This window comes from Paramormyrops kingsleyae, chromosome 12 (genome assembly GCF_048594095.1).
Source record: "Paramormyrops kingsleyae isolate MSU_618 chromosome 12, PKINGS_0.4, whole genome shotgun sequence".
In the NCBI taxonomy this organism is placed as follows: domain Eukaryota; kingdom Metazoa; phylum Chordata; class Actinopteri; order Osteoglossiformes; family Mormyridae; genus Paramormyrops; species Paramormyrops kingsleyae.
In genome coordinates, this window is record NC_132808.1 from 20,990,107 (window position 1) to 21,231,347 (window position 241,241).

Below are 241,241 nucleotides of genomic sequence, written 5' to 3' on the forward strand. Positions count from 1 at the left end.
GTGCAGTCAGCAAGAGTCTCTCTGAAAGCTGATAAGACTGTAGTCTTGAGACAGGAAAAGCTCACACTGAAGAAGAGGCTAAAAAAAACATTAAATCAACATAGTAAAGTCTGTGACAACAGCTAAAGACACAAACATGGGTGAATCGGACTTATGCATCACCTTCAGCTGGGCTGGTGATGGGTATTTATGCATTTATAAAGCTATAAATAATACATTTTATGGGGTCACCCTTGGCTGGGGCTGGACTGGGATTAAGATTCAGCCCTGGACCCTTGTTCCACAAGGGGGGGGGGGGGGTGGTTACATTATGCTTACCCGGGGGCGGGGGGCGGGGCAGGTTCGGATCCGTATGCCTGGCTGCATGCCTGGTTCCTAGTATCTTACGACCTTCGTTTGAAAAACTGCTTAACAAATACATTCCCTTATCTCAGTTTAGCACATAGTGGGCGCTCTTGCTCCACTAAAAAGCTTCCACGCTTGGTTGAACGGATGATGAAAAATAAACACGAGCACATGACATGCTGTGAATATTCTCCACTTCAGCGTGTTGGAGCAGAGAAATAGAATTGGCAATAATATGTAATCTTTATCTCATCCACAGAGGTACAATTTCATTTTATATGCTTAACTATATTTAATACGTTTCATTGTGTATATCGATTTTATGGCAATGATATATAGCTTATTCATATTCCAATATAGGAAAGAGAAATTTCTAAATACTTTCTATAAATACTGATTTTCATTATTAACAGAGATGTTTTGCAAACTGAACACAAGAGTGTTGAGAGAACCATATTTTTGCTACATCATTATCCAGATCCGTCAGTCCTTACCCAAAATGTTGCATAAGCGGCATTTTAGCAGGATAATGTATTTGAAAGCCCCAGGGTGGTTATGAGCCAGAATCCTGTAACGTATTTGCCCACATCTGTATGCTATTGCAACACTCAATCAGTGTCACAGACAAACCAAGGAACAGCACATGACTTAACATGTACGCACGCAATCGACACTCAGTGGTCAGGATGCAAGGGAGAAGAAATGCTGAATTTGCTGTTGCACAATCCGTCGTCCATCCACCCATCCATCCATTTGCCATATCCGCTTGTCCTAAGCAGGGTCGTGGGGGTCTGGAGCATATCCCAGAAAGTACAACCCACAAGGCATGTGCCAACCAGGCACAGGATGCCAGCCAGGCATGGGGCACCCACCAATCACAGGATCAGTCAATAAAAAAATATATATATTTAGTATGTCTCTTTTTAAAAGTGAGATACTTTACAGTAGATGTTCCAGAGGAATAATTAGTGGTAACACTTTACATTGACTGCACCTTCATAATGACTTTATAATGTATTCATAGAACATTCATAAGCAGCATATACGTATAGCTTAATATTCTAACATATCTTAACAGCTTTAATACATGTTGATGGCAAACATTATACAGTTGCGTGGCAATGGTTGCTATTATCATATAATATTTGTCATTAATGATTTTTAAAGCAGTTAAGGTATGTTACGATGTTAAGGTATGCTTATATGCTGCTTATGAATGTTCTATGAATGTATTATGAAGGTGGACTGAATGTTCTATGAATGCATTATGAATGCATAATGAAGGTGCAGTCAATGTGAACCATTACCTAATTTGTTTAAACAGAGAAGCTAACTGGCAAAAGTAGAGAAAGCTTCAAACAAGGAAACTAAATAATACTGTTGGCACATAGCACTAATGTGGAAATCAAAGATCACAAATACACTGATAAGTACCTGGGAACCTGATTGTTATCAGTGACTGGGGGGGGGGGGGGGGGGGGGGGGAATTGTGGTCAGGTGATGTAACTTCTGGGGGGAGGGGACCAAGGATGGGCCAATGCAGGTGACATCGTCCTTACATTTTATCATTATTTTATCAGATCCTTTCTCTGTACATTTATGAAGCCAAGATATCCAAGTCCAACCGGTGACCTCGTGACCCGCACTTCATTACCCAGCTTGCGTAATGGTGTGTATCTCAGTGGGTTTGGAGTGCCGCCCGTGATTGGATGGTCGCTGGTTTGAATCCCGGGGCCGTTCGAGTGATTTTTGCCGTTGAGCTCCAGGGAATGCTTTCAGGGGGGAAAAAAATGTACGTTACGTTGCATTAAACTGTCTGTTAAATAAATAAGATGTAAATGTTGATGGGATGCCAGTCACTGAAGAGCAGGCAAATACACCACGTTTGAATCCAGCTTCTTCCATGTGTAGCGAAATATTAACATCACCCTCTTGGTGATTCTGGGCTTCTCCTGGGAATCACAGGTGCAGCACACCCCCGACAAGACGCCCAATACTTCACAAGAAAATCTCACACATATCATACTTACATATTCAGGAGGTCGGTGTATTTTCAAGATGTGCTGTAAGATCAGTAGTATAGACTACTACTGCACGCAACTCAAAAATATCCGTATGTGACTTAGTTAAGATTTCTACATATTCATATGACTGAATATATCACCAAAGGTATTATTAAGTCCAGTATTTTTAACTTATGAGCATAACATCAAGGCTCCTTTCTGGGGCTAGAACCTTTTATGTGAAAGACAAAGCACTAAAACCCCTGCAGGAAAGATGACAAAGAACTTCTATGGTTGCAAAATCAGGAATATTAATTCATTACAGCTCAGACAGATGTCTTTAATTGCCGGTTTAGGAATCACCATTTGTACCTTTTCCATTGTTTACTGTCAGTGACGTGTGATTGTTTAATAAGATTTTCCACGGTTTCACAATCTCTTACGTGGGCCTCGGAATCCACGATGTAGCGACTGGCTGAAATAAAGTCCACGTTTGTTCGTAAATGTTCGCTCAGACTGAAACATAAAAACGTTTTGTTCAAGAGTCGAGTCAAATTTTATGCCAGATTTACATAAGAATTGAAGAACTGATGACAGAATATTAGTGTATTGAAAAATGAATACTTTATTTTCTATGGACAATACTGGCCTATATTCTTTTCACAGCGGTTGAATCTATATTGTCATAATTACCATACCAACTACTGTTTGTGACTATTTATCTAGTATTTAGATAATAATACACCATTTAACCTGATTCAAACATCATTTATATGTATACCATTCTTGTATTAAACTATAGGCCTACATGAAAATGTAGCTTACGTTTGCATTTTAAATTTCAGAATTGTTTTGCTATGACATTTTTCAACAAAGAACACTAAATATAAAGTGGTAAGATCGTTAGTAAACCTTGGGTTCCTTTAAATCAGAGCTAGATACAATTTTAATAACTTTAAGCTATTAGTTGAATTCTCCCCAAACGAGCTTAATTGGCCGAACAGCCTCCTCTCACTTGCAAATTTGTGATATTCTTATGAATTAATTGATCATCTTGTGACCTTTATATGCTATTTTTAAACACAGCACAGTTAGTTATGAGACAAGGTCGTTTGTAGCCAAACAAGCACCTGACTGCACAGAGAAGTCACAAAGCAATAAACCAACGCCAAATTCAATAATAGTACGGACACCACTTGTATGATTTCGCTGATCTAAAATTAGACCCCTTAAATGATCAATGTTAAGTGCTGCGCCATTTCAACACTATCGACCAACATCCCTGGCCTGCTTGCCTGCTTCCTGATTGCGGAAGCAGCGGATGAGACGGATGATTCCCATGAAGTTACAGCCGGAATATTTTCATATGAACCTAATGCATAGTTATCAATTTACATGGATGCTGTATTTATTTTCTATACTGCGTATATCTGGAAGGAAGGCCCCGCCCACCACAAGGGCTCTTGCACCCAGTTTCTGTGTTTAAACACATTAAGCGTTGGGTTACTTTGTAATTCAGAGATGGTCTCTAATGCTTCTGTAACCCACTCTATAGAGGATCATTTGAAACTGTATTTAAGCAGTCAGTCCTATTCTTTAACTGATGAACTGAAAGACACCTGCGTCCCTTCCCCCACTGTCCCTTAATTTTGCAATCTATATCACAGCTCTGAGTTGCCGATGTGGTTCCAGGAATCCAGACAAAGGCGGCAAGGTCAGCGTGTTCTGCTCTCTTTTTAGTGTACATTCACAGGCTGAGTTGGTATGTCAAATGCGGTTATACGTCACTCATCATAATGGTCGCTGGACAAAGAAAAGTATCTTTTAAGGAGTGGCTTTTATGACTTTCTTGTTAAATGCTACTATTTTTATTCCTTTTCAGCTACGCAGAATCTAAAAATCCACTCACTGGGACTGTGGCTCTGGTAAACTATGTTTTGAAATATATGTGTGGCCTTGAGTACGTGAGCAGTTTCTGAAAACAAGAGGATGTGTTCCTGAGCTGAAAATTAAAGCAGGGGGAGCACATGCTATGTCCTAGTAATGTGTGCCAGCATTGTTCCAAAAGCGTCACAAGTTATTGGCTGCAAACAAGAGCTCCACCCATGTCCAAATCCACCAGTGAGGACACAGAGGTCATGTCCTGTGTATTTTTTTTCTGCAGCTCCAATGACCACGATCCATTACGGCACACACCTATGGAGGGTTGACACTTCTGACCTCGGTATTTTAAACCCCCAGGATACAGCCCCTGCTTCCACCGCACGGCACAGACCAGTGTTCCTCCCGGGACCGGCTGAAGGATAAAACAAAGTCACTTCGCTTCTGCTATATACTGCATTCTGCCATTATACAATCCCCTTTGGATCCATTAAAAGGCATCAGAAATAGCTAATGGACAAATGATTAATTATTCAAAGTGCAAAGCCTTGTTTTTTTTTCGACATGCTTGTCATTTTATGCTGTTTTGTTTTAGTATCTTACATTGTAATATCTAGCAAATGAGCAGAATATTATTAAAGGTATTTCCTGACATTAGAATCAGTGCTTGGCCTATATATCAGGTACTTAATACGTCCAACGCATTGTCTCCTGTACGCCTACAGAACCTGTTTCCCATGAATGCTTGGAACAGAGCAGGGAGCATTCACAAACAACAAGAACAACAACAAAATATAGAATTTCAACATATATGCCATTTGGGATTTTAGGTGGACAGAAATAGGGATTTAACACTGAGTCAGCACTGGATAAAACTGATCTCACCCCCACCCGCCCATATGTCTGTGCCTGTTCTGGGGAGATCTTGGTCAAAGCCCAGCTGGGATACAGCACGTGAATTCCAACATATAATCAGTTAAATCACAAAAAGCAAAACAATGCCAAGTAGTCACTTCTGCATTTCCAAATGTACAGAGCTAAACCTGGGCTTTTCAAGTTAGATTCCCAATATAAAAATAATAAAAAATAATAATAATAAACGATTTGCGTTGAAAGTATTGTAAGTGCATAAATACACAAATTCCTCTGGGGAGGACTTCATCGTGAGCCAGCGATCTGGTAGGTAAGGTGTTTGTCTTCAGTGTTTCCTGGTAAAGTGCGTAATTGTCAGCCATCCAGGAGAAAAGGAGAGAGCCTTGTTGGGGGAGGGGGGCGGTGTCACATGCTCGTGCCAGTGGGAGGTTTACAGGAGAGAAGCAGGTTCTGGTACCGCAGGAGTCAGCCCTGCATCATCTACGAAATATGCTGCAAACATGAGCACGCAGCTCCTCCACAACGGAATGTTTTGTCCGTTTTAGGAAAAAAAATACAGATATCCCGTGAAACAAAAAGTGATTAAGTAACCATGCACACGGGAACTACGTTCCATAATGATATTATTGTTGTTATTCGCTATAGAGATATATAAATTCCAAATACATAAAGAATTGTTTTGTTACATTATATGAATTGTAATTAATTTTCATAATATTATTTACGTATGCTCTCAGTAACACGTACACGATAATAAACGTGTTCTTAGCAGCAAACGTATTGCAGCTTACTGACATTCCGAACGTCGATAAGACTCCATGTTAAAAACCTAACAGCTAGTTGCGAACACCGTTACATTTCTGTAGGCTATATTGCACGCTTCCTCCTATACTGTCCAGTATGATCTAGAAATTACCCGCTTCCTGACTAAATCGTGAGTGGGAAGGCGGGGTAAAACACCATCGAAATGCCATTACTCTGTTGTATTTAACCATATGATGAAATATAAATGTAAACTGCACAAGCGCTGCTGTAAATTGCCTGTGGGATAAAATAGATAAAGTAGAAAGCGGTTTAAATATCACACCGAGAGCAGCCACCGTCCCGGGCACAATGACATCATGTTGCCTTTCACCCAGATTCTTCATGCTTCGGCGGGGTTACTATCGGTCATCGTGTGCCATGCACCACGACGGGCTGAGGGGCTGTTTTGTTTCAACTCCTTTTGCTATTCCGTTGTTTTCCTTGCACCATATTAACCCAAGGCCGTATTGTTTACGTAAGCAAACGAGTTTCTAGAAGATACATTTGTAACATTTGTAAACCAAGCTAAACTGTGTTTCTATGACATCGTATACAGTACTTTTTGCAGATGATACTATATTACATCGCTTTACGATATATTTAGTACACAATCCAAATATCCGCATGTTGCATGCAGGGTGGCATGCTGAATTACTTTGCTTTTACCTCCACCAGTTCATAAACGTTCTGTTATAATTGAATAGTTTCTTATAATTTGTATGAAAGATAAAATATTGATTTGTTTCGCCCAGTTACATAACTTTATATACAGAACGTAACGTTGTTTGCCCGTTTTAAGGCGCAGCCTGAATTCACATCCGCTTTTATTTCACTGTCGCCTTCTGTTTATGAATTTAGCCCGTCATTCGTGCGCAGATCAGAACAGATAAAACAACCATGAAAAAAAACTCATTTTAGATTTTTTCCCCCCTAGGTTTTATTCATTCATTTATTTATTTAGTGCATTTCCTTTAATTTACAGAATGAATTGCACATTGTAATATACAATGCAGCAGTTATGTGCAGTAAATTGTCGGACCAAGCTTCAGGTTATTTAACGACGATTGCACGGCCTTCGTCGGATGTTTTTTTTAAAGCACAACCTTGTCAATTCAAACAAGGTAAAACAGTGTGCGATAAAAAAAAAAGAAGAAAGAAAACAATGGTGGTGAATTGTATTAGATCCTTGTCTAAGACACCTAGGCTTTGTTTACGAGCGGGTCAATACATTATCGACTCAAGCACTCATCGTCTACTAGAAATAGGTATAGATTGCATAACGATTGAAACAAACTTTTTGAAAGAAACGCGTAGGCTATCATCTGTGTATAGGAACCGACATATAGTCACATGACAACTGTGTTGATCCTTTAAATTGGACGTTTACTATACAATTTAATAAATAATCTACGAGGTGAATACTCAAATCTACTGGTTAGCTTTTAGAGCATGATTAAAATGCAGTATAGGATATCTTATTTTTTTATTTGTTATACAAAAATGTATGGGGCTAAACAGAATTTCGATCTATAGTTTCAGTACTGCGATCCTTGGTCTAAACTAAGCTGGCCACAAATTGAAAACAACACCCCCCCCCCCCCCCCCAGAACTGTATTTCCGTCAGAAAGCGGCATGGCTGTCTTAAAAGGGCAACGGCAGTGGGGACGCAGATAATCGCTAGATTACAACTACATAACGATCCTATTCCGGGCACCTACATTTATAAACCGTTATTTAAACTGATATATTGTAGTAGATAAGGATTATAAATACATTCGAGGAAAGTTCCTTACCATATAAATTGCATTTTACCGATTGATTGCGGTTGTAAAATTCTGAATCACAATAAAATATGAAATTGCAGTGAAATTGTTACTGTAGTGGTTTATATATATTGCTTTAATGAATGTTATAAGTGATTGCATTTTCTGTTGGGCATGCAGCGTAAATGACGGTGGACTGCTGTTCACTAGCCTGCGGCATTTCCTCTTGACTGCACAGTAGAGTTGTTCAAATCATTAACCGAAAGTTTGCAGTTTGGATTATGATTGTTTACATTTGGCGTTTATTTTTTTGTAGCTTTGTTTCAAAGAAATCACCCATTGATGCCTACGATATACAATATCATTATATTTTGGGTGTCCAAACCGCAAGGCCTTAGGTGTCTGGAGAATACAAAGCACATTTAATTTAATTTCTTGAATGCATTTAATCCCTTAAATTAAAAATGCCCCCCAAAAGGATCTAAAATAGATTAAAATGAAATGGGAAATGTTTGACAAAATGGCTCTTTCGCTTTAGCACATGTTGCGGTGTAAGCCTCAACAGAGCTGAGACGAGACTGTCTTCTTCCTGTTTGGGGTGAAGATGAACTCAGTTCATCTGAAATATTAACTTGCGTCTTATCTTTTTACCAGACGCTGGGTGTCTCTCCCTCAGTAACACCTGATTAAATTTTAAGGACGGCCAGTGGTTTAGGATATCCAAACAAGCTTGTTGTTGTGTCTCTCCTATCCCGTATCCCATTGTGTTATGACATACTTTTGAATGGGAAATAAAATCTCTGCATTTTTAAATTTAAAACACTTTAGGGGCATTTGTGTCTTGCTCACCGTTGCGGCGTTCAGCTAGCAGACCCAGCGCGGAAACACAGCGGGGTCTGTTTCAATGGCCAATGGTGGGATCTTGATAGCGCAGGTGTTCACTGCTGATTTTGGAAGGGAGAAGGGGCTCTCTGTTCACCGCGCTTTGTCATCTGTGCCGGTCGTACAGCCTTGGGTCACGGGTGCCTGGTATCACAGTGTGTCATGAGGCTGGGCGTTTTACAAATAGTTGCATTTTCTCAGCTTCCATGGTAATATCTGGGATATTTAAATGCTCCCTCCCACCGCATTAAAGGAGGACATTGAGAAAGACCTCTCAACTGCACCAAACTGACTCCATGTCTTTGCTATGATTTTTTTAGGGGTATTCTTTATTCAGTTGATACAAACAGAGGCGTAGGGACCGGACAGGCAAGGCTGGCTGTTGCCTGGGGCCCTGAGCTGGGAGGGGCCCCACAAGGGTGGCCGATTACATAGTGCTTTGCAATGACAAATCTGCTTTATTTAGGTATTCTGTTTTCACAGTAAAGTTAAAATAAAGGAATCGTGTTTATTAAATTCTCATTGTTGATATCATTAATTTAAACTTCATGCTAAAATAATGGTGATACATTTTACCATGGCCGGTGGGGTGCATTGGAGGGCCCCCAGTGTGCATAGAATCATCTCTGGATATAAGCGAAATGAAAGAGGTAGTACTAAGCATTAAATAATGTAGAATTGAACAAGTGGCATTACAACTGTACTAAAGTCAAAGTTTCTTATTTGTCACATGCAGTTGTACTCATACAACAAACAGTGAAATGCTTGTTCTGGCAGATTCACCGACTGTGCTACATAAATGGGGGATATATTATATAAAATGTATCTAAAAGTATATAGAATTTAATAATATATGCTACATATAAAGTGACAAAACAAAAACGATGACACAACATTGTGTGAGTGGTGCAAACGTGCAAGGCTAGGTGACTTAGTGTGAAAAAATGTGAGAGGTGAAAAGGGAGTGAGAGGTACAGTATTCAAGGAGAAAAACAAACAACAAATCACTAATGTCTGAATACTGCACTAATACACAGCATCTCAAAGCCTTTCATGAGGATCACCAGAATGTGCTGCTGTTTATTCAAACTGACTCTGTTAATTAATGAGGTTTTGTCTGCTTGATACAACACAATGATCTGGATATTGTATAAACTCCACTTAATTTAACATGTGATACAACCATTATCATTTTATTTGGATAATGCCTTTACTGTCAAATTAACTCACCATTTTAATTGCTTGTACAGCTGTGTTTTTTACATGAACACTTCTCCAATCCTTTTCCTGGTTACAAGCTTACAAGATAGAAGCGCAGCTAGGCTGAGCTTCCAGTGTATGCCCAGATACAAGCGCAGCTAGGCTGATCTTCCAGTGAATGCCCAGATACAAGCGCAGCTAGGCTGAGCTTCCAGTGAATGCCCAGATACAAGCGCAGCTAGGCTGAGCTTCCAGTGAATGCCCAGATACAAGCGCAGCTAGGCTGATCTTCCAGTGAATGCCCAGATACAAGCGCAGCTAGGCTGATCTTCCAGTGAATGCCCAGATAGAAGCGCAGCTAGGCTGAGCTTCCAGTGAATGCCCAGATAGAAGCGCAGCTAGGCTGAGCTTCCAGTGTATGCCCAGATACAAGCGCAGCTAGGCTGATCTTCCAGTGAATGCCCAGATACAAGCGCAGCTAGGCTGAGCTTCCAGTGAATGCCCAGATAGAAGCGCAGCTAGGCTGAGCTTCCAGTTAATGCCCAGATACAAGCGCAGCTAGGCTGAGCTTCCAGTGAATGCCCAGATACAAGCAGTACTGGAGCAGGAGCTACACAACAAAGCAAGAACCCAAGAAGGCTATAATATTCAATGAGCAGGAATGCAATGTGAGAACATTCATGTCTCATGGTTTGTTCATGCTCAGCATTTATAGTTTTGCTGTGTATACATCTTCACAAATATTACTCTATTGGATTTCTTTTCTTCATGCATCTTAAAGACAGAGGGTTAATCAGCATTTGTCTTGCCTAGGATGAAGGAATCACTGAAGCACATCTTATGGAAGTAGTATTAGTAATCAGCACTTTTTTGTGATCCAATTTAACAAGCCAATCAAAATATGGTAATTAGCTCTGGCGTTGTGTGTCATTTTGAGGCTTTCGCATTTTTTTATTAAGCTATGGTTTAAGAATTAGAATTTAGTGATCATTGTCAACACACCACAGCACACAGTGCGGTGAAATGCTAGTAAAATGCAGCCATTCAACAGCCAAAATTACATTATTTTGGCCAGAACAAAATCCATCATACACCGGTGTCTCCCAAGACCAGGTTTAATGACTGTTTCAAGGAGAAGAGTGTACTCAAGAAACAAAAAACTGGACACTCTACTTGCAGGGAAAGTGATTAACCACAAAGCTATAGATGTTTGAGGAGGAGACACGAGTCATACAAGAAACCCGCATGAGGATGGTGATTGTTCAAGAACACCTGGGATGATTCAGAAGTGGCTAAAATGCAGTTGCCTTCCTTGTGTCCCTGGCCACTCTGTCAGATAACTGCACTCTTAGCCGGTTAACTTGTCGGGCAATAGTGGAGTGAATGCAGTTGCACTTCGCCATGAGACAGTCTTCCAAGATGATGGATGTACAAGCAGTAAAATAAACCAGCCATACTGACACTGCACATGTCGTCCATAGGATTATTGCACTGATCAGTCACATAAATATTTGATAGTCTATAGATACAACATTATAAGCACCAACCAGTGTTTACTTAGAAGGTAGCAATGACTCATAGCCACATTAAATATATGTATGGAGCAGCAGTTTCCTGGTACACCGTAAAAACAAAATACAAGAATATTCCTAAGGTGGTTTGCTCGCCAAACTTGCCCTTCTTGCTTGTTTAGTATCTACATCACATTTAACACAAGATCCAAATGTATTTATAGGTTGGGCACAGCAAAATGATGACAGCACGGTCTTTTCTCTGGCCCCAGCACTAAGCTAAGTTTTAAAATGCAATCCCTTTCGGGACCAGGTGCAACAACTGGTATTTGAGTAGTTTTTACAAGTAAATAAATGTCAGGGTGGGTACCTGACAGATGATGAGGAGTTAATTCCCTGAAAATATATAGTTTGAGTGAGTTGGTAAGGGAACTCGGAAAAAATGCAAAAATACCGTTAATAGAAATGTATCATTTTCTTGTGGGCGACGATCAAAAAGCGCAGGATTCGAAAGCAACAAGTCAGGTAATATGAATGATTTAAAACGAGGCTACGCTGTGTATGTAGATGGCTGGTAGCCGTTTTAAGACCTGTTTTGACTCTGCACGTGGTTGTCTTGCAAAGAAAAAAAGGAGGGGTGTGCAGAAGCGCTAAGCCACATCTGACCGATAGTAACCTCGGCTCCTCCAGCGGCGGCTGTGCTATAAAAGCTCCGGGAGGTAAAAAAATAAAACAGCACTGTTACATTGCGAGTGAGGACGTGTGCGCTGTGAAATTAGTGAGGGGAAAAAGTAGACAAAGGACTACTTTTGTTTTTTTCCCCTTTTGGAGTATTTTCAACTTACACGCATTAAGAAGTCGGTTGCAGCTTTCAGGGAAGAGGTAAGTATAATTACCCATTCAATGTTAACATATAAGTGCAAAATAAACAACGGTATTGGCAATTGTAAAATAAGCAATATGTTTTGACTAACTAAATTCAGATGCATGTTGGATTCTAATGGCTGTCAACTGGTTATTTTGAGTTTTTTCTTTGATTTTATGAAGTCAGAGACAATTACCTCACAATTGCTGTCTTTTGGATGTATGACTCGCAAAAACATTTTATGTCACGATAAACGAATCGCTGTATTCACGATCATTTTTTAAAGTCGTCATTTATTTCAGCGTTGCTTTTTTTATGCATACTGTTCTAATAACACAGGAAGCGCTAAGCGGCGCATCTGCGGGAGAGAACACGAATGACCGAGAGTAACCCTCTGTCCGCGCGACAATGAAATTCTTCATGTGGCAATTTAGGAGCATTTTCTTTAATTCGGTATTTGCGAGTGGACCAACATATTATCACGATTATCACTTATGCATTTAGCACCTACGTCGTTTGCAAATTCTGTTATTGTATTTTTTGGATTTTTTACGATACGTTACATACTGTGCATACAAATAACTTGAGGGAATATAATGAATAACGGTGGACAGAAAAGGTCTGTTTCTTTCAACTATGAAAGTGTGATTTAGAATAAACGATAATCCGAACCCCGAACGTAAAGAAAATACTATCTATTGTAGGGAGAAAAAGTAACGGTGGCACATCGCACGCATAACAATAACAAGAACAGTGTAAAATATGATTATAAGAGTGAATGCTCGTCTACGCCACTGGGGGCGCAGCAAACCCCTCCACGTTTAGGTTAAAATGTTTTATTCTTGACCAAGACTGCGCTCATCAAAGTCTGGGTGTCCATTTTAATATTTTTAGAAGATATACAGGAGGTGAACATAGTTTTTAGTCACAGTCAGTAGGCATTTTGACATAGTGTCGATATCTTAATACATACATTGATATAAATCAAACGACAAAGACAAACTATATCTAGATGTAGTGTAATGAATTTTATGGAAAAAAAAATCACTTCGAGAAAATGCGACGATGGGTTAGTTTTCTTGAAATAAATCCGCTGTGCCATAAAATCAAATGCTTATGAAGTCTAATTTTAACATGGCTATCCTATGCACACTTCAATTCAGAAATCTATAAATTTATATTTAAGAGATATCTTGTATTTAAAAGTGATGCTAAATATGTTTCTGAAATTTAAAAATGTCCAACGTGTAAAGTCATGTAAGGAAGATTAAGTTTTTAACGTATAACGTTACTTATCTGTTTAGTGACTTTGACACAGTGTATAGTGAAACTAATGAAGAAAGTCGGAGATGGTCACCTGCTGTATTTCTGCATTCCTGGAAGGACATTTATGTATAACGAAAACTCATTGCGCAATATTATATTTTCTGTAATCGAAATTTTTTTTGGAAACGGTTAAAAAACAAAACGGCATGAATACTACAATAGGAAGCGTATTCATATTTTGTTACTTAACTGTATTTGTCTTTAACCCAGGAGCGTACTTAGAGATGAATTGATAGGGTGGGACGGCAAACTCTTCATGACTTAAGCCACTAAATACACATTTATTTGAGGGGGGCTAAAAAGCATTTTTTTGTGGGGGGGGGGGGGGGGGGGAGGCTAAGGCCCCTCTAAAGTAGGCATAATGACGTCTTTGCTTTAACCTATGATATAATTAGTCCCAACAATATTTGCAGCACTTAAAGTAATTTACATACAGTGTTAGGCTTTGTAATTGTGAACATTAAGATGTTTTCATGAATTCCTTATAATTAAATTAATTACAATGACTTCACCAATTCAAAGAAATATGACTTGATTGATGAACTTAAAGCTAATTAACTGTATTTCATTACTATGTGTGGTGGCTTTTATTGTAATCAAACTGGTGGATCAAGGGAAATTCTGTCTGTGATTACATTTTATTCTGAAAGGGGAGTTTTTCTGCTTTAAGTTAATCTAAAAGTGCTAATAAGTTTCTGAGATGTTTATAATCCTCAGATGGGTTTAATTCGGCCATTGAGTTATTTGCATCCTTGACGTGACACTTTACACTCTGAAGAAATGCCAAGTTTGCTTAAAAAACGCCCGTCTTGTCAGTGTGAGATAGGGAGGCGCACTTTGTCCCAGACCTTTGGGCATCATGTTGGCCGGGACACAAACAGCCTTTTCCTCGGCACCAACCTGTCGTGTCATTTCAGTCGGAAGCCGGAGACTGCTGGGTGGGAATTCCAGCGGCAAGATGTCCATCTCCACTCAGCTGGGCCTGCTGCTCTGGAAGAACTTCACCTACAGACGACGGCAAACGGTATGTCCATTCTCCTCCTCAATTTGTAATAAGTAATGATAACAAAACACTTCTGTGAATAGATGCATGAATAAATCTTGCTCCTCAGTGGCCGTTGAGCTGGTGAAGATAAAATAAAAATGCTTCCAGCCTCTGTTTGGTTAACACAAAGCAAACAGCTGTGATGGAGCGTTGGGCATGTGATAACCAGTTTTATGAACTGTACAGAGTGTACAGATGTAGATCATTGGAGCTGTGATTTGCACATCTCCATCAGAATCTTCCAGTCTTTTGTTGAATGACAAAGCATCAATTGTTATGTTTTTCATTTTACGTTTTACGTGGTTCCCTGTGCAAAAAAAAGATTTTCTTGTAGCTTGTGCCGTATTAAATGAACTAACCTATGTAGCCCCTCCAGGTTAGATATGGGGAACAGGGGCTCATCAAAGAAGGGTTTGGATTGAACCCCACTCTTGGGGCTGTAGCGGTAGTGTTTATGTCTCTTGATCCCCCCACGAAAAATCCTGAGAAAGATTTCTGCCCTGCGTCACAGCATGCGACAGATCTTAGTAAGTTAATTAACAAAACCAGAGCACAGGTATATTAGTGCTTTACTGCTATGAAGTAACGATGAGAAAAGAGTAATAGATCAACGTAGTGTGAAGGTTTATTGTGACCTCTATTTAATGTAACCTCAGTTTTCAGTTTTAAATGTATATCACCTAAACTACTGAGAATAAACTGTACCTTCTCTGCTAACTAAGTTATCAAGCACCTCTAGGAACCAAATGTTTTGAGGTCCGCTCGTTAGCATACTTTGGGCTTGTGCAGCAACTTCCTCTCATCTGCCTGTGTGTCTCATGGAGGGCAACATGGGGTAGGAATCCAAGAGAAGCAATCCAGTGTATCTGTACTCATACCAGTGCTAATGACAAATGAAGGATCATTTCATTCAATAGCGCTAAGCAGGTTCCCCAGGCCTCCAAATTGCTTAAACTGTGGAGGAAGTGAAATGGATCTTCGGTTTTCTTGGTGGTGGGGCAAGTACAGCTTTGCCTGAGGCCCTTGTAAAGGTAGAGCCGGCGTTGTGCGTGAGTGTCTTTTACATAGTTGGGGCCAACCACTGAGGCAGATTGACTTCGCTCACAGTGATTCCTTGTGCCGAGTGCGGGGTGCGGACCTGAATATCACAGGAGATGCATGCTAATCTCTCGCTGGGTGGTCCTAAGAGAGATCATGGCAGCTATCTGACCCCTAACACTAACAATGTCCTTTTTACCCCACCCTCCATCCCATAGATCCAGCTGCTGATCGAAGTCATATGGCCGCTCTTTATCTTCTTCATCCTGATTTCCGTGAGGATTTACTACCCACCATATCAGCAGCACGAATGTGAGTGTGCCGGTTTGTTCCTGAGCGGCGTGGTCGGGTACACTCTTGTCTGGAGGTGCCCTTCGAATCATAAACCTTTCGTCACCAATTTACTGCTCAAATTTCTTTAGAAATGACTCATTCTGTCATGATTCCAGGAATGGGAATTAACTGTAACAACACACTTTATATTATTGTCACAAGCACAAAAAGACATGAATACAAAATATCATATTTCTGTGGTTATAATAACACTTTTATAATACCGCTGTGAAATATAGTTTTTCTAACACAGAGATACACGCATATTGTTGTATGCCTTTATCGTCAGATAAGATATATATTTGGTACCTGTTGGATTTAAGCTTTATGTGGATATTTTGCCTCCTCATAATTAATTTTTCTTAAGTATACAGAGTTGTACCAAACAGCATAATCTAAATACACTTTCTGTGTACAATTGTAACTTGGTTGAGAAATCTCAAATTTATTGTACCTTCTGCACCAAACAGCCTTTGTGGATTATTTAGCAGATCTGAAATGTTCAATATCAGTATTTCTTTGTGGGAGTTTAAGTGAAATATAGTTGGAATTTATTTGCCTGTTATATTTTATCTTGAAGGGGGAATATATTTTTCACAGAGAAAAATAGCAAAATTTAGGCGGTTGTTAACATAATTGTGTGATATTATTAAATAACACTCAACTTTTTAAGTGATTGATGTAAAAGTAACAAAAATATTAACTCTGGTCTTGGTGTGTCCACACAAGTGTGCTGTGATCACCTGTTGTAACATACAGCTGGATTGAGTGTTGGCTGGACTTTTGCTCATACCTTATGCGCTAAACCTTTTTAACTGAGTAAACCTGTGCAGAAATGTTAGTGGGCAACCGGACCCTTATAATAGCCCACACTTCATGTGGTGGCCATTTTGGTTAAGTGTATCATTCCACCATTAGCGGGATATCAGAGCATCATTATGTTTGAAATTGCAAAATGATGTTAATCAGGGTAAATAGATTGTGTTTAAAGATGGACTTCAATCTTGGTATCAGAAAGTTCAGTTCTACTTGAATTCCACTCAGTTCTGCTTACATTAAATTATTTAGTGGTACTGTCATATTGCAGGAAAGATATTCTGATGAAATAAGTAATTTTTCCCAGTTTTGGGCCTCCACTTGTGTCTAATTGCTTTTACATTTATGGCGGTTTATGGGAGTCGATTGCCTGCTTGGTATTACAATCAGAGGAGGATCTGGATCAGCACTGGGTAGAGACTTTTCGAGGGGCAGGTGCTTGACCTTAGTGTCCCTAAGTAAATTTTTCCGGGGGGGTCCCCTCGATTGGGAGCACTCAGAACCTCAAAAGTGGGCCACTTTCGATCATTCAGGCAAAAGGAGGAGGTGTTCCGGCACTCTCAGCCCCCTGCCCCCCCCCCCCACGTACTTGTGTGTTTAGTCTAACTTTCAGCCTATCTTGTTCAACTTAGGCTCCAATGGCAAAACATAGCTAGCGTGTAAGCAGGGGCGGATTAAGGTGCACAGAGGCCCCTAGGCTACAGTAGTCTGTGGGCCCCCCAACCCCACCCCCCTCCGCGCCAATGGGGGCCCCCTTGCAGGCTGGCACACGTGGGGCCCCTAGGCTTAAGCCATATCTAGCCTGTGCGTTAATCCGCCCCTGCGTGTAAGGCTCGAGCAGTCCGTATACTGCAAACCCTCCCGAAAGCGGGAAGTGGAAGGTGTCGGCCTTTTTCAGTTCAATAAAAAACCTTGAGTTCTGCCCATGGCGGAAAATGTCTTTGGTGTGAATCACGCGAAGTTCTTTTTCGGTCAGGCATGTTGCGACAGTTCCCTCAGAAATTTTTGCAGATCATGGAAATTCTCCCTGATCCAAGGTTGCGTTGAAGTATCGTTATTTTGTGTCCATGTGCTCATTTATTATTTTCTTTATTTCATTTATTATTACTTTCACCTCTGGAATTTGCAGAGTAGTGGCATACTCCAAACAGGTTCCCTTATCGCGGCTCACAGATATTACTTGAAATGCTACAAAGAAAGTTGAACAGGCAGTAGGATGCCATGAACGATTCTTCTATTAGACGTAGACAGGCATGTTGGCATGTCAGGGCAGACGCCTAAATGCCGTAGGCTTTCTTATTCTATCTTATCTTATCAGTATGTTTAGCTTTGCAGTGGACCAGCTGGCAGTCTTAAGGTTGACAGATTAGCGGACGAAGTTTTCATTTTTTTTTCTGACTCCAAGCACAGATGTCTGTGAACTTACAAAGACACAGCATCCAGGGGCAAGGGTCGGGATATTTGCAAAGGCAGCTGGTTTTTTGATAACAACTGGGGGGGGGAGGTGGCAGCATGGATGTATCAGTGTTCATCTATGGATTACTGCTAGACCATGATCCGGTAGGGTGTGTATGCAACTTCAGGCTATGCTGCTCCACTGTTTCTCTATCTCTGCAGCCTGCATGTGATGTACCCTTATATTTTAATGCGAAACCTTTTTCAGGAATTGGTTACAAACAGTTCAGGGATGTTTCAGGGATGTTTTCAGCCCTGAGCCATGCTAACTTTAGCAGTTTACTGTGGCACATGCCAGAGAGTCGGGAATGTTTTATGAAATTACCATATCACATTACCCATGACACCAGTGATTAAAAATGACTTCCCCAGAATCAGAACTCATAAAGTCCACCCACACAGAGCCAGGGGTGGGAGCTGAACCCATAATCCTGTTGGGATGTGACCAGTGGTTCGACTGACACATACCACCCCTACGATGTGGATCTATGAAATACACCCCCACTGTAGTGATGTTTGTTCCTGTGTTCTGATTCATTTTCCACTTGCTTATTGTCTTTTGATAGGCCATTTCCCCAACAAGGCCATGCCCTCTGCGGGCACCCTGCCCTGGGTCCAGGGCATAATTTGCAATGCCAACAACCCCTGCTTCCGTCACCCCACCCCTGGAGAGTCCCCAGGAGTGGTTGGAAACTTCAACCAGTCTATGTAAGTTATATTAAAAATCGATTGGAGCAGTGTCTCCCAATCCAGTCCTCAAAGACCCTGCCTACCAGCCCCCAACAGGGAGATGGGAGGAAGCAAAAACATGGACTGTCTATAGGTCCTCGAGGACTGGATTATCTCTAATCAGAGTATGAATAGTCAAGTGCTGGAGGTTAAACTCAACCACCTAGTAGCCCTGACTTGTTTATCTTGTGTTTTGATGACCATATGCCCATTGGTAGAATGTGCACTTGACGTGGGTTGGTGTGTCTAAGTTTGCATCTTATTTATTGTTCCCGTTGCCATCCGCAGTATTTCGCGCCTGTTCTCCGATGCCAAGAAGATCCTGCTATACAGTCAGCATGATAAGAGCCTGGAGGGATTTAAAGACCTAATCCAAGCCCTGAAGATCATGCAGAGCAACACGACAGGTAAATGGCCACACTAGAACGACAGAGCAGGTTACTCCGTCCACGTTCTGGCATGCAAATGATGTAGAAAAACAATGTGAGAAGACAGGGAAGGTGACGACGTACCGGAGGCCCATGTGACACCTTCGGTTCTGGTCTTCAGCTGAGGCAGGTTTGATATTGAGGGTGAGCAAGCAGATGGCTTGCAGTTCAAACTCTGATCTCTCTGGTTTACACCCTTTTGAGGGAAAGCTGCATACAGTGTGGCTATTACTAAAGAGGCTGTGTGTCTGCCCACTGACCAGTGTCTCCAAAAGTGATAAGGAAATGGTGGCCACAAGTTAACATATTTGCTTTTTTTTCAGCCTGGCGTATCTTAGCTTCATGTTTTCATGTAAATACCATTCATTTGGTAACGCATCTCACGGCATTATTTCCGATGGGAGAAATTCGACGGAGGAACTCCCAATGAGCCTCAAATTCGGCTTCAGTCCAATGAGCCTCAAATTCGGTTTCAGTCCAATGAGCCTCAAATTCGGCTTCAGTCCAATGAGCCTCAAATTCGGTTTCAGTCCAATGAGCCTCAAATTCGGTTTCAGTCCAATGAGCCTCAAATTCGGTTTCAGTCCAGTCCATTATCCCTGCACAGAGCAAGCCAGAGGCAGCAGACCAACTTCCAACCTTCTTTTGTTTCGCTTTTTTTTTCTTTCGATTATACCCGGCTTCATTGTTGTGACCTGCATGTCTGGCATTAACAGGCTCATTGCTTCGAGAAACCAGGCAGCCTGGTGGAACGAGTACCAGCACCTGAACGCTGGCCATCGCTCACTTTGGTGCCTCTTTACGACTTTACAGCAGTCATTAATTCGTACTCCTTGGCAGTTTACAATGTCAAATGTCTCTTGGCCCAGCACCAGCTGCCTGATATACCCTAATGACTTATCCTTAATTACCTAACTTTCCCTGAAATGGCCAGCAAAGAATCTTAAGGCTTCAGGCTATGCACCTGTAACCACTCTGTCAGATGCTGCCCCTGCAGGTCGTGCAGTTCACATAGTTTAGGCACGTTAACTGTGGACGGGATAAATCTCTGCCAGAGAATCGTTGGGTAGCGCTGAAGTGTTTTGTCTGTAGTGCATTGTTTGGCTTATTGTTTACAGGACACTGTTGACTTCCTGTTTAGTCATGCGACTTTCTTAGGTGGTATGTTCTTTATTTGTACAAAACAAACAACTATTAGAAAAACCCCTTCAAACAATAATGTTTTAATCTGCAACTGGCTATAGTTCCTGCATGCCTCATTGTTTGTGCATTTGCTTACCTTTGTAAGACACAAGCACAATTACTAAAATGACAGGGAGTGAAACAGCTTTCGTTACTGCACACTACACTGATAACTAATATGAAATATAGTGTTAGCTGGAAAGCAAATAATTTACAGGAGAGATTCTTGTTCAAATTCTTGAAATATGTACCTCAGCTGTCTCTCGCACGTCTTTCTGCAAGTTGTTAGCTAAAGAATGGCTCCTTATCTAAGATCTTTGGATTTGGAGTCACACTTAAACAGATTGCATAATCACCCTTAGCTTCCTGATACCTGAAGCGTGCTTTGGATATTGAGGTTGAGTGAGATTGAGGGGGGGGATTGAATGGGTGGTGGAGGGGAGTGGCAGTTGGGCCGAAGCTCCAGGGTCCAGGCTGTATCAAAATGTCTAAGTGAACGAAAATGACCTCCAGTGGCTCCATGTTTTACCTTGGCCAACTCGTCAGGGGACTTGGGTGGGAAATTGCACTTTTGTTGCATTTTCTGGTGCTGGCTGATCTATATTCCTGGAGTGCTATGGTAGCCACCTTAAAACTATTCAGTTTCAGTTGAGAATGACTTGAACGTTTAAGAAATAGTGCGGCAATTGTTCAAAAGACTTCATTTTCTCAGAGTCTCTTGTTGAATAGCGATTCTGTGAGTATTTAGTGGGTCAGAATCACAAACGTCATAGATGACATTTCACTGAATTGCATCCATCTCAAAATGTAACATTATTCAGCTTCTGAATTAGTGATTGTGAAAAGGCTTATTGTCCCATAATGATTATGAATCAGTTGTATACCCACGGTTTCATTTATGAACCCTCGAACGTTATGAACGAGACCCTTTGGTGAAATTGTAAAACTGCATAACTATCCACAGGCTTCAAGTTGAAGGACTTCCTCCGTGACAATGAGACGCTCTCCTCGTTCCTGGTCCACAATGCTTCATTTTCTGAATATTCTGTCAATGAGATTGTGGAGGCTGATGTAAACTTGGAAAAGGTGAGACTCAATAACTGTTAATAACTATACAGGCCAGCCTCAGGCGTGACTTTAATTTATGGGGAACATATTGTCATAATCCCTTTGTGTCCCAGGTGCTGATTAAGGGCTTCGGTGTACACTTAAAGGACATGTGCAACAAGACTGCTCTCCAGAACTTCGTGACAATCAAGGACAAGAACGTGTCACAACTCGCCCAGGACATCATCTGCAAATCCTCGCGGTCCTGGCTCAGCCAGGCTGAGAGACTCTTCCTATCCAACCTAGACTTCCTAAAACCTATACGGGTGGGTATAGCTTGAATGCAGATTAGTGTGCCCTGGTCGTCTGGTGCTCTTTTGTGAGTGAAGACTATAATTCCTTGGTGAAGAGGTTTCTGGAAATTTGCCTCACATCTTATTAGAGGCAATGATAAATCCTTTATTTACCATTTGCACAAGTACAGGCAAATTGGAATTATTCTCCTTGCTTTCCATCTTGCTTTCCATAGCTTGGGGGTCACCAATCAACCAACATGTGTGCCTGGAGCTGGGGGTTAAGGGCCTTGCTCAAGGGCCCACAGACATGTTGACTCTTCTGTCAAGGCTTAAACTAGCGACCTTCTGGTCATGAGCACTGAGGCTTAGCCCTCTGAGTCACTCACCACCCCTAGCAATCTCTAGAGATGCCTTCTAAGGTTAAGTTGACTTTTGGCAGGGTTGTTCTAACTTTCTGGCTGACCTCAATGATGTACTGGTTGCTTATTACCCTGTGAGTTGTGTCTAGCAGTGCTAACTGCACTAAAATCAGTGGCCAACATCTTATCTGACTTTTTAAAGAAGCTGAAGATTGGCCTGACCTGTTTAATTGGCTGTTTCCTTGCATTTTGTCTAAGGTTAGACTGTGGAAGGAAACTCTTCTTTTGCCATTTTATGAATTTTACTTATTCCAAAAGAACTATTTTGTTCTTTCTTCCAATAGCCAAACCTGTTTGATGAATTGCTTGACGTTATGCTTAACCAGAAAAAGAAAACAAAGAGAGACGCAAAAACGCCCAAGCAAGGACATGTTGAGGCGAGCTCATGCCATGATACACTAACGTAATGTGTAGCCTCCGGGGACACTAACGATCTGACGAGAAAGCAGGCACTGCCTCCTGAGGTGGATCTTTCAGGCCCAAAAAAGTAAAAATCCAGACCAGGATTTAGTCTCAACCATCCAGTTGAATATAAAGAGTCATGGTCACAGGGTACTCAACTGGTTGGTTGAAACAAAATCTTGGACTGTATTTTTACTTTCTGGACCTGAAATGTCCACCTCTGATTACCTGGAGATCAGATATTAAAATTAGCTACATATAGCAGGCACATCAGATCACAAAGTGATCTTCAGTCATGCTTTTGGAAATATGTTGACATGAAATCAGTGTTAATTATGATCATGTACAGAAAAAAATAACCCAGTTACTGAGCATTTAGTACTCTTAACACTGTATTTTAACTTCAACATATATTAAAAACTAGGACAGCAATTATGAGCTATAAATTCCCATTTTAGACCAGCATGGCAGTATCCTGCTGTTTATGACCTTTCAGGACTGTGGACATATCGAAGAATGCCTCCTTTGTGTGACTCAAAAGAGGCTGAGAACAAGAAATTTTACTAAGCACTGATTTTCTGGACATTTCCTGCGTAGGCTGATACTTTAGCTTTCTCAGAGCCTCAGTAGCCGAAATAGTGGTCAAAGGAATGGAAAGTTCTGTATTCTCATGTGTTTATTGTATAAATTTCAAATATGCTTGTTGAAGTTTCATATATAGAGGATGAAGCATATGATCACATGATGATGGATATGATCAGATGTTCTCATACTGCAGGCTCGGTCAGTAACCTCTGCCTAACTGTGAAGCCCCTCCTCTTCTTTATTCCCCGTCTCTGCAGACGGATGTGAAGACGGACCCCCATGACGTTCAGCAGGTCTCAGAGGCCACGGATTATCTTCTGGAGAGCCTAGGTGCACTGGCAGTAGAGGTAGGAGGTCTCGACTAGACAAGACCCTCCATTTCTTTCTGTCCCTAATGACTTCTGCTGCAATCACCACCACCTGAGACTCGGACTCCGCTCATGAATCCTTGCCGTTAAGCAGAAGGCCTCAGATGTTTGGAAGGAAACTAGATAGATTAACTTTTCTGCTCATACCACTGTGTGTGGGGAACTGACCTTGACTGCGGAGCCTCCATTTGCTTTGTGAGGCTGCTGGAACAGCTTTGGTTGCCCCAGGGTTTGGATAAAGTGACTGAATAGTTTCTGTGGCTTTTTTCTCCCGTGTGTGAGTTTGTGCCTTGACTTGCTGTCGGCATTCTTTGCTTTTCTTTCATGTGGGTGTTCAATAGAAGGCAATTACTTGACAGCGAAGGTACCAAAGAGGGATTTTTTTTTGTTTGTTTCTACTGTGGCTAATTCTTTAAGTTATTTCAGTAATTAAGTGACCATTGCAAGGTTTTTAGTGAACCACATCAGTGCACTGGGGAAATGGGGAGAAATCCTTGGCCAGATGGGCTGTAGGAAGCTGGTGGCCCGCCCCTGCCCCCACTCTCACCCTTTATCATTTAGGGGGAAAGAGAGAAAGACCAACTACCACTAAGTGGGAAACAGTAGGGTCAGTGAAGCTGGGCTCCGGGGCGTGTGGAGAGGGTGGGTTGCCCCTCCTTTGCTGTGATGGACATCTGGCTTCATTGAGGAGCAACAGAGGACAGCTTATAGGAACTGGCATCAGGGCTTTGTGCAACAGTCAAGACTGAAATGTCTTTCAGGCGCGTGTGTATGCGTGTGCCGGCCTGTAAGGTTCCCTGAGGATATGCAGGACTGTCCTGACTCAGTTTGTCTAGGGAGTCGGGTCAAGCCGGCAGGTCAGGATATTGGCAGCGTGAGATCCTAGGAAACCCAACCCTTTCAGGACAGTCATGAGACCCCCCCCCCGTGCTCTCAGGGATACCCTTATACAGCCAAACACAGCTGACTGAGCAAAGCTAACAAACCAGATGCGGGCGTAAAGATAAATGGCAAGATCAAAAAGCAGTGTAAAAAATGAATTTGCTGGAAGAGATGCAGGCAAGATCAGGAAAAGGCAGCCTCTATTTAAATCCCACCCCCAGCCCCCACAACTCCAGTTCGCTTTGTTCCCTGGCTGGCTTGCCGTTGAACTCTAGTAACCTCACTGCATCTGTGGGAGGGAGGGCACTTGAGGTCGTTCTCAGATTTCTCGGTCCCTTGCAATCCAGTGCCTCCGGTGAGCTCATACTCAGGAGCTCCTGTGGAGTGGAGGCAGCTTTTGTTTTGTTTTTTTTGGTTGTTTTTTTTTTTACCACTGGAGGGTTGCCCCAGCTGTCCGCACCCTTTATTGTAACAGAGAGCATGTGACAGCCAACTTATTAGCTTAGCAAGCTAAATAAGTTTAGCCTGGACTGACGGCCAAGTGACAGCTTGCCATTTTCAGCAACATCATATCAAATGTCTTTCACTGCTGCTCTTACTGACAGTTACTAAGCAATTTACTAAATCATTTATCAAGGGTACAACAGCACAGTAGGTCGTCTTCTCTTGTGATGTAACCTACAAGCTTCACTTGCTGAAATCTAGTACAAGTGTGGTTGCTTAAACCTTAAGAAGTTACTCCCTGCCTCCCAACAGAGGTGTCAAACTGAGACTTACCAATCCACAATTTTTTTTTGTTTGAACGAGAGTAACCCTTATTCCCAGTTCCCTCTCTTCCGCTTTCCCTTTCACATGCTCTTTGTTCCAGTTCAGCTTCCTGTGCTCATTCACTGTTTGCGATTCTCAAACAGCCGCCTGATTTTTTTTTTTAATCATGTGATTTCTATCACAATGCGATATGCCAAATTAAAGAAACCCAAAACGTTATTTTCATTGTCCGAAGATTTCGTCTTCTGTTATATTACATTGGAGTGGGACAGAACATGTTGCTTCATGCTTCTTTGTAGCTGAATCACGTGTTAGAATGGCAGGTGAAGTGCATTCAGGGAGAGTCGCCGGTCATGTAAATGAAAGACTGGTTGGATAAGTTTTTGGTCCTAAATTTAATTACTGTTTTTCACTGTGGAATATGAAAACAAAACAAAGAATACAAATTCTTTCACAGGGTTGTGTTTTAAATTTGCCTTCAATAACTTTGTTTTTCTCCTCTTTCTTTCCCCTGGGTATTAGAAACATATGTTAATAGCCATCCATTTGTGATGTCACGCGTGTAATTATGTTGGTAATTATTATGGGGCAACCAAGTTCTGAAGGGTGCTATTTAAATATAAAATCAGTTGAATCAATCTTACTCAGAAGAGTAATCTCTGAAAATGGGTAGCGCTGGTACAACAGTGTCCCCCATTCCGGTGTTACGTTTCAATAACAAAGCGAACGTGAGCATTGCAATGACGCCCCGTGTCTGGAAATCCTCCCAACAGCTGGCCAGCATGAAGAGCTGGACGGACATGCGCAGCGAGATCCTGTACCTGACGGAAAACGCCAACGACTCGCCCACCCAGATGTACCAGGCGGTGTCGCGCATCGTCTGCGGGCACCCAGAGGGCGGGGGTCTAAAGATCAAGTCCCTCAACTGGTATGAGGACAGTAACTACAAAGCACTGTTTGGCAACCACAACGACAGCGAGGAGGAGCCAGTCTCCGTCTATGACAACTCCTCATGTGAGTCCATTGCTGATGTCATCAAATTTGAGCCCTCGACCTCGCCTTCCCCTGGCAGCATCTGACTGCTTACTCACACGAAACTTCACGTAAACACAGAATGTAAAGAACATGCAAAAGAGCTTCTGCTTCGTAGCATTCCAGGTGATTCTCAATTAAAAATGCACATAATATTTTGCTTTTAGTCAGACAGCCGGTAGCATAAATCGTTGTGGTCATACATTCAATCAGTCGATCCAAGTACTCAACTTAGCATACTCCATCTGAACTCTGCTGTGTTCAGAAAGAATATTACTTAGATCTAATTGAAAGTTATTCCCGATCACTATCCCCCCGGTACTGTTTAATGCTGCTCAGACTGAACTGTTCAGCTATGAAATACATGTATCGAGTGATTTAAACAAATGTGTTTGACCACGCAGCTCCGTACTGTAATAACTTGATGAAGAGTATGGAATCCAGTCCCATTTCTCGCATGATCTGGAGAGCCTTGAAACCCCTGCTGGTGGGCAAGATCCTCTACACTCCTGACACTCCGGCCACTCAGAAGATAATCAAAGAAGTAAATATGGTTTTCTTGATTGTACTAGCTTGTAGTAGAAGGTTGTAAATTCTTGGCACTATATCAGGGGTGGTCAGTCTTATCACGAATGGGCCATTGGGTAAGCGGGTTTTCACTGCAACTCCCTAATTAGATTACTAATCAGAGGACTGGTTGGCTGAAGAGTCCTCACACCTGGCTTTGAACAGCTGACCTAAAGGTTATCCCAAAAACCTGCATACACACCGGCCCTTTGCAGATAAGAGAAATCAGTATTTATTTGTTACATATCGACCAGACCTCAGAAATGTTCTTTATATAACATTAACTCTCACTATCACCATATCAATGGACGGGGGGCGAGCTGTGGAATGGGTCAGTAGGAAAAGTGCAAAGTTCAGGTTCAGAAAGTACAAATTCAGACCAAAGTTTTGTTTCGACAAACCAGTTGAGCATAAAGAGTCACTTTCACAGAGTACGCAACTGGAGGGTTGAAACACAATTTTGGTTTGGATTTTATTTTCTGGATCTGAACTTTAAACCTCTGGTCAGTAATTTGTTTAGAGCTCATAACCCATTGGCCTGTTTTCTTCCAGGTCAACAGGACTTTTCAGGATTTAGGGATCCTACGAGACCTGGGTGGTATGTGGGAGGAGATCAGGCCCAAGGTGTGGAGCTTCATGGAAAACAGCAAAGAGATGAACCTCGTCCGGGTATGTTAACGAGAGCCAGGAGCCCAAGGTGGGGGGCAGTTGGGGAATCAGAATTGAGATGGAAGTAAAAATCATACAGATCCAGAAACCCAGATGTATATTCAGGGTATATGTCAATTCCAGTTACGTAAGGAGTTTTAGGAGTTTTAGGAGTATTTGTTTAAACCAGTGTTTCCCAATCCTACCAGGAGAAGGGAGAGAAGAAAAAGATGTACTGTCTGGGGTCCCCGAGGACCGGGTTGGGAAGCACCAGTTCAAATAGTCAGCTAGAGACAGGATGTGCATTTTAATACCGTAGGCAATATAATAACAGGATTGTCTAAGCTCTTTGGCTGTTACCATTAGTGTTTAAATGTTAGCTAAATTAAACAGTCATGAATAGACGAGTGTTACTCTATATTAGATCAGTGTTTTTGTCATTCAAGGTGTCTGTAATAGCATACAGTTCTCTGTGGATTCAGACCTGACCATAGTATAATAAGTGTTTTTAGTTCTTGGTAAAAGCGCATTATCTCAAAAACATGACAATAGGATGGTCTGTTGCGGCATGACGGGAGAATTACTGTGAGAAACACAGCTTAATTTTTATCACGCCGGTGCCTTTTGTTTTCCTAAAAAGGCCCACGTTGGAGAATATTTAGTCACAGTTTGGAAAATAGGTTAAACGAAGTTATTAAAGGATGGAATTGTCAATGATTGTCAACTGTATGAAACACAAATGGGTACTGATGTTCACATTGGCCTGACTGTTTTCCGTAGTTTAATTGATATTGCAGTGATGATAGATGTCTTATGCCAGACACATTACCTGAATGCTTTAATGTTGGCCTGATTGTGTGGGATGTTTATTGCGGCAGTATTTAGAGCATTAGCCCCATGTCTCACTCAAGTTCCTGTGTAAGAATTCCCCTTGTATCCGCCCAGTCATGTGTCACCGTAGCACCACTCAGTGGCCAGATGTGGTATATTCAGACATTTGCAAAACTAATGGCCAATTATCTGGTGCTGTCCATTAGTGTGATTTTTTTGTTCTCTCTTTCTCTCTCTGCGTCACATAGACCCTACTCCAGAACAACGCCAGCGCCCGCTTCTTCAACGCCCAGCTTCAGGGCACGCAGTGGAAAGTGGGAGATGTGTTCAGCTTTCTGGCCAAGCATTCTGAAGACACACGCCCTCCCGGGACAACCTATACCTGGAGGGACGTCTTTAATGAGACAGATCAGGCGGTGCGGGCCATTACACGCTTCATGGAGGTACGCGGCTCTCTCCACACATGCATGCGGCCGACCTACACAGGAAACTGCTTGGTGATTTTGCAACAAAGCATTAGCAAGTGACTAATGAATGGACAAGCCTCTCGACATAGACCTAGACAAATAGTCAGTGAAAAAAAAATCATATTTTGAAGACCTGATGTTGTTAAACTCATATCAAACAGGCTCTTTTTATTTAATGTGTCCTTTTTCTCAATAAATATCTGCACCATCAACAGCAGCATCAAGTAGTCAAATTAATCTTCTAAATGTCTTAAAGATTTTATTCAGTTAAATGGCACTTTTAGCAAAAGCAACCCATAGCAGATAGAACAGTTATAATTAAGGTGCACTCCTTAGCATTTGAACCCACACCCTTTGTATTGCTAACACAAAGTTCTACCTGCTGAGCTATTGAACATGACGTTGACTTACTGTTGTTTCTTTTGCTCCAAAGTGTGTCAACTTAGATAAGCTGGAGCCGGTCACCAATGAGGAGAGGCTGGTGAACAAGTCAATGGGACTTTTGGATAACAGACAGTTCTGGGCAGGCATCGTTTTCCCAGATATCGAGTCCAACAGCTCAGACCTTCCTGCCAATGTCAACTATAAAATTCGCATGGATATAGACAATGTGGAGCGAACCAACAAGATCAAAGACGGGTAGGCATCATCATCATCATCATCATTATTAAAGTGCCTTGCATTTGAGTATAATATTAGACGCCATTCTGGATGGTGAATCTCCAAACTTCTGGGCAGTTCTCTGATTTGTTAGTTAAATAGCTTCATGTTGACCACTTGCTCTCTTCCCTCTGTACAGCTGGCTCATTTGTTTGGGTATATATTTCTAATTTCTTCTTCTGTTGATTGAAGATACTGGGATCCTGGTCCCAGGGCTGACCCATTTGAGGACCTGCGCTATGTGTGGGGTGGATTCTCCTACCTCCAGGACGTCATCGAGCATAGCATCATTCGCGTGGTCACCGGTATCAAAGAGAAAACAGGCGTCTACATCCAGCAAATGCCGTACCCCTGCTATGTGGATGACGTGTAAGTGGAATCTAGAAGCTCTGCAGGAGCACATTGACCTACAAACAATTATGAAAATTTTAGAGGCACCAGTTTACTTGTGCTGGGGATCTCCTTGGGAAGAAATGGGAGACACAGCAAGAAAACCCAAACAAATAGTCACCACTGGCTGAACCACCCTGTCAACTCTCATGACTCCTCTTCTTACCCCTGGCCCAGGTTCCTCCGTGTGATGAGCCGTTCCATGCCGCTCTTCATGACTCTGGCTTGGATGTACTCCGTGGCCATCATAATCAAGGGTGTGGTCTACGAAAAGGAGGCCCGACTCAAGGAAACCATGAGGATCATGGGACTGAATAATGGCATCCTGTGGTTCAGCTGGTTCATCAGTAGCCTGATTCCCCTCCTAGCCAGTTCTGGTCTTCTAGTTCTCGCTCTCAAGGTACCACTTCTCCTAAATCATACCCAGCTGCGATAGGTCTGAGTGAGGGGCCCACTGAAGTTACATTGACTGCTTCTGCTCTGCCTGAATCCACAGATGGGAAACCTCCTGCCCTACAGCGACCCAGGGGTGATTTTCCTGTTCCTAGGCTCCTTTGGCGTGGTTACCATCATGCAGTGCTTCCTCATCAGCACTATCTTCTCTCGTGCCAACTTGGCAGCTGCCTGTGGAGGCATCATATACTTTACCCTTTATCTCCCTTACGTGCTTTGTGTGGCCTGGGAAGATTACGTGGGCTTTGGCTCCAAAGTTATAGCTGTAAGTGATCTCATGAAGATATGGCATTACGTCCTGGTTTGTTCTGCCTGTCTTGTGCAATCATTGTGATATATTTCACCCCCCTCCCAGAGTCTTCTGTCTCCTGTGGCATTCGGCTTCGGCTGCGAGTACTTTGCTCTGTTTGAAGAGCAGGGCATGGGTATCCAGTGGGACAACTTGCTCTCCAGCCCCATGGAGGAGGACAGCTACAGCCTCACAACCTCCATCACTCTCATGTACATTGACTCCTTCCTTTATGGACTCTTGACCTGGTACATTGAAGCCGTCTTTCCAGGTAGGCAGCGTCTTACGGTGGCCAAGCCGTCGGCCCAATGTTGTACTGCAGCTTTCCCTTCTCTAATGTTTGGCTCGATAATTTTAGGCCAGTATGGGATACCCCGGCCGTGGTACTTCCCCTTCACTAAATCCTACTGGTTTGGAGAAAATACAGACAAACTGGCAGCTGAACTGCAGGGCAAACATGGAAATGGAGAAGGTATGGCAGCACAATGATGCATCGCTTATGCATATAATATATTAAATTTCTGAGATGCATTGTTATTGTTGTTAGCCCTCTGACCTCATACCACGTATTCACACCCGCTCTACCAGCTGTCTGTATGGAGGAGGAACCAGCACACCTTAAACCGGGTGTATACATCAAGAAACTAGTGAAGGTGTATAGCCACGGGAACAAGCTGGCTGTGGATGGGCTGACCCTTGGCTTCTACGAGGGCCAGATCACTTCCTTCCTGGGCCACAACGGAGCCGGCAAGACCACCACAATGTAAGCTGCTGGCTTCATTATAACAAGAGCTAGTAGAATTTCCTGTTTTGTGTCTTTCTCTGTATCTGTGTTCAATGCTTGACGCCCCATTGTGTGTCGCTGTGTAGGTCAATCCTAACAGGGCTCTTCCCACCAACATCGGGGACGGCGTATATCATGGGCAAGGACATCCGCTCTGAGCTGAGTGCGATACGGCGGGACCTAGGCGTGTGCCCTCAACACAACGTTTTATTCAGCATGTATGTGCCTCGGGTGTCCTATCTTGGTATTAAATGTGTGTCAGTCTCTATATGATTTTTGATGACTAATCACCTCAGTAGTGGGCAAAAGGCAAACTTAGATATGTGGCCAAAATGAATTTTAATCACTTGCTTAATGGCTTTGCTTCAAAATACAAATTTTGTGCTCTTCATATTTTGGATTGTTTTCGAAGGATAGCTAGGTATTCTTCTCACTGAAATTGCCATAATTTTATTGATTATTGATTTGTTGAGAGTTGACCTTTGTTCCCGTGTTAAACAGGCTGACCGTGGAGGAGCACATTTGGTTCTATGCTCGCTTGAAGGGCCTCTCTGAGGAAGAGGTGAAGGCTGAGATGGAGCAGATTGTGTCGGACCTTGGCCTGCCACACAAACGCAAGTCCAGAACTAACCAGCTGTCTGGTAAGAAACTGTCTAAGTCTCCTGTGATAATAAGGATTACATGTAGCTAGAGAAGAAGACTTTCCGTGAGATTGCAGCAAACCGTGCTTTGTCTTTGACTTCCAGGAGGTATGCAGCGGAAGCTTTCAGTGGCACTGGCATTTGTTGGCGGATCCAAAGTCGTCATTCTGGATGAGCCTACTGCTGGTGTAGACCCTTACGCCCGAAGGGGCATCTGGGACCTGCTGCTGAAGTACAGGCAAGGTAAGAAACATCTTGCTGGTGAAGCAATCAGTCTGCGAGTACCATGGATGAACGGAAGTAGACGGCTATACCCTGATTTGCCGCCGTCTCCTCAGGCCGCACCATCATCCTCTCCACGCACCACATGGATGAGGCCGACATCCTCGGGGATCGCATTGCCATCATCTCCCATGGCAAGCTGTGTTGCGTGGGCTCCTCGCTCTTCTTGAAGAACCAGTTAGGCACGGGCTACTACCTGACCTTGGTCAAGAGAGACCACGATCTTTCCCTTAGTAGCTCTTACCGGAACTCAAGCAGCACTGTGTCCTACATCAAGAAGGTAAAATATAAATATAGCGTATATCAGTTTATTTTGCACACATGGAGGCTTCTGTTCTTTCCCAGAAAACAATATTTTGTTACCTTTTGATAACATGTCTTTAAACTACTCACATGTACTTGGTATTGTCCCATTCTTGGTTACAGATGTTTTATGTTGCTATTGCAGGATGACAGTGTTTCCGAGAGCAGTTCTGATGCAGGCCTCGGCAGTGACCAGGAGAGTGAAACCACCACCATTGGTAAACTTGGTCTGCTAACAGAACATTTTTCATCTAGACTTCATGTGGGTGGTAAGAGCACTGACGTGAATTTCTTGATTATCTCTTCAGATGTATCCATCATCTCCAACGTGATCTTCAAACACGTCCCTGCTGCACGCATGGTGGAGGACCTGGGTCATGAGCTCATCTACGTGCTACCTTATGAGTCAGCCAAAGACGGAGCCTTTGTAGAGCTTTTCCATGAGCTTGATGACCGCCTCTTTGACCTTGGAATCTCCAGTTATGGTGTCTCTGACACCACCCTGGAAGAGGTAGGCGACAGATTCCATCAGCATCTCCTTCATGCATTTTCCGGTAGGAAACACATGTTTTTGTGTATTTTGATGTTATAAATATTGATCCATTTTCTGTAGATCTTCCTGAAAGTGGCAGAAGATAGTGGAGTGGACACTGAAATTGTATCAGGTGAGATATTGTTAGTTTCTTCCAGGGGCCTTTTTGATAATCTTTGTCCAGGCTTCTTCACATCAGTTTTCGTGTCCCTTTAGACGGCACTGTCCCAGTGCGCAGAAACCGCAGACATGCCTTTGGTGACCACCAGAGCTGCCTCCGACCCTTCACTGAGGATGACGGCTTTGACTGCAATGATTCTGAGGGAGACCCAGGTATCAACCCATTCATTTTCAATTTTAAATCATCACACATTTTGCTTTGTGTAAATGTGTGCACTTTTTTCACAAGGCTAATATGTGCTCTTTGACCTCTGTAGAATCCCGGGAGACAGATTGGCTGAGTGGAACACATGGCAAGGGGTCGCATCAAGTCAAGGGCTGGAGTTTGAAGAGACAGCAGTTTGTGGCCTTGTTGTGGAAGCGATTGCTATATGCTCGGCGCTCCCGAAAAGGCTTTTTTGCCCAGGTGATTATACTTGAATGGCCAGGGATGGCAACAAGAAGCTTGTTTACTTCATGGTGGTGAATGTAGACCTTGATGCTCGTTGGTGGTAGGAAAGCCAAAGCCAAATTTGTGGAAAGCCAAAATGTGGTCTATAAATTCTGCAATGAACATCTCCCTCCAGATCGTTCTACCCGCTGTATTTGTCTGCATCGCCCTGGTCTTCAGCCTCATCGTCCCTCCCTTTGGAAAGTACCCTAGTCTGGCCATGCAGCCATGGATGTATGAGGAACAGTTTACTTTCTTCAGGTACAAACAATGGAATTCACATGATAATGCAGCACTAGTTTATTCCAGTGTTCTGTTTACGTATTGTGTGCATATAATGATCTCGATTTGGTGTAATCATATTTACAGCCAGTTAATGATAAATAATTTAGGCATACTGTAGTCTGCTTGGTGCCACATAATTTGTCATTTCTTTGAGTATATTTTGTTTGTACCATTATCTTTAAATAGCAACGATGCCCCCGAAGATGCCAGCACGCAGTCGTTATTAAATGCCTTGACAGAACATCCTGGGTTTGGAACTCGTTGTATGGAAGGAGACCCCATACCGTAAGTCCCACTGCAATTCTAGTCACCTGAAACCATAGCAACAATAGCACATCAAATACGACAAATGCAATATCCGATTGAGTATCATGCATGATGTCCAGACATTAGAGGTTGGGGGAGTGCCATTGTGTGTCAATACCTGAGTCTGACCTGGTTTGTAATGTCACTTTGCTCTCCAATAGGGGCGTCCCATGTGAGAATGTCGATGACGTCTGGATCACTCCAGATGTCCCAAGCAGTGTGCAGGAGATCTTCCTTTATGGGAACTGGTCCATGGAGAACCCTTCCCCTTCGTGCGAGTGCAGCTGCGGCAGCCGGAAGAAGATGTTGCCTGACTGTCCTCCAGGAGCTGGAGGACTTCCACCCCCCCAGGTTACCCACCATTCGGGAACTATGTCAGACGCAGAATGATAGTCTTACTTTTATTATGGAACAACTAGAACCGTAAGGAACTGGTGGGGGACTGGGGCAACGTACCCCCAATATTTAATTTGGCTTCATTCACCCCCCCCAGCCGCAAAAAAAATCAAAAGTTGTGTCCCCTTCCTAATATCAAACGCCCCTTGCCCATAGCTCCGTGAAAGTGTAGATCAGAGGACTGTGCTCAATGATTTCAGTATTTATATGGTAAGTAGCAGCTTTTCATTATTTGCTTCACTCTTTTACAGATTAAACTGAGCCAAACTGATACCTTGCAAAATCTGACCGGGAGAAATGTGTCAGACTACCTGGTGAAAACTTACGCTCAGATCATTGGAAAAAGGTACAGCTTTACTAACCAAGTATTCTAAAGACCTGCGTTGGTATGCTTTTCGCATTTGCATTTTCAGTTTAACATCATTCATGAAATATGTATTTTTTTTACAGTTTGAAGAACAAGATTGGAGTTAATGAATTCAGGTAAATGAAATATTTAAGGTGGATTTTTGTATTTTGTACAGTAAGTGTGCCCTGTCTGTAAGTATCATAATCTAACATCTAGACTCAATGCATGTTATATCTGTGTTGTCCAGGTACGGTGGATTCTCCCTGGGTGCCAGAAGTTCCCAAGTTCTCCCTCCAGCTAATGACCTGAAAGATGCAATCTCCCGCATCAGGAACACCTTCAGCCTTCGACCGGTATGGGCTGCATTCGCTTCTCCAGCGTTACTCGCCGGCCACACGGCTCAGCGTCTGTACTACATGCATCGTGTGCATGTGTGTCTCATTCCTCCGTCATTCAACAGGGGATGGCAGCCGACCGCTTCCTGAAAAGCTTATCAGGTTTCATCCAGGGCCTGGATACAAAGGATAACGTCAAGGTCAGTTACAAGAATGAACAATCTCCCTTTTCCTTCCAGCCAGTATTTCTCAACCCAGTCCTCGGGGAGTCCCAGGCAGTCCACGTTATTACTCCCTCCCAGCTTCCAGCAAATCAAGAACATAGAATACCTGGTGTCTGTGCAGTGGGAGCTGGGAGGAAGCTAAAATGTGGACTGAGAAACATTAACACACCCCCAGCATCACTGAAAGAATGTCCCTTTTTCTTTTTTCTTTTACCCAGTTGTCCGATTTTAGTGCGCTGTAATCTTTCAGAGATTAAATTCCCAGCACATTTTTGTATTTAGGCTTTTGATGTGAGAGCTACAGCACTAACTCTTTCCCAAGGAATATCACTATTAAAATAGCCGGCAATCATGTATCCTAAACAGATACTGTAAATAGGCATTGTATATCATTGACAATATCTCAGGAAATGCCTCCAGTAAATGATTAGGACATAGAATGGTATGCTTTAAACTAAGCCCAATTGTATCATGCTCATTACAACAGACGTTGGGGACTCGGTTTGGCTTTTGAAGATCATTACAAAAAGAGGAAGTCTGTTTCAGGCTTAGATCTGACTTATCCTACATGGATGTGATCTCTGACTTCTGTGGTTCTTTCCTGGTTCACTTCCAGGTTTGGTTCAACAACAAAGGCTGGCATAGTATTGGAGCCTTTCTCAACGTGATAAACAACGGCATCCTGCGGGCAAACCTCCCTCCGGGTACAGATCCCAGCAAATTTGGCATCACGGCCTTCAACCACCCCCTGAACCTCACCAAGGAGCAGCTCTCACAAGTGGCCCTGTAAGTTTCATATTTCCATGCCTTTCCCAAAATGCTTGTAAGTAGAACGTTTGTTCCTCACCAATACCGGTGGAGACAATAGAATCATTTAAGTTCAAACATTAGAAAAGACCATTTGTTGGAAACTTCCTAGTATCATGTTTGGATGCAAAATATAGACACACAGGAGCAGTAACAAGTCTCATTTCGCAATATTTCTTTAATCCAGTTTTTTTGTTGCTCTCTGACAACCTTTTTAAGGTGATTATAGTAATGAAAACACAAGTCTATGTGTAATCTGACATTAATCATTACATAAAAGCAAACTTTTAAAAAACCATAAAATTCAAAGTATTTTAACCAGTATTTGAGTGTTACCCTGTCCCTGTTGATCAGTGTCTCTCAGCCCAGTCCTTGGGGACCGCCAGACGGTCCACGTTTTTGCTCCGGAGCTGGGAGGGGGCAAAAACATGAACTATCTGGGTGCCCCCAGGACTGAAGTTGAGAAACACGGCTGTATGACCTTATTTAAACCCTAGCTGGTCTTATTTGGCTTCATTAACTGTTGGCAAATGGCTAGTGATCAGTTACGCTGGTAATGCAAGGCATCACTCATTACTGTATCTCCAGTTGGCTGATATTATATTCTGCTGTCTCCCTTATCCTCTTGCCAGGATGACCACCTCAGTGGATGTGCTGGTGTCCATCTGCGTGATCTTCGCCATGTCCTTTGTGCCGGCCAGCTTTGTGGTCTTCCTCATCCAGGAGCGTGTCAGCAAAGCCAAGCACATGCAGTTCATCAGTGGTGTGCAGCCCTTCCTGTACTGGCTGGCTAACTTCGTCTGGGATATGGTGAGTCACGCCACCATCAGCTGTTGCCATGGCGCCTCGTGTTTCTTCTGTCAGTCCGCGATGATTCTCAGTTCAATGCCTTGTGTTTTCCTGTTCCAGTGCAACTATGTGGTCCCAGCCACGCTGGTCATCATCATTTTCGTCTGCTTCCAACAAAAAGCCTATGTCTCCTCCACCAACCTGCCTGCCCTGGCCCTCTTGCTGCTTCTCTACGGGTGAGTTTCCTCAGACTAACACCTATATCTACACTGGGCTCAGGTACAGACGCGTTACTCTCCCAATTATCAACATGTGTCAACTTTTGACCTTTTTGCTGCAGGTGGTCCATCACCCCCCTGATGTACCCTGCCTCATTCTTCTTCAAGATCCCCAGCACAGCCTATGTGGTGCTTACCAGCATCAACATCCTAATTGGCATCAACGGCAGTGTGTCTACATTTGTCTTGGAGCTCTTTGGTGGCAGTGTAAGTGAATATTAACCTTACAAGGACTGAAGGGTCAACCCATGAGTACTTGATAGTCTCCATATTCTCACCTCCAACCCACACCTAATATTCCCAACATCTTATCTCCATGCAGAAGTTCGGTGGGGTCAATGAAATCCTGAAGAACGTGTTCCTGATTTTCCCGCACTTCTGCCTGGGCCGAGGCCTGATTGACATGGTTAAAAATCAAGCGATGGCCGACGCCCTAGAGAGATTCGGTATGGAAGTCATAGTCGTTATTCCTTGGTGGATGTTCTGTTTTAAAATATTCCATAGAATGCAAGTTTACACAAGGCTTCCGCCCCCCAGGGGAGAGCCGTTTCCAGTCTCCATTGGCGTGGGACATGGTAGGCAAGAACCTTTTTGCTATGGCCCTGGAGGGTGTGATCTTCTTCTTCATCACCGTGCTCATCCAGTACCGGTTCTTCATTAAAGCCAGGTGAGCACTTCTCCCATTCTATGGACATGCCATGTTCTATTCCACCCCTCATGACCGTGATCCCACAGAGCCTAACTATGACCGGTGGTGTAAATTTTACCTACACGCCTCTTCTTTTCAGGGCATGGAGCCCCAAACTGAATTCTTTAGGTGAGGAGGATGAAGATGTGGCCAGGGAGAGGCAGAGAATCCTGAGTGGAGGGGGCCAGTCTGACATCCTGGAGTTGCGTCAGCTCACAAAGGTCGGTGGTGGGGGGGGGGTTGCCTATGGCAGAATCCTACTGTGACAAAACAGCTTAGCCAAACCAAGGTATAGAATTGTTATAGGATAATGCATTAAGGATCTTTAATTTGTATAAACACAGAACTCGATTTAATGTTAATACAAAAAAGTATATTTTACCTATTTATCTATTTGTATCGTTTTTGTTTATGTAACATGCATTGAAATAGATTCCTAAGCCAAGTCTCACTTAGCATAATAGTACTCATCTCCTGATAATGAATGTTGTTGAAATAGTACCTTCAGCCTCTAACACTGTTGCTGTGACAATGCTTCTTGATGTCTATGCAGGTATATAAGAGGAAGCAGAAGCCTGCTGTTGACCGTCTGTGTGTGGGCATCCCACGCAGAGAGGTAGGTGTTCACTTAATGCTCCCTTCTGTTATAGACTCATGGAGCCTCTGGTATGCTGAGCCTCTGAGATGTTCTATCCAAAATGATGAAAGGTGGACCAATCGGCTCATTTTTTTCCATCCCCTTCCAGTGTTTCGGGCTGCTTGGCGTAAACGGTGCAGGGAAGACAAGTACGTTCAAGATGTTGACCGGAGATTCGGTGGTGACTAGCGGAGAGGCCTTCCTGGCCGGAAAGAGGTGAGAGTGTAGCAGATGAGAATCCCGGTTTTGTGTAGTGTCGCTACTGTTCATGTGAATGATGACGGTTTGTGTTGCACTCACAGCGTGCTGACCGAGATCGATGAGGTGCACCAGAACATGGGCTACTGCCCACAGTTCGACGCCATCAATGAGCTGCTGACAGGCCGGGAGCACCTGGAGTTCTATGCCCTCCTACGAGGGGTCCCTGAAAAAGAAGTGTGTGAGGTAGGTGGGGCTGGCAACCATTACCAGTGGGGGTCAGGTGGGCGGGTGGGGGTGCATTATTACATGGATGAGTCCTGTTGGCCTGTATTGACTTAGCACTCAACTTTCATTCTCATGTTCTGTAGGTGGCTGAGTGGGGCATCCGTAAGCTGGGACTGGTGAAGTACGTAGACAAGAAAGCAGGAAGCTATAGTGGAGGGAACATGCGTAAGCTGTCCACCGCCATAGCTCTGATCGGGGGCCCTCCTGTGGTGTTCCTGGTGAGTGCCGAGAGCTTGCAAAGACAAATGCAACAATCTTTGGGAGACATTTGGCTAACAGCTTTTGAGTCAATAACCATGGGACTTTAGTCAATAACTAACAGAGGGATTTTCTCAACTTTACAGTGTTGGGTTTCCGCTGAGACCTGCTAACGTATGTGGTTCTGTTTCTTGATAGGATGAGCCTACCACCGGCATGGACCCCAAAGCCCGTCGGGCTCTCTGGAACTGCATCCTCAGTGTTATCAAAGAGGGCCGTTCTGTCGTGCTAACCTCGCACAGGTAAGCAGCAGTGATACTGGAAATTTTCCCCAATCTGCATTTTCATGTACAGAGATTAGCCTCCATAAGTAAACACCTGCTTCTTGCTGCAATTTGTGTTGGAGGATTATGGGTAAGGGTCCCCATCAGGCCCCGTCACTGTGAGTGTGATTGACAGATACCTCACTCTCTTTGTACAGCATGGAGGAGTGTGAGGCCCTTTGCACCAGGATGGCCATCATGGTGAACGGCAGGTTCCGCTGTCTGGGCAGCGTCCAGCACCTGAAGAACCGGTGAGTCCATTTTCATCCAGAGGTTCAGTCCGGGCTCCACATGCAGACGTGCCTGGGGGACGGATGTATCGTTACATAATCAAGGATCAGCTTAGATAATTAGGAACATTCCTGTCTGTGGGTGTGCCCAGGTTTGGAGACGGATACACCATCATCCTGCGGGTGGCAGGACCCAAGCCAAATCTGGACTTGGTCATGAAGTTCATCGAGGGGGAGTTTCCGGGCAGCACGCTGAAGGAGAAGCACAGGAACATGCTGCAGTACCAGCTGCCGTCTTCCCTCATCTCCCTGTCCCGCATCTTCAGCATCTTGTCCAAGCACAAGGAGCGGCTCCAAATAGAGGACTACTCCGTGTCCCAAACCACACTAGACCAGGTAGGTCGCACCTACTGAAAGGCAGTAAGGGGACTCGCGGCAATACGCTTACAAGCAGAGGTTCAGGTCCAGAAAGTAAAAATCCAGACCAAGATTTTGTTTCAACCAACCAGTTGAGCATACAGAATCATAGTGTACTCATCTAGTTGGTTGCAACAAAATCTTGGTCTGGATTTTTACTTTCTGGACCTGATATTTCCACCTCAGCTTACAAGAAACAGGAAGAGATTACTGAAAGGGACTAGACAAGTCTAGTAACACAAATAAAGATGATTTGCAAAAAAGATCTGCAAAAAAACAAGTACTTGAATGGGTAACACTTTACTTGAGGGGGCACAAGTAACATAGTAACACAGTCACTACTCAAGCACAAATTATGAAGGAATATAGTAACTGCATGAAATACATGAACCACTATGACTGATTAATGATGGACAAACATGGGATCAGTATGTAACTAACGCAGTGTCTGGTTAATTAATATATTAAGTGAGTGTCCTACATTTTTTGCCCCCCTCAAGTAAAGTGTTACCCCTAAATATAGTGGCATTTTGAGTGAGATATCCCAAAGATTTTGAGTTGGCCATGTTTGCAGGTTGCGTCTTTTGGGATAAGTTTGTTTGCCCACTTTCATCCCATTATTCTGTTAGGTTTCGTTTTGGCGAGTTGGCAGTGTTTCGTATACAAATAGGTTTCAAGCCATGAATTGACCGCCGTTGTTTCCTGTCCTCCCCTAGGTGTTTGTCAATTTTGCCAAGGACCAAAGTGACGAGGACCACTCTAAGGACATTTCCGTGAGCAGCAAAGATGCTGTGGTGGACATTTCACAGTGCAACTCCTTCCTGCAAAGTGAGAAGGTGAAGGAGAGCTTTGTTTAACCGGACAGGTTTTCCACTGCCCCTCAGCCGGAGGAAAACTGGAACTGCAAAGGCGACTCTCGGACCAAAATGAGAGTTTTTTTTTTGTTTTGTTTTTCTTGTGTATTGATGTTATTCTCTTTTATTTGTTCCTTTTTTGGCATGAGGCCATCTGGAGGAGGAACTGAATGTAGAACCTTCCTGCTGAAAAGGAACACAATGCAAGTCAATGCAAAAAAAATTCCACTTTGGTGTTCACAAGGGAGAGCCTGGTGCCCCCTGTTGGTTGCTGAGGATAGCGAACACATAACTTGAATATGCTTATGTTCCTCTGATTTTCACACGTTGGAATGTGTGAACATGGGAGGCCTGCAATACAGTATATCGTGTGTAATTCCAGTCAGTCTCTGCCCAGTGTTATAGAGGAACCAGGGCTCACCTCCCACCTTTGGACAAAGAGCAGACGCTGACGTTGAAGAATAACAATCAGTCAAAACAATGCAAGGCCTTAGGGGAAAAGTTATAAAATTACATTGTTCTGTTTGATTTTTTTTTGTAATATGTACTTTCTTTAATATTTATATGAACATAAATATCTTAACATTTTTCAAACTCGTTTATAAATTTCTGTTGACTGAAATGTAGCTTAGTTTCCAGTGTCTGGTACAGCGGCTTCCGTCTTGTCTACCACTTCAGTGAAAACGACGTTAGAAGCACACGAAGTACACCTCGGAATGTACTGTAAAGGAAAAAAAACATCATAGGTTTATATTTTCGGACCATATCTTATTGGTCAGGAGAACGTCAGAGTTCAAATTTTTAAAAATGAAATTTAAAATACCTCAGTAAAGGCCAGACTAGTGGCTTTCAGTGCAGTGCAGTGTTTTCTCAGTCGAGAAAGCAACATGCAAACTATCGTGTGTAAATCAGCGATAGATTGAAGAGCTGCTGATGCGGTGATCAGCGTCGCTCTTACACACACGCAGGACACACATTCAGGACCTGACCCCTGGTCCCCTCAGTAGCAGCTGGACCTGAGTATTTCAATGCCCGTATTACTGGTGTGTCTTGTGTTTGACTCCTGTGCTGTAACAAGCCATAATATGTGCCAACGCCATCCTTGGTCCTACACTCCAGTATAGGGCATACACTCCATTTCCACGTACTGCCATGGTGTGAATTTTCTCACCTGAACAAGTCCCACCTGAGATCCAGTGACTCTGGTGGCTGCCGTCCAGCACACTGCAAATCGCTCCCCCCCTCCATCACCCACTGTGACCTTTCCAATGACGTGCCATTGACATTGTGTCATCTATCCCATCTGCATTCAGGAAGGCCTGCTGAGCCAATCAGATAAGAAGCTCGCTTCTCATTGGTCACATTGTGGTCAGGGCAGTTGTGCCGGTGTTCATTCCTAGCACTTTATAGTTCATGTTTCTTGAAACTTATTTGTTTAATTTGCACTGGAGTACCCACAGACAAGAAACAAACATTCTGTCTTCTGATTGATGAAAATAATAAAAAATTCTACCATGGCCAACCCCTTGCCCTTATAATTGTGCATGGGTTTAATGTACAAAAAATTTTGTGGAAATCTGTTACTTGTCCTGTGCCGTACTTATTTATAGAATAAAACTTGACCAATAACAGCCACTGATGAAAGCTTTGTTTCCTTTTACATCAGCACAGAAAACATATAAAGAATTAAGAAAGAACTTGGTCCTTATTTCTCTTATTACTAAATATCTTTGTAGCATTTAGATTATTCATATTAAAATAACAGTGGTTAGCACTGTTGCCTCGCACCTCTGGGACCTGGGTTCGAGTCTCTGCCTGGGTCACATGTGTGTGGAGTTTGCATGTTCTCCCCATGTCGTCGTGCGGTTTCCCCCCACAGTCCAAAGACATGCTAAGGCTAATTGGCGTTGCTAAATTGCCCTTAGGTGTGCTTGTGTGAGTGAATGGTGTGCGAGTGTGCCCTGCGATGGGCTGGCCCCTCATCCAGGGTTGTTCCCTGCCTCGTGCCCATTGCTTCCGGGATAGGCTCCAGACCCCCCGCAACCCAGTAGGATAAGCGGGTTGGACAATGGATGGATGGATGGATGGATGGATATTAAAATGAATGAATGAATGTTACATTTATATCATCCCTACAGATCCAATAGGGAGCCACTTCAACCATCACCACCTGGATGATGCAACGGCAGCCATTCTGCACCAGTACGCTCACCACACAGTAGCTACGGTGGTGAAGGGGCAGGAGAGAATTCACCAGTTAGATATAGGTGAGGATTAGGAGGCCAGAATTAACTGTCCTGGTCATCCCAAATAAATAACAAATAAAACCACAACAGAATGACTTGAAAATTGCATTTTATTATTGTTAAAAGCAATTGCAAGTACACTGTGAAGGCCAAGAAAAAAACACAGGTAACACTCCTATATTCAAATTCCTTCATATTAATGTAATTGAATTTAAGTTATTACAAACACAAAATGTCCAGGTCCAGAAAGTACAAATCCAGACCAAGGTTTTGTTTCAACCAACCAGGTGAGTATTCTGTGACTGTAACTTTTTATACTCAACTAGTCAGTTGAAGCAAAACCACGGTCTGGATTTGTACTTCCTGGACCTGAATTTTCCACCGCTGAATTCATGTCTATCATGTACAATCATGAGCTGTATGTGTGAATCCACTTACAATTAAGGTATAACTGAGGTCAGGTGACAAACACTGTGAAAACACAATGGTTAGGGGCTTCATCCCCCCTATAGGATCAAACAGATCAGACCTAAAATGTAACAAAAATATACAAAATCATAACTATGAAACGTTACCAGGTCAAGTTAAGGTTTGATCAAATTCAACACTCAAGTTAGCAGGAACCGAAGGACAGCAAACACCCTCACCGCTGCTCTGGAGATCAGGGAGCTCTTGAGCTCCAGTCACGTTTCAGACACGTGGTAAAGCGCACGTGCAGTTTGACCAACACAGCATTAAGAGTCTCACTGCCCCAGAACAAACCCCCACACCCCCCAGGGTGAAACTCACTGGAGGGGCGAGAATGGAGTGGGGAACATGAGCTTGTTACTCTGGGAGTCCAGGTACGTCACACTCTCCCTCACTGTGGGGGGGGAAAGGGGAAAAGGACAAAGGTTGTAAGCGGCCACTGAATACTTGAAAAACAAACTGCACATGCAAACCCATCCAAAATCTCCCTCATGGTTTCTGCTGACACTGGGAAACTGATCGCTGCCAGGACACTGTTTTTCAACTTTGTCCCAACAAAGGGTCCACTCCACCAACACTTACTTCCTCTAGTAAATTTCCCCAAAGGGGGGTGGGGGGAACCACATGTTCTGACCCATCACAGATTTAAAAAAAAACGTGTCCGCTTTACAGAGGGACGCGTCGGGGCATGCGCTCCACTTCACTGTCTTTCATTACTGTCTCATGCAGCTGGCTGGCGTAACATAATTATACACTTTTATTTTGTCTCTTTCAGATTTAAAGTCAGCAGATTAGTTAGATTCTAGAAACGTCTCTGATTCACTCTGAGGCAGACTTGAGAAGATGGTTCTGTGAGGTAAATATTTGAACAACAGTGACTGTATAACTGGACGGCAGTTTAATAAATGTGTGAATCACACTTGGTACAAAGAGTGAGGTTGACAGTCACGTCAGGACTTGTTGCCGTTTGCGTGCATGCGTCAGTTTGCGTGCATGCGCCAGTTTGCGTGCATGCGCCAGTTTGCGTGCATGCGCCAGTTTGCGTGCATGCGCCAGTTTGCGTGCATGCGTCATCCATCACCTGCTGCCACTACGCGGGCGTCTCCGTGGGCCTTCTGCCGAATCGCCGCCCGCTGGTCGGGGCTCTCGAACCACCACAGGACATGTACTGGGTCATGGGTAAAGAAATGTATTAATAACCCCAGCGACAAGACATCTGGCACATTCCCACGGTAACCGACCCACCTGCAAAGCCTATAGGACAGATCATGTAACTGACACTAGGCATGCTCCTGATCGTCAGCCTCTCACCTTGATTGAGGAGTCCGAACTCGCTGTGGAAAACCCCCACCAGGTGGGCGTAGCCGGGTCCAGCGTGAGCGCCGACAGCCGCCTGAAATGCGGCACCCCACACTGCTGGCCCGCCCGGCTTCATGAGAAATGTCGTGAGCTCGTACACACCTGGAGAGGAAACCATGCCTTGCATCAGGCCGTGCCATACGAAGAACAAGCTCCTTGTCTCGGAAAAGGAGACTTTCTTACATTCAGGAGCAGCAAAGTAACATTTTTCAGGATTCCAGTACTTCAGTTGGTCTTACTTTCCATGTAGATTATTTTCACACAGTTCAGCGCTACAGAACGAAAATTGCAGACAGGCATAGAGCTGATTTAAATGGGACTTAAGGACACATTTCACCCGACACTCTCTGCTTAGGCATAAACACTCAGCAGATAACCTCAGACGCTGCAGGCCGGACAGTATCATCACACATGAAGCACGGTTTTATAACAGCTTCTCTCCAGCCACAATCAGACTGGTGCCAAAACACATAACAGAAGGGAAAACATGCTTGCTTAACCTCAGATGTGCAATTTCTATATTCTATATTTCTATATAAGCAGTGCTGATTTACAATGTTTACAGTTTTACATTGTTTTACAGTGACATTAAGATGGAATATTCTTCGATGGGCAATATTCTTAAATGAAAAGCTGTGTTTTATAGTGTTGTTCTATATTGTTAAAAATACAGTGTTTTTACAGTGTCTTACAGTGTGTATCTGAATAGTGGGTACTTCATTGTACTTTACAGTCTTTCATTATTACTAATTTTTGTACCTCAAGGTGTTTGAAAGTGGGTATTTTATTGCATTTTATTACTTATCCTGATTTTCAATTATTTATCTTTTTTTTTCACAAGTACTTATTTTCTGGACTTAAAAATTATCAGTAGTCTGCTACTAATTATCTTAAATTAGGTGCTTGTCTGATTGCTTTCACAGGCTTATGATTCGCTAAAATTATTATAACCTAATTAATTATCCATATCAGCAGTCATGTCACTATTAACTCTAGAGGAATGCGCATGGATTTTGCCATCTTTGAAAAACATCTATCTAAAATCTTCTTTACGTTCTGACAACTAAATTCAAATTCAAAGATACCTAGAAAAGACAAATAAATGTTTTAATGTCACCTGGATAAAAAAAGAACACTATAATGGGGTTACAATTTTTTTTTTTAATGTTGCACTCAGCCCAGCAACAGACAATGGCAAAACAACACTGATTTTCCTTAATTTTAATGCTTAATCTTGTTTTGACACTAATTCAGGCCAGTTCTCAGTCAGCCTCTACAGCCTGAACTGCCCCTACACTGGCCCCGAAGCACAAGGCAGTGAACACCGTCCTCCGATTCACACCCCCGATAATCTGCCTTCTTTTTCACACCACCAATCAAAGAGCGCCTACACTCTTGTGAGAACCCGAAGGCTGATTACGACTAAAACCTGCCGCAGCAGGCAGCCACTTGAGGAAGCGCCAGAGGTTGACGTCAGACGTCAGACTAAATGCCATTCCAGTGACGCCGCTGGCAATCAGCAGATCCGGCGGAGTGATTTGCAGTAGCTAACCAAGATTACAGTAAAAATCAATCTCAGAAGAGACGTTTTATCACTAAGCCACTCAACAGGGCCATCTTAATAAAAATTCTGACAGCTGTTGGGAGCAAATTCCACCACTGATAACAATTAAAGAATGAATGGTACCTTCTAACCTTTATTTGGAGGTCCTTTGATCTTACACCAAGGAACCAGATATGTCACTTCATTGTCCTGAGAGGTCAGCATAGGCATTGCTTTGGAAATGTACTCTTCCATCCACTGGGGGTCCTTGGCCAGGGCTGTCCGCACTCCTGCCCGCTGGGCATAACTGTCTGATATGGAAAACACGAAGGACTTATGGTCTTGATGTGCATTTTAAGTACCATGTTATGATATGTTGTAGAAATTTCAGCCGGAGGCTTAGTTCAGACAGAAAGATAATACAGATGCTCCTCTACTTACGGACGGCTGTTCGTAACTTGAAATGTTCGTAAGTCGTTATACAACATCATATTAAGGGTATACGCAAGTACAAAGAACTAGGATGCTGGGAGTACGCACGCTATGCTGTTGCGCGGCGGGAGTAGCAGCCAGAAGTCGTACTAGGCGGAATTGGCGGGCAGAAAAAAAAAATTATGTAGCAGACAGAAAACAGGAACCAAATGAACACAATTTGAACTTGGAGTCGTCTTCGTTCGTATGTCTGAAAGTTCGTAAGTAGAGGAGCGTCTGTATTTTATTTTTTGACTTGGACTAAAAAAATTACAGCTCTGCCTGCAATCTCCCCTTTAGTGCTTGAGCAGAACACACACGCACACATTACCAAGTGTAGAGGCAGTGAGCACAGATGAACAATTTCTCAGGGCTATTTTGGGGTTTTTGAGAGGTACCAGGCAGCTGCAGAATCTCAAGATAAAAAGTATCTATAGCTTTTGCAACTGTGTTTAGCTTTGCGGCTAATTCGTTTTATCTTATCAAACTCCAAACAGTTAGTAAAATAAGACTGGGGTCCAGAAGTTACAAATCCAGATCAAGATTATATTTCTACCAACCAGTTGAGCATAACAGTCACATAGTACTCAACTGGTTAGGAGAAACAAAATCTTGGTCTGGATTTGTAGCTTCTGGACCTGAAATGCCCAACACTGCTGGGGTATAATTCCTGACAGTTTATGGCAACCCGACTTCATATATTTTTAAGCTGCAGTGTGAAAGCCCTTTCTCCTCTCACCATACTTCCAGATGTGAAAGGCCTGGTTGAGGCCACCGTACTCCACGCTCCAGTAACCCAGGAGCTCAGAATGAGCCGTGCGCAGGTGGATCTTCTCATGCGTCAGCTTGAAGAAGGAGGCGCTATGCTCGGGCTTGATGCGGTACGTGCGGAACTCGTAAAAAGTGCCATGCTTCTGCTGGGGCCCGGTGGAGATGGAAGCCCGCAGCTGGGGGAACCGAACAGGAGAAACACTCCATTGGTCACATCACAGTGCTCCACATGGGCATTTAGATACTTTAACATTAGCAGTGTAGATCGCTGGCCCCTAGGCGAATTTGATTATTTAAGGATCTATCTGATGCATCAGAAAACTTCTACCACAATCTGATTAATCGATTATTTTTGCTAACCGATACCGATGACTTGCTAACCTCAGAGCCACTTACGGAGCGGGAGAAGGGTCAAATTTAATATTGAATTATAAGCATGCAGCGTCGTCCTGTACTTTGAGCCAAAGAGATCCCTCATCCTCTACTAAGGATAGAAGTCAATTGTCCAATGCAGTCATCATTCATACTTCAGTAGCTGTGTCTTTAGATTAAGTATCGGCGATACTGGTCAAAACCGACACATCGGATCAATGTTGATATCTCGGTTTTAAAGAATATCAGCCTACACCGATATGTTAACGAATATATATTGTGCATCGCTAAACTAAGCTACTTAGCTGAGCTCTTTCTGTCTTGCTACCGTACAAGAAAAACAAAATTGCGCTACTAAAGAGGACCGTTTTCCAAAAGCATCGTAGCGCAAAGTTCCTGCTAACCTACCTTTCCCCAGTACAAGATGGACAAGGAGGACAAAGGAAAGGATAAAAAATAACGAATCTTTTTACAAGATCTCACAATACTTCTGCAAGATGTCGCAAAACTTTTGCGTTCTCAAAATACTTCTGCAAGACGTCACAAAAAAAATACGTTGTCTCGCAATACTTTTGCAAGATTTGCAATTTTTTCGCAATACTTCTATTAATAGCTGCAGTGTCTGTTCAAAGTACAGATGATAGAATTAATTGACTAATAAGTATAAAACTAAATGAAACAGACATAATAGCATTAGACAGTGAGGAACAATGCACACCATTTAACTTTCAGTTTATGTATTATACATATTTATTTGTAATTGCACTGTCTATTCATTACCAGTGACTTAAAAATTAACTTGACACTGCGGCTTTATATTTAGTTTTTCCAGATTTCTTTATGGGTGAATATTAATTCATATTTCAATGTTTAAAGTTAAACTTCATATTCAATATCTATCTCGCTTACAGTCTGGTATTGAATAAACTTTAATAAGTACGTATTAAAATGCATAACCTTGAAAGTTATATGGTGTACATTGTCTCCCATAATCTAATGTTTGAGGCACATTTTACTGGGCATGTCGGCGTCATTCAGTTTTACACTATTAGCCTAATTCCACCCTTTGAATGGACACAGCTATTCATAGTAACGCTAAAGTACTGTGAGATCGTGCAAAAGGAGTGGTTATTTTTTCTCCTCAGATGTCCCATTAGGGTCGTAGTGCAAAGATCGCCACGCAGGGCCTGCATCTATGGTAATGCATCCACGTTTCGGAAATGCAGGAGCTGCTGCTTCGCGCGCTTACCTGCTGTACGGGAGCGCGAGAGCGCGCGCAACCCGGAAGTAGGAATCTCTTTAAGGGGGACTGAGTCCCATAAGTCGATTACAGACTGATGGCAGCTGAATCACCTTAACTATCTTATCGATTGATCAAGTTGCATCGTTGGGGGGGGGTGTTATGTTTTGTCCTATGTTTAAATTGTTAAATTAAAATTTGATCACAAAAATGGGGGGGGGGGTGTTATATTTTGTCCTATGTTTAAATTGTTAAATTAAAATTTGATCACAAAAAAGATGCATCGTTACGTCTCTATTTAAAATACATTCAACTCCTGTACTACAGAACTTTGTACTGCTTTTTTTTAGTTGTAATTACACCACACAACTTTTGTCTCAGCTCCACAATGAGTCATACGCAACCATTTGGAGATGATATTGTAATTCCCTTAATTTCTGTCAAACAATTTGTCAATAAAACTGCAAACGGGCGCGCACTATTACTCAAGTCACGGCCAAGTAGAGTTAATGTTAAACCTAGCGTTACCGACTGAACCAGGAGGAACATTTCTGGACTATGAATGCTTTTAACTAAATCACTATATAAATCATAAAAAGTAAAAACAATAATAGACAATAATGGATCAATCGAGACACATTCGAAGAACACTTGCAGTTAGTTCATCCGGAATATTTCCCTGGCGCGCGGGGCTTGTATTGATTTCGTGAAAAATGCCAATCTGTCATCTACATGCTCACATCCACGGCTTCCGAACAGAACACACAAACGCATTTTGCATAGGTTGAGCAACTAAAGCCGTTAGAGATCGTCAAATTCTATCCATGATTTTAGACTTAATAATAAACTCGACTCACCTGCAAGTTCTTCGCTAAGTTATTTATCACAAGTTGTTTCAGTGCGTTTCTTATTGGCAGCATTTCGTCGGTGTAGGCAGAGCATGGACGCCAAGGCAAAGTACGTCTATGTTGACCTCAGCCCACTCAGTTCATTTTGTTGAATCGGCGTTATTTACTCAGCGGCCTGTGATCGTGGTGCTTGCGCTCCACAAATCGCCTCTAATTCACTTAACCTCGGTCAGGCAACTGGGACGACAGGTTTATTCCGGGCTCACCTGTGTCAGACAACAACAATCCACGCCCTTTTTTGTCGATATTCTGTTGTGACATTGCAACATACAAATCGTAGCAGACCAAAGAACACAACATCTTCCCCCAAAACGCAGGGGGGTATCGATCCCAGTCAAAAAGGGCTAAGGTGGGTGGGACACTGGGATCCACAGGATGCATACTTCTACACTGCCTGGCCAAAAAAGTAGCTGTAATATTTCGTTGGACCTCCTTTAGCTTTGATTATGGTGCACATTCGTCGATTCATTGTTTCCATGTGGTTATGTAACATCTCAGCATTTTTTCTCTCTAGATTTGCATTCATTTCTTGTTGAGATATTGATGATAGGCGAGTTGCACCACTCCATAAAGTCCTCTTCAGCACATCTCAAAGACTTTCAATGGGGTTAAGGTCAAGACTCTGTGGTGGCCAGTTCATGTGTGAAAATGATTCCTCGTGCTCCCTGAACCACTCAAATCCTGGAATGTGCCCATGCTATTCAGAAAGAGAAAATCCACTGATGGGACAACCTGGCCATTCAGTAAGTTCAGGTACTCAGTCGACTTCACTTCATCGCTGCATAACATTGCTGAGCTGTAATAATGATCCAATCTGGCCTCTAAGTCCTTGCTGATTTAATTTCAAACAGACTTTTTTTGGCCAGGCATTGCATTCTAACTTACAGTATAGCTGCATCACTTCTTTAATCATCCCTATGGTTTACCTGTTACCCCATAACACCTCCATCCAGCATAGCTGGCTGCCGATTGACACATTATCACACCTTACTTTGTTTCTGAAGCTTAAAAGTGGAGAACAAGGTGAAGGACACCAATGTGGACACAGCAAGCATTTATTTTTAAAGTCATCTACATAATTACATCACTAATGGGCCACGGTCACAGGATCACAAACAACCCCCTCCCCCACCACAAACACAGTCATAAACACTGTAGTACACCCCCACACAACATGTGCTTGATGACAGCAGAGGTTTCAGGGTGGATCTGAGACATCTTCCACAACATAAGCAGTGAACATATCATCATGACCAATAAGGACTTTTGGGATCAATGTCATTATTTTGTTTTGTCTTCATTTACCTAATACTGACCAAGGCAATTAAAATACTTATTTTTTTTGCTACAAAAGTGCTGTCGCATTGTGTTGGTGGAAAATCCCCATAGCATAAAATGAAAATGATGCTGAAATGCCACCCCAACACCACAGAGTCATAATGAAAACTGCAAGTGTCTTAAAGGGTGATGTGGACCAGTTTGGTGACACGGATCGGTGGTTTTTTTAAAGGCAATTTTGCTCTTGAAAGCTAAGCACAGCATTTGGCAGGATACATGATGTACATGACAATCAACAGAGAAAATATTTTATCACACTATCCAGGCTCAAACGTGTAATTTAAGCAGAAGTTCTTTCAACAGGTACCGGTGGGGGGGTGCATGTGCATGCGCCAGGAGCGTTTGATGCATATTTTGATGCATATTTTAGGAGTCCACTGGAGATGAAAAAGGGTAGAGATTCAGCGGGGTGCTGAAATGAAGCCATTTGGCTCTTTAACATCTTCTTCGAGATCCACTTCGTCAGCACTTTCAGCGTAAGGGTTCAAGCAACAGCAAACTGCATACACTGCATCTATATCGCAACTGTTTGCAAACTACATGTAGAATTTATGTGATTTACCTCCAAGTGCACAGAAAAAAGAATAATCAGCTCAGGAAGCCACTGTAACAGGTAGGACATCAGCGCCAAGGCCTGTGCTCACTGGAGGGGCGAGAACGGAGTAGGAAGCAGGAGTTTGTTACTCTGGGACTCCAGGTATGACACACTCTCCCTCACTGTGGGGGGGGGGGTGACAATAACGGGACAAGGGTTAGGGCTACTACAAAACAGATGCCATCAGAGGCAATCTTGCACACGCACATCCATGTGACTTCTTAGCCAGCTTCTGCAGATATCGAAACATGGAGTTCTGCCAGGAGGCTGTTTTTATGACCTATCCCCAGCAGAAACTCCAGCGCTGGCAAAAACACCGACACCACTTATGATACATTTCCGTACTACATTTCCGGCGGGGAGGGGCTAAAACCCCCTTTATATTACAAATGAATGTTGTTAAATGCGATTTGGTCACGGCCAGTCCTTAAACTCAGATCAGAAACAAAATGTGTGACGAATCCACGTCAGATTACGACGTACCTCTACAAAGTAAGGCTTACTATTTTGAGAATAATTTTTACTTGTTAAAAAAGGGTGTTCTGGTAGGTAGGTATGTATGTATTTACAAAGTTTGCCATTTCAGTGTCTATGGCTGTCTCATGGCAAGAACTAGGTTCGGTCGATAACTATTCATATAAAGTAAGGAGCCAGGTAAAATTTAATACACAAACGTGTAAAATAAATAGATAAATGAACTGATATAAAAATGGGTAAAGATGTCTAGTAAAGTTGATGAATCAAAAATGCTTTAAAATAATTAAATACACAACAAGCTTAATATTACAAGGCAGCATCAAACATATTTGTGACAAAAATTCTCAAACACTCCTAGCTGACATATTGTTAAAAACACCTTGTGATGTAGTGTCAGAGTAGATTGGCTTTCTAATGCAGTGTCTCTCAGACCGGTCCTCATGGACCCTAGGCAGTTCACGTTTTTGCTCTCACCCAATTCCCTGGGAAATGGGAGGGAGCAAAAACGTGGCCCATCAGAGGGTCCCCCCTAGGACCTGACTGGGAACCACTGGTCTAACTGCATGATAGGGGAAGCGGTCTAATAAATGCTTTGGCAGGGCGTTCAGTAACGTGCGTCCGTATGCCCGCGTGAGCCCAAGCTGTAGCTGAAACGCGGAGCGGGCGCAGACTGTGGCACGTGTTGGCATGCTCGCCTCACCTGCCGCCACCACACGGGCATCTTGGTGGGCCGTGTGCCGAATCGCCGCCCGCTGGTCGGGGCTCTCGTACCACCACAGGACATGTACTGGATAATGGGAAAACAACCCCAGAGACCTGACATCAGGCATGCATCCATCACAAGTAAGTATCGAGTTATTACAAATTATTTAGATTGATCCCGGGGGGGGGGGGATGAATTGATGAGTTACTCAACAAACAAACAGACAAAAAATAAAGAGGATGACAAGAATGGTGGCATCTATAGATATGAGCACTTAGTGTGCAATTAAGACAATGGTTTAAAATTTAATTTTGAGTGAAAAACCATTATAATCTATAGGTCTGTTGTTCTTGGCATTTTGGCCTGTGGATTACACAAGTTTGCCCATAGCCTCCAGGATAACCGCCAGCCCCCCCCCCCCCGCGACCCTGAATAGGACAAGCAGTTTCAGAAAATGGAGGGATGGATGGGCCACATAAGTAGCCTTTTTTTGCTGACACAGTAGGAAAAGTTTGGTTTCTTGCTGACCCTCACCTCGATTGAGGAGTCCAAACTCGCTGTGAAAAACACCCACCAAGTGGGAGTAGCCGGCGCCGGTGCGAGCGCTGATAGCCACCTGGAAGGCCTTCCCCCACACGGCCGGGCCCCCGGGCTTCATCTGGAACGTCACCAGCTCGTAGACACCTGAGCGGAACACCTACGCATGAGGTCCTGCTTTGGGTAGCACATATTCTTAATAAAAACTCAGAACAACATTTAGTCGTGGTTACCAGCAGGGAACAAGACACAATAATAAAAAAATACAGTTCTTAAGCTAAACTGTATTCATATTTCAGGTAGACAACTGCCTTAAGCAAGACCACCTCTCTGATTGGCCAATCTCAATCTAGGAATTTAACCTCCCAATTTTGTCTGATTCACTGCAAACAGAGTGAAAGCATGCTTAAGCACATAAAAAGAATGTGAAATGTACTTCGAAACGGAACAGGAAGAGCATGACCGCACACAGGCCACAACATTAATCTGAGATCTGCTCAGCCAAAATCCCACACTGGGAGAAATAATTGCTTGTTCTCGCCCCTATAATTAAAAACATACCAAATCTTCTTGCAACAGTCCGGATACCTTTCTTTGCAGGCTTTTGGATTTCACTCCACGGCACCAGGTAGGCAGCCTCAACTTCCTGGGACACCAGCATGGGCAAGACCTTTGAAATGAACTGTTCCTGCCACTGGGGGTCTGTGGCCACAGCGGCTCGCACCCGTGTCCGGTGGCCATAGCTGTCTGTGAAACACACACCATAGACGCAGGAGGAGTGGCAAAGACGTTTCATTTTAATTCGCGTTCGCGCGGTGCATGGCCGCAGGGCATGCAGATCTGCATGCAGATCAAACGCTGGTTTTGAATCGAAAGGACCCTTCCTTCGATTCAGCTATCTTCCCATCACTTATGCAGCATGGGGGTCGCAGGGAAAACGGAAGCCCTTTCCAGGTGACATCAGGCAGAACAAGGCAGAGAAGCACCATAAGCAGGATGCCAGTCCATCTCAGGGCCTACACACTCGAATAATCACATATCATGACTGTGTGTCATGGTGTAAAAAATACAAGTCGTTCCTTTCTTACCCAAGTACAGTATCCCTATTTTCACCCAAACTGGATCAGCCTAATATCCCTTATGGAACTCCAATGCAAAGTGTGAGGGGGGGGTGGAGATATAAAGTAGACATTACTGCGGAGCGATGACAGAGAAAACCAGCTGTGTAATCCACCCAAAACAGTGCAGGTCAGTTTGGTGGTACCAGGCCCCTCTCACCCCAGCAGGGATCAAATATTCTTTTTTTTCTAGCAACTAATTAAGTTAGATTTTATATGGCAGAGGCTTAAGACAAGAAATCATGCATCCACCCCATCATCCTTTCAAGCTGCAGCGTCAAAGCCATCTCTCCTCTCACCATACTTCCAGATGTGGAAGACCTGGTTGAAGGCACCGTAGTCTCCAGTCCAGAAGCCCACAAGTTCAGAATGAGCTGTGCGCAGGTGAATCTTCTCATTTAACAGTTTGAGGAAGGTGGTGTTATGCTCAGGCTTGATGCAGTATGAGCGAATCTCATAGTAAGTGCCATGCTGTTGTTGGGGCCCGGTGGAGATGGAAGCCCGCAGCTAGAGGGATCGAACAGGACAGATGCTGACATCGAGTGGTTATGTTGCGATACTACACACATGTGACCGAATATGCAGAATTTTATATATAACCATCCGTATTATTTCAAGAGTCGTATACTTAGTACGAACTGTTGTGGTGCATTACCGACAACAACCAAGACACAATGCAACACTTCAGATAATCAGTTTTGCACGTTACATGCTATATTATAGCATAAAAAATTACACGTTACAGACATCTTTCATTAAATGTCTGCTCACATTACGTTCCGTACGTACTGACGGTGATTATTATTGCCAAACACAACAACGATGTAATTATCTTGTGCACGACGCCCATTTTCGCAGAAAACTTTCTTTAATAACTTAGTCACTTGTTTGCCAGAACTACGAATCGCCTGTTGTTGTTACATCGCTGGATTTCGACTCCTGAACGCAGATCTACTAAGTTTCTTATTAGTCATTTCTTGACGATTAATGGCGTGCAAGTACACAAAACCGACATATCTTGACATCATTCAAGCGTCAAATACGCAGTCACACAATAAACAATAAAAACTGTACTGTAGCACAATCACAATGTAAGCACAATGGATGCAGTTCAGCTTGTTATTCATGTTGTAACATTTTTGGCTTTGTTCCTTAAATTTCTTTCACAGATATTTTTGAAACAAATCATTCGAACACGACTTACTTCCTTAGCATGTTTTAAGACTTTGGCATTTTTTGCATGAGTTACAGTTCTCCGAAACGCGTTCCATATTGGCAACATTTCGCTCTCGCAAGTCACGTCGTAGAAACTATTTCCGCAAAGTACGGAAGCCGGGGCGTCTCAAAATTTTTTGCAAGGTGACTTTAGTGAGCGTAGGTAATTTTAGCTGCATTGATTTAAGCATGGAGGTACGCGGTGGCACAGTGGCTAACATGGCTAACTAACACCGCATTTTTCTCACGTAGGGTTCCTCCGATAGAGATGAAGTTAGGCTAATTGGCAGATCTAATTTGCAAATTGTTTATTGCATGTGTCTTCCCTGTAATGGACTGGCATCTATTAGACTGGCATCCATTAGATCGTACCCCAGCCTATTACCCTATGCTGGCTGGCATTGGCTCCCACCCATCTATGACCCTGTTGTATGAATTTTTGTTTACTTGTGCCCTTCAAAATAATAATTTGGACAAGCATGTAGTGCACATTGTACTTTCTACAATGTTGTGATAATTTCAGACCAAGGAAATCCTCTCCCCTAACACCTCATATTCATCCTAGAAACTGAAATGGGTGATTAAGGAGTTAAGATAAGACCTATCCAAGCCACAGCAAAGATGCAATCCATTCACATCCACGTGGAAATACTGTTTCACATATTCCATCAGTGTCCCTAGAGCAGCTAGGATTATAGGCCCAGCACTGATACGATGACTGCCAGCCATAGGATTTCAATTCACAACCTCCCAGACATAAGCAATGGTTCCTAACCCACACAGTCCTCCATTATCAGGTATCATGCAACCTTGGAACATGCATGCTTCAATGCAGCAACAGTGCAATAGCTGAGCTTTGGCCTGGATGAATCACCTTTGTGATAATATCATCTCCTGGGTGAACCACCTTTGTGATAATGGTATCTCCTGGGTGAACCACCTTTGTGATAATGGTATCTCCCATGCCAGATAGATGGTGTCATACCATGTGACAAAAAGGCAATATACCAAAGTAAAAGAAAAATGCCAAATGAGGACACGTGGACTCAAGGTAAACTCTAACGCACCACCAGGTAAATTCTAATGCACCTTTACTTTTTCAGGTACAGTACTGTGCAAAAGTCTTAGGCAGTCAAAGGAAATTCAGAGCTATTTATCTAGGTAAATATATATTTGCTTAGAACCTAAAGCAATATAACATCAGAACATATGCATATTAAGAGTAACACAATAAAAACTAACAGTATTTTTTTCTTTTCTCTAAAAAGGTACTGATATCTTGTTGGATGGGTAGATGAATACCATTTCAATTCCCAAATCTCTCCTCAGGGGCACACCAGGTGTTCCATGCGTTTGTTAAATTTTATCACGAACTCGCTCGATGAATTAAGTTAAATAGTTCAAAAAAGTCACTGAGGCATTTGTTAGCCATACAAGGAGTGCTAGTGGTCAAATGAAGAAATACATGGGTGTTTTGGGCCGTTGCTGCAAACATTGGAGTGATTTTAGGAGGGGTTTTGAAATTGAGCACATTTTGACAGACGTAACAGCGGAGTTTTACACCAACATGGAGATCATTTAGACATCATTCTCTATGACTGCCTAAGACTTTCGCGCGATACTACATATACTCTTGATCCATCAAATCCACCACATTATATAAAACACTCAACCAGACTGATTAACATAGATGGCACTTCTACCAATTAAAAAGAGCTTGTGTGATCCTCCTGGTGACCACCTGGGCAGCCTGCATGTATGAGATACTGTATATGTTTACAGATTAGTGACCTTGTTCCCTGGTGCTAAGCAGATTCTCAGGCTACTTTCCCAGAGACACGGACTCCTCTTAGTCAAAATTTTAGACAAACTCAAGGTTGCATATAAACTAGAAAAACAGCACAACAGAGCAATGACCCTTCACACACACAGCTGTGATCTGGACCCGAGAAGCATTCGCTAAACTACAGCCTAATTTTAATGATGGTTAATCACAAAATATGGTAGCCGATAATTAATGATTTGATTTGTCTTTAGATTATGTTTTATATAGCAAACACTTTTTGCCCCAAGTGATATAGGATTGCGAAGGCAGCATCAGACAACCCCTAGAGTGAATAGGGATCAAGGGCCTTACTCACGGAGCTGCAGATGAATTCACTTTGCTAACCCTGGGATTTGAACCAACAACCTTCTGATCACAATCCCAGCATACCAACATGCCAAGCCACACACAACCCCCACAAAGCTAACTTTTCTGTAAAAGATCTTAGCCATGAGATGGCTGAACGCAGTCTCTGCTGTTAGCATTCTCATCTGAACAGTTTAGCTGAGCCTCTGCAAAACTTCAACTGGTTGGAATTTTTATCACTCAATAAAGGAAGTCCACCATGCGGCAGTCGGATACAGCTGCATCCGGAAGGCAGCTCCGGCCAAACATCCGAGATCCAGGCAGTCCCAAATAAACACAGGAATTAGTCAGTGTTTTAGGTAGATGCTGAATACCCCTTGACCCTTCAATGCCTCTGTAAAAAATAATGGCAGGGTGAAGGAATGTATGTGATATGATGAATAGGTGACAAGGACAGCTGCATAGCTGAAAGCTGCAGTCACAACAGCGTCACAATGGCCAACAGATGTTTTTGATCATGCAGTAAAGACTGTCTGATCTCAGGCGCAGAAACACTATTAAACCGACCCACCAAAGCAAAACAAGCCCTAACAGGATTTTAGCAAAGTTTCATCAGGCTGCTGCTTGCCTGCCCATCCTTTTTATTATGGGTCTGTTACAGCATTTGTTCACCATTACCGTGCCACATGATGATGCAAACGTAAAATTTTACGCTAACTTAAGCGTACTGGTTGTACTAAATAACTAATAAAAGCAAAATCTGGTCCTACAGAAAGATAGCAAAATCTGACCCTACAGACAGGTAAGCCACTATATGATTGTTCTGGAGATATTACACTTTAGTTGGTGTCTCAGACCATGAAATGGGTATCCTGAACCAGCTGACTTCAAGTGATCTCCTGTACTGATACTGCCAAGCCAGTGGGCGTCAGGTGCTGTGCAATGATAAGGAGTTCCAAGGAGCTGCTGTTGTGTTTCCCTTTGTGCAGAGCCCTTTGGTGGGAACATGACGGCCGACCAAGCGTGTCCCTGCAACTGTTCTCTGTGGCAGAGATGGGATCACCTACACCAAGGTATGTGCACTCTGTGCAGGATAGCTATGGACAAAATGACATGAAACATGACTCTACTAGATGGTGCTCTTGGTTTGTTCTGGGGCATGCTTTGTGCCATTTTTTGAACAGAGAGCTCCATCTAGTGGAGTCAAAAAATACAGCAAATGGTTCATGAAGCATAATTTTGTCCATCACTAATGCTTTCCTCATCAACCCCTTTACTTAATGTCTTAATGTCACGTTTGGGAGGAGGTATATGTGGCTGAGTGTGTTAGGACTCTGTGCTTGTTATTGGAAGTTTGTCAGTTTGAATACTGGGGCAGGCAGACTTATGCCGCCATTGAGCTATTAAGTATGACCCTTAATCCCTGACTGCTAAAAGGATGCAGAATAAATTGCTGAAAGCTTCACTCTCATCTCCTGATATATTTATAATGTGTTCCCGTTAGACATCTGAAATCATAATTTATGAAAATTAATGTGCAAAAAATGAAATAAAAATGGGGACAAACTGAAATGATGTGTGTTTGGTCATCTTTATTCTTTCTCCACATTTTGAAAGATTTTTTTTGTTTGTTTTTCTTTTTACATATGTATACAGGCACAGTGAGTATTAGTACAATCAGGAAAACACACATAGACATACAAGTCAAAGCCAAAGTATCTTTCATTGTCAACGTCAGAGGGTCAGAGACTAAGGTGAAATATAGCTCTCATTGTTGATTGTGTTGGGGGGGGGGCATAGTAGGACAGTGGTTAGCACTGTTGCCTCACACCTGGGATTGAGTCATTGCCCATAGGTGTAAATGAAGTGTGAGTGTGCCCTGCACGGGGATGGTGCTCTCTTCTGGGCTATTCCCTGCCTTGTGCCTATAGGATCCAGACCCTCAACAACCCTGAATAGAGCAAGCAGTTCCTGGAAATGGATGGGTGGTTTAATAGCAAATGAAAAGTAATTACTAGAACATATAAATAATTAGAAAATAAATACTGATACACAGCATTTTAAGACATGGACACTAAGACAATACAAATGCACTTAACCACCTGATTGGTGTGGAAATTTGGCATTGAATTTCATTAGCAGAATGTGCAGTAAATTGATTTAGTGTCCAATTCATGAGTGCAGAGGTATTAGTCATTTTGACAGACCAGTCTTAGGCTGGGAGGAGCCAGAAAGTTAGTCTGTGGAAAACAAAAAAACCTGGTTTTAAGCTTCACTGTCCCGGCTGCAGAATCTCCTAGCAGTGGAACAAAGACGATTTGAAAAGGCTGCATGTGATGATCATGGTGGTGTCATCTGCTTACTTTAGACACGATTAGAGATGACCTTGGTGGGAAGTCTGATGTCTGGGGTGTGAATAGCAGGGGTAGCAGCTTGGTGGTGGGGGGGGGGGGGGTTCCTGTGCTCCGTCTGATTTTAGCAGAGGTGAGGTCCCCTACCCTGACAGACTGAGGCCTCTCTGTTAGAATGTCCAGAATACTGTAACACTGAATAGTTACCCTGTAGTGATTAGTATTCTTATTACAGTACTTTACTTTTCATCATTATTATCCTTAATCATTGTTACTATTGCCAGTTTTGCCAGTATTATTATTATTTTTTCTTCTACCTATTATTCTTTTGTTTTGATCTTTTAAATGTATAATTTACTGGATGCCTAAATTTCTTTCCTTTCTTTCCTTCCTTCCTACCTAACTTCTATTCTATCTATTTGAAGGGTCAAGGTTTTGGCGCCCTCTGTAGACTGGTTGGAGCAGTGCGCAAACTGGTATGCATCAAGGGAGACACGGAGGTTTGTTTTACTGTGTCCCATGACCGGCCTTAACTTCGCTAAGACCTTTTGGTTCGATAGTAATTAAGAAGCTGGCGAAGCTGCTCCTCATCTACTCATCGCTGCTAAAACTCCAGTAAGTCATTAATCTGGATTTACAGAAACCCAAGCACGCAGTGGGATTAACTGCAGTTAAAGAAAGCCTAAAAGGGGCGTGTTTGCACTCTCGGTTGCGAAAGAGCTGCTGATTCACCTGATTCACGTCAGTCGTTATAGGGCTGACGCCAGTGACTGGAGAACACGTATTAATTAACCAGACACTTTAGAGCAACATTTCCCGTCGTGGAATTGTAGTGGGCGTGATTAAAAAACATTCTATACGTAGCCAGAATAATAGAGAATAATATACCGATATTTAAAAATTTAGGAAAATAAAACAGGAACACTATAACTTATCACTAGGTTATATGCATTGTAATATTTAATAAATAATATTAAGGACAGGCTAATTCCGATTTATTTGACGAATTAAATTTATCGAATAATGTGCATACAACGGACACGTGATATTATCCAATTTAATGTGTTATGTAATGATTACATACAGCCCTAGAAGGGGTCCTTCAGTTTACAGGGATAACTTGTGGGGTTGGTGGCAAGATTGGTATTCCAGCCACCGGAAAAAAAACCTCACACTGGTCCTTTCGGACTCACCCGCCACATGGCTGCACTCAGGTTCTCATCCCTGAGGTGGTTTGACGTGTGATGGATGCGGCAACGCGCTGTAATCTGTGCATGCTCCTTATGTAATAATTAATTACTCGTTATACAAGAATGCATAGTAAAACAACACCGTAAACAGGATTTGCCACACTCACACGTAGTCCACCGACAGGGGGCGATAGTTGTTGAATGCCATGGAAAAATGCCCACGTTTTTTCCCCCTCAACCTTCTACGTAGACCGGGTGTGTTACACTAAAATTCTTCCCCAAGAAACACCGGGGAATTGTATAATGCGAGGTATAGTCACAACATTAGACATGTTTGAATGCTTTAAGGATAAAGTTGGTGAAGTTTTGTTACCAGGAGATGTATTTTCATTTGAATTAGTGCCTCTGGACAATAAAGCAGACAAAGTGATCTGTGGTCCTGGACTCCGCCGAAACGGAGATGAAGTCCTGGTTTGTAAAAGCGGAATTCTCCGGCACAAACCGCCGAACCTCTACTGGATAGACTCCATACAGAAACGGGTAAAGTAATTATTTAATATGCGACTCATAGGTGCAAATGGCTTGTTGAAAAAAAAATAGCACGGTTATGATACTTTTAGGTTTCCGATTCCTCCGTTACATGTCTAAAAACGTGGAAATCACGTGGCTGAAACTGGAAAACATCTGCCACTCGGCTGGCGTCACTTATATTTTCGGTGAGATATATAGAGATACATTTAGAATATTATTTAAGTTCCCAAGATGGATTAGTGCAAGTCATATGTTTGTGATCAATAATGTTCCTACTTTTTATGCTGTGTTGAGAAGTCTTATTTATAAATTTACATGTAGCCCTAACTGAGCCCTCATTATAAGTGATACACGCTATTTCTCTTGTTATTGGAAATATTGGAAAAATTCTTTTTTTTTAAAAAAATGTGGTTTGTATAGCTGTTTTTTTCTTATTTCTGTTTTGTGTGGTTTTTGCTGTGGACCTTTGTCTGATATAAAATACACTAACTAAGTATTAGGCGTAAAATTTGACCTCATGTAAAACTGACCGATTATTTGTCACAATTTTGTTAGCGAGCCGGAACGGATTTTGGAGGAGGCCGGTCCGGCGCTTAAGAGCGCAGTCCTGCACACATGGCCTGTTCTTTTCATCCTTCAGTATGTTCCGGCCAAAGGCGAGAGCGTGATCGGGATCGTGACGGTCAAATCTGGAGACGTCTTCAAGGTGGACGTGGGGGGAAGCGAGCAGGCCTCCTTGTCCTACTTGGCATTTGAGGGGGCCACGAAGCGAAACAGGCCCAATGTTCAGGTGAGGGGAGCATTTTGTTCGGAAATTCTAATGATTACGATGATGATTGCGTTACTAGTTGTTTAGTGGAAGCTTTTACTAATTTATATGTGTAGCTTGCTGGTAGCGTTCATAAACACTGAAACTCCCGTCCTTATGTCAGTGCCTCCCCTCGTGTGTGTGTGTGTGTGTGTGTGTGACTCCTGCAGGTAGGGGATCTGGTGTATGCTCAGTTCACCATCGCCAACAAGGACATGGAACCGGAGCTGGTGTGCATCGACAGCTGCGGCCGGGCCAATGGGATGGGAGTGTTTGGTGCCGATGGTCTCCTCTTTAAAGTGTCCCTCGGGCTGGTCCGCAGGTGCGTGTGTAGGGCTGCATTTGTAACTAAAGAAACACACATATAAAGTTTAATGTAATTGATATAGTATATGCGATACATATTTCAAACCGGGGCAATCAAGTCTCACGCATTGACTGTGAGACATGCATTTGAACCAATTCTCACGCTGCGAAGTAAGGGATAACGCCCACCAAAGGTGTCCCGTTATATAGAATTAACAGACGAGGCGTAGGCATATGGGGTGGAGTTATGCACTTGAGTTCGTAATTGTCCAAAGTTCTAGTTAATAGCCACCTACCAGCCAATCAGAAAATAGTATTTGTTGTTTCCGGGCAAGTTACATGCGATCCCGCTGCAGACACGTTATTAGCCACCTACCAGCCAATCAGAAAATAGTTGTTGTTTCCGGGTAAATTCCAGAATGAGTTACATGTGATCCTAAGTGGATGCACACAAACACGGAGTGCAGACAAGGCGGAAGAGTAATATCAGATGAATGCGGTAAGCAGGACTCTCAAGTAGAGATTCACCGATCCGATATTCAGATTGGTATCGGCGGCGATCCAGACATATTTGACGGATCGGGTATCGGCCATGCGTGACCGATCCACGTCCTGTACTTATTTAGTTTTTGGCAATCTCTAAAAAGATGAAGTCCCTATTTCGTGTTAAATCTATTTGTATAATCAATCGCACGACAGCTCTTTCCCATTTTACACGTTTTTTTGCGACATTCAAATCGAACGCTAACGCTGCCCCTCGGTGGTCTTTGCTACTCAGTGGGTGTGAGTAAAGTGACTTCCACCTGCTGTGACATCATGCGCATACCCTTCGCAGCACGAGGAGCGTAAGATACGACGTGACGATCTGGGAGTATTTTACGCTTTTAACAGAAACCAGTAGCACAGCGATTTGCAATCTTTGTAAAATAAAGTTTTGAGAGGTGGGAATATCGTTTAATGGGCAATCCCATTTAACAAAGCCCACGCAACTGTGAGACAAAAAAAAGTAATGGATGATTTGGGAGTCGTTAACCTGGACTGTCTAGCGAACTCACTGCAGCTTGTGATACAAGGGGGTCTACCATCGCAACAAAGTGTAACTGAGCTGACGCCAATGGGAGAAAAATTGTGTTAAAATTTTAAGCATTCGCCACTTGTATATACTTGTTTTGAAGATATTCATATTGAACTGCAAATGCCTCAAAAACGCTTAAAACAAGACGTACAAACGAGGTGGAACAGTACGTTATGTATGTTTGTAGTAGCCTATTATACACTCACCTAAAGGATTATTAGGAACACCATACTAATACGGTGTTTGACCCCCTTTCGCCTTCAGAACTGCCTTAATTCTACGTGGCATTGATTCAACAAGGTGCTGAAAGCATTCTTTAGAAATGTTGGCCCATATTGATAGGATAGCATCTTGCAGTTGATGGAGATTTGTGGGATGCACATCCAGGGCATGAAGCTCCCGTTCCACCACATCCCAAAGATGCTCTATTGGGTTGAGATCTGGTGACTGTGGGGGCCATTTTAGTACAGTGAACTCATTGTCATGTTCAAGAAACCAATTTGAAATGATTCGAGCTTTGTGACATGGTGCATTATCCTGCTGGAAGTAGCCATCAGAGGATGGGTACATGGTGGTCATAAAGGGATGGACATGGTCAGAAACAATGCTCAGGTAGGCCGTGGCATTTAAACGATGCCCAATTGGCACTAAGGGGCCTAAAGTGTGCCAAGAAAACATCCCCCACACCATTACACCACCACCACCAGCCTGCACAGTGGTAACAAGGCATGATGGATCCATGTTCTCATTCTGTTTACGCCAAATTCTGACTCTACAATTTGAATGTCTCAACACAAATTGAGACTCATCAGACCAGGCAACATTTTTCCAGTCTTCAACTGTCCAATTTTGGTGAGCTCGTGCAAATTGTAGCCTCTTTTTCCTATTTGTAGTGGAGATGAGTGGTACCCGGTGGGGTCTTCTGCTGTTGTAGCCCATCAACCTCAAGGTTGTGCGTGTTGTGGCTTCACAAATGCTTTGCTGCATACCTCGGTTGTAACGAGTGGTTATTTCAGTCAAAGTTGCTCTTCTATCAGCTTGAATCAGTTGGCCCATTCTCCTCTGACCTCTAGCATCAACAAGGCATTTTCGCCCACAGGACTGCCGCATACTGGATGTTTTTCCCTTTGCACACCATTCTTTGTAAACCCTAGAAATGGTTGTGCGTAAAAATCCCAGTAACTGAGCAGATTGTGAAATTCTCAGACCGGCCCGTCTGTCACCAACAACCATGCCACGCTCAAAATTGCTTAAATCACCTTTCTTTCCCATTCTGACATTCAGTTTGGAGTTCAGGAGATTGTCTTGACCAGGACCACACCCCTAAATGCATTGAAGCAACTGCCATGTGATTGGTTGATTAGATAATTGCATTAATGAGAAATTGAACAGGTGTTCCTAATAATCCTTTAGGTGAGTGTATAGTAGCCATATAATTTTTTGTCATACATTTTTTCCATCTGTATTTACTAGCTTAAAAAAAATTAATATATAAAATATAACAAAGTAAAAAGAGCTTGTATCGGAATCTGTATCGGTATCGGATCAGAATTGAAAAAATGTGGATCAGCCCGTCCCTACTCTCATGTCTCACACATGGACCGTGAGACACGCTCTGGCCCGTAACAGATGTAATCTCACTCCAAAGTTTTGATGAAACTTGAGAGTCCTGTTTCAAACTGTGCTATTGACCAGTATGTTAATGGGTTCTGAGATTACACTAACGAGTATGTTACCTTTTTCATACAGCTCTGGAAAAAAAATTGAGAACACTCTATATTTTCAAAAAATCTGCGTCGTTTAATCCTGGTTCTGCTGTCAGAAGGCTACACTGATGATTAACGTATCCGGCAGTGCCTCATAAATGGGGGGATGACCTCAAGTGACCTTCAAAAAGAACTGGAAACATTAAGTGGTGTGAAGCGCACTGCTAGGACAGACCTAAAGACCCATAAAGCAAGGAAGAAGCCCTTCATCAATGACAAGCAGGGAAGAGCCAGGCTGGAGTTAGCAAACATGTAGATTTTACCTAGAGGCACACCCATAAATTGAAACTGAAAGATTTCCTGTGGTCTCAATTTTTTCCAGAGCTGTATATTGTGCTAGACTGAATACATGTCCTCCTGAGATCCAGCAATTCTTTTTTGTTCTCTGTAGTGGATATTGCACTTTTGCGTATACGTGAGATACTGCACATGCACACACGGTTAAGTCATGTTGCTTAGAAAGGACAGTTAGGCCAGTAACATGCCAGCTGCTTGGCGTGTTGGTTTTCATTTCACTGCCCACGTTAACAGATTGGAGCAGCCACACTGCCTGCATGACACGCATGTTCCATATGCAGCTCGCGGCTTGCAGCAGTGGTGCATGTCCTAGAGAGTGTGGCGCCTGTTTGTTACACTTGTAGCAAAAACCGACCGTTAAAAGATTGGTTGATAGTCATACTGACGTCATACCAGCACTACGTCGTAACATTAGATAACGGACACATATCGCTGCGGTTTCAATGTCTAGGCCAGGGGTCACCAACATGGTGCCTGCGGGCACCAGGATGCCCCCAAGGACCACATGAGTCGCCTGCAGGCCAGTTCTAAAAATAGCACAACTCGCCAATGAGCAGCATCTAAAATTTAATTTTATCCTGTTGCTATTCTTCTTTAATCACATTTGCATTTATATAGATTTGAAAATTACAATATAAAAAAAACATATAAAACATGTTTATTATACATGAAGTTTAGATAAGTTTAGGAGGCCGTTTCAAACTGGTAGCCCTTCGTATGGCTCAGTGCCTCTGAAATAGCTCAGTTTGAAAAAGGTTGGTGACCCCTGGAAAAAAATTTGATTATTTTAACCATCTTGGCAATTGCATGTTATTAAAAGGGGAAGGTGGAAGTTACATGTGTACTGTACAGTCAGAGCAGAAACCCAGTGTCGGCTATAATTATGTCGATAAGTTAACAGAATGGTTAGGTGAAGCGCAGTAGTTTTCAGAAGTGCTCTCTCGCTCTGAAAGAGGGTTACAACTGGACTTTTCTAACTTTTCTAAATCAAACATTCTGTTATTGTTGGCCATTATCAAAGGTAAAGTCAAATCGGGGATCCGCCCCGCAGCAGCGACCTGCCCCGTAGCAGCGACGTAGACGCGTGGACAAAGCGGGGATCCGCCCCGCAGCAGAGACGTTGACGCGTGGACAAAGCGGGGATCCGCCCCGCAGCAGCGACGTAGACGCGTGGACAAAGCGGGGATCCGCCCCGCAGCAGCGACGTAGACGCGTGGACAAAGCGGGGATCCGCCCCGCAGCAGAGACGTAGACGCGTGGACAAAGCGGGGATCCGCCCCGCAGCAGAGACGTAGACGCGTGGACAAAGCGGGGATCCGCCCCGCAGCAGAGACGTTGACGCGTGGACAAAGCGGGGATCCGCCCCGCAGCAGAGACGTTGACGCGTGGACAAAGCGGGGATCCGCCCCGCAGCAGCGACGTTGGCGCGTGGACAAAGCGGGGATCCGCCCCGCAGCAGCGACGTAGACGCGTGGACAAAGCGGGGATCCGCCCCGCAGCAGAGACGTTGACGCGTGGACAAAGCGGGGATGCTAAAATAGGCGTGGGTGGTATGATGGTATGATGGTATTACGGTATACCCCGGTATTTAGAAATCGCAAAGGTATTTTTAATACCTTTTTCTATCGCTGTGTCCAGAGTTCACAGTAGCCTACATGATTTGCATTTTCTTTTTTTTAAACAAAAAAAAAAAAACCACATACTATACACTCACCTAAAGGATTATTAGGAACACCTGTTCAATTTCTCATTAATGCAATTATCTAATCAACCAATCACATGGCAGTTGCTTTAATGCATTTAGGGGTGTGGTCCTGGTCAAGACAATCTCCTGTACTCCAAACTGAATGTCAGAATGGGAAAGAAAGGTGATTTAAGCAATTTTGAGCGTGGCATGGTTGTTGGTGCCAGACGGGCCGGTCTGAGTATTTCACAGTCTGCTCAGTTATTGGGATTTTCACGCACAACCATTTCTAGGGTTTACAAAGAATGGTGTGCAAAGGGAAAAACATCCAGTATGCGGCAGTCCTGTGGGCGAAAATGCCTTGTTGATGCTAGAGGTCAGAGGAGAATGGGCCAACTGATTCAAGCTGATAGAAGAGCAACTTTGACTGAAATAACCACTTGTTACAACCGTGGTATGCAGCAAAGCATTTGTGAAGCCACAACACGCACAACCTAGAGGCGGATGGGCTACAACAGCAGAAGACCTCACCGGGTACCACTCATCTCCACTACAAATAGGAAAAAGAGGCTACAATTTGCAGGAGCTCACCAAAATTGGACAGTTGAAGACTGGAAAAATGTTGCCTGGTCTGATGGGTCTCGATTTCTGTTGAGACATTCAAATTGTAGAGTCAGAATTTGGCGTAAACAGAATGAGAACATGGATCCATCATGCCTTGTTACCACTGTGCAGGCTGGTGGTGGTGGTGTAATGGTGTGGGGGATGTTTTCTTGGCACACTTTAGGCCCCTTAGTGCCAATTGGGCATCGTTTAAATGCCACTGCCTACCTGAACATTGTTTCTGACCATGTCCATCCCTTTATGACCACCATGTACCCATCCTCTGATGGCTACTTCCAGCAGGATAATGCACCATGTCACAAAGCTCGAATCATTTCAAATTGGTTTCTTGAACATGACAATGAGTTCACTGTACTACAATGGCCCCCACAGTCACCAGATCTCAACCCAATAGAGCATCTTTGGGATGTGGTGGAACGGGAGCTTCGTGCCCTGGATGTGCATCCCACAAATCTCCATCAACCGCAAGATGCTATCCTACCAATATGGGCCAACATTTCTAAAGAATGCTTTCAGCACCTTGTTGAATCAATGCCACGTAGAATCAAGGCAGTTCTGAAGGCGAAAGGGGGTCAAACACCGTATTAGTATGGCGTTCCTAATAATCCTTTAGGTGAGTGTATATTGGAGTGAAAAGTAGGAGAATGAAAAAATAGATGCCACCCAAGCCTGTCCCCTGCCTTGCGCCTGTAGCTTCCAGAAGTTCCAGAACCCCCCCCCCTCGAATGTCTGGAGCACCCCCGTTAATTATTTACCCTGTCTAATCATCATGCAGGTTACTGGCACCGCAAAGTGACATAGTGAAAGACCTGGAGAAGACGTTCCCGTTCGAGATGGTGGTGGGCATGAACGGCCGGGTGTGGGTGCGAGCTCGGACCGCGCAGCAGACGCTCATCGTGGCCAACCTCCTGGAGAGCTGCGAGAACATGACCACGCAGCAGCGGCAGGCTCTCTTCCGGCGGGTGGCCGACCGTGTGACGTAGCAGCGGGTGCGGTGACAGAAATGCAGCAGCCAATGAGAGCTCAGTGCGTCGTCCTACCAGAGTAGTGTGGCTTGGGCCAGGACTTCTATGGATCTGTTCCAGGATTGTCAACATATCCTGAAAGCTTTTATATATTATTGGGCTACTTGAGGAAGTACAATAATGCTTTACTGTCATTACTTTTGTACAGGTTTTGATTAATGTTTTGTGTGTTTTTCACAAATAAATGCCCATTTATTTGTTTTAAATATATTACTTTATCAGTATGTATTTAAGTTCTTGGATCTTTCATTTAATCACTAACGATATCCGACTGAGTGCTGTGTTTGAATTTAGCTTCTCAGGTGCCACTCTCTCTCTCAACAAACCTAAAAAGTCAACTTTGACAGCATATGATTAAGAAAACAATTTCCTGGTTAAACCTGACTCATTGCACGGTCGGCAGATTAGTGCCGTTTTCCTGAAACAAATGGCTCAAGGCAGTGGAAACGCTCATTAATCTTTCTTTGTCAGCTGAGATGAAAGTCACAGTGGAGACCCAGGTTCAGTAAAGGTCATCCAGTGTTGAAAAGGTGAATAGCTGTAGCAACGCGACAGGTTTTGCTAATAAGGCAGAGGTTGTGTGTTTGAATCTCAGGGAGCAAACAAATTATGACCCTGCCATCTACTGTTAGTCACTTTGAATAATAATGTTGGACAAATAAGAAAAAAAATGAGTAGTATTATTGCAGCTCTAGGTAGGAATATCTTCCTGTTCTTGGTCTATTACGTCGTCATACCACCTCTTCCAGATTTGCCTTTAAAAACGTGTCAGTCACTTGAGTGAGAGACCAGTTTGGATTAGTCTCATTTCCTTGGAAACGTAAGCTCCTCTGTAAAGTTATGATTGATCTCTGCTTGATTATTATGCCCCAACCTCTTTCTGTAAATAACATATATATATTTTCTGGGAGAGTAGTGAGTGTGACGCCACTGGTTATAAATTCTTTATCTTGATTTATGATGAAGATAGGGAGAAAGGAAAGTTCTGTATATTTTTGTTTCATGTTTTGTTTGAGTTGAGAAGTTAACCTCCCTCATTTACGGCATTTTTGTTTGCTATTTTAAACTGAAGTTCGTCCCCTAAAATTATAGTCAAATGAAACAATATCTCACTCCATTTCATTTTTCTCCCCCTAAACTGGGTCCTAACACTGTTAAAAAAAAAAAAAAACATGAATGAAGTTACACAATGACACCGAACAGACATGGAAACTGATTTGTATTATATTGCACATATAATCATGGATTGTTGAAATATTTGGTAACATTTGGAATTGGCAGAGACTATAGGTTAGGATTTTGTATAATTACTCCATTTCCAGAAAAGTTGGGATATTTTCTAAAACAATAAAAACAGAAATGTGTGAAATATAAATTCATGTGAACCTTACGGAAGAGGATTAGGGCCACCATGAAAATATTATTTGAATTCTGACTTTGTCAGAATTCTGTCTTTTTTCTCAGAATTTGGAGATTAAAGTCAGAATTCTGAGGGAAAAAAAAGTCAGAATTCAAATAATATTTTCATGGTGGCCCTAATCCTCTTCCGTAGAACCTTTATTTGACTGACAAAAGTACAAAGAAAAGATTTTCAACAGCTTTACTGGTCAACTTAATTGTATTTTGTAAATATACGCTAAGTTAGAATTTGATGCCTGCAACTCACTCAACCAGAGTTGGCACAGTTGAAATAAGATTGAAAAATGCAGTGAATATTCTAGTAACCGGTTTGGAAGACTCAACATTAAGCAGGCTAAGTGAGGTTTCACGATTGGACATAAAAGTAGCGTTCCTCAAGAGCAGAGTCTTCGTCAGTAATGATGGGTCCTGGCTCACCCCTTTGTGTCAAAATTTGTGAGAGAATTGTTAGTCAGTTCAGAAGAAACATTCCTCAACGGAAGAATGCAGAGAATTTCGGTTTTGCAATATCTACAGGAGAAAATGTGAAAAGATCCAGAGAATGCAGAGACATCTCAGTGCATGAAGGGCAAAGGTGGAAACCACTGTTGACTGGACGTGATCTTCGAGCCGTCAGGCAGCGCTGCCTGAGAAACCGTAAGGCTACTGTGACTAATGTAGCCTCCCGGCCTCGGAAGCACTTCAGAAAACCTGTCACTTAACACAGTCCGTCGCTGCACCCAGAAATGCAACTTGAAACACTATTATGCAAGGAGAAAGCCCTACATCAGGGCTATTCAACTCAGGCCCTCGATTCCAAATCCAGGCCTTGTTTTCAGTTCTCCCAGGTAGTTAGTTCAATAATTACTGATTCTGATTGGTCAGAGGCTTCACACCTGGCTCACAGGTGAAGGAAGGCTGGAAAACCAGCAGGGCCCTTGAGGACTGTGGGTTGAATAGCCCTGCCCTGCATCAACTCTACGCAGAAACGCCGGCGGGTTCTCCGGGCCCCAGCTCAGCTCAGATGGACCGAAAGACTGTGGAACCGTGTGCTGTGGTCAGATGAGTCCACATTTCAGCTTTTCGGGAAATACGGGTGTTGAGTGCTATGTGCCAAAGATGAAAGCGCCCATCCAGATTTCTATCAGCAAAAGGTGTAAAAGCCAGCATCTGAAATGGTACGGGGGGGTGTCAGCACTCATAGCATGGGTGAGTGGCATTGACTCTGAGCCATATACAGTGAAACCTCAGAACTCGAATTTAATCCGTTCAGAACTCCGGATCGAATCCTAAAAAGTTCGAGTTGTGATCGAATTTTCCCCATAAGAAATAATGGAAAACCAGTTAATTGGTTCCCGGCCTCAAAAAATTGCACCTAAATATGTTTTTTTTAGCATTTAAACACAAAATGAACCGGATAAAACAAGAAGAGCATATACTATACTAAACACATCTAAGCACATTTACCAAAACAGTAATTTGTAAAGTAAGAAAATAAATGTATCCAAACAATGTGTCCTGCCCCGATAGTCCATTCTTTCCGTGTGCCACTCTTTCGTTAACCCCGTGTGGAATCCCTGTGTGATCAGCTGTTTCTGGTTGTTGTCATTAGTCCTCTGTATTTTGTCCGCGTTTCAGTTTGGTTCCCCCTTCCGGTCATTGTATTGTCCGTCTGCGTTTTGCCTGCTTTACCTGTAATTAAACCCTGTATTCCCCGATACGCTGACGTCTGCGCCTTTATCACCCTTCCGTCCCCGCTCGGCACAACAATATTATTATAATTAAATGTATTAATGATTTATTATTAATATTAAGATAATTAATAAGAAATCTTTATTTTAAAATGTATTTTATTATATAGTAATAATTACCGTTACTATCATTGTCTAAATGTATTTTTACTGTCTAAATATATGTATTCAGTTAATGTATAAACATGCACGGTGCTATCACAGCTAATTCGAGGCTGAGACTGAAGCTTTACCCTTTGTTTCCACTGAGAGACGTACAAGTTTCCCTGCATGTACAAATTATCTTAGGTCAGCATTCACGGTTTGACTTCTGAGATTCAGATCGAGCTCTAGATAATTTTTTTTCGAACTGGTTGGTTCGACTTTTAAGAAATTCGAGTTCTAATGAGTTCGAGGACTGAGGTACCACTGTATTAGGATTTTAGAGAGACATATATTACCATCAAGGCGACGTCTCTTCCCACGACATCCATGCTTATTTCAGCAGGCCAATGCCAGACCTCATTCTGCACAGGCTACAACCATGTGCCTCGTAGACACAGAGTGCGTGAGCCTGACTGGCCTGCTGTCAGTCCAGATCTATCTCCTATTGAAAATGTATGTCGCATCAAGAAGAGGAGAATCAGTCAATGGCGACCACGGACTGTGGAGAAGCAAGTCTTACATCATGCAAGAATGGACAAAATTTCCAGTTGCAAAATCACTGCAATTAGTATCCTCAATTCCAATTAAAAAGTGTTAGTAAAAGGAAAGGTGATGTAACACAATGGTAAATGTGCCTCTGTCCCAGGTTTTGTTGAATGTGTTGGAGCCATCAAATTCTAACTTTGTGTATACAGACGCTCCTCTACTTACGAATGAGATACGTTCTGTATGGGCGTACATAACTTGAAATGTTCGTAAGTCGTTATTCAACATCGTTTTAAGTGTATACACGAGTACAAAGAACTAGGATGCTGGGAGTCCGCACGCTACGCTGCTGCACGGTGGGAGTAGTGGCCAGACTACGTGTACTAGGCGGAAATGGCACACAGAAAAAAAAAAAATTGATGTTGCGGACAGGAAACGGGAGTCCAATGAACACAATTTGGACTTACAGTCCTCTTCGTTCGTATATCTGAAAGTTCGTAAGTTAAAAGTTTGTAAGTAGAGAAGCATCTGTATTTACAAACTACAGGTACAATTATGTTGGGGTCAGTGAGACTGTCGAAAATCTTTTCTTTGTACTTTTGACAGTTTAATTAAAGTTCACATGAATTAACCAATCACAGATATTTGTTCTTATGGCATTTTAGAAAATATCTCAACTCTTCTGGAAATGGGGTCTGTATTTGCATAGTGTTTACCTGTATGCAGTTTATATAGACTGTAGTTTAAAGCCATACACTAGATTTAAAGGGACATTTTAGTTTGTCACATTTAATTACATTTCAGACAAACAATCATACATCCGAAGATGGTTACTCAGGTGCAGTAGTTGATATGCTCCTTCTGGCTTGTCATTCATAATGTGATGTTTCCACGTCTGCTTTCTGGGGCTGGCTTTCTACAGGTCTTTCCTCTGGAAGGCCACTTGATCCATGACCCCTCCCTGCTTCATTTCTGAAACCTCTCTCCTGAGGGCAGCCAGTCTGGCCTCGTTGTGCTCCATAATTCCCACACAGTGCTGAAGAAGAATGACTCATTTAGGGACGTGTTCATAGCTCTGTCTGCATCAGGTGGCAGGTGTACGGCTGCAGATTGTTAATCCTGCAAAGTAACTAGACTGTCATCATTCTGTCAGGCAGGGGAGTGCTTAAAGGGACCAAGGTATCATGATGAGCTGCTTCATCAGCACCTCCTACAGGGCTGACAGAGGACTACAAGTTGCTGTTCACATACAGTGAGAGATTCCAACTGGTGCTTGTTCTGCTACTTTGGTGCAGTGTGAGCTACAGTCAGCAAGGATACTGGCATCCTTGGTCAAGGTGTACTTCATCACAGTGGATATCTTGCCTTTGCCTCTTGATGAACATAAACAAAAATATACAAAAGAATCAATCTTTAACCTTCAGCAGTGCTGCTCTTTCCAGCCAATCCCTGGCCTCCATGTCCTCAGGGGAGTCAGGTGACCCTCCTTTCCGACAGACCCTTCTCAGCTGCTGAAGTTCAATAACTAACGCAATAATCTGAAATGAAGTATGAGGTCTGCATCTTAAAACATCAAGGCAGGGCTCAGAATTTGAGACAGTGGATAAAAGCACAATCCTTATAGGCAAGGAGTAAGGGGAAAAAAAGCCAACTTCAGAGGAAAAATCCACATTTTCCATATTCAGGGTTAGTCATTGGACTCTGGCCATGGTTAAGTAATAGAATACATGCAACTGTATCAACTGGTGGATACTACTGGTGGAGAAAAGTCATGTGACATCCTAGGGCTCACCTGATTGGCCACATCTGGGTATTCCTGCCAGGGGTTCCAGTGACTGGGCCTAGAGCCAGCAGCCTTCTGGCCATTCTGAGCACGGAACTGGGGGTTACATTCAGTGGACAGATGAAATAAGTCAGAGGAGATGGAAGATGGGGAGAGGTTTCTTATGTGTGACTGTAACATGAATGGCATGGATAGCTATTAAGCATCATTAGCTTCCATAACGGAAATTTGCAGAACACAACTGTGACAGCCAAAATGGCAACAGAATCTCACCATGTTGTATGCCCAAGTTCTTCCCTCGTAGTATTTTCTTTTTGCAAAGATCATCATTTTATTATAATAAATGATCATTTGATTGCTTAGAATCCACCTGCACATTGCATGACATGTATATGCCTCTGATCCTCAGAAAGGTGTGTTTCGGAGCACGGTGACATATTTTGTCTCTCTCTTGGTCTGTCTTACCTGAAAGTGTGACCATGCCTGTTGCTCCTGTCCATATAGTTGAGGACTGTGTGTTCTGGAAGACACTGGGCATGCATGGGCATTCTCTCCATAGACAAAGTATGTATGCCACGAGAAATCCTGTGCAAAGAAAAGCTGAAGGCAGCCAGCTTCTAATTACACACACTGTGTGACTAACAACCCAGGGCGTTTGTCCAAGGGCTGATGGAAAGAATTACTTTTGCCAGGGAGAAGGTGATGCAGATGGCTATTTATTTTCCCTAAGTGCTGTGACAGATGAATGGTGCCAGAAGAAATAAATTAAATGAAAAAGAAAGAAAGAAAATGAAATACTTGAGCCAAAAAGAAAAATGTACCAAAACTAATCCCATGTTTTGGCAAACAGTGCCCTGAGATTTAGGCTGTACTCATATGCAGTCAACCATCATGCTCCTTAAATAAATGGTTATCCCCCCAAACCCAACCAAGGGCAGCTTAATACCCTCAATAATTTCAACATTGCAGTTCCATACATCATCATTACTTAACTTCAATATTCTCCAGTTACTTCAACCATTTTCTCCATAAACAAGATAAAATACACAAACTAGAAATGTAACCCCCTCTCCAAACAGCAACAATTCCACTGCTCCAGGATTGTCTAGTGTGACATGGAGACTACAAATCCCATCAACCACCAGTTCTTGGGGCCTTTGACCCATGAAGGTATCCTTCTGGCATGCCTGACAAAATGGGTGAGTAAAACCATACAAACCCAGTATCCTTCTTAACAATCATTACCCTTAAGTGCTTCACATATAATATAAAAACGATGAATAAAAACCTTTAATATAATCTTCACATCCAGTTGGCCGTCATGTACACTGAAGATAATTACAACAGCCTGCGTTTGTATTTTGTTTATGGTGAGGCTATGTTTCTTCCACGCCTGTGGCCGTCTGAAATTTGCTGTGCTATGCTGTATTTCATGTATAATGATTTAAACCCAATGAAGCAGACATTCTCCATTAACAGTCCCCAAATGGCTGGGAGGGAGCAGCCCCACCAGGATGTGTACATGTGATAGTCTTGTGTGCCTTACCTGGGGACGTCATTTTCTTCGGGGAATTCCCTCATCAGCACCTGCCTCAGATCAAGCTGTCGAAAGGCCTGAGTAGGAACGACATTTTCCTCACTGTTTATGGGAAAAACGTTTTCCTTTGGGTAAACAGCAACCACAACCGCAGAGAAAAGTGCTTGTGTCATCAGTACAGCAATCCAATATAAACAAATGGCTGGTTCATTTGACTAACTGCTCAAACAATTATGACTTATCATATCCATCTTTTTTTTGGGACACTAGACAAAAACATTAATGTGACAGATCATAGTCCAAATAGACAGGGTGAGAGTTAACAGGATCAACCCCCCCCTTCTTGGCTCACCGGCACGGAAACATTGAATTCAATCTTAGCCAGGCTAGAATCAAGGGCCACCAATGCCCCAAAACTTAAAAAAAAAAAGAGTAATCAGCACAAACTGGCCCGGCGGCCATGACAGGGGAAAAAGTGACCGGTGAGCTCAAACCCCAGGATATAAAAACACATTTTCAAGACAATCTTGGTGTCTTTTAATGTCATACAGAGGTTATGTCACCAGCTCACAGATACAGACTCACTGCGTAGCAGCAGGGGGGCAGACAGCATATTATAGTCAGGCTTGGTGGTTCTTGGCCATTTCATAAAAGCGAAAAACAGAAAATGTGCCCTGTCATGCAACTAGATTTAATGGCTGAATATTTTTAGCTCCAGCTAGAGTTCTTGCTTGTTGTCATATTGCAGTATCATATTTCATCACTGGTCATTCTGGTTTGCCCTGTCCCCGTAATTCCCTTTTTTAATTATAAATAATCCCGCCCCCAACCCACCACTCGCCAGGCCTGAAACGAGCTTGTTCTGATTCCGCAGGTCCTTACAGTTCTTGTGCCGTATAGGGACCTGCCCTCATGTTCCTCCATGGACCTGTGCCTTTAAGGCAGTGCATTATGGGTTGTGGGCACCCTGCATAAGAAAACATTTTCTGGAGGGAATTTAGCTTTGGAGTTTTTGTTATTTTAATCTGGAAATAGATCACCCTGCTGCAGCTTAAAAACAAAAGATTCCACAGACATTAAGATTCCACAAGATGCGATCACAAAGTCTGTGGTATCCAAATCGTCTGGAAGTAGTGAAGCTTATAATTTGATTCTGCTACAGGGCCTTGGTTCAGAGAGATAACCAATCAGATTGTAGAGGAGGCTGGACCAAGACATCTGATTGGTTGGTCCTGGCTTCTCTAGTTGCTTGGGCCCACCTCCTCTCCAATCTGATTGGTTATCTCCCTGAACCAATCATCTTTCCATCTGCCCTCAGAGCATGTTTGTGTAAGTAAAATTCCCATGAGCTTGTTTTTAGAGTGCATCAGTGACGGGCAAACTGGGCCAGCTGGATTGGCAAGCAGCTCGAACCCTCCACACCTCGTCTCATTTCCTCACAGAGGGAAAGCAGGAATTTTGTCTGAAGGCAAGCAGACAACAGGCACAGCACTGTCAACATGGGAAGAAATCAAACATTCCACGTGAATAAATGACCCAAGGTCATTTGAATGACGGAAAAGACACCTTTACAGGGCAGTAACTCTTTATGTTGTGGCGCAGAATGGTAATTCATAGCCATTGCATTGTGGGGGCAGTGTGTGGCTCAACAGATTAAACCAGTGACGGGAAGGTTGCTGGTTTTAATCCCGGAGGTAGGAGACCGATGCCAGTGTTGGGCCTCTGATCAAGGCCCTTAAGCCCCAGTCTGGCTGCCCCTGTGCTGTGACCCCCAAGCTTTCACTTGTATATGTGTCTGTGAGTCTCATAGGGAGCAAGATGGGAGAGGCAAGGCGATACGAGAACTTCCCCACAGGGTTAAATAAAGCATCACTATTGTATTCTAGTTTTGACACATATCTCCTGCATCCGTGTTTCTCCACCCGGTCCTCTGGGACCCTCAGAAGGTCCATATTTCTGCTGCCTGCCAGACACTGGCCTATATCACCCAGGTCCTGTATGGGGGGAGTTACCTCAGGCCCCTGACAGGCGTGACTGAGCCCTGACTGTCTGAGAAGGGAGGAGGGGATAGCCACAGAGGTAGAGCCCTCCATGTTCTCCAGCGGCACACACACCCGTTGGGGTTCCAGCTTCTGCCGTTCCTCATCCCCTTCTTCCACCTCCTCCTCTTTTTGCTCTCGGGCACGGTCTCCTGCATCCACTTCCAAGGCCCTGTTAAAGCACAAACAGATGTCCTTTAGCCAATCACGCAGACCCCTCCCTCCCCCATACAATAAATAAAACATTTAATAAGCTCTCCTTGGCTCCGGCAGCTGAAACATTGTGTTCACACGGACTGGAACCCATTAAGGGCAAAACCAAACCAAACTTGGGGGCACTCGAGGCGAAGGGGATGTTTCCACTAATGGGGGGTGCTATGCGCAGCTTTCAGAGAGAACATCGCTACCCAGGGTCTGCAGATATGTGGTTCCCAGTCTTCTCGTCCTGGGGGTCCCTCCGGGGGAGCAGCCTCTCCCACTGTGACCCTGGAGCTCTTAGTGGTGTCGCCAGCAGTCTCCGCTCTACACCCATCCAAGCCAGCCTCCCCTGCAGCTCCTGAGCCCCCGACAGCTGCTCCCCTTCCAACTGGTGGGGGGCGGGGGCAGGGAACATGACAACAGGGAGCACTGACCTCCAGAGCTACGGTACACAGGCAGTTTCAGCAACAGTCAAGTTTCAGCTCAAAACAACATAGACCTTTATGCTCTATCCATAGACATGATCACATGACTGATATGATCACATTACTGGTATGATCACATTACTGGTATGATCACATTACTGGTATGATCACATGAATGATGGCACATTCAATTTCTGTATCCTTTTCCTTTAAGGTACGATGCAGTTAAGCTCCATAAATTATTTCTGCCAGCCTTTGGAGGTTTGCCTGAAGTAGGCCTGAAGGGAGGCCGGATACCGGCAACCTGATAACCCTGCAGGCCTGCTGAGAAGGTCAGGCCTGCCTGTGGGTCTCCAGCAAGGCTCAAGGTCTCCTTGCCCTCTGAAAAACAAATGAGCACCGCTAATGTCTACATTCAGGCTTTGTCTACAGATACGGAGACATCATAGAATTGTATGCATTTATACTGGGATGTAAAGTTATTGTGTATATGTTATCTCGTACAGACTTTTTGGTAAGATAAAAACCTATGCTAATCTACAAATATTCTATTATCTCAAATAAATTAATCCAAATTTGACTAATTTCGCTTTTTTGCACATACTGAACTACTTTTCTTTTGCTGGCCAAGGGCTGTCATTATATGCTAGATTAAATAATTCATTAATTATTTCATGCAGTCAGATGTGTCAAGGTGTTGAATTGTGGCCCCGCTGGCTTGAAGCCACTTGCAGCTTTTGTCGGGCTGCTTTGCAAACCACATAGGGCTGTACAAATAAGCGGTAGGTTTGTTGTCAAGGGGGGGCCTCGGAGTGAAATACTCCACCTATCAGTTCAGTCTCGTTCTTAAAACGGAAAGGAAGAGGCCGTCATCCCCAGCGAGGTCAGAGAGTCATTCCTCAGTCCATTGTCCTCAGAATCACCCTCATGGCCTGATACAAGGCCTCTGATTCAGGAGAACAAAAAACAAATCCCAGAGTCTGTGTAGCCATGGTACATGTGCTAAAAGTCACATGACAAGCTGCAAGATGACATCCGTAACTACTCTCACTCAAAATGGAGTTGTTTTTGTTCCAGTTCAGTAACAGGGCCAGTAATGCAGCCTTTTAGTTTCCCAAAAGCTACAAAGTAAGCTAGTCTATCTTCCGCCTCACCATTTCACCAATGGGAGTTTTACTTATAGGAAAATGTTCTGAGGGCAGAAGGGAACATGATTGGTTCAGGGAGATAACAATCAGATGTCTTGGACCCACCTCCTCTACAATCTGACTGGTTATTTCTCTGAAACAAGCATTGTTTCTTCTGCCCTCAGAACATTTTTGTGTAAGTAAAATTCCCACTTTTTCTCCCTTCTTTGTTTTGGTTTTGTGTGAACATTTGACACAATTGTGAGATTTTTAAATCTGGGTCACTTGCATGAGCAGGTCCTTACATCAACCAGGAAATTCACTCCTGTAACTTGTCCTGCAACCCAGAACAAGCTGGGTTCCTTATGACTGACGGCCTGGTCTACTTTGTACTCGAGAAATATCCCTCTTACACTACAGCCTGGATAACCTGCAGGCAGGGCTGGTAGTGTAGCAGATATAAATGGCTTTTCGTTTCAAAAAAGTAATGTGGCCCTTTCCCTTTTAGACGAGGAACCAGTTTCGCATCGTCTGTTAGGGCCCAGAATGTGGTGTGTTTCCATTCCAGATCTCCCGTCACCTAGGTCCTCCCAGTCATTCAGAAATGTAATGCTTAATGAGCTGTTAGGTCACTTATTTCATGTATCCAGTGGAAAACCATTGAGGAATATAATTGCATAAAATCTGAGTAAACAAATTACAATCAGAGCAGATTAACTATGTCACATGATCTGCCTGTTGTGTAAGTAAACCGGTCAGAACAAACCGGAGCCACATATGAAGTTTGACTGCATCTATACCTGTGAGTTATTACCTGGGAGGCGTAAGTGCCATAAAAATGACAAACTGAATTTACACCTCACAAAAGACACCAGAGTCTATACACAAAGACAGACAGACACACACACACAGACACAGACCTGTACTCATATCTTTGTGGGGACTGTCCATCATTTCTATGGGCAAAACCTTAATCCCAACAATGACGACTTAAACGCTACCGTAACCAAACAAAAGTCTTTTGGGGTTTTTAGTTTTTTGATTGCAGTCACAGATTTATATAAATCTGAGTTTCCCCTTGTGGGGACCGAAAAAACGGTCCCCACAACATCAAAACAACAGGTTTTTATCACATTGTGGGGACATTTGGTCCCCTCAATGTAATGTATACAGAAAAAATGATCTGCGCCTGCCATCCGGACACAGGTATTGGATTCTGTACAACATCCTGAGTCATCCTGCACCGTGTCTCAATGACTGGCGTCCGCTGGACTACGGGTTCACCATCCTATGCGTAGGCTGCCGTTAACACCAGCGCAGACACGGCTGTGTTTGGAGTGGTGCTGTAACTGGGAGGCATGGACTGATGATGAGTGGCCATGTTCAGCGATGAATCTCGGTTCTGCATTAACAAGGTTGACCATCGTTTGCGAATATGGGGGCGCCGAGGGGAGAGGACCAATCCTGTCATCATGGCGGGGGGAACCATAGGGTAGGACTTCAGGTCGTCTCTGATAGTGATTTGGGGGACCCTGACAGCACAGCGCTACGTCAGTGACATCCTGCGTTTCACCCCTCCTGAGACAGCAGCCTGGTAGAGTCCTTCAAAAAGACAACGCCTGTCCACACACGGCACGTGTGTCTATGGACTGCCTGCGTCATGTTGAGGTCCTCCCATCTTTCCCCAATCAAATGTGTGGGATCAGCAAGGACGTCAACTCAGACCCAGAGCTGATCTGCAGGATCTCGAGGGCCAGTTACAACAGCTGTGGGCCGACTTGCTGTCCAACTCCCTTCTGCACCGTATCACCACATATATCCAGGGCCAGGGGGTGGGGGGGTGCCACACCCTACTGACATGGGACCAGCAGTGTGCCCATACTGCCGACTCTGTGGCGCGTTTGATCCGATATTATAATCATTGCGATACAGTCGCGTGACCTTCCACCACTCCAACTTTTTAATAAAATAACAAAGTAACAAAGTTACCCCTCCCAAAAAGGATTCCTCTCACCTGAGGCATTCTGAATCAATCCTTTCTTAAGAAATGCTTTGTGTGCTTGTTTGTAGCCCAGAATGTTGCACTATTCTTCCCAGACCAGTTTGGTTGCCCAGAGATACGGCTGACAAGTCCATAGTTTGGGGACTTAGAAGAACCTCCCTCCAGCTTAAACATTAACTGACAGAATGACAGAAGGGGGTGATGGAGGGCTGACTGACCTCTGTCCTATCACTGTGCTTTGGAAAACACCAGCGAGTCCAAAGTGTACACTTCCTCAATCACAATCACTGGTGTTTGACAGCACTTAGTCATGAAGCTTGTGCACATACCTTATGGTGTCCTTCTCAACCTAGACTGTTACATTACTTATACATACATTTCCAAAATTTTGAATTCACAAATTGTGCCCCTTTCCATTCAGGAATTGGAGTTTAAATTCAACTGGCGGCACCCAATGGAATTTGAATTGGAATGACAGGAAAAAGAATTCATTTGAATAATTAAAAAATGCAATCACAGAGAACAGGAATGCAATTTAATCTAGTAAAACATAAATAATTATACAGTATAAACTGAGCTTGTATATGTACAAGTGCATAGAGTGTACTTCACATTTGCACTGTTGTAAGAAAGAAAATGTGTATAACTTTTGGTCTATTTGATCGATATGAAACTGCCTTATGATTGCCCTCTAATTCCCTTTCCGTGGGTACATGTATTGTTTTTGCATATTAACGGTTTGCGTATCATCTGCATTTTTGACGTCTGCAGTAACGTTCCTTGAGAATCTGTGAGCCAGTGATAGGTTACTTGTTTGACTGTAACACCACATACCTGTAGTGTTTTACTTGTGTGAATTGCATTTTTAAATTATTGCTTGCTAACAGTTTATTTTTTAACATTAAGTGTAAATGAATATATACATCCATCCATTTTCCAAAACCGCTGAATCCCAACTGGGGTTGCAAGGGGGACCAGAGCCTACCAACCCTGGGCATTCGCCAACACACCGCAATGAATATATTCATGCTGTAAATACTTTGCATTGTTGCTCCTATTAATTGTCTTCTGTATAGAATAATATTAAGGCAATGTGTCTCATTTTCTTCACTGGACGGGCACCCAAATATCTTGCTCTCCATTACGCAGGCACTTCATCACATTTGCTCACTTGGAAGGGCACATCATGATAGCCCACTTGGACGGGCATTGCACCACATTCTCCCCACTAGAAGGGCACTCGTTAAGCCACCTCATCACATTTTCTTGCTCAATAGGGCACATCATCCAACATTACCAGGGTGCTCTAGGTGGGGCTAAATCATGTGAAGGGCAATCACTAGTGGTGTTTTTGCTACTCTAAAGGGCACTTTTCTGGCCATTTTTCAGCCCAGTAGGGCACAGGTGAGGAACTAGGAAAAGTTCTAGTAAGAAGAGAGAGATTTCTTTGGTTGGACACTGCAGTCATTATAGCCAGAACTGAGTTTTGGAGGAGACACTCAACTTCTCTTGTTAGAAGATTCACTATAGTGAACAAAATTAGTTACACTTTTTGGTTACTTTGTTTTACACTTAAATGTTGCATTTTTTCAATGTGAATAGTATTAGATTTTGGTAACACTTTCATTTCTGCCCCTACACTATTAACTGTTACTAATTATTTTAAAAGACTCATTCACAAACAAATTTAGAAATGTCATATCTTGCTCCCAGTATTTACAAAACTGCTCCTAAATCAGTTGCAAATAAAAAACAATGAGTTAGTAAGCACACACATAAATGAGTTATAATTGAGCATTTACAAGCTATTTAGTAAAGAATTTGAGAGTCCGGAGAAAGGTATCTTTGTAATTCATTTCCAAATTTGATCATAAGTAAATCTTTATGTTCACAAATATTATCAAAAGATTAGTAAGTTTATTAATAAATTAAGAAGCAAACTAAAGTGGCACTGACATTTTAACAATATATGTTGTTTAACATTTATGCATGTCATATAAAAATATTAAGCTGTATTGCTAAAAGCTGCAACTACACCATGTGTTTGAATTTATTTGAATTTCACTCTAAATGTACTTGGAATTGAAAATCACCTGCAATTCCAAAAAAAATCACAAGAACTGGAATTTTAGGAAAGTTTTCAGTCCAATTTTGAATGGTGCACAACCCTGAGATTTTATTTCGTACTTACACACACACTCTCTCAGGGCTAAATACCTCATGGCCTACTACTTACTACTGAACCTTCTAACCACAAGTAAACAAGAGTTGTGTTACAAGTCATATTATTTTAAAAATCTAATTTTGTTATATGCTGGTATCTCATTCAGGGCATGTTCTCTGTCACTGCTGCCTTTGATAAATGGATGGATGGATAGAATGAGAACGTTTCAGCTCCACCATCCCATATCTGACAGGGAAGTAGGGATAAGTCATAACCAGGTAGTTTTGCAGTTTTTTTTTTGGACACCTACCCAGCTCTACAAAAAAAACTAAAAAAATCACAGCATGGGAAGTAACTGCAATGAAAAAGTGAAATCAGACATTTTTAATTAGGATTGCTTCATCAAAACATGGAAAAGAATTCAAGAACGAACATGGTCTGCTAAAGGACACCACATGAAATCAGAACCAAATAGAACAAAGACAGAAATGAATGAAAGCAGAAAGAAATTCTGCTGATCTGCCTACTTTACTTCATTGACTCCTAGTTGGTATAAGGTTGTAGTGGCATCACCGAGTTTTACCCCTAATCCAATCAAAACCTCACCTCATTGTTAACTTGAACAGAACAGTGCCCCCCAAGCATGTCATGAATCACACACAATACACCAATTAGAATGAAAATAAAAACCCACCACACCCTATATAATGCCTTTCATGTGCTAAGGCTACATAATCCCCCCCCTCCCCAACACTGAACAGTATTAAGAGGTAGGTATTTACTAGAGATTAACTTCAGGTCTTTAACCATTGGAGTATTTGCCATTTTGTATCCTGTCGGCATAGCAGAACAGAAACAGATACCAACCTAAGTATTGTCCTTTAGGGTGGGATGAGCTGGATCAGATGAGATAGCAGTATATGGACGGTTCTCTTTCATGTCATGCAAGAGCAAATTCTGAAGTTGATACGTTAAGCAAGTACATGCAATGGTGATGATGACTTCTTCCAAGCTCTTATCTTGAACATCTCGGGCTATCCTTTATTTTTCCAACCAGCCCTAAGGTCAGAACTGGGCAGAGTGTCCTGATATCAATGGAAATGTAGGCAGGGAAAGCAGACTGATTTTGGTTATGGGTTGATTAGGCTGTCAGTCTAAGACGGACCTTCAGCTGCACAACAGTTAATGGCTCTTTTTTTAAAATAAAAAAAAAAATTACCCTGAGCAAACGATTATATTGTGAATTGGTGCCCCAGGAGTGAGCTGCAGAGGACAAACATTCAGCGACTGGCATGACTGGACAAATAGGACCTTATAAATGAGATGACAAGAAGCACAGAAAAGGCACAAAAAAAAACAACAACATCTAAATAAGATAAAAGTTGCATACGATCAAATTCAAGTGCGATTTCTCACAAATACACAATGAGTTAAAGTACAATATCTCAGAGAATTTCAAACCCAGCATCGAACTAAACGAAGACATGTGGAAAACAACCAAAAATAACTAGTGTTCCCTTTGTTACCAGTTTGTCGTCAGGTGTAATTAACAAAGCTTGTGTCCACCTAAAACCTGTGGTCTTGGAGAACTCTGACGTGCTTGGGGATCACATTTGGTCATAAACAGTTTTTCGTGCCCCACAACACACTGAAGTCATATAGATACAAGTTATTTAAGACATTTACATCTCATTGGTCAGCTGCAGTCATCGGACACTCCCACCTCCAATGAAGGCAGACAACGGCACGGCCTTGCCAACGATACGTGATGGACAAGTTATCTGAGACTTGGGGAGCAAATTCTGAAGTTGATATGTCCTCGTGCCAGGAACCTAAACCCTGATCTGACTTTAGAGAACCAAAGTGTGAGGTGCGCATATACAGAGCAGAGAGGAACATGCACTGTTCGGCTTATTGCTACAGACGCCTGTGGCGATGACCGATCCTGTACTCCTCATATGCGAATGCTGAATTTCAGAAGATGTTTTAGGAAAAGAGGAAGCTGAACCATATGTTTGCCGACTTCTCATTCATCTTGACTGGGTTCACCTAGTGTCTGTTTTACTTTACTGCTAATAACATGTTCAGTTGATTGTTTTTTTTGTTTTTTTTTTGGCCGTCAGCAATAGAATTACAAGCTATAAATATTTAAGATGCTAGCATTTGTCATCACCAGCCACAGCAGCTGGACAATAAAAGGTGACTAGTTTGACAAAAAGCCCCCCAAAGCTGTGGCACTTTCAAAATCTCTCAAGGTCCAACCATACAAAACATCACAGTATATTGAAGGGGAATATTGCATAAAAACAGAGACACAATGGTCCAAAGACCCCGACCGAAGATAAAATGTCCTGAAGTCCATTTTTAGGTCAAACTCTTTGAGGCAGACTGCAGTCCCAACAAACTGCCAAGGAGAAAAGTCTGTTACGCAAAGGCATTTCAAATGGCTGCCACATCGTCCCAGGGTTTTGTAAATGGAGTTTTATTCTCCTTCCCACAAGCCCACTGTGCCATGAAACCTGACCACAATTTTACTTCATACAAGTACAAAAAAAATCCAGCTGCAGAGAATTCACCTCAGGCTCTACAAAATTAAATAGAACCAGTGGAGGTACTTTTGAAATCCTGACAGATTCAGGAAGTACTAGGCCTCCTAGCTCACATCATTAAGGCACATTTGGTTACTGTATCCATTAAAAGCAAAAATAAAATATATATATATTAAAAAAAAAAAAACGAACAAACACACCCAAGAAAAATGAAAGCTTCGACAGTCCCTCAATGATGGGGTTTCCCCACATCAACAACGATCTTCGTATATAATATATCTTTCTCGACCCTGACAACCCTGTATGACAGGGAGTTGATTCCATCACTGTTCATTGTATCCCGCGTGTGTGCAATTCTGTCAAACCTGCAACAAAAAAAAAAACAACGTTAACCGATGAAAAATGGGAACAAGAGTGGAGAGGAATCAATGACTGGAATGAGAAATGTATTGTCACACACACACACACACACACACACACACACACAGTGTAGTTGTATAGGGCTTAGAACCATTACACAGCACCAAAATGTTCCAGCACTTGCAGTGACAAATTAAGGTACTTTGATGGCAGCTGAAAAAACAGCCATTAATAAAAGAGTTAAACTGGCTTTGCTGATGCAGGGCACCAAACCATTACGAACCCCCTTGAGCATCCAAGCCTGACAAATGCAGACAGTACCTCTGGGGATTGGGCTCGTTCCTCTCGTCTCTCTGATGTCGGATCATCCGGCACTTTCCGATCTCTCCGCTCGGCCGGGATATCCTCATCCCCCTCGAGCTCAGCCTGAAAGAAACGGGAGTTAAGGGCTGAGCATGAAGAGCGAGATTGATCAAAAGGACAATAAAGGCTTGGACAATCTGCAGTGTCATGTTCCCTGCACCGAAACACGTTATACATAAATTCGTAAAGAGGATCAGGAACCAGATACTTTCCACTGGTGTCACCTTAAACTGGTGTCACCTTAAGCATTTCAATTAATAGCATACTTACATAAAATACCAACATAAGATTTCATCCATCGTTTAGGTGAACAAATGCCTGATATACAGGACATTACACTGTGTCAGTGTATGCGTCCGATTGGATTTCAAGATCTTATTTCTGCTTTTAGGGTATAAAAGGAACAAGAGGATAAAGGCAGGCACTGAAAGCGTCATTCACAGTGACGTTGTGCAGCTGACTGTGTTACACTGTTGATCACCAGGGAGAGGTTCAGTTTAATCTCCGATATCCTCTGCTTACTTTGGCTCCTCTTATGTCCACAAGGTCACACCCACCACCCCACACAGTTTGTTCTGCTCTTCAGATACTCCATAATCTCATTTTATGTAGCTGGATCAATTTAATCCTGTATCTATTGGGGGGGGGGTGTTCTATCCAATAAATGTGAACACAATACATAACGCCAAAAATAGACCTCCTTTAAAATGATCAAGTCATTCATGACAGATGACAGAATAACCCGAAAAAACCTTTTCGAATTTTGAAAACACCTACAAGATCAGATATTTGAGGTTGAGAAAAAAAAAAAAAAAAAAAAAAACAGTGAAAAGGAATGGAAAGCAAAGTAAACCATTCTAAAATGCTTAAATAATCTAAGATCCAGTTCTGTAGGCTTGGGCAGCATGATAGAATAGAGGTTGACTAAAATACCAGACTGGATAGTTGAAGTGATAATTGCTGGATTCATCTTATACAGAAGCTTTAACAAATGCCAGGGCTCCAGTCTACGGACATTTAGTTGCATTTTGTAACCATTTTCGGAGTCAAGGCAACTAAGCTTGTGTTTGAAATGTCCACTCGCCCCCTACATAGTGCACAATATAGGGAGTTGGCCACTTTGCAGTGCTGTTACTGTAAAACGCGACCTGTAAATATTCACCAGTGCAACCTGCAAATAAGCCCAAATGTTTGTGTTTTTCTTTTTTATAACACAACATTTAAACTTAAACCTTTTTGTACATCATATGAAATGCCTCAAGAATTGGTGTGCGAGAGAGAGAGAGAGAGAGAGATACGGTGCTTTCCCACTGCAAGGACTTTTTTCCCGGAATCAGGAACTTGTAGGAACTTGATTCAGTTGTAGTTCCTTGGTGGCACTACTGGGGAGTGATTAACTTGCCAGCTGGTTGACCACAAGCACCAGTGCTAACTTGGAAGTAGCGCAGAAGTGCAGGGAAAAGAGATGAAAATAGAGGTTTCAAAAAAAAAAGAAGAGCAGATGGAATTATCTTTGCTTTGTTACTGTTACTAGCAGAGTAAGAAGACTCTGTTGGCCAGATTTATTTATGAATTATAAACATGTAGCGGATCATATAAATAAAATATAACTAAAAGGCTATACCCCATTATGATCATGATCGATCCCCCCCCCCCCCTGGTAACTAACCAAAACCCCTGTTCATCCTACATTGTTTTGGGGTGGCGGTGTGAAGTTTAACCTACGAGCTTTTTGCACCTCCCATGCTGGATGACAATTTGCAACGTTACATGCCACCACGAGGGATGTGGCACTTGCATGGAAATTTTTATTGGGCTTTATTATTTGTAACCCACAGAAGACAATCCACAAATATGCATCATGATCCACAAATATTTAACTATCCACAAATATGTATTTGTGTATGTATTATAGTGATATGTACACGTGAAACATGGTTTGCACATTTGTGGATCACTTCTTGTCTATTTGTGGATTTTGTCCAGTTCATACCGTTATGGAGCCCATTCACTCACAATAATTTTGTGATCCCACTATACTTCTCCACTTGCTATTTGCTGCAACGTGACGGCAAGGATAAACCTAAATAATACAGACATGTCCTGTAAATTGTGCTTTAAGCATTAAACTATGGGGACAACGTACACCATGTAACTTTAATGTGTTTTTATACGCATTAATTAATAATTGCACTGTGTCCATTCACCGCCAGTGACTTTAAGCAAGACAGCTGGGCTACTGAATGTGAAGTGCACCCATACAAACACTGAAATATATTACAAACACTGAAAGATATTTCAGTCGGAAAACTGGATATAAAGCTAACTTTACCGTGGTTTTGGAGTTAAGGTTTAAACTCGAACCCGTTTTCGGGAATATTTCAGAAGAGATCCGCATATCCATACATACAGTGAAGAAAAATTATTTGACTCCCTATTGAATTCCTAAGTTCACCCCTTTCATAAAGAAAAGAGAACTCTAATTTCAAATCGTAGGTTTATTTTAACATGACAGATTTTCAACAAAACAAACGGAACAAAAAAACCTTATGTAACAGCTACAAATCAATTTGTCATTGATCTAGGGCAGGGGTGGCCAATCTTAACCATAAAAGGCCGGTGTGTATGTAGGTTTTTGCTGCAACTCCCTAGATTACTAATTAGAGAACTGATTGAATGAAGAGTCCTCACACCTGGGTTTGAACAGCTGACCTACAGGTTATCCCAAAAACCTGCATACACACCAGCCCTTTGCGGATAAGATTGCCCATCCCTGGTCTAGGGAAATAATAATTTGATCCCCTACAAGCCAGCAAGAAATTAGGTAAAGTACATATGCACTAACAACACACGTAGTACTTAATCTAGGATTAACCAATACCAAGCCCGCATTTCCCATTTAAAGGCATTACTTTATTAAATAGTATTCTTGGGTCACTAACCTGTCTACATCTTCAATCTTATCACCATGGGAAATAACACATAGCTGTCTAAAGTCGTACATGGCCCCATCCATATAGCGCACTTGTACTTGAAAGATCGCAGGTTCAAATCCCCGACCAGCAAGACACCACTGAGGCACCCTGAGCAAGGTAACGCCTCCAAGCACTGCTCCCCTGGGAACTGAATTTAGCTGCCCCCTGCTATGTCACAACGTCACATATGGGTTAAATGCAGAGGACACATTTCGTTGTTGTGCACTGTGTGCTGTGGTGTGTCAACAATGACCACTGATCTCTAAACTTAAGGACATCAGAGACAAGATTGATCTTCACAAAAGATGGAATGAAGTATGTGACTATCAGCAAGCATCTTGGTGAGAGAGTGACAACTCATGGTGCAATTATTCGCAAGTGGAAGAAAGATAAAATAACTGTCAATCACCCTCAGTCTTAAGAACAGTGAGGGATAACCCCAGAACTCCACGGGAGGAGCTCGTTAATGATCTCAAAGCAGCAGGGACTACAGTCACCAAGAAAACCATTATGCTGTTACGGTTTGAAATCCTGCAGTGCTGGCAAAGTACCAATGCTCAAGAGGGGCCATGTTCAGGCCCTTCTGAAGTATGCCAGTGAACACCTGGATAATTCCAGTGAGGCTTGAAAAAATGTGATGTGGTCAGATGAGATCAAAATTGAGCTGTTTGGCATCAACTCTACTCGCCGTGTTTGGAGGGAAAAGAATGCCGACTATAACCCCAGGAACACCATCCCTATTAGGCATGTAACGATCAATCACGAAATCGGTTAAAAATTGATGTAAATGTATGACGATTTAAACCGGCTGATGTAGAAAATGAATCGCTACATTAGCAGTACTTCACGGTACTTTAACAGAAAAACTGGGGTAATATTACATTTGATTTCACATCATCAGTTCGATGTCAGATGTCACTGCGTATTCATGTCGACGTCGTACATTAATTTTTGGTTTTGACCAAACGCGAGATGGCTGGCGAATTTTAAGATTGGGGGGATGTGTCCTCAATTTCAATCGGCGGTGTGGCAGCATTTTAGCTTTATGGTAATCACAAACGAAAACGGCGGGAAAAGCACAGATGACAAAAACTGCGTGCAAACATTGTAAAAGACTGATAACATATACAAATAGCACAACGAACATGCTTCAGCATGTCCACCAGAAACACAGTGAGCTCAATTCACCACCGCCAGAGCGAAGATTATTAAACGGGGCAAACCACACTAAAAAGCTGCACATGCAAGCCTTAGTTTACTTGGTAATGCTTTAAATTAAGTGCACCTTCATAATGCATTCATTATGCATTTATAGAACATTCAGTGCACCTTCATAATGCATTCATAAGCAGCATGCAAGTACACTAACATCATAACATCCCTTAACAGCTTTAATATACATTAATAACAAACATTACATGATTATACAATTATAATGTTTCTTATTATATAATGTGTTATTACTGTATATTACAGCTGTTAAGGGATGTTAGGATGTAAAGCTATACATGCATGATGTTTATGAATGATTTCTGAGTACTTAATGTATACATTATGAAGGTGTACTGAATGTTTTATGAATGCAATATAAAAGCATTATGAAGGTGCAGTTGATGTAAAGCATTACCGTTTATTTACAGTATTAGAAGATTTTTTTATTTTGATTTTTTTTTAAACAGTATTTTATTCAATTTCAGTTGCACTGTTAAGAGGACACATTTTGCAAGTTTAGAAATATAAAGGAGTCTATTTTAATAAATTTGCAGCTCATTCTGTTAAAAAATCGTGAGAAAATCATATTGTGAGCTGAGTGTCACATCCCTAATCCCTACTGTCAAACACAGAGGCAGAAGCATTATGCTTTGTGGGTGTTTTTCTGCCAAGGGTACAGGACGGCTGCACTGCATCGAAGGAAAGATGGATGGGGCCATGGAACTTAAAATTTTGGAAGAGAACCTCCTTCCTTCAGCCAGGGCACTGAAAATGCATTGTGGGGGGGGGGGGCGGGTCTTCCAGCAAGACAAGAACCCTAAGCTGCTTCAAGAAGAAGCACATTAAGGTCATGGGGTGCCCTAGCCAGTCTCCGGACCTTAATCCTATAGAAAACCTATGGAGGGAACTCAAGCTTCGTGCATCCAAGTGACAACCTAAAAAAAACATATTTGGAGGAGGTCCACAAAAAGCGGGGGGAAGAAAATTCTTGCTGACCTGCATGCAAACCCAGTATCCTACTACAGGAAAGGTCTGACAGCTGTGCTTGCAAACAATGGTTATTCTGCCAAGTACTTAAGCATTTGTTCCAAGGGATCAAATATTTATTTCCCTAGAAAAATGACAAATTGGTTTGTAACTGTTACACGATGACTTTTCCTTGCTTGTTTTGTTGATAATCTAATCTTTTGCTGTTAAAATAAACTTACCAGAGAAATTATAGACTTCATTTCTTTATCAATGGCTCAGCTTAAGAATTCAGAGTTCCCTCACTGTACACCATCAAGCCAGAGTACCTGGGAGGTATAGCCAAAAGTGGTTTCGGGTTTATACCTTAACTATGACATAGTGGTAAAGTTAGCTTTGTATTTAGTTTTCTGGCTGCAATATCTTTCAACAAAACCAAGCAACACCCCTCAGTATTCCAGATTTTTTCATGGGCAAATTTTAATTAATATATCAATGGGGACATTCTAAAACACAACGTTAGAGAGCTTAATGTGGCTACATGTACCAGAACAGCAACCGATAATCACCAAATTTCTCTCAGACATATCTGGTCATAAAGAGACTACTCAGACTACTGTCCTTGTCAAAGTATACATGCACAGGAGGGGAATCGATTTATTGACTGAAGTATGTCTGAAGTATGGCTACAGTAGATTGCGATATGGCTCCTGTCAGCTTGTTAGAATTGGGCTTTTGTCACAGATATAAAAAAAAAATTATAAAATTATTAATGGATGCATGGAGAAATTAAGTGACACAACCTTTAATTGTGACCTGGTCAAAAAATGCAACAAAATCAGGATAGCTGACGAAATAAAGTATTTTGTGTAATATACTATGAGAGCACAATATTGGAAATTTTTCAAATATTGCAATGTGATTTTGTTGCAATAAATATGTGGGTATTTATGAAACAAAAATGGAGTTCAACAAATTTCTCACAAACCTGTCTAGGAGTGACAGCAAGGATGGAAATGACTACGACTGTCTTGGAGAACGCATGCAGTGCTCATGCAAAAGCAGTGGAGGTAAACTTTAAATTGATTTTTAAACATATGCTAGATAATCTTGAAAAGGAATAATCATTAAAATTGCAAAACTTGTTAGGTTTTTTTCCCCTATGACAGAGTAAAAATGTTTTAGCGAGACAAACTCCCCACCCTATATCATCTGTATGAGATTTAAAGAAAGATAAAGCCTGATCTTAATCTAGCTGACTATGTTCGTATTAATATCACGTCGTCCAGTCCTACTCTAGCCATTTTTCGAATTCAGTACAAAATACCCCGCCTCGCACTGATGTCATTCGGCACTGGTACCAGTTTTTATGCCAGTGGATAACCAACACTTTGAAGTACCGTACTTTTGGTACCTTCTTGAAGTACCAAACGTACAGTACCTGGTGTGGTGGACAAGCACCCTTAGTAGAGCGGAGAATTGTACAGCGCTGTACGTCCTCTGCTATGCTCCATGCTTCTTCTGTGTTCCGGCTTCTTCCGTTACTTCCGGGTCAAAGGCCATGGGGAAACTTTGGAGCATGCGCAGAGTGCCCAAGCCAGTTTGAGTCTGATTGAATGTATACATGCAGAAGTAAATCGATTCCCAATCGCATTATCTGGGTGTCTTAGTCCAACTTCAAGAAATTCCATTTAGTACGATTTCAGTCGGACTAACATAATAATTCAATTTCCTTAGTGTGCACGTAAACGTACTGAAAAATAGACTCTCAGCATGAGTTCATAAAGGGAGATTATGATCCTTTGGGAGTTTGTCAAACAGGTTTCTGGTCAGGCAACCAAATGGTGTCACTCTTCCTGTTGTTCTGAGCCTTGTCTTTTCAAAAGCATTGATGTGCTATCCAAATAGAGAGCACATTTTCTTAAAGAACGATTAAAAAAAAGAATCATATCTTGTCATTTCCATTACAAAAACATTTTGTATCTTATTCATCTCATTTTCCTATCACGGAGCACAGTAAAACCATCACTAAGGAAATACAATCCCCAAACAAACAGCTTTATCAGTTATCATTAAAGCTGTAGAAAAAGATAATTGACTGGTTTACTTCCTCATAGCAAGTTAACGTCTCTAACGTTCAATGACAGTAGTGGAACATCGTTTGAAGGGTTACACTGAAAATAAAAAACCCATCATAAAATAACATCAATACAGTTGTTGACCCCCCTTCCCTTTTCAGGGTTCCAGGGTTCAGCAGAACCACACCAGGTGATCCCTGAAGGTATTTTCTCAGGAAGAGAGATACTGCCACTGAATCAGTGTTTAAGCACATTCCTTTCCAAAAAACAAAAAGGCATGCAGGGTATGACATTCCCTCAATGAGAGAATTAAAGCAGCCTGAGGAAGAAAGTGGGTCAAAGAATAGGGACTATTATACTGGAAAATAAAACTAATCAGCATCATAGACAGACAGTAAAGAGAGGTCTCAGATACCTCACTGCTGCTTAAATACAGAGGGATAGGATTCTCAAAACATTGAATATTAGACTTTCCCCACAGACAAGCCTGAATTACTTACAGAAGTCTAACTGAACTCCCATACAGATGACTGACACTGGATGGCAGCTTCTCCTAGCAAGAGTTCTGATGTGGCACAGCTAGATTGCTCAATAGGGCTGAAGTGGACATGTAACTAACCCCATCACGTATCCAACACAAAAACTGCCTTAAGTGTTTGTTCCTGCTGCGCGTGAATTGATCTGCAGTATGCAATCACCACATACATACCTGCTTACAAAAACAAATTCTTTTCACGTTCCTGGCCCAATGCAACCTAGTGGAACTTGTTCCATTCCTCAGAGGGCGGTGCTAAAAGTTCAAGCTGCTATCGTACCTGTTGTAGATGTCGTCGTCCTCCCCACCCCAGCCCCAGTAGTTGTTGGGGAAGCCATTGATCTTCAGGAACTGCTCCTTGCTCATGGAGGAGACCCCACCAAAGTATTGATTATACGGCAGCCTGGGGAAAAGGGTTAAAGGTGAAATTCCTGGAAACTGTACAGCTCATGTTGTTCAATCCTAGATTATTTCTATTCCATTTTATTCAAAAAAACCAATAACTGCACAACTACACACCTATAAACTTTGGAGAATGTTTTGATGTTGGGCATAAACAAGCATTTGCAGAACAAGTATCTTCCCAACTCAGTTTCTTCTCAAGTCAGTACATATCCATACTGCAAAGCCGTATCCATCCCAACCGTTTCTGGCAGTTCTTTGGCCGAATGCACCCCCCCAGCAACACCACATAGGCCTGCCACAGTTATTATATAATCGACTGATCAAGATTATTTGACCGGACCACAATTATATTTTGCCTCCATTCATCCGTATAAACAGCTGGATGAGAAAGTTGTACGAATATGACGGTTCTATTTCCATAGCGTTTTCTACCGTGTGATGTTTGACTGGCGCTCGTTTAATGATCTTCTCGTTCCGATTTTGAACCAGTCCCATACCACCTGTCCTATTTGTACCTCGCACGTCTGCGCATGCGCAGCATTACACTTCACGGCAAATTTTACGACTGTGCCTGATTTGTACCACTTCCTTTCACAACACTCATGACCCAGCCTGATCTCATTAGTATTTCTTTTCACTACTTCAGGTTCATAACGGGCTGCTTGTGAGCAATGTCCATCAGCCCAGAATATCAGCCACATATTCCAATTTTGGATTCTTTGTGTTCTCTGTTTAATGAAAGCACCTACACTTGTGTCGGAGTGTGTGTGTGTGTGCGCATCTCGTTATGGTGGGATGACTATATATGCCCCTAACGGCTGCCACTACTCTGCTGCAAGTTAGTATATTATGCCAATTAGGACAAAGAACTAGAGAAAGTTATTTCATCCATTTATTTCTGATCCCACTGCTTTGGAGTGATAAACAAAAGTGGTATGCAAGTAGGCATTCGCCAGCGATACGCATGGCAATTTCTTGTTGTAGCAGTGAAATGCATATATATATATATATATATATTTTATGCGCATTCGCTATTATGACAAGAAATTACCAAGCATTATAACCTGTGGCTAATTTGGACTTCTTTTGGGGAAGAAGAGCTAAAACGCACATTGATTTGTTGTCATAGCAGCGCGAATGCACATAAAATGAATACGCATTTGGATATACTGTAAATGCATACTTGCGTAGCAGTGATGTGCGCTACTAGATATAAATATGGCTGAAACAAACAATACACACCAAACTTCATATTTCAGTTAAGAGTGAACCAAAGCTATACATATACCAAAATACCATGTCAATGGATAGCAGCAATTTCAACTGATGAAAATATAAACTAGGATTTCAGATATGGGATATTTAGGTGTGTTGACCCAAAAACTGGAAATAGATGATTGGAGTGAATACTTAAAATGACAAGCAAAAAAAGTGACTGGAATTAAACGGATTAATCCCAGGGATCTGTATCATGATTCACGAAGCAGGATTTCTTGCTTTGCCGGATAACTTGTCAGATTTAAGGTACAGCAATTTAAAATTTATAAACTTTTGCTTATAAAGCTTAAAAGGGAAATGCAATTTCCAATATTCAATATTCAGTTCTTCACGAGGTGTATATATAATATTAAACTATGATTAGGTTAACTTCGTAGTGTTATAAAATGAAAAGAAAAAGACAAATCATCAATCGTAATTAATCGTATGACAATTAATCGTCAACTAAAGTTTCATGATCGTGACAGCCCTAACACCACACTTACATTTTACAGATATTCAACAAACAGACAAAAAAAAAAAAACAGGGTTCCAGCATGACATGCTTGGACCCCTAATAAAGTGTACACTCATTGCTTTCTTCCATTTCCAGGTCTACATCAGAACTGATTGTCTGTAACCACAACATTTGGGTGCAAAAACCGCCTAAAGCCAAAGGCAGAATGTTCCCTGCGGTTCTGTACCAAGTGAAACCACCTGCATCACACAGTTTCTTCCATAGATGGCATCCAGACGGTTAGCAGGGCATGTCCCTGTTTAGCCACCAACTGGGATATATCACTGGGAAAATCATATATTGGGAAGCATAACAGGCTTCAGTGGTGCAAAATGCTGAGCTGTGCTTATCTCCAGAAGATCAAATGGGTAGAGTGTTCATTCAAATTCGATGTGCGTCACCCAAAGCAACCGTGCATAGGGTTAAGAATGGCTGATGAGGCTATACCTGAAGCCGAACTTGTCCATAGACACAGACAGGTGTCTAGGTTGGCTGAAGCACTTGTAGATGTTGCGATCATCCAAGGGAATCAGGTCCACATCACTGAAGACAAAACAGTCGTAGTCATACTCCTTCAAGGCCTCGGTGTAGCCGATGTTCAGGAGCTTGGCCCGATTGAACACCTCGTCTCCATCCTGCAGGAGTGGGGGGTGGGAAGTATGCTTTAAGCTCATGAAGCCTCACACCAAGCATCCTTCAACCAGGTGACACCACAGGGGGTCCCTCAAAGAACCAAAAGGCATGTGTAGGGATGGGCATCATTAAGATTTTAATGGTACTACTACTCTTACTGATACTGCTTATCGATCCAGTACTTTGACAGTACTCTTATTGGTGCTTTTTATGCAATGCTAAGTTCATACTACACGATTTTCAATGCTTTGTGTGTGAGGGTTAACTTGCCACACGTTTGTAAATGTTGAGCATGTGTGTTGTTAAAGTGTCTTAACAATTCTAGTCTGAACACGCTACAAATGATGATTTCCAGGTGTCATTCCAGCATGTGAGCGGAGTGGGGCGGTGATAATTTCCGCTCCTCGCTCACGAGGCTGTTGGCTCCGCCCACTCCTCCGCACTAAGCCGCTCCACTCAACACCGCTCCTCGCTCCACTAAAATTTCCCCCCGCTCCAGTCAAATTGCTCCACGATCGCTCCAATTTAAGAGGGACAAATAATTTGCATGCCTAACAACTGTCACCTTACACCGAAGCCTTATGTCAAAGAAATATGAGCAACGGCAACACCGTCACTGAGAACAGAAAATATTTCAACAACATATGGGCAACAACGGACAGGTTTGGCAATGGCATTCGACACAAAAATAGGCTTTAAAATAATGGAATCAGTAGGCTTAATAGCCTAAAGAATATACAGGCTAAGCATCCACATTTTAAACTCCCCAATTTATTTCTGTTGATGCTGCTGCGTCTGTCTCTAAAATAAAATTTCACTGACAGCGTTACGTGAATAAAAAAAAAAAATCCTTAATTAGACCTGCTTTGAATGACAAAACTAATTTGATTACCAATATATACTTTATAGGCTTTAATACTTTTATTTACTTTATAGACGGGATATGCTACAACCATATAAAACTTGCTCACGTTTTGCTCTGGCCTCCGCGTGTTCGCGTAGCACACTCATGTTTCCGAGAAAGGCGTCTTTTTAGATTCCAAAGTGAATCTTTACTCACTGAAAACAGTTTCACCACATTGTTCTTGCCCTACATTGTCATATATACGTTTGATAAGAATAGTACACTTGTATGACCTATCAGTTTCCTTTGTGAAATACTTTGCGAATTCCATTTGGGTCAATTTGTGTAACGGTCTTGATAATTGTACAGATGAATTCTGGGTAGAGTTGGGCACGCCTCAGAGTAGTAGTGTGAGCGGTATCAGAGCGAAATTGGAGCGAGAAAGAGCGACCGCTCCAGCCTTAATTAAAAAAAAAAAAACCGATGCGCGCTCTGACCAAATTCCGCCCGCTCCCGCTCCTCACTTAGGCTCTGATTCACACGTATCATTTCTAGGGATGCAACGATTACAATTTTCTTGGCCAATTCAGATTTCCGAATTCCCCCCCCCCCAAGTCTGACCTGCTGATACCGATTTTTGCCAATTCCGATTTTCTTTCTAACTATAACTGACAGCAAATACAAACAAAAATCAGCTTTTCTTCATTGCAAAAATGTACTTTATAATTTCCCCCCCAAACAGGACTAACTCACAGCATCTTTCACTTAATCGTCAAAAAAGTGCTATGTGACTGGAAAGTAGTACAAATAAATTAACTGAAAATGAGTTGTTGTACAGACAACTTTCTCTGACATATTTTACTTTATCAAACAAGAGCAGGTGCAACAGATTTAAATAAAACAAATGTCAGTCACTAATATCACTTTCCACCATGTTTAAAATTCACCAGATAACACAACATTGATCTTTTTCCTCTTTTCTTTTTTGTCTTAAAAAAGTCAATAGGTTACAAACCTCCAAATAAAACTGAAGTGTACTATACTTTTCCAAATAATAGGTGCAGGGTAATATTAATACTAACATCGCATGAAATGCACATAATTCTTACATCGCTAGTAAGTTAGATTAATATCAGGTTTTTTCATACCGTCGTACTGTATGGACATCATAGCGCAGGGGGTTGAAGTTTTGCTAAACCATTTTTACTCTGCCATAGGAAAAAACCTTAGTGAGCTTTGCAATTTTAGCGATTATTCCTTTTCAAGATCTAGTATAGGTCTAATAATCAGTTCAAAGTTTACCTCCAAGGTTTCACCATATTTACTTTGGCTTTACCTGTATGTATATGGTACACATTGCAATCTTTGTGTCGTCTTCAATCACAGGGAAGAACTTCCATGGTAACGATATGTTAGTGAGTGGCTGTAAGTGTGCACGCAGTTGCCTGTGGCGCTTTGTGCATGACGTGTGGTGCATGTGTAACACGGACCGGTTTGGTATCGGAAATACATGAGACTGACCGGCCAGTTTCCAGTCCAGGCCAAGCACGCAGAAAATCAGCCGATTCCCAATACTGGTAGGTTGATTGGTGTGATTTCATGACAAAACATTGTTTGGAGACCAAACACACTCGTCAGCGATTCCTCCTGGTGAAAGATCTTGTAGTGTGTGACCATCTGTCACCAATCAGTCGAGTAGTGTGTAAACTGCGACGACTTCAAGATTCCTGTCAACAAGCTGCTATTCTGCTCACACTATACAATCTGATGACATTGAAAGTTGTGTAGTGTGAACTTAGAATAAGACAGAAAAAGTACCAAATTAAGAGCAGAATTAACATGACTTTTCTCATACGTACAGTATGCAAATTAATGAGTGACAAACTGCAGCAACATTGTTTTGATCAAGTCACTATTATAGACTGTAATGTAATTATCGAAATGCAAAACAATTTTTTATAGCACAAGAAACAGCAACATTTTGAACAATTCACCATAACAGACTGATTGAGACTACTACATTTGTTTTACATTTCTATAATGTTCACTTTAAGTGAAAAATTGAGTACAGGACTTTTTCTTTGACTAATTTTACCGTGTGGTAACGTTTTTCCAAATCACTAAATCCATTATCTGAAACTGAAAATTTCAGAACATATGATGCTCTGACCATTTCAGATTTCCGAAATTTATGAACGCACCCATAACAATCAGCTGGCTAATGGTTACGCATTATCCACATGCATATAACTAATTCACATTCGTATAATTTAGTTAACTCTGTGGGCTCCAGGCCGCTAAGCATACATATCTTTGTTAATGAACTAGACAGTGGAAAAACTGCACATATCTCCATATGCATGTGATGGACTGTCACTACATAGACAGATCGCTTGTGTTTCCACCCTTACATGCAAAAGATTTGTTGCGCTTGTGGCAAAGCACATTGTCAGCACTGACTAATGAAATGTTAGCACACTTTTGAACGTTTAGCTCTCTCCACTTTCATCACTCAAGACAGGGTCTCAGTTGGTGCTCGCTGCACATTGCTGCTCATCAGAGAGAGCGCGAGTGAGCTCCACCGTGCCCCACCTCTCGCACAAAGGCTGCCCCTAGCCTTGCCCCTCACAGACAGGCTCTGAGAGAGATCTCTCCCTTCTCAAAATACTGAACATGCAAGGGGAAACAGAGCTGGGAAGATGAAATGTGTAAGAGAACTTTTATGTACAAAAATAAATCTTATTATTGCTTCTCAAATTTCTTCAGTACTAAAAATAGAACAGATTACATCAGAGGTTATTGATATTGCGCTGTTTAATGCAACTCCTAGGCCTGTTTAATACCAGGGGCCGGTTGCAAAACACCTCAAGTTAAGATTTTCCTTAAGTCCGAGTTAAGGTCTCCTTAAAATAAGGTCGGTTGCACAAAACACCCTTACGTCTCCTCCTTAAGGTTTCCTTAACATTTTCTCTTAAGTATTTAAGTTTTTCTACTTATCTTGGTCTTATACTTAAGGAATCCCTTAATGGTTGCACAAAAGACCTTAGAAACCAAACTAAGGGAAGAAAATTAAGGTACCTCTAACCATACCTTAACTGCAACATGGCCGCGTTTATGATAATAAATAACGAAAATGAACGAATCCCAAAAAGTGTTCCGCGACCGGGAGAACCCCTTAGATACACTTAATGATGAGCAATTGATTTTGCTTTATAAATTTGACCGGCAGTCAATTTATGATTTGTCTGACTGTCGACAGTTGGATCACTCCACAATCCGAAGCCGTGCTCTCCCAGCTGCGTTGCAATTAATGATTGCTCTCTGGTTCTATGCTACGGGCTCGATCATTTCGGGTTGTAATAGGCGATGTATCTCATGTCCACAATTAAATGGTATGCCGCGTCATTCACCGAATTTCAAACGCCATGGCTCATCTGTTGAACACCGTGGTGAAATTCCCCTCTAAACAAGAACAGGATGAAATAGCGACACACTTCTTTAATGTGGTCGGCTTCCCAAGATTGGGACCTACATCAGGATTCAAGCTCCCGTATAATATGAAGATCAATTTATTAACAGAAAAAAATCAATATTCAATCACTGTCCAGTTAGTTTGCAATCATGAACATAAAATAATTAATGTTGCAGCACAATGTAGACTTCTTGAATTAATTTTCATTGCAATTTTCTCTCACATTCGTTGTTTTCTGTTTGCTGTTATTTGCGGATCAAACTTACTTTTTAGTATGTTCTTTTATTGTATTCCTTCAATTTGGCTTTTGTCTTCTTTTCTCCCATTTTTTTTATTTTGTGAGTAACTTCGTGAAGCGATAACGGGTATCACAAGCAGACACGAGTGATATGAACGGTCTCCATGGAAACGGGACAATTTTACTGCTGTAAAATGTCTTTCAATGTTGTAAATACCTAAATGCTTTTCCTTAACTAAAGAAACCTTTTAAGGGGTTCGGTGCAACATCCTTAAATAAACCCCTTAGCTAAGGAGAAATTAAACCTTAAGTGTCATATTTAAGGGGAAAACATTGGGTGTTTTTTGCAACCAGCCCCAGGATCTCATCCCTGATTCCGAAGAAATCGTTCATTTCTAAAGGTAATATTGACACATCATACATTACAAAGCAACCTGCATGTTCAATGGGCAAGCTACACACAAGTAGTGCACACACACAAAAGCAAAAACAAAACAGTGGCCAAACAGCTCTTATTTGCAAAGAAAACCAGCATCTTCCTTGCTGGGAATGGGTGCCTGATAATGCATATGTGGAACTCATTCTGTCGCTGACATGTTTCCCTCCAAGCATTTTGGCAGAGGAGTGCGGGGCCGCCTTGACAAGACAGGGTGTCCTGACCGATTCTGGCAGTTCATTTGCTGATACTGCATGGCCACACAGATAGTGGTGCAGTAAGAGAGCCAAGCACTGGACACTGACGAACGAGGTTCCCCTACCAACCCCCACCAACACCACACTTACATATTCCAGATATTCAACTGGCAGACCTAGTTAAGTTTTCCCAAGAAAATACATCTTCTACATTTGTGGATTTTTTGTTTCCTTTTAGACACAACACGCCCTTATCTGCTGCTTTTTGAAGACTCCGGCAAACACCCAGACTTATGCAGGAACGGGTTCCTACAGGCACGGTGGGGGGGAGGATGTGGAAAAGCCGGCTCTGTTTTGAATTGCAAAGGATGGACTGGACAGGTCCTTCCAGACTGGGGAGGGGGAGAATTTGGCAGGACTCTGCTCACAAGCTCTTATTATGTCTTTATGCCCTCTGCACATGGGCGATTACTAGAAAGAGCCTTTTGGTACACAGCAGATGGTCGTCATCTGGAAGGCTGCCGCGGCCCATAAAATCGCGTCTTTGGCGGTGCTTGCTCAGATACTTTCCCGGATGGTAACGGCAGTCTGGGCCTCTTCCTTGTTGGCCCTGTTTCCCTCCCACCCACCCCTTCACTGTGAAAAACACATCCCCCCCTCCAAGTACCCAAATGCGGCAACAGACTGTGCTCCCCCACAACCCCCCAGCTACTTTTCTGCAAGCGGAGTGCGGATCCGTAGTCTGCGTTTCCTCTTAAAGGGGAGACATGGGCAGCCGTGATTTCCTCCCCAGAACGCCAGCCAGGCGCTCTGGCAGCTGCCTTGGGCCATGTTCAGTTGCTTGGCAATGCCATTAGTTTGTATTCTCTATATTAACTGGGGGGAAATGCCTGCCCAGCCCATTTTGTCTCTTTCAAAATGCATTTCCTGGTAGGTAGTAAATAAAACTGAAAGTACAGCAAATGTACTGATAGAAAAAAAACCCACAATATAACATCTGCCTATATGATTGTACTTTCTAAATGCTACACAATTTTAAAAATAAAGCGATGATGATCCATTCCATCTTTTAGTAGAGAGAACTGGGTTTCACCAAATCTAACACAGGAATGTTCACTTGTGCTGTGCCAGCTGTCACTGTACTGACAAATACATGTCTGTCAGAATGTATAGTAAGGTACCACATTTTAAATAACGTGGGGTGGAACAAGGATAAAATAAAATTTAAAAAAAAAGGTTTTGAAGTACATCAGATGGCTAGCACTTTAATGAAGCAGTGAAAGAAGATTTCAAGTTGCCCCAAGAGAAAAGGAAGGAAAGAAGAAAGCCACATTACCGGTTGTGCACCAAAGCTCACGGGTCACCAAATGGCCCATGGAGAAACCCGCTGGTTTCACCTCTTCCTGCAGCAAGACAAGCCTGACATACATGGGAAGGGAGGGTAGGGTGTGACTGTGGTAGAGTTTTACAAAGAGGAAGAAAAAAAAAACAGCATGAAAACAAGGGGAAGACCAGGGAACAGAAGAGAAAGAGAGTAAAAGTTGAGCAGATTGACAACAAGGACACAGAAAGCAATGTATAGCCGCATCCAGTAGACAGGAAACAGGGCTGCCTTTACTGACACCCAGTCTCTCTCATGCCAAACTCATTCACCAGGAAGTGCAGTGTCATTGCGCAAAGAAAACAAACACCATTGTTCTGATCCTGGCTAAGCCATAAACTAAGAAGCATGATTCAAACTAAACATCAAACAGCTGATTTCTTCGCACCGCAGACTGTCAGTAGTGGAGGTAAATTAGCACCACCGAAGGAGCAGAACACGGCAATACCACCCTCTCTGTTCAGGATTCAGCACCAGGAGCCATTACTATTATTATCATCATTATTATAACTGACAGAAATACACCATCATAAAAAGCTGAAGCATATTACAGTGTAAAACATCATCTCCACTAGAAAAAAATAAGTTTGTAAAATGAAGCCAGATATGGAATCTTAGCAAGGGACACGCTCTGCTTCTTGATCTCTGGAAACATAAAGCCAAAATAAGGACAAGTGACACTACCCACCCCCCCATGCTCAACAGCAATGAGGCAAGGATTTACCAACCCTAGGGTGCTGGTAACCAGGAAACTTTCATATAATGTTAGTGGCTCCATGACACCAGAGCAGATTAGTTTACCATGTGCCTCTAACATCACCTGAGCTCATATCCCATGATGCATCAGTTTCCTACACAACATCCCCTCACAACATAAAGCCATAATTCATACAGTTACAGAGGGAACTTCAGCTGAATTTAAACTTCCTGCTTATTTCCTGTGCCAGTTTGGTTCTCACATTCCCTCTGGGACCAGTGATGCAGTGACAGACAAGACAGCTGGTATCAGCCAAAGTGAGAATTCAGCTGTCACACAAAAGAGTAACCTACCATAACACAACCTCATATTCTACCCACTCACTTAAAACCAGTTTATTTACACCAAGACAAAGGGGAGAGAAAAAAAACAATTTGGTATCCATAACTGCAAACATACAGAGGACAATGGTCCTTTTACATCAACCATAAAAAACTGTTGCTTTTTTATGAAGCAGAGGATAACACTAAATGTGCATTATAAGGACCTCAGCAGGGATTAAAAATTGTATTCATCAGCTAAGTCTTTAACCTGAACAGCAGATTTAATGTCAAAATCCATCTGTGTAATTATCTACAGATGCATAATACAGCTGCAGATATGCTTTCACTAGGCAAATAATTAAAATACCACAAACACTCAGGGTGAAAATCATTGCACTACAATCACCATTACCGTAAAGATAAGAATTATCGCATGGTTGGTGTAGGGCTCCCGAGGAGCGCTGAAGCTAATTGATCTGATATTGTATATGTTTTGCGAATTGAATAGAAGATTGCAGTGGTGCACTATTGTTAAAGCCCTTGGAATTCCCAGATTTCATTGTGCAGCTGAAAAATAAATAAGAGCTGAGCTGCATCACAACAAACAAAAAAAACATTAAAGAATTACCAGAACACTTCCAGCAAACACACCTCACTAGCAAAACCTGACCATTGTGTACGAAGCGGGAAACTTAGAGAAGAGAGCACGGATGAAAAATGTCTCGGGTTACCCCTGGTGACACATGGCAGAGGGACTTACCTGATTGATGATATAGACACCATAGTCCAGCTGCTGCCGCTGTAGGATGGGGTGGAGGTAGTACAGCCAGAACCTGAGGTGATCTTCACGTTTGCGAAAGGGTATAATTATTGCCACCTTTTGGAGGGCAATGCATTCGCTAGGTTTGTAGCGGCCGCCCTCGGAGAGCTTTGGATTCTCAGCCCTTACAAAATCAAGGGTAATGGGGTCGGAGAATTCGATTCTCAGAGGGCCCACTGTATGGTGGGGTGGGGGTGGGGGGGGGGGGGGGGGGAAGAGAACAGAAAGTGTGTTCTCAATATACAAATCATTTGTATGAGTGCTTCTCGTGTTTCAACCATCATTCCTAGTCCAATTAAATAGACTACACAATTTACGAGTAAATCAGCTCAGCACAAAATATGATAAGGTTCCTCAAAATGTATCTACTGTAGCTTTCTGAAAAATCATGTTCGTTCAGCTTGTTTCAGTTGTTGCTGTTATGTGGAACGCAAACCTTACATGATTAAGGGAGGTCATCCGAACAGGTTGTTCAGCCGTGACATCAAAACAGAGGAATTACAGGAATAACCGTCATAAAGAAAACTCCCGGAGGAAGTGACAACATACCAGAGGTACTGTGATCTAACTAAACTCCATTTAAATATGGTAAAAGAAAGTATCACTGACACCTAAAAAAAATGATAAACGAAAGCTGTTCATTGGAATTCTCGCATAACCTCGGAGTTTGTTTTTCCAAGATCAAACAGTGACGTGGCCATTATACACCCAGATAAAACACTTCTATCTGGTGTCAAAGTTAGGCCTACCCCCCCTCAGACAACGCCACAAAATGTCTTGCGTGTGGATAGACTATGCATTATACAGAAAGCTGAAGAATCATACAGATAAAAGATTTACAGGGAAAGAATTCCGATTTCATTAGATATGTTGCCTAAATAATTAAAGTACATGCAAAGTATAGTCCTCAGTAATTAGTCAGACCGAAACTTTAAGCTTAAAGCTCATTAAGGACCCCCCTTAATCCCATCAGCTGCCGAAAACACACACTACTCCCCATCTAATAAAACTTAAAGCAAGTACAAACCAACATGACAGCAACAAAATGTAAATTTAAATGCATTCTTAAATACAGCTTGGCAAAAAAAAGCTGATTTTTTAATAATTTAAAAGTCAAAATAACTGTAATTACCTAGAAGAGGTGGATCGTCAGGACATCGTGTAAGCTCTTCTGCCTCCACGGGAACCAAATCAGCATCCATGTTTTCCCGTTTCACTGGCGCTGCTATCGTGACTGGGTGCGATTTATTATAGTTCTGACCAGGCTTTGTTTGCTGATTTTGTAGGAATGAACCTCGCACATCGAGAGACCTAACATAATAAACTATAGTAACAGATATATGGACAAAGCACAAAAGCACAACCAGTGTGCATATTCTATGTAAAACACCGAAATTTACAGCGGTTTCGCGCATTATTAAAACTGCAAGTTAAAAAAAAAGCATAAAACTGACACGGAAAAAAAACTCTTAAGATCAACGTATCACACAAATACCAAGAAATAATTACATATTTGAGACACGTACCTAGCTAACGTAATTTCTTTATCAGGCAAACACAACCGTTCTCAAGTTTACCGACAGTTTTAAAATTTCCTAAAACTAGTAAAAGTACATTTCCCGTTTATCCGCTTAGCACGTGAACTAACAAATCGCCTAGCAAGATCAACTCAGACATCTCTGTTAGAAACACCCGCAATTAAACACCTATTTATGTTATTCGAAAATTAAGCTTGGCAGTTTGCATCCGAGGTTAAGATCTTAACGGGAAGAGGCTACCACTGAACGACGGAAAAAGTTTTTTTTCTAAATACCAAGATCATCCGACTGTCGACGCCACAGATATTACGACACCGAAGTAAGCCGAGCAAGTTAATCATCGATACTGAGACTTACAAGCGATTAAAAGTATGTACAGCTACCATTAGTTAGCACTAATCCGTCTCGAGGCGCTCGCCCATCTTCCTTCCGAGACGCAGCTAAACTAGCTGTCGCGTGACGTTTCCGGGTCCGCGCGGCCAATAGTCACGGGGACCGATCTAACGAAGTGCGCCGGCGGTATCCGATTCCGAGAAACGGCTCCTACTGGCCACGTTATCTGCGACGCCAGACGCGTATGAAAAAAACATGATCTATATTGTTCGTGAACTAATTTACCTGCGCATTAGAAGCAATTAATAAAAAATATTTACTAATTTATTTACAAAAAAAGTATTTGCAACGAAGTGAATAAAAGAGCAAATAAATAATTGTACGTATATTGTGTGTGTCTTAAGGACGTGGATTTTTTTGGCTTGTTGGTCACATAGACCTACTTGTTTATTCTAATATTGTATTGGGATTGTGCCGTACAGTGTTCCTCTGCTTCATGCCTTGCTCTGCCCCCACCCTTGTCGCTACTTCCGAGATTAGCGCCGGATAGTTGTTGCATTCAGCCAAACCTAGGCAAGAGCACACCCAAGTGGAATTAAGTGAACAGTAACGATGATCGTATGGCGAGATGTTAACCTGAGTTTGATCATGTTCAAATCGATCATTGCACATCTAATTCATCCACTTCTAGTATCACAGTTGTGATACTACTATACTAAGCATGCACCTTTAGACAAAGGCATTTGATTGCTACCATGCTTGACATATTTCAGTCAGGTAGTTCACATACTGATGATGCAATTAGAATGGAATAGTGAAACGTATTAATCACTGTGGGGAAACTCACGTTTTCTCTACCTCATCTTGCTCCCTATGAGACACACCATACAGGTGAGAGCAAGCTTGGAGGCTAATAGCACAGTCAGCATGCAGTAACCTTGGAGGTGGGGGTTAAGGGCCTTGCTCAAGGGCCCATGGACATGTGACTTCTGTAGATGCTTGAACTAGTGACCTTCTGATCAAAGGCACAGAGGCTCAGCTCTCTGAGCCACACACTGCCCCCATTAGAACTGAGAGTTTAGAGTTTGTCTTTAGAGTTTGGAAGGCCAAGGCTTTCATAAAACTCATGAACTGTGCCTAATGGTTGTCAATTCAAAATTAAAGGGAACAGAAGAATAGAAAAAAAATTGTTTACCAAATAGTTCTTGAGAAAACATTAACTTTGTTGTACTAAACATGACTTGCATCTACTTGGGAATTTCAGCAACAGGTATGAACTCATCTTTAAAGAAAGATGGCTTTTAGGCCAATCTATTAATATACTTGAAGGTTATTGTGCAGGGTTGGTTCTGTATTTTTCATGTCTATCTATGGATCTATTACTTGCTACCAAAGACTGAAACATGTCATGATAGTACTCATTCATATAGATGCTATTAATTTCCATTTTACTCTTGGTGACAATCAATGTCATAACCTCAAAATATCCCCATGGCAAGTGGATTCAGTCTAGCCAACACCAGCATTAAGGAGACATTCTCTTCAAACCAATCAGCTTTACCCCTCTTCAGCTATTATAACCCAGCCTCTGATTGCTGAAGCATGAATGACCCAAATGCCTACCCTAAAATCAAATTTCAGCATGCAGATGATCTCAACTTGGACCAGACCATTACCATATTTAGTTTTTAGAAGTTTCCCTAATCATTCCACCTCAGCCCTGCATATCTGTTGGAATACTGCTCACAATTATTTATGAATCTCACAAAGTCTGCAGTGACTGAACACAAGATCATTGCAAGAAAACATTACTTTCAATACCTTTATCTTGTGCTAAAATTATGGGCGATCCTTATAAAATGTAAAATATAAAATATAAATTCAATCATCCAGTGTACTAAATCTTTCCTTTATAAATGTGTTTATAACTTCTGAATTCCCTTTAGAAATGTTATGATCTGTTAAAACTTTAAGAATCAGGGATAACTTTTTGCTTTCAACTCATGCTCTCAGATCAGTACTATTTCATGACTGGCTGGCTAATTAGAACTGCACCTCAATGTACAGAAACATACATCAAACTCTCATCAGATGCCCCACAGATTCAAGTTTTGCTGAAGTAAACTGCTAGTAAACAGAAAAACTTCCTCATGGCAGAACCAACAGCTATGCTAGGGTGTTTCAGGTCTGAGTGAACATATTAAATTTTGTATATAAAGTATAACACTTACTATAACATCACCATTCTCCACCAAAAAATACATTTAGGAGTATCTAAAAATCCAAATCAGTTACATAATCTAGAATTATCCTCCTTTCATACATTTCATGTATTTATTAATACATCAAATAAATGAGTTTTTCATAATGTACTTAAACATTAATATATGACAAGTTTAGAACTACAAAGTTATTCTATCATTTTACAGAGAGTGTTCTTGCATTTCCTCACATGAGTAACAATGTCTGAACACAACCACTAGACTACAGCCAAAACGAGTGTTCACAAATGAATAATTATTGCTGATCTAAAGAACAGTTGAAGGCCTGAAATGCTTCTTCTCTACTAAACCAATTAAAAATCTGTTACCTTCGTATGATTTCAGTTTTCTTAAATAGCTTGATAAGTCAGTGATCTTTTAATTAAAATAAATAAAAATGTCAACTGCATGAATAATAATATTCACGGAAAATAGGGCGCAGGGCAGGGCTACATGTGGGATGTGATGCTAGCGCATCACGATGCATACACACGTACACACAGTGGGCAATTTTAGAAACACTAGTTCACCTAAATGGACGCCCTTGGAGGAGGAAGAAAATCAGTGTACTCAGAGGAGAATGTGAACTCATTCAAACCGCCAAAACCTAAAAAGTGTAAATGCTTTGTTCTGTTTATAAATAGTTGTTGTAAAGGTAATATAAGGGCATAAAATGTGACAAATGCCTACTTTTCAAGCTATCCACACTTAAGATGTCAGCAAGAGACCATATTCTTTAACTTTTTCTAATAGTCTTAATCGACATGTTGGCCTTCTTCTTAAAGATCGCACGTGTGGGTACGTTTTGACCACAACACAAATACGAGACCTCTACTTCAATATAAAGAACGTGTTTACGTCCTTTTTACTTCCCAAAATGGTAGCTGAACGCAACGTCAAGAGACGCCGTCGCTCAAACGTACTCAACGCCGGCATCGCGCTTAAAGAAGGGCCACCGAGCGCTAGAGCGATCTGCATTGGCACGTACACTGGCGCAGCTGGACCGCGCTCGTCGCTCAAGAAAGGCAGGCAGACAGACAGGCGCGGCTCGGAGCTCCGCGGAAAAGCCCGAGACATCGCAGAACTCGCACGCCGAGCTGGGGCGGCCGCGGGAAGAAACACGAGCCGCCGGTGACGTCAGCCATCACTGCGTACGCGGCCGTGTGCTGGAATGTGAGGGGGACCTGCGCGTGCCGGAGCAAACTGTCGAGGGGGGAAAAACTTTGGAAACATTTCGACTCGCAAGTTTCCAGTTTTCGTTTTAATCTCTCGAAGGACTGGCGGTGAGTCTAGCGAGGGGGCGAAAGGGGGATTCGGACTTTCCGACCTAGCGGCAGAGGGCAGAGAGGAAAAAGTTGTTGAAAAACTGTTTCAAACATGGAGGGGATGGTTGCTTTCTGAAAAGGGGAGAGGCGCTGTCCAGGGCTGATTCCGCACGGCGCAAAGCTCGTATTTCAGCACGGAGATCAGGACCACGGCTAACACACATACGGATACACGCTCGCCCGAAGTAGAGGTATGAAGCCAGTAAACCGATTTTTTTTTCCGGATTAATCGTCGGATTTGTGCACGCTGAGGACTTAATAAAAACACAGGCGCTGTCCGCTGAAGTTGAACATTGCTCAAAGCGTGTCTTGTCTTCTGTTTCCGGAAAGGGGATGTTTACTTTGTAAGTTTTCTAGCTAGCTTTCTAGCTTCGCGAGGGCCCTGGACAGCGATTTTTTTTTCTCCCACCCTCCGACTTTCTGCACGGCCAGTACTAGTAGTAAACACTTTATTCCGACTTTACTGGGCACCTTATTACAAGTATTAGCATGTTAATTGAACTACTGAAGTCTCGAGGGCAACTTTTTCAGTTGTGAAAAAGTTTTCACTGGCGTGTAAAGCACGACCAGTGAACTTAAGAAGTTGTGAAGTTTAGAAGTCAGTTTAAATTGATTTTTATTTTAATTTTTTTACTGAGCCCACACTGCCGTTGGCGAAAACGCTGACTTTCTTGTATAAATGTTAGCTTGCTGGTTACCACGAAAGCTTGGTGACCGAGAGGATTACGGTTTTCAGAGAGGATAAGTCAGACTTATTTATTGATATTGTAACCATAGGTAGCCGCTTAATGTGTTTTGCACTTCATAGCCAAGCATGCAGCGGGTGCCATCACTTTATAAGTGTGCCCTACTCCGCAATAGCGACGTCCCAGTAAACATCGAGTTGCTGTAGTGTCGGTAGTGCTGTGGCTGTAAAATGGCCGAACACAAATTTTTTCATGCATGTAGCTGGCTAACCCACTAGGCCCATGTTCACTCGGTTTGCAGCTGTAAGGGGGTGCTGCGCCTTTTATCACATATTTCACCTGGGTTAAGTATATATGTATGTGTTTTTTTTTCTGTCACGTTATATTATTGGAACGGCTTGACAAACTATTTTCCTGGGATCAGCCAGTAGTTGAAAACTTGGTGGCTGAGGCACGGTTGAGAAAAAGATTTAAAACTTTCCTAATTATTTCTGTTCATAGTTTTAGTTCTTATGGGAAAATAGCATCGACCCTCTTCAGGAAATCAGTGATATATACTCTCTCTCTCTCTCTCTCTCTCTCTCTCTCTCTCTCTCTCTGTGTATCATGCATATGCGGTCAAATTTTTAATCGAAATTTATTCGAAGTTGGTGTACTCTTTTAACATTTACCTCCATTTGAAAGTTTTGTTGCATTTAAAAAGTGTTATGATCATATAATAAAAATCATATAATTATATTATTTTTGAAGTAACACCTTTTTTTTTACTCTGAGTCAAAAGGATGATCCTTGACCCTTACAGATTCAACATTCATTCTCATTTTCACATGATTGTCTTCCTGTACCTTAAATGGCAGTGGACTTAATTCGGCATCGAAAAAAAATGGCTTTTGTAACTTTTTTTTTTTTGTTCGTTCCTGTTTTGTTTAAATGGAAGATGGACTATTAATAGTAACTGCAGCTTCCACTAATTACTGTTGAAGCAACAATCTAGTTAAATGCTTTAAACCTTGATTCAGCACGTTTTGTATATAAGGAAAACAGTAACATGAAAATTGTATGGTATTTCTTTTCCTCCTACTGTGAGAGGAAAGAGAGAGACTGAAGTATGGTAACTTGTTGATGCCTTTGGTCACATGACTGGGATATTACTGACATTCCTTATGCACCAATAACTAGACACAGGCTTTCTCTGTAAATGGTTGTGAGATCATCTGTGCTAGCCTTTGTCCTACGAATACCTGCTCCCTCCCCCAGTATTCACATCATTTTCAGATGCTGAGGTGCAGGATGAGAAACAAGTATTCCAATATCTTAAATGTCACCTTCCAGTGATTTTATTGAGCTTTCGTGTTGCTTTAGTGTGAATGTAGTATGGACAGCTGTCACATGAGATGTGGGGGTTGGGTGTAGAAAGCAGTAGTTAAATGAAGGCCCCCCGTTGTAGTAGAACATACTGCCAACAAGAAGTTCCATTTAAATGTTGTCCACCAGGCAGAAACTGTCTGTGTTTACTGGTCCTAACGGTATTAAAATGTTATTTTTGGTGGAGAATTGGTGAAACCCACTGCATAGCTCTAGGTAAATGTCGCACTATTTCTACAGCATCTATGTCGGTCTGTCTTTTTAAAGTCTTGGACAAACGCCGTTTCATTTCATTGTGTATATTGACTTCACTTGAGAAGGACTGCAAATTGAATAATGAAATGCTTCATGAATTTTGTTATGCTGTAGTCTAAATGTTAATGGTGTAATTGTAGGCTATATATTTTTATTTATGTGTGAGTTGTATTGATATAGATTTTACTCATGGTTGTTCTTTCTTTGTAGATCTAGCATGGCTGCCCAGCCTGTTTATCCCATTGGAGTGGGCATGTTTACTCCTGTGGTGTCTGTGCCCATGGCAGGTGAGGGCCAGGGAGTGACGGATATGGCTGCCCCGCAGTTGGTCATGCTTGCCAACGTGGCCCTCACTTCCGAGGGCACCAATTGTGAGAGCCTCACGGAGGAGAAACAGATGGTGGAACTGAAGACGGTGGGCAGTGGCAGCTACTCTGATAGCGAGGATGAGGCGCTGACGCGATTCAGTGGGTTTGACGGCCAAGCAGAGGCGCCTTTGGTCGTGTACGACGAGGCCCAGCCGGATCCACCATGCCAGACTGCCGCGGAGCCGGAGCCAGAGCCAGAGGAGACGAGAAATGATCAGGAGGGGGTAGCTGAACCTCCAGAGCAGGATCAGTCTCCGGCAGGAGTAGGCAAGCGTAAGCGCATACAGCGGCCTGTGGAACCACCCAAGAAGAAAAAGCCATTCCACTGCAAGCCCTGTCAGTATCAGGCGGAGTGTGAGGAGGATTTTGTCCATCACATCCGTAGGCATAGTGCCAAGAAGCTAATCGTGGTTAATGGGGCGGAGGCTGAGGCTGAGGGAGCGGCCAAGGACTCAGCATCCAGTGCTGAGGGAGGGGACGGGTTGGTGTACACGAAGGGAGTGATTCGCTGTGAACGCTGCGGCTATAATACAAACCGCTATGACCACTATGTGGCCCACCTCAAACATCACACTAAGGAGGGGGACAGCCAGAGGGTTTATAAATGTACCATCTGCACGTACACCACCATCAGTCAGTACCACTGGAAGAAGCACTTGCGGAACCACTTCCCCAGCAAGCTGTACACCTGTGCACAGTGCTGCTATTTCTCTGATCGCAAGAACAACTACGTGCAGCACATTCGCACTCACACAGGTAGGCATGCCACCGCACGCGTCAAGCTGCGCAGATGACGACACAGGATTTCTGGGTGCACCAGAAACCATCGTTGTGTCTTTCTATGGTTCTAACACACTTGTTCTGTGACAGGGGAGCGTCCATTCCGGTGCCCATACTGCAAGTATTCAAGCTCCCAGAAAACGCACTTGACCCGGCACATGAGAACACACTCAGGTGAGTCTCAGCCCTGGAACCTTTGCCAGCAAGAGGGTTGAGAAGTATTTGGTAGAGTTTGACATGATGTAGAAATAACCAGTGGTGGTCAGCTTTCAGTTATTTTACAGCCTTAGAACACTGTTCAAACAGTCTCCTTGCTGTGTTCTATTGAAAGACAAATGAAAAATAAAACTAATATTATTATTTTGTTGTACTCAATGCATTCGGTGGAGCAGTTGGTTTTGGATTAGCAAAAACGGTAAATTGGTATGTATCGTTTGTTTGTCCCCGTGTGTGGTAATCGGTGGTGTTTGTGTCCCTTTCATTGCATGAAATTTTCCTTGGTAACGATACTTGTAAATAATACTTGAAAAGATATAGATCTATATAAATATATATTTTTCATTAGTTTTTAAACAATTGTTTGTTTTTGTTCAGGTGAGAGGCCATTTAAATGTGAGACCTGTAGCTACCTAGCTGCCAACCAGCATGAAGTGACTCGCCATGCCAGGCAGGTTCACAACGGCCCCAAACCCCTGAGCTGCCCACATTGCCAGTACAAGACGGCGGATCGCAGCAATTACAAAAAGCACGTAGAGCTTCATATCAACCCTCGGCAGTTCCTTTGCCCCGTCTGCAGCTACGCTGCCTCCAAGAAGTGCAACTTGCAGTATCACATCAAGTCCCGGCACCCAGACTGCTCTGAGATCACCATGGATGTATCCAAAGTCAAGTTGCGTGTCAAGAAACCTGATTCTAACTCCACTTACTACAATGTGGACGGGAACACCCAGTATGTGTTGACAGGAATCAAGGAACGGAAAGGGCAGCCGGAGAAAAGATCTGTCAAGCAAGGAAATGCTACTGCAGATGAACAGCAGAACCTGACCCCGATGAACCTCTCTATGCGGAAATCTAACAGGCCAGCTTCAGCACCTGCTGCCGAGAAAGAGCGCAAGGACAAGACCTCCAAGAAAGGGGAGCAAAACTCTGAGAAAGCTGGCACAGGAAAAGCAGAGAAGGGTTTGGCAGAGGAGAAGGGGACGGAGAAGCAGAAAGAGAAATGTGAACGACGGGAGAGAAGTGGTGGGAGAACAACAAGAATGGAGAAGGCTGATTGTGATGGGAAACAGGCTGAGAGTGGCCTGGAAAAAGTGGAAAAGAAAAAAGAGGCCAAGAAGACCACCAAAGCTTCCCGGCTCTCGGATGGTACGGTAGTCAAGACACCAAACAGAAGGGGAAGGAAATCTGCAAAGATGACAACAGGCTCAGAAGAGAAGGATAAGATGGAGAAGGTAGAGAAGAAGAAGGAGAAAGCTGAAAAGGAAAGGATGGAGAAGGAGAGGACTGAAAAGGCCAGAGTGGAGAAAGAGAGGGTTGAAAAGAAGAGGTTGGAGAAGGAGAGGGTTGAGAAAGAGAGGTTGGAGAAGGAGAGGGTTGAGAAAGAGAGGTTGGAGAAGGAGAGGGTTGAACAGGAGAAGGTGGAGAAGGAGAGGGTTGAACAGGAGAAGGTGGAGAAGGAGAGGGTTGAAAAGGAGAAGGTGGAGAAGGAGAGGGTTGAAAAGGAGAAGGTGGAGAAGGAGAGGGTTGAAAAGGAGAAGGTAGAGAGGGAGAGGGTGGAGAAGGAGCAGCTTGAAAAGGAGAAGGCTGAGAGGGAGAGGGTGGAGAAGGAGCGGCTTGAAAAGGAGAAGGCAGAGAGGGATAGAGTTGAGAAAGAGAGGGCCGAGAAGGAGCGAGTAGAGAGGGAGAAGCTGGAGAAGGAGCAGGCTGAGAGGGAGAGGGTGGAGAAAGAGCGGACCGAGAGGGAGAAGGCAGAGTCAAAGAACAAAAAGACAGTGAAGTCTGACAGAAGTGCTTGCCAGAGTTCACCTAAAGTGATGAAGGATGTGGAGGATAAAGATCAAGGAAGGGATTTTGAATGTTGGGAACTTCCAAGAAAATGTGAAAGCAGGGAAGTGGCAAATACTTATGGTAAGAGAAAGGCAGAAGAATTGGAGCAGTCTTCACACTGCCAAGGGACTTCTGAGCCCTCTGTCTCCAGGAAAAGCAGAAGGAAGAAAGCTGAGGACATGCCCCTTCAGGCTTCCAGCATCTTGCGTAGCAAGCGGAAGGTACTGCAAACTTGCCAGGCCACCAGGGGCAAAGACAAACCAGCCAAGGGGCTTGGCCTGCCTGTTGTAGTTCAGCTGCAGACAAAAACCAAAAAGGTACAAAGCAAGAAGAAGCAGAGCCTGAGCTTGTTAGAGCCAAGCATGGTGGACGAGAACATTGTGGAGCAAGTGCTGGAAGGGGAGAATCCCACAGTGGAGACCGATGCATCAGCCATGGAGGCAGAACACCAAGTACTCATTCAGACACCTCAGGAGACCACTGCAAACAAGGACCAACATAATGTCGAGGCTCACCTTGGTCTTCTCAGGAATCCTGTAGACGGTGTAAATGAGGAAGAAAGGACTGAGATGGAGCATGGACCGGTGAACAGTGCACCAAATGAGGTTCCTGAGGCAAGGGGGAAAGCCTTGGAGCCCCAGAAGGGAGAGCAAGGTCAGCCAAGTTCTACTCTGGAGCTTCCTCGGACGGGTCACAAGCCCGCCGAAACCGAAGAAGATGAGGGTATACACAGCCACGACGGCAGTGACATCAGTGACAACGTCTCCGAGGGCAGCGACGACTCCGGCCTCAGCGGCTCAGGAAAGCTCGCAGGACCAGAGACCCCCACGGAGGAGGTGCCCCCCGTCCCCACAGCCACAGCACTCCCGAGTCACACCTGCATTTTTTGTGACCGCACGTTCCCCATGGAGGTGGAGTACCGGAGGCATTTAAATCGGCACCTGGTGAACGTATATTACTTGGAGAGCGCTGCCTCTGAGGAGCAGTGAGCGTCCACTAGGGTCTTTGATCGAATGGCCTAATATTTCTATTTAATTTTTCTTCCTCAAACTGTATACTTTATATAGCAGCTACAAGCAAGGTATCAAGTGTTCAGCCTTTAGCAGCTGTAAAACAAATGACTTTTTTTTACAGTTATTTAATACTGATTCATTTTCATAATGCTTTACTGTAACCATCAGAAACTGAGATGTTAGCTTTATGGAGTGTGTCTGCACTGGATATAGCTTCTTTATGTTTAGGTCGGATCACAGATAAACAGTACTAGTTGTCTTCTTTCATCACTGGAACCAGCTCCGGGTTTTCATTTCATTTTGGCCTTTATGTCCATAGCATTAGATGACGTGTCAAGTATATAACTGATCAAGTGTGTCTAGAGAGGCAATCTGATGGTAATCATGAATTCTGTGTGGGAACCACTCTCACTCGGTCCTACTGATTGAGCTAAAGGGTGTATAGACCATGGTGAGACCTCTGAGAGCTGGATTGTGCCCTTAGGTAGAACAGCGATTGCATGTTGCTGTTTTTTTTTGTTTTTTTTAAATGTGTACTAGAAACCAAGTGCCGAAGGAATCTGGAATTTTGACAAGGAGTTCTAACAAGAACCCTGTTACGTTTTTATATGGAGTAAGCAAAGAGTGCCCCACAACCCCCAGCTCATGAGTTCCCCCCATTTATCACTCTGTCTGCGGGCCACAATGACAGAGTGCATTGTGAGCAGACGCGTGACGCTTCTAAATGAGGAGCCAAAGATGGCCCCTTTCACCACCCCCGTGGTGAGACGAGATTGGGCGGACCCAGGTGGTCGAAAGCCAGCAGGGTTGAGAAGAATGGGCCTCTGGCTTCTTTTGTGATGGATTCTTCAGTGGAGCGTTCTGTGTCTGGTGAGTCAACATGGGGGGGTGGAGCAACGCGCGCTCAATTGACAGCCAGTAAAGAGGCATTGTTCCTCCATCCTTTTGGTGAGCACTTTGCAGCCAATGAAACTGCATTTGTTTCTTTTGTTTACAGGCCTGCCTTACCGTTGTATTGGATCACTAGAACATGTTGACTCCATATGGTGGCTCACACATTTTAAAGTTCTGTTGTGGCCTTTTGATGTTACAAATGTGCAGCTGGAGGATGGAGTGTGGGTGCTCCTTCATAATCATTCTCTGTGAATGAGTTTGTGAGCAGGTATCTGGCGCATGTCGGACGTCGCTTCCCCCCCCCCCAAAACACAAATTATTAGAAATTTATTTCTTAGACTGTATGGTGAAAATGCATCTCCATGGAGGTAAATGCCAGGCAAAACTCTCTGCACTTTCACTTCTACATGGGAGACCAAGGAACGATCAGCCTGGCGGTCATGCAGAGTATAAACCCTGGCCACTGGTGTTTGACAGCATCAGTTTCCAGTAATATTCATCCCCTTAAGTTTTGCGTTAACTACGCAACTGTAGAATTGTGTACATAAAGAATTCAAAGCTTCATTTGTTGTAAGAAAAGTTAGTAAGTTTTTTTTTTTTGCTATCTTTGTCCAAAGATTTTTTTTTACGTTGAGCACACTTTTTTATTGCATGCTACACTTGTTGCTTTTTTGGTGCTTTTGACAATCATTCTATGGTTTTTCATTTTTAAACCTCTCCTTCTATCGTTTCTATTAAATGGTGATGAGAGAGTATTTCAAACAAACACCCTTTTGTTGAAAGTAATCCTTTACAGAGCTCCTTTTTGGCTGGTGGGTGACTTGCGAGTGTTTGAACCATTCCTTGATCTGAAGTTGAAGCATTGCTTTGCTTCGACCAAGGTCAAATGCCTCTTTTCTTAGCCTGTAATTGCCCTAAATGTGATTTTTGCCTTTAAACCATGTGTTGACCCCAGTTTTAGGGGAAGAAATGTAATCAAAGGAGCATTTCTTTGAGGGGTCATTGCAAGATTTACACCATTAAATCAGTATGCTCCCACCATTGTGAATGCAGGTTGTTTTGCTGTCGGTGTAAAAAGTGTTTTCTTTTTTTGAGGAAAGTCATTTAGCTGGGACATACCATCCTGACCTCTTCCCCCCCCCCCCCACATTGAACTTGAGAATGGATTTCAGTTCGTGAAGTCCTGATCTGATTCACTGATCTTGTCTCTCAGTACAAAACAAATCCCCCAGCATGCACCCACACATGTTTCTGACGGTTCTGTGCAATAGTGTCTCAGTTATGATACCAAAGTAAGAAGTGAAAGAACGCAAGGACTGCTGATCATTGTGGATCTGTCCATGGACTGTACGCAACAATGATGTTCTTGGCCCTATGTACCTTGATCCCATTGAAAATGCACTCTTGGTTAGACTTCTTTGTCATGTAAATGTTGCCCCCTCTTATCTTTATGTAAATGGAAAATGTTTGCTTATCTATATTATGTACACATTTGCCTTAGTGACTGTAGGCCATTTTCATTTTATCACACAAGCACTGTTAACAATGTTTAACGATGTAATCATGTCTTTTTGCCATTTTGTCTAACAAAATCATATCCTATTTCTTGTATGTAATAGTAAACATAACAAGTTACACTGATGTAAGCATTTACAGCTGCTGTGAATGAATTGTTTCCACATAATTGGTCTGACACATTGTGTTCAAGAGAGGGATGCAGAGTGACTTCTTTGATTATGCTAGGTTGTTATAATAAACTTAGGTTTTTTGCATATAAATTAGGTTTATCTTTTTTTTTCTCAAGCCAAAATTGTAATTGACAAAGAAAACAGATATTCTTACTATAAAATGCAGTCTCAAAAAAATAAAATGTTTTGGCTTAAAAAAAATCTTGTTACATTCTTGACCATTTGGAAAAATGAACTGAGCATTAATTTTGGTATCAGTACAAAGATTCCTTCCTCCAGGTATACATTCCATATGCAATGTCCATTCGTATGGCCATATACAATTAAACAGTGAACAACAGTAGGAGTAGTAATATTAACCTCCCCCCCATTTAGAGTAACAGCCATATGTATTACCTGTCATTTCTGGTACATGAACTTCAATGCGTGGAGAAATAAGCCTCTCAGATGTTCCACATTCATATTACCAAGTGATGCACTGGTGTCCCATCCATGATATCCCAGTGCCTCCTGGGATAACCTATAGACTTCCCATGACCTTATACTACAGAGGCGGACATAGAATATGGATGGATGAAAACACCATAATTGAAAGACCCAGTTAAATTCCAAGATGATTTCTTGCGCGTTCATGTAACATGTCCCCTACTTCTTTCTAAACTTCAAACGTTCTGCCCCTTCTGCTGATAGGCTCTTGTCCACCAGGGGTCGGGGCTTCTTGGGTTTGTAGGCAGGGGTCTTGCGGATGCGCTCCCCCTTAATGTTGACAATGTGGGGGAGTAATGGGGGTGCCCTCAGAGACAGTCCAACCCCCTCCGGTGCATGAACCCGGATGTGGAGCTGGTCACCATCTTGGCCTGTCACAGCCACCCAACCTGATGGAGGGAGAGATATATACATCTTTAATGTGGAGATACTGAAGACTCTGCGCTGACACCTTTCCTTTGGTAATGTGGTTATTGTTAATGATTGGCTGTGAGAATCTGGCCTCATCTCTCCTTCCAGTGAGTGAAGCTTGTTTTTACATGTTCTACTCCAGCTCTTCCAATTGGACAGTTACCTGCAGAGGAGACCTTGATGTCAGCTGTGGCCTCCTGATTGCCCCGCCCCCTCATCTCAAAGTCATGTGGAATGAGTGGTGGAAACCCCTTCATCCGTTCCTCTCCTCCAGTTGGTACCTGGTCAGAACACATTAGCTATTACTAATAAATATGTAAACCGAATCATGAATAGCAAATAGGTTTCACCACTGTGATTTTGTAATTATAACATTCTCATACAAAAACACCTCATCCCAAAAAAGCTCCCTGTGTATAAGAAATCAAGTCCCTAATTACATCCATTGTTGGCCCCACAAGGTGTCCAATTGTCACAATCGCTGTGCAAAGCAATGAATGGAACATGGTAAAACAAAGTAAATTCCTTCAGGGTATGCTGTAGTCCAACAGCAATACATGGCATAAAATCTCTCTTTGGTGCTCTGGAAAGGTAATAACCTATGGGAATCTCACCAGAGACTGGTTTTTATTTGCATGATACAGCCAGGAAGGTCTGTTCAATATGACCGAGGATAATTTGCATGGTTGCTATGCAGTCCATGCAGGTGTGCACACAGGTTTGTGCGAAAAACATTTGCTTTCGCTTTCACTGCATTACTTCCTTCCGTTATGCCACCCGTATGATTAACACAAGGTACTGCAACACTATATGTTCTATTCTGGTCTGGTCTGGGAAATCTTCCTTGTAAAGTATTATCTTACCCTGAGTAGTGTTTTCCCAGCATGCTTGTGGTAGATGTCGTCTGCTTTCTCCAGACTAGTGATGTGAACTGGGATCAGATTGGAAACAATGACAGAGAACCAACAGGATGTTTCACCCTAAAAAAGGGGGACATCCACATAAATACCAAATATATTGCAGTAATCAATGGAAAACAAGTATATATACACACATACATACACACGCACATATACACACACACACACACGCACGCATATATTATATATAATGTCCATGTTTGTTTCACTGTCTGAAAGCAAAAAAAAACCTTAAGACTCTGCTATTGCTCCCACTTGAAAAACACACATTCAACTTTGGTTCCGCTCAGAGCACGTCAGCTGAGCGGAGCGGGAGTGAGTGCGGAGCGGGAGCGGGAGCGGCATATTTCAAAAACACTGCAGCGTCCCCTTATCTCTCACTGAGTCTCACTCCACTTTCGCCAGGTTCCCAACTCTCACTCATCTGGTGTGACGCCCAAGAAATCTTACGGCAAATCTATCTTATTCCATTGCAAACCTACAATTACCTACATCAAAAGCACTTCAGTAGGGTTTGCGAACTACCTATTTACAAGGTAATCAAATTATTACAAACATGTAAATGCGTGTGCAGACTTGTCTCTAATTGAAAATCGCACGCCAGCCAGCTGGCCAAAGTCACTAACCCGCTCACATCTTGAAATAAATAATTTCTGCTTGAATGTGGATTTGGCTGATCAGTTAAACTGTAGCCTGGCGTCAAACTAAGCTTAAAATATTATACAATGTAGGTTTTTTTTGGAGCGAGCGGTGAGTGATCTCATTGAGGTGAAGTGAAAATTGACCTTTAGCGGGGAGTGACAATGAGCGGAGCAGTCTGCAGCGGCTGTGAGCAGGGACCGCTCCGCTTGCGATGAGCGGAAATCCTCATCACTCCACTCCGCTCACATGTTCCAGTTCCGCTACCCATTTTAGCACACACTCAACCTGGCATTTGTTATGCTTAGTGCCCCCCCTGCAGTGCCACGGCATCCCCTAGGGGGGGCACACACTTTGAGAATCACTGCTTTAGAGAGACTCAAAATGTAACTTATGTAAAATATGCGCACAAAATAAAATACTTACATTTGATGAGCCCTACAGTATACTGACCTCTAGATAATCGATCCGTGCCAGTGCTCCCAGAAACAGCACCGTGCCAGGCTTCAAGACAAAGGTCCTTGGCACAATGGCATGAGTGGGCACTACCATCTTCAGCTCTTGTTCATTTAGCAGGCTGAGAATCTAAATGGCAAAAGAAGAAAATAGCATCTAAAGAACACTGGCAATGTCATATGACATACAGCCTACGCACTTTGTAAATCTAACAAAATTCAGAAATTACATACATACTTTGCCCAAGGGAGACAAAACTCTTCACTATACAATCATACTCTGACTATGCCATCACACTTAAGTGTTAATATTCTGCTTATACTACTGTGCAAAGGCAAATAAAAGTAACTACATATTAACAGAATTATGGCCAAAACTGAGTCTTTTTAGGCTCCGTTTTATCTCATAAAATATTCTAGTTCAACTATGTTCGGTTTTGAAGAAAACATTTACCTGCCTAAGGTGGATGGTCAAAAAACTATAAAGCCCTCTTTCTCAGTTTCAGTGGCAGTATAGTTAGTTTTTTGCCTTTGTCGGACTATAGAACACTTCTGTTAAGACGTTTCTATTCAACCAACAAGAAGACCAAGCCGCTTAGCTATGCTATGATCCTATGGCTCCCATTAACCTAACCAACAGCTTATGATGTCCTGTTCGGGGGACTTACATCACACTCTTTCATGATGCCTGGTGTGTCATACAGCCAATGGGCATCTTTGAGCTCGTTGTGGGTGAACTCCACTGGGTCACAGGATTGTGGTCTGATCACCTTCCCCTCAAAGTCCCCTTCGGCTCCTCCATAGCTGAGTTCCTCGGGATCAAATTCCACGATGCCGGCATGTAGCCGTTTCTGCGCGTCTTGCCGGAAGGTTCTGCCCACATGGCCTGACACGACATTTCAAATGGAGCGTAAGGGAGCTGAAAGGCAGAGTTGCAACTACTTCTGCTTTTCAAGAACTAAGGTGCACCCCAACGTTCTTAGCCGTTTTACACTTTACCATGAGAAACTCTTGGAATTCATGCGTTGGCATGGCATATACCCAAACAATTGATTGAAAAAAATAATTTTATTTACTACTCACTGCCAAAATGTGAACTGATCACACCTGATAGGAGTATGAGCAATAAAAACGTGTCTTTCATTCATTAATTCATTCACTGATTTGCCCTCACCTACTAAGTACCCTTGCTTGCTGAGCTGCTGCAGTTTCTGCATCTCCTGCGGATTCATCACCACCTCCCCTGCAGTCGCGCCGCTCCTCAGCCTCTCATGCCGTCTGAACATGCGGTATGGAGTGGGATTTATGATGGGAAACTTCAACAGGTTCAATGTTGTTCCTGCACAGGAAAGGATTTTTCTGTTAATGTCATTCTTCAATAAAAAAAATATATGTATATATAAAAACAAAATCCTAAAACGCTGCTGTTACCATTTGTACTTTTTTTTCAACAGCGAAGTGTCAACAGTTAAATTCTGCTAAGTGTTTTTGACAGAAACAAAGTGACTTAAGTAATTCAATGATCGTTTGATGGTAAAAACGGAATAACTGCATGACATTTTTTTTTTTTTTTTTTTTAAACGGCGCACCTGCTGAAATCATAATTTATTGCAGAAAGCCTCATCTTTTTCAGGGCAAACCTCGTCGATGACACTCACCTGGCCAAGGAGATATCGTGGCTTTGTGAATCACATCCGACCCCTTAGATTTGCAATAGTCAGATTCCAGCAACGTGTTGAACAGCGTAGACTTCCCAGCGTTGGCGGTCCCCACCAAATAAACATCTCCTTTATACTTCCAAGACGACTGAAGGCTTGATATGAGATTCTCAACGCCATAGCCTGTTTTGGCACTTATGAGATGGACATCTTTTATGCTGTTGCCGGGGGAAATGCCGAAGTCTGTGCAGTACTGCAAAAGCTGAGCCTTGATTCGTTTTAAGTAGTTATCAGAGTCCCCCGGCAGCAAGTCAATTTTATTTCCTAGCACCACAATATGTTTTCTTTCCCCTACCAAATCAATCAGATCCGGTATAATAGAATCCGGGACATCCAGGAGATCCACAATCAACAATACTAAAGCCTTCTCATTCCGTATACGGCTAACAATACTGCGATACTCCTCCTTTTTCATTTGCACACTTAACGCCTTTTGGTGGTGCACCAGTAAGAAACAGCGCTGACAAATCGCTTTGTCCAGTGTATTTTCCTCGGATAAACGTTTGTATTTTTCGCTGGGCAGATAACCAGGTAAATCTGGGACCGTGCAGTGCATCACAGCACCACACCCAGAGCAGCATGTACTACTTACGGGTACCTCTGGATCTGGTGTGCCGTACACTCGGTGCTTGCTAGGGTTGGTCCTTGTTGACTTTACATGAGAGTAACCAGCATCATGAAACTCAATGTCTGGATCTTCTCTAATTACGTCCTTAATTGACTGCAACTGTACTTCCAGTGCCCTATGACTCACCTCGGTACTGCTCATCTTTCGCACCTTTTTATCAATGGCCATTGCAGTATCCACTTGCGCAGATATCTCCAAAGGAAGCTCAAGTTCTCTGGGTTCTTCTGGATCCGAGTAGTCCAGAAAAACGAATTCTTCCTCAGTCTCTGGTTCTACGGAGGTGTATTTCTTTGACTTTCGGTTATTCTTCGTACCTCTTTGAGGTGCACCACGTACTCCTGGGTCAGCATAGTAGAATCTGTGTCTTATTGTCCATGGAGAATTAGATATCGTCAGGTGGATTGGATTTATTTTATATGTTAACGAAATGCTGCACTCGCCCTGTAACTTATTCGACTTGATTCCGTTAGGTAGTCGGAGACACGACATGGATAGGTGTCGTGATAATTTGCAATTTAAAAATCGTTTCAAAGTAACTTGAACGAATCTTTGCATTGTGACAAACAGTGATACGATATGTAACAATAAATATGAAGTTCGTCACATAAATAGCGCATAACTTGGAATGTTCACGTTTCACATGTGAGAAAACTCAGCAAGTAACCCGTGAACCTCGCTGTCACTACATAACCGGAAGTTGCGTATGTATATTGCCTCATTTTGAGCTTTTTACGTGTAATAAAACACATTTATATAAAACCCGATATAAATTGACAATACGCCCAATTAATAGCTAATTAAAATTTATAAGAAGATAGTAACTTTTATTTAGATAACCAGTAAGTATTACAAGACGTGAGGCTGCCGGATGTGACGTATGGCATACAGCGACCATCGATATTCTAGCATTTGGTTTTTGCTGTTACCGCTGTTAACTACGCAAGGGGAAGAGTATAATAAAAGACAAGAGAGGGAGAGCCATATAATTTAAGCACGTTAGTTTTGTCTCTGAAGGGAAATCTTTATCCATAAACATGTATGATCAAGATGAGGGTAAGTGTTAATGTGTTGTTTTTGTTAGCGCTCTGGTTAAGTTGCCGTTAACATGGCGCCAGGATAGTTTTCATGTTAGCCTATTTCAGTCATCGTGGTCTTGCATTTCTGTAATGTTATATCCTTAACGAAGTTTATGTTTTACTTAACTGCAAGCTTATCCTTTCACATGGATAGGTGGATGATAATGGATCCGTTATTCTCACAAAATTCTTCCTATCTCCGAGCATCACTGTCGGTAATACTAAGTTATCTGCTGAAATTTAAAACAGTTAAATACCTATTCGTACCAAAAAATACCAAATGGACATGCCGCAGAAAAAAACAGCCAAAGGCATGAACACATCCTGTTAAATGTTGCTAAATGTGTGATGATTTGCTGAAACCTTTATCTTAGTTAATTTTGATATCTGAACGAAAGCTGCCTATACCAGTTAAAATAAAAATGAATCCGTGAACAAACGGCGTGATATTGTAAAATGCACCGAGGAGTTTTTGTTTCACATTTCATGTGCATTCTGTAAGCAGTAATTTTGTAACAAATTTATTCTTTAGATATCCAGTATGACGAAGACGATGATGAAATTACCCCCGATTTGTGGCAGGAAGCCTGCTGGATTGTCATCAGGTGATGGCACCCCCTTTGTCTATACTCTACAGAATAACTCTTGTTTTTCTTATACAAGCTTAATTACCTGGAGTTATCGTTGCTAATTATTGTATTGTATTTCTGTGATTGAAAATATTTCATCTAGGTGGCCTCTGGCGCTGCTGATGGGAAGTTTGTGTCTGAGAGTCACCTGTATGTGTGTGTTTGTGTCCCATATGAGAACAAAATTCTTATGTGTCTGTTTTTAGGTGATTGTACAAATGGGAAACTTCCATCGTATGCAACTTTTCTCGTTACCATAGACTTGTGTTTTCAATCGCGCGTGTGGAAAATGTTACATATTAGTACTGAGATTTCATACATGGTGTTGTTTGTGAAAAGTAACTTGGTAGCTTTCACTGATGCCGCACCCAACAACATGTTCCCTGTCCCTCAGCTCTTACTTTGATGAGAAGGGCCTCGTGCGACAGCAGCTGGACTCCTTTGACGAGTTCATTCAGATGTCTGTGCAGAGGATCGTGGAGGATGCGCCGCCCATTGACCTGCAGGCGGAGGCTCAGCACACGACCGGGGAGGTGGAGGAGCCGGTGAGTACAGAAGAGCAACATGGCTTCTGCTGTGTTCGTATATACAGACTAAACGGTGACAGCTTCTTTTTTTTGTTTGTTTCTCCGCAGCCAAGATATCTTCTTAAGTTTGAACAGATTTACCTTTCTAAACCCACACACTGGGAGAGAGATGGGGCACCTTCGCCCATGATGCCCAATGAGGCCAGACTGCGGAATCTCACGTAAATTTACGTTGCAGTGTGCCGCATTTTCTGCCCTTTCTGTGTCCGTAGTATTTATGGTGATGGATGCTTTCAAGATTCTTTGTTTCTTCGTTACTTTTGTGGCACAACTTGCAGCAACAGACGCCAACTCATTTGACAAACACTATTGGTAGTTAATAAGTTCTATTTGGCTATACAGATGCTTCTCCACTTACGAACTTTCAACTTACGAACTTTCAGACATACGAACGAAGAGGACTGTAAGTCCAAATTTTGTTCATTGGGCTCCCGTTTCCTGTCTGCAACATCCAATTTTTTTTCTGCGTGCCAATTCCGCCTAATACGACTTCTGCCCGCTACTCCCGCCGCGCAGCAGCGTAGCGTGCGGACTCCCAGCATCCTAGTTCTTTGTACTTGCGTATACCCTTAAAACGATGTTGAATACGAACATTTCAAATTATGAACTGCTGTTCGGGACGTACCTCGTTCGTAAGTAGAGGAGCGTCTGTAGTTTATTTCTGGTAAATTTGAACTCCTTTTTTAAAATAAATATTGCAAATATCTCCATGTGAATGTTTCCCAATATTGTGCAGCCCTAATTTAGGTTCACATTTTTGTAGCCTGCCTGACTTTACTCCTAAGCCCACGGGGAATCTGTCAATTGAACAATCTACATGAACACTCGCACACAGGTACTCTGCCCCCCTCTACGTGGACATCACCAAAACCATCATAAAGGAGGGGGAGGAGCAGCTGCAGACTCAGCACCAGAAGACTTTCATCGGAAAGATTCCCATCATGCTTCGCTCCACGTACTGCCTGCTGAGTGGCCTGACAGACCGTGATCTCTGTGAGCTGAACGAGTGTCCACTGGATCCCGGGGGCTACTTCATCATCAACGGCTCCGAGAAGGTGGCTTACCGTGATTTCAAGTTGCATGCGCTTCACCAGGGATGCACAGTGGATATCATTACGGCCCCCTGAATCCGAGTTTTGGGTTAACATTATGGAACAGTTATGATGAATTTACTAATGATAAACTTTTAGCCAAATCAGCCCAATTATTGAAAATAAACAAAAGCTAACTTTAAAAATTGTTTGGAGCAGGTCTTCTGTATAAGGTTTCACATAGGGCGTTCCAGGCTGACCCAAATGTTTTTCACAGGTGAAGATCCACCTGTATGTCTCACATGCAAAACTGCTTTATCTGTTAAAGATCTTTTATTGTATCGTCTTTCTTTTAATAGCCTTAGGTGAAAATACCATTTTACTGACTCTCTAAAAGTGGGTTTTGGCAAATTCAAGCCAGGGTTTTTATTTTTTTGTTGGTTTGCTAATATTATGCATCTCCTTTAGATTTTTTTAACTGTTTGTAATATTGTATAGTTATTTATGAAGTTTGTATCTCTTGAGTTACTTGTTCTGTTTTATTATCCATACACTCTCGCCATGAATATAGCCTTAGTGTCTTGCATGCCGTTAAAGGTCAACATGAAGCAATTTGGAGCCATAATATCCCAGGACAGTGTGTCTGCTCATCAGGCACATTGTATATTGGTGCTAATCACATTGTATTTTGCTCCTGTATTTCTGCACTGTGCATGTAACTGTGCAGCATTATAAGCTTTGCCTGTTCCCTTTATAGGTTCTCATTGCCCAAGAGAAGATGGCCACAAACACAGTGTATGTATTTGCCAAGAAGGACTCCAAGTACGCCTACACGGCTGAGTGTCGCTCCTGTCTGGAGAACTCTTCCCGCCCTACCAGCTCCATCTGGGTCAGCATGATGGCCCGAGGCGGCCAGGTGAGGCTTGTGGGCCCTGTCGAAGGAGTGTTTTGGCTTCTGCCGGCAGGAACAGATCATTTGAGCTACAGAGTTCTTTGGGGCACCATACCAGTGTTTCCAAATCCGGTCCTCAGGGACCCATCAACGGTCCATGTTTTTGCATCCTCCTAGCTCTGTGCTAGACAGTGCAGGCTGGGAGGAAGCAAAAATGTGGACTGTCTGCAGGTCCCTGAGGACCGGATTGGGAAACACTGCACTGTAGAGATTGTGACCTCTATCTCTTATTTTGCCAATAGGCAAGTTCTGAGGGTAATTGCATGCCACAAACATTTTACTTCACCATGCTCAGGGATGGCTGCTGATTATTAAAAAATCATAACCTTTCAGAGTCTCCCTATTGTATCGGTGTAACGGCTGATCTTCCTGATACCCAGGGTGTGAAGAAGAGCGCCATAGGTCAGAGGATCGTCTCCACACTCCCCTACATCAGGCAGGAAGTTCCTATCATCATAGTCTTTCGTGCCCTGGGCTTCGTGTCTGACAGAGACATTCTGGAGCACATCATCTATGACTTTGATGATCCTGAGATGATGGAGATGGTATGCGTCTTCGCGCTGAATCGTCAAGAATGTCAGCTGAGACGACGGTCGCCTTGCGTGGCAGCAGGGATGTTTCACACGCCGGTCCTCTCCATACCAGGTGAAGCCCTCCCTAGACGAAGCCTTCGTGATCCAGGAGCAGAACGTGGCCCTGAACTTCATCGGGTCCAGAGGCGCCAAGCCCGGTGTCACCAAGGAGAAGAGAATCAAGTATGCCAAGGAGGTCCTGCAGAAAGAGGTGCTGCCCCACGTCGGCGTCAGCGACTTCTGCGAGACGAAGAAGGCCTACTTCTTAGGGTGAGCTGGATGTTGGCAAACATGGCCTCGCCTTCCTTCTGTATCAGGGTGTGAACAGGGTGTTTCTGCAGGAGGAGGATGTGATGGTAATAATTAGCCTTAGTTGATGGACAAAATGACACTTCATGAAACATTTGCTGTTTCACCAAATACCACTAGATGGTGCTTTTGGTTTGCTTTTATGCATGCTTTTTGCCCATTTTTGAACAGTGCCCTCTAGTGGAGTCAAAAAAATACAGCAGATGGTTTATGGAGTGTCATTTTGTCCATCACTAGTTCACCCTAATTTGTAGAGGTGTGTGTTTGAAGAAAAAGCACAATCCGAAATGGTGTTGTAGAGGACGATTAGTTTGCGCGCAGACTTGGGAATTGGAATGGACAATTCATTTTTTAATATTCAAGGAATTTGATCAATGTCTTGATTTTTAGCAGTAAATAATGCAAGTTCATATACTGCGGGAATAATTGATGAAGCTGTTGTCTTCTGTTGTTTAGTTACATGGTACACAGACTCCTATTGGCTGCACTGGGCCGGCGTGAGCTGGATGACAGAGATCACTACGGCAACAAGAGGCTGGATCTCGCCGGGCCCCTGCTTGCATTCCTCTTTCGCGGGTATTTGCTTGAAACGGTCTGCCTGGTCTCTGGATTTGACTGGCGCAACACGTGCTGCTGATGGTGAAAAGTCACAATTAACTGTAACTTATACATTTTCATTTCAGAATGTTTAAAAATCTACTAAAAGAAATCCGGATCTATGCCCAGAAGTTCATTGACAGAGGGAAAGATTTTAATCTGGAGCTGGCCATCAAGACGCGCATCATTTCTGATGGGCTAAAGTACTCCCTCGCCACCGGGAACTGGGGAGACGTCAAGAAGGCCCACCAGACCAGGGCTGGGGTGTCTCAGGTAACGCCACAGAGCTCTGTGTGGGCTGCCGGTACTGACTGAGCATTGCAGTGTACTTTTACTGCATCAGTCCTTCTGACTTTTTTTTGTCTGCTCAAGCCCCCATAGTCCAGCCCGACCCTCGAGCGCTCTGTCCTGAGCAAGAGGCTCAGTTATACCGATTATTTGAGTAGATTAAGCTCAGGGGGAAATTCTGGTGCATAGAACAGCAAGAACATGGCGCACAGCCAAACATACATATACTGCTAGACAGACAAGGTACAAAGACAGTGTGTGTATATAGTGCAAACAAAGTAAACGCCGTGCAAACAGATGTAAATAGTACATAAATGACCGCCAGACCTGCACAGTGACTGATGGATCTCTGTATTGTAAAGTTATATATAAATATGTGGCTTAGGAAAGTCACATCAATGTTAAATGATAATTTGTTGTAAATGAATTTACTGGGTTTTTTTTTCTATGTGGCTCAGATTAGCGTGGCCTGTAATGAATGCCTGGTTGGCTGACTCACCTTGCACTCCCTGACAGAAAAGCCTAGAGTCGACTATGCTTATTGGAATAATTTTTCTCAAGCAAGTCTACTGTAAAGGTGTTGAGTGGCCAGTACACTAGATCATTTTTGTTTAACTACCTTCCAGAAGACTACGAATGTTTGCTTGTGAAAATCTTCCATTTTGTCCAATCCCTCTCTCTCTCTGTGAATCTGCAGGTGTTGAATCGGTTGACATTCGCCTCCACCCTGTCTCATCTACGGAGAGTCAACTCCCCCATTGGCCGCGATGGCAAGCTGGCCAAGCCCAGACAGCTACACAACACACTGTGGGGCATGGTGTGTCCCGCAGAGACCCCTGAGGTAGGCTAGGGGGCGCCAGAGCGGCACCCTGACTACTGGCTCTAAAAGGTCTGTTTAGGGCTAACACTGATTATGGAATTATTTTATCTTAATTTTTTTTTTGTCTCCTCCTGCATTCCCCACACACCAGGGTCACGCTGTGGGACTGGTGAAGAACCTGGCGCTCATGGCTTACATCTCTGTGGGCTCCCAGCCATCCCCCATCCTTGAGTTCTTGGAAGAGTGGAGCATGGAGAATCTGGAAGAAATCTCTCCAGCAGCCATTGCAGAGTGAGTATAGACATGGCCAGCAGGGGGCAGCATCCTCAAGTAGCATTCAGTAGCAGAGTAACAGGAAGAATGAGTATAGTCAGAATAATGGAATATCTAACTCCTTTAGATTTACGCTTTTGGATTAAAGTTCTGCTTTTGAAAGCTATGAATGATCTTTTCTCCCTTAACAGTGCCACTAAGATCTTTGTGAATGGATGTTGGGTGGGCATTCACAAAGACCCTGAGCAGCTGATGAACACACTGAGGAAACTGAGGCGGCAGATGGACATCATTGTCTCAGAGGTAGAACAGTCATACTAAGTTGTCCTTCCCAGTTTGTTGTCTTGGAAATGCCCACAATACATGTTTATGAGTAAGTTAATGTAAAGGCAGCTCTAACCTTTGTGGATTGGAGGTTATCCTGTCTTGCTTTAAATTCACTGGCTTTGATTGGGCTGCATATACAGGAGGTGGACATGGACGTAGTTTGTCCAGAGTACTCTGGGCTCATCTCTCTAAGTTCAGCTGCCTCCTTCCTTCCTGTCCATCATCCTAGGTATCGATGATCCGGGACATTCGGGAGAGGGAGATCCGGATCTACACGGACGCAGGAAGGATCTGCCGCCCGCTTCTGATCGTGGAGAAGCAGAAGCTGCTGCTGAAGAAGCGACACATCGACCAGCTGAAGGAGAGGGAGTACAACAACTACAGGTGTGCTGCCACTGTGTGCCGAGGGACACTAGATGGCGCTGTTTGTCAAGTGTACTCCACAGACCGGCACGTGTTACTATCAACATGTCAGGGGTGAAATCATAAGCCAAAGTGAGATTTGCATCATGCAGAAATCTTTCTGCTATATGCCAAATCATGTTTTGGAAACTTGCATAATAACAGAATTATGTATACTTGTATCCAGAGTGATTTGTATGTACTTGTGAAGTTTCTTGTTGACTTAGGTTAGGAAATATCAGGACACCTAGATGGTATTTTGAGAGGAAACAAAAATCTCTAAGAGATGTAGCACTTTAATTGCTATACTAAAGCTGATTGGCTGCTTGATGCTTTTACCACTTCTGCTAACGCGGGGACTGATTGACCCCTAACTGCAGCTGGCAGGATCTGGTAGCCAGCGGCGTGGTGGAGTACATTGACACGCTTGAAGAGGAGACGGTGATGCTGGCTATGACCCCTGATGACCTTCAGGAGAAGGGCGTGGCTTACTGTTCCACCTACACCCACTGCGAGATCCACCCCTCCATGATCCTGGGCGTTTGTGCCTCCATCATTCCTTTCCCTGACCACAATCAGGTAAGTCACCTGTAGTTCTTCAGGTTGTTTCCATGGCAACCATGTCCCAATTCGTCTGTTCTGGCTGATTTGTAAGGAAGAAGGAACATTGAAATTCATGCATTAATAGCTGCGTGAGGATAGTTTTACAAAAAAAAAGTACGCTGATCGATTTTGTGTTTCTGTGAGAATAATAACAGTTGACACATTCAGACTGGACATCGTACAGGTTCTAAGACCATGTTCTGCCTGTTCTTGCCCTCATGTAGTCGCCCAGGAACACGTACCAATCTGCCATGGGTAAGCAGGCCATGGGAGTCTACATCACAAACTTCCACGTGCGCATGGACACGCTGGCACACGTACTGTACTACCCACAGAAACCCCTGGTGACCACACGGTCCATGGAGTACCTGCGTTTCAGGGAGCTCCCAGCGGGTAAGGATCTGCCACCAGGAAGGGCTTAAAGTCCAGCATTGCCGAGTGACTCAACACTTGTTATACAATGTGATGGTATGTGATTAAGTGGAACAGTGGTTTGCCTTGTTCTTACAGGTAGACTTTGGGCCAGAAACCCAGTTGTGTGACCATTTTGAATTTTCAGTGCTTATTCCGCGTCTTTCAAAGACAACTTTTGAGATGTTTTGTTAACCTTTATAGGTATCAACTCTATTGTGGCGATTGCGTCGTATACTGGGTACAACCAGGAAGACTCTGTCATCATGAACCGCTCCGCTGTGGATCGTGGATTTTTCCGGTGAGTTCCCTGTGCTCGGGACAAGGGAGAGTGCATACATAGCTTTGCATGTGTAGTGTGTGCTTGTTGTTTTTGTTCAAAGGTAAGGCTCAATGACTTGTGCATGCCCCAGGGCAAAACAAGAGCACGGTCTAAAAAACAGCAGACGTTTCATGAGGCCTCATTTTGCCCAATACTGTCAGGTCTGTGTTCTACCGATCCTACAAAGAACAGGAGTCCAAGAAGGGTTTCGATCAGGAAGAAGTGTTTGAGAAGCCTACACGTGAAACTTGCCAAGGTGAGCTCAACCAAGAACTAAAGGTCAGAAAGAATTTTCTGAAGGTGCATTTTCCAGGGTCAAAAATACCCATTGGATTAGTCATTGAACTACTAAGTCTATTTAACACCAATGTGATGTGAATCACAAAATAAACGCTGTAAAAATATGTAGTTGTACATTCTGCATCTTGCATTAAAATCGAGTATCCAAGGTGACTGAATTGCAGATTATCTTCCTGGGAGATTTATCTATCCTAACCCCTTCCCCTCATGTGCAGGCATGAGACATGCCATCTACGACAAGCTAGATGACGACGGCCTGATCGCGCCGGGCGTCCGCGTCTCCGGCGAGGACGTCATCATCGGCAAGACGGTGACGCTGCCGGAGAACGACGACGAGCTGGATAGCACGAACCGCCGCTACACCAAGAGGGACTGCAGCACCTTCCTGCGTACCAGCGAGACCGGAATCGTGGACCAGGTCATGGTCACGCTCAACCAGGAAGGCTACAAGTTCTGCAAAATCAGGGTGAGCCCTGATGCCTGGGAGGAGGACTGTCCCGTACGAAATGCCGGAATCCTTAGAGACACGCACATCTACTTTGTGACCTTTTACGTGCAGATGAGTTCTGTGTTTGGTTTTTATTTTCTTCTTCTACAATAGGCTTTAGAAAATTATTTATATTAAAAAAAAAAAAAAAAAAAAAAAAAAAAAACATAATAGCATTATCTGACATACATCCATCCAAACAGAGAAAAGCATTAATCTGGGTCACAGGTGTGTTAGGTAGTATTTCATTCCTCTCTACAGTATATCCTTTTGCTCTGAAAGGCAAAGACACCTTTGGTTCCAACCTGCAATTCCATACATTCCTAAACAAATCCCTACTTGTAGAAGCCATTTCTGTAACATTTTTGTACTTTTTGGAACTGACATTCCTCTGCTGTTTTGTGATAGATTTTAGAAACTGAGTGAAAAGTGTGTTTTTGGTAAAGAGAGGAAGAACAGGTCTTGCATCGGACTGAGAGGCAGACTAAGTGTGTGAGTGTGGGTATGAGGAAGTGAAGACCCTGAAGCTGTGTGTGATGAAAGGCAGAGGTTGCTGTCCTCTGTGGGGGGGCAGGGCTGCCGTGGGGCCCCCCACCTGTGGTCACGTGTGCCTCATCCTTAGCTATGGATGCACACAGCAGCAGGTCAGCCAGTCATGTGGTCAGACAAACTGATGGATGATTGGCCATCGCTTCTACAGTGACTGTAGTATGCCTCCTGTGAACAGCACCCCCTACTGTCTGGTCATGTAACTGTCCGTAAAATTTCTCCTAAATGTCTTGAATAATTTTGTACTAAAGTACAGAGTTCTGCATGATGGAAGAGAGATGCTAACATGCGCAGAGCTAAGCTTGAGTAGTACTTTATTGAGCTGTGCCAACTCCGTTTGGTGGTTATTTTTGCAGGTGCGGTCTGTTCGTATCCCTCAGATCGGAGACAAGTTTGCCAGTCGTCACGGACAGAAGGGTACCTGTGGTATCCAGTACAGGCAAGAGGTAAGTGGCCTGTTGAAAGCATGATGTTCCATGGGCTGTGAAAGTCCATAAAGTATGTATGCAAGAGGATAAAGAATAGATAGTTTATAGTGTGGATATCAGGCTAGGCTAATGAAGACCAGCCTCTGATGGGGAAGGAAATGGTTTAAAATGATCTTTTGAGTTTGCACTAGATCCTGACAGGCTTCTTTGTTTCACACTCTGTCCCCGTACTAGGATATGCCGTTCACATGTGAGGGAATCACCCCCGACATCATCATCAACCCCCACGCCATCCCTTCTCGAATGACAGTCGGCCATTTGATCGAATGTCTGCAGGGCAAGGTGCCATCTCCCGACTGACGATTCAAACGACCTGTATGAAAATCGACGTTCCAATTGCCAGACTGTTTCTAGTCCTCCTGAGCATGACTTCTTCCTCCTTGACCAGGTGTCGGCAAACAAGGGGGAGATTGGTGACGCCACGCCTTTCAACGACGCCGTTAACGTGCAGAAGGTCTCCAACCTGCTGTCCGAGTACGGCTATCACCTGAGAGGCAATGAGGCAAGCAGCTCCCCCCTGTGTTTTCGACTTACATCTCTACTAGTGGTGTGTCCCTGTTGTCCTCACTTGAAATGTTAACCTCCATCCCTCCAACCCCCCCCCCCCATCACAGGTGCTTTACAACGGTTTCACGGGTCGCAAGCTCACCTCGCAGATCTTCATCGGACCCACATACTACCAGCGCCTGAAGCACATGGTGGACGACAAGATTCACTCGCGTGCCCGCGGCCCGGTCCAGATCCTCAACAGACAGCCCATGGAGGGTCGATCTCGGTCAGTCCCAGATTCTTTGGGACACGGTTATCCTCACTTTAAGGAACATAACTGCCCCCGGAAAAGGCGGTTTATCTTCACATATTTCTTTTATGGCTGTTATGCAGTGCTGTTGATCGTGTCGTTAGGGAGGGTACATCAATGTCACGGCCCTGTCCTGGTGCCCCTGCTGCAAACCTCTGACCGTTTTGCACACAGTGACGGCGGACTACGTTTTGGCGAGATGGAGCGCGACTGTCAGATTGCCCACGGCGCCGCGCAGTTCCTCAGGGAGCGTCTGTTCGAGGCGTCCGACCCCTACCAGGTCCACGTGTGCAACCTCTGTGGCCTGATGGCCATCGCCAACACGCGGACGCACACCTACGAGTGCCGAGGCTGCCGCAACAAAACTCAGGTTTGCGCCAAACGTTCAGCTTTTACGTTCAGTCGGCACTACCCAGAATGCCTCTGGATGTAGCTTCGGTAAAGATGGACGCTAATGTTGCTAACCGGGCTCCCCTCTCCTTCCAGATCTCTCTGGTTAGGATGCCTTACGCCTGCAAGCTGCTCTTCCAGGAGCTGATGTCCATGAGCATTGCGCCGCGAATGATGACCACCTAGAGGACTCGCCGTTCCCAGGCTGTGGAATATAAGTCACTGTAAATGAGCAACGGCAGATATTGCTGTATGTAGCGCAGCACTGGTGGACTGAACATGGAATCCAGCAGCTACATGCTGTTCTTGTTCTCATCTGTGTTGTTACAGTGTTTGTCATTGTTGTAGAGAACAAGAAGAATGTTATTTTGTAATATGAGGGAAAAGTAATAAAATTTCATTTTTAAATTTGCTGTAAGTGATCTTTATTAGGACAGGCTAACGGTACTTTATTTTACCCAGTACACCTAACTTGTCTTTCCTCTCAATCATTAATCGCTCCAAAGTGATCACTCCTGCTCAGGTTCAGTTGTCCATTTTATTAGTTAAGCAATATACAGTGTGCAATACTCTGTATATCCGTTAGTAGGTCATATTTATTCAAGTGTTGCAAATATAAGTAGTAATTTAAGTGGTTTTAATAAAGAAAATTAAAGGTAATGTGTAAAATAGGATCTGCTTTCCACAAGGGCCATGCAGACCGTTATAAAAGCCATAATAGCACCATTAACATTTTCTGAGCTACATCCACCCAAACTGACAAAAGCATCCATTTCATCCCTCCGTTACAGTATACATCCATACAGTGTATCCATTTAATTCTCACCGCACTGAAAGGCAAAGGGGGGGTTCATCCACCAACCTGAAAACCTGTTCTCCTTTCAAACCTGGACTCCTGCACATTCCTACACAAATCCCTACTTGCAGAAGCCCCTGTTCTTGGTGAGGACATTCCTCTGCCTTATCCAGTCAGATCATCATCTTCCCAGCATACATATCTGCATTAACAGAACTACTAAGTAAATGATAAAAATGTGCGTTTGGTTCAGAAGTAGCAGGCCTTGCATCGGACTGAGATGCAGACTGAGTGTGTGAGCGTGGGATGTGACGACCAAGAAGCTGTGCGTGAGTAGAGGCGTAGGTCGCTGCCGTTTGTCCCCACCCATGGTCACGTTCCCTGCCGTTTCACAGTTCGTCATCCTTAGCTGTGGAGGCACACAGGAGTGGGTCAGCGGGCTGCCAGTCATGTGATCAAGCAAACTGATGGATGATTGGTCATTGCGAGCAGCACCCCCTACTGTCTGATCATGCAAATGTCTGTAAAATTTCTCTATTGTGTCAAATACCTTCCTATTTATACCTGATATATTTATACCACTATAATGTGGTTTACTGATCAAATAATTGCATATAAATAATTTAAAATTCAAGAAAAACTGGACACCACTCCTCTACAGTGTTGGTTTATCGTCATCTAGAGAAGGCATGAGTTACAGAGCCGATGCTTGTGTTCTCCATTAAGGCTGGGGGGGGTATACTGTCTTTGAGCTGAGCTCTGCGTATGTCAGCGTGCGCAGCAATAAAAACATGCTCCTTGTCATGACAGCCATCTCCATGATTGATAAGGGTCTGGCTCCCGTCCGGCACCATCTGGGATCTAGGCATGCAAGAGCGGACGTGTTTTGGCCCCACGGTACGCCCGGGGGGGGGGAACGACCGAGTCATGCTCACCTTTCTCGGTGGGGATGTCCTCCAACGACTTCACCACATGGACAGCACCAGTAGCCGAGGCCTCGCCTTTGGGGTTGGCGGCGTGGCACTCGTACGAGCCGGCGTCCGCCAGCGTGAGCGGAGAAACCTGAAAAGGCGCGCGCTTACTTGAAGGAACGCGAACAGATGCTGTGCGTCTGATCGACATGCCGTGCCAAAGTCCCAGGCAAACAGCAGCAGGCCACAGTGAGTCACTCAGGCTAATACTGCCTGTTCATGGAAGCCTGGTGTTTACATTCCTACCGAAACACCAGCAAACCCATACAAGGCCTGCTATGAGCACACAACTCATCTTGGCAAACCCAAGGGACGGCTTAACAGACACGACGCTCACAACTGTCAGCTGAGAGAGTTTACATTAGAACTTCATTTTGTGGTTACCATTCAGGCCCTTCCTGGGTGTCAGCTGACCAGTAGCACTTACCAGTACCCATCCGGTGGCCTCATGCTTTTCGGGCCCCCCCCTGGTCTGGACAGCCAGGTTCTCCCGGTCACCTGGAAGCATCTCCACCTTCCCGCCATTGACAGACACCTGGGGGAAAAAAAGGCAGTTCTTCACCAAACAAAACAAGATGGCCTCTGGAACACATACAGTTTCACTGAGGACAATCTGTCCTTCCGAGGAATAGATGTTTATCACCCTCTCAAGATTGTATCCTCTTGTTGGACCAGACAAGAGCACAGAGAGATGAAAGGAGAGCGCGAGTGTGATATGTGGTGATTTTGCTTCTTTCCAGCTTTTTGGAGAACATCTAAGTGGTTCATAACAGAAAGAAAAGAGGCCCCATTGCCCATGAATGACAATATAGAGACTGGCTATTAAACATTCATCAATGGACAATGCTTAGGATTTAACATCAATGGGAATTGTGGGTATTTTTCGATATACTATATTGAAATACTGCTGACCGTATGGACACAAATGCACACACAATTACTTTGCATTATACTCGCATTTGTCCTCCACTATGCTGAAGCAACATTTACACAATTCCCGAATGTTAAAATATCCTCTGTACTTCATTGCATGTTTTTAAAATTCTTGTTTGGTCTTTATTGCAGTTATTTACATTTCTCTTTGTTTGTATGTGCCTTTATTATTGCAAACTGTATAAACTGGATCCACGTCGTCCCGTCTCACTGAATACATGTATATAGCTGAGATGACTATAAAGTTTACTTTTATTTTTAAATATTTTTCCCAGCTGTGGTCCCCGTTCACAGTGCCTGTTGTTTGCTACCCCGCACTAGACTGTAAGCAGCGGATGTAGAGTCATCTTTGACTTTACTAACAAAAGCAGCACGTTGCTACATTATAGGCACAGATGGACAGTTTCCCTAGAGCAGTGTCTAATTAAACACAGCGCAGCTTAAACGTGAAATATGTGGGATACACTGAATCATTTATAGGTTGAGTTCATGTTTGTCAGCATTTACTCCGTGCGGAAGAGCAAAGATATATGAGAGAATGAGGGTTATAAATCCCCGTCTAAGTCTGAGTCCCGTCTAAGTTCCGTTGTCTATTGTTCCGCACGGGGAAACAGAGGACTGACCTTCCACTGTGTCAAGGCGGCGATTTCTCTGATGTCCTGTTCCCTCCCTTCCCCTTCCTGCTTTTGTTCCCTGAAGGAGCTGTAGGAACATGATGCTCCTAGACCCCTTTTGTTATGAGAAAGTGGAGAATGCAAGCACTGATCTGAGATCAGTGGGCCATAGAGATCAGAGATCTGAGATCAGTGGGCCATAGGACAGCACAGTGCCTGCTGGAAGTTCTTGACGTTGGTTCTGGACCTTGTGGAGCAGTTACCTACAGTTTTGTCTCTTAAGTCTCTCTCATCTAGCAGGTCTGGGAAAAGGCAAGATTCCAGCTTTTGGCTGGGCTAGCATCTAATATAGTTCATTTTTACCCTACTCTTACATAGGCTGGTCTTTGGGCTCATATTATTATAGTATATTTGGGCCCCATTCTGTTTCCTGTCACTTGGTCTTAATGTCATTCCATAATTCCATTCCATTCACACCCCCAGATTCATTCTGACCACACTGCCACTTCCCTTGTAGGCTGTGAGGGGACCTTCCGGGAGTTTTCTCTCTCTGATAATCTGAGAACTTGACTTCCAGTTCCCCAAGGGTATGCATTGCTTGCCTCGTTTCCCAAGCATTATTTTCCAAAAAATGTCAATGATCTCTCTCTTTCTTTGAATTTTAAACGCTGTACTGTTTAAAATCACTGAGATTTTGTTCCATAATGGAGGCCAGACAATGTATATGCCGCTGTCCACAGCATCCCTGTATCCCTGTCATGTCACAATCAGATCTTTTATATCATTGCTTAAACAATTTGCACTATTATCTTATTTACACAAATACACTAAAAGCACATTTCAAGCGGTTACCTGATAACAGCCGCAATAGTTTTTAGACACTGATAAGTTAATCTTTGATATAAATATTTAAAATTACTAGTCTAATGTCTATTTCTAATGAAATGCATTTTAAAAATAAATCAACAAGCGAACACGACCCATATAGCTGTCCATCAACATTGCCCGCCTACTCTGCCAGCTTCCTTCTTCTCCATTGGATACGTACCTTTTTCCAAGTAAGGACAGGAGTTGGGACACCAATGGCTTCGCAGCTCAGGTACACCTGTGAGCCAGTAACATTCCAGATCTCACCCGGAGCCGTCACAATGACAGGAGCTGCAACAAGAGAAATGGAATTCTGAAAGCTTAATCTGTGAACCCTCAGCCTTATCTTCTGTTCAGAGAAGGTTCAAGGGAAATTTGTCTTCTCAATATTGGCAGTAAGAAATGTCAGTAGGTATTTTCATGGAATGCGCTTCTGCAAAGATTTTTTAATTCACAGAGCCTATTTACTGGCTAATCTCATGCTGTCTAGGGGGCTATGATGAATCATGTGTTTGTTGGCTGAGCTAAAGACTATGGGATTTGCTCTACACTAACAGCCCACGCTGTGTCTACAAGCAAGATGCTGCTGTTTTGTCAGCAATCAAATCCTTTTCAGGTCTCTAATCCCTCCAGGCTGGAATTTCAGACAGCACGTCTGTCCAGGTCTGCAGAAGGACCAAAAGAGATACCCAGTGCATTCTCATTTCAGCTTATCCCACATCAATAAGCCAATCTTGCACCATGTACTTCTGTTTACATTCACTGTATGACACTCTCTGACTTGAAATAGCACAGAACTAGAGGGACACAGGCAGCCAGCTCAAGCAGAATAAAGGAAGGGTGTTTACCAAACTCTAAAAACAAGCTATCTGCATCTGGTGGAATGAAATGAGTCACATTCACACCTGGTGGAAAAACAAAGTGTAAAGCACAAAGACAGACATACAAGACATACAGGACTTCCTTAGGAAGTAGGTTAATTAGTCTATAAAAAATCAGGTACTGGGGTCTCGCTGGCCAAGGCACAGCAAATTCCAAAGTGCCTACTACTTAGACTTTTAAAAACTCATGATAACTATGTCTCTAATTATAACTGTTAATATTATTACTAGAAATAGTAGAAAACAGAATTATCCATCCCTACATGCATCCATGAACGACGCAACGACTTTCCCAAGAAAGAGCAAGGTACAAGGCAGGACACGCAAAAATGATAGACTTCATAAATTTATCTGAATAGCATGTTTTTAGACAGCAGCGGAAAACCAGAGGATCCACAATAAACTGATGTAAACACAGGGGGACATTTAAAGTCTGCCATCCAGTTTGGAAATAGCTACTGCCACTAGAGCAGTGCTGTTAATAACTACAATTATTAATTGTCTCAGGACTTTGCCGGCAGTTTTCTCAGGTTTGTTTTTGATGTACAGTAAATATTTTTCCATCTACAGTGTATGCCTGGCCTTTTTTTGCAGTTCTTCACATAAATAAAACAATGGTGGATGGTAAAGGACTCAGCTTCAAGGGTCCTAATCTACAGAACTGCCTGTCTATATCAAACTAAAGAGTCTTGTTTCCTCTCCCCTGCTGTCTTTTATTTGATTAACTATTCATTTACACTATTGTCACCCCAAACTGTTGCATGTCGGCAAGTGAAACTGCTTTGTTAAGCACTTCATGACAACCATGCAGGGAACACACACTATAAAATAAAGTGAATAACTCCAAACCGCTGTAGTTTTCATCAGTATTTTGCTAACTGGTGAACTGACACGTTAATGTTGTCGTCATTAGCTAAGGTATGATGGTCTGTTATGCTTTACAGTGCAGGATCATTTGTAATATAATATATCACAAATCTTTACGTACTTCTTATATACTTCATATACATTTCAAAAGGCTGCGGCATTTGTCAGATACTTTTAAAAAAAGAAGGCGATCCCCAGTGTGTTTATCGTGGCTTTGAAAACGTTAGTATTTGCACGATTAATATAACACGTGATCCATATGAAAATTGTAATCGACCTAATAACTTTCCTTTTCAGCGTCCAGGAAAATTCACGGCCACACGGGACTGTGACCCAGTGACCCAGTCCAAGCGCCACCTTTCATTAGATACCCTGTAGAGATCACTCCACTGACTTACATGTCATTTTCACTGGGAACAGAAACTTTTTCCCCATGTATGAAGCAGCACGCTAGCAGATGGCATGTTTTACAGTAAGAGAACTAATGACTGGCGTCCGGAAATTGTCTTCGCCTCTAGATCAAATTCTTATGATTGGCTGTAAGACAATCCGAAAATACTCTGGGTATATTTACATTTAAAAGTTTAAGATTAACTTAATAATTCGTAATATTAGGCGTAACATAATCTATTAATGACAACATGTATTAAAAAGATTTGAATTGATGTCACAGAATATAAACACTAAGAAATAAATATATTAGGTAACATACAAGACCTTACCTTGATAACATTTTCCTTTATGTTGCACCTTGATCTCGGGCAGCTTGTCACTCTGAGCTTTCAGACTGGCAGCTTTTAAATCGCAGCCGGTGCTATAGGTGACCCCGTCGGTGCCGCACACCTCGTAGCTGCTCTTGCACACGCACACGCCCAGCTTGCTCCTTTTACCCTTATTGCTCTTCTTACACTCCAGCCCCGGCGCGCATCGCGGGAGCGCGGATCCGCGTCCTGCGCACTTCTCTCCCTCCCCGGCCGCGCAGGCGGAGCAGCATCCGCAGGAGTCCAACAATATCCCAAACTCGCATCCTCCGGCCGAGAGGGCTTCGCACAGGCTCGGATCGCAGGGCTCACAGTTACGCCGAATTTCGGCCGATGCCGCTGCTACGTAAGTAAGCGAAGCCGCTAAAGCGATAAGTCCCAGCATCTCGTCGATCCGCCTCAACGCTTATGCTACCCGGTGCAAGCGGACCGCATCTGCCGAAGGGTCCTGTCTAACCGCGCCTTTCTAATGAGCTCAACTCCGCCCAGAAAACGCCTCCGCTTCCTACAGACTTTCACCATTTCGTTACACAGTGCAGGTGTTATGCCGAAAAACGCATCCCTGCCTTAGAATGCATGCCGGTGTTCCGACGAGTTGAGCTTTTAAGGGTTTTTTGGGGGTCAGGAGTTTTTTAGGGGTTAGGGGTAGGGTTTTAGGGGGGTTTTGGGGGTAGGGTTTTAGGGCTGTTTTGGGGGTTAGGGTTTTAGGGGGGTTTTGGGGGTTAGGGTTTTAGAGGTTTTTTGGGGGTTAGGGTTAGAGTTTTACGGGTTTTGGGGGGCTATTGATTAGCACTACGGTAGCCTTTACTCGACAAAGTAGCTCAACTCGTTTCAGATCAGCGATCAATCGGTCATTTAGAGACAGGCATGCATTCTACGGCAGGGATACCTTTTTCGGCATAACACCGGCATTCATGCTATTATCGTGTATTTACAGTATATAATTGTACCATTAGAAATACGCCATTAATATTTAAACTGCAGCAGTATACATAATAGGTTTCTGCAACATATGACATGCAAAATTTTACACAAATTATAATCCGTACATCTAAAGAGAATCACAAAACATCTGATTTAATCACTAAGTTGCATATGAAAAATGCTTTTATATTTCAATTAGTGAACAAAAAAAACGATCTCATGATTGGTTGTGTGAAAAAGGGAATAATCAATTCACATGAAAAAAAAAGTAATTTTATTAGATATACTTTCATAAATCACACTAAATTCAACCAACGTACCAGTATGAACACTTAGTAATTACATTCCTCACAAGGTATTTAAATTATTTTTCAAATGTAATATTTTTAAAGATTCAATTTCAGGCCCTTAGCCTGGAGTCCACTGCCTAACATTTAGGTGATAGATCCTATTACTGTGCACAAACAGGGATGATAATGGCAACCACAAATGGTCATCAGGCTGGACTGAATTAGCCATTAACATGGGACTGTGGGTGGTGATCAGCCACTGATAAATCTTGACTGGCCATGTTACCAAACCCAGGTCAGAATTAATTGTTGAGCACCTTAGTTATAAAGAACCCAATCAAGTTTAAAACTAAGAGGAGCACCCCATAAGAAGGTCCTTTTTGCAGGGCATCCCCTGAGTTCTTGGTCTGGTCATCACTGCCCCCTGCTGGTGGGAGGCTGCTTTACTTGAGGTATTTTGCAACAAAGGCAGCAGCCATGTCCCTGTATGGTGTGTCTGAATCTGAGCGAGTGGCTGGGACCCGACAGAGCTGGCGGAACCGCGGGGAGCGCAGTACCAGGTTGTGGACCAGTCCCACGCAGCTGGAGCTTAGCCAGTACACGGTCATGGACTGTGGGGAAAGAGGAGAGCACAGAAATCAGGACACATGTACAAGACAGTCTGCTACAGGTAAGACCAGCATAATAAATGATACAGTAAATTAACAGTAAATCAACTCTATGCTAATTAGATTTATACAATTTAGTGCCCTATATAAAAGAGTGGTAGACAGCAGTGATGGACAAAATACAGCTTTGTGAAAAAAAATTTAAACCACTACATGGTGCGCTCGTTTTGCTTTGGGGTATGCTTCGTGCCGTTTTTTGGACAGAGACCACCATCTAGTGGGGGCAAAAAGTACAGAAAATGGTTCACGAAGCATCATTTTGTGAATTACTAGTAGACAGGTGGTAGTTTTTAAAAAATTATTTAGCTGTTGGTGGCATTACTTGGGAAGCACTCATTGAAAACAGTAACATGTTGCAGCTGGAATTATGAACATTCATGGAAACTATGAATGTTTTGTTACAGTTTATTTAAAATGAAAAACCAATAAAAACTAAAATGCACAAATTAATAAATCAAAACTATAATAATGGGTCAGAGCTGGTAATTCTACCTGCTTGGTTGACTTGATTTTTTTCTTTAGTAAGAACATCAGAGCAGCTGGAGCAGTAGTTGTGATGGTCTAGTTCAAATGAAAGGAGTATCGAACCACATAGGCACAGGCTGAGAACCAATAAAAGCTCTACAGTGCTCCAACTTCTTTCCTGCCATCTCAGAGATCGAGCGCTGCCACTCGCTGTTTTGTAGATATGTGCAGGGTAGATGAGCAGCCCTGTGTGGTGATGTGCAGGGTAGATGAGCAGCCCTGTGTGGTGATGTGCAGGGTAGATGAGCAGCCCTGTGTGGTGATGTGCAGGGCAGATGAGCAGCCCTGTGTGGTGATGTGCAGGGCAGATGAGCAGCCCTGTGTGGTGATGTGCAGGGTAGATGAGCAGCCCTGTGTGGTGATGTGCAGGATAGATGAGCAGCCCTGTGTGGTGATGTGCACGGTAGATGAGCAGCCCTGTGTGGTGATGTGCACGGTAGATGAGCAGCCCTGTGTGGTGATGTGTACGATAGATGAGCAGCTCTGTGTGGTGATGTGCACGACGGGACTGCGGGGCCTACCGAGGGCACAGTGGCAGCGATGGGAATCATCGCCACGGAGATCCCCCGTAAAAAGTTTGTCACAAACTTCTGGAATTTAGAAACTTCTGGTCTCCTGAGAGCAAACATCTGATGGTGGGCGGGAAAAAAAACAAAACTAAAAGCCTGATCACACAAATACAAAACCGAATGTACATAAGGTGAGCTTTAAATTACAAAAAAAAAAAAAAAAACTAGTTAGACTAACTGAGCAGTTAAATTAAAGTGACACTGTTGTTATATTGACACTTAACACCATGCCAGCTGCTAGGGTTATATTCAATATAAGACAGATTAAAGATTAAATAACTAATACATTATAAATAGTTAAAGCCATCTAAGATGCTTAAGATTAGATTCCAATAAAAAAATTTAAAAAATCTTAAAAAGCCTCTGGCTTGACTACACTAAAAACCTCTTTTAGAGAGTCAGTAAAATGGTGACACTTCTGTTAGCTGGACATGCTTAACATATTCACTCATATTAGAAAAAACATAAACAGCCTATCAGCCAGAACAAGAAGAGTACTGGCCAATCAGGGGCGTCACCTCTATAATGAGGAGGTTGATGAGCCCCAGGGACACAGGCATCACCCAGGTAGAGTCAGGGAGGGTGAGATCTGGAAACCAAAGAGCGCCCCCTGCTGCCAGCTCCTCCTGGATGGCTGAGAGAGCATTTTCCCTATCAGTTACACAGATTACTGTATCCAAGTAAGCAGGGAAGAGAGGTTTTTTTTTGGTTTATCAGTATTGGTACCCACAACTGGTCTGTCCCCTGTCCAATTCTTTGAAATGTCAGTGTCCAACTATGTTTCAATTACTATATTTACCAGGAGGGCAGGAGATGTGATATGTGCGTATGACAGTGTCATATAAGTACAACAAGATGATCTTTGTTGTTTCAGCTGCTGGTGAGAGTTATCCTTACTGAGTATGGAAGGAGGTTCTTGTGCCCTGCTGAAGACACCTGGAAGCTGCAGAGAGGAGGCTCACCTGACGGAGAACCTGCCCGGCCTGTGCTGAGGTTTCTCAGGGCCAGCGACAGGCTCACCCACATGGGCAGCTGCACCCACACCAGCAGGCTGGCCTTGAACGGGTGGCAGTTGTCCCGCACATACAGCTCAGACACGATCCGCCGCAGGTTCTTCTTGAAGTGGTACCTGGTGGTTCAGGGATGAGGGTTGAAAAGCCTGAGGTGGAAGGACGGGCAGCCGTGGCACTGGGCTGGTTCTGGGTGCCATTCCAATCCAGGAAGTATCACAATTAGGTCAGCTAGGGGACATAATTTGAGTAGAACGGAGATACTTGGACAAAGGGTTCTATCAATCTATATAAAGATGGCTGAAGCCTTCTGAAGGTTACTGCAAATCAGCCAGCCTCAGCACCTTCTGAAGCAGCAGTCAGCCCTTACCGACAGGTCTTCTCCGACCAGCCCTGCTGCTTTGCCCGTATGGAGACTTCATAGCTCAGGCGCTTGGCCAGTCCTGCGATCTCCACTTGCAGACCCTCAACCTAGCTGAAGGCAACAGTGGAAGAGGTTATTTAGTCTGGCAGAGCACCCAGGCTGCTTTGCCAAACATCACACCGAATTAATCAAGTTCTTTTTCATGACTGATTCAACCTCTAATGTTGCTATGGTCCAGCTGTCTAAATCATTTTTTATTGTGATTTCATCCTGCAAAGTAAAACAAAAGCATTTTAAGTGGGGTCACGATTCTACATTTCAACAGAACTGACAATGCAATATAGCATTTACAGTTCTGCATTGTCCCAGTACAGTCCGGCACCCCGTCACCTCACTGGATAACACAGCCAAGATTAAAGACAATGGTGTGAGACTGAGGTTTCAGTCTCCCCTTAAGAAAATGACGTGAGTGTCCTTAGACATTACTAAAATGTTTAGCCAGTAATTAGCAAAACAATTCAAAACCAGCAGCCTTGAGGGAGATACAGTTTTGTCTACAAAATCTCTGTCAGGAGGATTCTTGCGGAACACTGTACAGAGAACAGAGCCGGGGGGGGGGGACTGCAGCGAATCCTCCCACGGAAGGACAGCACGGACAGAGGCCAGAAACATCCCCTCCCACAGCTGAAGGCCTTGAACAAGCGGGGGTGGGGGGGAAAGGGGGTCAGTGTTTACTCAGACCAAGCCTGTTTCCCGTCCCTCCTGCAGATGCCTCTCATACTTCTGCACAGCCGAAAAGTAAGCAAAGGAGCCAGAGGGGATGCTGGGTGGACAGGCAACACTACAGCATCCATTAGAGAGGAGTTCATTCTTTCCAGAGACATGTCTGAACCCTCTGATTGGCGACCCAGTAGTAACTTTCTCAAAGCATTGCTAGAACAATCCAAGCGGGAGAAGAAAACAAGTCAAATAAAAGATTAATCAAAAGCAACAGGCAACCACTAATGAGATGCATTACAACAGCCACCCACAAACTGTACACGTATGGATCAAAAATGTATTTTCCTATAAAGACTAAGGCTACAATAACCTACTTGGTCTAAATTGTGGCCCCTGTATATACACTATATGGACGAACGTATTGGGATACACCTCTTCATCATTGAATTCAGGTGTTTCAATGAGAACCATAGGCAGAGGTGAATAAAATCAAGCACCTAGCCATGCAGTCAGGTTTACAAACAATTGTGAAAGAATGTGTCATTCTGAAGAGCTCAGTGAATTCAAGCGTGGTACTGTCAAGGGATGCCACCTTTGCAATAAGTCAGTTTGCAAAATTTTTTCCCTGCTAGATATTTTACGGTCAAGTGTGAGTGATATTATTGCAAAGTGGAAGATTTTAGGAAGAGCAACTCAGCCACAAAGTGCCAGACCATGGAAAGCAGGGCTGCTCATTCCTGCCCCTGGAGATTCACCCCCCTGCAGAGATTAGGTGCAGCACTAAGTTATCACACCTGATACAGATAATCAGGCAGGCAAGTAGCATTTCAGTATTAGAGCCAACTTAGCTTCAACATACTACATACTCCATACAACATACTACTAACATGCTACTGAAGGGCCTGATTATCTGTATCAGGTGTGTTAAATTAGGGCTGTACCTAAGCTCGGCAGGGTGGTAGATCTCCAGGGGCAGGAATGAGCAGCCCTGATTTAAAGTAACAGAATGGGGTCAGCAAGTGCCTCGCATGGAGGACTGTGTGGACAAGGTGGGCTCAGCTCGCTTTGTGACTAAATTGGACTTGCTTAAAGGCTATTGGCAAGTACCGTTAACACCTCGAGCAGCTGAAATGTCTGCTTTTGTCACACCCGACGACTTTATGCAGTATTCGGTTATGGCCTTTGGGCTTAAAAATGCACCTGCTACGTTTCAGCGTCTAATGCATATAGTTTTGTCTGGGGTTCCTCGCTGTGAAGCGTATCTCGATGATATCGTGATTTATTCTTCCACTTGGGAAGAACATGTTACGGATCTTCAGGTGGTCTTTACTCGTCTGCATGCCTTACTCTAAACCTGGCAAAGTGTGAATTTGGAAAAGCCACCGTTTCCTATTTAGGGAAGCAGGTTGGTCACGGCGAAGTTCGCCCTGTTTTGGCTAAAATCCAGGCTATGGCTGATTTTGTAGTTCCTACTACAAAAAGAGAACTCCGCAGGTTTTTAGGGATGGCTGGATACTATTGCGGGTTTTGCAGGAATTTTTCTGATGTGGTTTTACCCCTTACGAACTTGCTTGGTGCATCTAGCACTTTTGAGTGGACTAATGATTGCCAGACTGTATAAAAGCTATTCTGTGTAGTGCCCCTGTTCTTTCAGCTCCTGATTTTCAACGGCCATTCAAGCTGGAAGTAGATGCCAGTGCCACTGGAGCCAGTGCTGTGCTCTTACAAGAGGATAGTAGTGGTATAGACCACCCCTGTTTGTTACTTTTCAAAGAAGTTCTTAAAACACCAGAAGAATTACAGCACCATCGAGAAGGAGACATTGGCTCTGTTGCTTGCACTGCAGTATTTTGAAGTATATGTGGGCTCTACCTCGCTTCCTGTCTTGGTTTTTACGGATCATAACCCGTTAACATTTTTATCTCACATGAGCAACGCCAACCAGCATATTATGTAATGGTCGTTGTATCTCCAGGGGTTTGATTTGGAGATAAGATGTAACCGAGGCAGCGATAATGTTTTGGCGGATGCGTTATCTCGCGCGGCGTACATGTCTGAGCTAGTTTGCATAGGATGTTGTATTTGGTGATGGGGGTGTTACGTCCCGCATGGTTTGGGATGAGAGTGGGGGTGCTCTGGGCTCTTCGCGCGTGTTCTATTTTTCCCTTGTAACAGGCAGACGTGTCGGGACCGGATTGGAGGATCGATGACTCCGCCTGTTGTTCCGGTTGGCCGTCCAGCCGGTGCGGTGTTTTTAAAGGGGGCCCGGCTTGCTGGAGGGGGATCTCTCGGAGCACAGCAGCATTTGTTTCCATATGATATTGCCCGTGGTTGTCCGGTCGTTGCCACGACCAGTAGTGCTAACTTGGTGTCTGGGTTACTTTCGCTTTGTAAAATGTATCCTTCGGGTGAATAAATAACTGGAAGTAAAAACAGACCAAGGAGATTGGGCATTTTTGTTGCGGCTGGTTATTAGCGTGACAGGACCCTTTTGTCATTTGCCCTGACAAAAGTTGCCAACGCTCTGTTGGTTGACTCAATTATTGTAGCGTTCCAAACTTCCTCTGGCATTAATACCAGCACAAAAACTGTACGCAGGGAGCTTAATGGAATGAGCTTCCGTGGCTCAGATCACTAAGAGCAATGCCAAGCTTTGGATGGACTGCTGTAAAGCACGCTGCCACTGGACTCTGAAGCAGTGGAAACGTGTTTTGTGGAATGATGAATCACACTTCTCTGTCTGGCAGTCTGATGCATGAGTCTGGGTTTGGTGGATGCCAAGAGAACATTACCTGTCTGACTGCTTTGGGCCAACTGTAAAGTTTGGTGGAGGAGGGAATTATGGTGTGGGGTTGTTTTTCAGGGGTAAGCTAGGCCCCTTAGTTCCAGGGAAGGGAACTCCTAATGCTTCAGCATGCCAAAACATTTCGGACAATTCTATGCTTCCAAATTTGTGGGAACAGTTTGGGGAAGGCTCCTTTCTGCTCCAGCATGACTGTGCCCCAGGGCACAAAGCAAGGTCCATAAAGGCATGGTTGGTTGAGTTAGTGTGGAAGAACTTGGACGAATGAGCAAAAATTCCCACAGACACACTCAAATCTTGCGGAAAGCCTTCCTAGAAGATTGGCAGCTGTTACAGCTGCATAGGGGGGGGGACCAACTCCATACTGATGCCTATAGATTTAGAATGGGATGTCATAAAAGTTCCTGTAGGTGTATTGGGCAGGTGTCCCAATACTTTTCTCCATATAATGTATATAAAGCATTCAGTCGCTGGCTCCCACAGACATTAAAGTGTCAAGGGTAATTTAACACAGAATTAAGAACAATAAAAAGGACCAGGATAAGAGACAAGGGAAAAAATACAATGCGCATAGATTCTCACCTTTCATCTTCATTCATATTAAAAAAGTAAACTGACTAAACATTACAACATGGTGTGAAAATACCCCACCACCAGAACTTTGTTTGGACGCCCAACACAAAAGGCCCTGAGACATACTGCACATTCCTCTAAGTCAGGGTTCTTCAACTCTGGACCTCGATTCCAAATCCAGGCCGTGTTTTCAGTTCTCCCAGGTAGTTGTTTAATAATTACTGATTCTGATTGGTCAGAGGCTTCACACCTGACTGACAGGTAAAGGAAGGCTGGAAAACCAGCAGTGCTCAGACCTCGAGGACCGTGAGTTGAATAACCCTGCTCTAAGTCCTGTCCAGCTCTCACATGCAGCACAGACCTTGGCGATGATGACCATTTGGTAGACTGCCAGAGGGAGGGTGACAGCCGTCCTCAAAGCTGCAGTGGTGCAGATAATGCTGGCCCACCAGGGCAGCCCAGTGGCCTGCTGCACTGTCACCAGTAGTTGCTCGGTCAGGTGGATTGGCTGGGAGTTGGCCATGCTCTCGTACCAGCCGGGCTGGCCTGTGGTCAGGTTGCGGCTCGGTAGATGCAGCACATCTGCGGTGCGGCGGTAGCACATGTGGTCTTCACTGCCCCGCTCGCCCAACGCACTGTGTCGGCTGGTCAGCGATGCGTATGTGGAGCTTGTGACCAGGGGCTTTATTTTCAGCCATCGAGCATGGCAGGTCCTTGAGCATGCAGCTAACACCAATCTGGTTGTGCTATGACACACAACTGCATACAAAGGTGCTGGAGTCCTGAAAAGTGACACAATCATTTATTGTGCTAAAAGGATTGTGAGATTATTGAACTACAGGATATTATGTCAACAAAACAAGTATTGAAATAACAGTAGTATTTTAAAAAGTCGTAATATGTAATAACAAACCGATTAAAATCCTTACAATTTGCTGCGTTAACATTTTTTCCTTTTATGCAGAGAAACATTAAGCCTTTAGAGATAAAATAGCAGCAAAATATATACAAGTTATACTGTCACACTTCAACAAAAACCTTCAACAAAAGATCTTCAAAAGATGCGGACGTTAACGGTTATGTTAAGCTTTAAGGTATAATTGATAGCATAGCATACATATGTAATAAAAGGAGGACGCAGAAAAAATAGAGGTCAAAATAAAACGCATGTTAAATCAGACGTGTTGAGCTTTAATTTTCGGAGAGGTTAACTAGCAAGATTCATTTCACTTAATGGAACATGACAGTCGATAAAATCGTACAATTCAATAAAATTTTAAGTAACGTGGAAAAGGAAAAGAAAGATCGAACTAAATGTCTAAAACATCAGAATACTCACATTTTAGATTTGCTTTATAACCTCAGACGTTTGCTAATTAAGTGAATCGAACATTTAATTCGTTAAAATCCACCAGCTATGAACTGTCAAGAAACACATTTGCAGCCCACCTTCAGCTAAAGGCGCGTAAAGATGACGTAGGATCATGCGCCTTGGGCTTGAAGGTCCGTTCAACTGCATGCCCCTGTTAGCATATTGACTTCAGAATCATGTGCTTTGTTCCGTTTTTGTTAGGTACTTAAGAGTTTATAAAAAGTTTGTAAAAAGAAAAAAAAAAGCAAGACTAACTGTGATGGTATTTTTGGTTCCAGTTACTTTGACTCACAGAGTTGTGTTTTTTTCTTATAGGGCTGATTGTGTGCTGTGGTGTGATGTTGTAAAGTAATTCCTATTTGTAATTTCCTGTTCACTCTCGTGCTCACTAGGTGACGCTGTGAGTCTGTCTGTCAGCACGCAGTAAACCCGACTAAAGCACGGTAATAAAGGAGTCTAGCTTATAGTTTTTTATCTGACATAAAGGTGGTTCCTCACAAGATGTATATTGGGTATACGTACTTAAAAAATTCACATTTTGTTTAATTGATAATATTAACTGGAGAAATTAATTTTTTTTGTTTAGCTGTTTGTATTACGCATGCTTAGAGACATCTGTTGACAATTCAGTGAATTGCAGATATCATAGAGAAACACGTGACAGTGGGAGATTAGATTGCTAAACGTACTCTGCTGTCAGCGGTTAATCGTGGATCACAGGAAATATATAAATATCATCCAAAGTATGCAGCAGAGCAGAAATTTTCAGAAACTCAAGAAATTACTTCAGAGTGATTACACTGCATCTTCAGTTGCAAGACAGACAGTTTAACTCGGTCCTCAGTGGATGCAAAGTCTGTCATTCAGCATTAATAATTCTATTATAGAACAGATTTTATTTACTCGCTCATCAGATTTATTATACATTTAATATACTGCTCGGCCAAAAAAAAGGTCGCCATTTGAATTTATATCAGCAAATACTTAAGAGCCAATGATTGGATCATTATTACAGCTCAGCAACGTTATGCAGCAATAAAGTGAAGTCAACTGAGTACCTGAATCTACTGAATGGCCAGGTTACACCTCCATCCAACATCAACAGATTTTTCTCTTCCCTGTTGGCATGGGCATATTCCAGGACAAGAATGCCAAGATTCATTGGGTTCGAATTGTCAAAGAGTGGTTCAGGGAGTATGAGGAATCATTTTCACGCATGACTTGGTCACCTCAGAGTTGTGACCTTAACCTCATTGAAGGTCTTTGGGATGTGCTGAAGGAGGCTTTATGGAGTGTTTCAACTCACTTGTCAATACAGGATCTCAGTGAGAAATTAATGCAAATCTGGATGAAAATAAAGGGTAAGATATTGCATAAGTTTGTGGAAACACGGCAAATGTGCGCCATAATCAAATGCCACGTTGCTCTCTGTTATGAGGCCAGTACACCTGCCAAACACTGTCAACCATGCACAGTAAACTTGCTTTATACGCTATACTCTTAACCAGAGTTTTGCAGAGACTTTTTGGGGGGTGCAGGTGCTCGATCGGTAAAATTTTGTATGATCGTATGTGCTCGAAAATGGCTTTCGGTATGTTTTGCTAACCGGGTAAAATTCGGTGTAATATGTTAAGGGCTACTCAGGACAATACTATTAGTCGTCCGTACAAAAGGACATTATTTAGCTCAATCAAATGGAAGAAGTCGGTGTATTACTTTCCCTAACTAGAAATGGCTTGCCCAGGATAATCCTGTTAGTGCATTAAAGTTAGCTGTATATTCCATGCGCAGTCTTCCGGCTGTAATAGCTCTCAACAAGCAAGCCAGGTAGTTTTTAATCACAGGCTTTAGATGTCCACACGCAGAGATGCAGACCGATCATTTATGCATTTCGAACCCTTTCTCTATATGTGCTAAATCTTATTCATAATCTACGAAAAGTGGCGGTCTCTGTTTAACGAGACATCGGTTCAGCATTTTGAGTTGATAACTCTTCCATGCCCATTGGTTTTCCAAATTACTTTGGAATCGCAATTAACATTTGAATGTTCGTTTGTGTACTTCATGTCCAATAGCGGTCGCTCTATTACGGTCACTGGTGGTGAACATACTGTCACGGAACGGGGCGGGTCAGGCACGAGAACGAGGCATGGTGCAGGCACAAATGGAAGACAATCCACTTGCGGCTCCAAGGACAAAAACGGGGTTTATTAAATGAACTGAAAACACTAACAAAACAAAGGACCACGAGGGGTCAAAAAATTAATGGGAATAAAAAAAGACTAATAACAAAAACAGGTCAGGTAAGCAAAACACACATCTAACACCTATAGAATCACAAATATTCAAAAATCAACGAACCACTGGGGAACTGAACAGAAGCAGGGACTTAAATACTGAAACTAAAACTGGGTAACAAGACTAACACAGGACAGGTGAGACTGACAATTAACCAATCCAGGAGGGGGCTGGGCAACGAGCAATCAGGTAAACACAGAAGGGCAGGCACAAAAACAGGCAACAGCTGAAACTAATAATTAACTCAAAGGAACTAAAACAGGGAAACATGAACTAACCAAGAAAACAGGAAAAACAGAATCTAAACACTGGGAGTAACAAAACTAAGGCTCAAAGCAAGAAACCAAAACAGAATACAAGAAAATCACCAGACACGGGAACTAGAAAAACTCATACAAATGAAAACACTAGGAACAAATACAGAGGTGGGATTCGAACAGAAGGACAGAAGGATTCACATGGCTGACAGGGAACAGAGGAAGACAGGAAAGACTGACAACACATAGGACAGGATGACCAGCAACGCCTACTGGCCAAATGGGGAAGGGACACAGAATGGGACAACAGGGACTAACCCTGACACATACACAGTGCCAATTTTTAATAAAGGTGTATAGAAATACATAGTCTGAAAATCAAGTGGTGTGTATTGATAGTCCATTATTTATACCACATTTTACTGAACATGTCTATTTCATTGGGTTATTATGGTCATTAGTCCATTTATTCTACTCTATCCACTTCGTGTAAATAGTATTTTCAGCAAATATAAGGGTGTAATGGGTACCAGTTTCAGAAAAACGGTGGTTTATTGAACAGAAAAAATAATATAATGTAATACAGTGTAGACACACACCGGGTACTGAAAGGCAGCTCAAGTACAAATTAAGGGCAGTTCTTCACCCCCCTTTATACCCCAAAAGCCCCCCCCCCAACAAGGTGCTGTGTGTAGGTGTTGTGAGTGAATTTACATATAAAGAGTGATCCCCTGGAGGGTGAGGATCCTGAGGCAGGGACGGGACAGGACAGGACGGGGATTTCCCGTGAGAGCAAATGGTAGCTCAGCCACTTCTCTGGCCTCTGTCAATTGAATTATCTTCCTTAGCACCCTAGACTGGAACCCCTATTCTCTCCCTGACTTCCCCCATGATCATAACTTGCTAACACTGTCTGTATTCAAATGATTAACCAAGAACATTGGGGCATCTTTACTACTTTTCCTTACAGTAGGGGTTAGGTCCTCATGTTGGGATTAGAGTTTTCTCCATAGAAATGAATGGGGAGTCCCCACAAATATATAATTACAAACTTGTGTGTGTGTGTGTGTGAGAGAGAGAGAGAGAGAGAGAGACAGACAGACAGACAGAGAGAGGTGGATGAAGGAATATTCGATGGGTTATGAAGAGTGAAGGTTTATTTTTTATTTTAAAAATGGTACTAAGGATATGAATAAAAAGACTAATAATAATTACGAAAACCACAAAGCACTTGTTTGGAAATTACAATCAGACAGTTATCTTAACAACAATCACACTGTCCGTAGATCTATGCATTTTTTGTTGTCAGCTATCTTCTGTTGCATACCTTTCCAACTATGGTCGTGACCACGGCAATCTCGGTATCAGTAAGAAAACCTGCCTTGAGAGTTCTGATAGTCCACGTCGTGATACCCTTTATATCGGATTGAGATGTTCAACTGGTAACACTTTACTTGAGGGGACACAAGTAACGTACAGTAGTATTATGCTATTTCTTAGGAATTAATTTACCACAAACTAAGTGTTAATTACAAACAGGTCAAGTTTGATCATCATTAATGAATGAAGAATCACATCTTTTATCTCAAGCAAGTACTATATTTGTTACTATATCTGTTATGTAAACCTTTATGAACTACTGAAGGAACAAGTAATGAATAACGCAAGTGAAATTCTGATCTCATGCTTGATCATCATTAACGAATCATGACGCATCTTTTGTGATCTTTTTTCCTTCCCTGTCAAATCAGGAGTTAGAAGCTGCTTGTGTAGATCTTCAGATTCAGTCTTTGTTGCAACATCAAAGTTACGACTAAGGCTGGACCCCCTGCAGGGTTCCGATAAAAAACACAACACCAGTCCTTTTGGTCACATATCACAGAGGGGAGTTTGAGAAGGTTATGGAATCATTGTGAAAGTTGTAAAGAAGCCCTGTTTATGGCGGGTGGGGGGGGGGGGGGGTAATCTTATCCAGAAAGGGCCATTTGGTATGTGGGTTTTTGCTGGAGGTCAGGTAATTAGAGGACTGACTGGCTGAAGAGGCCTCACATCTGGGTTTGACCAGCTGACCTAAAGGTTATCCCAAATACCTGCATACATAACGACCCTTTGTGGATAGGACTGGCTGCCCCTGATTTATGGTCTGTTTATTGCTTTATATTACTTAGATGAGTTGGCCAGCCCACCCTGGGTCATAAAAGGCACTTTACAATGACCTCTCTATTTCTCTAGATGTTACCACAGACAGTTTACTAGCTCTCTCACAATAGGCTACAAGAAAAATAAATCCTTCTGAGTTCTGTTTTCATGAATAAATGTAGCGTGCACATACGTAGACAGAATGTCAGCATGGATTGTCACGGCTCTAGAGTTCAGGACCGAATGTGGACCCAGTGATGTGTATGTTTCTTCCCAACTCTGTGCTGATTTCTCTGGCTACTTGTGTTAATTTCAATACAGTAATACAGTACAAAGGCATGCTGTTCAGGTGAACTGGGGACTGCCCTTAGGGTGCCTGATTGAAAAAGCAGCTACTTTAAATGGATGAAGAGCCATACCTGTATTTGTGGTGTCACACAGAGGCTCTGTGGGTGCCTGGAACAGGACGAGGCCGCTGATCTGTGCTCCAGCTGAGTCCATGACAGGAGATCCATAGCTGGGGAAGTGAGTAAGATCATCAGCATGCCCGGAATGCTATGGCTGCTTAAAACGGACCTTTCATTGCTGTCTGAGGTGCACAAATGTGCTGATTTCTTATATTTTGGCATGTTTTCTTTATGAATGTTGCAAAGGACCAGTCTGGCCACCTGCTGGGACTGTACAACACAAAATATACAGGACTGGAATAGCCTTTTGTGGGCTATAACCAGAGCAACTTTCCAAATGGCATGTGGAACTTGGTACTCATTACACCCTTATATTAGCTGAATCCTTGGGTTCCTTTAAATCAGAGCTAGATAAGATTTTAACAACTCTGAGCTATTAGTTAAGTTCTCCCCAAGCGAGCTCGATGGGCCGAATGGCCTCCTCTCGTTTGTATAGTTCTTATGTTCTTATTAATCTGAATTATCCATTAATGAATTCATGGATACTAACAAGTACTCCCAAAGAAAATAATTATTTGTTATATATTTATTCTTTTCTAATCATGTAATCACACTTTATTATGTAGGGCACTTCTTTGTATATTTTTGATTAAGAATAATTGCTACGATCAGTTGCATAAGCTTCAAATAATAGCCACTGTGCCAGATTTTTTTCTCTTTTTTTTGGGGGGGGGGGGGGCATCTCCTCGTTTATGTACACATGTCCATGTGGACAAATGAAGCCTCTAACCCTTAACAGTTAAATGTTACAGATGTACCATGTATCTGTGTGAAATATCCCTGCAATATAAACTTTTATAGCCTTGTCATTAAAAAAGAGAACTCAAAAATTGGACACATTGCGCAAGACAGATTTGCAAGTCCAGGTAGAGGGCACATATATCATTTGGTGTCTGGGGGTCCATAATGCAATGCGATGTGCATCGGTAATTTAAACTAAGAGACCGATAGCTGATCCTCCCGTGATGGGGCCCATCGACTCTCTGTGGGGCCCCTCTTTCTGTGGGCCCCTATAATTCTATCAGTGCCTATGGTAGTATTTCCCTGTTTCCTTCTCACTGTGCAGTGAGAAGTGACTATTGACTGTTGAATTATCAGCTCTGCTGGTAGACCTAGGTCTAAATTGTTTGATGTAGAGAAACAATTTTAAATAAATGTATTTGGCTGAGCGTAGCTCTGTGATTCACCTGGTAGATGCATCTATGTTCGGGTTTTAGCCAGTCTGTCGTTCTACCAATAGAGAACCCCACCAGCAAGGGGCGCTGTTGAGGCAGGTGTCATATTTTACTGATACTTTTGCAGGACAATATTTGGCTAATATTCTTATATCAGAAAAGAAGTTAGTCATCACTGATTACATAAAATAATGGCCACAACTGACATATAGTGTTCATTTAAAGCTAGTTGACGGTGTAGAGAAGTCTTTCCTATTCCAGTCCTCAGGGACCCACAGGTAGTCCACGTTTTTGCTGTATATGTCATATATATGCCCTTTGCCTGACTGACAGATCTGTCTTGCAAAAAAGTGGACTGTCTGGCAGGGTGCTGGGAGGGAGCAAAATGTGGCCGGTTTGGTAGAGAGCTGGGAGGGAGCAAAATGTGGACTGTTTGGCAGGGAGCAAAATGTGGCCTCTTTGGTAGAGAGCTGGGAGGGAGCAAAATGTGGCCGGTTTGGTAGCGAGCTGGGAGGGAGCAAAATGTGGACTGTTTGGCAGGGAGCTGGGAGGGAGCAAAATGTGGCCTCTTTGGTAGAGAGCTGGGAGGGAGCAAAATGTGGCCGGTTTGGTAGCGAGCTGGGAGGGAGCAAAATGTGGACTGTTTGGCAGGGAGCTGGGAGGGAGCAAAATGTGGCCTCTTTGGTAGAGAGCACGGAGGAAGCAAAAATGTGGACCGGCTGTGGGTCCCCGAGGACCGAATTGGAAAACACTGGTGTAGAGGATGAGCAGCAGCTACCTGCTCTGATAACGGGAAAATTTCTTCATATTTGCTTTCAAACTACTCACAGATTTCATTGTCATATAAATATGTAGAATTGAATATTTTATTTATGTGTTATTTTACAAGGTTGTAGCCTGAATGACAAGTGCCTGATATTATTGTTAATACACTAATGCTATGAACTGATGCCATTGGTCTTACATACATCTAAGCAATCAGCAGAGCTGACTGCGTAATTGACTACACTGTGCAGCTGAAATCTTCCTGAGAGGGTGAAGGCTCATTGTGCTGGTAAAGACTGGGTTATGTGGTGCAGTTACAGTCAAGATAAGGTCCTACACTCTCTTTCCTCACTGTGACAGAAAGTGATTTTTTTTATTCCATCTATGTGATGCAGACATATTTTTATCTCTGCTTATATAATACCATAAATCACAATTTAATCTTTCATCATTTGAATATTGCCTTCTAGTTTATGTTAATCTAATGTAGATGGATATTTTCTAGAGATATTTATTATAATATACAATATTTTATGATTTAACATAGTTGCATATATAGCTATAGTGCTTTATCTTATCAGTGAGTTACATATGGCCATCTAAACATTCAATCAGAGCTTTCTGTCTTGGAAAACCAAGGGTTTTTGGAGAAGTCTGCCACCTTACATAAAATAGCACTTCACTGAAAGATCTCTCTGGTTTTTGGTAACTGTGGAGGCTTTGACAGATTTTATATATGGGTCCAAGAAGACATGACATAAAATGAATGAAGTAGCATCAATACGATTAAAACTCTTTTTCAGTTACTGTTCATGGAGTTATGAGAAGAGCACCCACTAGACTAGTTTGCAGACCTTGCTGAAGGCATATCATATTGGGCCCCCCAGTACAGACCAATCCAGTTATTTTCCAAATTTTCTAGGTTCCCTGGAGTCATCCTAACTCCCCCCCCATGGCACCCCTGATGCCAAGTACGTTTTGGATCGTGCAGATTTTACTGAGGGACCCCCCCAGTCAGCAAATTTTACTGGGGAGGCGTCTACCCCTCGAAAAGTCACTGTACAGCCCTGCTTGGGATAAAATTCTCTTCTGTGTACATAAATGTACGCATGTAAAGTAGCCTACTGGATTTGAAGAACTATTTTCACAGCTATGCCTAAATGAAGCTGAATTATATTAAGTGTAAGTCATTCACATTATTTTAAACAATAAAGTGTGTACAGAGAATACACCGATAAGAGTTTGAATGCTATGAATTTACAGGTAAAAGTGCAATTAGAATTTAGTTGCTAACTTGAAGTTTTAGTAAACCCCAGGATATATCTAATTAGAATCAGGTAAGATTAAACCTAAAACTAACGAGATGATATTACAGCGTCTCTGCTCTCCACTTGTCCTCGTTGTCATCAGCATAGTGAGATTACGCAAAGGTTAACGGTATGGGGCTTTCAGCTGCACTGTGGGCTGGAGCGGTGTGGTTCATTCTAGGGTTGCCAACTTTGGTCAGATGGCTGGAATGAGATTTTCAATTCGAGACCAGTCCGCACACAGATATACACGCATTTACTTGTACTGTATGTAACAGTTTACCTTGCAAATAGTCCGTATGGTTTGCAAACTACCCCAGCGCCTTTGATGTGGCTAATTTTAAGTTTATTATGGAATAATAATATAGACTTGCTGTAAGATTTCTGCATGCGTGTCACGCCGGACACGCGAGAGTTGGCAACCCGGCAATTCAAGCCGCGATCGATCCCAAACAGCCGCCCGCTGCCGCAGTGCCAGCCCAGCCGCAGCGCCTGCGCCCTGGCGGCTACTTCACAGCGGTCTGACCGGCGCCGGTGAATCGGTCAAAGCGAGCGTCTGCGGAGCAGTGCGAGGGGAGACGGCAAACGAAGCGGCGAGTGACGAGGCGAACCTGACAACCGTAGCAAAAGTGACGGGAGTGCATCTCTCCCTCGCCGCCCCAGCACAGGTGAGAAAGTTTGGCGAAAGTGTTCGGACGGGCCGCCGCATTAAATCACCGAGACGTACGCGTCCGCTCGCGGTCCGACGCGCCCGTTTGTGGCACCGCCGACGCCGCCGCAGACTGACGGCATTAGGGAGGCGGAGGGCGGAAGGCTGGCGTCTCCGGTACCGAGTGCCCCAGTTACACGGCGCAGGTAACTGGGGTAGCAGTGTGGATCAGAGCGAACGGGGCAGGTAGGCGCAGGGCGGCGGGCTGCTACCCAGCCGTACTCGGACAGATATTTTCCTTTCTTTTATAACAGCGCACTTGTGTTTGTTATTTATCGAATATTGACCGTTAAGCGCGTCGCTTTTTAGCGCCGGAGCTGCTGCGTTTACACCGGAGCGAAGCGTCCGGGAGACAGTAAAGGCGCAGTCTCTCCCGGCTTCCAGTCCCGCGAAATCGGGTCAAATTAACTAATTACGCAAAAACCAAACCAGAAAGAAGAAATTTATTCAAATTAAACCAACTGACATTTCTATGGACAGCCCGCGCGCTTCAAGTGACTCACACGAAGCCTGATTTCTTTAATACCGATAGCTATAATAATGATCAATTTTCGGTTTCGTTTACAGTATAGTTTCATTTCTCGCCCGTGTACACGCTATTATGTAATATTTTGGTCCTGGTCTCGCCCTAGGAAAATGGAATGATATATATGTGTGTTTATTTAGGATGAGGCCAAAACGCAGCGACAGGTTTTCGCTGATCACCGAGGAGTTTAATACTCTCCGTCTCCAAAAACAAAAGTGAATCGTTTCCCCTGTTTATTCTCGTTCGACGGCATTAAAGTCTGTGTTTTCGAAGATAAAGGGGTAAATTACTGACAAATAAACCATGACAGCCCGTTGTTTGGCTTGCTTAACAGAATAACGACAGACTTTGTTATGGCGATGCTGCAGTTTGCTTATTGCTAAGTCGGTTGCGCGGTTATTTTATTGCGCGTTTTAATTTGAGAACTTTTTTAAAGCAAGTTTGAAAAGTGTAGACGTGGGATTAGTTGTAACCGAGTGTAAGATGTTTGCAGGGCTCCTACGAGGAAACTGAGCTTAATGGTCCACAGGAACTTTACCCCCTGCGAGCCTAAGTTTTATTTTCGAGTGGTAGATAATAATAATAACTTGGGATTACTTGTCAGTAACTTTATTACATGTATTTAGACGCTGGAAAAAAAAATTGCAGTTAGTCGACTGTAGTAATAAAACATTGGGCAAGGACCAGGGCAGCTTGAAAGAACGATCCTGAGGTATTCACAAAACCTGTAATAGAACTGAAATTTTATTACATAAATTGTATAAAGCAGAGTGAGCATAATATACATTTACTTACTTAATTAAATTAAGTTTAACAAACACGATTTCTAGGCCTTGATCAGTATGAATACAGAGTGCCCATGCTAGCCTTTAACAGCCATTGTGGCCATTGCAGAGCTCATTACAGATGTTAAGCACGGAGATGTCGTTGGTGTCCTCCAGGATGTCGGATGTGGAGCTGTTGAAGAAGATGCTCAGGGCTGTGTTGCAGTCCAACAAGAATGGCGTGTCGCTGTCACGGCTGCAGTCCGAGTACAAGTCCCTGACGGGCGAGTTTATCCCTTACAAGCAGATGGGCTATCCCTCGCTGGACAGCTTCCTGAACAGCATGCCGTCGGTGGTCAAGATGGAACGTAGCCGGACAGGAGAGGTGAGCAGGACCTACATCCCACTGGACTGACAGGCACTGAGTCACCATAGATCAGATGCCTTGTTCTCCAGCGGGGCCGGCTCTGGTCCAGAGTTGGGATCACAGGGCTGACTGGTATTTTTGCCAGCTCGTCATTCTGTTACCCAGATTCAGCTGATCCTCAGTTTGACATAACCGGTTTGTCTGGCCTTACCAGTTCCCTCATGGTCACTTTAACAGAAGGCTCTGGCATTCCAGAAAGTTCTGCTGCCTACTATTGTAAGAGGTTTATACAGATGTGCATGAACACCCCAACCCCCATACTCTACCTTGACATGTGCTGGCTTGGGACCTCCTGAAATTGATGGCTGGCACTCTGATGAAAGGCACCATTTTAGTTTTCGATCAGCAGATGGCTGGTGTGATTAAAGTCATTAGAGGTGTTGTGAAATGGTACAGGTACAGTTTACCATTGAACTTACAGCAGATGGCTGTCTCTCAGACAGATAAACCACACCATATTCCGAACTTGTCTTAAGATACTACTGGAAGGTATGACTTAATTTGGCTGATAGCAGAGGAAGAATAGCTTTTTCTTTCTTTCTCTTTATTATTTTGGCTACTATTTGTTATGCTGGATTAGATTGTGTTTTGTAGCTCTCGGTGATCCAGATGGTTTTTAGAAGCGTCTGTTGTTTTTGTAGCCGGACCATATGATTCTCAAAACCTGCCGTCTGGTCAGTGCAGTAACAGTGGGTAGGAGTTGAATCTTTTGCGTAATGATTTCTCTTAGTCAGTATGTTAAGGTAATGGACTGTAACCAGAAGGTTGTAGGCTCAAGTCTTTGGGAGCACCCTGTAATTGTACCCCTGGGCAAGGTTGCTAAATTAATGCTCATTACTAATAGATAAAGTTTTGTTTGGATAAAATAATGCCATGAAATGATCAGAGGGCGACACTTTTTCAAAGCCAGATGGCCTGTATTTGCAGCAAGGCAATGTGCTGGTAACACGCCCAGGGTCCCCTCACCTCCCCTGCCTCAGGTGGTCTGCTTTGCGGCGGTATGCAAGGAGACGGCCCACATCGCTCAGCTGGTGGCCCGCCAACGCAACGCCAAGAAGGTTGGCCGCCCCCTGCTTGTCAACTGCCAGATGAGGGTGAAACCAGCGACACCCTTCATGTTGAACGGTACACTTCCGCTCACCGTATGTCTTTGCTACCTGCCTGTTGGGAATGTCCTGTCAGTGCATTCTGCAGTCAGGGTGGTTTGAAATGCTGTTGTGTCTTTATCAGCTGATAAAAGAGCCTGCTGTGTAGCAGTTGGCACTTTGGGTTGAGATGAGTTATTTTTTATCTGCTGTGAAGAAGGATCCCTTCTGCGATGGCTCTCGTTTTTGCATCCAGATCTGCACATACAACTAAATGCATTGAAGTGGTTCAGCATAGATTTGTAAATTGGATTTTGAGCTAGATGAACTGAAGTCCATAAAAGCCTAAATATATGACTTGAATTGAGTGCTGAAAGGGCTGTAGGTTTTGGCAGACCCATGCAGTTCTTACGCCTTCAAATGTATCCTCTTCAGCCTCATTACTGGCATGGGATGCAGCCCAGAGTGCAGTGATTGCAGACTGCATCCACTTGTTTTCGCCATGGTAGTGCTGTGCTATGGTACACGGGCTTGTGCGAAATCCCAGTGCTTTATTGCCACGCCTGTATAGCAAACTCCAGACTCCACAGAAGCTCAGCACAAGTATCGCAGGGCGTTAGCTGGTGGAGAATTAAACCGTTGTTTAAAAGATGCTTCAAAGTTTTTGTTTGTCGCTGTGATGCATCTCATAGTGACACTTGTGTGTGGCTTTGAGATGGATTTAGTGATCCATTATAGACATCTGGGAATGGGGCACTGGAAAGGTGTTGCCTACTTAATAAAAATCTCATCCGCGATGAGACTTTCAACATCGCTTTTCCAAAAAGCTGTCAGACAAATTCTTCGCATGTAATCCTGCACTGTAAAAACAATTGCAACAGTACCAACATTAAGTTTGTGCTGCATGAGTGATTATTGGTAGTACTTAATCAATCAAGGTCCTACTGTTGAAGTCTGTCTAACCCAGTGGTTCCCAAACTTTCTCTGCAGGGCCCCCCTTTTCTAGATAGGAACATTATTGAGCCCCCCCATTCAAACTACACAGGTTCAGATTCAAACTTTATTTGAAATACAACCCCCTTTTCTAATTGAGCGAAACAAATGCAATTACAAAATACAAATGGTGCAATTTCTCCACTGTGGGAGAAAAAAGAGCAATCAATTAAAAATAAAAGTCCAGCATAAATTTGAAATTATGCAAATGCAGATTTAACATTCCTGTTAATATTCATTGGCGTACACAAATTAAAGTTTGTCTTACGATTACTGCATTTAGTTTTTAATGATAACCGCAGGTTTCAGCCTATACTATAGCACGAAACAACACTAAATCATACCCATTAATTGATACTCTCCCTGCACTTCATGTAGAAAATTTTAAACCTCGTTTTTCATGATGTGCTTATATTTTTTTGTCTGGCGCTGCAAAACGTCGTCATGCGTCACCATGTCACGTGGTACAAAAACCTTGCAAGAGCAAGATGACTTAAGACAGATCGTACAGCACCTCTCAGCCAGCTGAACAAACTGGAACAGCGTCCGTGACGACACAACTTTTTCCTTATTGACTGAAGAACGTGACGTTTGTATGAAGCTTGTATCCCCGTAAGTTCCAAATTGTTATCTGCTATTTCTCCCGAATATCAACTGGTTTTCAATTAATTTACCTGGTAAAATAAAGTTTAAATAAATTACATAAATGCTCTAATAGTACACGTAAGTTAGTGGTTTATTTATTGTTACTGTAATGTTGCGCTGCTTTATTTGTTTAATCGTCCAGTCTGTGAAGAGATTATTTTAAGGTGGCACATGCCCCTGAGGCTATCCCATTGGTGCGCCCCTCCCCAATACCTCTGCGCCCCCCAGTTTGGGAACCACTGGTCTAACCTATCAACACCTTAATCACACTGGTACATACCTTATACCATCTTAAAATTTTATTTGTACCTTGACGCTATAAATATGAAGTTTCTTGGACTGCAGTTTTAAGGAGGAAGTAGCGAGTGACTGTTTACATTCCTATCTGGGGTACTGATGCCAGACTTTGAATTTCATTGTTATATTGCCAGAATAGTGCCTCCAGGTGAAGTAAAATCAAACTTAATAATTTACTGTGCATTATGCAATAGTTCCTGGTGCAACTTTAGGTACGAAAATAGCTAGTACAGGAATCTGTCCTATTTCAATGTTCCTTTGAGGGATTTGCCAATGTACAGGAACTTATGAATAAAGTTCTGGTATGAGGCCAGATGCTCCATTCAGTCGCTGTTGCCTGGATATCACACAGCTTGGTAATGACATTTCCGATCGGGTGTGATGCAGCAAAAAGGAGGATGTCTGTGTTTGCTGCTTTTTGGGGAGAATCTTGCCTGTCTGCCAGTGTAGCGTTTGGGGGCGGCCCAAGCTGCCCCGTCCCTCGCTGTGCTTTTGTGGTTCATTGGAAAGCGCTATCGATTTTGCTCTTAAATCAAGACTGTAAAATCATCCTGTCTGATTGCCAGCCCCAGTGCACAGAGGGAAGGTGAACAAACAAGCATTTCAGTGGGTAGTACTTGTAGGACCGTGGCAGGCAGAGGCGATTTATTTGTGTTTTTATATTGGGAGGGGGGGTTAGTCTGAGCTTGTCACCGGGCCGACGGGAGCACAGAGCAGCAGTACTGCTGGGATGCTGCTGGACTGACAGTTTGCAGTCAGCTGATTTCATGCTCTCTCTTGCAGCCTCAGACTGTGAAATGGTTTTTTTTTTTCTAAAAAAAAAAAAAAACTTGTCAGCTCTTAAAGGTGATGTATTGCTGGTGCTCTGTTATTGCATCTTGTGCTGCTGCTTAAAATGACTACTTGTCTTTTTAGGTGTTTTTGGTCCTTCACTTGCATGCAATTTACATTTACATTTTTTTTGTAATAATTTTTTTCAGGCAGGATCACGATCTTATGATTCTTTTTTATGTTGGTTTTTAAGACTCTCTTGCCATTTACTGAACAGTACAACTGAACAGTACAACCAAAAAATATAGCCTTATAAGGTAACAAAATTGAAAATAAAAACATAATCAACATTGTTTCAGGTGTTTTCTTTTGAGGTGGTAAGAAAGGTTTGTCATTTTGCAAATCACTGTTTGTGCCGCGTCAGTTTTGGAAAATCCAAGGAAGTTCCATATTACAAATGTTGAATTTTAGGAATCAACTCCTCCATGTTGTCCATACCAGCGCATTGCCAAATAGGGAATGTGTTGTATGTTGCACGTTGCATCTTGGGATGAGAGAGGATGAAATCCAAGGCACTACATACTTTTAGCTATGCTCCTATTACCAGTTGATTGGTGTGTCGAAATGAATTTGACTGTCAAAACAGCCTTGGATGCGTGTATGTACCGTAGAACTGCATCTAATAGAATGTGCTCTGTAACGCAATACTAACAATCTCTCCGTAAAGGCAGATCGAGGACACATTTTAATAGTTTACGATGTAATATCGTCAAATCGCACACCCCTAGTGTGTGGTATTTCGTGGGAATGAAATTTTGCCTTTCTTGGAGATTTCAAAATGTATTTTTTATTTTTAAATATGCTATTGCAGAAATTTGACATTTAATTTGGAGTTAGCTTCTGGGATGGACTCCAAACCCGCCGCAAACCTTAATAGGTGAAGCAGGTACAGACAATGGATGGATAGATTAACTACATTATAAGGAGTGTCAGTTCTCCACAAGTATAGTTATGAGTATGCCCATGCTGTGCCAGCACTCCACATAATGTCCCCTTCTATATTTCGTCTTCTGCAGCCAAGCCGAGGACATCCCTTCGCCAGCCAGACCACATGGGTCATGCTGGACAGGGAATGACACGCCTGTCCTTGAGCAGCCGTCTCGGGGGCCCAGGGGACTTCCGGCAGGTATCCATGAGGGACACCCAACCTGACGGGCGGGTCAGCGCTGCCCAGAACAAGGCCCCCCCAATTCAGATAAGGAAGCCTCCCATACCGGGTGACAAGTGAGTGAAGGGAACAGTCTGTGATACCTCTTCCTGATGATCTTCAGCTTAAAAGGCCTACTTGTTATCTGATAGTCTAAAAGATTGCACTACAGCAGACAATTACTGTTTTTTTTCCCCCCCAAAATTCCTCACAGGAAGTGATTTAATACTAACCTCTACTAACCCTAACTGGGTGTGGGCTGCATTACACGTCTCACTTATGGACTGGGAAATATGCAGCTAGATTTAAAGATGCTTCACTGCTCTCTCTTGTTTCTAAAGGCTCTGAAAGGTCCCAGAGAATGATTGTCAATAAAAACAGGCAACTGAGTGCCTGTATAGACCTCCTCTTTAAGACCTGTATACACATGAAATTATTTGAGTTATACAAGGAGGACAACTCATCAAGCATATGGCAACCTTCCTAGATGTGAATTTAGACAGACCTGGCTTCGTTAGCGTTGTCACCTTTTCAGAGTGAACACATGCGTTCCTGTCAGAGCAACATGAAGGAATTTGCAAGGGCACTCTTGCGTTTCTCTCTCTAAGTTTGGAAACACGGTAGTGCAATCCATCTTGGGTGCAATTGGTGGGTGATTATTGACCAATACTGTGGAAAAACATTATTATGCATTTTTTTAGTATTTGTTTTTAGTATGTATATATGGCTGAATTATTTTGTCAGATGCACCTTAGAAATAATGCATTATTTCTTTGACCTTGACTCCTGAAATGGAAAAGCAAGCATTCAGTACTCCAGTGATGGAAGAGAGAGGCTTCAGTTTGGTTGCTGTCAGCCTGCTTCTCATTGATTACTTTATGATGCAGTTGGTCATTCCCCCCCAAGTGCCTGTTTTTAAGCTTCATTTCCCCCATACCTACTCAAAATGCTTGTCTCTACATGTCCCAGTAGTATCTTATTCTTTAGAATGATGAACAGTACCTTGCCAACTTATGTTGATTCCGAACTCCTGACTCTTTGATTTTAATGTTCCAGAACCACTGACAGCTGCAGTACGGTAAGAGAAGGCCAAAGAGATTCAACTAGGGACATAATTAGCTCAGTACATTACTTTATTGCTCAATTGGAATTGAAAGTCCAATTGACTGACCAGCGCTCTAGGACCGGAATTAAAGACCCTTGGTCTCACTGAACCATATTGAGTTTATTGTAGTTCTTGCCCCTGAGTGTTTTGAGCTGAGGTATCTGTTGATGTCAGGGTAATACGAGAGGAATTTGCAAGTTTCCACATTTTGCAAAAGCCTCTCTGGTCTTCATTAGGCTAACTGGAGTGGATCCCTGATGGTGCTGCTCTGACAGGAATGCTGACAAGTAGACCTTTTCAATTGCTCTACTCCCTGATGCCATGGGTTTGATAGCCCCATTCCCGGTATTTCGTGTGCAACAGCCACTGTGCATTCGCACGCTCTGGCCGTGTCTGGAAACCCCTGTAGCCCAATGAAATGGGACAGTTAGATGGAGCTGTCCCTGTTGCGGTGGGGCATACAGATCATCGTTGACTCTTGGTGTGGAAGTGAGGCACACATGTCGCAGTACAGAGAATTAGTTGGTGATCTGCTGAGCAGGTTCTGGTTTTGGTCTGGAGCAGTGCATGAACTTTGCACTTGGAGATATAGCTTTATTTCCACTTGGTTTTTACTGTCAGTGAACTACAGCCTGGTCCATACTTTAATAAAATTCAGACTTGGCTCATGTCCCTCCTACACAGGACTTACATTGTGATTAACGAGAATAACCTGGGTGTAAACCTAAAGGTACACTCCTCCTGGCTGTCTCCCTGTGCGATTTCCCCAGATTGCTATTGCTATTCAACTTTCTGTATACCAGTGAAGGTTAGCTGTTCCCAGACAGCAGGCAATGAGGCTTGATGATGGCACCAGGCCCCCCAACAGAAATTGGGCCCAATTTGGAACCTGGCTGAGTCCCTCTCTTACACACTTACACCCTTAATGAGTTTGGAACCCCCCTGCACTGCCGTTGTCCTGCTTATTCAGCATGTCACGCTGGGGGTGGGGGGGGGTGCCTTTATAGCCTGGCACGGTCCCCAGCTAGAGAAAGCAACTGACCTCACTGGCTGTTTTGGGTATATTGTTTGGGGTACCCTATCCGACCCGCTGTAGGAGGTGCCCGAAAGATACAATGGGGCGCATTTCCCTGAGCAGCAGAAAAACAAAGGTCCATCAGAAAGCATGACAAAGGGTCTGTAATCCCTCTATTTAACATAGTGAGAAACTGTCCTGTATCGATATCCTGTGAATCAGCACATCACAGGGCCGGTGCAGAAGCTGGCTTTCTAGTCATTGCGTGTAGTTGTGGCCGTATCCAAAGCCACAAGCCTACCTAAATCAGCAATAAATAACGTTCCTTTTGGGTTTCTAGCTGTCTTGTAAGCTGTTAAATTTCTTTGTCCCTCTGCAGAGGTCTGTTGTATAGAGGGTAATGTTGTACTGTAGGACAGGAAAAATGTCCCTCCTGGTCGTTTTACCTCATGCAACTTTAATTTTAAAGACCACAGAAGTGTTAGTTGGTGGTTCAGTGATTTGTTTTTGTTTATGGTGGGTTAGAGAGTCCCGATGGGAACCAGCTAAATGGGAAAAATGGCTTTACAACCTAGGGAGGAAGAGTTCTGGAAGATTGTCATGAGTGTGGTATTGGGGTAGAGGGCAGAGAGCATGTTCGATAACCATTTAAAGTCCTGTTCAAGGCACTCCTGTGTTTCTCGCTCTCTGAGGCTCCTACATTAAAATGCAGGTTTCAGGTACTGGTTTATAAATCCAATGAGCTGCTGTGGACCAGCTGAATTTTAATGTTAATTGATAGGCAAATGTAAATTAAGTTTAAGGAAATGTACAAGCAGAAATTGTGCTTGCAGAGCTTTGTGTGTGTGTGTCATAAATATGAATAAAGAATTGTTGAAATGGCCCATAAAACGTTGCCCAACAGTGCATAGGGGAAATATAGCAGGGTGTTGATGTGAGTCACAGGCATGCTGGATGGGCCTTGAATCACCCCCTGATTCGCTCTGTGTGGGCTTCCTCTGGGCGCTCCAGTTTTCTCCCATAATCCAGAAAACAGGTTGTTTAGGTGAGTCTTATTCATTGCTTGCATAAGTGCAAAAGATACTTGAACCTCAACTTAAGGTTTAGTAAAGATCACAAAATACCTGTGGCTATGTTGGACATCTTTCGCTACAGCCTGCAGTGGTGGCTTTGTACCTCCACTCACCACATAACTGATTATCCTATCTTTCTGTTAGGTACGACAAGAAGATAACCCTACCCGTGAAGTTTCAGAAGGAGGTACATTTGACCCTGTCCAGGAATCTTCCGCAGACCAGTGGTAAGATTAACATGATGGGGCATCTCATGTGTGTACGTGTGAGAGAGTGTGCACATGTGACATCACATTGGCCTGTTATGACCACAACAGCAGCCTGCTCCTAAAATTATTTTTCTTCTGCAATAAAATCAGCAGAAATCATGGTAGGTAAAAGGACTTGATCCCCTGGGTTTTTTTGGTCACTGCTATTTTGTCTTCAATCAACTTTTGTTGCTTTAGTCAGTTATCTAAATCAGTGTTTCCCAATCTGCTTCTTGGGGACCCACAGACAGTTCACGTTTTTGCTCCCTCCCAGCTCCAGGTAGGTAGCTGGGAGGGAGCAAAAATGTGGACTGGCTATGGGTCCCCGAGGACCAGACTGAGAAACACTGGTCTAAATGAATTCCAGTGTTTGTCAATCATCCCTTGATACATTTTCAGACATTTCGGCCCTATTCATTGTCTTGCAGCTCCCTCTAACATAAACCAGAATGTCCCTCCTGGGAAGTCCAGACCACTCCAGTCCAGTGGCTACAATCAGCAGTTGGTCCAGAACCGTCTTAGGGATATTCTGAATAAATACAGCAATGGATTCTGGGTGTCGAAGCTGCCTCAGCTCTACCGTGAGCTGTACAAGCAGGAGCTGCCCACAGAGGCACTCAAAGACCTTGAGCAGTGGTCTCATGTCTGTTTGGTGAGTTTGAATCAGTGTCAGGGTGTCTAAATTATTCTTGTCAATGTACCTTCTGGAAAGGTGTACATAAGGTTCCAAATGACTAAATTCTCCAAAGCAAGCTCCTTTACACAATATTGTTTCGACTTACAGTGCAGTGTGTAGAAATCTGTGCTTGTGTCTAGATGGTTATGGGTTTGAATCCTGTGCCTAGCTCAGGAATCATTTCACCTTTGAGTGCTTGAGAAGGGCCCTTAACTCTTACTACTTGAGGGGAACTGGTCGACTCTGCTATTTGACCCCAAGCTTTCCTTACTTATGTTGCTTTGGATGAAAATATCTGCAAAATAAAAATAATTGTAAATGTAAACTTACATACAAGCTGATCACTAACTGAATCAGAAGAATGAAAGGTCTTTCTTTGTGAAATTCAGGGCTGTTTGGCCTGTGTGCCTGACCTGTTTTGGTGTAGGTAGAGAAGCCATGTAGCACCAATCCGGCAGAGCTGTTGCTCTACCCTGCTAAAGAGGTGCCCAAGACCAGACCCAGCTCGTCCCCATCTTCCACCTCGTCCCCCAAGCCATCTCCCAGCATGCGGAATCAGTCCAGCTCCATGTGCCCCGGGGTCTCTCCATCGACTTCCTCACTGTCTTCTCCCCCGTCGTCCCCCGTGGGTTTAAGCCCGGATATCAAGGTCAAGTTGGGCGAGCTGCTAGCTAAGTACAGCAATGGGCTTTGGGCCAACGCTCTGCCTAAGCTCTTTCAGGAGACTTACAAAATCCGGTTCCCCGAGCATGTTCTCGATGACCTCAGTGTCCTGGAGGACATCTGTACTGTTAACTATCCAATGCCTGACAACCTCAAGAAGGCCATCCTGTACCCTCTGCGAGATGTAGACGAAAATCGGAATCGCGTGGTGCCAGAGCACGTGTCACAGACAACTCAAGACGTGCTTCGCCGTCCCAGTGCCGTACCCCCTCTCCTAATTCCTGAGGAAGAGTACCCGTCTGTATTGGTGGTGGAAGTGGCCAGCACTGTCAGCGTTACTCTCAGGCAAGCCCATGATTGATTGAGCTACAGTTCGGCTTATAGGACCTTTATCATTTTGCAGTTTTACTTATGTTTAAAATTTGTTAGACTTGTTATGATGAGGATCAGCTAGTTATTCAAATACCTGTCATGCAGCAAAACTGGGTTATTCGGTATCGCTGTACCAAGAGCTGCCACCAAATGTCACACTTCATACATCTTTGTCATGTATGTGAGTGTGTAGATTTAAAAGAGCTGTCTGCTTTGCGGGTTGGTGAGGTGTGTGTGTGCATGCGTGCATGTGCGTGCTAGGGCTGCACAATAAAAAAATAAATAAAAATCTCGATTGGCAGATCTCATTTCGAAATTACAACGGTTCTTCTGCATTATATTACATCAGCTAGATCAAAACAAGCACTCCTACTTTTCCCCGGAGTCTCAAGTGTTCCATAATTCTGCATTCTTCTGTTGTCAGAAGTTGATATGCCAGTCCTGGATCAATCATATGTTTGGCACAGTCATGTTTTGATGTGTTCCCTGTTGCAATTTGAGTGCAATAAATGTTTAAATTTAAGAGAAAAAAAAAAATTGTTACGGAGAATCGTGATCTCAATACTAGGCAAAAGAATCGCAATACACATTTTTTCCACAATCGTGCAGCCCTAGTGCATGGATGCACAGGTGTGGGGAAAACCTTGTGGTAGGGTCCTAGCAGTGTGAATTTCAGCGCTTTGGTAATACGGTAACGTTTTTAATTGAAGATTTCCCATTGAAGTTGATTCAAATGGTCTGCATGGTTGTTGTTGCTTCACAGATTTATTGGTAAGGACTACTCCCAGGCTCAGGAGTCCCTGGAGGATGAAATGCGGGAGTTCTATGGTCAGGACAGCACAAGGAAGCGCCTCTCTCCTCTGGCTCTTGGGCAGCTGGCTGCCGTCAAGGCTGAGGAAGAGGAGGAATTCCTTCGCGCACAAGTGTATGAGATCATGGGTGACAAGGCCAAGGTGAGAGCCAGTGTACTGGGCCTCTGCTCCCAGCCCGTGCCTCGGCTTCTGCCTTGAGTCAGGGTGCTTACAGTCTTTTCATTGGCAGGTGTTTTATGTCGATCACGGGTTTTCTGAAGTGATCAACACTGGCAAACTTTTGGAACTACATCCAAAGTTCTTCAGACTGCCATTCCAGGCCACTAAATGCAAATTAGCAGGTGAGCTGTATATGTTATATCCCTTTTTTTTTAAACAGAGAAGGGGAAATTTCAAGGGGCTGGGGAGGTGTGCTAACATTCAAATATTTTTTATGCAAAGCTTGTTTAATAAAGAGGCAAAGCGTAGACTCAAGCAGAATTAACATGTTTATCTGATTTAAAAAAAAAAAAAAAATCAGTCAAAAATTAACTTGTGGAAGGGATTTAAGAAAGTACTAACTGAAAGCTTTTATTAGATGATGTGCTGTTCTTGTTAAATTATTCATGTGTCTGTGATCTTGGGTGGCAAGTAGCCACTTTATAAAATAGTTCTCAGCTGAGTGAAATGGGTGCTTTCAGGCTTAGAGCCGTTTTGCCAGGAGCCTCCAGTGATTAAGAAGTTTGAGACCATGGCCTGTGGAAAGATCCTCTTGGCTGAGATCCTGGAGAGGGGGGACACACCCCTGGTTGTGCTGTATGATACTTCACAAGATGATGATGTCAACATCAACGCTGCTTGTATGAGAGCCTTGCAGGACAAGTCTTTGGAGAACACCTTAGAGGTAACTTGGCAGTCTTCATCGTCTCCCAACGTGTCACCTGAATCTTTAATATGACACGTTTAGAAGCCGTTGCTTAATGTCTTTTTTTTTTGTATCGGGGCATTTCACCGTATGTGCTTTCTCTGAAGGTCAACAGCACCCACATGCACGTCAGTGTAACCAACGTTTGCTCTGATGGAAGCATTTATTGCCAGTTGTCGTCACGTGGTCTTGCCAAGTTGACAGAAATGTTGGAAAAGACTGAGGCCTACTTTCACTCCCAGGTAAGAGATGTTTTAGGCCCTGCGTCGACCGAGCACACGGTCTTAGGCCGGCAGAGGTTTATGCCGGCCAGGCAGTGGATGTAGCATAGACAGATGGGGTATGTTAATACCCTTAATAAGCTGTGAGACTGCAGGCGAAATAATCTCTCAGGTCACACTGGAACTAACCCATCTGCAAAAACCAGTAACATCTTGCTGAGCTCATACTGTTGAATTTGAACAAGACGCTTCTCTTGTTCAAATTGTATGTTCATTGTTCATTGTATGTTCAATATCTCGATTTGGGATTTGCGGTTTTGATCGACGGGAAGCAGTCTGTACTGTCGAGTACACAGCATTTCTCTGCGTCCGGGTCGTTTCTTTGGCAGCATGGTACAGTGAAATTGCTCGAGGGTGATTTTTGACCTCAGACGTTCTTCCAAGTCCTTTTGGCGGTGTTTGAATTACAGTCAAGTTTGATCACTTGTTGGTCTGACCTGTTCTCCTGTGTGCCAGGTGACGTCAGAGTTTCTGGTGTCCAGGCCTTTCTGCGGAAAATTCTGTCTGGCCCGATATAAAGGCAAATGGTCTCGAGTGGAGGTGAGCAATCCTATTGGGGGGGCACTGCAAACAGAGGAAATAGCTTACCTGTTGTTTTACACACTTATTTTCCCATGCACATAGAAAGGGGGCATTCTATATACAGTGATCCCCTCATATTTGCGGGTAATGCGTTCCAAGACCTACCGTGGATGGCCAAAATTGTGGATAATAGTGAACCATCCGCAGACCTCACTTATACTGTGATTTTCCTGTGCATACATATGGCAACTGATAAATTACGCACAGTGAGACATTAACAACATTAAATACAGTAGTAATAAAGTACATTATACTTTATTATACAGTACTGTGCTCTCGAATAAAAGGGATTCTAACATTTTAGCCTAATTCTTGAGAGATATTTTTTCATTGCTCTATCATGTATCAACAAATAAATGAGCAATATAATCAGGCTTTTTATACCCCTCAAAGGACGAAGAAATAATGAAAAAACATGCTGTTACGTATTTAACTTTTTTTTTGGACTGAGGTAAACTGCAGATACAGGCGGCCTACTGTATGATTTGTATTTTAATGTAGCCGTACAAATGGCACTATAGGAGATACGCCTTGTCGTCCTGTCCCAGATCACCAACTTGCACGGCAGCCGTGTGTTGGACATCCAGTTTGTGGACGTGGGTGTCCCCGCTTCAGTGGAGGTCATTGAGCTGCGGGAGGTCCCGCCCCCCTTCCTGCGGGAGCTTGTAGCCATCCCACCTCAGGTAAGCTGATTGTGACATGGAGGCTAATTGGGCAGCCTGATCGCCAGGCTGTCAGAATTATCAGTACAACCTTTCTGTGTTTTATTACTATTTACCTATTTCTTGGGGGACTGGGGTCAGCTGTCATTTAATGGCCCCCTCTCGTTTGTAAATTTCTTATGTTCTTACAGTATGTGACATCAAATTAATTGGGGGTTTTGGGTACAAGTTACTCGAATATGAACATTTCAGTAAGGCACTGGAAAGTAGTCGGTTATCAGTCACCTTCTGGCCTCCAGTTATTCCGGAGGTATTATGTAAATCCAAAAGCTCTACTGGGCTCTTCATGAGCAGGTATAGCGATGACTATGATCATCCCATAATCTGTATTGGGGTATGTATCTCTTGTGGCTAAGTAATCAGCAATAGTCAGTGGCAGTGCTGGCATGTGACCTTGGTCCTGTATGGTGACTCTGCCCCCATCCCCGGCCATGACTGTGAAGGGTTTCTCTCCCCGGCAGGCTCTGAAGTGCAGTCTGACCGGGCTGCCACTCGAGGTGGGCTCCTGGACCCCAGATGCCGTGCTTTGGTTGAGGGATGCTGTGCTGGGCTCCACGGAGTGCAGCATCAAGGCCAGTACTCCCATTGTATCAGTGTTGTGCGTCTGCATGTGCTCTGTACCCACAATGCCTCTGTATCACATCTATGCTAGGCTATATTTACCAAGGGCCCTCATTGTCCTCTTTCCCAAATAAACCAAATGATGTGTATTTAGTAGTGATGGGCCACATGAAACTTCGTGAACTATTTTCTGTATTTTTTTTGGCCCCCATTAGATAGTGCTCTTGGTTTGCTTTGGGGCATGAATTGAGCCATTTTTTGAATGGGGAGCACCATCTAGTGGTACCAGAAAATACAGCATTTGGTTCATGAAGCTTCATTTGGCCATCACTAGTATTTAGCATATATAACCAGAGGCTGCTATTTACTTGGTAAATGAACCAGTTGTTCATGAGCTATTTTGTCATTCCAATTAGAGATGCACCGATACCGATATTCAGATCGGTATCAATGCCGATCCAGACCTATTTGACGGATCAGGTATCGGCCATGCGTGACCGATCCATGTCCTATACTTATTTAGTTTTTGGCAATCAGTCGCACAACAGCTCTTTCCCATTTTACATGTGTTTTTTTGGGGCATTCAAATCGAATGCTAACGCTGCCCCTCAGTCTTTTTTGCTACTCAGTGGGTGTGAGTACAGTGACTTCTGCCTGCTGTGATGTCATGCGCATACCCTTCGCAGTACGAGGAGTGTAAGATAAGATGTGACGATCTGGGAGTATTTTACACTTTTAACAGAAACCAGTAGCACAGCGATTTGCAATCTATGTAAAATAAAGTTTTGAGGTGGGAATAGCGTTTAATGGACAATCCCAGTTAAAGCACACGCAACTGCGAGACAAAACAAAGCAATGGATGATTTGGGAGTCGCTAACTTAATTGGACTGTTTTGCGAATTCGCTGCAGCTTGTGATACAAGAGGGGCTGCCATCGCAACAAAGTGTAACTGCGCTGAAGCCAATGGGAGAAAAAGTGTGTTAAAATTTTAAGCATTCGCCACTTGTGTATACTTGCTTTGAAAATATTGAACTGCAAATGCCTCAAAAACGCTTAAAACAAACAAGGTGGAACAGTACGTTATGTACGTTTGTAGTAGCCTAATTAAATATTTTTTGTCATACATTTTTTCCATCTGTATTTACTAGCTTAAAAAAAATTAATATATAAAGTATAACAAAGTAAAAAGAGCTCTTGTATCGGAATCTGTATCGGTATCAGCAATTGTGTATTGGAATCGGATCGGAACTGAAAAAATGTGGATCACCCATCGCTAATTCCAATAATACCATTTAAACTCTTTCCCCAATGGTACAATAAAGGATGATGAGTCATAATTATGATGATACTGTGAGGCCCTGCCTGAAAGCATCATGTGACTGGAACTGTCAGGATCCAGTCACGTGACTTTCTCCCTGGCTCATTCTATTTAGCCTCCCGTGTCCCTGGGAATGCTACGGTGACTTGGATTACATTTGCATAAGCAACTTGTGGTGACGCTCAGTGGTCAGCTGTAGTATAAGTCGGTATAGTACAGCAGAAAATCAGAATGTAATTGCAGAAACTTATAGGGACTTACAGAGCAAAAGTGAAAAAGAATATTGTTTTGTTTTCCCAGTTATTCAGCCTTGGTTAACTTCAGAAATGGAACACATTAATCTTTGTGTAACATCTTTCACCTAACAGATCGCTAAAGTGGATGAGGCCAAAAGACTAGTGCACATCTATTTGTTCACCTCCAAGGACTTTTACGACACGGGACGTAGTGTCAACCAGCAGGTCGCTGACACGGACCTGTGGAAGCATCAGAAGGATGTGTTTCTGGGCAGCCGTGGTCCTGGCAAGAAGCCCAGTCGCCCGGCCACACTCCCCAGTGACGGCAGGGCTAGCCCTCAGCTCAGGAGCAGCCAGCACGCCCCTGATCTCCAGCTTCCCCCGATGCTAGAACTGCCACCCTTGGGGCAAAACATAGACATGTATGTGTCGGTGGCCTGCCATCCGGGCCACTTCGTGCTGCAGCCCTGGAAGGAGCAGTACAAGTTGGTGGTCCTGATGGGAGAGATGATCCTGTATTATAACAAAACTGAGGAGAGGCCAGTCAGTGTGGAGAAGAACCAGATCTATGCTGCCAAAGTGGAGAACAAGTGAGTAGCAAGTCCTTGGCTTAGTACCAATGCACAAACACTGGTGAGATTTACAACAGGGTGTACATGAATATTTCTGTTTCCTTTATTCATAGCCCACTCTTTCCTACAATTAATATAAGCTGCTGCGACATCAGTATAAATTCAAATATGTTTATTTGTATTAAGTATATAAATTTTGGCTTGACAAGAAATTAGTCACACTGCTGTTTTTGAATAGTGATAGACTGCCTTCACGCAAAAATGAGGAAGCCCCAGCTTAATTTTGTTTTACTACTTTTCCTGATTACTTGGAAGCTGTTTCGCCAGTGTGAGGTTTGTGCGTGGAACCAAGGTCTATATAGGAAGTGGTGTTTCTAAATGAAGTATTTTTGACGACTTAGTAGTCTTGTACTGAACAGTGAAAAACAAAAATCTTTGTTTTGTGATACAGAACATAGATTTTTTTTGTTGTAGTATTTCTGTTTTTCCTGCAGGCTTTCTGCTTTCCCTCTCAGAGAGAACTTGTGTCCGCAGATGGTGCCTGCTCCTTCTAGCCGCACCCATGCCCTGTGAGATGCTAACCCAGTCTCCTTTTGTCCCCGCTTGTCCTCTCAGCTGGCACCGTGTGCTCGTGAAGTGCATCCTAACCAATGGCCTGGTGTCTGTGTACGAGCTGGACTACGGCAAACACGAGCTGGTCAGCTGCACCAAACTGCAGCCACTCATCAGCGAGTTCCGCCAGCTTCCCTTCCAGGGAATCACGGCGCAGCTGGCTGGTAAGGATGCCCTGGGTGGTCTGGTGATTAGGCATGGCTGCGTGCCTTCTATAATTACTAAATGCAGCTTTAGTATATACTGCACTCTAGTGGTCCCCAATCCTGTCTGTGGATTGTCACCGGTCCAAGGCCAATATTCTACCAGGCTGTGGAACAACAAAGGTTTTTGAAATTTTTAACAACCCCTCATGTTTGCGCATCTGAAAAAATTAAAATGGCCAAACTTATGAAATTGCTCGTAAGTGAACCACCCCCCCCAATGCACCCCGGATCATCTTAACGGTATGAAATTTTTGTATTGATCCATAGACATCGCAAGGTTGGGTACCTCTGTTCTCTATTCAGCGGTGCACATTTCAGGTCCAGAAAGTTTAAGATCTAAACCAAGATTTTGTTTCAACCAACTGGTTAAGTACTCTGCGACTCTATACTCAACTGGTTGGCTGATACAAAATCTCGGTCTGGATTTTTACCTCCTTGACCTGAAATGGTCACATCTGTCTACAATATATTAAACATAGGACGTTGCTGATCAAGTGCTCTTGTCGGGTCTGCAAGATCTTGAAGGGTTCCCCCTTGTGGTGCCCAGTAGTAATAGCAATTACTTTTCCCCACAGTAGTTGTGATTTCAAGCCTGGTGTCTTGAACTTTATAAGTGAAAATCTGCTTTTCCTGACCAGTTTCACTGACCCCTATTCCCACAGGAATCAAACCTCTACAGTGGTCAGAAGAAGCTTCCATGGTGTTCAGGAACCATGTGGAGAAGAAGGCGCTGGTTGCCCAGATCGAGGTGGTGCATGAGGCAGCCCAGCCCTGGGACCGGAAGGTGGTGGCATACCTGGTGGACACCAGTCAGGAAGACAGAGACATCTGGGTGCATGACCTCATGTCCGAGTTTGCGGAGGAACTTAGCAAGCCGGCATAACACAGCCTGGCCCCTATCAGCAGAGTCCTTGTTGGATTTTCCTGCACATGCTAAACTGTAGCTCCATCTGAGCTCGGCACTGCAACATGGGAAGTTCAGGCTCTCCCGCGATGTTTCCTGCTTAATTAAGTGTGGATCTGTTCACATAGTACTAAACATGCTAAAATGAACTCAATGTTCAAAGTGATAAAGTTTACAATATTTAGTTTGTTTTTTTTATACATATATATAATATGCAGCTTGTGTTCATGGAGGTATATAAAGGTGGGGAAAAAAATCCTTTGTTTGCTTTATACTATGAAGCCTTTTGACTTCCAGCTGTTTAGTGCTGTCTTAAATTTATTACTACAAAACTACAGCAACTTGAATCTATTGTGAAACTAATTTATGGATGTTTGGATAATATAGTTCCTGCTTTTCAGGTCATTGCCTATTTCCTTGAAGCTTGAATGGAAAGGCTGCGTTGTATTTAAATTTGCACTGCTTTGTTTGTTGTGAAGGGTTTATTTAATGGTTGACCGAATTTCTAGAGTGAAATAAAAATAAATTTTGTGAAAATACTTCTCCCTGCGTTTTGCTACATGCCCAGAAAGAACAGCTACTGAATGTCTGTTTTATGTGTGCCCTTGTGGGTGGGGGTGTGTGCGCGCGCGCGTGTATATATACTTAGTTACATTACTGCCAGCGGTGGTCCGCTGCCTTCCAAGCGCAGGCCAGCCTGACGTCACGTGAGTGGCAGCGAGGCGGCGCGCGCTCCCCCGGCTGTGCCCGAGCTCCGTCAGCCGTCCCCTTGACTGTGGGAGACAAGGGAAAAAAACTTTCGTGGAAATACTGCAACTTACAGAGCCCGCGCGGAGCTCCAGGGACTCCCAGTGCGGCGTCCGGCGTGCCCTCCACTCGCGAGGTAAGGGCCCTCCGTCGGGTGCGTGAGCTCCTGCACGCCCGAGTCTTTCTCAATCCGCGCTGAAAAGTGGCCATATCTGGTCAAACTATTCAGCTGTCAAAGCGGAGCCGCTCTATAAATAGCCCGGAATAGTCACTGGAAGAGGTAAGCAAATGTAAAGGCGAGCGTTCAAATGCCGATTTCTGCATATTATCAATGAAAACATCTGTGCATCGCTTTGTTGTCTATGCATGTAAAGTTTCACCCACATCTTACCTTAACAATGTTTAAACTGCTACTGTAATATTTCGCTGAGATATTAAATATTTATGTCAATGCACTTCTCAGGTATAAATTAAAAAATAAATTTAGTATATCTCCATAAGGGACGTTTGTCACAAGTGAGCTTTACACAAAAGATTGTAAATGCTGCCACATTTAAAATTGTAATTATATGTTATTAAATTACTTATTCGATACTACAATTTTACGCTGTCGTTTGAAATGCATCAGTTTTGTACGATGCGTCTTAGGGTAACATGCTGAAGTTTTTTCTTCGTCATCGCACTTATTACTCATGAAGTTAAAGTCGTCAATGGACATTAGTGACGTTTCTCACAACTAATTTATATCTAACATTGGGAATCCCCCTCTACAAACGTAATGGCTACTTTTCTAAACACACGCTATGTCTGAAAGCCTATTACTTATGCAGCTACTTATTACTTAAGCAATATAAGAACATTGACCTAGAGGTCTATCAAAGACATCGTCTCCTCTGGCTCCTATCAGCTGTTTAAAACCTGTCAAAATAAATATCCTAAGTTAAACCCCACCTGTTGCTAACTCTAAAGCTGTGATTTAAAGTTCTGCTTTCAGTTTGGGAATTTATTATTTAGATTAACCCCTTAGTTCGGCGACATTTGTTTTCTCGGTTGTTCATAAGCCATTTACCCGTTAGTTTTGTTGCACGCGGAATTCTGCCGGTCTTTATGCAGGGTACAAATGTGTTTTTTCTAAGGGTGCGTGTAGCCTGCACGCTCTTAAAAAAACGGTGTAGCTCTTACCGGCCTTGGGGCTGGCGCAATTTCCAGTCATCTGGCTTTACAGGCGATGCTAGGAAGCAGGTTATTTTTGTTTATTGGTGAGGAGGAACTGTCAAAGAAAATTCCCAAAGAGCGAAACAAAAGAATAGAATGCGTCTGGGCTCTTCAATTGAAAGGATTAAAGGCTAATTGAATATTATTTTATAATTATTTTAGAAGGTACCTTGGAGTAATTACTATTGTAGACTTGTAACCTAATGGTTGCTCAATTCATTGGCCCAGGTAAGAGCAGAAAACAAAATGTGTAACCTGAACTGCTCCATTAAAATTTTTAATTCTGCAAATTGGTAAAACTGTAAGTTGATTTTTTTAATGAAAGCACAGCATTGTTAAATGTGAATACCTGTCCATTTGTCCATCCACACCATCATTTAATGTGAATATCCATCTATCCATCCATCCATCCCTGCTTATTGATTTGAATTGTGCCCTCTGTGTGAGGTTACCCACCGTTACCCAGTAGTGAGCCCAGACTTAAACGTTTCTTCATAAACTGGGACTGTTCAGAAGTATTGTGCACTGTGAGGAAATTTGTGACATAAACCAGACTTAATTGTTTATTATAATTATTTACTTATTTATTACAGTAAATTAAAGAGCAAATTTCCAAAGCTCACTCAGTCCATTTTTGTTGTTTTTGGCACGAGACCCCAAATTACCTAAAGTCAGGCTTCCTCATCATAGGTTCCAGGATTGGGATCCAAAACTCACTCAGTCCTCATGGAATCCAATAGACTTTCATTAAATTTCCAAAAATCAAAGAAACTTTCTCGAACCACATCTGGTATCCTCTGAAGGGTTTGACCTTTGTGAAGCATGGGAATATATATCGTGTAGGACGCACCTATAAACACGACTGTGAGATTTTCACCATCTATATGCTATCTTCTCCTCTCTCCAGATATTCTTCTCAGGGACTTTGTGGGACAGCACATTCTTGTTAGTTCCTTTGCTTCCCACCTTTGGCCATGTCATTCAGGAAGGAACTGGAGAAGTACCGGGATGTGGATGAGGATGAGCTCTTGAAAAACCTCTCAGAGGCAGAGCTGAAGAAGCTGGAGGATGAATTAGAAGAGCTAGATCCAGATGTGAGTATTATCCTGATTTTTTATGCCAGTACACGAGTGAAAGGGCAAAATCTTGGCCATAGTCAGTTGAAGAGCTCACTCATGTGAGTTATCATGAACTTTCCATCCATCCAATTAACCACAAACTAAGTCTTAGTTACATACTAATCTCATGTTAATTCATCATTAATGAATCGTGACGCATATATTATCTCAGACAGTTGCTATCTTTGGTTCTATGTCTGTTAATTTATGTCTGTAAACCTTGGCGAACTACTGAAGGAACAAGTCATGAATAACAGAAGTTATATACTGATCTCGCAGCTATTCATCATCAATGAATCATGGTGCATCTTTCATCCCAAGCAGTTTTAGTATATGTTACTGTATCTGTTAATTCTGTAAACCTTTGTGAACTACTGACGGAACTACTGAAGGAAGAAGTCATGAATAACACAGTTGAAATGCTGATCTCATGCTTGTTCATCATTAATGAATCGGGACAGATCTTTTATCTCCAGGAGTACTATATTTTTTCATGATTTGTTCATAATTTGTACTTCAATTGTAACTGATTCATTACTAAGTACAATTCATATTTTTATGACATCTATATTGGTTAACAAAGGCATGGGCATGAGGCATGGGGCTGATGTGGACCCCATCTATATTGATTTGGTCCCTATCAATGCCCTCGTCGGTTAAAATGTTGGCTACAGGACACAGTAAAAAAGCCAACATGGGCAAAAGAAATGGATGGCATGGAACACAGTGCTAGGCTACTGGACGCTGCTTTTTTGAGAGGTGCGGGTGTTTGTGCTGCCTCTCGAGCCTTTCGAGCTTCCTGTATCCTTCAATACATGTCTGCTTTGAAGATTCAGTGAGCGTCTTCAGCTCTGTGGCTGCCAGAGCCGGAGGTGGCCGCTGAGACAGCACAGACCCTTACCGGGAAGACCTTTCTTACACTGCTAGCCCCAGGCATGGTGGTCTGCATGCAGTGCAGTTCTCTGGGCTTATCACCGCAGGCCTGCCTTGGGATGGAGCTGTAGAAGGCAGGGTAGATAATACCGGGGAGGCATGCTATCAAAATAAAAGCAGCCTTACCACTGGCATGCCAATCAAAGCTAGGTGGGTTCTTCCATGGGAACCCGGCTCCCAGATGTGCCACTCTAGCATTTAGTTGTGCCGAGGAGCAACATTTACCCGAGTTAAACATTCAGGCACCCACTGGTAAAATCTTGTATGTTTAGGGACCCTGATTTTGTGCAGATTCCCTCCCTGTGTAGATGCCTGCTGTCAGCATTGTGTCTGCACACAATTTCCCCACGGGGATCAATAAAGTATCAATTATTATTAATTATTATTAAATTATTATTAAATTATTATTATATATTGTTCTAGGTCAGTATTTCCCAATCTGGTCTTCGGGGACCCATAGACAGTCCACATTTTGTCTGTCTGGACCGACTGTGGCTCCCCGAGGACCGGATTAGGAAACGCTGCTCTAGGTGGTCCAAGAACCCAATGAAAGCTTTGCGTGATTTGTTTGTCAATTCAGTCCCCAAGGTCAGTCCACCTTGGGTCGTTTGCGTTGAGCCAGTGCCCCCCTGACATAAGAACATAAGAACTATACAAACGAGAGGAGGCCATTCGGCCCATCGAGCTCGCTTGGGGAGAACTTAACTAATAGCTCAGAGTTGTTAAAATCTTATCTAGCTCTGATTTAAAGGAACCCAAGGATTCAGCTTGCACTACGTTATCAGGAAGACTATTCCATACTCTGACTACACGCTGTGTAAAGAAGTGCTTCCTTAAATCCAGTTTGAAATGTTCTCCCGCTAATTTCCACCTATGGCCACGAGTTCTTGTATTTGAACTAATGCTGAAGTACTGTAACTATTCGGTTGAACAGCATCCAAACCTGTTAGAATCTTATAGACCTGGATCATGTCCCCCCTCAGTCTCCTTTGCTTGAGGCTGAACAGATTTAGCTCAAATAACCTTTCCTCGTATGACATTCCTCTAAGACCAGGAATCATTCTTGTGGCCCTACGCTGCACCTTTTCTAAGGCCGCTATGTCCTTTTTAAGATATGGTGACCAAACCTGTACACAATATTCTAGGTGAGGTCTCACCAAGGAATTGTATAATCTTAGCATTACCTCCCTTGACTTATATCTCCAGGTGTGTGGAGTTTACCCCAACATCCTATTGGCATTTTTTATTGCTTCCCCGCACTGGTGAGAATTAGACATGGAAGCATCAACATACACACCAAGGTCTTTCTCATAATGAGCTACCTTTATTTCAGTAGGTCCCATAAAATACCTGTACTTTATATTTCTGCTCCCTACATGGAGTACCTTACATTTGTCTATGTTAAATTTCATCTGCCAGGTGTCAGCCCAGTCACTAATTAAATTAAGATCCCGCTGTAGCTGCTGAGCCGCTAGTTCAGTATCTGCTACACCACCCACCTTGGTGTCATCTGCAAATTTCACCAGTTTACTGTATATATTGGTGTCTATATCATTTATGTAAATTAGGAACAAAAGTGGTCCTAAAATTGAACCCTGCGGTACCCCACTATGAACGCAGGCCCACTGTGACATTGAGCCTCTTATAACTACTCGCTGCTTCCTATCTGTTAACCAGTTATCAATCCAGGTCGCTACAGTAACTAAAATACCTGTCGCTTTGAGTTTAAGTGAGAGCCTCTTGTGGGGAACAACATCAAAAGCCTTTTGGAAATCTAAGTAGATGACATCATAGGCCTTCTTATCATCAACTTCCTGAGTAGCTTCCTCAAAAAACTCCAACAGATTTGTTAAACAGGATCTACCTCTCCTAAATCCATGCTGGCTATCCCTCAAAATGTTATTTGTGTCCAGGTAATCTACCATTTTCTCTTTGATTATAGCCTCCATAACTTTACCAGTTATACAAGTTAGACTGATTGGCCTATAGTTTGACAAATTACTTCTATCCCCTTTTTTGAAAATGGGCGTTATGTTGGCATGCTTCCAATCAGAAGGTACCACACCTTCAGATAAGGATTTTTGAAACAGTAAAGTTAAGGGTCGGCAAATAATATCCCTCATCTCTTTTAACACTATAGGTAAGATGCCATCAGGGCCCTCTTGATGCTCATCTTTACAGTTCACCTCCTGTGGCCCCGGCGGGGGCATAGGCCGTCAATCAGCTTTTTCCAGGCATCTCGATTCTGAGCAAGTCTTTCCAGCTGTCCCCATGTCTTTCCCAACTGTTTTGCGTCTCTATTCAGGTCGCGGCGCCACGTATTTCTAGGTCGACCCCTCTTCCTCTTCCCCTGGGGATTCCAGGTGAGGGCCTGTCTTGTGATATTAGAAGCAGGCTTTCGAAGGGTATGTCCTATCCATCGCCAGCGTCTCTGAAGGATGTCCTCCTCAATGGGCTGTTGCCTAGTTCTTAGCCACAGTTCTTCATTGCTGATCTTGTCTGGCCAGCGAATCTTGAGTATCATTCTCAGGCAGGTATTTATAAAGACCTGGATTTTCTTCATGGTGTTTGCGGTGGTTCTCCAGGTCTCAGCTCCATACAATAGGATTGGCTTCATGATGGTGTTGAAGACCCTGATCTTGATGGCGGTGCTGATTCCATTGGACCTCCAAAGGTTTTTCAATTGATGGAAGGCTGTCCTTGCTTTGCCAATGCGGGTTCTGACATCTGCATCTGTTCCTCCCTGCTTGTCCAGTATACCGTCAAGATAGGTGAAGCTGTCGACCTCTTCCAGCGCCTCACCTTCAACTTTAATGGGTGTATAATTGGGTGTGTTTATCTTGAACACCTTGCTCTTCATTCTGTTAATGTGGAGACCCAGGCAAGCCGAGTTTTCCACAACCATGTTGGTCTTTACCTGCATCTGTTGTTGAGTGTGAGAAAGAAGAGCCAGATCATCTGCAAAGTCTAGGTCGTCCAGCTGCTTCCACGTCTTTACAGGCTCCACATTTATGTTTACTTTTTGTCTTGTGTTTTCTGACCATCAGCCTATCACGGGTTCTCCGTGCCTTGATCGGTGCCTCTGCTGAAGAGTTCACACTGTTTATATTAACTCTGTTATATTTAGATTCTCCTTGAGGGAATCAGCCACCATTATCTTCGGTAGTATGTGTAACTAGCCATGACTGAAACAGCACAGTTTAGAAGGGGAACCTTTGGGACACAAGCTATTCATATGAATAATAAAGTCCCATAAAATGTCCTGTGAATGACTGGGAAATTCTGATTCACCACTTTGAGTTTTTTCTCTTTCTTTAAATTGGGTTCAGAATGCCCTGTTGCCGGCAGGAATGAGGCAGAAGGATCAGACGAAGAAGGCCCCGACAGGCACCTTTCAGAGGGATAGCCTCCTGGCTCACCTGGAGAAACAGGCCAAGGAACACCCAGACAAGGAGGACCTGGTGCCCTACACAGGAGAGAAGAGAGGTGGGCAACGTGCTAACAAACCTCAAGGCTCTGGAGGCCAGGCTGATAGCTAGTTGATAAGCAATGCCAGGCTGTTAGCAAGTTTACAGTTTATAGGAGCTGTGACTTCTTGGTGACTTTAAATTTGCCTGTGTAGCTGGTGTTGTACGGTAAAATATGACTGTAGAATTATCCCTTTTGTGTATAAATCCCATATTGTATGCTTTGTTGCATGGCTAGGTGGAATGTTCAGGTCCGTAAAGTACAAATCCAGACCAAGTTTTTGTTTCAACCAACCAGTTGAGTATAAAGAGTCACATTCACAGAGTACTCACCTGTTTGGTTGAAACAAAACCCCAGTCTGGATTTGTACTTCATGGGCCTCAATTTTCCACCTCTGTACATGGCCTTCAAGTGAACAATCGCATAAACCACAGATTCATCCCAGATTTCATCAGCATCTGGATCACAAGTTAATTTAATTGATACTTTATTGTCCCCATGGGGAAATTGTTTTTACACCTCCATCAGCTTGCTCTTTGCAGAGTAAGCTGTCCACCCATAGCAGCGCCCAGGGAGCTGGGAGTTAAGGGCCTTGCTCAAGGACCCACAGACATGCTGAGGCTGGGTTTGAACCGGCAACCTTCTGATCCCACTGAGCCACACGCTGCCATGATATTATAGCATCATGAGCTGCTTTATTTACTATTCCCGCCATTAGACTGTGGTCATACTCTTGCCCTGTCTGTTATATGGGGTGGGGGGTGCAGGAGGGGCGTAACGCTCCCAGTTTACAGCGCTCTCACGTTTCCATTTGCGTCACGCGAGTTCAGCACAGAACTGACGGTTCCACCAGAAATGTTCAGCCAGTGTTTGAACGTCGCCAGGCACCACTAACAAACACTCATTTGTTAATCCTTAGCCACCCAACCCCCAACAGATAGACTTGAAAACAAAATCAAGGATCGCTGTAATGAACCAGTACTTGAAAATGTTACAGTACAGACTATGTATTATTATTATTAATTTGTCGCAAAGTTTTCCTTTGTGCTTCGATAAGTCAGACGGCACATTAGTGCTCAGCTCTGGCATGTAATGACTTGCGTCCTGTTTCTACAGGCAAAGCCTGGGTACCCAAGACGAAGGCTGCGGACCCCATCATGGAAAGCGTCACGCTAGAGCCTGAACTGGAGGAAGCTCTAGCCAGTGCCAACGATGCAGAACTGTGCGACATTGCTGGTGAGATTAGATAGATAGATAGATAGATGAGAAGGGGAAAAGACACATGCACACGCTCGCGCACACAAAACAAACACAGCTGTCAATCGCAGTGAGCCCTCACTCAGTTTGGTTAGATTAGGTATCTTGAAATACAATTTGTAAATGACTTTTAGCCCCAAATGTCAAATTCCTGTGTGTGCTTTTGTTTATGTCCTTTCTTTGTGGTGTGTACTGTATGTCCATCGTAAGTGAATCCTAAACACGGTACGTTCTGTCTAGTCCAGGGTATTTTGTAGGCCTCAGCATTTTTAGACGTGGTGACTGATTGACCGCATCTTTGAGACTGACTTAGGACCCTTGATTTATCTTCCCAGACTGAAGGACCGTTCTGTCAGTAGGTAATACGGTGGATTCTGTTACCGCTCTGTCAGTGAATGGGGCATCTGTGCATTGGTATGTTCAGTAAATGGTATTAGGTGTACTAGTCGGTGGTTGAAATGTAGAGCTGTGGTTGACCTTACCAGTTACATACATGATAATATTTATACTTAAACAACACAGAGGTGGGATCTTTAGAGGTATGGACACAGGAAGCCTGTTAGACTGAGGGAGCAGAAGATGAACTACTGGTCCTCACCTGTCTTTTGTGGGGTGACGCGTCTCTAAGTTATGCTGTCACACCTTAACAACATATTTTATCATCTCTATCTTTTCAGCAAATCATCAGTCCCTTCCTCCTGACATCATCACTGCTCTGTCTTTCCATCCGCATTGTGGACCGTAAGGCCCTGTCAAGGGGGCGATGGTGGACCTAAGCAGCAGTAACCATGAAGCAGAACTTTGCCGAATGTCCCTGGATATTGTCAGGAGAAACACACGTGGTGTATAGGAGCCGTTACACAGCTGGCGGGTTCACAGAAGAGTTTATTTTATTTCATGCACTTTGGCAAATGAGCAAAATGCAGAATGAGGATGAATGATCTCAGGAGACCTGAGCCAGTTTACTGCTGCATAGATCTGCTGCCGTTGCGTCTTCATGCCGCTCAGAATGCCCATACGCACGATTTATTTTTGTTGGCTTGCTTGCATATTGGACATGGAACTGTGGAAATACTGCCAGCCTTTGCAAATCTCCTGGTATTAGAATGGTACATTTGCTTGTCAAGAAAGGCTTATTAAAATCGCAAGTCCATTAATTAAGACAATATACATATGAGGGTTGCATAAGCAGCACCGGTGAATTGTGGGTAAGGTTTCTTTTTCTTGCTCTTTCTTAATATATAAGCCCCCTAATGGAGTCTGACAGCACTTCCATCTCTGCTTGCATGTGCTCCCTGTCCAATGGCTGTTTACGTAGAATCAGTTCATGCTGGCAGAGTATATCTGTATAGAGGATTAGATTTTCAGTTCACCCGTCCGACTGCCTTCTTGTGAACAGAGAAGAACGTATATCAAATTAAAAAAAATATATATTGTATAAATGTTTTGCACTAGCATGCCCTATTAGGTGACGGCTGTCTAAAGAGCTAGAGAGATGAAGGTAGTTAAATCTTACTTGTTTGAGCATCTTTCAGGACGTCTGATCTGGGCCAGGCACTCAGCAGTCTTTACTTTGTCTATAAAGCTGTTTACTTGGTCTTGATGGGACATATACATGCAGCCTGTGCCACATGTTGCATTTTGGGCGTTGTTGAAGATTTTAGGCTTTGGTTGGTGTTTGATGTCCACTTGGGATGCATGAAAGCATTTATGACATGCTTGCCATGCGGGGTGGTCACACGGCCGTTTCGCCGAGCCTATACTTTGTCAGATGGCATCTGCAGACTCCCCAAGTTCTCATCTTGCATCCTTTTTATGGGCCGTGAAGAAATGAGCAAGTTAGCACTTGTAGGAAGTAATCTGGGCTACCACCATCAACCTCATTCTAGAGGCTTCTTTTCCCTTAAACTAACTTTCTCGCCCTTTCTTTCTCTCTCTTTCCCTCCTCCAGCGATCCTGGGCATGCATACGCTGATGAGTAACCAGCAGTACTATGAAGCTCTTGCCAGCAGCACAATTGTCAACAAGCAGGGCTTGAACAGTGAGTCTTTCACTTCTAGCCTTTGTTGTCAGCTACAGTGCAAAAGAGGCCAGATGTTTTTCTCTGCCAAGCCGTGCGCTGATGTCCGTATGATGCATTTAAAATAAAGCATTGAGTATTTGTGCATCAGTGTGAAGAGTTGGATAATTTGGGTCCAGAAAGTCAAAATCCAGAACCAATTTTGGTTCAACCAACTACAGAGCCACAGACAAAGGTGGAAGGTTCAGATCCAGGAAGTACAAATACAGACCAAGATTTTGTTTCAACAAACCAGTTGAGTTTGTGCTACTGTGACTCTTTATACTGAATTGCTTAGTTGAAACCACCTCTAATCACAGAGAACGCAACTAGTTGGTTGAAACTAAATCATGGCCTGGATTTTTACTTTCTGGGCCTGAATTATCTACCTCTGAGCATGAGTGTACCACATGTCCCAATTACCCAGGTGTGATCCAGTGTACCCAGTATAAACAAATCCCAGACGAGCAGCCCAACTCAACAAATGTAGAGGATACCCTGGAGAAAATCAAGAGGAATGACTCCAGCTTATTTGAGGTCAACCTGAATAACATCAAGGTGACAGCATTGAAAAGGAGCGGGTTCATCATTGGCTGCTGGGTCAAGATGGCCTGTCTGCCTTATTTAACCTATGTGCTACGGCAGTGCTTCCCAGTCCGGTCCTTGGGACCCACAGACAGTCCATGTTTTTGCTCCCTCCCAGCTTCCCATACCAGGAGGGTATGGGAGGGAGCAAAAATGTGAACTGTATGGCAGGGAGCTTGGAGGGAGCAAGAACATGGACATAGACCGGATTGGGAAACACTGTGCTAGGTAAAGGCGATATATTGTTATGACCGTTTTAATGAACATTATGTCTGCAAGACTTACAATAATACGAGGGTAACTGTAGATACCAGGTTCTTTTAAGCAAAAGGAATTGTATATTAGCATTTTATAGCATAGATTAGACCAGGGATGGGCAATCAGTCCTCTAATTAGTGACCTAATTAGGGAGCTGCAGCGAAAACCTGCATACACACCGGCCCTTTGCGGATAAGATTGCCCACCCCTGGATTAGACTGACTGGAATATCGCTGCTGCATTGTCTTTGTGTGCTTTATGACTGGTGTTTCTCTGTTCCAGAACATTCCCATTCCCACGCTAAAGGCCTATGCAGAAGCTTTAAAGAGCAACAACATAGTGGAGCGGTTTAGTATTGTGGGAACTAGGAGTAATGATCCTGTAGCCTATGTGAGTATTGTTCCTGCTGCATTGGCAGAAACACTTGCTGAAATGTTTGGACATGATGTAATGATCATTCAGGGGTGCCCAGACTCTGTCCTGGTAGTCTGATATATCAGCCTTAATGGAATGTTTAGACATTAATAATCCGGTAACACTTTACTTGATGGGGCACAAATACTGTACAAGTACAAATTATGAACAAATATAGTTGCTACTTGAGGTAAAAGATGTCACGATTCATTAATGAAGAACAAACACTAGATCAGTATTTCCCTTGTGTTATTCATGATTTCTTCCTTCAGCAGTTCCTTCAGTAGTTGACAAAGGTTTACAGAATAAACAGATATAGTAACAAGTATAATAACTGCTTGAGATAAAACTTGCATCATGATTCATTAATGATGAATTAATATAGGATCAGTATGTATCTAAGGCTTAGTTTGTGGTTAATTAGTACATAAGTAATAGTATAAGACTGTACTGTTTGTGCCTAGTCAAGTGAAGTGTTACCATTAATCCTCAAAGTCTCGAAACAAGTTTGTCTTAATTAAGAGGTAGATCTAGAAAGAGGTCATTCAGGATTATATATAGCTGGGGGAAAAGCTCTGGGCTATCACTGAGGCAGTCAGCTTTGCATCTCCCCACCTTGGCACAAGCTTTCCTTGGCATCCCCTTCCTTCCTCAGGCCCTGGCAGACATGCTGAAGGTCAACACCACCCTGAAGTCCCTCAACGTTGAGTCCAACTTCATCACAGGGGCAGGCATTCTGGCTTTGCTGGAGTCTCTCCAGTCTAATACCACCCTCCTTGAACTCAAGATCGACAACCAGGTACGAGCCCCTCTGCCTCCCTTTACGGATCACGCTCAGGTGTCGAAGAGTCTTCCAGGCTACCATTCGAAAGTGGTGAAAATGATTTTTGGATGAATTCACTGATGATGATTTTTTTCCCTATTATCCATTTCTTTGCTGTGGTAACTTCTCATCCTATAAAAATGTTTATAAAATTTATGTGCTTATTACTTTTTCCTATAGTGGACATAAATTTCATTACGGCAAGTAGTAGAATTTGTAGGCACTGGGCTACTTTGCCCCAATTTTTCAGAGCCAGCCATTGGGTAACAAGGTGGAGATGGAGATCGCCAGCATGCTGGAGAAGAACACCACCCTGCTCAAGTTTGGGTACCATTTCACCCAACAGGGTCCACGTCTGCGCAGCTCCAACGCCATGATGAACAACAATGACCTGGGTGAGTTCAAACTCACTCACACACACAAACAATTAATTCTTGAAGAAGAAATGACGACAACAACAACAACAAATTTATTTTTGTATAGTGTGTTTTCACAACATGACATTGTCTCAAAGCGCTGGACACCTGGACATGTATTGTGTAGAAACATCAATAGGACACTAGGACCCCTCCCTGGACCTCCATCCTATTGGTCGGTCCATTCCGTATCTCAACAACCAAAATGCTGAAGAGTTCGGTGTAGTTTGTATGGTGTAAAAATATGCCTCTCTGGTGATATAAGTTATGTATGAAGGTACTATGTCCTGCACCAAGCATATCGTCCAGGAAGTTTTGTAGCTCTCCGTGGTTCTCTGGATGGAGGCCCAGTCTTCCCAGGGTGCCCTCTGACTGATGCCAAGTGCTCTAATGAGTATAATTCACACGCTACATCTACATTGGCCACAACGTGACATACAGTTACACGGAGCCATTGTCTGTTGTGTAGATGTTCCAGATCGACAGTGTTACTAGTTATGCTTTACCCTCAACAACAGCTCAGCCTATATTCCAACAGCTCACCAGGGAAAACGGTATCAGCCAATGAGAGTCTGAGCTAATTAGCACTGGTAACTTTGTATATGAGTTGCCAGCTTCTTAGGCAATGATAGGCTGTATTAAAGACTAGCTTATAAGAAGCTGTTTTGTTACTTGAGTCATAATGTGTCTTTTATGTGTGTGTGGTGTGTATGAACCACATCGCTGTTGTGTTGCAGCTCGAGTGGTGCGGTCCGATACAGACGGTTCCTTTACGCTCACCTTGTCTGTGCCGGAGCTGGAGAAGCATTTCAAAAAAAAGTTCAAGACCAAGTCAAAGTTCAAGTAACAAGAATATATTGTACATTTTCTTGGTTTGCTTGGACTGCCCTTCTTGGTTTCTGTATCTCTCTTGGCACCTTAGCTGTTCTGCTGCCCACGGCTGATTCTTCTTCTTCCTTTTCCTTCCGAGCCGCTCTAACGTTCTGTCCTTTTCCTCTGAGTTGGCATGACCACTTCCTGTCTGCTGGGTCCATAGCGGGAAGGACTGATATCTGTTACTGTGTGTCATCTCCCAAAATATTTAATTCGGATTCCTTCAGATTATGGAATGGCTGGTCAGTATTGTCTTACTTCATTTGACAGCTTTCAGATCCATCTTTTTTTCTTACTTCTCAAATCTTCTTCCGGCTGCTTATGCAGCATAGGGTTGCTGGGGGTATCTGGGGTTTAACCCAAGCAGTGGCCCAGGGTGTAATGCAGAGGTGCATTGCGGATGGGATGCCACACATACATGTATACACGCACACAGACACACACGCTAGGCCTACATGCATGTCTTTGGGCTACGGTGAGAAACACACGTGGCACAAGGACAACATGCAAACTCATTACGTAAAGGTGGGACTCAGTCATCCAACAATGAATGTACTGCCCACTGAGATACTGTGCCACTTTTTTTCACTTCTGACAGCTATTATTCTAACAGTCAAAGGGACAGAATAAACTGAGTCTTATCAGGACTGCAAACTGAGTCAAGGACTTATCTACAGCCTAAATGGGCAGAGCATATGGTTGGACTTCGGGGACATCACCGGCGGCTATCTCATGCGCAAGGCTCTCAAGCTTATCTCTGCTTCGCCTGCTGTGCCTGTCACCCTTGGCTTATACTTTGCCTCGATCTCACATTTCCCCACTGTCGTGCGGGTCGACGGCGGACACATTTCTCATGTCTCGCGAAAGCTGCCAGGATGACGGGCAGCAGAAAAATGGAGGCATAGAGAGGAGGAAAAATATTTTCAATTTTGTGTAGAAGGTCTCACTTTATATAAATTACTGTAGCATGAAAAATGGGGTTTCTAATTTAAGAAAACTCTGTGTTTTATTTCTGGTGTATCTGAATGCCATGCTGGCCCTGTGCAGACTATAAATATTGCTGTAGACTGATGAGTTGAACCACCTGTACACACCGGGGACTAAGAGTGTAATGATCAGGACGCTGCGGTTTCAGTCGCACCCCACTGCAGATGCAGCTGTCTCAGCTTTCGTAGCTCCAAGAGCCCCGTTGGTTGATTCATTTACTGAATCAGTGTTTGTGCTGCTGTTGGACTTCGGTGCGTTGCTACAGTATGCTGCAGGCTTCATTGTCTTCACGGAAGGCAGACGTACATGGTGTCGTGGTGGCAGGGAAGGGCTATGCTCAGCATGGAAAGGGAACTCATTCTGTGTCTTCTGCTTTCTCGTCTCTGCAGTACGAAAGAGAAGGCTTGAGGGGGGGCCCATCTTTCCCAAGTGTCGGGTGAATGTGTAGTGGACCCCCCCCTATCTTGGACGGAGGGAGGTTTGCCCGGACAGCCACTCCCTTACCCCTTCCACACCTGCCCCCCCCCCCCCGCCATGTTTGACAGCACCTCCCCATGGACAGCGCCACCTCGATCCTGCCCCCCGCCGAGGGACAGTGGCCTGCATCCAACACCGACCCCCTCCACAGCGCAGCACCAAGGCTGGATGTGTGGGTCGGACAGAGAGCCGGCCCGCGCTGTTTGTGCTGCGTCAAGTGGGTCGATCCCCTCCTGATCCCCTAGTTTTCACACTGTGTTTCGTACCTGATTTTATCGGGTTGTCAGGAAGATCTATTAATTGTAAGACAAGTCCAGTCAGTTCCGTCATGTTTGACCTGCTGTGGTGCTTCAGGGCTGTTTGTCTGGAAAAACACAACCCGTCTTATAGTGTCTTACCTCTGTTATGACATCATTTCCTGGACCATTTTGCATGGTACCCAACTTACAATTTCAAAGAACCTTAAACCCAGTATGAACCAAATATTGTATTCAGAATATTGGTTATACAAATTTTGAGACTGACTTAAATATGTTAAATAAATTCAGTCGCCGTGTGTTGGCTAAGCTATGGGTGGCTAAAACATTGAATAAAATGTTGCTGCTTGATAAGCAACTGAAAAATAGTGAATATAGCTGATATTAGCCAGACATTGGTATTGAGATATGGAGCCTAATTCCTTATTTGTAACAGAATTGTTCATGCGTCAATTGTGCTAAATTGTCTACAGTTGAGCCAAAGAAACTAAATAATCAAGGATGTATTAGCCTCACTCTCTTGTGACTGACTAGCCACCGTAGAATGAGTCAAACTCAGGTAAGAGGTTAGGTATGTGACTATATATGTAAGAAATTAATAGGCTTTAGTGCATATACTACCGTTTAAGCCTTACAAACTTCACATTGAACATATGTTTTAATGTTACGATTCTTACTAAGGATCCGTGCGTAACTTTTCTAATTAAGGGAAACACTGGAGCTTGTTTTGCAATTAATGGATATTGTTCCCTCCCATAAATATAAATATGCATCTGCATTTTTAAATTAATTTGAATAGTTGTCTCTGCATTGTTAGCTTTTTTGCCCCATTTTCTACACAGTTATTGACCTAAGTAAGGGTATTGTTAAAGGGAATTTAGTGCAAGTACATCGGAGGGTCACAATGGAGAGAATGTCACTGACCGATTGTATGAAAAAGTGGTGAGTCGAGGACTGGGGTATAGGGTTAGGGGTATAGGGGTATATCAGGTTGATGTTAACGATTAAAGTGAGTAATTATGTCCTCATGTGGAGAGTCTCAATACCAAATTTTGACACCGTGATTAATACTTGAGGTGTATGTGGTTCACTTTTTGATTTCTTAGAGCTAACATTTTCCTTAAGTGTCTTGGAACAAAAATGTTGGCGTATTCATCAGTTTGAAGGATGCTTGATTTCATATGCATTTTCCATACCAGCGTTAGAGATCCTACCACTGACTGTGTGATCTGATCGTCCATAGTTCCATCATATAGTCGATTTAATTTCCTCATACGTTTTTGGGTAAGGGTAACTATCTTAAGATAACCCATATAACTAGCCAATGAAAGCTATATTTACTACGTGTTGTGTTTTTGTGATTTGACTTACATCCCACTTGAAAATGTTGAACTGTTTAATTAAATATTAGGGGTCTGGTTCTAAACGCGAGTGTCTACAGTTTTTCACTGCCTTTAAAGCTCAGATTTCTTTCCAACTTGGTGTCTCCCATAGGGTTGCAATAAACAGAGTTGGGTAATTCAGGTCCAGAGAGTAAAAGTCCAGACCGGGATTTTGTTTCAACCAACCAGCTCAGCATAAAGAGTCACAGTCACAGACTATTCAACTGGTTGGTTGAAACAAAATCCTGGTCTGGACTTTTTACTCTCTGGACCTGAATTACCTAACTCTGGCATTAAACAGGCTACACAGGCTGGCATATTGGCACAAATGAAAGGGACTACAGCATACAGTGATTTGCCTTTTTTGTTTTGACTGTTTTGCTGATGCACGCACAGATGTATGTTGTGAAATTAGTTAAATGAATCAGTGTGGAGTTTTCCTTGCATTAGCTTGGCTGAATTTGATTGTATATTTTGTTAGTGCACTTTATTTATTGTCTGGTGACAGACATTTACAGTCATTGTGTAGGAATGAGGGTGTTTTATGTCATTTATGTCACTTCTGTATTACTAAATCCAAATATAAATCACTGTAGCATTGCAATGGCCTCACAGTCACAATGAGTGGGATTCTTTTCAGTCTGAACCCACCTCACATTACCACCGCCAATCAGCTGCTTCCGTTTCTTCATTCTACTGTTAGAACTACAAATCCATGAATGTTCAAGCTTGTCTGTTGGAAACTAATTGGCAGAGGTTGACACAAGCAGTCTATTGCCCCTAACAAGAAAGTGTGAATGTTAATTACACAGTATTAAATAAGGGCATTACATTTGCATGGAGTGATGCTGTGTGGCTAAAGACATTATGAACATGAGAGCTGTCTGAGAACACACAAATTAGTTGGTGGATCGGAGTTGACCTTCCACTCAGTAATGTCATTTCCCACTTCCAGTCAGACCTGTCCCATTTTGAACTGTGCAGCTCTCCCAATAAAGCATGCTTTAGCGGCATTTGGTCACGTGCTAAATTCTCTTCATTCCCATCAAGCGCCATTGATTATTGTCTATCTCCTGTTCAAAAGTTTCAATCTTCCTTTGTCTTTCCCAAGGTGTCAAATATCGCAACCACAATTATGGGCCATGGTGTTTTTAAATATTAGTGAAATATTCCACTGCTCTTTGGAAAAGTTATCCCTTAAAATAAATGAAACTGTACAGCATTTGTGTCGAATGAAAAGGATGCTTTTTTCACAGAACAGTGTGTACCTGACCAAAATCAGCCATAAGTCCCACTCGAACACATGCTGAAGCGAATCCCTCTGAATGCATGAGCCTTCACTCTGAACCAGCTTGATCTTTCAGTGATGCCTGGTTGCCGTGGGCAACAGAATCCTAGTTTACTGTTGGCATGTAACCTGCATCTTTCAGTTAATTTCCCATTAGGCCAAATGCTGTTGACTTTACTCCTTTAATATGCAGGGGAAGCAAAAGTACAAAAACTGCAGGCAGCTGAAGAGGACAGACTCCCTAACCATGGTGCAACTGCCTAAAAATATTTCTCTAAGCAAACACTGATGAGGTCAGTTATGAAATTCAATCTGAATCCAATTGTTTTAATCACAAACTTTCTCCTTTTAAGGCTGCAGAATGAAAACAGCACCATTCTTTGGTTAAAGGTTCAATTTGTACATCAGTTTTATTCCAGCACATGTCAAACATTCATCATCATATTTGATTCTGTTAAATATACAAACGGTGCTTGTAGGGTTAGGGAGAAGGTCACTGGAGTTTGTGTAAAACGAATTTACAGCACTCGGCCACCTTGGCCGGGTCTGAGGTGGATGTGTACTGGGCGATCTGGGACTGCACCCCCAGTGAACGGGCCAGATCCCCAGCTGTGGTGTCATTCGAGACAGTGGTCCCCAGTGCCACTAGTAGTCGGAAGATGGCCTCCTTGTCCTGCACCACCTCAAGGGCGGCGCTAGCTACAGACAGGCACTGCGCCTTTCCCTCCAGGTCTTGGATCTGGTGGAGGCTGCCAGCGTAGTTGAGCACCAGTGTGGCCAAGGCCACGTGGATGTTCTTGTTGCGGACGGTCCTCAGGTCACAGGCCCGGGAAAGGATCGCCTCGCGCTGAGCCATCAGGAGATTGCGGCCGATTGAGCCGGAGAAGCAGTTACACAATGTCCTGAGGGCGAGCATCTGGTTGGCTGGCCGGCCCTGCGGCACCATCAGGCTGAGGATGTGATTGCAGAACTGGGTGCCGTCCGTCTCCCTGCACAAGTGCTCATTAACCACTGGGTGGCGTACTGCTAAACGCAGTATGTCCAACACAGGAAAGACTATATCTGTGGCACAAAATGATAACCATAATGTCAGTCAATCTGCGCCGCTGGGCATAAAGGTTTCAGTTTCTCATTTTTTTCCTTGTTTCATTTTAAAGCAATTTCATTCTACAACATCGTGGCTAAAAATCACGACTCATCTTAACTACACAATTTCAGGATTTCAAGTGTCCACGGCATCAACGATGACAACCAGATTGTTTTATTTGTTTGGTTTTTTTTTTATACCGTCCTTATCGAGAGTGAGGGGTGCGAGTTACCTTCAGGCCAGTGTGTGGTGTTCCACAGGATGTCCACCTGCTCTGCTGTGGGCTGCAGCTTGGATTGCTGGTCACAGACAGTCAGAAGCAGCGCCTCCAGCTGAGTGACGGAATGCTCTGACAGCCGCTGCTCCTCGGACGTCCCGGAGTTTAGCTCCTTCAGCTTGGCTGTGGGGAGGGAGACGTCACACACAGGGCAATGGCCTGCCCCTCCTCTTAAAAAATGCTGACGGCAAACGGCTCTCCAGTGGTGCTGACAATTACGCCGTGGGATCTTCTACAGTCCAAACAGGGGTCATTCGCAAACACTAAAAGCTGATTCATACTTCTGCATAGAATCTACACCAGAGCTCTTCAAGCCTGGACCTTGATTCCAAGTCCAGGCCTTGTTTTCAGTTCTTCCAAGTAGTTACTTTAATAATTACTGATTCTGATTGGCCAGAGGCTTCACACCTGACTCACAGGTAAATGAAGGCTGGAAAAATCAGCAGTGCTTGGCCTTTGAGGCCTGTGATGCAAATAGCCAAGATATACGCCGTAGATAGTTGCGTAGCTACATAGTCTACACTGTAGCCTGACGCATATCGATTTTTCGGTGTGCGGCTACGCAGCAACCGATGGCGTAGATTCTACACAGAAGTATAAATCAGACTTAAAGAGGAATGACATAGCAGTGAAAAAGGCTTGGCTGACTATGGTGGCCAACTGCTGCAAGACGTGTGCAATTTCGGTCCTGGAGGCCGGAATCCAACTCATATTGCAGATTTCCCTGCTCAGACGTATCTTAACCAGCTAATTACCAGGTGTAGAAGGTGTATTTGAAGGCAATATGCAAACTGTACTGGATTCTGGCCCTCCAGGACTGAGCTATAGCCTGACAGGAATGCATGCTATGTTCCCATTGCCTTCAGAGACATACCTGAGACACAGAAGGGAATTTTCAGGGGATTGAGGAATGAAGCAAAGTCAAGAGGAAAAAAATAAAAATTAAGACTGAACGTCATCCTGAGGGACCTGAAGGCTGCAAGCCCAATTTACCTAATATCTGTGTAGTGTTGCCTTGATCAAACGTGACAGCATCCGTTTTGGGGAAGTAGATGTTGAGGGTGGATTGCTGCTGGGTGGTGGACGAGTAGGCACTGCCACCTGAGGAGTGGAAGATCCAACCTTACATTCCTACCAGTGGTCACACCTTCCACACCATAGTGCTGTCACCACAAAGCTTGTGTGAACGCTTCAGGCATCTGCTAATCAGCCCTAGTGAACCACTCCAGATATAAGGATCTGAGGTCTTCAACCATCACATGCTGCATACACTGCAGATTCCGTTTATATCCATTCACCCTAAATGCTTCACTGCTTCGAGCTCTGAACAGCTCCGCTGTATTGACATAGACCGGCTCCTAAGGTCACGTCACCACTTTCTCTTTAGTGCTGCCAGAGCCACTAAACAGATACTCACTGGGGGGAAAAAATCTCCTCAGTAATTATCAACAGCTCCCATGCTGGCGTGGAAAGAAACTAAGGTTTTCCTAGATAAAATATTTCACATTCTTTCTACTGACAAATTACGAAAACCTTTGCACTAGTCAGAAATAGTTCTGCAAAGAATCAGTAACCTCATTAAAACAGTGATGGAAAACATATATATATTTAAAAAAAACAAAAAACTTTACCCTCCTTGAATATACCAGAAGATCTAGTTATGCTAAAATACAACTTAAAGCGAGCACTGGACAAGTCCTTCTGTAACCTTTCTGTTGTATAAAATGTTCATTATACTTACATATCCATGCATTGTGCACTTGACACTATTTATTGTTCCAAAACGGTATTAATCAACATACGCTGCAGTAATAACCAAGTTAAAGCTTATGTAGCCTCTGTGTACGTTTAAGGGGCAGCGTCTGGAGCTCGAACCTGTAAACGGGTCTGCTGCACCTGCTGGGGCCACTGGGGCCGCTGGGGCCACTGGGTCAGTGCCTGAGCCGGGAATATACCGGCCAGAACCTGGGAAGCGAAGCGGAGGACCATAAGAACAAAGCAGCGGCAAACAGCCAATGCATTTGAAACCAAAATGATTTACAATTTTAATTAAAATAACGATTCAAAATCCGGAATGTTACTGAATAAGTTTGCAATATAACTGAAGGCTAAAACCTTGGGTTCCTTTAAATCAGAGTTAGATACGATTTTAACAACTTTAAGCTATTAGTTGAATTCTCCCCAAGCGAGCTTCATGAGCTGAATGGCCTCCTCTCGTTTGTAAATTTCTTATGTGAAATTCTTGGATTTTTACATTTTTCCTGTAGCCACAGATTCAGCAATAATTCACAGTGAAAGTACTCGGCAATTCACTGGAAAAGAATTTCTGCCAAGAATTCTTATTGGAAGTGGCTTCAGAAAACATACAGGAGAAGACAAACAACATAGAGTTAAGGATTTTTAAAACATCACAAAAGCTTTACCGGTAAAGGGATCCATCCCAAACCCTGTCCTGTCATCAGATGACCCCGGAATATATCGATTTGAACCTGATGGCCGGCACAAACATCACCATTAAAAAAAAAGATAATAAATTTATGGACATAAATGAAAATGTCAAACTGGACAAGACCTCAAAGCACACAGCAGCGCAGATCTCTTACCGGTGAATGGATCGATGGTACTGGGCTGGGCCGAGCCCAGGGTGTGCCCTTTTGTGTTCTCGATGATGAAGTTGGCCACCTGGTCCAAAAACATGGGACTCAAGTCATTCTTCTGCAGGAAGTTGTGCGCGGTCAGCCAGGGGTCGTCCGTCACGTTGTAGGGCAGCTTCATGGAGGGACCACCCTCGTTCACGTCGATGGTGAAGACGAAGTCGTATTCCTTTGTTTCCGGGGGGAGGGGGGGGGGGGCGGGGAGAGCGAGATTTACACAGACATCACTTGTGGGGTACGTGTGAATAACAGAAGCGCTCCGTTCTAGAGTCAGAATTCTCTCTGGACTGACGCGCGAGATGTCGAAGCTGCCCTCACCTTCCCCTCGTACATGACCCTGTTGCCGGAGCTCTGCTGGGACGAGCCCCCCACCACGTCCCCAATCTTCACCCAGCGTCCCTCGCTCATGCTCCACTGGTACGCCTCCACCTTGCCCTCATCCTTAATGAGCCGCGTTTGACCATCCCGGTTTCCTTGGAAGAGGGAAAGTCCACAGACAGGCACGTATGAAACACATCGGCATATCGGTCTGTAGCAGACCATTACGCCAACGACTCAAAGGTCAATTATAACACAGGCCTATTAAAAATCAAGGGCTGAGCACTGCTGATTTTCCAGCCTTCCTCCACCTGTGAGCCAGGTGTGAAACCTCCAGCCAGTCAGAATCAGTAATTATTAGACTACCTACCTGGGAGAACTGAAAACATGGCCTGGATTTGGAATCGAGGCCCAGATTTGTTATAACACTTCCCTCTACTGTAAGTTGCTTTGGACGAAAGTCAGATAAATGTAATGTCTTTATGGAACTTTGTTTTGACTCTTGATATTTTATAATTTGTGATTTCTAACCCTAACAAAGGGTCTCCAACTCCGGTCCTGGAGAGCTACTATTCAATAGGTTTTCTATCCTACTTGGCTTCTGATGAGCTAGTTCTCAGGTAAGCACTAGTTCTCAGGTAAATACCAGGAGCAGGAGTGGCTCATCAGAAGACATTACATTTATCTGACTTTTGTCCAAAGCGACTGGATAGTAGCTCGCCAGATCTTTAAGAACACAGTCTCTGAAAAAGCTATCAAAACTCACACATACCCACCCACACATGCCTGTCACTTAACAACCCCCCCCCCTCCAATCCAGCCCCATTGCCCGTCTCCTGCCGTGTCGACGTGTGTGCTGGACGAGGTATGGCCACCTGGCTCATTCAGGTGTTCTCTTCCGGGAAGATCCTCTGCCTTGATGTCTCCAAGGTCCCCAGTCTTGGGATCGATGATGGACTTGGACAGCTCATCCTCGAAGGCCTGAAGGTCGGTGGCGTCGGCCACACGGTCGTCTGACTCGGTGAACACGCGGATGGTCCCGTCACTAAACAGCAGGAAGAAACTCAGTGAACAAGCGTGATGGAGTGGTTCCATCCATCTTCTGAAATCGCTGAATCCCAACTGCGGTCGTGGGGGGGACCGGAGCCTAGCCTGGGAACAATGGGCACAGGTGGGAACCAACCCTGGGCAGTCGCCAACACACCACAGGGCACACACACACACACACACACACACACACACACACACACACACACACACACACACACACACACACAGGGCCAATTTAGACACACCAATCAACCTACCCTGCATGCTTTTGGACCATGGGAGGAAACCGGAGCCCCTGGCGAAAACCCACACGAACATGGGGAGAGCTTGCAAACTCCATCAAAGACCATCTCGCTGTGTGGCAGCAGCGCTAACCACTGCGTCACTCATGGAATTTATTCCATTTATCCCATTTGATCCCTAACTTAACATTTGCTCCATTTTATGCTGGACATACAAGTTTTATTGAAGGAAGTGGTTTGTTATTGAGTTGTTGGGGTAGAGTGACCCAAAGCAGGAGGGGATAGCTGCCTAGGTGTAGTAGGGGCTTAAAAAGAAATATCAATCAAGGGAAACAGGAACATTGATTGGTCGTGATCAGGGACACGGGGGCTGGCATTGGCCGGACACTGAGCTGAAGCCTAAGGAAGGGGAACCAATCAGAAACCTGTATATCGACCAGGTGTGTGTTACGAGTTTATCAAATTATTCACGGGCCGACCAATGAAATGGCCATAAGCAGAGTCCTACTCTCAGGATTGGGACAGGCTCTCCGTTTGATCAACCAAAAGATAAGACACTGAAGACGTGCTGGGTTGTTTTTTCCATTCGCCTGTCAGTGGGATTTTCAAGCTCGGAACTTCCACACAACAACTCATTATTCATGTGACACTTCCAAGTAATGTGCCTTTTTGACAGTTTGACTTAAGTATACGTCAGTAAATATTTTTCCTCTCCTTTTCCTCATTTTTGTATTATTCTGTCTTAATGATGTTTTTCCACAACACTGAATAATTTACGTTTGTTACGCGCCGCTGTTGTTCGGCTCCGCCCACGGCCAGGACCACTCGGCTCCGCCCTTGCTCCGCCTCCCCGCCTGGACCCCCGCCCACGATTCCCCGCAAGACCGGCCGTCACTTCCGTCCGGCGGAAGTGAAAAGCCGGACAGAAAGAACCTGTTGGAGCTCTGCTCATATTTTGGATTGTCTTTGGTTTGCTTATTGGTTTGATTATTGTGTATGACGGTTTTGGTTTCTCGGATTACGATTTCTCGCTTTGCCCTTTCTCTGTACTTCTGCCCTGGTTTGTTTGCTTTCTGGTTTTCGATCTTTCACCCGGTTTTTGTTTACGACTTCGCGCGCCCCTCGGACTGCTTTGCTCTGTGTATGTGCTGTGTGTGTGTGTGTGTGTGTGTGTGTGTGTGTCTGGTGCGTAGGGAGTGATTGCCGTTTTGTTTGAAAGACTCTATGTATACTGTGGTTTGGTTAGGGAGTAGATCACGTTAGACACAACACTGTTGTTACAGGCACTATATGACAATTGACTGAATTGAATAACTAAGTGATTAAAGACTAAGAAACAAATCCTGGAAATCAAGCTGCCTGCTGTCAGGTCCCAAGTGTGTACCCTTATATCCACTGTGCTATCTAGGTATCTATCAGATGTTATCACTGATCTTTCATTACTGCACCTACGACAGCGTCAACCAAGGAAGCCCAAACATGCGCAAAACGTTCACTTGTAAAACCTGTCTCACATTCCACCAAAGCCATGCTGGCTTCATGAACATAACATGGACATAGTGGCTGGTACACATTTCCATTACCTTGCTCCCACTACTATGTCACCATTGGGAAGAACACAACAGCACCAAATGGACTGAGCGGGAAGACGGATGGTCTGGGTGCATTCTCCACGCCTCCATATCCGCACAGTTCGATCCTCTCCTGTGCTCACAAAATCTGAAAGGAGCCGACATCACCAACAGATGAAGAAATAACGTGCAAATCGCACATTCCCCAATGTATGATCATTAACAGCATCTGTGTCTAGGGTTGGAAAAGGGTGGAAAATTTCTGGAAACTTTCCACGGGAAGTATGGTTGCAAAGGCATGGAAAATTTTCAGAAACTTTCCATGAGAAGTTAAGCTGGGGAATTTTGGAAATATTGAACCCTGTGGAACTCCACACGAGCTGTCAGATACAGCAAAAAAAAAAAAAAAGCAAACTATGAATGCAACTTAGAAGCAGTTCATTTTGAGGCAGATGCTTATTTTGGGATGTTTTTACACACGTAATTACTCACAAGCACATGGTTACACAATGATATCGCTATTAGGGCCATCAAAATGTCTTATTTTCCTCAACTACATTTAAATTAAATATGCTCACCTGCAATTTTTCAAAATTTCCCATTTATTCCCATTGATTCCCAAATATTCCGGTTAATTCCCATGGAAAGTTTCCAAACTTGAAAATTCCCAGAATTCTGCAACCCTATCTGTGTCTCTGTGAAACTGTCTCACAAGACAAAGACATTCCCAGTACCATCTATCTGCACAGTAAAGTTTTCCCAGTTATGACTAATAGGATTGCGTATCCATTTAGACTTGTCATCGGTCTGAAACAAGGCTTTCATAAGCAAATGTGCCCGCCACCCCAAACCTCAGAGCGGAGAGGCACCTTGTCCGTTGGGGAACACCGCCAGGCTGTAGATGTAGTTGGTATGGCCGTAGTAGACCTGCAGGCACTCGCCCGAGACCATCCACCTCCTGATGCTGGCGTCGTTGCTACATGAGAAGAACTCAACGTCGTTGACAACCGCAAGACCGCGGACACAGTCCTCGTGTCCTGCAGAGCGAATCATAAAGCATCTGCAATGTAAGTCACCGTCCCGTCTTTCCAAGGACAGAAATGTTTTTTCATTGCATGTTATACCTGCAGACTGACATAGTCACGTGTGATCAAAATGCAACATTTGGCTTATTCATAAATTAATCCATTTTTATGATTCTGAGGTTGTGCTGTGGCCTCACATCTCCAGGGCTGGGGGTTTGATTCCCACCCCTGGATCTCTGTGTGGAGTTTGCATGTTCTCCCCAGATACCCTGTCCATGTACATTGAGTTTAGAAGAATGGGTCTCCCTAAATTGCCCACATGTTGTGTATGTATGCATGAGTGCCATATAATAGACTGGCATCCCATCAAGGACATCCTCTGCCTTGTGCCCTTGTGTCACATCCAGTACAGATCAGCAGATGACTCACCAACAAATGTCTTTTCACAACGGCCAGCCTTCCACAGTTTGATCGTCTTGTCAGCAGATCCTGTTAGCATAAGACCTTGTTCGGGCAATATAACCACGGTCCACACTGCAGCCGTGTGGCCCTGCCAACAGCGAGAGAGACACCGTGCTGTTTACTGACTCCCATGCAAAATCCACAAACCTTGCAAGGTAAAAGCAAATAAATAAAAGGCGTGGTATTAAGGCACAGAACTCCCACGGCTGCTCACCTGTAAGGTCATCATGCATTTGTCGTTTAGCCATACTTTGGCTGTTGTGTCCCAGGAGCCGCTGAGGAGTGTCCCGAACTTCCCCGCAGAGAGACTGCACACTGCTCACACAAAACAGCAGCAGTGTTAACGGAAACACCTTTTACTGAATCTGATTAAAATCCACTACTTCCCATTCAGGCCATTGTACTATCCATTATGGAGGAGAGCTGGTTCTTAATGTGTATTAAACTTGTTAAACCGTAAAAGTCTGTTGCTGCCTGTTCCAATTACACATATACACCTGCTAATTTATTATTTCAGTTGACTAATCTTATCTTTAAATATTAATTTCTGTATTATCATAATATTCTGTTTTCAGGATATTTTATTTGTGTACTGTGTACTTTTAAAATCTGTTTGCACTACGTTTACTTGTAAATGTGTACCATCTTTGCACCTTGTCTGTTTGCCATTATATGTACGTTCGTCTGTTCTTGCTGCAGTAAATACCAAAGTTTCTCACTGCAATCAGTAAAGTTCATCTTAATCTTAATAATTAATATTTATCAGCTACAAATATATAATCACAGATCTGCTTCTTTTCCTATTACTAGAAAACAAAACATTCTACTCTTTAAGCCAGGGGTGGGGAACCTGATCCATGGAGGGCCGGCGTGGGTGCAGGTTTTTGGGATGGCCTCTCAATCAGCCAATAACAGTGGGTCTCCAGGACTGGAGTTGAGAACCACTGCTTTATAATTGGCTGACTGAGAGGTAATTCCAAAAACCTGCACCCAGACTGGCCCTCCGCAGAACAGGTTCCCCACCCCTGCTTTAATCTATATTTTCAGTGCATTTCTATTAGATTGCCTGCCCATTAATTCAAATGAAATACTGCTATTTTCGTTTCAGTCTGGACCAGTGTTTTCAGGGATTTTCTATAACACCCCAGAACATCACCCTGGAGAGGACGTCAACACTTGGGCGCTGTGTGGTACCTGTGTTTTTGTGGCCCTTGAGTGTAAAGAGTGGATCAGGTCTGTCCAGGGAAAAGACACAAATGATGTGATCGTTTCCGCCCGTGGCGATGAGGCCTCGTGGGTAGCTGTCGTTGGGAGCGATGATGCACACGCAGGACACGAAATTGTTATGACCCCTCATGCAGTGCATTTCTGTAAACCCCCTGTCTGGACTGAACAGACACGAAGACAAAGAAATGAGGATGACAGCACTAAACTTACATTGAACTAGAAACAACACGTATATGCTGATCAATCAAACACTGCAGAAATCATAGCACTTCCGTAATTAATTTACGTAGCAAATTCATTTCTTGTAAAACTCGGGACCAGTGCCGTTTCATAATCTCCGGAAATGTTTTAGGTCTTAATAGGGTATTTAAATTTTTGTGATGACTATTCATATGCCAGTTTAGCACGAATGCTGGCTATATACAACTAAAAAATAAATGTCATGTGTATGAGTCACGTGATGGTTAACGACTATTAAAAAAATCATTCTCTTTCCTTTAATTGATTACTTTAAGCGCTAAATCTCTTTATTAAAGAAAACTGTTTATGCATGTACTGTAACTAACGAGTATAAGCAGCTAGTTGTCTGGGGGTGCTTAATGGTCTGATAAACACAGAAGTTTCATTAGACTGGACTGTCTCAAAACAACAGTGTTTTAGTTGTACTGGTATTAAACCGCCTGGCTAATTAAACCAGTTAAAGCACATAGAAACAAACGCTTCACAGCCATACATCCCATCCTGCCTGTCAGTTTACCTTGAATTGGGCACCCAGACTTTGCCGGTTCTGTCTCTGGATACAGACACAAAGGCTCCGGCGGGGAAAACAGCAGTTGCAAGTCCTCTTACATCAATTTCGTGGCCAGGAACAGAAGAACTTAGCTTGTATGTACCAGATGAAGCCATTGTGTGCAATCCAACAGCAAAGTAACAGGAGCTGCAGCTACTATTATTAGCGAGAACAGCGTAACAAGGAACTGACACAGCAACAACAGCGCGCCGGAAGTACATCGAGCAACAACCCCGCTGATGCATGGCGGGAAAAATCATTTTACAGCGCTGTGTCCATGCCCATTTTCACTTAATTCACTGAAATGCATTCGTTAAAAGTCATTAAAATGACTTTGGATCATGTCGAATTATTAATCATGTGCTTTAAAAAATCACTATTTTTTACTTATACACGTGTAACCCCTCCCCCCACAAAACATCTTTCGCAAAATCTAGTCTGTTTTGGCGGCCATGTTGGTAGGGTCGCTCTGTAGTATTTATTGTAATTATAGTAACGTATGTTGGTTTATATCACGTTTATATAATCTGAGCCTTGGTTGTGGTGTAAGGTAGGTGCGTGTGATTATGTTTAGTACCTGTTATTTTTATGTTTTATCGAAATCTTCCATTTTTAACTTTCTAGCCTTTTCATTGCCTGTTTTGCAGTTCCTTATGTAACACTATTTATATTTAATACACGTTGGTTTTAAAATTAGATGTAGACCTTCAACATGTTCAGATTTAAGTTCCCTTCTTAACCATTGCGACACCTGCTGTAAGATATCCCGATGTAAACCTGTCATAGCCTAGATGTACAAGCATCTTGTAAAAAACTATTGTGATTATTTTTATGTTTGACACAGAAATATTGAATGACTAAATTCGACAATCGAAGCAAGCATTCGCATGAAATGACATTTGCTTTGTTATGGTTACATTTTTCCCCAAAAGGCGTTGTTTAGCGGGGGTGGCAGGTGATGCAGCGGTGAAGATGGACTTGTTACTCGATAGCTGCGGATCCCAAGCCCGGGCGCTCCCACTGGATCACACCTGAGCAAGGGCGTCAAACGCGAATTACTTCCGTGAAAAAGATTCCCTGCCGAAAACGGCGAAGTTTGGGAAGGGCGCCGCCCGAGCCGGATGGGCTGCGCTCCATATCCCGAGCTGTGATTTTTGTCCGTGATAAGGGGCCGTTTCCGGAGCTGCCCGGCGGGTCGCGGAGCGGAGACACGTCGCCCGGACTGCAATCGGGAGTGATCCGGTGAGTCGGGCTGCCATCCGCGCTATTCCGCTGCTTTTCACCTCCATGCGAATCAGGCGGATGTTTGTGGGATAGCGCCGGCTGCGTTATCGGCACAGTCTCGGACTTTAGATGATGAATTGGGGTATGCTGAGCTGGGGCGCCGCCTAATATGCGTATGTCACGGGGCAGGTAACCAACTAGCTACCTGAGGGCTTCCAGACGGGCATGTTTTTGGGAGCTAGCGATGCCGGCTATTCCTACGTGACTGGGTGAGGGTGGGGTCCGGCTGTCCCCGGCGCAGCTACCGGCCAGGTTCCGCTGATGCGGAGAAGTACCTGCATTATACCGCACCTGTTAGCTAGCCGGCTAACCTAGGTTATGGACTCCAGACTCATTTTAATCCCATTTCTGCTTATAAATATGACATTTTTATACATTAGTAAAACAGGAGTGCTTACTGGAGATATTATGCAATATTAGCTGACATCAGCTATCTGGTTGGGTAACGTTTTCGCTATGACAGTCGGAGAGTGGGGGAAACTGTTCGACTAAATAACGCTATTGCATTTTGCTTGAGATTAAAGGCAATAGGTAGGTAAAATGATTATAATAACTCGCACACCAGTGTTTTATACTTTCTTATACTTGCCAATACACACCTTTCAAAATAGAGGAGGGTATGTTTCGTAAGCTGTATAGATGACTGTAGACATAAACCGTCCCCCTGATTAGTCGCACTATACCAGTGGAACCGATTATTGCAGTATCTGGTTAGTTGATTGATCGATCGATGGATCCATCCATCCATCCATCCATCCATCCATCCATCCATCCATCCATCCATCCATCCATCCATCCAATCTAATCTAATTTAATCATGATGCTTGCCAGGTCGCTCTGAGATTGCTGAGCGCTGTGGCTTTGCTGTGGGTAAAAAGATTGATCTATAACCTGAAGGTTGTCAGTTCGAATCCGGGGCTGTTGTTCAGCAGTGATGTACTTAACATGCCTTTCTTAAATATGATAACCTGCGTTATGGGCTCACGGGTGACAAAGCTTTGACACCGAATGTAAATTAAATTACAATGTATAACCTAGATTATACACGGTTATAGGTGGACAGTATGAGGCAGATTGTTTCTTTTCACATAATTAAAAAAAGACAGATATCCAGTTCCTGAACATGTAAATTTATAGTTTGAGAAGAAAAAGTCGTATTGGAGTATAAAGTTGCAAAGACTTAAAAATAAGTTTTCGGGTTTCCTTAAAAACAACTCAGCCTTATAAGGAATTTTATTCCAGAGCAGATTTATAAAGCTGTCACACAAGTGGATTAATTTGCAGTCATAGATACTGTGATTTAGTGATACTGCAAAGGGTTTTCAGCTGCTTTTGTTAGTGGCAAAAAAAGAGCTTTGACTTGGAGCTGGAATGTCTTTGTGAGCAAACACAGTGAGACACACCTATATGTAAAACAAAAAGGGCAGCAGAACGTGAAATGTCAGTAGTGGCCTGTTGTTTGTTTTAAAGGCTGATTTGTACAGTACAAAATGTATTTTCAATTAATAAAATTTGGCAGCATTGTTTAAAAGTTAAGCTATTATATCTTGTTTTCTTATTTACAAAACTGGAGCAATTCTAACCTGTGCAGAGTAATCAAATAGATACTTAAACCGTTACGAAGCATACCAGTGTTTATGCTTTAACAATAGTTGGCAATAGTCATGTAAAAAAAAAAAAGTTTAACCCACAGGTCCCTGATGGCAGGGGTGGCTTTGAAGTGTAAACCACAGAAAGGTAAAGACCTTCTCCTCCCCCTGGCACAGGGTGGCACCATAGCTGGTCTCGTGGAAATGTAGACGGATTGCTTAGGGTGTCCTGACCTGCTGTGTTTCCAGTTGTGCGGTATTAAGGGGTGTTGGTTTGCAGCTAGACCAGGGCTGGGCAATCTTATCCGCAAAGGGCCGGTGTGTATGCAGGTTTTTGGGATAACCTGTAGGTCAGCTGTTCAAACCCAGGTGTGAGGACTCTTCAGCCAATCAGTCCTCTAATTAGTGACCTAATTAGGGAGTTGCAGCGAAAACCTGCATACACACCGGCCCTTTGCGGATAAGATTGCCCATCCCTGAGCTAGACAGACGCACAGGAAAGTGCTTACATAAAATGATTTGCTTGACTGGAAGACTTTCCTCAATTTCGGGGCAGCGTGTTGCTCAGTGGGCTAAGCCTGTGTGCCTGTAATCAGAAGGTCGCCAGTTCAAACCCAGCCTCAGCATGTCTGTGGGTCCTTGAGCAAGGCCCTTAACCCCCAGCTCCCTGGGTGCTGCTACGAGTGGCTGCCCATCACGGACAACTTACTCTACAAAATAGAGCAAATTGAGGGAGGCGTAAAGACAATTTCCCCACGGGGATCAGTAAAGTATTAATTATTATTAATTCTACCTCATATTACGTTCTCAGTCATAGGGCATTCTGTTTTGGGTCTATGTGCCAACATTAGACCTGGGCAGTATCTAATTTTCATACAGTCATATCGTCCAGACATTATACCGTGGCATTCAGTATTCTGTGGCAGAGATTTAAAAATACTGCAGTGTGCTATATAACCGTAATACCGCCCAAATCTAGTCAATGTGAATTCAGCTGGTTGCATGTTTGGTGTGTCGCATTCATGCACCTTTCGCTGGCTGTGCAGTTTAGTTAAAATGTTGGTCTCCCAGTGGTAGCAGTACAACTGGGGGGCTCTTTCAGCACCACTATGGACTCCCATCCAGGTTACTCTCTGTATGTCGAGCACATCAAATGTAACCGTGTTTGCTAGTTCATTCTGTTGGAATTCCCATGCCTGCTTGCCTACCCACTTTCAGATATATTGACGCTTTAGAAGCGAAACGGTTACAATCGATGTTTTGGGATGGCATAAGTGTGCCCAGTCGATGTGTCGCGTAATCCCTCCCGGCGCTGTTGTGTAGGGTAGGAAAGCATTGCTCTCAAAATGTGTTCCTGGAATGTGTTAAAACACCCCCCCCCCTCCACTTTGCCCCGCAGTTTAAGTGGGCTGTTGTGCCACTTCTTGGCCCAGGGGAAGCGATTATCGCAGACCCAGCTGAAAACACCTGTTACAAGCCATTGTCTGTAGGCAGGGATCTCGCCGCTCCGTGTGACGTGCAGATGGAGCTGTATGTAACGACAAAACGGTTTGGTTTTGCATGATATGTGATTCGGGGAGGCACCGTGGCTCAGTGGGCAGCGCTGTTGCTTCACACCCCTGTGGTCTCCTCGTGTCGTGTCAGTTTCCTCCTGCAGCCCAAAGACACACAATTAGGCTAATTGGTTGGTGTCTCTAAATTGCCCATAGTGTGTGTGAGTGTTGGCGTGTATGTATTTCGCGATGGACTGCCATCCTGTGGGGGGGGGTGTTCGCCCCAACCTTGTGCCCTACGCTGCCTGGGTTGGTCTAGAGGCATTCCTGCAAGACCTTGTCCAGGATAAGCTGCTGGATGGGTGGATGGATGGATCTCTGCAACTCAGAAGAGCTGAATGTTGCAACGGTGCATCTAGGGTTGATTCAAGTCACACAACTCATATTTAACACTTTCTCTACCTAGAAATGGATACCACAGCCAAGACACTGAGCATGTTTATTAGCCGCTTGTGCCATAGTTAGCATCGTCGTTGATGACGGGTGGGTATGGATTTGAGCTGTTGATTGTATTAAATGTCCCTGATTGGCCTGTAGATCCTATCTCAGCGTCAGTGAGCCTTTATGTAGATCTTGTACTTTGGCTTCTGGTTTCTATGGCGATGGAGCATCCCTACCGTCTCGCCCGAGCCTTTCATCAGCCGGGCACTTTACCCCCATGATGGAGTAAGTGCTCCGGGGCGTGGTCTCTCATCCCCGGGTACTTTATCGCCGGTCTCCCCACCAGGGCTCCAGCATGAAGCCCCGGCTGCACTTCGTGGTGGATCCCATGGGCTGGCTCTGCGTCAGCCTCGTCTTCCTCATCTGGCTCTACAACTCCTTCTTCATCCCTCGGCTGGTGCTGCTGCCCCACCTGTACGAGGGGCATATCCCCTGGACCGTGGTCGTAGGTGAGAACCTCCCGACTGACCCTGCTGCCTCACTGGCTCACACATGCTCACGATCCATGGATTAAAAGTCTTCTGTTCCCAGGCGCTATCGGTTAATACCGTTGTCTGCAGTTGGGCTGATTTGGCGCCGTCGTCGTTTCGCTCGTGTTGCCTGGTAGCTGGATTCTTCCTCATGGCCATCTTTTCTGCTAGGCTACTACGTGGCATCGCTGCTCTGTGTCTCCGCCCTGTTCAGGGCCTCCACTGCGGATCCTGGCCGACTTCCCCAGAACCCTCACATCCCTCATTCCGGTAAGCGAGCCCCCCCCCCACCCCCCCACCCGCTTCCCTCTGGCAGCTCTCTACCAGTCCGCTGTGATGTCATTTCCAGTAAACCTGACATCTTCATAACGGGCTTGTTCAGTGTGTGAATTATTGATGGAACGTCCGCGCAGAAGAACCGAAACGGGGCCTTGGCTTAGATTCGCCCCCGAGTTCCCCGGTTAGTCACATGACACCCTTTTTCTATTTACCTCAAGCTGTATTTCACTGGCAATTCAATCACTGCAATTCTCAGACAAATACTGTGAACCAAATAAAATATATATATATTTTACAAACTCACCCAGGAGAACATTGCGCTCTGTTTTTGCTCTTTATAGAGCTCTGGCCCATTTCTAACTGTATGATTGGCCCTGAGCAAGCAAGAAAAAATAAGCTCTATATATCGTATCATATTGCAGTATTACTTTTCTATAAGTAGCTTTGCTGTTGCTATTTTTTAGTTTAGTAGTTTTTTTTCTTTTATTATTTATATGATCTTCTGCAGAGATACTTATCTTGACAGCTATTTTCTTTTGATAAAATGCAGTGTATTTTTCTGCCACCAGTTGATTACCTCATTCGTGTGAATAATTTAAAACATTTTTTTTGGTGACTGGCTAAGTTATTCTGACTGCAGATATTTTTTGTTTTTAAAGGGTTGCTTCACTGAACTATCTTTAAAGCAGTGAATTCTTGGGATGTAGTTATTTTGGAAATATGTTTTTAGTGCATCTTATATTTTGTCTGTATAGATGCCTTAAAGCGATTAAGGTGATATAATGAGTTTGTGATTTTGTTTTCCGGCCTGTGCCTTGATTGTTCCTGTCACCCTGGATGCCACAGTGTCACTTATCCTGCTTGTCACGTATCTCATGAGGATTTGAGGCCCTTGGCTGTGCAGTGAGTCAGATTATGGGGGCATAAGATCGCTGCGTTGGTCAGAAAGGGACTCACCCGAAGGATTATTGAGAAAAACCCCAGCCACCTTCTGCGGGGATTACATGCTAAGCTCGATGGCGGGCATCTGCTCCGCAGCATCGTCATCGTCACGGCCGGCTGTGAAACTACCTAACAGCCTCGGATGGCCTGACTCTCAGGACTGACTCTCAGGACTGACTCTCCTGCCGCCAAACCCTCGATAAAGAAAGAAAACTGCACACATAAGCCGATGATCCCGGAGAAGCGACTCGTCTTTAACTTTCCACCAGACGTGCAGAGATTTTAGTTCATGACTGTAGTTAACTGCTGATTCCTGGGAGCTTAGAAAGTTAAAAAAAATACCCAGCAGTCATTAACTGGTAATTAGCAGCAAAGTATCAATTTATCCCTTCTGCAGTACTGTGGCCAAACTGCGCTGATTTAGCAAAGCCACCAGAGGGCAGTATTGTATAATATCTGATCTGTATTTTGATAATGACAAAAAAAATTTCAGGACTGTGCTGCTCATGAGGATTTTTCTAAAATTTCAAAGAAAGTGAGAATTTCATGAAAAGCAGATCAGTACAGCAGGTTTGGAGAGGATGCTGTTTCTGTGCTAAAGTGTGAAGATCATTCAGCATTTTGTAGTACATAGGAATGGTTCCCCGCACAAACACGATAAACTAAAAATGCAGACTGCATCACATGGCACTTTAAGTGGATGTTCTCTGAGAACCTCCAGTGTTGGTCAGGTGATCGTGGTCACATGACCTGTGATCCACTGCGATGGTCTTTGTTGCAGAGCGTGAACAGTGGGAGCTGTGTAACAAGTGTAACCTGATGCGGCCGAAGAGGTCCCACCACTGCAGCCGCTGCGGACACTGCGTGCGCAGGATGGACCACCACTGTCCCTGGTGAGGCCGGTTCAGCAAGAGCTGCTGTCCTTACTGTGGTATTTGGGACAGCAACGTGTGTTTCTTCGAGCGGTTTAGTCAGCGAAAATTTTAAAACCGCAAAATTCTGCACAGTTTTCAGAATTTTAATCCGAAATGAGCTGCAACTTCACTTCCACCAGAGTGGCAGGCAGCTTGCATGTGGTTTACTGGGCTGCCTCTGCTGGAAGGGGACTCAAACCCAGTGCTGCCCTCTACTGGTACCGGGAGCATCCTGCAGGGAGAAAGAGACCCCCCCCCCCCGTACCAAAATGGCGGCCTCGTTGTGTTCACCTGGGCTCTCCTGAGGGTTGACCAGGGAGATAAACAGGGTGCCCCCCCCCCCCCCAATGCCTTACCCCGTTGCTGACTGTAAACTGATTCGACTGCTTTCTAGCCAAAGGTGGCCTCAGACTCAGATGCAGGTTCTCCTGTATTTTCAGGCCGTAATTGCGCACTAATAAGGTCGCAGCGTGCATCACATGTCAGCCCGGGGCCTATCGGGTAACCAGGGGCCCCCCTGCCAGAGAAGGACGGGTCTTGTTTTAATCCAGCAAGTCGTGACTGTCTGTCATCGGCCGGAATGGCGAGCGGCATGAGGTGCTGCCGCCCTCCCGGCTCCCGGCGCGGTCCGGCCTTGCCGCCGTGGGCCCGGCGGAGCTCTGACCGCCGCCCTGCTCTGCCTGCTTTCAGGATCAACAACTGCGTGGGGGAGGACAACCACTGGCTCTTCCTGCAGCTCTGCTTCTACACGCAGGTGCTCAGCCTGTTCACCTTGGTGCTGGACTTCTGCCAGTATTACTACTTTCAGCCCCTCAGCGGGGTGGACCCGGTAAGTGAAGCCCCGCCCAGTCGTGCACGTGCGCGTGTATGTGCGTGTGTGTGTCTTTGTGCACGTGTGTGTGGGAGATGGAGGGGGGAGTGTGCCGGAGACAGTTACAGCCTTTTAAAATTAGGCACGCTGATCGCTGTGCCTGCTGCCACTAATTATCACCTGGCAGCACAGACCAGTTAGCTGCCCGGTCTGGGGGTCACTCGCCTCGCCCGAGGTCACGTGGCACGTCGGCGCCACCCGGCGCTGCGCATGAGGCACGGGTGACCTCGCGTCCCGGTGACGGGCACGGAACGGGCAGGTGTCGGCGGCACTCGCGGAGGATCCCGGTGCACGCGTGTCACAGGCATGTTAATTAACCTGTCAGGCCTGGGCTCCCCGGAGACGCGAATCGGAGCGGCGCGGCTGCGAGGTCCCGGCCCGCTCGGCTGACGGGGAGAAAGCGTGAAACGGACCGGAGTGGCTGTAACGTCTAGCGTGGAGAACTTTACGATCGGTAGCTTGGAAACGGCACGTCCGGCTAACAGTGGCCTCGCAGCCGCGGTGAACCGTAATTTCCGGTTTTTGTTTGTTTATTTCCTTGCCCCTGATCTTTTAAATTAACAAGCAAAGCTTTGATTTAACAAAACAAAAAAACCAACGCAGTGACAGCGGGGGGCGCGGCCGGTGGATAGCCCCGGGTCCGGCTGCTGGGGCGAGATATTGCCTTGATCTCCTGGCGCTAGGAGACTGTGCAGAGACGACTTAGAGCTCATTGCTGCGTCCCCTGTGTGTAACGTGGGCGTGGCCGGGGGGGTGTTAAGGGTACCGTTGGAGGGGGTATAGCTGTCAGTCGGGCTGGTAGACACCCCCAGATCTGGTGTGGGGACCCTGGCTGTGGATCACATCATAGTGACTGACCAGCTGCCTGTCCCCCTCCCCCCTTGTCCCCCCTCCTCTTCCAGGAGCAGTTCACCTCCGGCCATGAGCTGGCGCTGCTGCGCATCTCCACATTCATGGGTCTGCTGATGTTGGGGGGCATGAGCAGCCTCTTCTACACCCAGATCACTGGCATCCTTGCTGTAAGGCTTTTCCGCTCTTCCCTTCTTAATAAAACTACATCTCCCATGTCTTGCCCCGCAGTCCCTTCCCTCCTTTGCCATGACCGCCGCATCGTGCCGCGCCCCCATGGTGTTATGACCGGACTCGTCCCACTCAAGCCGGACGGTGTTTTTTTTTTGGTATTTTTTTTGTCCCCCACGACTCAGCAGTCGGGTTTCTCCTCTTCGCTTGCACTTGGGTAAACCGGAGACTGCGGGGTGGCGGGCGAGACGATGCCAACCACCGCCGCCGTGCGGGGGGGAGCCCTTCCGGTCTCTGCGGTCACCCTGATGTGACACGTAGTGTCATCCAAAGGGACGGCAAGGCGAACGTCACAGGCGCAGCAGTGAGTCGCGAGGTCTCTAGACCTGCTGCATTAGTAACAAAAGGCCCCACTGAGGATCCGGCTCTGCCTGAGCCAAGATGCAGATACAGCAACCGTGCTCTGTGCTGTATCTGTCCTCTGTGCTGTATCTGTGCCATATGCTGTGTAATCTCTGTGCTGTATCTGTGCCATATGCTGTGTGCATCCTCTGTGCTCTGTTCTATATCTGTGCCATGTGCTTCATGCAGTCTATTTGCTCTGTGCTGTATCTGTGCCATGTGCTTGGTGCAGCATCTGTGCTCTGTGCTCTGTGCTGTCTCTGTGCTCTGTGCTGTCTCTGTGCTCTGTGCTGTCTCTGTGCTCTGTGCTGTCTCTGTGCTCTGTGCTGTATCTGTGCCATGCGCTTGGTGTAGTATCTGTGCTCTCTACATCATCTGTGCTATGTGCTCTGTGCTGTGTATTCTGTTTTGTCTATGTATTCTGTGCTGTATCTGTGCTGTGTACTCTGCGCACTGTTTCTGCTCTGTTCTGTATCTGTGCAGTTTAATTGCTCTATGCAGTATCTGTGCCATATGCGTTGTGCTCTGTGCTCTAACTGCGCTTTGTGCTGTGTGGTCTGTGTAGTATCTGTATTCTGTGCAGTATCTGCATTGCCTGTTCCTCAGTGTCTGTGGTCTATGCAGTCTATGTGCACGCTGTACAACAAACTTTGAGTCTAGGTTCTTGGGTTCCTGTGGTCAGGGATGCCTGTAGATTCCACACCAACCTGTCCTTGATCGTAACTGGTGCTAGATCTAGTGCTGACTGTGAACCTGATCTGCATTCAGCATGCCAGACTTTCCATAAACACTTTAAATGTCAGTATAGCCAGTCGGGGGACTTTTGTAACCTATTGTTTCTGTTAATTCCCATTTCTTAGGATGTGCTCCTGCTGTTGTAGTCCTGTTACATGTTTTGTGCTGGTTTAGTTCTCTCCTGCTTCCCCTGTGTTGTAATGGGAGGAGATTACTGGCTTTAGCCTTCAACAATAAGCGCCCGTCTCATCGCTGAGCCCAGAGCAGCAAAGCCAGGAGCTGCTGTGTTGGTGATAAACCTTGACAAGTCCTGAGTCTGATGGGACGCTAAGCCGCTAGCCACTGGCACGCGCTAATTCCCGGGCTAAATCCGCACCAAGCTGGACCTGAGCCTGTTAGCAGCCGGCGTTAGCGCCCCCTCTCCAAGGTCCCACACAAAGCTGCATTATCACGGTATTCAGAGTCCGGTTTTTGTGCGGGGGTCAGCGGGACCCCCGTTGGTTCTCTAGACACAGTTTAGTGGTCACGGCTGGGTGGGGAGGGGGCTTAGATGCATCTCTGTGTCCGTCGTGCCCTGGGTTGCCGTACCCCTCAAAGGCGGGCCAAACGCCATTCCGTTACCGTCATTACGGGAGGGGGGTACGGGGGCTGGAGCAGTAACAAGAGGAGAGTCCGTCGTGTCGGCCTGAGCTGGGGAGGGAACTCGATAATCACTTTTGACTGTGATCCTTTAATTGATGACATCGTGTGGGGGCTGGCAAAGAGGATTAGCCGTGACCCAGTTAAAATAATTAGAAATTACTGGTACCTTCTAAAAGGACAGATACCCTCGTCTTCTTCGCCACCACGGGACCCGATCCGTCGGCCCAGGCGCCGCCAGATGTTGAGGCACGTTTCTGCTCTGGATAATCGGGGAGGGGGGGGGGGTCTAATTGGAGGGGATTACGTTTCTTAAAAAGAAGATTCCATGGAGGACGTGCGGGGGTTTTCGTTCCAGATGTTCCCTGTGTATGGGAGTCGCTTTGTTGCCCGGGGCGTTCTGGATGCTCTCTCTGTGTGTGGGTGGATGGGGGGGGGGGGGATTGTCCTGTCATGGGTGTCCCAACCCTTTACTTATGGAGCGATGGCTTCCAGGCTGTAGACGCACTGGTTCTCTGGTTCGCTCGTACCATCGTGCTCCCGAAAGCTAACTCCGTAAACGTGTCAGTCTTCTCCTCCACTCCACCTGCAGGCATTGGTGTCTGACATCAGCCGAATGCTGTAATTATTATTGAGATCCACTGATTAGGTAGGGGCCCCCTCCTAATCCCCAGCTGAGCTCTGCAACATCGGATTGAGAAGTGCGTCCTTCACTCTGCACTCACCCGAGTCGTCAGTAAGATGGAAATTAAGGTTTTGCATCGACGGGGCCTGAAATGCACACATCTGGTCTGACACCAGAGTGTGGGGACTGGTTGGTGGTTGTATTGGGGCTGGGGGCTGGAGGTGGGAGAGGGGGGGGGGGGGGGGGTCAATTGGCTGTAAGACAAATTTCCCAAGTGTTGGTCTCTCATTGGCTGCCGCCCATCCAATCCGGTGGTTGTGTTTCGTCACACGGTGCAGTTTGCTACCGCAGTCCCCATCGGTTGGAGCTGCATTTTTTTGGCTCCCGCGCTCTTTCAGCAACACTAATCCGGAGCGATTTACATACTGGCTGTTTGGACCGTTCCGTCGCCTTCGTTTCACGTACGGGGAGGTGGGGGGGGGGGGGTGTGTGGATTTGCCTCAACATGCACATCCCATTGTCTGCGAGCAGCTGCCCTCTCTGGATGCCAAGTTGGCGCGGTAGAAGTCATAAAGGATTCTCCCCGGTGTTTGCCATGGTGTCCCCATTGTATAAATTACCGCCGATGCTGGTTTGGTAATCGGTCTCATTAAAAGAAGGCTTGCAGATTTACATTTGCATGTGGACCGAAAAAGCCTGCGGACCTGTTTATCACGCAGAGACTGTATCCACATGCCCTGCCGCTACCCTCAACAAACGCTGATTCAAAATTCAGTATTCACATGTTCTGGCCTAAATGCTTAATGGTTGGATTTGAACCTGAGCTCCCGCTATCTAAATAATTTGGTGAGAGAGCCTCTGATTGCTCCGTTCCTGACAGTGATGTGATGTACTGACGATGGCCTATTTACTGTCATTAATCTCCTTTTTGTCACCTTCATTTCTCACAGGACACAACCACCATTGAGAAAATGTCCCACTTCCTGGACCAAATGTGAGTACCATTGGTGAACAGATAGATCTGCTGAATCCTGAGCCTTTGGATATTCTATGGGCCAATAATTTGACCTTGACTGACATCCCTTGCTTGTATTCGCTTGCTGTGAATTATAAGCCTGAATTTCCCCTTTCAAAGCCTTCAGCTGCCGCCTCTCTTGTATTCTTTTGCCAGAAATAGATAGATGCGTTAAGCACTTAAATCACAGTAGAACTCAATTCATCATTAACCACGTGTACATTTTGGCTGGGTGGACAAGCGTTTCCTGGTTATCGTATCTTCTGGCAAGCGTAACCCGTGGAACAAGACCTGAAAAATCAGGAACTATCAATCCTATGGGTTTTTGTATGTCACACCCACCTAAAAACGATACAGTGTGTGAGCTGGGTCTCTGTGAGTTTTTTTTTTTTTTTTTTTTTTTCTGCCTGGAATCAGATAAGCCTTGATTCTTGAGGAGCTCAAAAGAGCATCTTGTTCCCAGAGGTCTGATGCTCAGATATGGGGAGGAGCGGCTGTACGGAACCTCCTCCATGCAGCTCCTCGCACGGCTGATGTGCGTGTGTGGTGGGGGGACTGTATCTGACAGCCTGCATGAACCGATCTCACGCTGCCTTCTGTGAAGCGGCCACTTGGCCACTGTGCGTCAGCGCGTGGACAGTGGGGAGAGACTCTCGCATGTCTGCTGAAAGTGGGACTGTGACTGTCTCGGTCTCTCTGGGCCCGCTGGGCCATGCGCTGTGTCTGGTGGCATCCCGGTCATGCACACCTTAGTGGTCTCCCGGGGGGGGGGGGGGGTTGGGGTGTGTAATTTAATGCCACGGAGAGTATGAGAATCTCGGGGTGGAGGGTGTGAATGTGCACCGATTGTGCGGGCTCCGCAGCTCCTGACCATTACCCCCCCACCTCCCCTCCCCCCCCCTCCAGGAAGACGCCCAGGAGACCGTGGCAGCAGACATTCGCCGAGGTGTTTGGCACCCGCTGGAAGATCCTGTGGCTTCTGCCCTTTCGGAGAAGACGGCCTCTGCAGGCCAGCCACCACTACCCCAGCCACGTGTAGACAGATGGAGGGGCCAGCTATTCCCCACCACCCCCCCGCCCTCCAGCAACCCCCCCTGCTGGCTGCCATCTTGCCTGCTTCTCTGCAGGATCGGGCAACTCTCCGTCGCCATTGCTCCACGCTGCTCATGTTTCTTTATTTATACCCAAGATAAAAATGGCTGCCTCTGTCTGCCTCTGTGCGGGACAGCAGCTCCAGAGGGGCCTTGCTGACTGTGCGTTTGGGCGTTCTCACCCAGCCAGAAGGAACGTGTCTAAGCTCAGTCTCTCTTCTTTTTTTATGCTCTTTTATGTTTATACCATATTGTACCTCCCCACTGTTTTCCGGTATTTTCCTTTGCACCGATTCCGTCCTGAGGAGCTTAGGGCTTGTGTGGGTACGCATGTCACCTGCTTTTTCTAATCGGTTATAAACCGCGGCGGCGGCCCTGGGTTGTATCATTAATGTGCAGTTGGGGCCGCATGGGTTGGCCTTAGCGTTACCTACACCCAAAAATAGGATTACACTCCTGTTTATGCATAGATAAGCATCACACTAAGCCGTTTTCCCAGCGGTTGGACAGGGTATGGATTTTTTTGTTGCCGATTTTCACTGATCGACGTAAACAGTTTGTCCCTTATCTTCTTGAGTCATATTGCAAAATACACTTTGTCATCTTCACCTTTTATCTCAGTCACATTCTTATTCAGGAAAAGATTTTAATTTTATTTCTCTTTTTAAATGTTTACACTCCACTCTACCAGATAACACGTGAATGTTAGGATAGAGAATTCCCGAGCTTGGACTCTGGCTGTTATCTGATGGAGGTTTCAGGGAAGGTTGGATGGTACTGTATGCAGGGGTATGTTTTGATCCTTGAGAGTGTGTGTGTGTGTGTGTGTGTGTGTGCGCGCACATCCTTGCGTGCACAATTAGCCACTGACATGCACACGAGCATGATGATACATTTTTCCTCCTCATTCGCAATGACCCTTAATTTGAATGTTAATGTTTGTTTTCTTGACGTCTCTGCATACGGGTGAATCGGCATTTTGCTGTTAAGAGACGGTAGAGAGGTGTGGATCTGAGTTCTCCAAGAGGAGCTGAGTGGCGATTATGGTGTCGACAAGAGAAAAGCAGGACTAAGCATATTGAGACGGATGGGCATTAACTCCTTTATTGACATTGTATGTTGAATATAATCACTCAATAGTCTGAAGTGCCTCTAGAACTTTCTTTAACTTATTGTTTGTTTTGGTGGTGCATGTCAACCCATTGATCACTAGACCAAAGACTGTAATATCTGTATTTGATGCGTGCAGTTAACTGGTAGAACTAATAGTGGTGTAGTAACATTTCGGCTGCAGTGTTTACTGCCTTTCCTGACACAATAACCTTCAAATCACCATAACATCTTACCTAAACATCATACCTATGTTCTTTTGTTGCTATAGCAAAATTTATTGATATACTTTTATCTTCGATTTAGTTTCTTTTTCCCATTTTCTTTTTATCCTTAAGAATGTTAGGGTAAACATATAACCGGTACACTACATTTCATATTCCTGCTTTCCATATTTAAATCCTAACGCTGTGTCTTAATGGAGTAAATATTGCATCAGTTTAGGTCTAAACTCCCACTCAGATGTATGTAGTCAGATGTAGCCACTTCTAGCCCTACTTGCAGAGAATCGGTAAAATAGGTACCTTGTTCTCCACTGCCGTACACACAGAGAAACGAACCCAATATTCCAGACTTGTGAGTCTAGAGTGATACATGGAAGTTACTAACATATGAGGTGTATTTCAAAAATGGTTTTTGTGCCGTTATTTTAAAAATATTATTGGTTTGCACTGTACCAGTTTAAGTGTCTTTGTAAGTATGGAATACTGAAGAATGCGCAACTCTAAACTTGTATAAAATTCCTTAGAGAGATGTAAAGTTGCTCTATGTGGTCTTATGTGTATCCTTGCTACCAAGTGTGTTATTTGGTGACTTTCATTTTTACAACATATATTTCTAAATGCATTGAAAAATGCATCCTGTAGGTTGTATGTGAAACGTCACCATGAAACATTGTAATGTTTGTTCCGGATATGTTTGCTTGCCGTTCCTGATTATTTTAAAATGCTTTTTAAGATTGCTGGACCTGAATTATATGTAGGGCGTACCTCCTGTGATTCACGCATATCTAAACACTGCTACTTTTGCCAGGTATGACTGTGGTGGAGGAGTACGATCCAACGAAACCAGAAGACTGGTTTCGTTGGATCGCAATGATCTTTTCAATGACGGCCACCCATCAGCCTCACCGTTACCCGTGTGATCTTAAAATGCTCATGTCAAAGATTTCAAGCGCTGTCGCTTCAATGTGTGAATACATTGTTTGAATGCTAAGTGTCGTACAGACAAAATTTAGTAATTGTAATATCACCACAGACTTCAATTATTATAGACACCTATAGCAAATAGTTTTTTTTTTAATATATATACAAAGGGTAAGACTGTAAGAAGGGGATCGGATATATATAAATAAATATAAAATAATTAGTTGAAAAGCAATAATGTTTTGCTTCCTCGTTAGAAACACCAGAACTGCCTTCCCCAATGCCTAGAATCCAACAGGCTAAGACGCCATTACGGCTCTAATACAGGCCCCTCATCTCTGTGTCACGCAGCCACAAATCTGAACTCTGACTCTTGGCTGAGAGCTGCATCATGAACTGCTGTCATAAGGAAAACCAAGTGGTGAAGGACACTTGTGGTCCCTGTGCTTCCTTTGCGGTCAGCAACAATAGGTAGAGAGCTGCAGAGAGCATTAAAGCAGGGATTGGCTGGAGCTGGCGTGCTTCTCGTTTGATTGGACAGGGTCACACTTAGGCCTGCCCAGAGGCCGTGACTTTGCTGTATTCTGAAAAACACTTATACGGGCTGCGTCTTACTATTACTTCCTCACATACCACAAACTGACTGTTCATTGCGCTCCACACACTGTATTAAATGTCTCTCGACAAATTCAGGTGTCATACTAAATGTCATTTTCAGTGAGTTTTCTTTTTACTTTTGATGTTTCAGGTTTTTGAATTTAATTTATTTATTTTTTGCTGGGGACTTAATTTTTTTTTTTGTTGTTGTTATGGGCACATATATTAAAAATGTAATTTATTATGTTTTTATATATCAAATAAATGGTTTGTTAGCACCGACTCATTGTATTTTCACTCCAAGCTTTTCGTTCTGGCAACAAAAAGTACGTGCCGTTCAAGTACACGGTAAAATTGGATGTAATCATTTTTAATTTCAGTCAAGAGGAAGTATCAACAACACACTGCTAACATTTACTGTATAAGCAGCAGGTACGTATGCAATAGCATCCTAACATGCTTTAACAACTTGAATATAAACTTCTATAATCGTATAATCATATAATGTTTGTTATTAATATATATTAATGCTATTCAGGTATGTTAGGATGTTATGGTATACATACATGTTGCTTATGTTCTATGAATGCATTATGAAGGTACAGTTAATGTAAAGCATTATCAAACAATTTGGCAATTTTGGAAACATTTTGACTACATCGTTTCACCTCAACCTGCTCGCGTCTGCCGTCTGCTTTGTATCCGCTGGTTCATTCCCAACCACTGTCTGGATTCCATTTGATTCTATAACTTTCCTTCTTATTTGAAATATCCGCCATTTCCTCAGTCCTGTTTGTAGGCTTGTGAGGAAGTTGTCCGGATTTCCAGGCCTATGGACTCAGGTCCGCTTGCTCCCACTTAAAATGTCACTTGACCATTGAGGTCACCTGTTTTGTGAGTGAAATATGGTTCCATGCTATTTTAAGGAAAGGGAGGTCTCTCTTTATGTGCAAGGGGATCAAATTTCTTCCCTAGCACCATATACTACTCGTTGTCACCCCATGAGCACCTTCCCTCACAAAAAATCAGTGGATACTTCTAATGGATTTGATCCGCTACACTCCCATTCACATCTGGTGGTCTGATTTATGGTACATTCTGTTTGATCTTGGAAGTCGGAAATTCCGAGTTCGTATGTACAAAATACAGCATAATGCATTGTTATGAACTTGCTAACAATGGCTAATAATGAACCTGGCGAGACCTGGGACCTGTTTCACAAAGCAAGATATCTCACTTAGCTGGAAAACTTGTTTGATTATTCTGGGCTAAATGTAAGTGAACGAAGATGGCCGTTTAAACTGGGGTAACTTAAATCCGACAAGTTACCCGGCTAAGCAAGAAATCCTGCTGTTTGAAACAGATCCCTGGTATTACTAAATAGCTTTCCGACTCATTGTACTGGAAGGTGATTAATTCCTGTGTGACGTCATTCCCAGCTGCCAATTCCAGTCTCCTGCCATGCTCAGCATTGTGGGACTGCATATGTTAGTAGCATACCTACATGTGTGTTCCCTGGCCAAGCCGATATAACGGTTTACCATTTAGTTTTCATTTATTTGCTCTTTTTTGGCCAGTGGATTAGTAAACTGGAAATGACTGTCCAGAAGATAAGAGTACGTGGCAATTAGCATGACAGAACATGCAATTTTACACAACAAGAGACAATCCCAGGGCGATGGTTAATAGCACATTGCTAGATTTGACCCCCTAGGAACATTTACTTTTGGGAGTATCGTGCCTTTGTGAGGCAAAGTATCTTCTTGGTAACATGGGGCTTGTCAGCGTGGGGAATAAGGTCGATGTCCTGTGGGTAGCCTGTTTATGCATGTTCAGAGTAAATGCTGCCTGGCCTTAGAGCCTAGATCAAGGTTCCTCAAATCTGGACCTCAATTCATAATCCAGTTCTTGTTTTCAGTTCTGCCAGGTAGATAGTTCAATAATTATTGATTCTGATTGGGCACAGAGGCCTCACACCCGACTCTCAGTAAACCAGCAGGGCTCGGACCTCAAGCACCGTGATTTGAATGGCTCAAGCCCAGATGTATGTCCTGTGTACTGAGGTGTGGTGTTCTGTATGCACTGCCGATGGGGGATAATACTTCACGTTTGCTGGGATGGCGAGGTCACCGTGTGCCTTGCGTCTTGCCAGGTGGGATTTCACGCAAAGGCTAACGGCGCAATGCAAAATGTCTATTTGAACACATTCAGGAGACATGCATGATAGAATTCACATTACGGTAATACTCTCTGGAGTATTGTCGCCCCGTCCTTGACATGGATCATTTCAATTTTCATATTTTGCATTTGGATGCTATCCATATTGTTTTGTTTACTTAATGGCATCAGATACTTCGTGTCCACATGGAACGCCATTCTCTGAAGATGCTGCAAAGTGTAGTAACAGCGTGGTTGAAGCACCAGACCGAATATAAGACTCGAGTTTAGTTCACGTGAGAGGCACAAGTCCAGTTCAGCCGCATTGCACCATTTTGCTCTGATTTTCATGGTAAAAACGCAGCTGTGTAAACAGATTGGAGAGATTGCATGCTGTGAATGCTGGACAAGGGTGTTTGTTAAACGATTAAGAAAAAATGTTAACCTAATGGAAGTCGTAGTGATACGCTATTAAAAATCATAATTTGTAGCTGTTAATAGTAAACCAGAGGGTGGTATTACTTGAAACCTCTGATATATATGATAGTGCTGACCCTGTCATTGCCCCGCTTCCACCTTCCTTAGTAGTGACCACCTTTATGGGGGGGGGGGCTGTAATCCCACTACCTGCTGCTGTGTCCCAGGTGGCCTGAATCCAGATTGCACTGTGCTGTCAGACATATGCACATTCACATTGTCTCCTGGCAGATACTCCCAGGGTGGAGAAATTATGTGGTCCTGCTGGGACCTAAAGAGAGTACTGGACCCCATGGACATCCAGCTGAGAAAACAGGATGGGGGGGGGGGGGTCAGGGGACGCACGCTCGCATACTTCCCGTTTCTCCGGAATCAAGTGAAAGCAGCTGCTGAGACTGCCCCGGTCGCTCCTCTCGACATCTTGGCTGGAGGTATAGCTTGGCATACATAATGCTGATTCAGGCTGAAAAATCCCTCTTGGTCCTCATGACGTACAACCTTACAATAACTCCAAACGTTCTGTGTGTTTAGTAACTGGTGATGCGTGGATTATGGTTGCTGTGACCTCAAATAATCAAATTTGAGGGTTTACAGCCGAATGTGCCCACGACATACCCCAGTCAGTTAATACGTCTGTATGACAGCTGGTCGGGGTCATACAGAGAGATATGTATTAATTATCAAGACTGGAATTCTGGGAAAAACAATATTTAGGGTATGAAATTCTTGACCCCCCCCCCCCAAGCCCCAGAAAAGGTTTATCTTCAAGTAGCAAACAGAGGGATTCTACAGCTTATCTTTAGTTTGTCACCTGTCCTTTAGCTAATGTGACATTCTTGACAAACACATGGCCAATGAACCCTGCCATGCAGGCTGCTCTCCAGGTGAGCACGTGCTGGTCGATACCTGTCGGTCTATATACACTTTAAGATTTTATTGATGGTTTTTAAGGCTCTTAATGGGCAGGCCCCACCATACATAGCAGATCTTGTTCATCTTCAGCCAGCCTCTAGATCTTTGAGATCTAATGGTAACTCCCTCCTGCACATCCCCCGCTCTCTGCTTAAACAGAAGGGTGATAGAGCCTTTGCAATTGCTGCGCCTCGTTTATGGAATCAGTTACCACGTGATATTAAATTTGCTCCAACTACCTCTGCTTTTAAATCTAGGCTTAAAACTTATCTGTTCTCGATCGCCTTTCCAGACTTTTAAAGCTATTTATTTATGTCTTTTGTTGCTGTTTTGTTGCTTGTTTTTCATTGCTTTTTTATGATTCTTTTATGATCCTTGTACAGGACTTTGGTGTAGTGTTACAACTGCTGTAAATGTGCTATAGAAATAAACTTGACTTAACTTGACTCAGTGACAAAAAAAGTTAAGCACCCAGAAGTAATGGTCCGATTTGGATGTAATTTTGAGCACGTGCAGACCAGCAATGGGTATATAAATAATTCGATTTGCAAGGAGCTGGCATGTCTAGTCACCAGACACAGAGGATGCCTCGTAGACGCATTACACAGCATTACCAGCACTTGATGGAGTTTGATAGGGGTCACATTGTGGGTTTGCATGAGGCTGGGTGGTCGTATCGTGCAATTACCCGGCATGTGGGGCATGCAGATGTCACAGTCGCCCGATGTTGGAACCAATGGGCACATGAGGGCACCCACACATGTCGTGAAGGTTGTGGTCGCCCAAGACAGACCCCACCAAGGAAAGATCGTGGTATTGTGCGGCAAGCATTACAGAACCCCGTGACATCTGCACCTGCCATCAGACACAGGTATTAGACTCTCTACAACACCCCATGTCATTCCACACCGTGTCTCGACGACTGGCATCAGCCGGACTACGGATTCACCGTCCCATGCTTAGGCTGTTAACACCAGCACAGACGGCACACCCTACTAACCCCATCAAACTGTTGCCAGTTTGATCTGATATTATAATCATTGCAATACAGTCACATGACCTTTCACCACGTGCAGATTCATTTAATTTCCACCACTCCGTCTGGGTGCTTGACATTTCGTCACTGAGTGTATAAGACATTCCAGCACAATGGATACATATGGAACTGTAGACGCACTTCTGAGAAAAGAAAAACTCACAAACCACCGATTAAAAAATAAATCCCTTAGTACTTTGTGATAACAGTTTGAGCTGGCCATGAAATAGTTTAGCAGAGGGCCAGACGGATCAATGCCGAAGAAAGTTTGAGATTACGAGTCCGATTCTCACACAGGTAAGTCATCCACTTACCATGTTTTGTCAAAACTTTTGTCAGTATATTTAAGATAAAAATGCATTACATCACTGCATTACATCACTGTAAAGTTTCAGGGAACCGTTCAGGGATGATTCAAGAGATTTTTAGGGTGCTATAGCATTATAATAACAAACTCAATCGACTTATTATTTTAATCAGGTTGTGGCGAGTTTGAGCATATGAACTTTTTGTGTTTGTGTACGTACAGGTGAATATTGCGCTTTCATGGCGTTATCCCACCTGACAGGCCGCTTACGTGACGGGAGGGTTAGTGTACTTCTGATTTCGGCGAAATTTGGCTTGCTACCCGCATACGTTATAGAAGGTTTGAGTAAAGATGGGTTATTTATTGCCTTCAGGATCATATCACGCAGCTATATTATGTTGCTTATATGATTTTTAATCTGCTTCCTCCGTCGTGGGGCGTAGTAACGGGTTATCGTCTTGCTAAAAGTCAGACCTGTTAAGTGACTATCTGCCCAGGTAGACACTTCACACTTCTGCTTCGGCTACTCCTCTCTGATTTCTCTCCACCATGCACTCACCTGACTTTTTGAAGGGAGTTTTAATTAGAGAGATACGCTGATACTTTAACAAGGAACAATAAGCCCTCAAACTTTCGGTAACACTCCATGACACCTAGCTATTCCTCGCCGCTGCGGTTTAATGCGGGTGTACTGTTGCAGCAGTGTGCCGTTCCCCTTCAGCGTCCTCCCTTCTGTCCTTTGTCACGCCTGCGACTTTATTACCCAACTGAGCTGCTTAACTTCTCGCTGGTTATTTTTTTGGGGCTCTTAAGACCTTTGCGGACCACCCGATAGCCACTCGCACCTCGCGGGCCTCCCCGCAAATCGGTGTTGGAAGTGCGTTGGGCCGAGTGCACCCGGCGACTAACAGCAGGTTTGGGATTCATATCTGCGCCCGAATCCCATCGTTCTTCAAGCCTGCCGAGATGTGAGCTGTTCCACTTCATCCGGGCTCAACATGCAGGTATCTACCTGTATATTTTTGAGCAGGGGTTTCCTACCCTGTCTGCCAAAGTTTACGTCCTCGTCCTGTAGTTACTGGGTTAGCCCTCTTTTGCTTCAGAACATATAAATCCCTGTCTGTGATAGACATTTTGATAAGTATATACAGTTTACATCTAAAGCCATTCCTTTGTTGGGTGAGCATAAAAGCCCAACTTCAGGGAGGATAAACTTAGCTCTGATGAGAGGAAAGGCAAGCCTTTTATCTCGAGCAGGCAGTGATTTTTTTTTTCTGCAGACAATGCCCCTCCAGTCTGCCTAACAAAAGGCCCCTTATATGCTTGCTGTTGCTGGCAGTCCCTGTACACCAGGCCCGGTGATGGCGGTTGGGAGACGTCTTTGTGAAGGAAGGGAAATAAAGAACAATTCATGGGCATCAGGGTCCAGGGAGCAGGGGGATCGATCCTGGTCTGATGAAAGGTAGTCTGGTCCAGGAAGCCTGAATCCTGGACCTGGGCCTCTGAATTCACCTCATCATTGTTTTAAACTGGATTTTTCTAAATGCGACGCAATTTCCGCATCAGCCATAAGAAGGCGCAGCTGTTGGCCTGTTTTGAGGAGAAAGTAGAGTGTTTAAGGCCGTCACGTGAAGTCAGTTGTGCAAATTGCCTCCGGCTCAAAACTGCACTAATCAAATGAATAATATACCGCGGACACATACCTTTGGGACATGGGAGGACTTGCCTTGTGTGAAGTTTTCAGCACTGAACAAAGGCCCCTTTGTTGTGCGGTTGATAAACTGTAAATTCTTGCATGGTGCAATCCATCCAACTCTGAAATTCAAGCCACAGGATCAGGAAGGCAGAGCTGAAAGTACCTGTTCAGTGCTTCAGCACATGTAATTTAAGAGCAGGTTTTACTTTCTGACACAGTTGGAAGCGGTCTTATTGCAACCCCCATAAAAATTCTAGGTGTTAAAAAAATTCTTGAGTGAGGCAGTTTAATATTATTTCAAGTGTTCTCCTCGAAATCGTTTGGGCGTTTATAGTTCTCTGAAGTGGCACTAGTTCTTGAATGTTGTTAGCATTCAAAGATGGGGGGGGGGGGGGGGAATGTGTAAGGTCATGCCAACAGAGGTCTGAAAGAGCAACCTCATGAGGAAAGTGTTCTACACAAAGGACCCGCCCCCTGCCATCACTACTCCGACGCGGTTGGTCGCCTCCTGCGCCTTTGATGTCAGCATGCCGCCACGGATGCCCTTCATTGGCTCGGCGTGCGTTCCTCGGCAGGGCCGGGCCATGACTGACAGGCCCCTGCCGCCACTGGTGAGCTCCCAGTGTGTGCAATTCTTCCGCTGAGTGACAGCAGGCCTGTCCCTCCTGCTGGAATATGATGAGATGGAACGAAACACACACAACACTCCCCCCTAACAGCCCCCCCCCCGTCATAATATTGGCAATGTGCGTGGTGATTCCAATCCACTGTTGAGAACATTGGATGGCGCCCCGTGTCCTCCTTGGGGGGGCTGCGGCCTGCCTTGACCGTCGCGACACTCCCTCGGGCCCAATTGTTTGGCTGGGGAGGGACTATGAAGGGGGGGGGGCTTGGTGGTGGGCTTTACAGATGCCAGTGTGGGACGCATTGCAGGAGAAAGATGCGATGCCAGTTCCACGCCATGCAGCCCTCTTCCAGCTGTTGCTGACCTTGTGATTGTTATGGATGCTTTTGTTTGTTTGTGAATGGAGAACATCCTGATTACTGTATGTTCATCCACTAATGGATTTACAAAAATAAATAAAATGAATTTAGTAGAAGCTTTTATACAAAACATAAGTGTTTAGTGGCCTATTCGAACGGGGGTGAAAATTGCAGTACATGGATTCCAATCTCACACTTCACTTCATTTCTGCAGTTGGATATTTTATTAAAGCAATTTTACTTTTTGGTTGCAAGTCCAGTTTCATAATCACCACCCCACCTATTTGCCTGCGGGCAGACGTTAAATCATTTCCATAATTATCTGGGACGAGTAAAATACATTTTACAAAGGATATATGTTTGTAAATTGTTTTCAAAATCATGTTGTGTTGGCCAGGTCTGATATTCAGTCACTGTACTGTACATCCTGTCAGTGTTTATGGCTTTTAAGCATTTAAATTTCACATGATTTTGGGTTTTGTTTGGCTTTCACTTGTTTACTTTTTCTGTCAAGAAAATGTAAAATGCTTCTGGTTCAAGTAGATAATTTCACAAAAAATTACGCATAAAGGGAAATTGAGGAAACTCAAATTCTTTTTGAATATTTTATGAAAAATAGTTTCTGACTTTTTTTTTTGCTTAGAATCATTAATTGTTTGCTCCACAAGCAAAGGCCTGACCGTACATTATTCCGGCAACAATTGGAATTAACTAATCAATCCCTATTTCCCTGTCCATTGTTGTTATGCAGACATTTTTGAGTCAGTAACAGGTGGTCTTATATGGATAAATTAGTCGGTCTGATATATCACAGTTTTGGATTTTGTAAAAGGGCAGGTTTTTCGAAATGTGTTTTAGCATTTTTGTTTGAATAATGTTTGGGAACACCCCGTTTTCCTTCCAGTATGAAATGCTGTACTTACACATTCATTGAGCTATTGATTTTATCTCTAGCTTAACTTTTGAATTAAAATTTTTAAACAGACTGCAAATGATGAAAAATCCCGTCCCTTCAACAAATAGACTAATTAAACAGGCCACCTGTTACTATATATCAGAGGTGAGCATCTGGCTACACGATGAGGAGAGCAATAAGAACGGTATGATAATATGTACAATGTAATTGCAGCATTGAATCTCACATGGTTGTATCTCACATGTAATTCAGGGCTGTCCTTATTTGTTCCCATCCCAGACTGGAATTACGTGAAAACTTTGACCTCTCGGCATACTGTTAATTTTGAACCAGTCACTGACAATTACTCATTATTTGAATGGTTGGAAGGCCCTTGATTCTGTCCATATGGGTCTCATTTAGTGTAAACCTATTTCAGCATTGCTACTTTATTAGCCTGCCACATGTTCAGCCTTACAAATAACAACAGCAACTGGGTTAGTCAAGGGTTGCATTTAAAGGTCTGAGTAAATGAATTGTATCCTAAATGCATACAATTAATTTTAACTTTAGTATAGTGACAGATTAATTACTCAGTAAAATAAATGCTAATAACAGATGTACAGTACTAATCCTGCTATTAAAATCCAATCCTTTGACATGAGTGCGGTTATTTTTCTCTGATTTATATGCAGTATGTTCAAAGGGATAGTTTGGCCAGGACAGAAGGCGGTGAGCATGTTTTCCGATCGCCGAAGATTAAAGCGAAGTAACGAAACGAAAGATGTGCGCACACATTTGACCATGAAGTGTTTCTGACGGCCAATGAAAATAAAGGCCATCTTTTAATGTAAAATCTGTGTCCTTACCTTCTCAGCGAAAGGCTATATCTCAGGATGTCCAGCGTAACCAGTAACAGGTGTCTGATGTCCGGATCGATGCTACTTTCCATTACACAGCTAAGCAACAGAGCAGCTTCAAGGCTGTTATAATATTGATTGGCTCATTGATTTCTTTTCTTAAATCTTACTCTGCTTAACTAAAGAAAGGGGAAAACAATCCAATTAAATATGGACAAGTGTTAATCCATGTGATCCAGTGAAGTCCAGGAATCCTTAACGGTTTTTTTTTTCCCCCCCCCAAAAAATCAATATGTGTGACGGAGAATGTGGAGAGGCTTCTGCCACGTGGGCCTCCATATCTACACAGCTTCCCAGTGCAGATATGGAGGTATAATGAAGCACACCACAGACATAAACAACTATGTGCGAAAAAAAAAAAAAGAATTGGAATTTGAATTACCAAATTAGCATATCGGTTGGTTGATCAATACCCTGATTTTGTCTTCAGATAAGGATCAATCGGAACCTGTCAAATACTCCCTGAATGGAAGATTAGCGTTGAAAAGGCTTTGTTTATATATTTTTAAAAAGCCTGATCATCAATGACCTTGGCGTCTCAGAGACCTGTCACAGGGGATGAATAGATTTAATCCTCATTTATCATCAGTCCCTATTTGCGTTTTGAAGTGGATTCGGCGCAGTTTACACAATAGCCGTCGTATAACCTGGAGGAATTTGTGTAAATGAGTGATTAGGAGCGGCTAGATGGGGCAAAAGGGCACAACACTGACACTATTATTCCGCGTCCTTCTGTTAAATGCCACACATGTCGACTGGCAGCGGAACACTGTGTCGCCGGCTTCTTCGCGCGCCGCTCGCCGATGCGAGTTCACACGCATTCCCACAGCTCACGTGGAAAAAAACCATCTGC

General features: G+C 43.6%; 15 protein-coding genes across 34 annotated transcripts; 7 read left to right on the forward strand and 8 right to left on the reverse strand.

Annotated features, from left to right (window-relative positions):
• Positions 1-11,924: 11,924 nt before the first annotated feature.
• LOC111848707 (phospholipid-transporting ATPase ABCA1) lies at positions 11,925-42,972 on the forward strand. 2 transcript variants are annotated; one of them, XM_023820913.2, is made up of 50 exons: positions 11,926-12,144; positions 14,371-14,477; positions 15,755-15,848; positions 18,707-18,848; positions 19,158-19,276; positions 21,444-21,565; positions 21,661-21,852; positions 23,486-23,575; positions 26,020-26,260; positions 26,683-26,822; positions 27,398-27,514; positions 28,573-28,767; positions 29,225-29,430; positions 29,644-29,820; positions 30,019-30,241; positions 30,338-30,559; positions 30,650-30,854; positions 30,942-31,055; positions 31,172-31,346; positions 31,454-31,585; positions 31,869-32,008; positions 32,114-32,251; positions 32,347-32,570; positions 32,739-32,811; positions 32,902-33,104; positions 33,207-33,258; positions 33,342-33,458; positions 33,563-33,711; positions 33,872-33,996; positions 34,207-34,305; positions 34,488-34,677; positions 34,974-35,068; positions 35,173-35,205; positions 35,319-35,424; positions 35,532-35,606; positions 36,247-36,416; positions 37,070-37,247; positions 37,347-37,462; positions 37,567-37,711; positions 37,827-37,950; positions 38,042-38,171; positions 38,293-38,413; positions 38,746-38,808; positions 38,939-39,045; positions 39,132-39,273; positions 39,399-39,533; positions 39,712-39,815; positions 39,995-40,087; positions 40,219-40,462; positions 41,200-42,972. In XM_023820913.2, the coding sequence occupies exons 2-50, from the start codon at positions 14,412-14,414 to the stop codon at positions 41,338-41,340; spliced, it is 6,804 nt and encodes a 2,267-aa protein (XP_023676681.1). In that variant the 5' UTR covers positions 11,926-12,144; positions 14,371-14,411; the 3' UTR covers positions 41,341-42,972. The 2 variants fall into 2 exon arrangements, with proteins under 2 accessions (XP_023676680.1, XP_023676681.1); XM_023820912.2 differs by having other exon boundaries at positions 11,925-12,144; positions 32,739-33,104.
• Positions 42,973-43,675: 703 nt separating this feature from the next.
• Positions 43,676-50,993, reverse strand: nipsnap3a (nipsnap homolog 3A (C. elegans)). Its single transcript, XM_023820970.2, has 6 exons — positions 50,665-50,993; positions 48,164-48,371; positions 47,106-47,264; positions 45,363-45,512; positions 45,133-45,219; positions 43,676-44,445 (listed from the first exon to the last, which is right to left on the reverse strand). Exons 1-6 carry the CDS (start codon positions 50,725-50,727, stop codon positions 44,369-44,371), a joined length of 744 nt encoding a protein of 247 aa, XP_023676738.1. The 5' UTR covers positions 50,728-50,993; the 3' UTR covers positions 43,676-44,368.
• Positions 50,994-51,754: 761 nt separating this feature from the next.
• LOC111848746 (protein NipSnap homolog 3A-like) lies at positions 51,755-56,864 on the reverse strand. Its single transcript, XM_023820969.2, has 6 exons — positions 56,688-56,864; positions 55,783-55,990; positions 54,954-55,112; positions 54,363-54,512; positions 53,826-53,912; positions 51,755-52,770 (listed from the first exon to the last, which is right to left on the reverse strand). The coding sequence occupies exons 1-6, from the start codon at positions 56,763-56,765 to the stop codon at positions 52,694-52,696; spliced, it is 759 nt and encodes a 252-aa protein (XP_023676737.1). The 5' UTR covers positions 56,766-56,864; the 3' UTR covers positions 51,755-52,693.
• A 4,785-nt stretch (positions 56,865-61,649) lies between these two features.
• Positions 61,650-70,696, forward strand: exosc3 (exosome component 3). 3 transcript variants are annotated; one of them, XM_023820895.2, is made up of 5 exons: positions 61,650-61,795; positions 62,771-62,910; positions 63,542-63,691; positions 63,880-64,031; positions 70,237-70,696. In XM_023820895.2, coding segments are annotated over exons 1-5 (651 nt in total). In that variant the 5' UTR covers positions 61,650-61,794; the 3' UTR covers positions 70,445-70,696. The 3 variants fall into 3 exon arrangements, with proteins under 3 accessions (XP_023676663.1, XP_023676661.1, XP_023676662.1); XM_023820894.2 differs by lacking the exon at positions 61,650-61,795 and adding an exon at positions 62,563-62,680; XM_023820893.2 differs by lacking the exon at positions 61,650-61,795 and having other exon boundaries at positions 62,561-62,910.
• Positions 70,697-73,745: 3,049 nt separating this feature from the next.
• Positions 73,746-83,496, reverse strand: LOC111848709 (uncharacterized). Of its 3 annotated transcripts, XM_023820914.2 has the most exons (8): positions 83,389-83,496; positions 80,032-80,210; positions 79,700-79,796; positions 77,595-77,662; positions 76,514-76,568; positions 76,058-76,144; positions 75,684-75,803; positions 73,746-75,301 (listed from the first exon to the last, which is right to left on the reverse strand). In XM_023820914.2, exons 1-8 carry the CDS (start codon positions 83,395-83,397, stop codon positions 75,182-75,184), a joined length of 735 nt encoding a protein of 244 aa, XP_023676682.2. In that variant the 5' UTR covers positions 83,398-83,496; the 3' UTR covers positions 73,746-75,181. The 3 variants fall into 3 exon arrangements, with proteins under 3 accessions (XP_023676682.2, XP_023676684.2, XP_023676683.2); XM_023820916.2 differs by lacking the exon at positions 75,684-75,803 and having other exon boundaries at positions 73,746-75,638; XM_023820915.2 differs by lacking the exon at positions 75,684-75,803 and having other exon boundaries at positions 73,746-75,638; positions 76,514-76,633.
• Positions 83,497-85,896: 2,400 nt separating this feature from the next.
• Positions 85,897-109,859, reverse strand: b4galt1l (DP-Gal:betaGlcNAc beta 1,4- galactosyltransferase, polypeptide 1, like). Its single transcript, XM_023820928.2, has 6 exons — positions 108,931-109,859; positions 107,739-107,974; positions 99,205-99,392; positions 96,859-96,981; positions 88,771-88,875; positions 85,897-88,454 (listed from the first exon to the last, which is right to left on the reverse strand). Exons 1-6 carry the CDS (start codon positions 109,211-109,213, stop codon positions 88,319-88,321), a joined length of 1,071 nt encoding a protein of 356 aa, XP_023676696.1. The 5' UTR covers positions 109,214-109,859; the 3' UTR covers positions 85,897-88,318.
• A 2,959-nt stretch (positions 109,860-112,818) lies between these two features.
• rest (RE1-silencing transcription factor) lies at positions 112,819-121,700 on the forward strand. Of its 4 annotated transcripts, XR_011981816.1 has the most exons (5): positions 112,819-113,213; positions 115,772-116,685; positions 116,800-116,883; positions 117,304-120,638; positions 120,766-121,700. XR_011981816.1 is itself a non-coding variant. In XM_072697661.1 (4 exons), the coding sequence occupies exons 2-4, from the start codon at positions 115,779-115,781 to the stop codon at positions 119,742-119,744; spliced, it is 3,432 nt and encodes a 1,143-aa protein (XP_072553762.1). In that variant the 5' UTR covers positions 112,819-113,446; positions 115,772-115,778; the 3' UTR covers positions 119,745-121,700. The 4 variants fall into 4 exon arrangements, 3 of the variants coding, with proteins under 3 accessions (XP_072553762.1, XP_072553763.1, XP_072553761.1); XM_072697661.1 differs by having other exon boundaries at positions 112,819-113,446; positions 117,304-121,700; XM_072697662.1 differs by having other exon boundaries at positions 112,819-113,446; positions 115,849-116,685; positions 117,304-121,700.
• A 740-nt stretch (positions 121,701-122,440) lies between these two features.
• Positions 122,441-128,320, reverse strand: noa1 (nitric oxide associated 1). Its single transcript, XM_023820957.2, has 7 exons — positions 126,920-128,320; positions 126,436-126,600; positions 125,930-126,147; positions 125,260-125,391; positions 124,111-124,227; positions 123,411-123,528; positions 122,441-123,225 (listed from the first exon to the last, which is right to left on the reverse strand). Exons 1-7 carry the CDS (start codon positions 128,160-128,162, stop codon positions 122,996-122,998), a joined length of 2,223 nt encoding a protein of 740 aa, XP_023676725.2. The 5' UTR covers positions 128,163-128,320; the 3' UTR covers positions 122,441-122,995.
• Positions 128,321-128,469: 149 nt separating this feature from the next.
• Positions 128,470-140,227, forward strand: polr2b (RNA polymerase II subunit B). Its single transcript, XM_023820958.2, has 25 exons — positions 128,470-128,660; positions 129,216-129,288; positions 129,707-129,857; positions 129,948-130,060; positions 130,735-130,954; positions 131,688-131,846; positions 132,263-132,427; positions 132,528-132,724; positions 133,220-133,339; positions 133,447-133,633; positions 134,346-134,489; positions 134,620-134,759; positions 134,933-135,044; positions 135,298-135,452; positions 135,851-136,049; positions 136,298-136,466; positions 136,689-136,785; positions 136,968-137,062; positions 137,322-137,572; positions 138,499-138,588; positions 138,805-138,912; positions 139,019-139,132; positions 139,245-139,405; positions 139,604-139,799; positions 139,916-140,227. Exons 1-25 carry the CDS (start codon positions 128,642-128,644, stop codon positions 140,003-140,005), a joined length of 3,525 nt encoding a protein of 1,174 aa, XP_023676726.1. The 5' UTR covers positions 128,470-128,641; the 3' UTR covers positions 140,006-140,227.
• Positions 140,228-140,338: 111 nt separating this feature from the next.
• Positions 140,339-146,970, reverse strand: igfbp7 (insulin-like growth factor binding protein 7). Of its 2 annotated transcripts, XM_072697663.1 has the most exons (7): positions 146,471-146,970; positions 144,182-144,291; positions 143,143-143,248; positions 142,230-142,341; positions 142,014-142,121; positions 141,551-141,677; positions 140,339-141,024 (listed from the first exon to the last, which is right to left on the reverse strand). In XM_072697663.1, exons 1-6 carry the CDS (start codon positions 146,892-146,894, stop codon positions 141,581-141,583), a joined length of 957 nt encoding a protein of 318 aa, XP_072553764.1. In that variant the 5' UTR covers positions 146,895-146,970; the 3' UTR covers positions 140,339-141,024; positions 141,551-141,580. The 2 variants fall into 2 exon arrangements, with proteins under 2 accessions (XP_072553764.1, XP_023676727.1); XM_023820959.2 differs by lacking the exons at positions 142,230-142,341; positions 143,143-143,248.
• Positions 146,971-147,692: 722 nt separating this feature from the next.
• cox18 (cytochrome c oxidase assembly factor COX18) lies at positions 147,693-158,322 on the reverse strand. Its single transcript, XM_023820979.2, has 7 exons — positions 156,295-158,322; positions 155,317-155,737; positions 150,866-150,966; positions 150,448-150,614; positions 150,004-150,119; positions 149,438-149,545; positions 147,693-148,334 (listed from the first exon to the last, which is right to left on the reverse strand). Coding segments are annotated over exons 1-7 (1,083 nt in total). The 5' UTR covers positions 156,297-158,322; the 3' UTR covers positions 147,693-148,166.
• A 6,832-nt stretch (positions 158,323-165,154) lies between these two features.
• tdrd7b (tudor domain containing 7 b) lies at positions 165,155-185,559 on the forward strand. 7 transcript variants are annotated; one of them, XM_023820983.2, is made up of 18 exons: positions 165,748-166,251; positions 166,597-166,682; positions 166,912-167,119; positions 168,142-168,286; positions 172,029-172,236; positions 175,497-175,579; positions 176,029-176,252; positions 176,704-177,284; positions 178,075-178,264; positions 178,353-178,464; positions 178,804-179,006; positions 179,135-179,269; positions 179,765-179,848; positions 180,439-180,573; positions 181,074-181,184; positions 182,861-183,318; positions 183,916-184,076; positions 184,781-185,559. In XM_023820983.2, the coding sequence occupies exons 3-18, from the start codon at positions 166,913-166,915 to the stop codon at positions 184,999-185,001; spliced, it is 3,258 nt and encodes a 1,085-aa protein (XP_023676751.1). In that variant the 5' UTR covers positions 165,748-166,251; positions 166,597-166,682; position 166,912; the 3' UTR covers positions 185,002-185,559. The 7 variants fall into 7 exon arrangements, with proteins under 7 accessions (XP_023676750.1, XP_023676752.1, XP_023676751.1 ...); XM_023820982.2 differs by lacking the exons at positions 165,748-166,251; positions 166,597-166,682 and adding an exon at positions 165,155-165,403; XM_023820984.2 differs by lacking the exons at positions 165,748-166,251; positions 166,597-166,682 and adding an exon at positions 165,478-165,630.
• Positions 185,560-185,694: 135 nt separating this feature from the next.
• Positions 185,695-203,513, forward strand: tmod1 (tropomodulin 1). Of its 2 annotated transcripts, XM_023820963.2 has the most exons (11): positions 185,695-185,905; positions 187,892-188,078; positions 192,365-192,521; positions 193,620-193,739; positions 195,712-195,801; positions 196,247-196,377; positions 196,945-197,052; positions 197,732-197,875; positions 198,150-198,294; positions 199,053-199,158; positions 200,565-203,513. In XM_023820963.2, exons 2-11 carry the CDS (start codon positions 187,959-187,961, stop codon positions 200,581-200,583), a joined length of 1,140 nt encoding a protein of 379 aa, XP_023676731.1. In that variant the 5' UTR covers positions 185,695-185,905; positions 187,892-187,958; the 3' UTR covers positions 200,584-203,513. The 2 variants fall into 2 exon arrangements, with proteins under 2 accessions (XP_023676731.1, XP_023676732.1); XM_023820964.2 differs by lacking the exon at positions 199,053-199,158.
• Positions 203,514-203,970: 457 nt separating this feature from the next.
• Positions 203,971-214,515, reverse strand: plaa (phospholipase A2-activating protein). Its single transcript, XM_023820942.2, has 14 exons — positions 214,250-214,515; positions 213,460-213,653; positions 212,480-212,580; positions 212,233-212,353; positions 211,648-211,815; positions 210,791-210,926; positions 208,791-208,960; positions 207,916-208,070; positions 207,547-207,766; positions 207,367-207,432; positions 206,819-206,908; positions 205,937-206,044; positions 204,899-205,066; positions 203,971-204,641 (listed from the first exon to the last, which is right to left on the reverse strand). Exons 1-14 carry the CDS (start codon positions 214,501-214,503, stop codon positions 204,073-204,075), a joined length of 2,520 nt encoding a protein of 839 aa, XP_023676710.1. The 5' UTR covers positions 214,504-214,515; the 3' UTR covers positions 203,971-204,072.
• A 169-nt stretch (positions 214,516-214,684) lies between these two features.
• zdhhc21 (zDHHC palmitoyltransferase 21) lies at positions 214,685-231,286 on the forward strand. Of its 4 annotated transcripts, none has more exons than XM_072697666.1 (9): positions 214,685-214,832; positions 215,215-215,524; positions 219,436-219,598; positions 219,791-219,889; positions 221,622-221,733; positions 222,445-222,583; positions 223,528-223,644; positions 226,997-227,040; positions 227,968-231,286. In XM_072697666.1, exons 3-9 carry the CDS (start codon positions 219,445-219,447, stop codon positions 228,098-228,100), a joined length of 798 nt encoding a protein of 265 aa, XP_072553767.1. In that variant the 5' UTR covers positions 214,685-214,832; positions 215,215-215,524; positions 219,436-219,444; the 3' UTR covers positions 228,101-231,286. The 4 variants fall into 4 exon arrangements, with proteins under 4 accessions (XP_072553767.1, XP_072553770.1, XP_072553768.1 ...); XM_072697667.1 differs by having other exon boundaries at positions 214,808-214,836; XM_072697668.1 differs by lacking the exon at positions 214,685-214,832 and adding an exon at positions 214,994-215,038.
• The last annotated feature ends 9,955 nt before the right edge of the window (positions 231,287-241,241 follow it).

Bases quoted from the DNA above. Each gene is read 5' to 3' on its own strand.
- tmod1 (XM_023820963.2), top strand. From the start codon at position 187,959: ATGTCATTCAGGAAGGAACTGGAGAAGTACCGGGATGTGGATGAGGAT. The intron at 196,378-196,944 runs GTGACAGCATTG...TCTCTGTTCCAG, and splicing joins TCAACCTGAATAACATCAAG to AACATTCCCATTCCCACGCT. The intron at 197,053-197,731 runs GTGAGTATTGTT...TTCCTTCCTCAG, and splicing joins GTAATGATCCTGTAGCCTAT to GCCCTGGCAGACATGCTGAA.
- LOC111848709 (XM_023820914.2), bottom strand. The intron at 79,797-80,031 runs GTAGCGATGTTC...GTGCTTTAACAG, and splicing joins CACATATCTGCAGACCCTGG to GGCCTTGGAAGTGGATGCAG. The intron at 75,804-76,057 runs GTGAGCCCTAGG...ACTTCATTTCAG, and splicing joins ACCCAGATGTGGCCAATCAG to ATTATTGCGTTAGTTATTGA.
- rest (XM_072697661.1), top strand. From the start codon at position 115,779: ATGGCTGCCCAGCCTGTTTATCCCATTGGAGTGGGCATGTTTACTCCT. The intron at 116,686-116,799 runs GTAGGCATGCCA...GTTCTGTGACAG, and splicing joins GCACATTCGCACTCACACAG to GGGAGCGTCCATTCCGGTGC. The intron at 116,884-117,303 runs GTGAGTCTCAGC...GTTTTTGTTCAG, and splicing joins GCACATGAGAACACACTCAG to GTGAGAGGCCATTTAAATGT.
- polr2b (XM_023820958.2), top strand. The intron at 138,589-138,804 runs GTAAGTGGCCTG...TCCCCGTACTAG, and splicing joins GTATCCAGTACAGGCAAGAG to GATATGCCGTTCACATGTGA. The intron at 138,913-139,018 runs GTGCCATCTCCC...CTCCTTGACCAG, and splicing joins TCGAATGTCTGCAGGGCAAG to GTGTCGGCAAACAAGGGGGA.
- nipsnap3a (XM_023820970.2), bottom strand. From the start codon at position 50,727: ATGCTGCCAATAAGAAACGCACTGAAACAACTTGTGATAAATAACTTA. The intron at 45,513-47,105 runs GTTAGAAGGTAC...TTTCCTCTCCAG, and splicing joins CAAAGGACCTCCAAATAAAG to GTGTGTACGAGCTCACGACA. The intron at 45,220-45,362 runs GTGAGAGGCTGA...CCCATGACCCAG, and splicing joins GTTCGGACTCCTCAATCAAG to TACATGTCCTGTGGTGGTTC.
- noa1 (XM_023820957.2), bottom strand. From the start codon at position 128,162: ATGCAAAGATTCGTTCAAGTTACTTTGAAACGATTTTTAAATTGCAAA. The intron at 126,601-126,919 runs GTGAGTGTCATC...TTTCCTGTGCAG, and splicing joins CACGATATCTCCTTGGCCAG to GAACAACATTGAACCTGTTG. The intron at 123,226-123,410 runs GTAACTGTCCAA...TCCCTCCATCAG, and splicing joins CATCAAGGTCTCCTCTGCAG to GTTGGGTGGCTGTGACAGGC.
- tdrd7b (XM_023820980.2), top strand. From the start codon at position 166,877: ATGTTAAGCACGGAGATGTCGTTGGTGTCCTCCAGGATGTCGGATGTG. The intron at 179,007-179,134 runs GTAACTTGGCAG...CTTTCTCTGAAG, and splicing joins CTTTGGAGAACACCTTAGAG to GTCAACAGCACCCACATGCA. The intron at 184,077-184,780 runs GTAAGGATGCCC...CTATTCCCACAG, and splicing joins AATCACGGCGCAGCTGGCTG to GAATCAAACCTCTACAGTGG.
- zdhhc21 (XM_072697666.1), top strand. From the start codon at position 219,445: ATGAAGCCCCGGCTGCACTTCGTGGTGGATCCCATGGGCTGGCTCTGC. The intron at 219,890-221,621 runs GTAAGCGAGCCC...TCTTTGTTGCAG, and splicing joins CCCTCACATCCCTCATTCCG to AGCGTGAACAGTGGGAGCTG. The intron at 227,041-227,967 runs GTGAGTACCATT...CCCCCCCTCCAG, and splicing joins TCCCACTTCCTGGACCAAAT to GAAGACGCCCAGGAGACCGT.
- igfbp7 (XM_072697663.1), bottom strand. From the start codon at position 146,894: ATGCTGGGACTTATCGCTTTAGCGGCTTCGCTTACTTACGTAGCAGCG. The intron at 143,249-144,181 runs GTACGTATCCAA...TCATAACAAAAG, and splicing joins CTGTCCTTACTTGGAAAAAG to GGGTCTAGGAGCATCATGTT. The intron at 141,678-142,013 runs GTAAGTGCTACT...GCGCCTTTTCAG, and splicing joins AGGCCACCGGATGGGTACTG to GTTTCTCCGCTCACGCTGGC.
- LOC111848746 (XM_023820969.2), bottom strand. From the start codon at position 56,765: ATGTTGCCAATATGGAACGCGTTTCGGAGAACTGTAACTCATGCAAAA. The intron at 55,991-56,687 runs GTAAGTCGTGTT...CGATCCCTCTAG, and splicing joins TCTTAAAACATGCTAAGGAA to CTGCGGGCTTCCATCTCCAC. The intron at 53,913-54,362 runs GTGAGGGTCAGC...CCCATTATCCAG, and splicing joins GTTTGGACTCCTCAATCGAG to TACATGTCCTGTGGTGGTAC.
- b4galt1l (XM_023820928.2), bottom strand. From the start codon at position 109,213: ATGCGCGAAACCGCTGTAAATTTCGGTGTTTTACATAGAATATGCACA. The intron at 107,975-108,930 runs GTAATTACAGTT...CCCACCATACAG, and splicing joins TGACGATCCACCTCTTCTAG to TGGGCCCTCTGAGAATCGAA. The intron at 88,876-96,858 runs GTACGATAGCAG...CGTTTCTTTCAG, and splicing joins GACGACGACATCTACAACAG to GCTGAGCTCGAGGGGGATGA.
- cox18 (XM_023820979.2), bottom strand. The intron at 150,120-150,447 runs GTGAGCCTCCTC...ATGCTCTCTCAG, and splicing joins CCGGGCAGGTTCTCCGTCAG to CCATCCAGGAGGAGCTGGCA. The intron at 148,335-149,437 runs GTAGGCCCCGCA...CTTTCCCCACAG, and splicing joins TCGCTGCCACTGTGCCCTCG to TCCATGACCGTGTACTGGCT.
- LOC111848707 (XM_023820912.2), top strand. From the start codon at position 14,412: ATGTCCATCTCCACTCAGCTGGGCCTGCTGCTCTGGAAGAACTTCACC. The intron at 35,425-35,531 runs GTATGGGCTGCA...GTCATTCAACAG, and splicing joins ACACCTTCAGCCTTCGACCG to GGGATGGCAGCCGACCGCTT. The intron at 35,607-36,246 runs GTCAGTTACAAG...GTTCACTTCCAG, and splicing joins ATACAAAGGATAACGTCAAG to GTTTGGTTCAACAACAAAGG.
- exosc3 (XM_023820893.2), top strand. From the start codon at position 62,572: ATGCCATGGAAAAATGCCCACGTTTTTTCCCCCTCAACCTTCTACGTA. The intron at 63,692-63,879 runs GTGAGGGGAGCA...TGACTCCTGCAG, and splicing joins GAAACAGGCCCAATGTTCAG to GTAGGGGATCTGGTGTATGC. The intron at 64,032-70,236 runs GTGCGTGTGTAG...ATCATCATGCAG, and splicing joins TCCCTCGGGCTGGTCCGCAG to GTTACTGGCACCGCAAAGTG.
- plaa (XM_023820942.2), bottom strand. From the start codon at position 214,503: ATGTACTTCCGGCGCGCTGTTGTTGCTGTGTCAGTTCCTTGTTACGCT. The intron at 212,354-212,479 runs GTGAGCAGCCGT...CGCTGTTGGCAG, and splicing joins AATGCATGATGACCTTACAG to GGCCACACGGCTGCAGTGTG. The intron at 207,767-207,915 runs GTGAGGGCAGCT...CCGGAAACAAAG, and splicing joins GGGTCATGTACGAGGGGAAG to GAATACGACTTCGTCTTCAC.